The 282,071-nt window shown below is 53.8% G+C and overlaps 3 protein-coding genes and 2 long non-coding RNA genes across 16 annotated transcripts; 3 read left to right on the forward strand and 2 right to left on the reverse strand.

Moving 5' to 3' along the window:
- The first annotated feature begins 10,485 nt into the window (after window positions 1-10,485).
- LOC118355013 (uncharacterized) lies at window positions 10,486-12,359 on the forward strand. Its single transcript, XR_004816599.2, has 2 exons — window positions 10,486-11,007; window positions 11,460-12,359. It is a non-coding gene; the product is annotated as an uncharacterized LOC118355013 (long non-coding RNA).
- On the reverse strand, window positions 12,325-122,983 carry GTF2IRD1 (GTF2I repeat domain containing 1). Of its 5 annotated transcripts, XM_035717841.2 has the most exons (27): window positions 122,827-122,983; window positions 87,689-87,817; window positions 85,051-85,192; window positions 82,461-82,616; window positions 80,353-80,536; window positions 79,221-79,531; window positions 77,549-77,638; window positions 75,472-75,555; window positions 72,122-72,305; window positions 66,901-66,926; window positions 65,911-66,019; window positions 64,935-64,972; window positions 64,393-64,473; window positions 63,672-63,761; window positions 57,075-57,122; window positions 56,083-56,148; window positions 54,906-55,089; window positions 48,791-48,840; window positions 48,515-48,571; window positions 47,170-47,253; window positions 43,470-43,653; window positions 42,888-42,916; window positions 21,654-21,731; window positions 19,611-19,803; window positions 15,908-15,945; window positions 13,580-13,713; window positions 12,325-12,465 (listed from the first exon to the last, which is right to left on the reverse strand). In XM_035717841.2, the coding sequence occupies exons 2-27, from the start codon at window positions 87,809-87,811 to the stop codon at window positions 12,397-12,399; spliced, it is 2,832 nt and encodes a 943-aa protein (XP_035573734.1). In that variant the 5' UTR covers window positions 87,812-87,817; window positions 122,827-122,983; the 3' UTR covers window positions 12,325-12,396. The 5 variants fall into 5 exon arrangements, with proteins under 5 accessions (XP_035573734.1, XP_035573735.1, XP_035573731.1 ...); XM_035717842.2 differs by lacking the exon at window positions 48,515-48,571; XM_035717838.2 differs by lacking the exon at window positions 12,325-12,465 and having other exon boundaries at window positions 13,463-13,713.
- A 566-nt stretch (window positions 122,984-123,549) lies between these two features.
- On the forward strand, window positions 123,550-126,814 carry LOC125755199 (uncharacterized). Its single transcript, XR_007411063.1, has 3 exons — window positions 123,550-123,673; window positions 124,552-124,791; window positions 125,503-126,814. It is a non-coding gene; the product is annotated as an uncharacterized LOC125755199 (long non-coding RNA).
- A 25,985-nt stretch (window positions 126,815-152,799) lies between these two features.
- CLIP2 (CAP-Gly domain containing linker protein 2) lies at window positions 152,800-225,106 on the reverse strand. 3 transcript variants are annotated; one of them, XM_025425774.3, is made up of 18 exons: window positions 224,945-225,106; window positions 213,673-213,779; window positions 205,042-205,229; window positions 190,251-190,813; window positions 181,967-182,091; window positions 180,238-180,451; window positions 179,111-179,308; window positions 178,185-178,288; window positions 176,548-176,608; window positions 169,745-169,849; window positions 167,192-168,127; window positions 164,591-164,648; window positions 162,974-163,057; window positions 161,870-162,026; window positions 159,712-159,871; window positions 157,945-158,130; window positions 157,539-157,601; window positions 152,800-154,849 (listed from the first exon to the last, which is right to left on the reverse strand). In XM_025425774.3, exons 3-18 carry the CDS (start codon window positions 205,163-205,165, stop codon window positions 154,838-154,840), a joined length of 3,150 nt encoding a protein of 1,049 aa, XP_025281559.3. In that variant the 5' UTR covers window positions 205,166-205,229; window positions 213,673-213,779; window positions 224,945-225,106; the 3' UTR covers window positions 152,800-154,837. The 3 variants fall into 3 exon arrangements, with proteins under 3 accessions (XP_025281559.3, XP_025281561.3, XP_048967010.1); XM_025425776.3 differs by lacking the exon at window positions 169,745-169,849; XM_049111053.1 differs by lacking the exon at window positions 157,539-157,601.
- An 18,033-nt stretch (window positions 225,107-243,139) lies between these two features.
- Window positions 243,140-281,975, forward strand: RFC2 (replication factor C subunit 2). Of its 6 annotated transcripts, XM_025425777.3 has the most exons (12): window positions 243,140-243,289; window positions 243,534-243,683; window positions 262,962-263,031; window positions 265,748-265,789; window positions 266,104-266,210; window positions 269,844-269,945; window positions 272,012-272,112; window positions 275,050-275,207; window positions 275,387-275,452; window positions 277,818-277,898; window positions 279,689-279,802; window positions 281,612-281,975. In XM_025425777.3, coding segments are annotated over exons 1-12 (1,104 nt in total). In that variant the 5' UTR covers window positions 243,140-243,287; the 3' UTR covers window positions 281,723-281,975. The 6 variants fall into 6 exon arrangements, with proteins under 6 accessions (XP_025281562.1, XP_025281566.1, XP_025281564.1 ...); XM_025425781.3 differs by lacking the exon at window positions 279,689-279,802; XM_025425779.3 differs by lacking the exon at window positions 269,844-269,945.
- Window positions 281,976-282,071: the final 96 nt, after the last annotated feature.

Here is a 282,071-nt window from a genome sequence, read left to right on the forward strand (position 1 = left end):
GGCTCTGCCTCTCTCTCTCTCTCCATGTCTCTCATAAATAAATAAATACAATCTTAAAAAAAAAAAAAAAAACAAAGAATCTCTATTCCCAACATGTGCTTGAACCCAATGACCCCAAGATCAAGAGCTGTATGCTCAACCGCCTGAGCCAGCCAGGTGCCTCAGCCCCAGGAAGTTTATTAGTTTAAGCTATTAACTTTGGGGGTCATTTGTTCCATGGCGATTGAGAGCAATAGACATGCCACTTTTTCACTCAGTAAGCCACATTGGGGAAATCTGAAGTTCAGAAACAGAAGCACCAGCACCAAAGGATGTTTCTACAAGGGTGTTTATTGCCACTGCCTTTGCTTTAGAAAAATATTGGATATAGTCAGAAATAAGGGTGATACCATTCTGTGGGACTGTTGTGCCATTTTTGGTAGGTCCGTAAGGTAGACCTGTATGTGTGAATCTGGAAAGATTCATGACCTATTAAGTGGAGAGCAAAAGGGTTGCAGAGTCTCACGTATGGTATCTGTGGAAGACGTTGCTGGACATGGCTCCCCAGCATCTATCCCCCTCCTTTCCTCCTTATTCACAGACCATGTTCCCAGCTTCAAAACTAAAACTCGGGCACTGGGGTGGCTCAGTTGGATGGGTGTCTGCTTTTGGCTCAAGTTGTGATTCCAGGGTCCTGGGATGGAGTCCCACCTCGAGCTCCCTGCTCATCAAGGAGTCTGCTTTTCCCTCTCCCTCTTCCTGCTGCTCCCCCTGCTTGTTCTCTCTCTCTGCAAATAAAGAAAATCTTTAGAAAAACCCCACAAACCTAAATCTTGATTTCTCAGCTTCTCTTGCAGCCAGGCACAACCATTTATTTCTGGCTAATGAGATAGAAGCAGAAATCCACAGGAAAGAAAATTACTGGTTTTTAGCAATATGTATACATTAAAAAAAAAAACATTTAAAAAATTTATTTGAGGGGCGCCTGGGTGGCTCAGTGGTTGAGCATCTGCCTTTGGGTTGGGGTGTGATCCTGGAGTCCTGGGATCAAGTCCCACATGGGGTTCCCTCACAGGGAGCCTACTTCTCCCTCTGCCTGTGTCTCTGCCTCTCTTTCTCTGTCTCTCATGAATAAATAAATAAAATATTTTTTTTTAAAAAAAAGGAAGTCCTGAGGACCCTCAGAGGGGCAGGTGCAGCCCAGCAGATGAGGGATGCAGCCAGAGGGAGCTGTGCTCTGGAATCTGGGGCCAGGGGATGCAGGAGATGCAGGGAGGGAAGGGGGGACTGTGACCTAGCACAGCCGTGGCCTTTGGCATTGGCCCTGAGCTCCCCAGAGATGGGTCCTTCCTTTTGGGAGCAGGGCTGGGGCACCTAGGAGCCAGGTATCTAGACCAAGTCACAATGTCATGTGGCTGACTGGGGATGTGACAGTTGTCCTCTTGGTCAGTGGCTCTTTGCTTCTTGGAGCCTTCATGGTCCCCACTCTGTGCTGGGCCCCTGTGCAGCCCAGGGGCAGGGAGGAGGGTGACAGGGCTGCTGACTTGGACTCGCCTCCCCTCCACCCTCCACCCTCCACCCTCCACCGCCTCCCGGCACGATTTCCTCTCTTGTGGCAGCTGGGGTTTCCTGTTCTCTCTGGCTGTCTGGGCAGCTTCCTCATTTCCCCCAGCCTTGCAGCAGGTGTCTGGATGGCTCCTGCTCTCGGAAACTCCGTCAGCCAGGGACCAAGCACAGGGGCCCTGGATGGCGCGGCAAAGGCGTGCCATGGAAGGAGCAGCGGCTCTGCTGGGCCAAGGGAGCCAGAGGAGGGAGGCTGCTGTTCTCCCGAACTGGGTTATGACCCAGATATCACATGGAACATATTCACACTAAAGAATTCTTTGTCGCTTATCAAAAATTTCCATTTAACTGAACATCCTGTATTTTTCTTTGCTAAATCTGGCAACCCGATCCGCAGACGGACGGTTCAGCTTTCAAAGTTCTAATCAGATTTTCCAGAAAGGGAAGAGAGGGAGGAGAAGAGAGTCAAGAAAAGAAGAAACTCCCCACGGATAGAGCCTGTGTGTGACTCACTAGTGGCTCCTCCCCGCTGTGGGCCAGAGACTGAGGCCCCAGGAGAGAGGGCAGGGCTGGAAGGGGCAGCCCGTGCCAATCCTGGCTCAGCCACCAACTTCCTGTGGTCACCCCACTCACTGGGCCTCTCTGGGCTTCCAGGCTGGCGTCCGTGGCCTCCAGCACTCATTCCTTCATTCCATTTGTCCCAAGCTCCCTCTCCATGTGCCAGACCCAGGTCTGGGAGAGGAGCTGGACTCCTGGGCCCTTTAACAGCTGGCTGGCAGGTGGAACGTGGAGGATCTAGACATGAAAATGGATCCCTGTGATCCAGGAAGATAGAATTTCCACTTTCTTCCTTCAACAGGGGAGCTACTCAGTCCCTGCTGGGCCCTGTCCCTGCCCTCTTCTTCTTCCTGATGTCAGTGGCCACTAGGGGACCTGCGGGGGGCTGCTACTGGTGGCCTCAGCTGTCAGGGCATTTCTCATATATCATATAGTGACACCGTCATCCTCAACAGAAAGCCCTCCATGAAGCCACGCTTTTTCCAGTGACCCTCAGAATGGTGGGGGTGAGCTTCATGAGCTGTGAAGTGTTCTGGGTGACTTGCTTCCCCTGGACCAGCTGGGTTGGGTTGGATCAGGCAAGCTTGGGTCTCTCAGATGCCCACCTGTGTGCCCAGAGGCTTCAGATCACCTGGTGGACCCAGGATTAGAGGAGGTGGGAGTCTCTGAATGGCAGACCTAGGATGGTATGCTTAATACTACCTGTTTTTTTTTTTTTTTTTGATAGTCACACACACACAGAGAGAGAGAGAGAGAGAGAGAGGCAGAGACACAGGCAGAGGGAGAAGCAGGCTCCATGCACTGGGAGCCTGACGTGGGATTCGATCCCGGGTCTCCAGGATCGTGCCCTGGGCCAAAGGCAGGCGCTAAACCGTTGCGCCACCCAGGGATCCCAATACCACCTGTTTTTTTTTTTAATACCACCTGTTTTTGCTAGCATGTGTGGATGTTGGGGGAAAATGGAAGGAGGGAATTTGATTTTGATGACCAGGGGCTAATCTAGAAGCCACCATTTTCTTCCACATAGCAGCCAGGGTGCTTTAAAAAATAATTTTTTGGGGGGCACCGGGTGGTCAGTCAGTTAGGTGGCCAACTCTTTGTTTTAGCTCAGATCATGATCTCAGGGTCTGCTTGAGCCGAGGAGCTGAGGGTTAGGCTCCTCACTCAGCCTGGGAGTCTGCTTGTGGAGTCTGTCCCTCTCTCTCTCACTCTCTCCCTCTGCCCCTCTCTCTGCTCTTTCTCTCCCTCTAAAATAAGTAAATAAATAAATCTTTTTTAAAAAAAATTAAAATAAAAATTAATTAATTAATTAAATTAAAAAAGAATATTTTATTGTGATAAAAACTATAACATTTACCATTTTGGTATACAACTCAGTGGCATTAAGTACATTCCTTTTTTTTTTTTTTCTTTTTTAAAGATTTTATTTACTTATTCATGAGAGACACAGAGAAAGAAAGAGAGGCAGAGGCACAGGCAGAGGGAGAAGCAGGCTCCCAGCGGGGAACTTGATGCAGGACTCGATCCGGGGTCTCCAGGATCATGTCCTGGGCTGAAGGCGGCTCTAAACCACTGAGCCACCCAGGCTGCTCAAGTACATTCCTGATGTTATGTAACCATCACCACTATTTCTATAATTTTTTTATCATCCCAAGCAGAAACTCTGTACCCACTAAACAGTAATTCTCCCCCTCTTCCTCCTCTCCTCCCAGGCCCTGGTAACCTCTAATCTATCTATTGTCTCTGTGAATTTGCCTGTTCTCAATACCTCGTTCAAGTGGAACCTTATCCTATTTGTCCTTTTGTGTCTTACTGCTTTCATATAGTGTGTTTTCAAAGCGCACCCGTGTGGTAGTGGTGTCAGAGCTTCATTCCTTCTTATGGCTGAATAATATTCCATTGTGTGGCTAGCCTGCCTTTGGCTTATCAATTCATCCATTGGTGGACAGTCAGATTGTCTCTGCCTTTTGGCTGCTGTGAATGATACTGCAAGTAAGTGTGGGTGTACAGGTATCTGTTTGAGTCCCTGCTTCCAATTCCTTTTTTTTTTTTTAATATTATTTATTTATTTATGAGAGACACAGAGAGAGAGGCAGAGACACAGGCAGAGGGAGAAGCAAGCTCCCTGTGGGGAACTCAATGTGGGACTCGATCCCAGAACCCCGGGATCACGACCTGAGCCAAAGGCAGATGCTCAACCACTGAGCCACCCACATGCCCCATTTGAGTTTTAATCTGGTAAAGATAAGTCAAGAATGTGTGTCAGGTCAATCTTTACTTTTGAATCAGCACGGGAACTTTATCACTGATTTATTGTCCCTGGTATGATTAGGCTATCTCCTGGTTTGACAGTGGCTGTTTGTTCTTACATTCTTTTGTTCCCTTAAAAATCATTATCTAGTGGGGCCTATCCTTCTGCAATTTGCAAGATATCCCAGGAAGTCCTACAAGGAATATGCTTTGGGCAAGGAAACCTGGTCAGGCCTAGATCATAAAATGGCAGAGATTGGGGGTTGTGGGCATTAAAATGACTTATGTCAAGAAAGCCATGCCTCGGGGTGCCCTCCCAACCCCATGTGCAGACAACCCCTTCCTCTGTGGAAGGAAGACACGCAGAAATATCAGGAGCTTGTGCTTTAGGCCAGGGCTTCAGTATCTTTTTCAGGGGACAAGGACACAGGCGTTGTGAGCACCTGAGTTCTGAGAACACTTGCTGGGTTGGGAGGCCTGGGGCAGAGGGACCTTTCTGCTGGATCACAAAGCAGGGCAGACCCCTGTGGAGCAAAGGAATGAGGAAGAGCCAGTCCAGCAGAAGGCCTGGGCAGAGGCATGGGGGTATGAGAGGCTCTAGAATGTTCAGAGGATGTGAGGACATGGTTTGGCTGGGGCCCAAGGTGCACAGGGAGATTCAGAGGTGTCGGTGGCCTCCGATGCCAGGGTGAGGCCTGTGGCTTTCTCCCTGGGGCAGCCCAGGCCAGAAGAGGCAAGCGCTATCAGGGGCGGAGCATGCTTGGAGCTGTGGCTGAGCTCGGTTCCTTGATGCTGCAGTTTCTTTTTTCAGAAGCCAATTTCTTTTCTTTTTTTTTTCAGAAGCCAATTTCTGAATGTCTGCAAGCCAACCACTACACTGAGATTGGGGATTGTGACACCTCCTCTAATTAACCAGTTTTTAGGTGGGTGTGAGTATGTGTCTGCGTGTATGTATGTGTGTGACTGTATCCATGTGTAGATGTGAGGACGTTTGTGTATGGGCCAATGTGAGTGTGACTATGTATTATTGTGTGTATGTATGTGCATGAGGAGGTGTGTGTGACTGTATGTATGAGTGTGACTGTGAGTGCACGTGTATACGTGACTGTAATTGTGAGTGTGTTGTACATGTGTGAGTGTGACTGTGTGTGTGAGCGATTGTGTATTGTGTGTATATGTACACACATGACTGTGTATGTTTGTATGTGTATGGATGTGACTGTGATTGTGTGAATGTGTGTACATTTATGTGCATGAGTATATGTGAGTGTGACTGTGTGGGTGGGTGTGATTGTGTAGTCTGTGTGAGTGTGTATGTGTATAGTGAGTGTGACTATGTGTGATTGGGCGAGTGTGATTGTGTGGTGTGCGTGTGTGTATTGTGAGTGACTGTATGTGTGTGTGTGGCTCAGTATATGTGTGTGTACGAGTGTGTTCCTCAGGTCCCTCCAGCTGTGGCCTCCTCATGAGATCCCTTACCCGTAGTGTGAGGTCTGAGCAAGCCTGAACTAGCTGCTGCTCATGTCTTCCTTTCCAAATGTACGTGTGTTCTTTAAACAAGGGGAAAGCCAGAAGAGAAGCTCCCCCCAGTGTGCAGCTGCTGGCTGCTTTTCCAGGCCTACCAGGAAGGGCAGTTGGGTGCAGGATCCACCCTGGGATGGCCTTGGTGGCCTGAATTTTTGCTTTTTTCTTTTTTAAACACTTAAAAAAAATGTTTCTTTCTTCTTAAAAATATTTTATTTATGTATTTGAGAGAGAGAGCAGGAGCAGGGGAGACGGACAGTGGGATAGAGAGAAGCAGACCCCCTGCTGAGCAAGCAGGGGCAGGGCTTGATCCCAGGACCCTGGGATCATGACCAGAGTGAAGGCAGATGCTCAACCTACTGAACCACCCAGGCGACCCTATTTATTTCTTTATTTAAGTAATCACTACACCCCATGTGGGGCTCGAACTCACGACAGGGAGATCAAGTCACACGCTCCTCTGACTGAGCCAGCCAGGCGCTCCTTGAATCTTTGCTTTGAATCCTGGCTTAGTGCTTAATTTGTTCTGGTTGTGTAACCCCGGAGCTAGCCCTGAGCTTCCTGGACCTCAGGTCCTTCATCTATGGAAGGAAGAAATACTCTTTACTTTGCAGGGCAGTGAGGATTAATAGTGTACACAAAATCTTGCCTAATGGCTGTGACATTGTAAACATTTAGTACATAGCAGCATTTATTTTTAATTTTTTAAAATTTTATTTATTTATTCATGAAAGACAGAGAGAGAGAGAGAGAGAAAGAGGGAGAGGGAGGGAGAGGCAGAGACACAGGCAGAGGGAGAAGCAGGCTCCATGCAGGGAGCCCAACACTGGACTCCATCCCCGGCCTCTGGGATCATGCCCCAGGCTGAAGGCAGCGCTAAACCTCTGCGCCAGCGGGGCTGCCCCATAGCAGCATTTTTTAAAAAAGTATTTTATTTATTCATGAGAGACAGAGAGAGAGAAGCAGAGACACAGGCAGAGGCAGAAGCAGGCTCCCTGTGGGGAGCCCGATGCAGGACTCAATCCCAGGAACCCCGGGATCACGATCTGAGCTGAAGGCCGACGTTCAACCACTGAGCCACCCACGCGCCCCCATAGTGGCATTTTGACAACAATCTGCAAAAGTGTGAGCAAGGCAGAGTGCTTTCCATGCCTCTTAGAGTGGCCTCCTTTGCCTCTTCTGGCACCTAGTGTTTCTCCTGAATCCCATCACCTGCACCACGTGGGGTATTGCAGGGCCATCGGTGTGAAATCGAGGGCTTCTGGAGTCCAAACACTTGGCCAGAAATAAACAGCAAGTTTTAGTGGTGGAAGAACAGACAGAGGCACAGTTCATGGTTCCTCCATAATGGATCCTGGGGTGGGGGAGGTAAGGTGGGAGCAAGATTACTGGAGTCACATGGAAGGAGGACGTAGAGCTAAGGGATCATCCAGGTTCTGCTACCAGCAGGGATGAATGTGATGGATTCATGCATCCCTGCGGCTCCCACTGAGCAGAACAGGCAATGGCTGGGGCTCTGGGGTAAGTACAAGGGTAGGATGGTGAGCTGGCTCGACACCATCCCTGCCATCGTAATGCTCAAAGCGGGGAAGACAGCCAGAAAATGACTGCCCAAGAATAAACTAGGACACATGGTAGTAATAATGTGATTTGATAAAAAGGAGATAAAACTTAAAAATTATGTGCTGAGGGGGAGCATCTGCTGGGTGTTCTGGAAAGGCCTCTGAGGTGGAGACTTCTCAGTGAAAGGTAAAGCTGGGGGGTGCCTGGGTGGCTCAGTGGTTGAGGATCTGCCTTTGGCTCAGGTCATGATCTCCATCCTGGGATGGAGTCCTGCATCGGGCTCCCCACAGGGAGCCTGCTTCTCCCTCTCCCTGTGTCTCTGCCTCCTCTCTGTGTCTCTCATGAATAAATAAATAAAATAATAATAAAAAATAAATAAAGTAAAACTTCCCCCACTCTAAAGATGTTATAGTCATCTTTGGGGATTAAAAAAAAAAAAAAAAGGTAAAGCTGGAAGGAAGTGCTACGTTGAGCTGGGAAGGAAGAAGGACTCCTAACCCAATGTGCAGACAGCCCCAAAGATGACATCTGAGGATGCATGGGGCAGAGACCAAATCATGCACAGAGCCTTAGGGCAGTTGGGTTCTGTTTTAACCCACACCTAGCTTCTCCCCACATCCCCCTTCGTATCATCAGATATCATCCAGGATAGATATTTTCGACAAGGGCAGTGCATCCTGAGAGAGCTGGCTACCCTGAGACTCGCCTCCAGCCCTGCTCTTCTACTGATCTTGTGCCTCAGGTTCCCCACCGAAAAATCATTATTACTTTTTCTGAAGAGTATTTCCCCTTTCATTGGGCCACCACATGAAGTATTAAAAAAAAAAAAAAAAAGGCTACTTTCCCTCTCCATCTTTTCTCTTCTCTGGCTGGGCCAGGTGGGAGGGCAGAGAATTTGCATCGTTGGGCTTAGTAAACAACCTTCAATAATTTTTTAAAATTTTATTTTTATTGGGCAACCCGGGTGGCTCAGCGGGTTAGCATCGCCTTCAGCCCAGGGTGTGATCCTGGGAACCTGGGATTGAGTCCCATGTCGGGCTCCCTGCATGGAGCCTGCTTCTCCCCCTGCCTGTGTCTCTGCCTCTTTCTCTCTCTCTCTCTGTGTGTCTGTCATGAATAAATAAATAAAACCTTTTAAAAATTTTATTTTTACTTTTGGGGTGCCTTGGTGGTGTAGTCGGTTAAGCACCTGACTCTTGGTTTTGGCTCCAGTGGTGATCTCAGGTTGGTGAGACTAACCCCTGCATCAGGCTCCATGCTCAGGTGCAGAGTCTGCTTGAGAGTCTCTCTCAATCTCCTGCTGCCACTCCCACTTGTGCTTCCTCTCTCTCAAATAAATAAATAAATAAATAAATAAATAAATAGATTTTTAATTAATTTTTGAAAGATTTCATTTATTTATTCGAGTGAGAGGGAGAGAGCACAAGCAGGGCAGAGAGGCAGAGGCAGAGGGAGAAACAGACTCCTTACTGAGCAGGGAGGCCTATGTGGGACTCTATCCCAGGACCCTGAGATCATGATCCAAGCCTAAGGCAGACACCCAAACGACTGAGCCACCCAGTGTCCCAATAAGTACACCTTTTCTCTTTTGTTGATGTTAGATTTTATTTATTTATTCGTGAGAGACACACGGAGACAGGCAGAGACACAGGCAGAGGGAGAAGCAGTCTCCCTGCAGGGAGCCAGATGAGGGACTTGATCGCAGGACTCTGGGATCATGACCTGAGCAGAAGTCAGATGCTCAACCACTAAGCCACCCAGATGTCCCCAAATAAAGAAATCTTTAAAAAAATAAATTTATTTTTAAGTAATCTCTATGCCCAACATGAGGCTTGAACTCAGAAACTTGAGATCAAGAGTCACCAGGCTTTATGGACTTAGCCTGCCAGGTGCCCTATAAGGTCTTGACTCCTTAAAAGAAGGCCCCTTGCAGGGCTATAGGGAATCCCTGCCACTGGAGCTCCGGCTCACCTCCTTTTTAGCAGAAGGGGTGCACCTGGGCTGTGAAGGAGGCTGGCTGCAGGGGAGCAGGTGCCTGAGAGCCACCCCTCCCTCAGTTCCCCTCCCGCCTCACCCTAGCTTTGTCTCAGCGTTGATTATTGCTTTATTACTGTTTTCAATCAGATATAATTCCAGCATTTTCTATAATCTTGATCTTTTCACTGATACCAGATTTTTGTACAAAGATTTGTATATAAAATGATTATGTACCCACCAGAATACATTCCCCGGCAATTAGGATGTTTAAGATGCAGATCCTAACACTCCTTCTGCACATTCCTCATTTATTACTTTTGAAAATGTTTTGTGATTTTTTTTTTGGTGGATGTGTTTACAAATCCAATAACAATCCTCATTTAGAGTTGCAAAACACGAAGCCATTTTGAACCCAGACAGATGGCAGCTAAATGAACTTTAATTAAAGAATGAGTGCTTTGAATCAAATCACTTTAAAAAGTACAGTGCACTGAGATTCTGGAGAGGTTGCATAAACAGCATCTGGGCTCTGCTGCAGGAAGCAGGGCTGCGAGCGGGGAAGGGGAAGGCATCCCCAGGGGCTGCGGGCAGCCGGCGGCCCAGGCACGCGCCGCCCAGAGCGCAGGGCTCCCGGCACGGGAACGGGCCCAGGCCGCCCCTGGCTTCAGGGCGGTGTGCGGGGGGCACCCTCCTGCTTTGACGCGATGGGGTCGGGCCCCAGGGCGCGGGGCCGCGCTGCACAGCCGGCTTAACTGCCCAGTGGGCCCGGCGCGGCGCAGGCGGACGGGCGCGGGAGGCTCCGCCGGCCGCCGCGCGCTTCCCGGGCCCTCCCCGGGCGCCCCGCCCCCCGCGCTGCCGCCCCTCGGGGCAGGACCCACTTCCGGCCGCGGGCGGGGCGGGGCTCGTCTCTAGGCGACCGGGAGGCGCCAGGCGGCCGGGGGCGGGGCCGGGGCCGGGGGCGGGCTGCGGGGGCGGCGGGGGCCGGGGGCGGGCTGCGGGGGCGGCGGGGGCCGGCGCTCCCGCTCGGTGGCCGCGGTGGAGGAGGAGGGGAGGGTGGGAGGCAGGGGACGAGAGTGGAGGAGAGGGTCCCCCGCCGGGCCGAGCAGCTGGCGCGCAGGTCTAGGGGGGCCGGAAGAGCCTCCGAGGCGTCTAACGGGCAGCCGGGATGGATGGAGCGCGGGAGGACGGCCTCCCTCCAGGGGCCGGGGGCAGACGCAAGCTTGCCTTCTAGCCCAGTCTCTGCCCCTGCCGGCGGTGGGGGCTGTGGGGGCGCCCCGGCCCTGAGCCTGCGCAGGAGGGGCAGGGGTCTGAGGGTGCGGCGCGGAGCCCTCGTGGGCCCCCGGGTCCCGGGGCGCGGGGACGAGGCAGCGAGGCGGTGGCAGCAGCAGACGGGGGAGCGGTTTGGGCGCCGCGAGCCAGCCTTGCGGCTTCTGGCTTCTGGCATCTTTCCAGGACGAGCGGAGTCCGGGCCGGACGGGGCCTCCCCTCCGGGCGCTGCGCTCTGGGCACCGGGCTGACCCTGGGGGTTGGCAGACGCTCCTGGCCGGTTTTGATCACTTAATTGGCTGAGTCACAGCGCAGCTCCTCCAAGTGGTAGGCCCGCTTCTGGCCCTTGGCTTGCCCCTGTGGTCACCCTGACCCCTCCATGCCCCGGCCTGCCTGTCCAATGGACTTCCGAGTCCTGCTGGCTGACCTTGTTCTGCTCCACCTGGCTGGATCCGGGGCCAGCTCTCCTGGAGCCCCTACAGGAGCCTCCGGTGTGGTCTCCCAGCTTCTCCTTCCTTCCTCACCGCCCTCCAAGGCACTCCCTGCTGGAAGGTGGGCCCTTCCATAATGCAGATCCAGTGGTGGCCCCCCCAGGCTGCCTCTTCCTGGCCCACAAGGCCAGCAGAAAAAAGGGGTGCAGGCTGGCCCCAGGGTGCATGGCTCAGCTGAAGAACCCAGGCTGCATTCCTGCTGCACTCACCCCTTCAACCTGGCTCCCTGTGTGGGGTGCAGCGCACAGCCCACTGGGCATTCCCACTGATCCCTCATCTTGCCTCCAGGCACTCTCTGTTCCTGGAACGCCCAAGGTCTCGGGCAGCCTCCCAGCCTTGGCACAAGCGGCTCTCCTAGAACACCATTCAGCTTTGCCCTGCCAACCCCGACTGTGCTCTTTAAGTCTCCTCTTCAGAGATGGTCCTGGATTCGGTGCTGAGGTCACCCTGCCTTGTGCTCCCAGGGTTGCCTGCCTTCCCCACCCCACGTGAATGGGCCGAGCAGCCCGGTGCCAGGCCCTTTTGATCTGTCCCCTTCCTTCATCTTCTGACCTGCCACCAGAGTGGCCTTTCTGAGACACAGCTGTGACCCATCACTGCTGCTCAGATGCCCTGAACTTTATCAAAAATCCCACCCCCCCCCTTCAGCCCCAAAGCAGAGTCCCTTCGCCAAGCCACCTTCTCTCCAGCCATGGAGATCCCAGCCTTGACGATTATATTTAATACCTTAGACTTCACCTGTTACTCAGCACGACAGACCCCTGTTGCCACCCTGTGCACTCCCCAAGGCCAGGGGGTCAGTGTGCCACCTGCCCTTACATGGCACCTCATCCGGAGGTCATGTGGCCCCAGCAGCAGAGAGAGAAATACGAGAAGTCAGCCCCAGACACCAGGACCCAGTGGGGGACAGGGACACTGCCTCTGCTTTGGCAAGGAATGGTGGGGGGACCTTGGTGGGTCATCTGAGCTGTGTTTCCTGACCTTGTCCCAGTGACAGCCGCAGTTGTAATTCCAAACGAGAAAACTCAAAAGTTATAAGCAAGCGCAATTTTTTTTTTTTTTTTTTTTTTTTTTACTTATTTAAAAAGGCCGTGGTGGCAGGAATATAGTGTAAAAATCATTGGAAAAACTAAAAGGCATCGATACATATCCGAATATACACTTTGTACATAAATTACATTTCCTTTAGTCTTTCTGAGTGAGGTCCTGATTTCAGCATTGAGGTCTAGTAATTCAGAGGTCCTGGGAGCTGCACGTTCAGGCCGGCATAGTCCACCATGTACATTGGCCATTGCTAGAGAGAGGGGACAAATGGTCTGGGTTAGGACTCCAGATGACACGGAAAGAACGCCAGACCACTTAGCTCTGCTTTCGGAAGGGCCTTCTCAGATGCTATTCACTCTGAGGCGGCTGGAGGTCCAGGGAGGGGATGTGACCTGTCCAAGGTCACACAGTCCACCAGTGGCCATGGAGCCTGGGCTGGGGCCTTCTGACCTGTTCCCACCTGTCCCAGGCACTACTCATGTGGACCAGATGGGATTGAGGAGTGGCTCTGAACACTCCCAGGTGGTCACCCCCACAAACTCAGCCCTCTCCAGGGCTTATGCTCCAAAGAGTCCTGTCTCTTGGATGTGGGAAGAACTAGGGACCCCCTATAGGCACTCGTGGTGGGGAGAAAGGTACAGCCTGAACTTTGGGGTTTCCTAGGAAAGGGGTTAGAGGGAGGCACGGTCAAAAATAAATCCCCAAATCATTTTCAAATGTGCTCCAGCATTCTCCCCACTGGACTCAGGATTTCAAAGCTAGTATTTTGAGATAAGAAAGAACTGGCAAGTATGTGTGCCCCTAAAATGAGCTCTTCTCTTGGATGGGAGAGAACCCAATCCAACCACATGGCAGGATAGGAGGAGCTTGCAGGTGGGCCATCCATCCACCACCGCTGACCACAGTGAGGCCACAGTCAACCAGCCCTTGACCCTTGTTTCCCTCCTCCGTACCCTGTGGGTAACACCCACACCTCACAGGGCTGTGGTGAGGCCCAGGGCGCATGATATGAGCACAGAGATTAACTTAGCATCTGGCAACCCAGGAACCTGAGAGTCAGCTCTGGGTACTGCTCTGGCACCGCCCAGGGGAGTCCCCTACCCTCTCCCAGCTTCGGCTTGCCCACATGCCCAGTGCGGGTGTGGCTTCCTGCCCAGGTGCACGTGAGCAGCCCGATGACAGGCCTGGGCTACCTCTCCAGTAGGTCCGGCAGATGGGTGTGCAACCCTGAGGCCAAGGAGCCCCACTCAGAGCTTAGTGCCTCCCTGCACCCCAAACCCATGTCCCAGAGCAGACGGCCCGGCCCAAGCGCAGGGTGAAGGCCAAAGAGCAGGGCGGTCAGGTCCGGATCTGTGCAACTTTACCACGAGTGAGATCTGGTTGGTGGATGCCACGGACTCCGGGTTAGAGGATGAGGAGGAGGAAGACGAGGAGGAGGAGAAGGAGTTCCCTTCAGAAACCCTCTTTCTCTTGCGCTTGGGAATGCTGCTGTCTTTGGCTGGTGGGAGAAAAGGCTGTTGACATCTCATGCCGGCTGCTGTGTCTGCGCTTTGAACCCCCTTTGAACCCCCCTGGAGAAGGCTTTTTTTTTTTAAACCCAGAAAAGGCTTTTATTTTCATGTTTCAAGTCCTCTTCTCGGCATTCAAGGCTCCAGACCTCCCTGCCGCTCCCCCCACCCTGGGGTGGCCAAGGCCCATCCCTCCAACCTCCTGCCTTAGCTGGGCCCCACAGCCCAGTGGTCATCTGCCTGCCTTTGCTAACACAAACCTCATGCCCCAGGTGTGCCTCCCAAGTGGGCTCAGTTCAGGCCCAGGTCTTCCTGATACCATCCCCAGACCATACCATCCCCAGACCACCCTATGGGGTCAGGCCTCCCTGGAACTCCCAGGGCCTAGCATCCCACAGGGAAGGGCTCGGCCTTGGGCCTTGGAGAAAGTCACTTCAAGTTACTTGGCCCTTGTCCTTCATTTCCTCTCAGATGAAATATGAGTCAGATCCTGCAGGGTTGCTGGGAGGCTCCCGTGGGTGACCTGCCTGGGCCTCCAGATCTACTTAACAATCAAGAACTAGTATCTGTACTGTCGCTATTGTTAACTGTGGATAATGCTGTGACAAATGACAGTTCACAAGTACAGCAGTTCACAGCAGGCAGTGTCCCCGTGGAAAGAGACTGTGCTTTACAATCGAAAGTCCTAGATTCAAATTCCATTACCGCCAATGCTAGCTCTCTAGCATTAACCTCTCTGAGCCAAATGGGGAAAACAGTGTGATGTGAGACTCAAAGGAGATTATGTGTATGAAAGAGCCCAGCACAGGGCAGGACTCAGCAGGTGTTCTGTGGCTGCAGAATTAAATTGATATGAATATAAGAGACTTGGAAAAGATTTGCAACTGTGTGTCACACAAGTAGGGTTTGGTGCTTGACTGAGCGGCCAGCTCACTGAGTAGACACCAGAAGGGTTGTGATAACACAGTATGAACACTGGGTGGGCCCATGAAGTGGCTGTTTGTCCAACTGGCGGAGACAAATCAGAGGCTGGGGGGTCTGTGACATGGCATAAACAGACATCCTGGGAAACAGAAGACTCAGGGCAGAAGGAGCTCAGGGAATGGGCCAGAGACAAGGGATTTTTGTAGGAGGTCTCACATGAACAATGAAGGCAGAGGTGCTGGCCAAGGGCCATGGCCAACCTGGGGTCACTCTAAGACCCCAAAGATGGCCTTGGTGGAGTGGTGGATGCAAGTTATGGCATCTGTGCTCCGAGCATTTGTCCTAAACTCTCCTCCCGAGGCCTCAGCAGAGTCTTCTCCCCTCTGCCTTTGACCTAGAACAGCTCCCAAACCTGTCACCTCCCTACTACAAATCTGGTGTGACCAGTGCAGGACAGAGGGAGGGGGCTCCTGGTTGGGCTGTGCCACCCTAGGCCCATTCTAGAGGTGGGGCCTTGGGTCTCAGGCCAGGATGGGGGCTCATCACAGTGCCCACTGGGCACTTGCTGGGACTGCAGCTTAGATGGATGGCTCAAGGTGGCCACCAAGTCTCCTTGTGGCCCTGCTAACCCCCCTTCCCTCTCCGGGCTTCAGCTTTCCAGCCGCGCAATGTGTTTGGGACTATATCTGTGTATTTTAATCAGTGGTATGCCTCCAAATCACCCACCCAGGGAAACACCCCCCCATCCCCAGGGTACATCTTCTCAGGCAGAACCATCATACCAGACGGTCTCCCAGCTTCCTGTGAACTCATAGGTTCTAAGAGACAATGTCTGGTGCAGGTGTGTGTTCTGCAAATGCAGGGAGAATGGTGGGGTATCCCCTATGCCCAGCCCATCTCAGCCACTCGGCCTGCCCCCTCTGCTGGTATTGTCCCTGTCCTCCCCAGGTGGCTTCTATGATCCCACCTACTGTCCTCTCCTCCTGGCTCTGGCCTGCTCCCATCATCCCTAGCTGAGGTGACACACTCAGCTGTGCTATAGCAGGGTCCCCCCTTGACGGACACCTGCAGGCTCCCTGGGGCCTTCCAGGGACACTGGCCTGCAGGGGGAAGTCTCAGGCTCCCTGTGGACGTACTGGGCAGAGGGCACTATACTTCCTCAGGGTGGTCAGCTACCTATCACATGCCACCTGGGCCAGATCTGCCCACAGACCTGGTCCCCAAGAGGCAGTGAGGTGGTCTCTTCAGTCTCCACCTTACCTGGCACCTTGGCATCATTGCAGATTTCTGTGAAAGGTCTAAAACAGAAAGAAAGGAGGTGGCAGTTAGAAAATGGGGCTTCCTCTCTTTCTTCTCACCTGCCCCCTGAATGTGGATGACACCTCTCATGAGATGAGAGGCTGTGGCTGCCACTGGAGTGCCAGCTAAGACCCGGATGGAAATGGTGAGCACCCCTGAGACCATGCAGTGTCCTGCCAGGCCAGCTGCCCCTCCGCTGCTGGGTTCCTGGTCTAGAAATTGACAGTGTCACCTGACCAAGTGATCAGAAATATGTGCCCAGGGTGCCCGGCTGGCTCAGTTGGTCAAGCATGAGGCTCTTGATCTTAGGGTCATGAATTTGAGCCCCCTGTTGGGTGTAGAGATGACTTAAATAAATCAATTAAAAAAAAAATGTGTGCCTGGATTTAGATAAATGTATATTCATCAAAATACTATTTTTATATATCTTTTAGTTATAATTTTATTATTTTACTTTTAGCATTATTTATACAAACCCCCCCTCCCAAATGAGATGCAGCCTAAGCGTCCATCAGTAGAGGACATTATGGTCCATCTATTCAGATGATGGGTCAGTCACCAAAGGGAATCATGAAGGATGTGGATAATGTTCGAGCATGTACAAGACAGCCAGACGAGAGGGCGCCTGGGTGGCTCAGTGGTTGAGTGTCTGCCTTCGGCTCAGGGCGTGATCCCAGGGTCCTGGGATTGAGTCCCACATCAGGTTCCCCACAGGGAGCCTGCTTCTCCCTCTGCCTATGTCTCTGTCTCTCTCTGTGTGTCTCATGAATAAATAAATAAATAAATAAATAATATTAAAAAAAAAAAAGGGGGGGGGGCAGCCCCGGTGGCGCAGCCATTTGGCGCTGCCTGCAGCCTAGGGTGTGATCCTGGAGACCCGGGATCGAGTCCCATGTCGGGCTCCCTGCATGGAGCCTGCTTCTCCCTCTGCCTGTGTCTCTGCCTCTAGTCTCTCTCTCTCTCTCTGAATAAAAGAAATAAATCTTAAAATAATAATAATAATAATATATTTTAAAAATTCTTTTAAAAAAAAAAGCCAGATGAGAAACAGCAAGTTGCTCTGCCCCTCCCCCCTGCTCGCTCAAGTGCTCTCTAATAAATAAATAAAATCTTAAAAAAAAAAATCTTATGTAAAATTGAATAGAAAATGTGAGTAGGGGAAAAAGTTCGAAATCAATGCATCACACGGTGTTAGCCTTAAAGAGGAGAGTTAGTTATGGTTATCTCCTTTTTTTCTTGGAAACAAGAAAAGTTTCCAAGAAATGTTTTTGTGTTTTCAAGTTTGCTGTATTTTCTTTTTATCGAGGTATAATTTTTTTTAAAGACTTTATTTATCTGAGAGAGGGAGCACATGAGAGTGAGCACAAGCCAGAGGCAGGGAGATGGGCACAGGCAGGCTTCCAGCTGAGCAGAAAGCCTGACTCAGGACCCGATCCCAGGACTCTGGGATCATGACTTGAGCTAAATGCAAATGCTTAACTGACTGAGCCACCCAGGCACCCCTTTATTGAGGTATAATTGATATATGACATCATAGTAGTTTCAGGTGTGCAACATAATGATTCAGTATTTGTATATACTGTGAAATCACCACGTAAGTCTGGTTAATATCTGTCACCATACATTGTTACAAATTCTTTTTTTATTTTTTAAGATTTTAAGTACTCTCTACACCCATGTGGGGCTTAAACTCACAACCGTGAGATTAAAAATCACATGATTGGGCAGCCCCGGTGGCGCAGCGGTTTGGCGCCGCCTGCAGCCCAGGGCGTGATCCTGGGAACCCTGGATCGAGTCCCATGTCGGGCTCCCTGCATGGAGCCTGCTTCTCCCTCTGCCTGTGTCTCTGCCTCTCTCTCTCTCTGTGTCTCTATGAATAAATAAATAAAATCTTAAAAAAAAAAATCACATGATCTACCGACTGAACCAGCAAGACACCCCACAAAATCTTTTTTTCTTCTGATGATTTTTAAGATCTACTTTCTTAGCAACTTCCAAATGTGCAATAAACTATTATTAACTATAGTCATAGCAACTATGGTGTGATTTATTTTTATTTGTGTTAATTTTTTTTATTTTTTTTTATTTTTAAAGTAATCTCTACACCCAATGTGGAGCCCAAACCGACAAACTTTAGATGAAGCATTGCATTGAGCCAGCCAGGTGCCCCTAAAAATAATCTAATAAACTATTGTACTTTTAAAAAAAGACCATAAGGATACATGGTGGCAGTTATCTCTGGATGATGGGAGTACTAAATATTATTTTATGAATATATTGAAATGGGTAAAAATTAATGGTATAGTTAGAAAAAGCCAAACACCCATGAATGTTGGGGCTGTGTGTCTGAGCAGGAAGGGGCTAGAATCAGAACACCTGGAGCTATAGACTGAAAGTCTGTGTCCTCTCCACACCCCAAATTTGTATGTGGGAACCTAATCCCGATGCAATATTGGGAGGTGGGGCCTTTGGGAGAGATGAGGTCAGGAGGGAGAAGCCCTTAGAAGGAGATAGTACCCTCAGAAAAGAAGCCCCAGAGAGCTCCCTTGCACCTTCTTCTTTTTCTTCTTCTAAGATCTATTTATTAGAGGAACGTGCTCATGAGCAGGGAGAGGGGCAGAGGGAGAGAATCCTCAAGCAGACTCCTCACTGAGCACAGAACCAGACTCTACTCAGGGCTCAATCCCACGACCCGAAGATCATGACCTGAGCTGAAGCCAATAGTTGGATGCTTAACTGACTGAACCCCCAAGAGCCCCTCCCTCACCCCTTCTAACATGTGAGGACTCGTGCGAGATGGTTGTCTAGGAACTAGGAAGCAGGTCCTCTCCTGGCCCTGAATCTGTCACCACCTTGATCTTGGACTTCCCAGCCTCCAGAACTGTGAGAGGCAAATGCGTGTTGTTTATAAACCACCTCGTGTGTCTGGTGTGTCGTATTGTGTTACAGGGACTTGGATGGAGTAAGATAGCTGGGTTTGCGTTCCAGCTGACCCACCATGACTTACACCAGCCCTTTCCTCACTCTGGGTATCAGTTTCCTTATGTTTATGTGTTGTTGTTGTTGTTGTTTTTTTTAAGATTTTCTTTATTGGGGCATCTGGGTGGCTCAGTGGTTAAGCATCTGCCTTTGGCTCAAGTCATGATCCGGGGACCTGAGATTGAGTCCTGCATCGGGCTGCACACAGAGAGCCTCCTTCTCCCTTTGCCTCTGTCTCTGCCTCTCTGTGTCTCTCATGAATAAATAAATAAAATCCTAAAAAAAAAAATCTTAAAAGAAAAGATTTTATTTATTTGACAGAGAGAAAGAAAGCACAAGCAGGGGGGAACAGCAAAGGGGGAGGGAGAAGCAGGCTCACCACTGAGCAGGGAGCCCAATACAGGACTCAATCCCAGGACCCGGAGATCATGACCTGAGCTGTAGTCAGATGCTTAACTGACTCACGCAGGTGCCCCCCGTTTCCGCATATCTAAGATGAGACTGTTAAGCTAGCTTGTCTCCTAGATTCCGTGCAAGCAGGAGGCACTTGCCTGCCTATCTGTGTCTGTCTCTCTCGTCTCCTGGCTGCACCTGCTTTGGGAACTTCCCGACCGGATGCAAGCAGTCTTCTTCCCATGGCCCTTGCCCACTCTGCCCACCCCGCCCTGGGCACTGGGGCACTCACTGGAGCTGGTTGATGATGACCATGCGCACGTGCTCCCGGGCCTTCAGGATCTTCTCCAGCCGGTGGATGTCATACGTGTTGGGGTTCCGGAAGGGGATATCGTCAGGCAGGCCCGTGACCTCAACGGCGTCAGGGCTGTCCCGGATCAGTTTATAAGGTACCAGCACGGGCCGGTTCAGCCCCAGGGCCTCACCTACAGGACACAGTGGGTCAGCGCAAGGAGAAGTTGTCCCCAGGTTAGAAGCTAAGTAAGCCCTCTAGGGAAAGGGCTGGATCCTGGCACATTCTAGCTCAGCAGCCACTGTACTAGAGCTTAAAAAATCAAAACACACACACACCCTTTTTAAAAATCCACTTAGCAGAGTAAAAATCTAATGCCCAGTGCTGACCATTAAAACAGATGCTTCCACACGTGCCTGGTGCAATGATTTCACATGTGCCTGATTTGTGAAGTGTGCATACCTGGAACTGACAAATGAGGATGTCTGCCTAAAATCTACTATCATGTTAGAAAAAATACAAAGTTCTTACTTAAATATTTATGGATGGGGATCCCTGGGTGGCGCAGCGGTTTGGCGCCTGCCTTTGGCCCAGGGCGCGATCCTGGAGACCCGGGATCGAATCCCACATCGGGCTCCCGGTGCATGGAGCCTGCTTCTCCCTCTGCCTGTGTCTCTGCCTCTCTCTCTCTCTCTCTCTCTCATAAATAAATAAAAATTTAAAAAAAAAAAATAAATATTTATGGATGATATGAAAGGGTGTCGGGTTTGTTTTCAAAAATTTAGAAGTGTGTACACGGAAAGAGAAGTGACATTGGCAAGATGCTAGTGATCATAGGAGCTGGCTTTGGGTGATGGGGTGGCTCACTACGCTGTCCTCCCGCATCTGTACACGTTTGAATTTTGATTTCACAATAAGTGAAAAGGACAACCCCCCAACACCCAACCACCAGCAGAGTTGCTTCTCACTCTCAAAGTGAAACCCCAACTCCTCGTTAGGCCTGCCTGGGCCTCCCTGCACATCGGGGGCCTCCCCCAGCTGCTTACTCCAGGCCCTCTGGCCTCCTAGCTGGTGTCCAGTCACCCAGCTGTCCCGGCTGCCTGGCAAGCTTTTCATGGCCTGTGTGTTCCCTCCTGACACTAGGTCTGGGCTAATGTGTCCCATCTTCCCAGGGGCTTTCCTGCTCCACCCATGCCCAGCAACCCCCCTTGTCCTGCTACTGGGGTTTTGAGTTTTGTCTTCTCCTTTATCACTCTCCAAAATTCTACTTAAACATATTTTTTATCACTGCCTGTCTCCATGCAACAAAACGGAAATAATACTAAACTCATCACAAATAAAATGTAACATATACAAAGTATCTAGCATACACAGTCTGGCAGCTCAATGATCTAGAAAGCTCCACTGTACTTGGCTGTAACCATATTATTATTATTTATTATCTTAAGATTTTATTTTATTTTAAAGATTTTATTTTTAAGTAATCTCTATACTTAATGTGGGGCTTGAAGCTGAGACCCTGAGATCAAGAGTTGCACGCTCTACCCACTGAGCCAGTCAGGTGCCCTGTAACTGTATTAATTGTCCCACCTGGGCTGCGCCCGAGCACCCAGGATGCCTTCACCTAGCATCGCATGGCCCTTACCTATTCTGTGTCCACCTCCCTTCACAGATTCTGAGCCCCAGGAGGGCAGGGATCGGACCCTGCCCCACAGCTCAGTGTGTGTTGGGCAGATGCAGGAGCCCTGCCCTTGGCAGTGGGCATGGCCTCTGCCGCACAGCCCACCCCTACAGGAGTGGAGATGCTGACCACCACCATTGCCCTGGGCGCTCCTGACAGGTTCTTTCCCCTTCCTCAGACGGGTAGGCTCCCACCAGTCATGGGCAGGGTAGCTGTGTCCCCAGGAAGCAGGCAGGCCAGCTGGGGGGAAGTGGAGGAGACCAGGTTGGCTGCAGAGGGAAGGAGGGGCAGCCAAGGAAGGCGGCCCCGCACACCCTGCCCCGCACACCCTGCCCCGTGGGCCCTGCTCCTCATGCACTGACCGTATTTCTCATTGAAGAGCTCCTTCACCTGCTCGCGGAGGATCACCTTCTCCCCTAGTCTGTTGGCGTCATCTTCATCTACAAGAGGAAGACAGGGGGGCTGTGAAGGGTGGCACCCAGATGGGCCCTTGGATGGGCTCCTGCATGGCATCCCCAACCCTCACCTGTTGGAGCCTTCGTGCCAAGCCCTGCCCACCGAGATGATCATCAGGCAGCTGTGTTTCTGGCCCCGGTTGTCTGTTTATATCAACCCATCCATCCCTACTTCTCTGAACAACTTCCCCAGCACAGGACCCCCTACCTCCGACCCATGTCAGGCATGGAGCACTCTGAGGCTGGAGAGGCAGTGAGCCTCCTTGGAGGAACCCCCAGTCTACTGGGGGTGGTACACACAGTGTCCAGCCATGAGTGTGACAAGCAACACGCGGCAGGAGTCTGGGTGCCCCCCCCGCCCCGCTCTGCAAATCTGGGCAAGCCTCCTGGGGGAGGCTGTTTGAGTGTCCTCTCAGAAGGCAGGCAGGCAGCTTCTGCTGGATGGGGGTGGGCTGGGAAGGTGTGGAAGGAAGTAACGCAAGCGAGGGCACCAAAGGGTGAAAGATCACGGTTTGTGGACCTGGGCTGATGCACAAGGTGGTACCAGGGGCGCTGGCAGGATTGAGCGGGGCTGTCAGATACTAGCTCCAGCTGCCTGGCAGGGCCTGAGCCTGAGGCTTGTGAGCAGGGAGTCAGGCATGCAGGGGGAGTGTTGGGGGCTGCAGCCTCTGCACCCAGGCCCAGGGCAGACCTCTGTGGGCACCTGCTCTTGGACCTTTGGCTCCCCTCGCTCCCATCCTCGGTCTGAAGGAGCAGCAGGTCAGGTGAGCCCTGAGATGGGGCCTGGGCCAGGCTTGGGGTTGTGGGGAGTGGGGAGGCAGAGGGTGTGGATAGGATGGAGGGGTCCCGGGGGCAGAGGGGCCTGCAGGCTATTGCCCCGGGCTGGGGAGGGAGTTGGCTGGGCCTCCGGGCAGGCGGGCAGACAGGGGTGGGTGTGGGGCGCAAGCAGGCCGGGAGCCAGGGCCTGGGAGACGCGGGGCAGGACAGACAGAAGGAGTTTGTGCAGAAAAACAACTCCTGTGTTAATGTGGAAAATCTCACAGAACTCAGTTCAGCTTTGGAGGCCAAGTCAGGAGCTGCGTCTAGCGGGCTGGGCTGGGCTCTGCGCCGCGTCTCTGCCGCCCAGGACGACCCTGGCCTCGGGGGTGTGTGTGTGTCCAGCGCTCCCCACGCACCCACCGCCAGGGGAGGGCCCCCCTCCCAGCCTGATGCCCCTTCTTCCCGGGGCTCCTGCCCTGCTGCCTGGGCCCCCGAAGGCCGGCGGGCCGGCTTGGTCCCGGTCATGCCCACGCTCCCCTGAAACGAGATGTGCCGTGTCTCGGACTTCCTGCAGAAGAGCCTTCGACCGTGGCCACCCGGCCCCCGGGGTGCCCGAGACCCTGCACACGTCACGCATCCCACACAACGTCCTCCTCGTGTGTCCCCCTCTCGGGGAGTAAGGCCCCACCAGCCGGGCCAAGCCACGGAACTCGGCCCCACGTAGAGCCGTCCTTCCACATCGCCCTCCAGGTGGTCCCCAGGACCCCACACTGACAAGCATCTACCTGACCCTCTTCCAGGTCTGTGGACAAGCTGACACAGTCCTGGGGTCAGGGCCACAGGGAGGCGGCAGAGGTTTTCCACACCCACCCCACCCCCTTGCCACCGGGGATTCCTCTGGTGGCCGGGATTCCGAAGAGACATGCGGCACCCCACAGGACAGGGAAGGACGGCCTGGATTCCCATTAATGAGTGTCACATGCTCTGCTGGCAGCTTGCCCGGGCACCATCATGGCCACCCCTCCCCACAGCCGAGGATGCAGAGGCTCAGAGAGGTTAAATAGCTTCCCCAAGACCACACAGCTGCTAAGTGCCTGGAATAGTCCATCTGTCTGACCAAGAGCTCTGGGTTCCCCAAGAGCTCGGTCTCCCTGTCTGTGGAAAGAAGGGCTGATCTTCGGGATGTTTCCTCTAAATCTCTTGTCCTATCAGCTGACAGTCCTGAGTCTCTGTCTCTTCTAGGGCCCAGGGCAGGGCCAACAGGGCTGTTCTCCCCAAAGCCAGGCAGTGCACAGGACCTCAAGGACGAGCCCGGTACGCTGAGGTCACTGTGGCTGGGGACACGGCGGTCTCCTGTGTGTGCAGGTGTGTCTCTGCTACCCTGCCCTGGCCTCGAGGCTCTGGCGGCTGTGTGGACAGAGAGAAGCACACATGGGGCAGGCCTGAGCCTCACCTTGGTAGAAGCCACACCAGGCTCCAGAAGGGCACAGAACCTGAAGCCACAAACCCAGGCTTGTGCCAGCCCTGCCACGTGAGGGTTGTGTAATGTCCCCTCTCAGTGTTTCTGTTCACTGTCCTGACACAATATTGGTCTTGGACAAATATTTCACGAAGACCATCCCGCCTGGATATGGTGTTGTTCCTGGGCATTTAGCACAGACCACAGAAGACAGCCCTGGTCCCAAGCAGGGGATGGTGAGTGACAGGTGGTGACCCACTGGCCTTGATAACTATCAGTCCAGGGCACATAGGGGGGACTCTAACCCAGCTGAGAATCAGGGAGGGCTTCCCAGAGGTGATGGCCACACTACCCATGGGATGCAGCCTCCTCTGTGCTGGGGCTCCCGGCATCCTGTGGGTGCTAAAAACACATCAGTGTCTAAGTCCTGCTTGGTCTGGAGGGGGAGGGGAGAGCACCCCCAGACTAGGCTGTGGCTATCAAGGAGGAGTGACACCATGGGTCGCAAAGAGGAAGAGCAGTCGGGTCCTGATGGAAATGGTGGGAGCAGTGAAATGTCAGCAAAGTGGGACCTGGGCGGCCTGAGGGATGCTGGTAGCAGTGGGAAGTGTCCCTGACACCTCTGGAGGGTGCTGGGGGGCTAGGTGCTGCTGGGTAGTAAATACATCCTGTGTACACACCACCAGGCCTCAGAAAGGGTGTCTCCTGGCCTCTCCTAACTCTTCATTTTTATTAGTTATTTATTAATTTTAAAAACATTTTTATTGTTCTGTTTTTATTTAATTTGAAGGAAGGGAGTTACATTTTTCTTAAAGGACATGTTTTTGAATGAAACAGGCTAGGGTAGGCTCTGGCTGGGGCTGGAGGGGAGACAGCCCTGCCTGTCTGGGTGCTCAGAGGGAAGCAGACGTGGGGTGGTAAAGGCGGACCACAGGGGCGGAGAACCCCCGCCCCTGCCCAGCGTGGTGTCCCTGCTCCAGCCCCAAGCAGGAGAGCCATGCTCCCTGTTGGCCTGGGTGGCCCAGCCAAGTGGCCCACTGGGTAGGTTGTGGGCAGGTCCTGAGACCCCTTCCCAACAGCCAGGCTCCTGCCACCACTGTCACACACTCACCAGCTGGAGAGGGTGTGGCCAGGCCTGCTGGGTCACTGGGGAATGGTCCCCCGGAGTCTGGTCTGCTTGCGGGCAATAAACGACCAGGAAACTGCCTCAGAGGACATGGGGTGGGGTGGAGAGAGCTCAGTCACTGGGGCCCTGTGGGGCCTCAGCCATAAACCCAGTCTGAAGGGCAGCCCAATGGCCAGGAGTTAAGTGTTTACTCTGAGAGCTGACAGCTTGGGTTCAAATCCTACCTCTGTTATTAGCTCGTGACCTTTTTTTTTAAAATAAATTTATTTTTTATTGGTGTTCAATTTACCAACATACAGAATAACACCCAGTGCTCATCCCGTCAGGTGCCCCCCTCAGTGCCCGTCACCCATTCACCCCCACCCCCCGCCCTCCTCCCTTCCACCACCCCTAGTTCGTTTCCCAGAGTTAGCAGTCTTTACGTTCTGTCTCCCTTTCTGATATTTCCCACACATTTCTTCTCCCTTCCCTTATATTCCCTTTCACTATTATTTATATTCCCCAAATGAATGAGAACGTACACTGTTTGTCCTTCTCCGATTGACTTACTGCACTCAGCTAGCTCGTGACCTTGAACAATTCCCCAAACCACTGGATTTCCTCATTTGGAAAGTCGCTACCACAACAGAGAAGGCCACGAGAACCAAGTGACGACATTACGGCCGTGCCTGGCATGGTCCCTAGGGCTGGTCTTACTGCTTTGAGGCCCAAGTCACCAAACCTATTCTGGGGGGGACCTACCTGAGCTCCCCTGAACCCAGGCTGGCTATAAAGGACACTGGTGTCTGCAAACATTTCAGAATGTTCTCCATTTGGAGAGGTCATAGTCAGGGCTCAAGGTGGAGTGTGCGTGCCCCCAGTGTATCCGCCTGGATACCTGTATGCAGTGGGAAGAAAGGGGGGCCTAGGACTGGTGACATGGGAGCCCCTGGCTCAGCAGACTGCAAGGCTATCTCGATTTTTCTACACCTAATGCTATATGGTGTTTGGAGAGTCACTCAACCTCTCTGGGTCTGTTTCCACATCCCCCAGATGGGAATCCCGGCCTGCCCAGGAGGATCCCGTGATGTCACATGTAAAACAGCTGAAGGCCTCCCACCATCAGAGTCAGGCTGTCCCCGACATTATTAGCAGATCAATGCTTCAGTTATCCTGGAGGCTCGGGGAATTAAACTTGACATGTGAGACTCTTTCAGATAACAGGTGCTTATTCTCTCAAATCTCCTGGTTTGCTGGACCCATCTGGGGGCAGGCCATTGACTCAAATGCATCAAATAGCTCTTTCTGATGTAGCACACGGTGGGGCAGGGGGCGGGGATAAGGGGGGGGGTCGGCCTCAGGACCCAGCTGAGGTCGGCCCCACCCACCAGGGACCTTTACCCCCTACCCCCAGGGCAGCGACACCCTTGATGACAGGCCCACCCTGTGGGCATTTCTGCCTCTCTTCCTCTTATTCCGGTTTATTGGTCTCCTCTCTGGCTCCGCCTGCCCCAGTAGCTCTCATTTGCTCCCTTCTAATCCGCCGTCTGTTAGCCCCAGGATTAAGGCAGTTTTGCCTGAGGGAAGAAAGCAACCAAGCTTATTAAATCCTAGCAGAGCCAGGTGCGCAGTGGAACCCAGCTGGCTCGGGGGAGCTGCCCGCAGTGGTTCCACAGCCCTCTCCCAGGGCAAAGTACGAGAGCCCGGGCCTCTCCACCAGCTTGAGGTCGGCAGCTCAGACTGGTGTCTGCGCGCAGGAGGGGCGGGGGGGGGGGGGGGGGGGGAGAGGGAGGAGCCCGATTCCTCCTCTCCCCTCTCCCAGGGCTTTCACACATCCCCTCCCCTCCTCTCTTCCAGGCCTGGGCTGGGTCTCCACAGGGGTCCCCACCTGGTTGGAATAGCTGCCTCGTGCCCTCCCCCACCCTTGGTGGGGGGCACCTTGCAAGCAACACCTTCCTTTCCTGGCTCTGGGCCTTCGTCAAAAAAGAAGATGGGCTCAGCATTACCTTTCCACCTGCCTCGGTGCAGCAGGAATTCCGTCATTGTTTTAGAGACGGAGAAACTGAGGCTCAGAGGCCAAGCATGTGCGGCAGTGGGGTGGAGGCTCTCACCCCCCAGAGAAACTTCTTACATGTGTCAAAGGAAGTACGGTCAAGAGTGCTAGGGGCACTCTTCCTAACAGGAACGGGGCGGAAGCAACCCAAGCAGCTGAGGACGGCAGAGTGGCAGGGTCACCCGCTGGAACCCCACGGAGCAGCGACCGGCAGCCGGCCCAGCACCGCATTACATAAGGGCAAGTGAGGAAAGCAAGTCCAGACCTGGCACATGAGGACACACCTTGCTTAGAGAAGTAAAAAGTGGGGGCCGCCTGGGTGGCTCGGTCGGTGAAGCGACCGACTCTTGGTTTCCACTCAGGTTGTGATCTCGAGTCATGAGATCGAGCCCCGTGGGCTGGGGCCCCACGCTCAGCGGGGAGTCTGCTTGAGAGTCTCCCTCTCCTCTCCCTCTGCACTCCCTACCCGGCCCCTCTTTAAAATAAATAAATCTAAAAAAAAAAAAGTAAAAAGCAAGTGAAAGGAAACCATTTTGGTTTAGGCAAATCACACATAATCAGGCCACTGTATATGCACTAGATGTTTTTTCCTAGACGTACACACCGATGACAAAGTATCAGGCCCTGTAAGAGATGAACAATAACAAAACAGAATTCTAACTGTACCATATTGTAACAGAAGTCGTGGGAATGTGGTCTATTTCTCTGTCAAAATACCGGATTGTAGTGTACTTCCCCTTCTTGTGATGATGTGAGAGGATAAAACGCCTGCGTGGGGAAATGAAGGAATGTGAGCGGTGTGGACGTCAGGATGCAGAGTTAGGCTACTATTGGCCTGATGACCCATCAAGAGGACAATCCCTGCTCCTGGACCACAGTGGACTGCGAGTGGCCAAAGCTCGGAAAACGAAACCGCGGATAAGGGGAGAGAGGAGGGCAAGATGAGGGAGAGCATGGGGGTGGGGGCACCTTATTGGAGTGTTCTAATTCTCGGAGGGTGGTGGGCTCACGGGATTCACTGCAATATTCATTGACAAGTAGACAAATGAGCAAGAATACGAATGAAAGACTAAAAACGGATGCATGGGGCGCCTGGGTATCTCAGCTGTTGAGCATCTGCCTTTGGCCCAGGGCGTGATCCCGGGGTCCTGGGATCGGGTCCCACATCAGGCTCCCTGTAGGGAACCTGCTTCTCCCTCTGCCTGTGTCTCTGCCTCTCTCTCTGTGTCTATCATGAATAAATAGATAATAAAATCTTTATTTTTTTATTTTTATTTTTTCTTTATATAAAATATTTAAAAACAGATGCATGCTACATGCAACATAGTACCTAGAGTGGCTTTTGGAAGGTAAAAAATGTTAGTGGAGAAACTCACGGAATTTAAATATAAAGCCTGCAGTTTAGTTAATCTTGTTGTACTGATCAAGATTAAGTTCCTTTTTTTTTCTTTTTAAAAAGATTTTATTAATTTCATTTGAGAGAGAAAGGATGAGTGGGGGAGCAGTAGGGGGAAGCAGATTCCCGGCTGAGCAGGAACCCCGACTTGGGGCTCAATTCCAGGACCCTGAGATCATGACCCGAGTTGAAGTCAGACGCTCAATGGACTGAGTCACCCAGGTACCTGGGGATAAATTCTTAGCGTTGACAAAGGCACGTGGTTCTGCTGACCCTAGGTGGGTCAAAGGGGACTCTATCTCATATCTGGGGACTCTATGCTATCTTTGCAACTCTTTGGAAATTAAAAATTATTTCAAAATGAAATAAATATTACATCAATCAACCAAACAATGGTCACATGCAGGGATGAACAATGGCAGAGTGGGTCTTGAACCATGGATCATGACTGATCTGGTCCATGCATGAGGTCCAGAGGAGATGGGGAGAACAGAGGGAAGAAAGCAAGCCTTCTCCCCCAGAGTTTCCTCGGGCATGGCTCTGTGTCCACATCAGTCCATCTCCTTTCCCTGGAAAGGCGCTCCCTGCCCTTCCCTGGAGCCCAATTCTGTGACCTCTAGCTGACAGGCTGCACCCAAAGAGCCGTAACAATGGCTGATGGGGCTCTCTGGCTAGAGCGTCCTGTGTTGGGGCTACCAGGCCCTTCCACTGCCCTCTCAGTGGCCAGACACTGGGATGCAGATCTCACACCTGCTGATGACAAGCCCACCGGAAACCGTGCCTGGAAATCTGCCCTTCACTCCTCACAACAAGCCTGACCTCCAGGTACTATGGTCCCCATTCTACAGATAAGGAGACTGAGGCTCACAGGAGTCAAGGTGCCTACTCAACGTCACCAAGGCCACAAGGTCCATAATCAGTGGTGCTAACACTAAGACGTGGTCTCTCTAACCCCTGGGTACTGCTTTCCCATTGAGGACGGCCCAGCACCTCCTCTGGGGTGTTCTTACAAAATCTCCTGCAGCCCTATGGCTTGAACCTGTCAGCCAGGCTTGGCAGGGCAAACACCAGGTTTTCTTGTGGGGGTTCACCCAGGAGAGGCAATCCTGCCTGGTGCCAGCCATGCACATGACCCTTCCCAAGGGGAATCACCTCCTTCTGTCTCCGCTCCCATTCCTTCCTCCAAGGTCCCAGCTACACAGCAGATGTCACTGACGTCACTGCCCCAAGGCCGGCCAAGCCCTGGGCTGAACTGTGGCCATGACCGGCCAGGCACAGAAGGCCGTGTACTAAGCATGATGCACAGGACGACAGCGCCCCTCTTGGGAAAGACGACAGATCTGGGCACTTGCACAGGCCAGCGGTAGAGAGAATGCACGTCCTGCTGCATCCCCGGGGGGGTACGGGGGTGATTTCCAGAACACGATCCAGTGACTGCACAACAGCATCCCATGCTACAGCCCAACACAGAGTGTGGTTGCTCCCTGTTGGCTGACACCTGTCTGCTTTCACCTGTGCATGATTAAAGCCCTAGCACCTGCAATGATGCCCAATACCACGGGCATGCCATGCTTGTTAGAGAAGTCAAGCACTGTTCTTCGAGCTCTGCATAGGTTTGCTCACTTAATCCTTCCAACAACCCTCTGTGGCTGGCCTTGTGAACACCTCCATTTTACAGACTAGGAAACTGAGGCACACAGACAGCTACCTGGCCCGGGTTACACAGTGTGAGTACGTGGGGGCCGGGACTTGCCCCAGATGTCTAACCAGCTGGCACGGCAGCCTCTCCCGTCCAGCCTGGAGGACAGAGTGTTCAAAACCCAGGCTTGTGATCCTGTTGACTGCTTATCAGGACCTTGTTTCCACTTGTGGGGGGAGGGAAGAAAGAGCAGGTTCTCCTACTCTGTCTACACTGCAGTTTTTTTCTCCCCCTCTCTGTACCCCCAGTCCCCAAACCCACATTTCCAACTGCCTCCTGGAGCACCTGTGATTTTGCACATCCCCAAACAGCCTCTGCACAGCTCCCTCCAACCTGTCTCCCTCCTCTCTGGGTTTCCTTCTCTGGGGTCCTCTCCTGGTCGCTGCTTCCAACCCAGGAGCAGGCTGAGTAGTGGCCCCACACTGTTCCCATCCTAGTTCCCCAAATCTGTGGCGACTTTTCTTTACATGATGGCAGACACTGGCTGGTGGGATTAAGGTAAAGATCTTGAGATGGGGAGGTTATCCTGGATCATCCAAAGTGGGTCCTAAATGTAATCACATTTACATTTAGAGAGTCCTTCTAAGAAGGAGGCAAGAAGGTTGAAGGCAGGAGTCGGGGCAGTGAAAGCAGAGGTCAGAGTGAAGCCCTCCCCAGACCGAGGAACACAGGTGGTTTCTAGAAGCTGGGAAAGACAAGGCAACAGGTTCTGCCCTCAGAGCCTCCAGAGGGAACCTGCCCCTGACATCCTGATTCGAGCCTGGCAAGGCTCATCTGGGGTTTCTTAGCTCTACAACTCTACAGGGAAAAATAATATCTGTGCTGCTTTAAGCCACTAAATCGGGGCACTTTGGTTCAAACCTGTCCCAGCCCCATGTGGCCCCCTCGCCCACAAATGCAGATGGTCACCACAAGGGCCACTTTCCCAGAGGAACTTCTGGCAGGCCCACCCCACGGCCAGTTAGGCCTCCAAACCGCTCATCTCACTTGCTCTCTGCAGCAAGAACTTCCCGCTTGGCCTCCCCAAGAGCGTTCTCTGCTCTGCAAGTCACGTCAATCATTCTCAAGATCAAGAGTCTAGGGGACCCCCGCCATCCTTTTGCTTAAAACTTGCTGAGGACTCTGCGTTGTCCGTGGGGGCAAATCCATCCTCCTTCCCCTGGCAACCGGGACCCTCTGCTGGTGTCACTCTTCCTGTTCCCAACCACCAGAGACATCACGGGGACATCATCTCAGTTGCACAGAGCACATAATGGGAACTCGGGGCTGCCTTATTTTCTGGAGTGGGCAGGGCACACCTTTTTCTCCTGCCCCATCTGTGTGGCATCTGTAACTCTGTGGAGGGGGCCTGGGCTTTACTGAGGAGCCACCACTGCTGTATCCCAGGACCCCGAGATCATGACCTGAGCTCAAAGCAGATGCTTAACTGAGCCACCCGGATGTCCAGTTTTAGGGCTTTAGAAACCAGCGACATACTCGTGATTCCCCAAATTATACTTCATTATATTTGATACTACCTCTGATCCCCCACTTGTGCATCGAAGTGCTGCTAGGGGACACCCTGCACTCAACATCCCACAAACCACGGGCCTGATTCCCCACACCTCCCCAGCTGGCTCCTCCTGCACGAGCCCTGTCTCAGCTACCGGCACCACGATCCTTCTGGAAGCCCAGCTGGAATCCCTGAGGTCAAACACCACTCCTCTGACTCATAGCCCACACCAGCAAATTCTGTTGGCTTAACTACAAACTCTACCCGGAGCCCCTGACTCCCCACGGCCCTCCCACTTCTGCCCGCACCACCAGGCCTAGTCTGGATTGTCACTAGCGCCTCCCCACCCTGTCTCTTCGTGCTTCTAGCCTGGCTATCCTCACCCAGCAGCCAGAGGGATTCTGTTCAATCCTGAACTGGATTCCCTCTCTCCCCTGCTCAGAGGCCTGCACTGGCTCCCACTGACCTGGGAGCAAAAGTCAATGTTCTTTTTACTATTATTAGTTTTTTTTTTTTTTTTTTGAGAGAGAGAGAGAGACAGAATCTCAAACAGACTCCACACTGAGCACAGAGACCACCGTGGGGCTCGATCCCATGACCCTGAGATCATGATCTGAGCCAAAATCAAGAGTTTGCCGCTTAACCCACTGCACCACCCAGGCGCCCCAACAGCCAATGTTCTGATCCAGCCTCACACAATCTGCTCTCTCTCCCCATTTCTACCTCCTCCCCTACCATGTCCTCCCCTTCTTCCTCTGACACCCTGGTAGGTGAACTTTTGCAGTTGTTTTCCTTGCACGCACTGCTCTTCCCTAGCTCCTCGGCTCACTACCACCCCCTGAGTACACCCCGAAGTACTCCCAGGCCACGGCCTAGCTAACATGCAACCCCCCGACAATACACACCCCGTCTACCATCTGCTGGCCCGCTTCTCCTGAGCACACATCTAACATACTATTATGCTTTGTGCCTTATTCTCTGCGCCCACACCATATGTCAGTTCCATGAGGCAGGGTTTGTGTTTTTTTCCAATTGGTGTTGATCGAAAGCCCAGCACCCAGCCTAGTGCCCTGGCCTCACTGCAGCCCTGGAACTGCCCAGCACCTGAGCTCCCAAACGGGAGTATCTGGTCCCCGTGCTTGCTGAGGGCTTCAGAAGGATGGGACTGCCTGTCTCCTACTCTCACCTCCCACCAGGAGGCCTCTTTCGTCACCAGACCTCCCCCCCATGAGAAAGATGGAGTCCACCCAGTAAACCACACAGGCTGAACCATCCTAAGTGCCCATGCCTCCACCCCTGTGGCTCAGAGATGCATTTCTGCACCAGCGAGAACGTCTGTTCAGCACGTGGTGCCTGGTGGCGACGCTTCCCATCTCAATTCCAGCCCAATTATAAAGGCATTGGTTGTTTCTGAGAGCTTGGGTGGTCCCAGCCGGAGAACTGGTTTCAATGTGGTTTTCTGGAATGTGGCAGGAGCATGAAGCCGCGCCCCCCCTTCCGTGGAGTCCCCAGTCCTAACAACCTTCAGGAACCGCGGGGTCCCCCTCCCCAACCAGCAGGGCTGCCACGACCCTGCTGGGTCGCCACAGGCCAGGAAAAGGCAGGGGCCTCCCGACAAGGCGCTGGTCAGCGGCCCCCACCGCCCTGCCTGGAAGAAAGGAGGCAGAGGGCCAAGGCCGGCCTGGCAGCTGGGCACCTGCCCAAGGCCTCCGGGCCCCGCCCTGCAGATGCCAGCTCTTCCCGGGAAGGCAGCAGGGAGACTGCGACTGGAGCCTAATTAACAAAGAAAAGCAGAGATAATTAAGTGGAGAAACATGTGGCTGGCGCTGGAACTGGGATATCTTTAGAAACTCGAGAAAGGGGTTTTATTTTGAGCTCTCCAGAGCGTGACAGCGTCGGGCGCGAGGGTGTGGGGAGGGCCCCCCGGGGGGGGCACATGCAGGTGGAGCGTGGGACCATCTCCAGAGGCTGAAATGACCGTGGGGGCGGCCGAAGGGTGGAGGGCCTGGGGACCGTTGGTGTCCCCCCTTGCTCCGAGTGACCTGGGGGTCCAGAGACGGGAGGTTCACTTATCTGCCATCACACAGCCCAGAAGCGATGGAGTTGGTGCCGGAGGGGGCAGAGGGGGGCTTAGCACCCCCCACCCCAGCAGACCCCTTCCCCCTCCCCTGCGCTGAGAGCAGCCCCACGCCAGTCCCCTCCTCCAGGAAGCCCACCCCACGCCGCACCTGCTGAACGGGAGGCCTCGCAGAGACCCAGCAGGGGCCCCGGTGGGGACCAGGGCGAGCAGAGCCCTCCGTGCGCCTCCCCCTCTGCTCTGCGAGCAGATCTCAGCCCCCTGCGTGGGAGGCCCTCGGCCAACTCGCCGCTCAGCTTCTCCAACTTCAGCCTCTGGGGCGTCAGTGTGATGGTTTCCTTTCCTCAGCAGGATGGAACTGAACCCGTTCCTTCAGGTAAAATTCACACTAAGGCTGTGAGGGGACTTTCCGGAGAGAGCTGGGGACCCTTCCCGAGACGTCGGCCCTGCCCTGCAAGGGCGCTGGGGCTCCGGCCGCGGGGACGTCAGCGGAAGAGCTTGCCAAGGCCGGGTCTGCAGAGTCCAGAACACGCTGCAAAGCCAGGCCTTCCAGGCCCTCCACGCTCCGCCTGGCCGGCCTCTCGCCCCCGTGCTCCCCGCTGCCCTGCCCTGCCCTGCGCCCGGGGTGCCCCCCGCTGGGACCTTCCCACTTCAGTGGGAGCTAAACCGAGGCCCAGGCAGGCAAACCTGACTTGCTGGAGTCACACAGGAAGTCGGCAGCTCTGCTCGGTCTCCGTCTCCGGGACCCGGAGCCCCTGCTCTGGGGTGGGGGGGCCGCTTCCTGGCTTCTTAGCGGAGGGTCCCCTCGCCCGGCAGGGTGGGGGACACCTGCGCTTGCCCAGGAGGGAGCTGGGCGGCACTGGGAAGTGATGTGGTGGGTGAGGACCCCCCTCCCAGCCCTTCCCGCTTCTAGATGCCCAGGGCTCCCGTCTCCAGGCAGGTGACAGTCAAGCCACAGTGGCTCCTGCTGGGAAACCCAGTGGGCCCCGGTGGGAAGTGGCTGCTCAGTATCAACTCAGATGCCCCCAGGGACAGGGACCTCACTACCCAACAAGCCTTTCTTTTGCTACTGCTATTTGAGAATAGTTCTAGAAAGTTATTTCCTTTCCCAGAAAGGCCTTGCTCTCAGATCTTCTTACCAGCAAATCCCTCCATCTCCTTTCCCTGGGGCTCCGCCTCTCTCTGGTCCTTCGCAGGCCCTGTCCACTGACCATGCGCTGGTCTGAGTGGTGGTGGCAGCGGCCACCCTCACAGGGACCGTGCCCAGCCCCCTCACCACCCTGTGCTAAAGCAGCACCAGTCAGGTCCCACCAAGGCTCCCTGGCCCCTGGAGGTCCACCGGCCCGGAGACCCTGCCTGCAGCATGGGTACCACTGTGATCCTTCCAGAACTTTCCCCCGGCTTCCCTCCCACACTGCTGCCACCTCTACATCCCAGCACCACCCACCTCCGGCTTGGGGTCAGCCTCCTCACCCCTCCCTGGCTTACCCACCCCAGTGTTGCTTTTCCAATCCACCCAGTGGTGGGTGGAGGCGTGGTTACCATGGTAATTGTAAGACAATGCAAACCTGATCCTATCATTTTGTTGACTGAAAAAAAAAAAAAGCCTCCAATGCTACAAGATAAAGCTTGAGTCACCAGCAAAGTTGTGGTCTCTGCCTTTTCTAATCCTGGCCTCATTCCTTCGCTACCCTTCTCCCCCGCTGCCCAGAAGAGCACAGACCTGGGGGTGTCCCAGGCCCCGTCCTAAGCCAGGCCGCCTCCTGCAGCTTCAGTGTGCTCAGCCGCGACGCGGGGATGACAACGGCGTCTACCCGGCGTCTCGTCTACCCGACAGGCTTGTGGAGGGCTCCGCGGGCCCTGGCATGTGTGGGCGGTGCTCAGCAGAAGCGGGGCACAGTCATTTCACAGCTACCCGCGCTTGTGGAATGCCTGCCTTCCCCTGGTCTCAGATTCCGGTGGCCTGGCAGGGAACTAGGTCTCCAGGGGGCAGAAGGGCTGGTCTTTGCCTGCAGGTGGCACTGACCTTAGGCTCTGGTGCTCAGGACGCCCTCAAGGCTCCCGTTGCATTTCCTGGGGACCAATCCACCTGCGCACACACGTTTTCCAAGCCCCTGGCCCTCTGTGCCTCGACCTGCTGTGTCACCTACAGTGGCGACCATCTTCTAAGGTGGCCCATAGGATGGAACAGGACTGTCCCTTCCCATCTTTCTAACCCTTGCCTCTGGGACCTGACACCACCAGTCTCTCACCCCTACTGGGACCCACCGCCCCTGCCCCATCACGTCCCTGTCCCCCTAGGAAGAGTCGGCAGGCGATCTCCCCGCAGTTCTCAGCTCCCCTCTTCCATCCATCCTGTTTTGGGGGGTGGGGAGGGGAGTGTCCCTCTTCTTGCCTCCCTCCCCCTGACTCATTTCTCTAAACTCATGCTGTGGCTATTCTTACCTCTAAAACCCGCTCCTGATCCCATTTCAGCTGGTAGACCCGCCCCATCTCTCTCCTGCCCCTCAAGGGCCATCTGTCCCTGCTGCGACCCATTTCTCTGCTCTCATTCCCTCTGAAGCTTGCTACTCCACTCAGGTCCCCTCCCCAGAACTGCTCTTAACCACACTGCCCATGACCTCTGGGGGACACTCAACCCCCATGGTCCAGTCTCAGGTCTCCCATACTTGACCTTGAATGCAGCACGTGGTTCAGTGGTCACCTCCAAGTTTCTCACTTGGCCTGTCCCTGGCCGCCCGCCTGTCTCTTCTCCTGTCTCCAATATCTAAATTTATTTTTATTTTTTTTAGGATTTTATTTATTCATGAGAAACACACACACACACACACACACACACACACACACACACACACAGAGGCAGAGACACAGGCAGAGGGAGAAGCAGGCTCCATGCAAGGAGCCCGATGCGGGACCCGACCCCGGGTCTCCAGGATCACACCCTGGGCTGCAGGCGGCACTAAACCGCTGCGCCACCGGGACTGCCCTATCTCCAACATCTAAATGCGGGAGGGCCCAGGGCTCTCTTGGACCCCTTCCAACTGTCGACACTCATCCCCACGGTGATCCAGTTTCATGACTCAAACACATTACATGTGGAATAGCTCCCACCTGTACGTCTCCAGCAGGACACTCTCTGATTTATAGTTTATAGATCTGGTTTGACCTGGTCACTTTGGTGTCTAATTTGCCTGACACTCAGATCCGGACCCTTCTTGCCCTCCAGCTGCTCAGGACAAAATCTTTTGCTCACATCCCATACTCTCCACCATCAGCAATCCTGTTAGCCGTATACTTTCAAAATATGTCCAGGGCCTCAGGGCCTTTGCACTAACTCCTTCCCTGGATGCTTCGACTGAGATTTTTCTTTTTTTGTTCCCCGATGGAGATTTCTACATGGCTCATACCCTTATTTCTTTCAGGCCTCAACTCCTGCTGGCCTATCTAAAATTGTCTTTTTGACAGTCCTGTGTTGTATGTCTCCATGTCGCTTCTCACTATTGAATACATTGCTTTGTCCTTCTTAGCTTCCCCGTTAGAAAATAAAGCTCCACAAGGGTAGAAATTTTTTGTCTATTTTGTATTCCTAGATTCTGCTTGCGATAAAGTAGGCAGTATAAATACATACATACATACATATATATAAATATATGTATATATAATTTTTAAAAGTAATCTCTACACCCAACATGGGGCTTGAACTCACAACCCCAAGGTCAAGAGCTGTATGCTCTTCTGACTGAGCTAGCCAGATGCCCCTTCAATAGATTTTTGTTGCACAAATGAATAAACTCAAAGGATTAATTTTGCGCCTAAGGAGGGAGAGGCAGGGTCATTGTTATAGATGCTGGCAGCCAGAAGGCAGCAGCAAAGTGCTGCCTGTTGTGGAAGAAAGATCCGGAAGCAAGGGCACGTGCTGTGTGACCTTGATCAAGCTTCTTTTTTTTTTTTAATTTTATTTATTTATGATAGTCACAGAGAGAGAAAGAGAGAGAGAGAGAGAGAGAGGCAGAGACATAGGCAGAGGGAGAAGCAGGCTCCATGCACCGGGAGCCCGACGTGGGATTCGATCCCGGGTCTCCAGGCAGGCGCCAAACCGCTGCGCCACCCAGGGATCCCTTTGATCAAGTTTCTTAACCTCTCTGAAACTCAGGTTCTTCCTTTAAGATTGGTTATTGGGGGGGATCCCATGTGCTGCTATGGGAAGGCTTTGTAACTGGCAGATCATAAGCATGACGTAGATGTTAGGTGTCCACAGTGTGAGGTGGTGTCCAATGTCCACCCCTTGGGGGACAGGACAGTTCCATAACTATGAAGCAGACTGATGAAGGAATATCATAAAGAGTTTTAAAAACATCGGGGAATGCTTATGTTTTCATTGTGTATGTACATTAATTTATAGAACAGTGAGATGTAAAATTAAAAAGCTTGGGGAAAAATCTGGAAGAAATGTATCATCATAAAAATGAACAGCCATCTGGGCACTTAGAGTTCTGTCTTCCAAATTTCCACCACGGGCGCATATCTGTGTTTCCCTTCAGGTTTTTATGACCTACTAGAATGTTCTGTGGTGGTTACGAGGGCTTCTCCTTCCTGCACTGCCACTGCTTCTTCCCAGCATTACCTTGAACACCCTCCTCTGCTGTCCTGGGTGTTGATGGCCATGGGCCCTTCTGGGTTTTGAGAGAATGCCTTGACTTGGTGCCAGGCTCACCCAGATCCCTCTCCACAGCAAATACTACCACTGTGCTCTGTGGGGACCCGTGGCCTGTGGCCCCTGATGCACATCTGTGCCCGAGAGCTGGGTGCCTGGGGCTAGGCGGGCAGGGACTCCTGTGCAGTCCCCAGGCAACTGCCTCCCTGCTCCATGCCGGGCCTGGCCTCCCTGCTTTAATGCAATGCCCCTGGGCAGGTAGGTGTGTGCTAGGTGAGGAGCCGCCCAGTGAGGAGGCAAGCAGCTCCAAGGGTGTGCACCTTTCCTGGGCCCACACGCTAGGGCTCCTGAGGTCAGGCCTTGGTCACTTGGGCCACTGCGGGCAGGGCTGGAGCTCAGTCCGGTACCAGTGGAGGGCCTGGCCCTGCCATCCATCTGCAGCCCTGGGCTCCCCCCCATCAGACCCCCTCCAGCCAGCATCCCCAACCCCTAGGGATCGATCAAGCTCCTGGCCCACAGCTCTCCTGACCTGAGATCCGAAGTCCCACCCACGGTTTCAGATTTGGCCCAAGCCCATCTTATATTATAAGCCAGGCACCTGGCCAACACTCAGCAGGAGCAGAAAGGGCTACTAGACACCAGGGGGAGAACTGAGGCCCCAGGGCAGATGTGATGTACCCAGCTGGGACAATACTAAAGGTCCCTGGGCTCATCTCTTTTGACCCAGAACAAAGCTGGCCCAGGAGCTGACATACCCTCGCCCCACTCCGCCCAGCTCACATTCCAGGAAGCACTGGGAAAGCCCCAGGTTTAACGACCCATTGATCTTCAAAGTATCATTTCCTTTAGAATTCACTTTCTCAGGATGGTTCTGTTAGGAAAGGCTTCTCTGGGAGGCTTTAATAAATGACCTAGAAAATCTGAGAGCCATCCTTCACAGGCTTCCCCTCCCAGGGATACCCCCCCCCCCTCCAGGTTCTGGGAGCAAACCTCACGCCCCTGCACCTCCCCAGCCCCCAGCCCACCCCTGATCCGCCCTCACATCCTTGTACCGCCTACTGGCCGTGCCCTCTCTGGTCTGCTCTTGCTCAAACCCTCTGCTGTATGCAAGTGGCTGCACGGGTGGGCTTCATAGAAGGTTCCAGGCCTTGGGAAAGCCTCAATGGGGAGCAACAACCATCTGCATGGACAGTTGTCCAGGGATGTCTTATAGGTACCAACGTGGACACACAACGTTCAAGACTTGGTAGGCCCTCCCCTGTCCCTATCTCCCTGGCACTATGAATCTTTCCAGAACCTGCACATGAGTTCAGGGAAAAGGGGATGAACATGGACTCAGATTCTCCCACTGTGCAATGAAGGTTTTTGGTAGGAATCTGGTTTAGTTTTACAAATCCTGTGCTTCTGAGTTTTCATTCCGTACTTTTGGAAGAGGACAAAAGAAACAGGAAAGTATCTTGAAGGCCCTGCTGTGCCCAGGATAAGGCCTGTGTCTTTGCCACGCCACACCACACCCTCCTGGCCATGCTGGTTTCACCCCCTACCTGTGCCCAGCCACATCCCCTGACAGCCCCTCTGTGCCTTCACTCAGGCTGGGCCCTAGGTCAGCACTGCACGCTGTTCTGCTCATCTCCAAGGCTCTGCTCAATGCCACCTCCTCCAGGAAGCGTTCCTAAGCCTCAGGAATAACAACCGTCACCCCCACTGGCTGAGAGCACTTCCTATCACAGCGGGTCCAGGGCTGAAGGACTTACAAATGTCTCACTTAAGCATCACAATGAAGCCCCTCCGCAGCCTGCCTGTCACTGCCCACCTTTATCCAAGTCCGATCACCTAAGGAGGCAGGTATGCCTTTCTCCATCATACAGATGAGCAATTAGAGGCTTGGGGGTGTGAAATTATGAGCCCAGGGTAACAAGGCTAGTAAAGAGGGTGCAGGGATTTGAACCTGGGTCTGTCTGAACACCAGCCTGTGCTTTCCTATGGCCCACGTGCTGCCCCCGACCCACAACACAAATCAGATTTTCTGTAACCCCTCCACATGCCCAGGACACCTGCATCTGGTTCAGCCCACCTTCTTCCAGATTATGGCACCTGCTAATGTCCTGCCCCCTCCAGAGACCTGAGCTCCTGCTCCGGTTCCCCGGGAGCTGGCCTGTGCCAGGCTTTTGCGATTATCTGATGGAGGGTTTGGGGACAGGCTATGACCTCCGGTGAGCCCTCGGAGGCCCCTGTGAGCCTGGACGCCTTCCCAGTCCAGCAGGACAAGTGGCATGAGTAAGCACAGAGCTGGCTGGCCACCCCGTCTGTCCCGGCCCCTCCAGGGTGCCACCCAGACTGGAGTGCCAATGCCTGGAAAGGCACTGGCAGACGCACCCTGAGGGCTGGGCCAGGCCTACTTTCCCATCTCCTCTTCCAGGCAGCCTGCCACCCTCTTCCACACCACGTGGGCCAAGAAAGCATTTCCCAGAGCTCTCTGCACACAGAGGAGCCAAAGCAAAGGCCGAGGGGAAGGCAGACAGCCAGACTGGCTGAGAGGCTTCAAGAAGTTGCTCTAACAGCAAATGGGCCACCAGCTCCCCTAGCCGGAGGGCAAGCCCTTGTTAGTGGAAGGGCCCGGAAGCTCCGTGCTCAGTGTGAAGGTTGCTGGCTGCCCCTCTGCCCCGCTGTGTTCATCCCCAAAGCCTGACATTCCACCACCTGGCCGGCGGCCGGCGGCTCGGAATGACATCGCACCCGGATCACTGGGCCTCCCTGCAGGGAGCCAGGCTTTGGTGCCAACAGTTCCTTCACTACAGGTGGGGCATCCGGGCAAGGTCACTGATATTCCCTGTGCCTCAGTCTCCTCCTCCATCAAAGGACACAGGAAAAGGTCACAGTCAAAGCGCTGCCCCTGTGCATTGCCCCTGCCCTGCCCGAGCAGCTACTGGTTCAGGCCCCCACGAAGACCCTTCCTTCTGGAAGCAGGGGCTGGGAGCACTGACTGCCTTACTGCCATTCTGCTGTCCCTCAGCAGAGGGAGGCTGGCCATTCTTCCCACTGCTGGGTCTGTGCTTCCTTTTCTGCTGCCCAACACTGACCCCGACACAGGCACAAACCCCCTTTGGGCTGGGAGCTGAGTCGAAGGAGCTCAGCAATCAGCCCCAGGGCCTGGCAGATTGGGGCCCCTGCCACAGGGCAGGTGAGCAGACCACAGGCTGCCCACCATGGTCCCGGAGCAAAGCAGGTCCACAGAGGGCTGGGCATCCTGTCCCAAGGCAGGCATGGGTCAGGGGCCATGGGTGACACCAGGAAAGGTGTTTCCTGGCTCCCATGGCTGGAGAGAAGGGAGTGGTGCCAGCCCCCAGTCTCACTCCTCCTCTTTGGGGTCCCTCAGCACAGCAGCAGTGGCCCCATCTCTACGCCCCTCAGTAAGTCCTGCCCTCTCACAGTTTGATGGCCTCTTGCCCCTTCCCTAGAAGCCCACCAAGTCAGGCCTTGACCCAGGGACTGGAAGCTCTGGGGTGCAGGGGTCAGTGTGCATTGGGGTGGGAGTGGGGGGGGGGGCATTACTGTGACCATGACATTGGATTCCTGTTCCAAAGGGCTCTCTATGTTCCAGATATCCCCCCATTCTCAGCACATCAGCAAAGCCTCCGCAAGGGCCTGGGGCAGCTGCAGGGTCTCCCGGGGTGGGGCTGGGGCTGGGGCTGGGCCGCAAGGCTTCCCATCTCTCCATACACAGGACCTGCGGTCAGCAACTCGGCATCTGCAGCCTCAGCCCTGGGGATCCTGGCCAGCCCAGAGTGCTCACGACGTAGGCACATCACCCTGCAGGGACACAGACTGTCTCTGCTCACTCAGGGTTTTTTTGGTCTTTTCTCACTTTTTGTTTTCTTGTAGTAATCTCTATGCCCAACGTGGGGCTCAAACTCACGACTCCAAATTCAAGAGTCGTGTGCTCTACCGACTGAGCCAGCCAGGCACCCCTCTCATCCGGGGTTTGGGAGGCCAGGACACAGCCCATGGAGGAGATGGAGGGGGTGGCCGCTTTGAAAGGCGGAAGCACTTACCAGCATCTTACCACTGAGCTTTATGCGGAAGCCCCTCCCTCTGTGATTAGGAACCACCTGTCTCCAACCTCATCCATGCACTCAGGTCATCCAGGCCCCTTCAGCAGGCTTGGAGGGCACTGACCTGGTCTGGCCCCTCCCTCCCTCCTGAACCCTGGCGGGGTTGGAGCACATGAGTCACACTCGCCCCCCTGCCACCCTCTGCTACCCCCTTCCTCTGCCGCAGGTTCCAGTGTGGCCTTCCTCCTCCGACCTGGGGCTGGTACCCAGAGGAGGTGGGAGACAGAAGGGCAGGGCCTGGCATCCCACAGTAAGCCGGGCTCCAGCCTCTGGCCCCCAGCGCGGCAGCCGGCCTCCCACGCCATGCGGCCCCCCCCGCAGCCAGTGCCTCTTACCAGGCTTTGGGATGAGTCCTTGAAAAGGCCTGGAAGAGAAACAGAGATGGGAGTATCAGGGCGGGGGCGGGGTGGGGACCTGGGAGCTCTCCAGGAATGTCTGGGGCTACCCCACACCTGCTGCATCAGACTGGTGTTTTAATAAGCTGCCCAGGGACTCACTACTGGGGCTGACACCATGACAATGTGGCAGTGCTGCTGTGTGGGAGGGTGGCCAGGGCCTCCTGCCAGCTCCGACCAGGCTGGCTCTGTGTGACCCCAGACAAATCACCTGTCTCAGTGTCCTCCCCTCCAAAGTGGGCTGACTACCTCTCCCTGGGGCTGGGAGGGCAATGAGTGGGTGCTGCAGGTGGGCAGGAGGTGACAGGAAGGCCACCCCTGTTGTGGTGGTGGAGGTGGGGTTCCTTGCACCCTGGCTGGCCTGCAGTCACCCTTCTGCAACCTCCTCCCCCACGCCCACCTTGGAGACCCAGGATGGCACCAGTCAGGAGGGCAGAACAGGGCAGGGCAAGGTCAAAGGCAAGGCCAAGAGCCCCCCCAGCCCCCATGCTAGCCTGGCCTCCTCGCCCTTCCCCTGAGTACCTGGTGACTGTGAACTTGATCTTGTCAGCCACTGCGAGGATCCTCTCCAGGTTCTGGGAGCCAAAGGTGCAGGGCTTCCGAAACGGGATTCCTGGGGGGAGCCCCTCAATGATCACTGAGCCGGGGTTACTCTTGATCCGCTTGTAGGGGACTTGGACTGGGTATTTGATGCCCAGGGCTTCTCCTGTTGAGAACGGATAGAGGAATTGTCATCAAGAGCCAGAGCAGTGCTGCTGTGTGGGCACAGGGGCGCAAATGTGATGGGAGGGCATGCACGTGGCGGTCTAAGGGGGCTGGTGTGTAGCCCCGTAAAAAGGCACAATCAGTGGGGACCAGGAGTTAGTGAGTGGGTCGTGTAGGGGTCCAGAGTGTCCAGGGGGACTGAGGAATGGGCTGAGCACGTATGGCTTCAGCCACGGGGGAGAGGGCAGCTCAGGTTCCTCAGCCTCACAGGCTGAGAATCTGGAGGCCCACCTGGAAGATGGGACCCAAGGGCATGGCTAGCCCTTCCCTACAACGTCTGGCCCCCCAGAAGTCCCCCGACCCCAGGCTCTGCCTCACCCTGGTTCAGGACCTGCCTGGTCTGAGGGCAGATTGCGTTTGGGGTCCCTCCTGGACAGAGGGAAGGCGTTCACTGGGATCCCTCCAAGGGGCTCATTGAGAGCATCATCCCCTGCATCGCAGGATGTCCCTTTATGAAGACACAATGCAGAAATCTCTGCACGTCTCAGCTCAAAGGGCAAAAGCAGAACCTTCTCTGTGCAGTAAACTAATTTTTATCTCAGGGACACTGGGAATGGTATTTCCCTTTTTGTTCTGGCTCCCAGGAAACTCAGAGCCCGATTTGTCATCTGCATCCATCAAGTACAGAATCTCGAGGGCTTCCTATTACGCCTGTCTTGGTGCCATCATTCCAGCCCAGTTTTGTGGTTTTTTTTCATTGAGAGAATTTCCAAACCATACAGCTGGCCATTTTAAGTTCACAATCCAAGGGTTTGGGGTATACACGTGAGGTGGTGAAATTATCACCACTAGCTAGTTCCAGGACATATTCGTCACTCCAGGAAAAAAAACCTGTAGCCATCCACAGCCATTCCCTATCTTGTCTCCCTGAGCCTACTCTGTCTTGATGGATTGTCAGCCTGTTTAAAAAAATTTTTTTTTAAAGATTTTACTTATTTATTTGAAAGAGAGAGAGAGAGAGAGAGAGAGAGAGAGAGAGAGAGACTGTGTGCACGAGCAGGGGAGGGGGTAGAGGGAGAAGGAGAAGCAGATTCCCCACTGAGCAGAGAGCCTGATGACAGGCTTGATCCCAGGACCATGACCTGAGCCGAAGGCAAATGCTTCACCAACTGAGCCACCCCAGCTGCCCTTTGTTTTTATAATTTATTATTATTATTTTAATTAATTTATTTATTCATGAAAGACACACACAGAGAGAGGCAGAGACACAGGCAGAGGGAGAAGCAGGCTCCATGCAGGGAGCCCGATGTGGGACTCGATTCCAGACTGGGATCACACCCTGAGCTGAAGGTAGATGCTCAACCACTGAGCCACCCAGGCATCCCTATGTGCCCCCTTTTTAATTCTTTACCCTGATTTTGCTGCTAACTAGTTTACATGCAATTGCTAGGAGATCCTTTTTTTTTTTAAGTTTTATTTATTTATTCATGAGAGACACAGAGAGAGAGCACGAGGCAGAGATATAGGCAGAGGAAGAAGCAGGCTCCATGCAGGGAGCCCGATGTGGGACTCGATCCAGGACTCCAGGATCACGACCTGAGCCAAAGGCAGACACTCAACTGCTGAGCCACCCAGGGGTCCCTAGGCAATCCTTTTTGAAATGAAAAAATAATTGGACACACAGGAAAATTTATACCCACAATCCACCGGTGCGAGGGAGCACTACGGTCTCCATGGTGCCAAATCCAGTAACACTTGCACTTCTTTCAACAAAGTCTGGCACTGATGACCATGCTGCCCTCCCTGAAGCCCTCTTCTCGATGTCCATGGCCCCATTTTCCCAGTTTCCCCCCTTTCAGGTCACTCTGCTGCCTCTGGACCTGACCTCTAAACACCAGGGCTTCTTAGCCTTTGGTCTGGATAATCTTTCTTGCTCCTCTACCCTCATGGCCTAAGGTTTACATCCAATCCAGACACTTCTGAACAGCAGACCAGATCTCCACTTGCCTATGGGTTATCTCCACTCAGCCCTCAAACTCAACACATCCAAGATGGAACCCATCATCTCCTCCTGGTTTCCCCTTGGTAAGGGCGCCGCCCCTTCTCTCTGGCTGACAGTTTGGGTGTCCACCTGTCTCCAGGCCCACGTGCTCTACCCCCCAACACCCTCCATGTCACAGTGACTGGGTGAGGAATGGACATGTGACTCAGGGGGGACCAGTGAGAAACAAGGAGAAGGCTCAGGGAATTCTAGGAAAGAAATCCTTCACTCTCTGGAGAAAGCCCGTGGAGCAGCCAGCTCTCTTTCTCCTTCCCCAAGATGTAGGTGGGATGTCTCGACCAGCTGTGGCCTTCTGCCAGCAAGTGGGAAGCCAGCCTGAGATTGATGCCAACATGGTGGAGAGACACCAAGGATACTTCTGACCTGCTGGAACCAGTGGATCCTGAAGGCTGCTGGACTTTCCATGCTATGAGCTGTGGCCGATTATACTGTCCAGTGACAGCTGCACCAATATTTCTCCCATCCCACATGTTCCTCTTAGCAACACGTCGACACTCCCTCACAGAGAACTGGGGCCTTTGTCCCCACCCCTTGAACCTGGGTGGGACTCTAATGACCTCGACCAACAGCATGTGGTGGAGGTGACGATGCATAGCTTCTGAGACTGGTTCACAATCCAGCCACCTTGGGGAAGCTACGTTGGAGGGTCCCTGTGGAGACAAGGCACAGAGACGGGGAGAGATGCCCCAGGGGCCTGGCTACTCCAGCACCAGCTGCTCCCCCGGCCCAGCCGGCAAACACCGGAAGTGAAGATGCTGGCAAGGGGACTCCAGCCTTGGCCACCTTCTGCCTACAACCTCAGGCCAGACTCCAGAGGAGAGCCACCCAGAGCTGCTCCCAGACTCTGGACTTATTGATCCCATGAGAAAGAATAATAGCCATCGTGATTGTAGGCTGCTCAATCTGGGGTGATCTGGTCTGTGGCCATAGTAACTGGATTGGGAGCCTCTACGGGGCCCCTCCGCTCCAGCCTGACTCCCCTACTTCAGCTTCCTGTCCCTTCCGAGGACGAACAGCAGGGCCTTTGCACGTGCTATTACCGCAGCTGGACTGTCCTGCCTTCACACGCTGCCACATTAACTCCTTACCCACCCTTCAGTTCTCTCCTTAGAGAGGCCTCCCTGGTTCCCAGTCCAAGGTAAGTATCCAAATTATCCTCTCTCGAGCAGCTTGCTCTTTTCCTGCAAAATCATGGAATAGGTCCTCCCTGTTAGTAGATTCCATGTGTAGTTCCTGAATATCTGTCTTACCTCATTGGTTTACAGGGCCCAAGAGGGCAGGGGCTCTGTTTCCTCCACTGCTCTACCCCCAGAGTCTGGCACGTAGTAGGTGCTCAAGCAATGTCCGTGAACGAACGAATGGTTTTCCCAGAAATGACCACGGCTCTAGGTGGGAAGCTCCTGCCTCTCTTCCCAGGGCGCCGGGCTGCTCCCGCCTGGGTGCCCCGGGGCTCACCGTATTTCTTATTGAACAGATCCTGGACTTGCTCCCTCAGCGTGTTGGCGATGTCGATGCGCGAGAGTCTAGTATCATAATTTTCTGCGAAGTGAAAAACAATTATGGATTTGGGCCGTTAAATTAAAGGGCACTTGGGGACTTTTAAGGAATATGATTTTCTAATTATGGGGAACTCCTTCTCTGGCAATTATCAGATCCTCCGAGTGGGCCCCTCAGAGTCCTTCAGAAGGAACATCTAGACAGAGATGTGTTTTTCCGGAAGGACGCACGCGGTTGTGACAACAGCCATGAGTGGGAAATTAAGTTAATTGTTGACATTTGAAAACCACCAAACCAGTAAATAAGCCTGAAAGGTAAGAGGCCCCATGAGAGGCAGCAGGTTCTGGCGCCCTGGTGGGCTAGGGGCAGGGCCTTTGGGGGGGGCGGTGGGAAGGACCACTCTGGGTCGCTCCCCTTTGCTGGGGGCATCAGCTAAGGACTCCATGGGCCAGCCTATGCTATAGGGGCCCCAGATGGGCTGCGGACCTCAAGAGGTTGTAGCCTGGCACTGCCTGGGGAGAGAATGGGGAGGGAGGAAGGGAGTGGACCTCTGGGTGACTGGGTGGTGGGGGTGTGGTGAGGACCCCCTCTGCTGTGAGGCTGGGTATGAGGAGCTGTGAGTGGGCTGAGAGCCATCAGGGTCCCTCGTCACAGCTGGTGGTTCTGCTGCCCGGGGGGCAGGGAGACAGGGCAGGGAGCAGCTGCCCCTCCAGGATCTGGGTCCTACCTCTGGACGCCCCACTCCCTGGGCTGGCCCTTCCTGTCACTGGTCTCGCTGGTCTGTCCCCTCAGAGCCACAGGGATCAGCCAGGGGCCACGTGGGGAACACCCGGCCTCGGGGACACATGGCCACACCCCTGAGTGGTCCTCACATGCACACGGACTCCCTGCTTCTGTTTCTCCTGCCTGCCACCCCGCCTGCATTGGTGCAAGCTTCTCCTACCTTCCATCCATCTTCCTCCCTGCTCACTGCCTCTCAGTCCTTCTTGATTCTCCTCCACAGACCCCCTGGCCCTTGGGCACTTGGCCTCCTTGGGCTTCCGCATTTAGACGACAGCTAACTGCCTGGTAGGGAGTGGGTCAGATGGACAGCAGGCCGGCCCCTGCCCTGCGCCCTGCCATCCCCTCTACACCCTGATGGAGACTTCTCTTCCTGCCCCACCTGCCAGCCAGCCTCACCCAGTCCCCCAGGCCCTGACGTGGGGAGGTCAGCCCCTCCCACCCACAGCCTGGCCCTCCAAACCCAAGCCAGGTCAGATCATGGCACTGGGACAGCTGACTCCATCCTGAGCTGCAACCTTACCTTGAAAACCCTGTCTCTTCAGGCTCTCGTCCACAAGGGGGTCCCCGGAATCCCTCTCTGGGGGCGGGGAGGGGGGGAGAGAAGCCAGGGTGAGCAGTCAGCTCCTGGGACCCAGGCACAGAGGTGGTATCTTTGGGGGGGAACCCGACAGGGAGGGTGGTGGGGGCACCAGGGGAGGCGGGACCAGGAGAGAGGAAGGATGAGGGATGGTGGCACAGACCGGGGACCCCCCACCCATCTGGCCGGTGCCTCAGCCCATGACCTTGCGCGGGGTACCTTGGCTGTCCGTGATGGGCTCTTTGACTCCCTCGGTGAGCAGCTCAGGCCTGGAAAACACAGCAGGGCAATCACTGAGGCCCCTCCGGGTCTCCCTCTGCAGCCTCATTCCACACCCCTGAGTCTACACAGCTATGCAACAGGCCCTCCCAGCTCTGGACAGCCCAGCTCTGGGGTTCCTGTCCCTTCACCCACACCAGCATCCCCCCAGCCTGGCACCTGTCCTGCCGACCCACACCTGACATCGGGGGGCTGTGCTGGGCTCTGCGGATCTGGCCCAGAGGGAGGCCGGCTCGACCCACACCAAGCAGAGCTGACACCGCCCCTTGGCTCTGGGATGCTTCCCACAGGGCCGGCTGGAAGTGCAGAGGCAGCCGGGCTTACCCCATGGCAAGATCTTGAAGGGCAGGGAAGGTCCCCATGGGGTTTCTGGAGGGTTCACTTGGAGTTGGGGCCTCGGGGACCAACTCCCTGCTTTGCATTCATGTCTGTAACTCTAGACCCCACAAAGGCCTTCCTGGATGTCCTGGAGGCCTCTCGACCTGCTTGAGGCGGGTACTGTTTCCATCATTTACAGGATGAGGAGCCAGGCACAAAGAAGGTGAGTGAGGTGCCCTGGCCCCCTCACCCGGGCGTCTCTCCAGCCGAGAGACCTTTCATCTGATGTGTCGGCACAGAGCACTTTAGCCTGGGAGCCCTGCTCTGCTCCTGACTCTCACAGGTGACAGTGGAGACGCCATTCTACTTCCTGGCCTCAGTTTCCTCATAAGGAGAAGGGGGAGAGGTAGTGGCGGAGGGGTTCTACATGCAAACTTCTCTAGCTCCTGAGGCTGTACTCCAGGGCAGGGCTGTGTCTCCTTCCCTCCCCACTCAGCCCTGTGAGCCCAGCTCTGGGCAGATACCCAGGTGCCTAGTGCCAGAAGAGGCACCAAATCCTCATCCATTGGCTGCCTGATTGGGGGGGGTGCCCTGTGAATCTGGCCTTTGGCCTCCCTTCTAGGCAGGGTCTCTGTGCCACTGCCTGGCCACCACTGTGACAGAGAGCTCATTACCTCTCCTGGCAGCCTCACCCACAGACCCATCCTCACACTGAACCCCGGTCGGCATGAACCCCCTGCCCCATGACACCCTTCGGGAGATTTGAAGGAATGGTGTCCCCATTCCACGGTCCCCTGGCCAGCCTGATCTCCTCAATGCCCTCGGCCTGCCACTGACTCCAGACCATGCCTCCCTCTCTTAGAGCGGATAGGCCTGCGTTGAAAACAGAGCATTTACTTACTTACTTTATTTATTTATTTTAAAGTTTCTATTTATTTATTCATGAGAGACACACAGAGAGAGGCAGAGACACAGGCAGAGGGAGAAGCAGGTTCCCTGTGGGGAGCCCGATGTAGAACTCAATCCCAGGACGCCGGGATCACGCCCTGAGCCAAAGGCAGACGCTCAACCACTGAGCCACCCAGGTGCCCGAAAACAGGGCATTTAGAATCAGTGCTATATAACAGAGTTTGTTTCCTGTCTCTGGCTTCTGGGAGGTAACCTCTCATCTTTGGTATTTCTCCAGTGACAGGAGTGTCTGAGTTATTATTCCTGGCGGGGACACTGGGATCACACCTAAGTTTATGCTAACGAGATGACTCAGGATTCTGGAAGATGCACCCTGTGATCAGAGGGCCGGGGCTTTGAGCCACCTGATATCCGCCCACCCTCCTGATTTCTAGAGGCAATCAAGCATGCCAACATAATGAATCCCAATAAAAATCATGGACACTGAAGCTCGGTGCTGAAGGGCGACATGCCCTGATACTGTGGGGACCTTGACTTCTGTGTCCCTTCATTTGGCCTGTCTTGATTATTATCCTTGACACAAAAGTAATTGTAATATAGCACTTCCTGAGTTCTATGAGTGGTTCCAGCTAGTTATTGAACCCTGGGGAGTCATGGAGGGGGGGCCTCAGATTCTGAGCCAGTTGCTCAGAAGTGTAGGTGGTCTAGGGACCCCTGAACTTGCAGCTGGGGTCTGTGGCCTAACCTCTGGGGTCTGCAAATGCCGGGTGGTCATGGTCAGAATGCATAACATCCACCAGAACGTTCCACCACTACTTCCCTGGGCATGTTCAAGGGTCAACTCTGTATTTTTTATGGGACGAACTGTGCCCCCCCTGAATTTCATATGCTGAAGCCCTGACCCTGCAGTACCTTGGAATGTGACTATATCTGAAGACGGTGTCTTTAAAGAGATGGTTAAATTTAAATGAGGACATGGTGGGGGGTGTGCCCTTATCCCCTGACTGGTGCTCTTATAAGCAGAAGAGAATAGATCACATGGAAAGAGACCCCAGGGATGTGAGCACACAGAGAAAAGGCCCCCTGAAAACACAGTGAGCAGGTGGTGACTTGCACATGAAGGAGAGAGGTCTCTGGTGAAACTGAACCTGCCAACACATTGATCTTGGACTTCCAGCCTCTAGAACAGTGAGAAATAAATCTCTGTGGTTTCAGTGCTCCCCCCCGCCCTGTCTGTGATCCTTTGTTACAGCAGCCTCAGCAGACCAATACGCACCAGTATCTGTATCCATACATATATAGAAGATAAATGCATATACTTAATTGAGATGGAACTTACATGCCATAAAATTCACCTCTGAAGCATAACCCGGGGTTCTTGGGAGGTTCACAAAGTTGTTTATACAGATGTATGTCTACCTGATTCCAGAACATTTACATCACCTGCCAAAGGCACCCTTCTCTAAAGTAAAATAAATGACAAGTGGCTCCTTTACACTTAATATTCCCAGCAGTATTTTCTGGTTTTTAAAATGAGAAATCACAAAATAAATATACTAAGTGCTCAATCTCTCAGAATCACCCTCAAATGTCACACCTAGCACAGCTCAGCGCTCTCTCAAAATCATAGACTTTGCTTGACTTTCAGGAAACTCGAATCAGTTAAACTTAACTTTTAAAACTGATTAAAAATAAATAAATAAAACTGATAGATTTTGAGGGCACCTGGTTGGCTCAGCTGGTTAAGTGTCTGCCTTCAGCTTGGGGTCATGATCCTGGGGTCTTGGGATTGAGCCCCACATCTGGCTTCCTGCTCAGGACAGGGCAGAATCGACCTCTCCCTCTCAGTTCTGTCCCTCTCCCTCCTCCTGTGCTCTCTCTCTCTCAAATAAGTAAATAAAATCTTTTTCTTTTTTTTAAGATGTATTTATTTATTCATGACAGACAGAGAGAGAGGCAGAGACACAGGCAGAGGGAGAAGCAGGCTCCATGCAAGGAGCCTGACGTGGGACTCGATCCTGGGTCTCCAGGATTACGCCCTGGGCTGAAGGCGGCACTAAACCGCTGAGCCACCAGGGCTGCCCAAGTAAATAAAATCTTAAAAAAACTGATTTATTTTTAAAGACATGGAAATCCTCATCCAGGCAAAGCACATGAGCAAACCTCAAAAGCTAACTCAAAAGGTGGCACATTGTCACTGCATTTGTAGGACATTCTGGAAAAGGCAAAACAATGATGGAAGATTGATGGGCGGTCGCCAGGGGCTGGGGTGGCCCACAAAGGGACACAAGGGAACGTTTTGGGGTGATGGGACTGTGCCATATGTTTTATTTTCCTAAGATTATTTATTTATTTATTCATGAGAGACACAGAGAGAGAGGCAGAGGCACAGGCAGAGGGAGAAGCAGGCTCCATGCCGGGAGCCTGATGTGGGACTTGATCCCAGGACCTGGGATCATGATCTGAGCCAAAGGCAGACGCTCAAACACTGAGCACTTAGGTGCCCCGATCATCTTGATTGTGGTGGTGGTTATATGACGTATGAACTTGTCAAAGTTCAAAGGACTATACACTTAAAACTGGTGAATTTTACCAAATATAATTAAACTCCAATAAACTTGACGTTACGAAAAAAAAACAGACCTATCTCCATTGAGTATTTACAGTGTGCCAGGCCCTCTGCTGAGCCTTGACCTCCACTGCCACTCCAGGAAGTGGCATGGTGCTTCCCGTTTAACACCCTGGAGCCACCTACCCAAGGTCATGGGGAGGAGAGGGACCCTGGGCTCACACCCGGAGAGGGCCTCTCGGTCTGCGGAGAGCCACCCAACTAGTCTGCCTCCCTTTCTAAGTGTAAAGCGGCATGATAAAATGCTCGTGAGACCGCAGAGGGGAGCTGTGTCCGCACTGAACAATGAGAAAGGTCAGCTCGTGAGGACGTGCTGTGAACTTGGCTCCTACCTCTGAGCTGCCCAAGTGCTTCTGGTTCTCAGTCTGGAGGTCGGATGTGGCAGGCGCCCCCAGGGATCACGTCCCTTCTGGATGTGTTCAGAACATTCAGGCCCCAAGGTCCTGTCCCCGCCCCGACCTCTCCCCTGAGCAGGGAGGTGAGTCCCATTATCCACCTGCCGTCCCCCCTGCAGGAAGACCCCACACACTGCAGACAAACCCGTATCAGACCCGACTCCAGACTGCAGCCTCTGCCTGCACCCCCTCCATCGCAGAGGATGGCATCACCGCCACCCCAGGTGATCAGACCCGGAGCCATTCAGATCCCTTTTTTTCTCACATTCCACATCCAACATGTCAGCAAATTCTGACAGCTCATCTTCAGAATACCGCCTGAATGGGACTTCTCACCAAGCTACCACCTTGCCCGGGGGCCAGAGGAAAGCTTCCTCGCTGGTCCCTGCTTCTGCCCCTGCCTGCCCACAGCCCCCAGATCCTCTTCTACCTCACAGCTGGAGAAAAAAAAAAATAAAGACCAGATTGCATCATATTCTCAGAATCTTCCTTGGATCTTCCAGTGAGTTGTCATTAAATATAAGATAAAATCCCAACTCTTTAAGCTAGACCAAGACCCTGTATAATCTGGCCCCTGCTCCCTCCTAGGCTTTACTACTCTTCCCTTGCTCACTGTGCATGGCCACGCCACGCTGGTGCTTCACTGGTCTTCAGACACGCAAGCATGCCCATGCCTCAGTGCCTTTGCACCTGCCATTCCCTCTGCCTGAATGGTCTCTCACCAGGTATCAGCATGCCATGCTTCCTGATAGGCTCCTCCTGCCCCTCTCTGCCCCCAGACCATGGGTTATAGCATTTATCTCTACCTGACATCATACGGTAGTTTTAGTCAATGAGACTGGCCAACTCGAGGGCAGATCTCGGCATGTGCTGCTTCTCACAGCCTAGTGCACAGCTGGCACTCAAGATGTATTTGTGGAAGGCAAAAATCACATGTTCATTATTTGTATCTCTTGGAGAACCCCATTCCTTGTTCCTCCTGGCGCAAATGAAGCCCTGTTGGGGGCCTGCCCCCAACAATGCATCACCTGCCAAGAAGGTATGCCATGAATCTCTCAATTTGGGGGCCTCAAATCCCCCAGGGGGAAGAACCCTTAGGACTCTCCTCTTTCCTGCCACTTTCAACCAAACCAAGCCTAAATTCACATGACACCACAGTAACACACAGTACCAACAAACAAGTCACCCCAGAGCCCCCTCTCACTCCCTGCCCTAAATCAATAATTGCCTCCACCTCCACAGGGGCTTTATGTCTGAGCTGGGCACACAGGCTGGATATGTGGAGCTCTACTGGGCCCTCGAAGACAAAAACCCTGGGGTAATGGGCATTGCCCTCAGCAATACCTCTGGCCCAGGATACCAACACATGCCCAGAGAATCCTCAGAACAGTCCAGGATCTCAAGCCAGCGGACAGATTTCCATTCCACATGTAGGTAAACAGTAGGGTTGCTTCGGGTCCAGCAGGCCTGGGCAAAAACCTCATGCCTGCCCAACTGTGGCCAAACCCCCCCTCCCCCTGCCAGTTTCAAAACAATAAAAAAGCCTGCCCCAATCTAAAGATGAAGATGGCAATCTGGTGCTACCCCGAGATGCCAGGCAGGCCTGGAGGGGCCCCCTGTGGCTGCAGCCAGGCCTTACCTCTTTTTTTTTTAATTTTTTAATTTTTTAATTTATTTATGAGGGAGAAGCAGGCTCCATGCACCAGGAGCCCAACATGGGATTCGATCCCGGGTCTCCAGGATCACGCCCTGGGCCAAAGGCAGGCGCTAAACCGCTGTGCCACCCAGGGATACCAGGCCTTACCTCTTGATGACAAACTGGATACTGTTGCTGGCTTCCAGGATCTTCCGGAGCTTGGCGATCCCGAAGCAGTTGGGCCTGCGGAGGGAGATGCCTTCGGGCAGCCCCACCACAAACAGCTCCTCTGGGTACATCAGAAACTTGGAGTACGGCACCTTGACGGGCTCCGAGATGCCAATGGCCTTGGCTGCGGAGACACAGCTACTGTAGGGGGGCCACCAGGGCTCCGAGGCCATGAGCCACGGCTCCAGCCTCCCACATCTGGGTGGGGGTGCAGGTGCCAGGGCTCTCTTGAGAGTCAATGCTTAGTTGACCTCATCCCAACCCTTCTGAGAGCTGGGTCCTGTTGCCCCAGTCTGCAGGTAAGGGACCAGGACTCAGAGTGGATGTGACGCAGGTAGCAGAGCCCCAGAGCTGAGGAATGCGAACCTGAGTCAGGGGGACCCCTAAACCCCCACACTCAGGCACTGCATGAGAAACCACCAATGGCTGGTGAGGCCTGGCATCGGCTCTGCCCAAGCCCACTTGTCCCTGTGATGCCAGAAAGGATTCCAGAGAGCCCCCTGCTACCATACATGACACCAAAACCCTGGGTGGCCCAACACCATACCTTGGGAATGGGACAGGTCTGAGGCCCAGGCCGGGCACCGCCACTCACACTTTCCCCAGGCCTGAGGTCTCCCTGTCCGTCAAATGGGTATGAGGACACAGGGATTTTGTTGGACTTTGGGAAAGGTTGCGTGAAGCCCCTAGCCAGCGCCTGGCAAACCATTGGGGGTCCTAATAAAAGAAAAGCCTCCCCTGCCCTGCCCCCCAGCCTCCTTCCTGGACTCTCGAGTAGGGAAGTTCTTGCTCTGTGTGAGTCCTCTCGAGGACCCTGAATGAAGGTGTCCCTGAGGACAGAGGTCAGTTACAGCAGTGGACAGAATGGGCTCTCCGACCTGCGGCCAATTGTGATGGAGAAGGACGGGGCCACATTTTGGTGGTGGTGGTGGGGGTGTTCTGGGCAGTGTCTCATCTCCCTGGGTGTCCCCATCCCCTTCCCAATGGGCCCCAGCCCCTCCATCTCCTCCCTGCCTTGTCCCAGAGCAGGGCGCAGTGGGATCCAAAGTCCCTCTGAAAACAGGGCAGCGGGAGGGAGTGCCACCTGCCCTGGGGCCCTGGCTGGCTCCTTGCTCACCATATCGTGTGTTGAAGAGCAGCTCCACCTGCTTCCGCAGGGGCCGGATCACGTCACCGTGGCTGTCTGGAAGGCAAAAGGCAGCCTATTGGGCCTCCCCAGGGGCAGCAGCACCCCACTTCTCAGCTCATGTCCCAGCTCTGCCGGCACCAAGAATGACCCTGCATTGGGACCTTGGAATGGGGGAAGGCCGGGGTGGTGGAGGCAGGTAAACTGTTTCCTCAGGAATGACTCCCCAAACAGGTCTGCAATTCTTGAATTCAAACATCTGCTTGTAAAGTCAGGTCTAAAGTGTCACTGGGCCTGAATGAAGGTTTGGAAGATTTTGCAGCCTAAGAATGACCACAGCCCTTTCTAAGCGTTTGTCACTCTAGACCAGCCAAGGAAGTGACTCAGCTATTGGGGGCTGGTAAGCCTGCAAATTGAGTACACCACCACCAGGTGGCAGTGACTTTTCTACTCCCACCCCAGGGCAGGCTGAGTTTAGGGAAATGACCCTTCTCTCCTCTCACACCCACTCGATTCCATTTCTGGGGCAGATACTCCCAAGAGGAAACAGAGCCATCCCCACTTTGATCTCTCCCTGCACTACTCTCACTTAGCAGGAAGGGAATGAGTGGTGTTCCTGAGAATGGGCAGATCTCTTGGACACAAAGCCAATTTTGTGCTTCTCAGCCTCAATAGCACTCTTTCAGACTCCAGACTTCAAACCTTTGTGAAAGAAGCAGGGTGGTATAAAAATAAAGACAGAGAATGCTCTGCATTTCCCTTGCCAGAAACAGCTGCTTGTACTGACCAGGTACCTCCTAGTTCTGGAAGACAGGTCTATAAACCTCCGCCCACCTTAGGCTGCCCGCAGGACTCTCACGTCCAAACAGGGTATTGGGGGATTTGGGATGGAGAGAACCAGAGACAACAGGGAGGGGAAGCATGCAGGAGGGGAGGAGAGATGGGGTGATGGGGTGAAATGTGAGAGGTGGACAGCGCCTCACCCTCCATGGGCCTCTCCTCAGGCCGCGGGTCCTCGCTGGGGCCTTTCTCTGAAAGAGAACAGAGGGTGCCAGGAAGCCACGGGCATCACCTCCTGGGCTGAATGCTGCAAAGGTCAGGCCAGACAAGTGGGGTGTGGCATAGCAACCCCCCAGAAGGGATCAGGGACCTCGATCCTGTACAGGCACCCCACCCTTGTCTTCACACAAGGAGGGCAAGTTCAGAGCCAGGTGCCTCACACATTTGGCATGTACCCCTCTGGAGACCAGACCCCAGTTGGTCCTTCCCATGTTCTAGGTTCTGCCCTAGGTGCTAGGCTACTCAGGGACAAGACAAAGCCTTGTCCTGCTGTAACACCAGATCGAACACCTAATGCCCATCAGCAGCGATGCCGTGAAGACCGTTGGCTAAGGAGATGGCACCGACCCTCACCTAAGCTCAGGGCAACAGATCCAGCCTCGTCCCCAGGCAGCCAGGCCATGGTGCGTGAACAGGGGAGTGTTGGAGCTGTATGGGGGTGGGGGCCCCTGGTGGCCTGGGAGGGGGCTGAGGGAGGCTTTCTGCAGGAGAGGAACACCAAGGGTGGAGACCTGGGTTTGGGGAAAGCAGTGGGGGGAGAGAGGGGTGCAGTGCGGGGGGTGGTTGCAAACTGAGGTTTGGCTGGAGGAGGAAGTACACGTGCACAGACAGCAGACCGGGGTGCACGGGGCCGGGGGGTTGGACAGGCACACTGCAGGGCCTCCCTCAGCAGCACCCCCTTATTGCCAGGGCCAGAGCCAGGAAGGCATCAGGGCTGTTCAGTATTTGAAACCACCGGAAGGAGGCTGTAATTTGGGAAGTGTCACCAGGTGCCTTCACACAGGACTAAGCCTTCAAGGGTCTGTTTCGGCCCATGACGGGTAGCCGGGCTGGAGAGCGGTGGAGCAGGTGACCTCAGGTCTGCCAGACTCCTGGCCAGTGCCCATCTGCTCTCCCGCCTGCTCCCGGAGGGAGCACGTGGGGACGAGGGCTACAGGGCATGGTCCCTTGTCCCATACAGGACGCTGAGCCAGAAATCAAGGGGCTGATGTCGGCAGAGCTGCCAAGAGTCAAAATTCGCTCAGGATGGAGGGAACCGTGAGCCTGTGCCCGGGATCACCAGGCAAGCCTGAGGGTTGGGGCGTAGCTTGGAAGGCGCTGGAAGGTTCTGGAGGGTTGCACCTATGCTCAGCAGACTTGAAAAGGCAGAGGGCCAGCCCTGGGCCTCAGGCCTAAAGCTTGGTCAGGGAAATAGACACACTGTGGGCAGCGGATGCTGGGCCCTCTGGGCTCTGCCTGAAGGCTCGACTCTGGCTGCAGTGGCAGCCCCAGCAAGCTGTGAGGGCAGAGGAGCAGAGCCTGGCAGGCAGCTCTCCGCCAGCGATGCAGGGCGATCCAGAGGATCACTACCCCAGGTCCCTCCTCGCCCGGCTGCGTAACTCAGTGTGCGGCTGACGCAGCCCTGGTGGTCCCGACTCAGCTGTCCACAGCGGTAATGGGCCCGGTACCACTCCTGCACCGTCCCTGTCCCACTTCCACCCCAGGTTCGTGTGCCTGGACCTCCTCCCATGCAAGTATGCGAAGCCTTATCTCAGGGTCAGCTTCTGGAAGATCCTGCAAATACACTGTATTTTTGCTATTTCTGGGTGAAGAGGGCAGGCAGACAGAGAGGAGTCTAGTGAGACCAGCAGGGCCATCAGGAGTTTTCCTGGGCGGGGACCCATGACAAGGAGTCAGGTGACTATCAGTCCCTGGGGCTGGGGCACCAATCAAAGTTAGGAGGTGGGTTGGAGAGGGGGAGACCTGGCCAGGGTGTCTGTCCCTGCCGTGAGCTGTCCACGTGCCATTGTCCTGGCTGTGGCAACAATCTAGAAAGCCAAAGCAGGAGAGGACCCATCTCTGCCGTCTACCAAGTCCAGGTATCTTCGGCCCCGGTAAGGAGGGCTAGGTTCCACTCCTGGGGGGCCGTGACCCATGTGTTTTGGGGTTCCAAATTCCAAATGTGGGGAACTTGCCAGATTCTCCACCCAGGTGTTGGAGACTGGGCTATTTACCCTGAACGAGCCCACCCACTTGGTCACGGCTCCCACATTCTCAACTGCAAGTAACTGGCAACATCCTCCAGAAATGATCAATAACACGCCAAACATCACAGCGCTCTAGAGGTGTCCAAGGCACCAGGTCAGGGAAGGCGGGACAATTTGTGCAAAATCGTAGTGATGTACATATGCACATCTGCAGAAAAGACATACGAGGGATGGATGCTAAATTGGTAGCTGCCCGAGGAGGGGGCAGCGGAGCGTCTCCTCTATGGGTGACATAGCCCTGCATCATTTACTTTACGATGTACACATGTAAGCAGAAAAAGCACACACACGGACACGCGTGTGCACACACACACCCTTCTAATCCATGGCGGTCCTGAAAGCCTCAGAATCTTCCCGCTTCATAGGTTTTGAGTGGGGCTTGGAAAGGCGCCTTGGACAGGCGGTCAGCAAACCTGAGTTCCAGCCCAAGGCTGGGTGACCTTGTGGGGGGACTGGCTGTGCCAGACCTCAGGCTCCCCTTCTCTGTCAAACCAAAGAGGAGACGCCTTTCCAATAGAAATGGACCATGGCCATAGGCTAGTCCTCGGTCGCCTAGCTCCCTGGTGTCCCGATGGAGAGAGACACCCACAGTCTTCTCTTCCAATGCTGTGCCCACAGCCCGGTGCCCTGAGACCTTGGTGGCCCGCCACCCCTGGTGCTCAGCTCATCCTGAGCCTCAGGTCATCTCAGCTCATCTCAACTGTTGCCAAGTCCGGTCCTGCCCCACCCATCCAGAATATTCTTTCTCCCCGACCGAGGTATTAAAAGCACACCCTAACTGACTTAGGAAACAAAAAGACACACCACGTAACCTCATATAGCTACTATGGCGGCGATCCCTTCCTTTTTGTTTAACCGGTGATTATTCTTTCAACAGTTGCACACAGCTCAGCTTTGTGCCCTTCCGTGCTCCCCCTTCCTGCCTATTTTTGGCGGGGCTGACAGTCCATCAGGAGGCTGCCACCAACAATTCCCTGATGGCGCGGCTGGCTCTCTCCGGTTCTCCACCGTCCCCCGTAACACAGTCATGAACATCTCCGTGCGGGAGACGCGATCCGTATTTCAGATCATTTTCCCAGGACTGGATCCCCGGGAGCTACCAGAAAAGTGCTTGTTTTGACAGCTCTTCAAGCTGACGTATTTCTTGAAAAGGCAACTTGGCAATCTGCATTCTTGCCAGCACCAGAGGAGCACCCATTTCTCACTATGCTCAACAGAGGTTCGGCCCGATTAAGGGGTGCAGAAGAGATGCCTCTTTCTGTGTCTCTGAGGCTGCCCTTGTTTGTCTTGCCTGCTCTTTCTTTTCTGTGTGCAATCGATCATCCGTTCATGTGGGGCCGGACCCTGGGATGCGCCCCTCAGGTCCCCTTCCAGGAAAGGCGTATGGCCGCAGCAGCAGGGAGTGTGCTTGGCGAGGGGCCGTGGCAGCTGCCCCTCAAAGCACTGCCCTCCCAGGGCGACTCCCATCCCATGACCGAAGGGAAGATATCCCACTTCAACCTGGAACAATACCAAGGGGCCATTCAGCTCCAGAGCTTTTCACGGGACTGGCGGGGCTGTGTCTCCCTCTTGGCGCCCCTGTGCTCCCACCTCCTTTCTTGCATAGATGCTGATCTCAAGGGCAGCCCCGAATAGCCCCCCACCCATTAAACTCCAGCTCAGAGTCTGGTCCCTGGGGAACACTACCCATGACACACATCCTCGGGCCGTGAATTTTTCTTGTGGATTCCAGCCCAGTATCTGGCCTCCGAAGGCCACAAGTAATGTCATTCCTGGGTACATTGTGCACCCTTTCCCAAGGCATCTGCCAACTGCAACACCTTGCAGCTACCTTTACCCAACTGATAAATGTGAGAGGAAGTACCGAGCTTTCCAAGACAGTGTGGGAAAGCTCCCCCAGGAAGAGGCTGGGGTCCCCGTGCCGCCCTGCCACCCCAGCTGGCCCACGGTCGGCCCCAGATCCTGGTGTCCCATGAGTCAACTCGGTCCTAAAGAATGTGCCTCCACTGGGTCCCTTCTGATGGTTCAGTCATCTGCGTGGCAACCTGTTTCAGAACTGAGCCCAGGATGGGCAGGTGTTCGACCTGTCTGCCATTTGGACAAACGCTCTTCTGGAAAAGTCTGTTTTCCATGGACACCCCATGACTTCTCAAGTGCTGTGGGAGGGGAGCTTAGGTAGTATCTGCCTGGGATCCAACTCCTCGGAAGCTAGAGACTGACAGGCATCCACAGCTGCTCTGACGAGCCTGCACACTGCTCTCCTCACTGAGCAGGAGTACGGGGTCCTTCTGGGTCCTTCTGACGCTTTCCCGTGTCCAGGCCATGCTCCCTGACAGAGACGACGGAAGCAGACAAGGAGCAGAGACGTTCTGCTTTCATTCTGTCACCAATTAACATGGCACCACCCGCCTGGGCCTGCAGGAAACCTTATGTTTTTCCAGTCATGTGTCTATTTTTGGTTGGGGAAGAATTTCTAAAGTGCAGAAAAGCACACAGAATATTTTAACAAACAGCCAGAGTGAACACAAGTTAGCATTGTCATTTTTGCACCTGATTTTTTAATAAAACATAAAGCAGCACTGTTTTTATGTTTCCAAACTTACATAAATGCCACACCGCCAATACCTCTCTGCAGTTGCTCTTCATGATGAGCATTACACTTCTGAAACCGCTTTGCACTGTTCATTTATTTAATTTCACCATTTTAAGTGATCTCTACGCCCAAAGTGGGGCTCAAACTCATAACCCCAAGCAAGATCAACAGTTGCACGTTCCACCAACTGAGCCAGGCGGGCGCCCCTGCGCTGGTCATTTAAATGCCACCTGCTATGCCTCGTACCCTTAGGCGCCCCCACCCTCTACTTCCAATCAAGCCCATGCCGGATACTGCACACACGGGAAACAAAAAAAGCCAGTCCAGTCCCCTTGAGTTTCGTGGCCTGGCCCTGCAGCCTGTACTACAAAGCTTTCCAAATTTGAATTATTTGAGTACTAACATCATTTTCTAGCATATCTGCGAACGTTGACATGCTATTTGTCTTTGTGATAACCAACCTCTAAAAAACTTCCCCCGGGGGAGCCTCACTGGCTCAGTGGGTTGAGCATCCAACTCTTGATTTTGGCTCAGGTCATGATCTTGGGGTCCTGGGACGGAGCCCCACACTGGGCTCCACACTCAGTAGAGTCTGCTTGAGATTCTCTCTTCCTCTCCTCCTGCCCCTCCCCCCTGCTCCTGCTTGCTGTCTCAAATAATCTTAAAAAAATAAAAAACTTTTTTATCTATAGTAATTCTTACTTTTATGATCTATAAGAAATGCAGAACATCTGTTGATAATGGCTGGAGATGGGCACTTGGTGCACAAGATTCATTAAACTACTATTTTAAATTTTGCATGTTTTTGAACATTTCCTAAATGAAGTTACAAACACAAAACCTACAGAATCCCATGCCCTCCCCTTTGCTATCTACCTGCTGGACCTGTCGTGTTGGCTAGGATATTACAACAATCTGTTTCTACCTTTGTCCTCATTCCCCTGCAGTTTATCCTCAACCCCACGGGCAGAGTAAACACTGTTAAAATGTCCGTACTTGCCCTGCATAACCCACACCATCACCTATCTTCCTGATCTCATCCTTCTCACCTCAATCCGTGCCAGCCACCCAGGCTGCTTTGCTTCTCCTTGGACATGCTGGGCATAACCCACCTCAGGGCCTTTGCACATAGTATTCCCATTGCCTGGAAAGCTCTTTCCTGACGTCTAGTGGCCCCCACCACCTTCCAGTCTTTGCTCCAGTCACTTTCTCAGTGAGGTCCTCTCTAACCACCCAAGTCCACCTACCCACCACCACTGCACCCCCGCCCCTCACACCCAGCCCCTTCTGGCTTGGTGTCCCCCACTGCATTCAGCACCATCTGACTTTCTTTCTTTTTTTTTTAAGATTGTATTTATTTACTCATGAGACACATAGAGAGAGAGGCAGAGACATAGGCAGAGGGAGAAGCAGGTTCCCTGCAGGGAGCCCGATGCGGGACTCAATCTAAGGACCCCGGGATCACGACCTGAGCCAAAGCCAGACGCTCAACCACTGAGCCACCCAGGAGTCCCCACCATCTGATTTTCTATTTTACCTACTGATTTGCTTACTCTGTCTCCACTGGGAACACAGGGACCTTGATGTGTTTGGTATTCTGTTCTGTCCCCAGCACTGTATACAGGACCTCCTGGTACCTAGTAGGTGCTCAGCAAATAGATGCTGAACAAATGAACAAGCTAATTCACACAGGGGCCTCTGGGAAAGATGTAGAAGCCAGACTTAACATAACCAAGACCTACTTTAAGTCTCCGGAAGGGAACCTAGGCTGCACAGGGAGTCAGGCATATACTGGGTTTTCCCTGAGGGGAGCAATCGATACCAAGGGAAGCCTGGGGGTTTCCTGGCCCACCCTTCTCCCCCTTACGCCCAGGAAGGTGGGTCCCCAGTCCATTTCTTACCAGTCAGCATCTCCATCCCATAACCAGAATCTTCTGAGGGCAGATGCCCAGGCATTGAGTCTGTCATTTCCTCAGAGGTGGGCGAAGGGTCTGGAGACAAAATGACAACAGCAACTTCTGCTTGTGCCACCTCATCACGGTCCCTCAGGGAAGCCCAGCCCCACATGCCCACAGAGCAGGACCCCTAAGGAAGCCGAACCCGGGAACTCTGGGAGGATGGCTTTAGTGACCAGCTAGGCCAGAGGCCAGGCGGGAGCCTGAGAGCTGTGGGACCCCACGCTGAGCATCCAGAGACCAAGCGTACTCTCTTTTTCACAGATATGGAGACCAAGGCTCAGAAGATTCCAAGTCTGGTGTCAAACTCAGACCCTCCCATTCCCATACCTTTTCTTCTCCTCCCTCCTGCCTTATAAATCCCAGGGGAGTCAGGCCTAGGAGGGAAGTTGTGGGGGACCTTCAGGATGGCCAGAGCCAAGGGATGGGACTGCCAGCACAGGGGCAGACACGGCTGCAGAAAGCACATTCCATACCCCACTGTTCTCAGGACCAAACTAGAGAAACAATGGCTGGAAACCCCTTCTTGGCCCTCAGGAGACAGAGCGGATAGCCCAGAAGGGGACACGGGGTTCTGGCCAGTTCAGGAGCCCTGCTTTGGGAGCTGTTTGATTCCTGGAGGTCCTTGCAGTGCAGCAGGTCAGCCCTTCAGACATCTGTCCCTTACCTGGGACGGTGACCTGAATAATATCTAGATCCTCTGGCTCAATTTTAATGGGCCTCAGCCCACTCAACTCCCCAGAAGTTCCTGCAAGGAGGAAATGAGGGAGCCAGTTAGGTGTGGGCGTGAGCTTGGCCGGGCAAAGCAAACCTTCCAGAACATTCTTATGTCTGTAACTTATTAGTGACACCCCAGGGAAAGTCATGCTGGCCTCAAGCTCCTGCCCAGCCCAGAGAGGCAGAGACTGGTATCCCCAGTTTACAGGCCTGGCGCCTGAGGGAAGCCACTTGCCACAGACACACGGAGAAGCAGTGGTGATGCCAGAATCCGGGTCTCCCGACTACTGTGCGTCCCACCTGCCCCTCCAGCCCCCCAGTGAGCTCCCAGCACCCTCTGAGGCCTCAGGAGTGGGGGCAGGAGTGGCAGGGTAACTTATTAGGACTTCAGGCTCCTGGTCTGAGCTTGCCTCCTCCCCACGGCGGCTGGGGGGTGCTGGTGGACGCCCTCTCACCCCAGGACACACACAGTGGGGTCTTCCTCCTCCTCACCTGGCCCACAGTCTTCAGAGATACTGTTCTTGTCTGACCTGTGGGAAGGAAGGAGGCCAAGAAACGACATGGCATCAGCCCTAGGTTCCTCCTCCAGGCAGTCAGGAGCCCACGATTGCAGCCAACTCTGCTCCCCTGACCACATTCCCTCCTATCCCCACATCACAGTCCTCCCCACGGGCAAAATGCCCAGCACTGGCTTTCCCAGGACAACAGTCACCTGCTGCCTGAGCCAAGATTCTGTTCGCGATCCTGGGGTGAACGGTCTGGGCGTCCACCGTCCCCCACCCCGGCTGGGAGTTCCTGAGGCCTGGCTCTGGCGAGTCTGGGAGCCCCACCACTTAGTACAGTGGTGACCAGCACTTGCTGGGGGGACTGGGAGCTGAAGGACCACCAGCCTGGAGCGAGTACAGAGGTCTAGGAAGAGGGGTGGGGTGCAAAGGTGGACAGGGCCCCCGGAGGGATGATTCACTTAATTCACAGAGCACCGTGGGGGCATCCTGGGCTGGACATGATGATTCTGGGATAAATGGGCCATCCTTGGTGTCAAGGAGCCCGGAGCCTGGGTGGGGGGCACTGGCGGATGCTCTCACAAGCTGAGTGCAGGGCCTTGTAGACACACAGGGCAGGTGCCTGACCGAGTCTAGGTGCCAGGGAAGGCTTCCCAGAGACCAGGCAACATCTGGCTAGATCCTGAGGGGGGACAGAAGCTCTCCAGGTAGAAAGAAGTCAGCAGGGCCTTTGCTCTCCTCTGTCCCTTTGTATTCTCCCTGGCCCAGAGTGGGGTGAGGACACAGGGTGTGGAGGGGGGTCTGTGGGGGAATGACCTTGTGCCTACACAGGGCGTCGGGGTGTCAGGGTGTCAGGAGATGCTGAGCACCGCACCCTCTAGCCAGCTCCAGGCCGTGCTCCTCCCCGCAGGTAATACCACCCGCCCAGATTGGGGAGGTGGGCCAGGAGCTGGGTGGGGCCTTACCGAGTGGTCCCGGGCAGGTCGAGGACCGTGGCACGGGAGAGTTCTGTAGAGGTATCTTCTGGCGGGCTGGCTGGCTCCAGCTTCGTGGGGTCTTTGGTAAACTTGTTCCCTGGGTGGAAAGGGTGGGAAGGTCAGGGCAAAGGCCTTCCAGCCTCCTGCCTGCCTGCGGGGCACCTGGGCAGGAGCCTGTGTGAGGCTCTTGAGGACACCTTTTGTGTATTGGCCTCTGCCAAGCCAGAAATAGGTCCTGGGTAGAGATGCCTCCCCTGGGAGAAGGAATATAGCCCCAGTGCCAGAGGAGACCAAGAGATATAGGAGGACTGCAGGAGGAAGGAGCAGTCAGATATGACTGTCCTGACCTAACATTCCACTACAAAAGCCAAGGGAACCCTTAGGAAAGAGACCAACTTGCCCCCAAGGCCGAACTATGGGACCATTCTCCCATTTAATTATCCCAGGAACTCAGGGGAAAGGGCTTCTCAATACCCCCATTTCACAGATGTGGAAACTGAGGTCCCTATGACCCTGCCCAAGGTCACCGAGCTGGTGGGACATAGGCTGGGACCAGGACCAGGTATGTCATGCCCCGAGATCTGCACTCCCTCTGCTGCACCAGGCAGAGCCAGCCTCTTCCTCATGGGAAGGGTGCTGCCTCCTGGCTGAGGCCTCAGAGCCCTGGGTTTACAGCCAGGCCTCAGGACGGGAACAGAACCCGCTTCAGAGGGCTGTTCCAAATGAAATCAAAGTAACATTGAACATGCTCACAGCTTAGCAGAGTACCTGGCACGCAACAGCGTTCAGCCAACATTAGCTTTATTATTACCGGATTCCCGGGACGGGGGGTGCTATCTACCTGGGAACCTGGCACTGTGTCTACCCTGGGTGCGGAAGCCATACCCAGGCTCCCCCTCAACCCCGGGGTCCACTGTGATGGCAGGTCAAGCACTTACTTGGCACCATCAGAAGGGACAAGATGGTCCCTACACGTACCTGTGAAAATCCGCTCATCAAACATCCTGGGGAGAGAGGAGACAGGAGTGTGAGAGCCATGCAGGCCTGAGGGGCCCCCCAGGCTCAGGGTTAGGCCTGCAGGCCCCCTCGGTGATGCTCACTTGAGTCCCACACACAAGGCTACTGCTACAGACCTGGGTCTTGGGCTGGCCATGCCCAGGGACAGGAGAGGGCACACCCCAGGACAGCCAGGTACCCCAAAACACTCCCAGCCCCTGGCTGATCCTAGAGGTTTCAACCTGTTCAGCCTGGTGACCGAGGGGCCGCTTCCAGCTGTGAGCTCCCCTTGGCCACAGCTGGAAGATGACATACCATTTCCCACCAGAGTCCCCTAGGCTGTGTCCTCACTCCCAAGGAGCTCTCGGTTATCTGCACAAGCCAGGCCTGTTACCAGATCACAGCCACGCAGGGTAACAACGGGACCCCTCACGGTGTCCTGGAAGCCAATGGGGCCCAGGCAGGGAGAGGGTCAGGGAAGACCTCAGGGAGGAGGTGAACAGCGTCCAGTGCTGTGCTCAGGCAAGTAGGTAATGGGAGGGGGGCCCCCAACGGCCACTCCATCACACACAGAGCACAGACTGCAGGAGGGATGGCTGGGGACCTGCGACCATTTGGGATCCCTGCATAATCCTGATAAGATGCCTGGAAGTCTGGGCCAGAAACATGAAGGTGGAGTGAAGGTTGGTGAGGAAGCTGGGATCACCCAGCCCACTACCTCTAGTGCCTGGTGTTCTTTTTATTCCACTCCAGCCCCCACCTGGATACTACCCAGAGGGTCGGGGGAACCTTATAGGCAGCTGGTGTGGGGGTGCCTACAGCAAAGCCTGCATGCCACAGAGCGGCCGGACAAGGGAATGAGCCCATGGTCGTGGGCTCATTGAGGCTCATTGTAGCCTCATTGAGGCTACAGATGCTCCATGGGGCCCAGGAAAGGATGTCTGAGCCTGGACACAGGAGCCAAACGATGTCCAGGGTAGGCCCAGTGGGAAATTCAAACGGAGGCCAAAAGTGAGTGTGGGAGGCTGAGCTCGGGCCACCGGAGCGGAGCACCAAGGCCCCAGACGTGATGTCCCGTCCTCATTCTGAAAGGACCCCAGCTCCCCTGCTCCTGGGGCCCACATTCATCTGGGTCCCATGAGGTTGAGCAGCCATGGGAGCCCCTATGGGGAAATCAATTTTCTTCCTCAGCCCTACCTGGTGACAAGGAAGCTGCCCGCCTCCACTCTGGTTTTATTTTATTTTTTGAAGATTTTATTTATTTATTCATGAGACACACAGAGAGAGACGCAGAGACATAGGCAGAGGGAGAAGCAGGCTCCTTGTGGGAAGCCCAATGTGGGACTCGATCCCAAGACCCCAGGATCATGACCTGAACTGAAGGCAGACGCTCAACCACTGAGCCACCCAGGTGTCAACTCTGGTTTTATTATTGACGGCGTTACCCATTTATCGGTGAGCCCAAGAGGCAGAGGCTTGAGGCAGCACCGGGCCTGCCCGGGTTCCTGGGTGGAACTGGCAGGCAGGCGACAGGGAGGTCTGATGTGGCTCGGGAACTGTGACAGGTGCCCTCACGGGCTGCCCAGCCTGGAAGGCCCACTGGACAGGCGTACTGACCAGGGGCTGCTGTCAATCTTCCAAACACAGCCCAGACTTCTAGGGTCCCCTCCAGATACTCTTCCCCCTTAAATTCTGCCTGAGGTAGAACTGATATGCCTGCCCCTCGGGCGGAAGCTTGGATCCTCTCCCTGGGGGCCGGTGTCCTGGTGGGAACAGGGGTTTGGGCGGCTGGGGAGCCCCCTACCTCCAATAACAAGACGCGCAGTCCTCGTCGAGTGGCTTCTCCCCTTGGCCTCCCTCCAGCCTGGGGCAGAGACCCCATCTGCTGGCCGCTCCTCAGCCCTTTCTCCCAATTTATTTCTCCCGAGCATTTCTCAAATGCTCCACTAATCAGGCTGCGATGTGTAACAGCAGAAAGTGTCCAGAGGGCTGAGAACAGAACAGCCGCTGCTTGGTGCGCTCCGGTCCCATCCAGCCATTCAGTCTCCCGTTAGCACCGTGAGGCATGGACAACCACTAGCCCCATTTCACAGATAGGGAAGTGAGACGCAGAGCAGTTACGTAACTTGCCCAAGAACACACAGCTGGTAAAGGCGGGGCCAGGACTCAAACTCAGGCTGTCAGCACCAATGCACTTCACTGCTTTCTTGTACACGAGGGAGATGAGGTCAAGGAAAGCACTCATATTTATTGAGCATCTACTATGTGCCAAGAGTTATGTCTGCCTCATTATATGTCGAGAAAAATCGAGGGATGGACACGTCATTGTCCTTATTTTTGCAAACCAGGGAAAAGGCTCAGAAGGGAGGCACTATTCAAGGTTATCCTGCTTCAAGTGACTTCAGGCCTAATCTGCCCGATGCCAAAGCCTCCTCCTCCAGGAAGCCCCCTAGGCTTGCTGCTCAGATGCCACTGACTTGACACCTGGAAACCTGCCATCCTCTCGTGCCCTGGACTCATCACAGGAGTGACACTCGCCCCCCTCACCCCCATGACAGGTAGTGGCCTCTGGGGACAGGTGTGGCTCTGCCTACTGTTTGTGAAGTCCCCAGTAGAGCCCAGTGAAGGGCGGGGGCCTGCAGGAGGCCCGTGGCAAAACCCAGTCAAGAACTGAATAAACCACAGTCTAGACTGGGGTAGATCGAAGTCAGCCCGGGTGAGGACCTAATACCACAGGGACTAATTCAGGTGAGGACCTAAATACTACAGGGATGCTGGGGTGTCCCTACAGCTTTCTCCCCATCTAGTCCCCCTCCCCCTATACCAAGAGTCATCTGAAGGAAACAGGTGGCAGCAAGAGAGATTTAAGCCAGACAACAGGAGGCACTGCCTGACAGAGGGGCGAGTCACTTCAATTCACCTCCAGAGTCATTTACCAAGGGGGACCCCACAGTCAGGGTTGCGAGGGCACGAGACAGCTCAGAGGCGGCCCCACTGCCGCAAGGGAGCCTGCCAGGAGCCTGGCAGAGGGAGCAGGTGAGGCCAAGAAACCATCTGCTGCAGGAGGGTGAGTTTTTTTCTGAATGAGGACAAGGGAGGCCTTCCAGACCCAGAGATAAGCAAGCCTTGAAGGGTGAAGACAAAGGCGGAAGGCAGGTAAAGCAGCAAGGACTCAGACATGGGGCTGCATGTGTGTGTGGGGCTGCGTGTGTGCGGCACCCCAGGGGCAGGAGACCCCGGGGGCCCGGCTGACTTCTAGAATAATCTGCCCACCCCCCACACCCAGCACTTCTCAGCCACCTTTGCTGGCAGTTTCCCTTCCCCCACCTCTCCTCCTTTTCCTCTTCCTCCCCTCCTCCCTCCTCCTCTACCCCCGCTCCATGGGGACCCCCATCTCACCTCTGAGTCTGCCCTGGTGACCCTCCCTGGCGACCCCCCCTGGCCCATGCTGACAACTCTCAGACTGTCTGTCTCTGACACAGACTTCTCTAGAGCTTCTGACTTCTCAGTGTGGTCTCTGAAAATCCCATCTCCCGAGCACCTCCAAGTTAGCATACCCGGCGTGCCCTCCCCACTCCACCCCCGCTTCCCTCAATCACACGCAGGAATGTAGAGTGGCCCTGGCCTCCGTGCTCCCCCACACACCCCCACATTCCACCCACCGGCAAATCCAGCAGAGCTCAGAATCCACCCCTAAGGCAGCCACCACGTCAGCCCCTGGCGCTGGCTTGTGCCGCGGCCTCCTCCGGAGTCTCCCCACCTCCAGGGCCCCAGTTGCCCTAGAGCTTGCTGCCCAGCCCGCACCCCCTCTCCCCTGCAGCCAGAGAGCCCCACAGACAGTCCCCCCCCCCCCCCCCCCCCCCCCCGGCTTCCAGCAATCCTGCCAGGGTCCTTCCCATCACCTCCCATCACTCGGGCACAGCTCCACAGCCCTGTGCTCTCAGAGTGATCCCCAGCCTCTGCCCACACCCAGGCTCCTTGTACCCCTGGGCAAGTATCCGTTTGTTAGTTTGTCTGTTCATTCATTCATTCATTCATCCATCCATTCCACACATACACTCTGAGCATGTACTACATACCCAGGGCTGTTCTAGGCGCTGGGGATTCGGCAACGAGCCAGAGTCCGTGCCCCCAGTGCCTGCCTTTGGTCTAACAAGCACGCGCACACTGGCAGCACGCCCTCAGAGAGCTGGCGGACAGATGCCTGGACGCTGCCGCAGCAGCGCTGCCTGGAGGTGGGGGGCTGGATGCCATGGCCTCCGGCCACCCCTCCATTTAGGAGGAAGCACCCTGGGAAGTCTGGACATTGCCTGGAGACCCCGATGCTTCCTGGGTGGTGAGCCCAACCAGCCATGAGTGCAAACTCCCCTGCAGGAGTCGGGAGAGGAGGCTGGGTGATGTCCAAGAGCAACCCCCTCCCCAGCTCCGGGGGAGGGGGTGCGCAATTCTGGAATGCATTGTGTTCTGCCTTCTCCCCACCCATCCACAGATGCACCAGGGGAGGCCACCAGGGAGGACAGGGGAGGAGGCCCGACCACCACCACGTAGGGCAGCCACAAAGCTGCATGTGGGGTGCGAAGGGGAGAGGCAGGCCCACCCCACCTGAGCTCAGGTGAGCTCCCCTCTCATTGCAGGTAAGTTCGAAGGCCTCGAGTCTCTGTAGTTGGGAGGAAACCATCTTACTAAAACCTGGACGCCTGGGTGGCTCAGGGGTTGGGCATCTGCCTTCAGCCCAGGGCGTGATTCTGGAGACCGGGGATCGAGTCCCGCATTGGGCTCCTTGCATGGAGCCTGCTTCTCCCTCTGCTTCTGCCTGTGTCTCTGCCTCACTCTGTGTGTCTCTCATGAATAAATAAATAAAATCTTAAATAAATAAATAAATAAATAAATAAATAAATAAATAAATAAATACATACGTACATACAAACAAACCTGACAGAGTGCCTGCTCAGGACAGGCACTGTGCCTCCATTTCCCTGCTCAAGCCTCTGAGGAGCCAGGAAGGAGGGCCCCACACGGCTGTCAGGCTAAGGAACCCGACTCCTCTCCCAGACTCGCCTGTCCTCTTGGTTGAGTCAGAACCCATTGATTCCACCTCTGCACCGTCATCACCCGCCAGGGCCCCTCCTCACCGCCTGCGGATGCCCCTGCCCAGCCCTGACACCTGGTGCCCTGAGCCCAGGCGCCACACCCCACCCTGTACCTCTTAATGATGAAGTGGATGCTGTGCCGCTCCTCCAGGATCCGCTTCAGCTTAGGGACCCCATAGGTGCAGGGGCGCTTGAAGGGGATCTTGTCCGGGATGCCCACAATTTCCACAGCCTCCGGGTCGCAGGCAATCTTCCTGTAGGGGACGGGGACCATGTGGTCCAGGCCCAGGGCTTCCGCTGGAAGGGCAACAGCAAGGCTGAGCACGGGACGGAAGCAGCGGGCCATGCGGGGGCCCCAGGGCCGCGGTCACCATGACCTTCCCCCGCCCCCTCCCCTGTGCCACCCCAGCCAGGCAGCAGCATGTCACTTCCTCTTGAAAACTGCCCACAGGCTCCCATCCCCCTCAGGGACAGCCAGAGTCCTACTAGGGCTTACGAGGCTCCACGTGACTGGGTGCCCATCACCTTTGACCTGATGCCCCTTTCACCCCTCTGTTCACCCTAGTCCCTCCAGCCTCCTTCCTACTTCCCTAACAGGTGTGGGCCACGCACACACCTGCCCCAGGGCCTTTGCACGTGCTCTTCTGGCTACTGAGACATTCTTCTCCCAAATCACCATACACTTCTCTCTCTCCCTCTCCCCATTCAGGTGTCCCCTCCAATGTCACCTCATTAGCTGACAACAGCCCCCTCCATCTCCCTGTGATAAACCCTACTCTGTGCTCCACCCCATGTTTACTGAAACCTGATGCTATAGACACATTCATCTGTCTGCTGGTTCACTACCTGGAACCTCAGCTCCAGGGGAGCAGGGGTGGTCACTGGGATCTCGTCTGGGATCTAGACAGGATGGGACACAGGCTAGCTGCTCCCTACATTCCCCTGAGTGATGGAGTGGCTGAAGGAAGCTCCCAGGATTGAGGTGGGTGGCTCTCTCGGGGGAACTCCTCCAGTCCTCCACACATGCTCTTTCCTCCAGGGAGGCGTCTGGCATTCCTCTCACTCATCAGGGACAGAAACTGGACACGGACAACTCTGCCACCAGCAGTGTAGACAGAAACCAGGCTTATGAAGTGGTGTGACTTGTTTCCTTCTTGCTTCCAGACACTGGGGTTTGGTCTCGGGCCACCTCAACTATTCACTTCCATCCCATCTGGTCGTTCTCACTCGTTCGGGTGCCAGGTGCTTCTTGGGCACCTACTATGTGCTGGATGGTACTTCCCCGGGTCCCTGTTCTCCCTGGGGCCTGGGAAGTCACCAGAGTCCTGAGTGGGGCTGGGGTCCATTACCCTCCTGCCTCATCCCTCCAGACTCCCCCAAGGATCTCCTCTGGCCACTGTGCCTGTGTCCTGGCAAGTGGCAGCCCCAAGCTGGCGTCCCATGCAGCCGTGCCCTGCCCGGGACAGCGCAGAGCCGCCTGGGGCCCTCCCTGGCATGCCTTCAAGATTGTTTTTCTGTTGATGCAGCCAGGTCTGCGTCGGCGGCTTTGGCAGCCAGATCCTACTGTGAAACCACGCTTAGCTCGTTGTCAAATTAAACCCTTGAAATTGCAACAGCTGTCAAACCACTTCTTTCCCCCACCTCCCACCCCCAGCCCCAGCCCCAGCCGGTGAGCAATGGCTTCTGCGATGTCTGTGTGCATTCGTCTCCACTTGGGGTCATGTCATTTGCTGGGCCTGCTTCTTTGGTGGTGAGGAGACCCGGTGGACAGAGCCGACCCCGCCAGGTCTCCAGCCTCTGCCCAGCAAGGAGGGGAGAGCCAGCTGCCAGGCAGGAACCTCAGTTCCTCAGAGTCTCAACCTCTTCCCAGGTGAAAATGTTCTGGAGGCATCCCGGAGGCTGGGGATCCCCCCATTTCTTCTCTTATTTTTCCCCCGCTGCACCCCCAGCCCCACTGCTGGCCCACTTCACCCAGAGCTGGTGGCTGAAAGGGCAGACCCAGGAGCACGATCCATTCATCGAGGGTCTGTGGGATGCCCCAGGCTGCCACACGAGGTCCTCCCCGACAGGGACGTCCCCAGGACTCCCGAGGGACTTCCTTCTCCCCAGGGCAGCTGCAGGGGAAGCTGAGACGGAGCTCTGGCCTGAGAAGGGGAAAGGCCTCAATTACACCAAGCCCAGCCTTCTCCTTGGATTTGGACATGGCGGGGCCAAGTGCTAGCATCCACAAAAGGCTCAGTGCTCTGGAAACATCTAGGGTACACAACAGGTAGGAAGACTGGCAGCTGCCGTGCCAACTCTGCTGGGGCAGCATGTTCCCAAGGCAGACGGAGCCAGCCCTCCCCAGACCCCCTCCCCCTACTGCCCATCCAGCTCGCACCTGCCTGCCTGGAGCGGTACCAAGCAAGGGAGTGGGTCTGCCAGAGAGACCACATCAAAGGTTATCAAAGGCGCCCAGGCTATCCCAGACCCCTCACTAGGCCTCGAGAGCTCTGCTCAGCCCCACCCCAACCCAGAAGGCACAGCCTACCAAGCCTTAGCGTGGATCAAAGGGTACTTCCTCCATGAAGCCACCCCCGACTCAAGCCTGAGATCTTGCCTTCTGAGCTGTCCTGTCTTTCTGAGGGTCCCCACCCCTGCGTACTACTGTATACTACCTTATGCTCCTGCACGCCCCTGCATACACACCTTCAGGCACCTGCTGAAGCACCGTGAGGCTAGCGTTGGCCTGAGTGCCTGGCACAAGGTGGAGTTGGTGGGGCACTTAAGATGTGTGACTGAGTGGCACCTGGGTGGCTCAGAGGTTGAGCATCTGCCTTTGGCTCAGGGCGTGATCCCAAAGTCCTGGGATCGAGTCCCACATCAGGCTCCCTGCATGGAGCCTGCGTCTCCCTCTGCCTGTGTCTCTACCTCTCTCTCTGTCTCTCATGAATAAATAAATAAAATGTTAAAAAAAAAAAAAAAAGCAGGATGTGTAACAAAAAGGAGCCCATCAAGGCTTGGGGTCCCCACTTGGCTGAGGCTGAGTCTCAAAGAACAAGTAGGAGTCTGCTCCCCCAACAGGTGAAGGGCATGCCAGGCAGAGGGCAGAGCACAAAGGCAAGGAGGCAGGCAAGGGGGCACTGCTGTGGGGAAGTCTGCAAGTGCATGAGGCCAACGGCCATTCTTCTGGGTCTTCTCTCTGGATGGCCTCCCGGACGGTCAGTTTGCCCCCTACCCGCCCACCTCCCATAGGTGAGTTGAGGTTGGGGCTCTGCCATCAGTTCCGCCCCCTGGAAAAATCTGGAAGGGAAATATTGACACAACCACCCCCAACCCAGACAGGAGATGACATGAGTGCTGCCGGTGCGCGGGTGCCAGCATATGGCTCCCGCTGTCATGTTAGGGAACACGAGTGATTGCCACGTAATGAGATGCTCAGCACGCTGCCGGGGCCACACGGCGGGCCGTGCCGCCCACTCACCATATCTGCTGTTAAACAGGATCTGCACACACTCCCGGAGCGTGTTAATGTCCTCCGTTTCCTTTATGAAGGCGTCCCACTTCTCTATCAAAACACAAGAGGTACGGGTGAGGGCGGGTCAGAGCAGGGAACCCACAGCCTCCAGCTGCACTCCCGCACGGCCGGGGCCGCTGGCTTTCTCCTCCAGAGTCCCACAGAGGGGCTCGGCTCTTCCCCCCACTCCCACCTCGGAGCCTGACACCCCCGTCTCCTCCAGGAGGCAGCCCTATCCAAATCCAGGGTGCTCCGATCGCCGCCCCCTTCTCTCTCTTCTACCCCCAGGCACAGCCTGTCCATGCTGGGTGTCTCCTGCCACCAGACAAGCAGGAGATTTGAGGGTGGTCTCCCTGAGTAAGGAGACGCCGAGTCCTAACCTCAAAGCACTAACCCTCATGCTTTGTGCAGCTGGGGTCTCACCCAGCCTTGACCCCGAGGCCTGCCTCAAACCCTCATTCCTGCTGGCCTCTTCCATGAAACCAAAGCCTTGGCCTCCATTTACTATTAATAACTACGGCAATCATCATAATGGTTCATCACATTGCCATTACAGATACCACCTTTAATTCAGTAAGTGATTATCTGTGTGGGCTACTTTATACATAGTATCCTATCTAATCTCTCATGACACCTTTTTTTTTAAAGATTTTTATTTATGTATTCATGAAAGTCACAGAGAGAGAGGCAAAGACACAGGCAGAGGGAGAAGCGGGCTCCACGCAGGGAGCCCGATGTGGGACTCGATCCTGGGACTCCAGGATCACGTCCTGGGCCAAAGGCAGATGCTCAACCTCTGAGCCACCCAGGTGTCCCTCTCATGATGCCTTTTAAGCATAGATAGTATCCCCATTTGTCAGCTAGGAAAACCAGGCTCAGAGAGGCTGAGTATCTGGCCTGAGATCACCCAGCAAGGACCCAGTGAGACTCCACTCCTTGCCCACCACGGCCTCCCATGATGCTACTGCCCTCCCTCCCTGCCAAGGATGGACCCTGTTTGGGGCAGTAGGGATCTCCATTCTGATCCCAGGGGGCTGGGTCTTCTTAAAGATGGTGAGGCCAAGACCCCAACCCCACCCCACACATAACTACTGGAGAGTCTTGCTTCATGCCTTTTGGTATAGAAAAATCCTAAATACAGTGTGGTACTTTAAAAAAATCTGTCCACATAATTTTTCAATTCTCCCGTGTTCAGGAGGTGGAGTTTAATTCCTCTCGCTCCCTGTGAGTGCGGACGGATCATTTCTGGCTTCTTAAGGGTAGAAACCGGAGAACTGATGACTTCTAACGTAAGTCATCAAAGACCTGTGGCTCCCTCCCTACTCTCTCTTGGACTGTTTGTTGGTTTTAAATTTATTTATTCATAAGAGACACAGAGAGAGAGAGGCAGAAACACAGGCAGAGGGAGAAGCAGGCTCCCTGCAGGGAGCCAGATGTGGGACTCGATCCCAGGACCCCAGGATCACGCCCTGAGCCGAAGGCAGATGCTCAACCGCCGAGCCACCCAGGCACCCCTCTCTCTTGGATTGTTAAAGTCAGGGAGCCAGCCGCCACATCCCGAGGACACTCAAACAGCCCCATACAGGCCTGAGTGAGCCTGGGGTAGATCCTTGGCACCAGTTAAGCCTTCCAATGACCACAGCCCGTGCTGCCATCCTGAGTACAACCTCATGACAGAGAGAATCTAGCCAGAAGCACCCAGTGAAGCCGCTCTTGAAACTGGGACCCATAGAAACTGAAACTATAACTGTAAAGGCCCACAGCAATGCATAACTGTCACATTCCGGTTTTACTCATAAGTCCCTGGGGCGGGGCTGTCCTCCCTTCTCTCTCAAAGACCCAGTGGATGCATTTCCTTTATTTTATTTTATTTTATTTTATTTTATTTTATTTTTATTTATTATTTTATTTATCTATTTATTTATCTCTTTATCTATCTATTTATTTATTTATTTTTTAGTGGATGCATTTCCATTTCAGGAAGCACCACCCCCAGCCCCGGAGCCCCACTCTGGGCAGGGCACCGCTGTGGGCACCGTCCTACCTGACTTGTCATGGACGATGGAGAACAGGATGCGCTTCGAGGCATGGACATTCTGGATGAGAGGACCACCAGGCCCAGGGGGCTTCTGTCCTGGACAAGGGAGAGGAAAGGCACAGGTTCAAGGTGGGCCCCCAGATCCAGCCTGGATGCAGATGCCAGCTCTGGGCTAACACCATCAGGGAGGCCTCACAACTCAGCCCTATGATCATAAACTCAAGGCAAGTTCCCTGCCCAGACATTCTTTAGCAGAGTCTGCTCTCCAAACAGCAGATCAAGGAGGCCAGGATGTCCGAGGACACCTTTTACCAGTGGGGACACCCATTTCAGGTGCATAAGTCTCATCCCACTGCTCAGCGCAACATTTGGCGGGGTAGTTCTTTTTTCTCCTTCTCATGACAGTGAGTATGACTTATGAGCACCCACTATGTACCAAGCACTGGACTCTGCTTCTTTTTTTAAAATTTATTTTTAAGATTTTACCTATTTATTTGAGAGAGAGAAGATAGTGGGAACAAATGGGGAGAGGGACAGAGACAGAGGGAGCAGGGAGCCCGACCTGGGGCCTGATCCCAGAGCCCTGAGATCATGACCTGAGCCAAAGGCAGATGCATAACTGAGCAAGCCACCCAGGCTCCCCTGGACTCTGCTTTAATACAGCAGTTCTCAAGCCCGAGCACCCATTGGAGCCACTCGGCAGATTTAAATACACAGACGGCTGGGCCCCCGGCAGCCCCAAAGCTTCGGATTCAGGGACATCTGGGTGTCTCAGCGGTTGAGTGTCTGCCTTCAGCCCAGGGCGTGATCCAGGAGTCCCGGGATCAAGTTCCACATCGGGCTCCCTGCAAGGAGCCTGCTTCTCCCTCTGCCTATGTCTCTGCCTCTCTGTGTGTGTCGCTCATGAATAAATAAAATATTTAAAAAACCAAAACAAACAAAACAAAATAAAACAACATCAAAAAAAGCTTTGGATTCAGCAGGACTGCAGCAGGGCAGTTAGAATGTGCATTTCTAATTTGCCCTGTGCTTTGACCCTGATAATAACCTTGTGAGAGGTCATATCGGCATCTCCACTTTATTTTTATTTTATTTTTTAAAATATTTTATTTATTTATTCATGAGACAGAGAGAGAGACAGACAGACAGAGGGAGAAGCAGGCTCTATGCAGGGAGCCTGACGTGGGACTCAATCCTGGGTCTCCAGGATCACACCCTGGACCAAAGGCAGTGCTCAACCGCTGAGCCACCCAGGGCTCCCCCATCTCCACTTTAAAGACGAGGAAACTGAGGTTCGTGGAGGTAGAGATTTGCTCTGGGACACATAGCCACGAAGCAGAGGATCTAGGATATGAATCCAAGTCTTTCTCATACCCAGTTGTCCATTCTCTTATGCTGTCAAGTACCCCAAATCCAGGCCGGGTCTGTAGTAGGTGCTCATTAAATGCCTGTGACAGATTAGCCTGATTACTCCCTCCACAGACTCCTCTGTGGAGTCTCTCCAAACATCTCTGGGTTCTGGGCCAATGATACCGTTCACAGATGTCCCAGCCCCTTGTCCCAATGTGCCTCCTTCAGCCTGGGGTGGGCCCAGGCACCCCGATCTGCCCAGGGATATTACCCCCATAGGAGTGACCTCTGCTCACCCCCAGACTTAGGGGTCTCAGCAGCAGCTTACCACAGCAGTCGGGGAAGTCTTGGGTGCCAGAGGCCTTGGGTTCAGGCCCAGGCCGGCCAAGGCCCAGGTCACTGGGGGCAAGTGGGCAGGCGGACGCCTCCTGCTTGAGCTCTCTTGTGGTGTGGTTAGGGAGCGCGGTGCTGTACAGGAAGCTGGCCACAGAGGAGGAGGTGGCGGTGGGGGGGAGGTCCTGGGGTGGCCCCTTGGGGGCCTGGCCGTGCAGGCCACAGTCCCGGGACCCCTTGGCTATCAGGGAGACACCGTTCAGTTCCACCAGGGCCTTAGAGTCCCGCCCGCCGTCCTCAAGCGGCCTGGGTGAAGGAAAGGACACGGGACAGCTTTATACACCTGGCCTTTCAGTTGTCTCTCTTCTTCCAGGCCCCAGCCCACCCTCCGTACAACATGACAGCCTGTGAAGTACACAGGACAGAAGCCGGGCCCCAGCTTATAGGTGTGGGTACAAGCCCAGGTGGCCTTGTGATGTGCCCTGGGCCACATAGCTGGGTCACATAGCTGGGCCACTGGAAGAGCCAGGCCCTCCTCTTGGCCTCTGTGACCCCTACACACTCATCACGTGCTTGGTCACCCCCCGCCCCGTTCCTATCACAGCCCTCCTCTGCCGGTGGCGCCTGAGTACTGCTGGGCAATGCCAGGGCCTCAGGGTGGCTTCTGGGTGGCCCCAACAGTCAGTACCCAGCTGGGCCAGCCTTTGCATCATCTCCCACCAGCCCCTCACATAACCCCATGCAAGCGCATACACCGTGGCTCCCCGCCTCCACTGTACAGCCACTCTGGACACCTGCATGGCCATTGGTGCTGTTTCTCTTGCACCCAGTCTGTTCCAGCCTCTTTACAACACAGAAGTCCCCTGGGGACTCCCACGACACAATGCCTGGTTCAGATCATGCTCTGCAACTGGGGGGCTTGCCTCCCCTCCACTGCCAGACTGGGAGCTTTGACACTTGAGGTCCCGCGTGGGTGTCTGAAGTCCCATCCTGGTGATGGGGTAAGTGGCTGCAGGTGGCTGAGCCAGCATGGAAGCAGGTCGCCCTCTACCTGGCCGTCCTGGCCAGGACATCATGGTCCAGCCACCAGGCTCTGGGCCCGCTCCCAGGCTGATGGCCTCACTTACCTCTTGAGCTTGAAGCGGATACGGTGGCTGTGCTCCAGGATGGCCATGAGGGCCTTGGGGTCATAGTCTGCTGGTCTCCGGAAGGCCAGGCCCTCGGGTAGCCCCTGCACGGCCAGCAGCCCCGGCTCCCTGAGCAGCCTCTCATAGGGCAGGGGTACCACGCTGGCCCTTCCCAGGGCCTCGCCTGTGGGGAGGGGGTCGAGGAGAGGGTCTAGTGTAAGAGGGCAGCCAGGTGGGGGTGGGGGCTGGGCATGTTCCACAGCTGGGGCCAGGCTAAGACCCCCTGTGATGCCCAATTCCCGGGAACCTGGACTCCACGGGCCCCTTTGTTGCAAGCTTGACAGAACAAGGCCCTGTGGGCTGAGTCGGGTGGGCGCGTGGGCACTGGGGACAGGCCCTGCTGCAGGCCGGGGCCCCCCCATTGACGGGGCTCCCAGCTTCACTTGCCATTCTCTTCTCTCCTGGCACCCGGGTGGAGGGGAAAGCAGGGCACAAGGCTGTGCAGGAGCTTAGGAGGGGACATAGGGGAGAAGGGAGGGAGGGCAGGAGGGAGACTGCAGGGAAGAGTCACAGGGAGGAGAGGGAGGGGAGGGAAGAGCAGATTTAGAAAGGAGGAAGTAGGGGTGCCTGGGGGGCCCAGGTCATGACCGGGGTCCTGGGATCGAGCCCTGTGTCCTAGCTCCCTGCTCAGTGGGGAGTCTGCTTCTCCCTCTCCCTCTCTCTCTCTCTCCCTCTCTCTCTTAAATAAATAAAATCTTAAAAAAGAGAAAGGGGATGGGGATGAGGAAGAGGTGAGTGGAGGGGAGACTGGCTGGGGACTGAGGAGGTGAGATGGCCTGGGCTCAGGAACGCCTGTGTCATTCCCACACTGCAGCCCCAGCCAGAAAGGGGCCACCCCCTCAGATAAGGCAGGCAACGGAGGCGGACAAAGTGTGGGAGTGAGGGGGGGCATTGTGGGCACAAACCCTGTGGCGGCAAAAGTGCAGTGGCCTAGCCAACCAGGTGTGACAAGTCCTCCCACCCAGCATGCTGCCCGTCCCCACCGTGGGGCCTCTGGGCCTCCTCTCCACCTAGGCTTCCTCTGCCTCCTTCCTTCCTCCCTTCCTCCTCCTGTCCTGAGCTGGACAACAGCAGGAGATTCCTCAGATCTCTGCTCCAGAGACCCAAAGGCCACAGTACAAAAGGAATAAAGCCAGAGGTGGAACCCCTAGGGACCAAAGGGACCTGCCCCACGTTACCTAGAGACTGCAACGGCTACCACTGGGCCAGAGATTCTGAAACTTGACCCTTCTGAGGGAGGCCAGCCAGGCCTGCCCACATCCCCACCTTCACCCCCCTGCAGGAAGGACGTGGCCATGTAGTCACATTAGCTTTCATTCAGGCATTCAACAAACACCCTGTGAACATCGGCCGCCATTGCTGGGGACAGCGGAAAGGGCAGGCACAGACCCTGGCCCCAGAGGGCCCTGGGCTAGCCAGGGATCAGGGTCCAGCAAGTGCCCACAGGGGACATTAAGCCAGCAGCGGGGGCTTCCCAGAGCTGAGCCTTAGAGAATAACGTGGTGTCCACCAGACAGAGGGGAAGGCAGCCCCAAAAGGCACAGTGGTGCAAAGGCGAGAGGGCGTGAAATGGAGACAGAGTGTGCGGGGAACAGGAAGTGGTCCCCTGAGGCAGGGCAGCACGGCTGGACACGGGCAGGGACCAGCCACAGTGGGTGCTAATGTCACAGTGAGGGTGACAGGGAGCCACCAGGGCAGTGGAAAGAGGAACTTCCTGGTCAGACTTGTGCTCTAGGAAGGTGCCCTTAGTCACAGGACAGGTGGGGGCAGCAGGGAGCCGACCTGGAGGCAGGGAGACCAGGGCCAGCCCAGAGCCATTTCCAGGCGACAGGTGGCAGCCACCAGCACCAGGGCGGGCCTGGGGAAGTGTGGACAGTGGTTCAGGAAATGGGGCTGGGGCAGAGGAGCCACCTCTGGGGATGCAAGATGAGGGAGGGCCTTGAGGTTTTGCCCCGGGCCCATATGCAACAGGAGGCGCACCTCACCAGGCCAGGGTCTGGGGCTCCCACCCGCCTGGGGGCCCCAAATGGAATGAGGAAGGATCTTACTATAAAGAACATCAAACACCTCCTCTACCATCTTCCGCAGAAGGTACACATCCGAGCCATGTTCCAGGGAAGACCGAGGGATGTTCCGGCCGCCACCCTCGCCCCGCAACACCTTCTTGGGGTGCTCTGCCTCCGGCTCTTTCCACGGGGCCCCTCCTGTGGGACAGAGCATGCCGGGCCATGATAAGCACCTGTGTCACCCCCTGCCCAGGGCCAGGGCTGGTCATCTCTGAGTTCCTAGTGCCTAGCCTAGGGCTTGGGTCTCATCCTGGTCACCTCTAATTTGCTGTGTGACCTTGGGCAAGTCCCTTCCCTCTCTGCGCCTCAGTCTGTGAGCTTTCACCGAAGACCAGCCGGCCCAGCACCCCTTTCTGCGCTCCGACACTAGTGCTCTGCCAAACGAGGAGACGACGGGGACTGCTCCAGGAGGCCAAGGGGCTGCAGAGAGGCAAGTTCAGGCCAGGCTGGGCCTGGGCTGGACCCCAGGAGTGTCAGGGAACTCCTGGGTAAGGAGATGCTAGAAACCACATTGGAAAGGGGGAGAGAAGAGGGCCCGGAGGCCTGCTCGTAGCTTGGAGCCTGCTCCTTCTCCCAGGATCTGCCGAGCTTGAAATAAACCAGCCGAGCTCCGGGTGCTATAAATAGCGGCTCTGCCGGGCTGCAGGAAGCCAGGTGCACCTTCCCCAGGCCCCAGCCTGGCCAACTGGGGGCCACAGGACCCTGCCACTGTCTGCCCTGGACTGGCCCCCATCCAGCCTCGGACAGGGTACAGGCTCTGAGAGCTGGGTGGGGGTGGGGGTGGCAGGAGAAGCAGCTGGACTACAGTGATGACATGCCCAGTGCAGGGGGGTGGGGGACAGCCTTCCCCAAAACAGCCGATCTAAGCTCCAGACCCAAGTGTAATGCAGATGTTAATAACAGCAAGGACAACAGCTGGCGTTTACTGTGTGTGCAGTCAGTGCCAGGCACTGTTCTAGCCTGTATTAGATTTACTTAATCCTCAGATTGAGCCCCAAAAAGTAGCACTGTCCTCCCCTTTCACAGACAGGGAGGTTGAGGGCCAGCGGCCAGCAGGTGGCAGAGCCAGGAAGAGGACCCAGATGTCTGACTTGAGGGCCTGCTCTTAACCCCAAGAGCCAGGAGTCCCCAGTCGTGGGCTCGAGCGGCCGCTTGGGGGCTGCCCTTCAGTGCTGGTGGCAGGCCCTGACCCTGTAGGACCTAATCCACCACAAAAGTGGAGCTGACATCGCTCAGGAGCTCACCAGGAGCACGGATGGGAATTTAGGGCCTGAGAAGCTGGCATGGTGTGGGGAGTAGCCATGGGGTTTGGGGTGGGGGACTAGGGGTGGCAGGGTACAGATGGGGGCCCCAGGCAGGAGGAATGTGCTGGCAGAGGAGAGGAAGGAAGGCCTTCCAGGTGGGGGGAGAGCAGGGACACAGGCAGAGGTGAGAACGCACATGGAGACCTAGTGCTTGGCCCAGGGCTGCCTGCAGAGGAGTGAGGGATGCCGGGAGGGGCAGTGAGGAGGCAGGGGCTAGGGTACGAGGGGCTAAAGGCCCTGGCGTAGCGTGGAGGAGTTGGGGGCTTCAGAACGCTCCCCCATGGGATGCCTGGGTGGCTCAGCAGTTGAGCATGTGCCTTCAGCTCAGGGTGTGATCCTGGGATGGAGTCCTGCATTGGGCTCCCCGCAGGGAGCCTACTTCTCCCTCTGCTTGGGTCTCTGCTTCTCTCTGTATCTTTCATGAATAAATAAATAAAATCTTAAAAAAAAAAAAAAAAGAACACCCCCCCCCCCCCCCACAACCCAGGGCTCCTGGCTCACAGCTCTGCATACTGTTCTCTTCCACAAGCAGCCAGGATCCCCTGGCAGGGCTCCCGGGGAGGTGGAGGTGTCCTACTGCACCTCCCTGATTCTGAAGGGGGGCAGAAGGAGCATGGGTTTCACAACAGAAACCTTGCCTCCATCCCTTGGCGGCTGTGTGTCCCCGGGCAAGTGGCTCAGGCTCACCGTGCCTCAGTTTCTCACTTGTAAACTGGTCACTGTTTCCTGACCCTACTGGGGAAAGTAATCACTAACTGCTCGATTTAGCAAGCACTTCCTTTGTGCTGCCACATGTCCTCAGTCACTTCGGCCCCAAGAGCCACCTTGAGGTATCTCCAGGATTGTTACTGTAATGACAGTGACTACCTCACAGGCTTGATGCCAGGATAACTGAGCGTGGCAAAGGGTGCTGCACACAGCAGGTGCTCAATAAGTGTTGGTTGAACAAGTGCACTTGGTCCCCATGTCAGAGAGGTATAGGGATTGGGCAACACTGGGCTCAGTGTCCCCTTCTGTCAATGAGCAGATGGAGGTGTCTGGGTCTGGCCTCCCGGGGTGGAGTCAGCCAGTCTCTACAGACCAAGGGGCTGCTGTGTGATTCCAACGATGATGCCACACTGGGAAGCCTGCCTTGCCCCCTCCTGTCCGTGCACCCCTCGCCCCCGACACACGGCCACCTGCTATTGCTCTGGGGACCCAGAGATGCACCAGAGCTCCTGCGCTCAGGGACTGCAGGCCCCCGCCCCCCAGAGCCCTGGGCTACTCACGGCAGAACCTGAGGAAGTCTGACTGCAGCTCCTTCCGTGCATTCAGGAACATTCTCCCTTTCTCGGTACCCACCACGAAGGCGCTCTCATCATGCACAGCAACACAGGCCACCTCTGCGTTCAGCTTGGAAAGCGCTGAGCACTGCAAGGGAGGGGCAGAATATGTGAGCCAGTGGGAGGACTGGGGACACCTCTAGTGACAGCTTTGGGGGTGAGCCAGAAGCTTCCAGATGCCTAAGAGCCCACCGGCAGTTCCAGGGAGAGGTCACCCCTCCACTGTTCACAGCTGGACTCTGCAGGAGGAAGGAGTGAATGACCCCCACCCCACCCAAAGCTTGGCCAAGGTCAAGGGAGCAGACAGGTCAAGGAGCCCTGAGAAGGATCCCTGGGTGGCGCAGCGGTTTGGCGCCTGCCTTTGGCCCAGGGCGCGATCCTGGAGATCCGGGATCAAATCCCACGTCAGGCTCCCGGTGCATGGAGCCTGCTTCTCCCTCTGCCTGTGTCTCTGCCTCTCTCTCTCTCTCTCACTGTGTGCCTATCATGAATAAATAAAAATTAAAAAAAAAAAAAAAAAAAGGAGCCCTGAGAAGAATAAAGATACACGGCCTCTGCCCTTCCCTCCTCCCACATCCTCCCTGTCCTGGGGAGGTGGGGGGGCTTCCTGCCTGAGGCTTGGCCCCAGCCCCAGGGACAATCCTGTCTTCAGTTTTCTTAAAGTCCTAAATGAGGAGGAGATAAGGGCCCCAGCAGAACCACGGCTTGGGCAGATCTGGGGTTCAGTTCCACATCAGCCGCTTCCTGCTGCAGGACTGGTGCAACTCACTCCCTGCTCTGGGCCTGTCTCTAAATGTGCAGAAAGGGGGCAAGCAGCCCAGCTCCCAGATTTTCAATGGGCTTGGCTGTGGGATTCATGAGGCCTGGCAGGCAGGAAAGAATCTCTAAGCCGGGGTATCTCATGTGGGTCCAGAGAGAGGTTTTTTGCAGAGTTGAGGGGTTGGCAGGCCCACTGCACAGGAAGCCCTAACTGAGGGGCCCTGCAACCAAGACCACCAGCATTTCAGCCCTTCGACCTAGGTCAGCGGAAAAGCTCTGCCTGCAAAGCTCTCAGCATGCAGTCAGTGCCTCATAAATGCTGGGTTTTATCTGAGTTAGGTAGCGCTCGGCGGGCACCAGGGAGTCTGGCTTCTCATCATAGTTCCGCGGCTGCGTGACCTAGCACAGGCTCCTCAACCCCTCTGGGCCATGATCATGCCTCTTGTGGCAGCCTCAGTCCAGAGTCGCTCTGTTGTGGAAGCAGGGGACCCTGTAGGCTGTAGAGCCAAAAGGCCTGTCCCCTGGGATCTCCTATGGTGAGGGGTGTATGTTGACTTCCTGCTAAGATTAAAACAAAAGCCTGCTGCTCGCTCTCCCCATGCCAATGCTGCAGAACATTAACAAGCGAAGGAGACAAATAGAGTCCAGTTGTTTCCAACAAAGGAGTGGCCATCACTGCTGGAGGAGATACTTACTTCCCTGTGGGGTCACTCTCCAGGTAATCCACTTCCCCAGAGGCACAGACAACGGGGCTTCGAGGAAAGGTCTGGAAGAGGGTCTGGCCCCATACCCACTGCAGACCACCCACAGACCCGGGCCCCAGCCCCAGAGGACACCAGAGTCAAGTCTGCCAAGCAAGGGTTGTTACCCTTGGGGGTCTCTCAGGAAACCCAGAAAGGGACCCAAGGGCAGGGGAGTGAATCTCATCCGCGCCCCAGGCTAGCTACAGGGGCAGTGCTCCTCCCAGGAGTGTCTGTAAGGCCCTCTAGAGCAGGGCTGTCCAACAGAACTTTCTGTGATGATGGAAAAGGTCTGTCGGGGCACCTGGGTGGCTCAGGTGGCTAAGTGTCTGCCTTTAGCTCAGGTCATGGTCCCAGGGTCCTGGGATCGAGCCCTGCATCCGGCTCCCTGCTCAGTAGGGAGCCTGCCTCTCTCTCCCTCTGCATCCCTGTCCCGGCTTGTGCACTCTCTCTCTCAAAAGAAATAAAATCTTTAAAAAATCTGCAAAAACTAGTCATGCTGTGTGACTCCAGGCAAGATGTTGCCCTCTCTGAACTTCAACTTCACCATCCTAAAACACAGGGGTGAAGCTAACTGATGCCAGACAGATTCTAACACCCGCCTATCCTCTGTTGAAGAACATTCCCCCAAGAAAAGGCTACAGGAAAATGACGGTATTATTTCCCCATTTGGGATAAACTACTACAGGTCGAGGTACGTAGGTAATCGTGCCAGAGGAATGATGTACGAGGCCCCATTTCTCTCTCCTGGGCCTGAGAGGCAGATACATCTCTTGCTGTAACATCAGGGGCTGCACCTTTCTCACGAACCACTGTCCCCACAGGTCCTATCCTTCTGATGGGAGGGATGAAATGAGGATGAGGGCTGAGGGGACCAGGGGACAATGGGCAGCACCAGGGTTTCTTTCCAGGGCTGGATTTTTACATACATGGCCTCACTCAGGCCTCCCGCCCCCCTGATGTAGGTAGGGGACCTGTGGCAGATGGGGACAGGGAGTCTCAGGTGGCTGATGGCCCCCGAGGTAGCAGGGCTGGGACTTGAGCTCCGACGTCTGCTGATGTCCAGCGTAGACAGGGGCACTCACCATGGAATCTAAGGCAGACACGAGGCTGGTGATGATCTCGTCTTTGCGGGTAAAGGCAGAGTTCCAACGGTCGGGTCCGCAGCCGTTGGCGGGAATATCACAGCGCTTCCCCAACAAGGCCATGGTCACCTGGATGGAGCGAGGAAGCAGAGGTGGGTGTGTGCCACCACCACCCGCCAGGCGCCCAGGCACCCAGGCACCCAGGGCTGCCTCTACTTCCCCGGGTGGGACAAATCAAGAGCTGGCCTCCCCTCCACTCAAGGGGCTGCATGCATGAAAGCATTAGCACCCCGCACGCAGCACCATGCACTGAGGACCGCGCTCCATGGCACGTGCCCCAAATCTGCAACGCCAGGGCCAAGCCCGGTACCATGGCCAGTCTGCCTGGCACTCAGCTGCCAACTCACCCCCGCACTAGCTCTGGCCATGGCTCTCCGTCGCTCACACACCTTCCATGGCTCCCTACTGCCCACATTAGCTCTGGACTCCAGTCCCTCGGCCAACTCCCCCTTTGCACCCCACACTCCAGGTACTCTAAGAATCACCATCGCCCAAACATACCCACGTCCCTCATGGCCCTCCAGCTGTCACAGGTTCCACTATCCCTGACCTGAGTGGCTTCCAGCCCCTTTTGTCATCTACCCACTCAGCTTTTAACTATCACCTCTGCTGAGAGTGTGCCCTCGAGTGCCCCACCTCCTGCCCCTTCCCGCTGTGGCTGGGTCAGCTGGCTTCCCACATGTCCCCAGGCTCCTCCATTACAGCTTTCTATCAGGCTGTAATGAGCAAGGCCACTGCCTTGAGGCCTGGGAGCCCCAGTCTCAGAGGTCCAGAAAGATACTGTGGGGTGGAGGCACTTCACCTCAGGACATGGTTTTCCCAAGACGGGACTCTGTCCCCTTGTCATGAGGCCCCTGGAGGACTGAGATGCACCCTCCCCCTGCTGGGGTGCCCTCAGAGCAGGGCTCAATGCCAGGGCTCCCCCAGGCAGGGGATAGGCCTGCTGCCCCTGCACCATCCAGCCCAGCCTGGGCACCCACTAGACACAAAGGTCAGCCTCCCCCAGTTCTAGTTCCATCCTGCCCCTCTCATACCAGAACCCCAGGAGTCAGGTCCAGCGGGGTACCCGCAGGCTGCCCCACTGCCAGAGCCTTCCTCTTAGGCAGCTGCTCTCTGGCCAATCCAAGCAGAGGAGAGGGCAGAGAGCACAGGGGAGAGGAAGAGATCCTCAGTTTCCTTCTCTGGGCTCTGCTTCCCCTGGTGCTGTGTGCACAGGTCCCAGACCAGGTCCTGGCAGCCAGCTCGGGGGCTTGAGAAGGGAGCAGGGCTGCAGGCCTCAGAGGGACTCTGTGGATCCTGGTCTCCACTTCCTGCGGGTAGGGGCACTGGGCAGGCCGACAGCCATACCTGGTGTCTTCGAGGCTGCCAAGCCCACAGCTGCCCCTGGACCGCAAGCTCTGTGAGGGCAGGGACAGATATGCCTGTCACTGCTGCACCCCCAGGGCCCAGCACAGGGCCAGACGACGTGTGACGGGCCAGGGCAGAGTGTGGTCGAAACCACAGACACTGAGTCACAAAATCGGTGACACAGAACAAGTGTCAGAGTGCATCACACATAACAAAGTGAGAAGTGTCCCAACTTTAGGGTTATGGAAACATGTAGAGGAATTAGGAATGCCCTCGAGCTTGGCTCTGGCCTCAGGTCTGGCCCGAGTCTGCTATTTGACTGTGAATAAATATTGATTTTAACAAATGTCCAGTCAGTAGCTGGCCAAAATGTGAATTGGGTTCACTTCTAGATGTTTGGAAAATTTATTTCTTCAACCAGGTTGCAATTTTATAAACGTTTGAAGTTCACAATATAAAGACCTGCCGAAGGCATGACAGGCAGGATGGGGGACATCCTAGTGGGCCAACAGGCAGCCGGCGGCCACTGCCTGGGGCCTCCTGCCCCGTGAAGCCCACCTGAGGGCCTGCCGTGTGACCAGCTGAGAGGTCTGCCTGCCTGGGGGCCTGACGGCTCCTCCCCTGCCTTCAGCCACCCCTCGAGCCATTCCCAGAAAGACCTCAGCCTGCCAGCCTCCCAGCCCAAATTGAATCAGGGCAAAGCCAGAGGCACCAGACAGCAGGGCCTCTGGGTCGCCCCAGACAGCTGTTGGCTCCTTCCTGCAAAGTCCTAATCCATTTAGGAAGGAACCAGGGACTCAGAGGCGGAGGGAGGGAGGGAGGGAGGGTGGAAGGGGGGCTCGGCTTGGGCTAGCCCCTGAGTCCTTGTCCAGGATGGAAGGTGGGTGCACTTAGGGAAGCAGGGGGAAGAAGACCCTCCTGCAAATGCTGGGGGGCCTCGGGGAGGGGGGCAGGTCCCTCGTGGCAGGAGCTGCTGGGGCTGGGGCAGAGGTGCAAGAGCACTGGGCCCGGAGCCGAGAGCCAGGCCCAGGTCTGCCAGGACTATGCTGGGTCAACCCACCCCAAACTGTAGTTTTCTAGGTTTGTAAGGTGAGGTAGCTCTAACATGAGGCCGGCAAGAAAACCACCCAATCAAAGCACCACAGAACACAGAACACGAGGATGAGAGCAGTTAAGTAGGAGGTAAGTGGCCACCATGAACAGGACAGAGGCCCGGGGGCCGGGAGGGGAGGACAGGAGCCCCAGCCAGAGCCCCATGCACCGGGGAGCAGAGGCCAGGGCTGGGCAAGGCCAGAGGCACCCAAGTGTTGCTCTGGGACACCCAGGGAGGGACACGAGAGGCGTCACGTTGGGTGATGGGCAGCTGGCTCCTGACGCAGGGCACAGGGGGCGAGGGGCTGCCAGGGCCATCGGGTTCCCGGGTGGACAATGCCTGCGAGGCCCAGGAGGCGAGCAGGGAAGCCGAGAGAAGCCCCTCTCTGCCCCGACAGATACTTCTTGTACCTCCCGGCCCCTGGGCCTGCTGGCACTGACTGCTGCCCTGACCACGGGCGGGCTCGGGCTCCATGCTGGGCCCTCCTCCCCCCTGACCCATCCTGCCCCTCGCAGCTAGGCAATCTTTGGCTCCAGTGCCACAGGCTAGTGACTCTCTCCCTTCTCTCTGAATGCCACCTGCTGCACCTGCTGCACCTTCATGTCTAACAAGGAACTCACGGAGCAGGGCACCACGGCTCTCTCTGGGACCAGCTCCTCCCCGGCCAGCCACTGGGGCGCTCAGGCTCCAACCGGGGCCTCGTCCTGCTCCCTTCTCCCTCGTTTCTCAAACGATCCGGGGAGAATCCAACTTGTGTGGCTCCAGAAAGCACCCGATCTGCCCGACTCTCATCACCTCCAGGGCCACCACCCCACCAAGGCCACCATCCTCGCTAGCTCACCCCATGGCGAGGGCCTCCTCACCCTCCTCCTGTCCCCATGGTCCATCCTGCTGACAGCAGCCGAGTCAATCTCATGCCACTGTCCTGCTTAGAGAAGTCAAAATAACACCCCCTGAGTGTCTTGCCGTGTGAGCTGGGCCCACCTGCCTTCTCCAGCCCGTCGGCCCTCTTGCCTGTGTGCTGGGCTCTGGCTCTGTCCTCCTCCTGTCCCTTTTATGCCACCTGGGCGCCCCTCTCCGGCCTTATGCCTACGGGACACCCCCACCCCAGTGCAGTGGCCTCCTTCAGGTCTACACCTCCTGCCTCCCCGGCTCCATCAGCCCCATCACCAACTCCTTGGGGCACTGTCCTTGGCCACACCGCAGTCCCACCCTCACACCGGCTTCCTATCTCTTCTCCCCTCACAGAACCTGCTGCAATCTGAAGGGACTTGCTCCTGGGCTTCCCCAGTGGGACTGTTAGCTCTGGGAGGCCGGGGCCCTGCCTGCCAGGTTGACAGGATGCCCACTGCCTTGCACGCCTGCTTGGGTTCTTGTAGGCATACAGCAAATGTTCGGGGGAACTAGCCAGTGTGACGCTTGGCAGGAACCAGGACGGTCACAAGCTGTAAGCAGAGTGACCACTTGGGCCTTGGAAGGCTCTCAAAAAATAAAAATAAAAAAAGAGGCCATGTGCAACACTGCGGGTCTGGATGTGTTAGGATCATGGAGGAACAGCCCAGAAACTGAGAGTGACAGAAGCTGCTGGGTCAGTCAGGTGTCCTGCTGATCCTCTGCGCGGCTGCAGGACCCACAGCACCCACAGTACCCACAGCAGCAGGCCCATGGCCACCTGTCTGGGTGGAGCAGCAGTGTGTGTTACTGTCTCTGCTTACATCATCCTCCTTGGCAGGGACAAGGAAGGGGCTTACCCAAGACCCTGGCCAGGGGGTACTGGGGATGAGGTCTGTCTGCCTGTCTGTCCTCAAGGCCACTCCCATCCTTCAAGGAGTGGCAGGAGGACTGTACTCACACTGGGACACGGGGAGCAGAAAGATCAGCTGACTGAATCCATAGCTGATGCATGGCGAGTGTGACCCACTTGCCCTGGTTTGCCAGGAACCTTCCTGAGTTTAGAACAGAAAAGTACCCTATCCTGGGAGATTCCTCAAGCCCAGGCAAACTGAGGCAGGCAGTCACATCACGACACAGGGACCAACAGGCCCAAATGCCCTTCCCAGAGGCTGAGAATGAGACGGACAGACAAGAGGGCTTAGTGATGGACAGTAGGGCCTGTCCTTGGGTCCCAAAAATCAATTCTATCTAATCAGGTAAGAGACAGGCTTGGTGGCTCCCGGGGGAGGGGACAGGACTGCCTTCTCCAGGGAGATCTTTTTTTTTTTTCTTTAAGATTTTATGTATTGGGATCCCTGGGTGGCGCAACGGTTTAGCGCCTGCCTTTGGCCCAGGGCACGATCCTGGAGACCCGGGATCGAATCCCACATCGGGCTCCCAGTGCATGGAGCCTGCTTCTCCCTCTGCCTGTGTCTCTGCCTCTCTCTCTCTCTCTCTGTGGTGACTATCATAAATAAATAAATTAAAAAAAAAAAGATTTTATGTATTTATTCATGAGAGACACAGAGAGAGGCAGAGACACAGGCAGAGGAAGAAGCAGGCTCCCTGCAGGGAACCCAATGTGGGACTCGATCCCAGGACCCCAGGATCACGCCCTGAGCCAAAGGCGGACGCTCACCCACTGAGCCACACAGGTGCCCTTCCGGGGAGATCTTGAGGAGGGAAGGAAGCCACTCTCTTGACCTGGCCAGAGTCTCGTTTTATGAAGCACTAAGAGAGCTGGGGAGGGTGAAGATGCTGGGTGCCTGGTCTGCAGGAATACTGTGTGACACCTGCCCCATCACTCTGCACCTGTGAGAAGGCATTAGCCCAGCTGCTGCCAACACCTGCCTCCCACCCCCAGTCTCCTGGGCCCCACCCCCTAGAAGCCCTGAGGTGACAGGTCAGCAGCAGGGCCAGGACACTGTGTCTTTAAGTTCCCCGGGGGAGTCTGACCCGAAGCCAGGTACCGCCTGGATGATCTCTGGGCACATTTCCAGCCCCAGCATCCCGATTCCAGTTTCCGAGCAGCTCTGCTCTTCCTGCCTGCTGCCCACCTCCCCACCCCCGGCTGGGGAGTCGTCGCCCAGACAGTGGCGGCTTTGCTGGCGACCGAGAGCTGGAGGCCAGCTGGGTCTCGGAGCCAAAGATTAGTGAGGTGCTTGTGTGTACGTCTGAGTCACTACTGCCCCCACCCAAGGCAGACCTGTCTCCCATGGGGAGGCACCCATGGGGCTCAGGCCCAGAAAGCCCACCCTAGCCGGCCCTGGGGCCAGCACCAGCAGCTCAGCCGGGGTCTCTAAGCTCCAACACCTTGCACTGGGTGCTCCAGGCCAGCTGGGAGGCTCAGTGGGGGGTGTCCTCGTGCCTGCCCTTTCTGCTGCCCATGGCCTGCAAGCCTGGGGAGACAGGTGCTTGCTCTGGCGGGTACCCGATCTCTTGCAGTGACATGTGGCCCAGCAGAAGTGAACGTGGCTGATGCTGTCAGGAGGTGGGCGAGGGGTGTGCCAGCAAAAACGTCAAGGCTGCAGAGAAACCTCCCAGTCCGGCCCATTTAAACCCCCCTCCCCAGGGCGCCTGGATAGCCCAGTGGTTGAGCACCTGCCTTTGGCTCAGGTCATGATCCTGGAGTCCCGGGATCGAGTCCCACATCAGGCTCCCGGCATGGAGCCTGCTTCTCCCTCTGCCTGTGTCTCTGCCTCTCTCTTTCTTTCTCTGCGTCTCTCATGAATAAATAAATAAAATCTTTAAAAAAAGAAAAAACAAGAAAACCCCCCTCCTTCCCCACCAGCATCTGATGCTCCCTCATCCAAGGGTTCAACCCTCCCACTCTGCCTTGTCTCCGTGCCCTGCTTCCACTGCCAGCTCTCCCAGGCTGAAGAGACACCCTTGTGGCCACCGACCAGCCGTCCACCAAGGCCCCCTCAGACGCTGCTGTCCCATTGTGAGCACTCTGACACCGGTGACCTCTGTCCAGTGAGCAGGCAGGATGGAGGCGACTCTGCCCACTTTAAGGGCGAAGAAACCAAGACCTGCGGGACATTCCTGTTCAAAGGGAAGGACAAAGCCAGGATGATGTTTGGGACATCTGACACAACCAGTCCCCTTTTGCTCCTACTTGGGGTAAGGCCCCTAATTCTGAGGCCTGGGGCTCATAGTGGAACCCCAGGTGCAGTGACAGGCCAGCAGGGTGGCTGAAGAGACCCATGCAGCTGGCCATGCTCCTGGCTGGACGCCAGCAGAGAGAGAGAGCTTGTGCGTTCGGGAATAGGAGTCCAGGTGCCAGTCCTCCACACCGTGGGCCCAGGGGCTCAGAGCAACCCACGGAAGGCACCTGAAGGGTCCAGATCTCAAACAGAAGTGCCAAGGAAGTGGGACTGGCCAGCCATCCAGGGACCCGGCTGCCACTCTTCCTGCCAGGGAACCAGCAGAGGGGGAGTGAAGGAGGGAGCGACAAGGCCCAAGTACCCAGGACTGCTTAGACCCTGATGTCTGGCTAAGTCTCCCAACAGCCCTCGTTTTCCAGAGCAGGATTTTGAGCTTCGAGCACCCTGCTCACAAACCCCAGAGCCAGGATGTGCAAAAGGCAGGATCTCTGCTCCTATCATCCAGACTAAATCCGGGTTCCCCTGATGCAGCCTTCGACGACCTCCCTCTGGGATGCCAACAGATCGGTGGGCTTGGCCTGGCTGGCAGGGCAGGGCGGCGCACCCAGCACTCTGCTTCATCGCATATGGAACCCAGGTGGGTGCAGGCAAGGAGACCCCAGGAAGGCCTGTGGGAAGCTGGCCTGTCCCGACCCCAGGACGCCTTCCCTGGCCAGTGGCCCTACTGGGAATATGGAGATTGCTCTTCCTTTCCCCTCAAGTCTGCCGGAGCCTAAATATGTGTGTAAGGAAATCAGGAGCATGAGTGGGCATCTGTGAGTGTGTCAGCGTGAGGGTGCAGATGTGATGGTACGTGTGTCTGAGAGAGAAAGCACAGTGGGGGAACGGATGGGGGTAAGAAACGAGACAGGGTGTGTACAACCCACAAAGCAAGAGCAGGCCCCCCACCCTGGCCCCGGCCATAGTGACAGCATGTGGCACAGCCCACCAGGCTGGAGAGGGTCTACTTGTCCCCATGGGTTTGGGACTGAACCAAGAAACCTACACCACCACTCTCCTATGACCAACGCTTTTAGGGAGTGGTAAGCTGGGGGCGACCCAGGGGCTGAGTCTGCTCCAGGCCCCTCCGAGTCAGGGAAGTGGGTGCCCCTCCCTCCCCCCTTCCCTCCCACACACTTGTTGATCCCCAAGGGCTACACGAGGTGTACATCAGCTACCCAGACAGGCCGTCCTGGGACAGAACAGAAGCACACTCCACCTGGCCGTCAGCCTGCAAAACAGCTCAGCAGACCTGAGGCCCGGCTACCGCTCAGGAGGCCCCAGGCAGGATGCTTCCCTGGCCTCCCTTCACCCCAACCTGTTTACTCAATCCTCCTGGGAGCCTGCCCTGGGTTAGGCAGACTTGGAAACGACTCAGACGGCCCCACCTGCCCTCCTAGAGCTCACAGGGCCAGCCTGTCCACAGAGAATTATCAGACCATGAAATGAGGACAAGCGGGGAAGTTTGCCCTAGCTACAGAGCTTGACATGGGAGAAAGGGGTTTGACTCACATCTTCTGTTGATCTAACTTTGGGGGAGTAGGGAGTCTCCAAACAAGGTTTCCCAGAGTTGAAGAATACTGAGATGGGTTTTGAAGGGTGAATAGGAGTTCTCTGGGAGCACAAGTGGAAAGATGATTTCTGTAAACAGGGAAGAAGCTTGGCTTGTGGAAATACAACCTTCACTCCATAAGTAAAGCGAGGTGTCTGTCTGGAGGGTCAATCCTAAGATTAGGGTGGGTGCTCAGTGGCCTTTGCTGGAATGTAGTGGGGGCGGGGGAGGGGGGCAGTGCACCGCCAGGCTTATCTCTGTCCCAGAGTGTGAATGCTAGCAACCCAAATACACATACACACTCACACACATGCACGTACAGGTGTGCACACAGCTGTGCTCAGCCTAAGTCCTCCTGGGGCCCATCCACGCACAGTGAGTACGGGGCAACCCTCACAGAGAAGATGCCAGCCCAAGCCCAGGCAGGAGAACCCTGCCTGGCACACAGACAAACATGACACAAGCCTTGCCCTTGGGGGGGGCCACAGTCCTGGCCAGCTGATCCTGCCTCTGCTCCCAGCCTCACTCTCCTCCCTCCAGTGCTCCCCCACCCCCAACAGCCTGCAGGCCTCTAGCCATGCCTGTCGGCTGGCTTCTGGGACCCAGCACCTCTGTGTCCTCTGTAAGAGACACCCCTCCCCTTCGCCTGGCTCACTCCTAGCTGTTGTCAGGGACACTGGCGCCTCTGGTCCCGACCCTCCTAGCTGGCCCGCTGCCCCTTGGCTGGACACCCACAGCTCTTTCCTCCCTCCCTGCAACTCCACCCCCACTAGGACGCAGAGGCATCTGGGCCCCTGTAAGCCCACCACCTCCACCTCCTATGTGCCACCCCCCCACCCCCAGGCCTGCTGAGAACCAGCCTGGTGCACAGAACTGGGCCAGGAAAGGAGGAAAGGCGCTCGGTGGGGAGGGGCCGTTTATGCATGTTTGGAAGAATCAGGAGACAAGAAGAAAGTAGGTGGGGAGGTGGGGGGTACTCTGGACAAGGGGCAGCACTAGTGAAGGCGATGAGCCAGCAGGGCAAGGTATGGGGGTCCCCGCGGAGGCTGGGAGGGGACTGGGAGCTAGACCAGATCCCCGAGCCCTTTCAACCGAGACCAAGGTCAGGTACTAAGACTGTCCAGGAGGAAACACGCAGTGCTTCTGTCCCGGCCTCAACCCCAGAGCCTGGGCCTGCGCTCCAGAGGGCTCTGCTCCAGCCCTGCTCCAAGGGACAGTAGTGTGCAAGCCTAAGAGGACACACCTCACCCAGAGAATGATTCTGCCCTGGGATACCTTCTGGCTGCTCAGGGCCCTGGAGTCCACTAGGCAAACAAATCCCTGTTCTGGGCCCCTGGGGGCCCTTTCTCTGGCATGTCCTCTGCCCGTGGTTTTCAACATGACAGCAAATTCTGATACGTCTCCCAACAAGTGGAGACATCCACTTCCCCTCCTCTTGAATACGGGACTTAATAACTCACTTCTAACCAAGAGAGTGCTCTGGCACTGCCGCCACGCGACCTCCAAGGCCAAGTCCCAAAAGGCACTAGGCTTCTCCTGACTACACTCAGCATGGGAGCTCCGAGCCGACACATAAGCAGTCCAGCTATCCTGAAGCCACTGTGATGGACAGGAGGATCTAGTGACGCCTGGGGAGACCCTGCTTCTTCTCGCTCCAGCCACCAACAAGTAAGATGTCTCTGAGACAGCCCCAATCCCAGGCATCTTCTGACTGCGAGTGCTGAGACCGTTGGCAAGAACCGTCAGGCCGAGTCCAGTCAAGCCCCAAACTGAGAGATTAAAATACGAAATGACTGCTGTCTGACACACTGAGAAGGTTGGGGGTACTTGTTACACAGTGATGGGTAACCCTACAGGCAGATCATGCAGTGCAGGTGCACCTCCAACGGGCAGCTGTTTGGGAGGGTGGCTAGAGCTTGGATAGATATTTGGGGTATCACATACATGCACTCAAGGGTGCCCCAGGGCAGACATAGCTGAGTTGGGAAGAGGGGAACCTCCATTTGCCCTCCTCTTCCTAGACAGCATTATTATGAGCCTGTGTCCAATAATGGCTGCTCTAATTTGCTCTTAGATGGGCGCCTGGTGGCTCAGCGGGTTAAGCATCTGCCTTCAGCTCAGGTCATGATCCTAGCATCCTGGGATCAAGTCCCGTGTCGGGCTCCCTGCTCAGCGGGAAGTCTGCTTCTCCTTCTGCCTCCGTCCTTCCCCCTGCTCGTGCTCCTGCCCTTGCGGATGTGCTATCTCAAATAAATAAACAAAATCTTTAAAATAATAATTTGCTCTTAGAAACTCATGGTAGGCCCAAAAGTGGCCCCCAGAAGACACTCATGCCCTAATCCCTGCAGCCTGTAAATGTCACCTTAAATGGAAAAATCACTTTTTACAGATGTGATTACATTAATGACCATGAGGGACGCCTAGGTGGCTCAGCAGTTGAGCATCTGCCTTTGGCTCAGGGCATGATCCCAGGGGTCCTGGGATCGAGTTCCACATTGGGATCCCTGCAGGGAGCTTGCTTCTCCCTCTGCCTGTGTCTCTGCCTCTCTCTGTGTGTCTCTCATGAATAAATAAATAAGATCTTCAAAAAAAATTAATGACCATGAGATGGAGAGATTATCCTGGATTATCTAGGTGGGCCCTAAATGCCATCACATGTATCCTTGTAAGGAGACAGGAGATCTGACACACAGGGAAGAGACGGCCATGTGAAGCAGAGCAGAGAGGATCTGCTGGCCTCGGGGAGTAGGAGCCACACGGCCACAAGCCAAAGCATGCCAGCAGCCACCAGAAGCTGGAAGAGGCCAGAGAGGGGCTCTCCTCTACAGCCTCTGGAGGGAGCATGGCTCTGCTGACACCTCAATTTTGACTCAGTGGTCCTGATTTGGGTTCTGGCCTCCAGAACTGGGAGAGAATAAGTTTTGGTGGTTTTAAGGCACCATGTGTATGGCAATTTGTTATAGGAGATGAATCTGGGACACCTTCACTCCTCATACCCCAGCCCCGAGTCCTGGTCCATGTCCTCAACTGCCCTGGACACACATTCCTCAGCTCAGACCTCTAAAAAGCTCAGGCCTGGGTTTGCCAGAAAGTTCACCCATCCCTCCCTCACTGGAAACCCCAGCACCAATCAGTGTAAAAAGGGCTGGATTTCTCAGGATGCCAGGGGAACGCCTCTGATCCAAGTCTCAGTGCCCTAAGAACCAGCTGGGCGCAAGAGCCAGTGGGAAAAAAAAAAATGCACACAACCACGCAAAAGGCAAAGGCAAGAGCACACACCACCCAAACACGGCCCCCGCACCATCCGCCGCCATATGCTTGTGTTTCTTGAAAAAGAAGCCTGAGAGAACAAACAAAAAAGAATATTCTCCCCTGGGGGGCAGAGGCATCTCTCCTCCCCAGAAGCCCCCCCCCCCCATATTTCCTCTCCTCTCCTGAGGGCTCCCCAGTGGGGATGGAAGTGCTCGGAGCCCTGAAATCCTGCCGCCTCCCCGTGTCCACCATCACTGCAGCTGGCGGAGAATACAACAGGCCAAAGCCCTGTCTCCCACTTCTATCTGCCTGGGAAGGATCCAGGCAGGGCAGCCAGAGGGGGTCTTACACCAGCCACAGTACCTTGGAAGGCAGTCCAGACTCAGTCAAGACACTGAGCCCCACCTCCGGCTCTGATCCCTTCTCCCTGCGAAGAGAGCCCTCACTGGGTCCTGGCATCTAACGGGAGGTTCTTGGGGCAGTGAATCTTGGTGATTCTCTATCGCTTAGATGCAGGCAATCCCATTCCCCCACCTGGGATTGGTTTAAAGAGAAGCATATAACCCCATTCTGGCCACTGAGACTCAAGGGGCTTCTTGGAAAGTTCTCCTCACTCTTAGAGTGTGCCTGAAACCAAGGATGCCCTCCTCCTTCAACCATGGCATCACAGGAGGACCCTGAAAGGAGCCCGCCCAGGAGGTGAAGCCATCACACAGAGGGCAACGGTGTAGACCATCAGAAGAACCGGGCCCTTCAGGACTTGAAATCGACCACCTCTGGGCTTCAGGTGAGATGATAAATGTTCAATTTCTTTAAGCCTTTTTTTTTTTTTTTTAAGATTTCATTTTTAAGCAATCTCTACTCCCAATATGGGGCTCAAACTTACCACCCCAAGATCAGGAGTCATATGCTCACTCCACCAACTGAGCCTGCCAGCTGCTCCATTTAAGCCCCCTGCAATGGAGGTATCTTTTCCCTGTGGCTGTATATACAGGTATATTCACAGGTAAAAAACTCATCACACTGGACCTCATACTTTTTTTAAAGGTTAGAAACAGAGTGTCCTAGTAAGTCAACACCTACTGGTTATCCATTTGTTTGGGTGTCCTGGTCTATTTTATAACAGACCAAGATTCCTTTTCCAATTGATGGGTAGAGAGTGTATGTTCCATTTGGTGCCACAGCAAGAATCTAGGAGTCTGGGGCACCTGGGTGGCTCAGTCAGTTAAGCATCCGCCTTTGGCTCAGGTCATGATCTTGGGTCCTGGGATCAAGCCCCGTGTCGGGCTCCCTGCTCAGCGGGGAGAGTCTGCTTCTCCTCCTTCTGCTCTCTCTCTCTCTCACTCTCAATCAATAAATAAAATATTAAAAAGAAAAAGAGAATATAGGAGTATGTAGCAGACCCCCACATGACCCTCATCTCCCTTGCCCAACCCCTGCTGCTCCTTGAAGCCAAAGTGACCAAAGTCACCACTTAGGATGAAGCACCAGAAAACAGTGCTGCCCCCCCTGACGTCTCTGAGCTGGTGTCCAGGGCTGGGCTGTCCACCTCCAGATGTCTTGTTATGGGAGGAAACCAACCCCTCCCTTCCCAAGTCCTATCTATCAGGTTACTTGCAGCTGAATACACTCTTAATGGAAACAGATTCCATGGTCTGGTCAAATTATATTCACTTCTGGCTCTATCTGAAGCCATAACTCTTGTTTTACTGCTTTTTTATTCCATCTTACTAGAGTTTGCGTTTCTTTATGCCTTTCAAATTACTTCTGAAACAAGGTATGCTACAAAAAATGAAAAGAAATCAATCTGATAATCTTTTAAAAGCCCTAGTGCTGGGCACCATTCAAGGAAAGACTTGCCTTCCAGTTAGTCTAATGAGAAAGTTACTTAATTTCCCCAACCCTGCTCTCCTCATCTGTAAAATGGGGCAACAGTGCAGACCAACGTTACTATATTCCTGGCAGGAGCATGGGGGCAGGGGGTAAATAACATTAGTTGCAATGGACTCTATTCTTAGAGACCTGAGTCTCTACAACACTCCTGATAAATGTCACCATCCCTCAATCCTTGTCACTGAGGCATTTGTGCAAGCACCAAATAAAGCAGTTTGTCCTGCCACAGCCTCTTCACCTGCTTCCTTCTAGTGGGGCATGTGGAGACACAGAGGATGCCTGCTTGTCCCTCCCTTAGGTGGCTAGTGGTGTTAGAAGGTATTGGGGGCTTCATCCCGTTCCTGGCATCCATCCCAGGCCAGAAGACATCTCAGCTGGATGCTGCATAAAAGGACCCAAGCACGAACAACAACAACTACAAAATGACCCAAGCACTGGGTAGGGACTACAAGAGGTGGCTTATCAGATGCATTCCAAGTGGAAGAGCTTACAGCAAGTTGGTAATAATTACAGTCTCAAAGAGATTTTTATACACCCAGGTTCATAGCAGCATTATTTGCGATAGCCAAAAGGTGGGAGCAGCCCAAGTGCCCGCTTATGGATGAATGGATAAAGATGTGGTCTTTACGTACAACAGAATATTATTCAGAATATTACTATTTTTTCAAAGACTTTACTTATTTGGGGAGTGGAGAGAAACAGAGGGAGATGGATAAGCAGACACCGAACTGAGCATGGAGCCTGACACAGGGCTCAATCCCATGACCCTGAGATCATGACCTGAGCCAAAATCAAGAGTTGGACGCTCAACCAACTGAGCCACCCAGGTGCTCCCCCCAGAATATCATTATTATTTTGAATTTTATTTATTTATTTATTTATTTATTTATTTATTTATTTATTTATTTATTTATGATAGCCACACACAGAGAGAGAGAGAGAGAGAGAGAGAGAGGCAGAGACAATAGGCAGAGGGAGAAGCAGGCTCCATGCACCGGGAGCCCGACGTGGGATTCGATCCCGGGTCTCCAGGATCGCGCCCTGGGCCAAAGGCAGGCGCTAAACCGCTGTGCCACCCAGGGATCCCGAATATTACTATTTTTAAACAAGAAGGAAATTTTGGCAAATGTTACGACATGGATGAACCCAGGGACACCATGCTGAATAAGCGGGTTGCAAAAGGCAGATACTGTACAATTCTACTTGTATGAGGTCCCTAGAGTACCCATACTCACAGAGACAGGAAGGAGGATGGTGGGTGCCAGGGGCTCGGGGGAGCTAGTGTTTACTGGGGACGAGTTTCAGTCTCATCAGGGGCAGATGAGAAAGTTCCGGAGACAGGTTGCACCGTAACGTCAATGTACCCAACGCTACTGAACTGGATACCTAAAGATGGTTGTGATGGTCAATTCTGTGTGATGGGTGTTTTACCCCAATTAAATAATAACAGCCATTTACTAAGAGTTATCTAGAAACACCCATGACACTAAGTCTGGTGATGCACATGGGTCTCCCCAAGCCTTGAGCCCATGACTGGCTCTTAAGTTCCAAGCCAGCCCCAGGCTCACTGGTGTCATAGCAGTAGAAGTCACAGGGATACAGGCTCTGGTTCAACCCAAAAAATATCTTCCAGCCAGGAGGGCTGTCCACGAGCAAAATAAGCAGCCAGGTAGGCATCGAGCTCCCCGTCCCTAGAGGTCTGCAAGTGGAAGTCATCCATTTGTCAAGACCTTTTATTTATTTACTTGAGAAAGAATGAGAGAGGGATTCCAGAAGGAGAGGGAGAAACAGACAGCCCGACGTGGGGCTTGATCCCAGGACCCCAGGATCATGACCTGAGCCGAAGGCAGATGCTTAACCGACTGAGCCACCCAGGTGCCCCTCTCAAGACCATTAAAAGAAGGTCTGTGCACATTTTTTGAAGGACAGACTTCCACAAGGCACCTGGCAGGGGGTCACATGGGCAGCGGTCAAGGGACGCTCATGTTTGCTTTGGGTAGAAAGGCCCTATATGGAAATCGGACTGCAAGAGCAGGCTTCAACTACTTTGGGAAATAAGCTCTCAGTGCTTCAAAGTATATGATGTTGGAGCGTGTAGAGATGGATGAGCCCCTCGCCCAACCATCTCCATGTGCATCTGGAGAAGCTGAGGCCCAGGGGGGACAGCCCCCACCCCAGATCGCTGCGTGACCCGCGCACGTTTGCACCAGAACGCAATGTGCTCTCCCGTGTGCATAACTGCTATGCCAGTTGCAAATTCTTTCTTATTCACTGGCTAGGTCCTTTGGGAAACAAACTTGATTTCTTTGTAAATGGGCAACAATTCTAACAGTAGGCATCCTGGATCTAGACCGGTGCCCATACATGCTTGCTTCCGGTGCATTCTCCCCAGTGGCTGGTCTGTTGAAAAAGACATCAGACTTGAACAAACCACAACTACCCACAGCAACACGGCCGAGTCTCTCAAATATGATGAAAGCATCCAGGAGCCAAAGGTCACACTGTAGGATTCCATTTATGTGCAGCTCAAACACATCCGAACTCCGAAGGTAGAAGTCAGGATGCTGGTCATTTTGGTGGGGCCGGGGGGGGGGGGGGGGGGGGGGCGGGGGGTGGAAGGAGGCATGAAAGGGGCTCCTGGGGGGCTGGGAATGTTCTGTCCTCCATCTGGGCTGTTACCTGGAGAGGATTCAGTTTCTAAAAACTTATCGAGCTGTTGACTTAGAACCCATAGCTTTTTTTTTTTTTTTTTTCAGTAAAAAGTTTTAAAAAGATGTCAGGTATGGGATCCCCGGTTAGGTGGCAGACAACAGGGGCGCTGTCCCGACATACCTAAAGAGGGTGAACCGAGTTCCCACCCTGTGACCAGCACTTTCAGTTTTCTCGCTTCATCCTGAGAAAACTCTCCGCAACATGAAGACTTATGTGCAAAGGCATCTCGCCAAAGCATGTCACACATCCGTAAATACACACAGCACACACACCAAAGGGAAACAGCAGACAATCCAAGCGCCCCATGGGGGGTGGAAGCGACGTTGGGGCGATGACCGGCCCCAGGTACCCATCTTGGAAGAGCCAAGAATGGTCCCCACACAGGCCGTGCGCCTTGCTGGGCTGCATCCACAGGTGACCTCTCTTCCCTCTACTTTTCCATCTTTCGTAATTGATCTGAGCTAAGGACGCGTCATTTCTGCAATCTGGAGAGAAATAGCAGAAAGCTCAGGCCTTCCCGCCGCCCCGCCCCCCGACAGGAAAGCAGGCCCGCCCCGGGCAAAGGGCGGGCAAAGGGCAGACGCAGGGAAGCACATGCCTCCTGCAGCTTTCCTGGAAAATGAGGGAGGCCTCGGCCTTCTCTGCCGAGGGGTGCTGGGGAAAGGGGCAGGTCTGCGAGCTGGCTGTGGGAAGCCGGTCTCCTCTTAGTCCAGGGCTTCCAGAAGGTACGGCCTTATCCCCATGGGGTGGAGAGGGGTTCATGAAGCGGGGCAGCCTCCCCACAGACGGGGCTCCCCGAGGCCAGGCCTGGGTGCCGGGCATGGAGACCGTGAAGGGAGCCTACAAATCCAGGTTTTGTGGGGTTTCGGCGCCCCGCGGGGGATCAGGGGGTGCTGCTGGTGGGACGGGGTGACCAGCTGGCCCCGTGCCTGCCTCGCCAGGAGGGGAGGCTGGGCTCCGGTGGGCAGGCGGCTCTCCAGGGTCAGGTTTCTGCCCCGTTATTTAAAGCCCGGCTCCGGGCTCCAGGCGGGCAGGGCCAGCCGCCGCCTGCGTGACTAGGATGAGAAATCGCAATCCTGACTCGGCCCGCGTGCCTATGGCAACTGGCGGTGTGGCCTTGGAGACTAATCTCCAGGCTGCCAGCCTGCAGGGGCCTCTCCAGGCGGGGCCCCTGCTCCCCGTGGAGGCCCTTGGCCAGGAAGGGGACCCAGGCCTCTCCCAGCCGAGGACAGGGCATCTGCCCTTGCAGGTGTGCCCCTGGCCGGTCTCAAAACATACAAATTCCCAGGGCCCCGCCACAACCCCCCACTCATAGTCACACACACGGGACGTGACCACTGTGCACAATCACCTCTGTCATGCTTCATTCGATACAGCACGGGACCCACGGCAGGTGCTCCTGCCTGTGAGAGTCCCTCCCAGGCTGGAGGGGGGCGGGGATGACAATAAAATAGACTATTAAGAAGAAAAAAAGATTAAAAGTGTGATCCAGGGCACCTGGGTGACTCAGTTGGCTCAGGTCATGATCTCGGAGTCCCAGGATTGAGCCCCAAGTCGGGCTCCCTGCTGAGTCTGCTTTTCCCTCAGATTCTTCCCTATCTCTCATGCTGTCTCTCACTCTCTCTCAAATAAATAAAATCTTTTAAAAATCAAAACAAAACAAAACACCACTATGATACACCTTGATTTAAACGGTTACATGGGTATACACAGGTAAAAACTCATCACTATGGACACTTAAAGTTTATGCATTTTATAGTAAAGGTAAAAATGAGTGACATGCAAGAAGCACAGGCTAGAGGGTGGGGAAGTCAGGGGAGGCTCCTTGAAGAGGTGACACCTGAGCCGAGTGGAGTGGCATGCCACCGGGTAGCAGGAGTTCGCAGGGCAGGAGCATAGCCAGGGGAACGGGGCCCAAGCTCTGCTCATATGCAGGGGATGTGAGCAGCCCCCCTCCCTGGAAACAAATGCTCAGCAAATACAGCTAGACCCGTTTGAAGGAGTGCCAAATTACTGGCTGCCCGGGAAACCCAACCTCCAGTCCAGCCGCCCACGTGTCTCGACTGGGCCTGAGCAGGGTGGTGGGTGGGGTGGGGCCGGCTCTGCGTGCCTAGAAGGTCCAGCGCAGGGCAGGAAGTGGTGGGCAGAGGGGCAGGCTCGGCCATGGGGGTCAGGTCAAGAACCTCAGGTCATCATCATTTAGGGAGCAGGACTCACTGAAGAGTTGGGAGCAGGGGCAAGATGTTAGTTTTAGGGATCCTGGCAGGATTGGGCAGACATGGATCCAGAGCCAGGGAGCCGGTGGTAACCAAGCTTCTTTAATGGTCCAGGCAAGAGATGGCCAGGTCTGAGGCCAAGGGCAGCAGCAACAGGATGGAGGGGAGGGTGGTTGTGACCAAGAAAAGGGCAGAGATTTGTGACAGCATGGATGGGGGAGTCCCCAGAAGGGGACACCTGGAGTGATGCCCAGGTTCTGATTCTGGGGTGGCACACCAGATGGGCGGGGGAATGGGTGCAGAGGGCTCCAGAGGGCTCCATTCTCTAGGATGGGAAAACCTCAAGAAATGGGATTGGACAAACACACACGCAGGCCTCCTACATCCTTCCAGCTAGATCTCAGAGCCTGAGCCAGGAGCCTCTCCCCGCTGGCCCTCTGCTGGTCTAGGACGCTGAAGAGTTGCTTCATCCCATTAGATGAGGAGGTGTGTGCAGGACAGGAGCGGGGGAACCACAAGCCAGTGGGGGTGGTCTCAACAACACCCCCAACAGAACATGCACACATGGGGACAGAAAATTAGTTTTGTTCCTGGCTAAGCCCCAGAACCACAGCAGGCACTCCATATATACTTGCTTGGTGAATGAGCAAGGACTCAAAGAAGTCAGAGCAGGGACTGCAAAATGAAGCTTAACCAGAGTAGACCATCCTTGGCCTCCATGGCCCTCCCAGGGCACCTCCAGCCCCACTACATGGGGTCCCCCTAAGGCTGAGGCCCTGTCCACACCAGGCTGACCTCTCAGCTGGAGGAGCAGGGAAATGTCTGGGCTTGGGGGTCAATCCAGCCTGGGTCTGAGTCCCTACCCAGCTATCACCGGCCTGTGACGTCAGTGGAGGCAGACACACCATGCCTCAGTTTCCTTATGAGCAAACTGGCGCCACCAATTCTGCTGCTCTCAGCGTTTCGAGGACGGCAAGCTGACATGTGAAGAGTGTCTGGCCCGGGGCCTAGAGATCACAGGTGCTCATTAAAGACACGGGAGGGATGATGGGGAGGAGGACTACAGAGCTGCTGTCCCGCCCTGACGTCACCGCATCCCATCAACTCTGAGTTAGCTCACGCAGGTCCCCGGACAGGCAGCACACGGATGCTTCTGCTCCCCCATGTGAGGGGGCTCTGGGGTAGGACATGCAGGCCCGGCACTGGGCTGGGTATCAGGGGACCCCAGCACCTGTCCCCTGGTTCTGGCTGAACCTTAGCAACTCAGCTGCAGGAGGTGAAAGCATGTATTGGTTCTTAAGCTTCTGGAGCGCTTGGGGGCTGGGTGTCAGGAGGTGGTGGGAAGAAGCCAGCACTGGGGTGGTGCCAGCCCCTGGGGCGATCCCATCTCCCGAAAGCCCCCCTGCCAGACGTAAACAGGCCTCCTCAGAAGGATGAGCAACGTTGATGAGGAGCATCAGGCCCTTTCTTGTCGGGAAAAGGCTGGGCGGAAAAAAGCTAATCACAGTGGGTGATCTAATCTCAAGGCTCTGGCTCACAGGCTCCCACCCCAGCCAGCCCTCCTGAGCTGGCCCGCTCCCTCCCTCCTCCTGCTGCTGGCTATCCCGCTCAACCCAGTCTGCCAGGGGTAGGGGGCAGGGGTCCCAGGGAAGGTCAGGCCCTGCCGCAGGTTGGGATGAGGAGAACTGGCTTCTAACTCCAAACACCACCCCAAAGTGGGCCTCAACTACGCCTTTGGAAACTTATCTCAAGACCTTCTTACCCTCCACCCCAGGTGAACGGACCACCACGCCCCCTCCCCTGGCCTCTGGCCTCCATACCTGCCCCGATCCATGCAAGAGCAGTCATCACAGTCACCCTGCGCCCACCCCCAATGCCCTGCGATCCCATGCCTCTTGTTCCAGCTCCTTTAAATCCCAACGCCACAGCCTGCAGGACCCTGTCCTCCCACACTCCCCAGCCCACGAGCTGCCCTGGTCCCAGTCCCGTGTGCTCCCGGTGGGAGGCACTCCGGCCGGATGCGTGGAGCACCAACTCATCACGCGGCTCCTTCAGTGCACCCGGATCCCCCAGCCCCAGAACTGGGGTAAATCAGACCCAGGCCCTGACCCGGGGCTCCCAGGTGGGGAAACAGCAGCTGAGGTATAAATGGTGACGGCACTCGAGAGAAGAGGCCTTTTCCATCAAGGTCTGTCCAGCAGGTACTCGGCAGAGGCACCTGCCGCCTGGGGCCCTCGGCCGCTGGCTGCTGCACAGGCCGGTGCCGATGCCTGCCCGCGCCCCGCCCACTCGCCCACAGGGGCCACTGGGCCGCGCGCTCTGTCCCGCGGGCACCGTGCCGCAGTCCCCGCCACCTGCTGGCTCGGGGGCTGGTACACATTAGTGACCTGGTCCCTGGGGGATGACACACTTAATTCGGTAGCTGGAGGGTCAGAGGCGTGAACACGCAGGTGAACCAACACCCCCTCACACATACACTCCGTCAGGGCTTTCATCCTCCATCACATCCGACACCCCAGCATCCCCAGCAGACATGGGCAGGGACCGTCACCCATCCCTTGCTGGACGACGGAGCCACACTGTGCATGCGACCTTCCTATGATTCCACAAGAACTGTGGGGGAGCCAGTGTGGACATGTTCACACTCTGTTGCCCAGCCCTCCCCTCCCAAAGCCCACACAGGCTCGTGTGTAAAGGCTCGCTACGGCCCTGCTGTGCTCACACTCCCTCACGTGGGTGAGGAGAGCCTGGCCACCTCGATCCACCAGGGCAAGCCAGGCTCACCGGCAGCTCTGGCCAGGTGGTGGTAGTCCATTGATTTCTCCCCGGGGATGGGAAGAACCTGCAGCCCAGCCCAGGCCGCACCATCCCCCACCTAGAGCCCAACGACTGATGACAGAGCAGCCCGTCGCCAAGCCTGAGTCTCAGGAGTGTGCACAGGGCCACTCCTTGTGAGATCTGGGTCTAGCCGAGTCTTTGCCAACCCACTGGCTGTGTGATGCTGGGTAACTTGCTTCCCCTCCCTGGGCATCATTTCTGTCTCCAAAAAAGACAAACATCCATGGCACCCTGCCCCTTCCTCCCTCCCAGAGCAGTGGTGGGCAGTGGAAGCAAGGCCCAACAGAGCCTTTCTTTCTACCCAAACCCTACCTTGGCCTTGAGCCTAGCTGAAATGCCATGTCACGTTATGGTCACCATTACCATCAACAGCCACATGACTGCCCAGTGCTGTGCTGTGAGCATCCTTTTAATCCCCCACAGCAACCCTAGAGCACAATGGCATTCTTCCCATTTGACAGAAGACAGGGATGCTCAGAAAGGCTGAGTAACTTGCCCAATGTCACACAGCCAGAAGAGTCAGGGGCCAGCTTCAAAGCAAGGTCTGCTGGAAAGAGCAAATGTGCACCCAACCCGTGACGTCTCGGAAGCAGCCCTCCAGAGGCCCCTGGGCACGGCTCGCTGCCCAGCGGCTGACAGGCAGATATTCACAGAAGATCTCTTTAGCACAAACTCCTTTTCTGCCTCCCCCAGAGGGTAAGGAGCTTCAGGAACGGGGCCAGGCTTCCTGACTGGGGTCACAGTGAGGCCCTGTGAGTCCTGAAAACCAGAAGGGACCTCAAAGTATGGAGACATCATTTTCTGAGCCAAAAACAGGGCTTAGGGCTCAGAAAAGGGTCCTGTGTTGCCAAGATCATGGGCCTTCCAGGACAGTGGGGGTTAGAGAGATGGCACAGCACAATTCCAGGAACTGCTTGCCCTCTACACAGACCCCAGACTCCAGCTCAGCCAGTCTGCCCCTGGCCCCCACCACCAACCTGCAGCTGCACAGAGCCCAAAAAATGGGAGCAGAGAGGCACTGGTTTCCTGCCCCAGGAGACCCATCTGAAGCCTGGGATGAGAAAATCACTCCTCTTCCAAAGCCGTGTCCCCACAGAGGTCCAGGTCGGCAGGGAGGCGTCCCAGTCCTTACTTCTGGCATCCTCATGGCCCCGTCCAGGGCACCCGCTGGCCTTGCACAGCCTACAGCCTGAGAATCTTCCTCATGGGGCTCACGTGGCTCCAAACTGTCTCCCTGAGCACCAGCTCCAGCTCCGTGCTGCAGGTGCACCTGCCTGTCCCCACCCCCCACCCATGCTCACTCTCACAGTAGCTTCCAGACCTCTCAGCCACACCTCGAGGGTGGACGCAGCCCACACAACAGCCACTCAACATCAACACCAGGATAAACCCAGGGCCTGCATCTCTGAGGCTGGGTCTCTCCTGCGTCTCTCCTGCCTGAGAAGAGTCACCACCCAAGAGAGCCCACCTATCCCTGTCAGGGTCTCCTGGAGTTGCTCCTTAAGATTTTTCCAGGTTGTCAGCCCCACCCTGCACACCCCAAGGACCAGGTCTGTTGGGATTTACCGGGACACATAATGGGGCATCAGGGTACCCATCAGGGCAGAAGCTGGCGTGCCCCCACCCTCCCGCCCCTAGCCTGTCCCCAGGGGCCACCAGCCATTCCTACACATTAAGGCAACCAACCACGTTCCACCTCCAGCCTGTGGGCAGAATGTGTAGCCACCATGAGCTACACTCTTTTCTCTCCTCATTTGGGGGTTTTAGAGGCCCTGACCACCCCACGACCCCATCTTCCACCTCATCTGCTCTAAAACTTCCCGCCAGCTGTTTGGCCTTGCTGTGCCCACCCAGTCTCCTGGAACAGTCAGACAATGGAGGCTCCGGCACCCGCAGGAGGGCAAGGAGTCCTGGCCCAGGAGTCACAAGATGTGGTTTTGGATCTTGATTCTTAGAACTCTGGAATCAGCCGAGTGCCTTCTCTGCCCTGGCCTCAGCTTCCCTGTGTGAAAAAGGAAAGGTCTTCAACCTATTCTGAGGTCCCTTCCAGTTCTAATGGTTCAGGGATCAACAGCGGACCGCACGGCACACCCCACCCAGGAAGCCCCAGCCCCAGGTATGAGGCCCAATCCGAAAGACCCAAACCCCACAGTCACATGTATAAGGAGGACTGGCACCAACTAGAGCAATGGAAAGAGTAAACCCTGCACAGGGGTTAATCTGAGAGGGGGCCAGCTCCAGGTTCGGGATGGCTTTCTAAAGCCGAGAGGTGGGCAGCCCCGGTGGCTCAGCGGTTTAGCGCCGCCTTCAGCCCAGGGCATGATCCTAGAGTCCCGGGATCGAGTCCCGCGTCGGGCTCCCGGTGCATGGAGCCTGCTTCTCCCTCTTCCTGTGTCTCTGCCTCTCTCTGTCTCTCTCTCTCATTCTCTGTATCTCTCAGGAATAAATAAATAAAATCTTTAAATAAAAAAATAAAGCCGAGAGGTAACATACACACAGTGAAAGTCACGCTCTTTGGCTGCCAGTCCTGGGGGTCTGGAGTTTTTATAAACGCACGCTTGCTGGAGTAACTGCCACCATGATCAAGACACATGGCAGTCCCACCAACACCCTAAATTCCTGCAGGCCCAAGTCAACTCATCCCCACGCGACTCCGGATCGGCTCCATTCCTATGGTTTTGCATTTTCCAAGATGTTGTATGAACGCAACAGGACCTGGCTTTCTGGGTCTGCACCCTCCAGCCAGCCTAGCACGCCTACGGGTCACCATGCTGTCTGGATCAAGTGCTTGCTCCTTTTTGACGCTGACCAGTACCCCACAGTCTGCATGTATGGGGGTTTGCTTATCCATGCACCAGCAGCTGGACACGGACATTATTTCCAGTGTGGGGCAATTATGAATAAAACCACTGCAGGTAGCTCTTTTCTTCAGGTTCTTATGTAAACCTAAGTTTTCATTTTCCTTGGGCAAATACCGAGGAGCAGAACTGCCTGGTCATATGGTAAGCATGTGTTTTAACTTACAAAAAGCTGCCCCCAAATCCACAGAGACACCATTAGTGGTTGCTAGGGGGTGGGAGTGGGGGGAACAGGGAGGGACGGCTAATGGATATGGGGTTTCTTTTGGGGGTGATAAAAATTCTTCTGGAATGAGACAGTGGTGACAGTGGCCCAACCTTGTGACTATACTAAAAACCACTGGATAGAATACTGACATGGTGACTTTTACCTTTATGATGTGATTACAGGTCAGTGAAAATAATAAACCTTTTTCCAAAAATGGCCACACCACTGGACACTCCCACCAGCTGTGTCTGAGGTCCGGCCCAGGCCACTTTTAAAGGCAAGATGTTCCATAGTTGGGTACAGGGAAGGGAGGAGCAAAGGCCCTGAGGCAGGATGGAATGAACCTTAGGCTCACAGGCCTCCTGGGCTGAGCACAAAGGAGGTGACTGGATAGGGACAGGGTCAGGGAGGCATGCAGGTGACTGGTACCGCCCTCCGCAAACTGGAATCCCCTGGAGCCTCAGATGGGCAGTGGTAACTCTGGACCCCAGAAGAGCCAGGCACCCATGATCCAAGCCCCCGCCCTACCTGTTGAGGGGGTGGAGTGCTCCACATCCCTCTTCTTGCTCCTGGAGAAATGAAGATGTCCACACTGGTCTGGGCCACAAGGGGCAAAAAGGGGCGATGCCTGCCCACTAGCATGCTGCAGGCGCACCTCTAGCTTCCCAGTTAGGGGGCACCACAGGACCAAAGTCTGACATATGCGAAACTGAAGAAACCACTGAGGAGAACATATGTGAAGGCAAAGCTTTGAGAGTAGAAGCACTCTGCCCTCACTCCTTCTCTCCATCTGGGCCATGGGTGTGAGGGCTGGAGGGGATGTGGCCATTCCGTGACCATGAGGTATTAACATAAAGATAAAAATCCAACAAGCTAAATCAAAATCACGTGAAGTAGCACTTCACCCTTTCCAGGATGGCTGTAACCAAAAAGACAATCCCAAGTGCTGACAAGGATGTGGAAAAACTGGATCCACATACACTGCTGGTGGGAATGTAAAATGGCACAGCCACTTTGGAAAACAGCCAGGCAGTTCCTCAGTATGTTAAACATGGAACCTCTAAAATGACCTGGCAGTCCCACTCACAGGTGTTTAGCCGAGAGAAGAGACAACAGAGCTCACTCAAAAACTTGTATACAGGGCAGCCCGGATGGCTCAGCAGTTTAGCGCTGCCTTCGGCCCAGGGTGTGATCCTAGAGACCCAGGATCAAGTCTCAAGTCCCACGTCAAACTCCCTGCATGGAGCCTGCTTCTCCCTCTGCCTGTGTCTCTCCCTCTCTGTGTCTCTCATGAATAAATAAATTAATTAATTGAGAAAAAAAAAAACAAACTTGTATACAAGTGCTCACAGCAGTGCTATTCACAACAGCCAAAGAGGGGAATGACCCAAATGTCCCTCAGCCAATGAATGGATAAGAAAAGGTGGCCCAGGGACGCCTGGGTGGCTCAGCGGTTGAGCATCTGCTTTTGTCTCAGGGCATGATCCCGGGATCCGGGATCCAGTCCCACGTCGGCCTCCCTGCAGGGAGCCTGCTTCTCCCTCTGCCTGTGTCTCTTTCTCTCTCTCTCTCTCTGTGTCTCTCATGAATAAATAAATAAATAAAAACCTTAAAAAAAAGAAAAGAAAAGAAAGAAAAAAAAGAAAAGAAAAGAAAAGAAAAGAAAAGAAAAGAAAAGAAAGAAAAGAAAAGAAAAGAAAAGAAAAGAAAAGAAAAGAAAAGAAAAGAAAAGAAAAGAAAATGTGGCCCATCCACACAACGGAATATTATTTGGCCATAACAAGGAGCGGCACTCTTGACATCTGCCACACATGGATGACCTTGAAAATATGATGCTCAGCGAAAGAAGCCAGATGCCAAGGCCACATGTTACAGTATTCCACTGATTCGAAACATCCAGAATAGGCAAATCTGTAGGGACAGAACATGAATCAGTGGTTGCCAGGGATTGGGGGTGGGGAGAGCAGAAGGCTGACTACTTAATGGGTCAGGATTTCTTCTCCTGGTGATGAAATGCCCTGAAATTAGCGGTAAATATCACACAACTCTAAAAGCACACTTTAGGGTATGCTTCAAGGAAAAATAATTTTTAAAGCAACTTAAACAACCTAACAAGTTAGGGAGGAAAAGAAGCGAGCCCCTTACAGCATCGCCGAGCCCCCGTCCCAGCCTCCGACTGCCTAGACACCGGCTTTTCCTTGGGAGGTAATAAATAACCCCCCTGCCAAAGCTGTTCACGTGAGATTTTCTATTACCTGGAGCCAAAAGCACTCCTAACCACCAGACTCGTCCCCCTGTGCCACCTGCCGGGACTCAAGGGGGCTCTGCACACTCAGCAGTACCTGTCCCAGGCTGGTGGCTGGGATTCGCCTAAACCCCAGGTTATCCGACACAGTCACCACCAGCGGCCCCCAGAATGCCACACGTGTGTGTGTGGGCACGCACACACACACACAAGTACACGCACACAAGCGTGTGTGTCTAAATAGCCCAGGGGATTAACTGTACTGACGCTCCACACTTGTGCTCTCTCCACATACACCAGCTGCCTTCACAGGGGGGAACCCCCCAAACTGGGTTGCACCCAGCCCAGGGAGACACAGTGTCCCCCCCCCCGGACCACCACCCTCCCCCACCACCACCCTAGATGCCTCCAAGAGCCACAGCCAGGCCAGCAACCGAGGAGGATGGGGTGAGCCAATGAAAATCAGTATTGAAGAGTGGACCTTCCAAAGCTCCACCCGAGTGCCCTGACACCTAGCCACTTCTAACTCACTTAGCAAGTCTGTACTGGATATTCACTCTGTGCCAGGCAGGGTGCTGGGGGCAGGGAGGCGGAGGGACAAAGCTTCAAGGCCTGGACCCAACGGAGGGTGACAGACAAGCGCAAGGGCAGTTAGAACCCAGTACGTGAGGAGGCCTGTGCTGGGGGACGTTCAGGGGTTGTCGGAACACAGAGGAGAGGCACCTAACACCAGACTTGGAAGGGCACACGGGGAAGGCTTCCAGAGAAAAGTGCCATCCAAGCTGAGACCTGCAAGCAAAAATCAGCCCAATGAAACCGACCAACAGGGAGCATTAAGTACGTTCCAGGCAGAAGCCACACCACACAGGGAGGCAAGACAGCAGCACAGTATGTTCTAGAAACCCAGGGAAGCTCATTGTGCTGGCACGGAAACAGGCAGGGGCTGAGCATGCCCAGTCTGGGAGGGAGGCAATCGGATGAAGGTCTTCACCTGGACCCAACACAATGGCCAGAGCTGGGCCCTGCCATCACTTCAACAGTAAGATGCTCCCGTGGCCACCTGTGCAATCACTGTGGTCTCTGGACCCACACACTTCTGCCCTTCCCCAACCCCCATTCCCATCCCCTCCCAACCCCTTGCCTGCATTTGGAATGCCCACCCCAGACTACTCTTGGGTTCAGACTCCACCCACCCTCCAGGGGCCAGTGAAAAGTCACCTCCTGCAGGCTGTCCTCAGGCACATCCCTCTGGGAATAGAGGGTTCTCCAAAAACCCACCACAGGGCCACTGCCCCTGGGTAGCCACAGCTCCAGGGGACTAACCAGTTCCCCCCACTCAGGGGTTTTCCCCAGCTGACAGAAACAGAAACTGAGGCATGCCCACTTGCTCTGTGGGCAGAGGATGTAAGAGCACAGCAGAGAAGGACGGCAACCAGTTCTTCTCTGGGGAGGACTGGGGTCGTCATGCGCCAAGGTGAGAAAATTGGATTGGCAACCAGCTTCCCCCAACCGGATGTGCTGATCCTCCCAAGAGCACTGCTACAGAGGGAGAAGCACCCTCATCTGTTCTGATGAGGCTCAGAGAGGCGAAGCCACTTGCCGGAGAGCACACAGCAGGTCAGTGGTTAGAACTGAGACTTGACTCCATGTCTGGCTGGCTTCAAAGGCCCTGCTGGTTCCATGGGGGGCGGGGGGGATCACTCCCTTGGATATGCATGCAGGGCAATGGACCAGAGGGAGAATGTGCTTAACCTAAGCTGGATGCCAGGATGCACAGAGGGGTACAGGGGCAACTGCCCCCCTTCCCAAAGGCCCTACCTCTCCCAACCTGGGCCTCTCTGCTGGAAGCCGGCACACCTGAAAAACCAGCTCCTGGATAAACATGAGAGAGACACTAGACTGGGCCCAGTCATAAGACCCCCCTGGAGCCCGCCAGGACCACCTTGGAGCTGGGTGGGTGGGTAGACAGAGATCCTGCCCACTTCCAGGGAGCCACCCAGGAGCCTGCCACAGGCTTCCCACCAAGTACAGCCCAAGGGTCGGGCCGAGGGGTGCAGGCTTTGAGACCGAGCCAGGGGAGTCAGGGGGGCAGGAGAAGGAGTGCTGGGGGGCAGCTGAGCTCATCAAGAAAAAAAAATGACCTGTTTACCAAAAACAAAGGTAAAACTCCTGAAATCTCTCAAGACACCCATGCAGGTCATGTTAACACCCCAGGAGCTCCTTTTCCTGCGGGGCGCACATGCCCTGGGAGGCCGTCAAGCCCCTGTTGGGCCCCCCTTCACTCAGACACACCGTTCATGACGCCCACCTACAACTCTGCAAGGTACTGCTTTCTTCCTTCTCAGATGGTCAAACTGAGGCTCAGCCGGCTTGGCAGCTGTCCAAATCACACGAAGCAGGCAGGTGGCAGGGCTGGAATCAACCCACCTAGAAGCTTCTGCGCCCAACCTAAATCTCAGTGATGCCCACAGAAATGTTCAGAACAGCCACTGTCCACTGTCCTGGGGCGGGCCACAGGCAGAGGTAGATGGCAAACATTTGTATTTAGAACCCCACCAGGTAAATGTGGATGAAAGTGGCCCTACCCCGGCTCCAAGAGAGACACGGGAGGAGGTCTGCATGGCCCCACTCCTCCCCGTCGGAGGCCCACTGCCCTGTGTGACCACAGCTGAATCCCTCTCCGGCCTGCAAACCAGAGGCTCTGTTCTCCCATTTGCAGATGCCCCGATCCAAGCACAGAGATCAGAAGTCACTTGCTGGAGGGCACAGAGCCCCCTTCCATATGACCCTAAATCGTGTTCCTGACTGTAACACCAGCCTCATTGTCCCTCCCCACCCCACTACACCCCCAGAACAAGCCCTGCCCCTGCTTCTGGAAAACACAGACCTTCTACCTCAAGCTAAAAGGCTGCAGGAGCAGACCGGGGACGCACAGCCAGAGACCCCCAGATCCCGGGGAGCGGGGCACGTGGAGATGGGGGAGACAGCACAGGGCACAGACGGCTGCCCTCGCCCGCCCCCCAGCTGTCCTGGCCTCAGAGCATCACTGTCCCAGGAGCCCACCTGCACGGCGGAGGGTTGTGGGTGTGAGGGCAGCTGCGGGCAGGTGTAATTTCATCGCAGGCTCGCTGGCTCTGTGAGTCACCAGAACCAGAGGATGAAATTCTAGCTCTGCGGACAGAGGTGCGCACCTCTCTTGGCTCAGGGTCAGCTCTCTATGGGGGTGGGGATGGGGTACAGGCAGTGCCTTTGTAACAATGAGCAAAGGGTACCCCCTCCTCCGGGCTGGTCCCAAGCAGGGCTCTGTACACCCAGTGTCCCTGACCACCACCACCACCACCACCAGAAAGGGGGAGCCGTGTGGCACAGCCCTATGATGGAACAGTACTCAGCAACCAAAAGGTCTAAGAAGCCAGACTCAGGCTGCATTCTGTGTGACTGCATTTATGTGACATTCTAGAAAATGCAGAAGTACAGAGACAGAAAACACACAGTAGTTAAAAGGAGAGCAAAGAAAAGAAAAAAGAAAACACACAGTGGTTGCCAAGGGCTGGGGGAGGGTAAGAGGTTGGCTGCAAGTGAGCTTAAAGGAACTTTAAGGGGTGATGGAATGTTCCGTGTCTTGAGAGGGGCTGGGCCATGTGAATGTGTACAGAGTCAAACCCCTCAGAAGGCACATTTACTAAAACTTGAGCATTTCACTGGATATACCTCATCCCTTGATAAAACAGGAGAGGGGCATCTGGGGGCTCAGTGGTTAAGTGTCTGCCTTCGGCTCAGGTCGTGATCCCAGGGTCCTGGGATCGAGTCCTGTATCGGGCTCCTCACTGAGAGCCTGCTTCTCCCTCTGCCTGTGTCTCTCATGAATAAATAAATAAAATCTTTAAAACAAAACAAAACAAAACAAAACAAAACAGGACAACCTATGGGGTGAGACCCTCCTACTTGCTGGCCTGGGGCCGGATGCCAGGACCTGAGACCCTGCAGACCTGGGGTATCTGTAAGTTTCTTACTGGCTGGTTAAGAGTGACAGACGGATGGACAGAGACTCCCCTCTATGGTGGTTCTACCAGAAGCCAGAAAATGTACCTGAAGACCACCCTCCCACTCCAATCGGCAAACAAGCCTGGCCCTGCCCAAGCCTCCAGGAGAGAAGCAGCCTGAGAGGGGCTCCTTCCAGCTCCAGGTTCAGGCCCTCCATCCCCAACTACGTAGCCTTGCTGGGCACCTGCAGGCTGCCCAGAAGCCCAAGCCCCCGAGCCAGGACCACTCACCTCTGGCATCCCACAGTCTCCACTCCAGACCCGCACTGGGGTGACCCACATATCCAGCTCTGGAAGCTCCCCCACCCCCCAAGCCACAGCAGCTGAGACTCTGGCAGGACATGGGGTATCTTCTCCACTTCACATGTGAGCATACAGCCTGGATTTGGGGGAGGAGGGACATGGTACCTGAGACCCTGCCCCTTGCTTCCTGGCTACAGTCAGTTCACATTCCAGGGGCCTCAGCACAGCACAGAGGCTGCCCTTCACACCTGTGACCCTGACCAGCGAAGACCCTCCCCTACCAGGGCCCCCAGGTAGGATCTCTAAGCCTTGATGGGGTGGGGGGAGGTATTAGAGAAAACAGCCTCCCAGTGCTCAGGCCTGGCTCTGCAAACCCTAACTCGGGTGTCTGATTTGGTGCACCCTACCACCACCCTTCCCCCTACCTCCCGCCACAGTGAACAGAAATCTCTGAAAACCAGGGGTTCCCAGACTGGGGGATCCCTGGGTCGCCCACACCACCCAAGCTAACAGGGGATCTGGACCCTGGGACCGCGGCCTGGAGAAAGCCCAGCCAAGGAAACAGGAATGAGACCTGCCTGCTGCTAACTGACCCAAACCGTTCCGGGAGCTTTAGGCTGAGCCCTGACCCCAACCCCAGACCCAACCACACCCTGAGCCTCTCCCCAGTCCCCAACAGTCCCACTGCCCAGAGGTCAGAGCTGTAGGGCTGCCAGATCAAACACAAGACCCCAGTTCAGCTTCAGATAAACAAGTAAGTCTTTAGTATACGTTACGTCTTCAATCCTGCATTATCCATGGCTTATCTGAAATCCAAATTTAACTGGGCATCCCTATTTTTATTAGCCAGATCTGGCAACCAGAAGCAGGTGGTCCTGAAGGAGGGAGACAGGTGGGCACACAAATAGCTCTGTGTTGGCCAAGCCCGGCTCCGGACCAAGAAGATGGGAGTCAGGAGCAAGACTTCTGCCCGGGACACCCCCACCAGGCATCCCAAGCCCGGGCAAGGACAAAGTACGGCCTCACTCAGCTCATTCAGCAAATCTAACTCCCCACAAAGCGAACAAGCGCTGAGCCCCTTGCACATCCTCGCCGGGGGCTCTGAGCCCCTTTGCTGTCATCAGCCATAACCCACAGCACTGAGTCTGAAATGATACAGTATCCACCCTGGTGAGCATGAGGATCACTGAGTCCCAGCCAGATCTGCCTGCAAATGAGGGACCTGGGAACCAAGCGAGGGACCTGGCTCCTCGTGGGCCCTGCCTGGACACCCCAACACCTACCCACAGAAATCTCCACTGTCACCCACCCACAGAAGGGGGAGCATCTCACTGCCTTATAACCATTTTTATCTCTTCCAGTTCTCCCACATAAAACGATCCTTCCACTACTCTGGCCCGGTTTATGAATTCCTGCTGGGAATTCCCTTGCAGGTGCCTCAAGGGTCTACATCTTCTGGGCCTCACACTTTTCTGGAAGGTTCCAAGCCCTTGGCCCAGAGTCCTGCTCTGTTCCTCTTTGTCTGTGAGTTAACTCCGCAGGTCTTGTTCCGAGGTGCCCCTTGAGGCCTCCATGGGCCCAGGGGGCTGGGCACACATTCCTGCTTGTCCCAGAGAACCCAGCCGTGAGGCATCACAAAGAGAGCACCCACAATGAGCCAAGAGTTGGAGGGCTGAGAGAAGCGGGGCAAAGGACATCCTGGGAGCAAAGCCCCAGGCTCAGGTTTGAGGGGAAGACACAAGCTCGGGGCACCAAGGAGGATAAGGGGGCAGGGGAAGATCCTGGATTCTCGCCACCATGGGGAAGGGAGTGCTTCCTCAGAGAAGGGGATTCAGGAACAGGAGAAGCTCCTTAGCAATGTGGGCCCAGGGCCTGAAGCTAGACTTCATTCATTCATTCCCTCAGGTAGTCGTTCCTCAAGTATTTGGGGACCAGCCCCAGGGCACCAGGGAATCCAAAGCAAGCCTCGGACCCTGCCCTGTTCCTAGAGCAACTGGGAGGCAGATGTGGAACTTCTGAGTGAGATCAACACTGGGACAGAGGAAGGACAGGACGTCACGGGGGACACAGAGGTAGCCCCTGGGCCGGCCCTGGGATGGGATGCCAGCCCGAGGACACAGCAGGCAGTTAAGTCTTCACAGAGAGGCGACGAGAGCAGCAAATCCCACCGCGCATACCCCCACTCTGGCCAGGTCAGGACATCAGAGGAGGTCTCCCACTCCTACAGGGGAAGGATGGGAAGAACCTTCCAGTGAAGAACAGCATGTGCGAAGGCCATTCAAGAAAACTTCGGGATTCCACGAGCCAGTTGATGGATAGAGGAGAGCCAGAGCGGATGAACCAGAATCCAGAATGGGGACGGACCAGGAGAAGCGATCTGTGCCTCAGGATATAAACGCCCCAAGGCGTCGCCCGTCGCATCGCCCCGAGATCCTCACCTGGGTTTCTGACAACCCAGCTGCCACCAAAACGCGCAGGCCCTGGCTGCTGGAGACAGGCTGCTAGAACAGCTGCCTCCAAGACCCCTATCATTATGCCCGCCTTTCCGACCATTTCCAAGCACCGAACGCTAACAACCGCCACTGTGTCGGAAGGCTCTGGGAGACTAGCCTTCAAGAACAGATAGAAAGTATTTGTGATTAACACATTGCACGTAAATGACCCTTCCTCCAGCACCAAGAGAACAGTCAGTCCTCTTAAGTTGGTTACGCTTGTCCCTACAAGGCCATCTCCGAGACCCAGTTTGGCAACCTTCGGCCCCAGGTCTTCCACATTTTAAATGTGCAGGCAACCAGTGGCCACAGAGTTCCCACCTTTGCTTGGTTCCTCTGCTGGGACCCTCTGAGTCAGAGCCTCAACTTTCTAGGTCACTCTCAGAGCAGGCTATGGCACGGGGTGTGGTCTTAAGCCTCTCACATCCCAAAAGCAGGTCGGGGATTCCGACATCCTGTCACCTTGGAGCCGGGTCTGTCCCTTGGTCCAGCAGTTCCTGTTCAGAAGAGGTCAGAGTCTACCTCGAAGCCTCCTGTGCTCCCACTCGCAATGGGTGGCTCGTGATGGGTACCTGACCACCCCCTCTTTGCCACCTCGGCGCCCAGATCTTCCCTGCCGGCAGCCACCAGCCGCCACCAGCTTCCCAGCCACTACTACCTCCTGCTCCGAATAAATAATCAATGCCCGTGCCCTTTCCCTTTGGGAATGACGCTGCTGAAATAAATGGCTGCTTGGAAAGGCACCTCCCAAGCCCCGAGGACCACAGCAGTGCCGAGGAGCAAGCAGTCCCAGCTGCGGGGCAACCAAATCCCGCCAAAGGAGGTCAGAGCAGCTTCTGGCAGCCCCTTCCTTCCAGTGTGACCAAATGCCCACTCCTCTAGCTGTCCACACCTGCCCCACACCCCAGCTACTGGGGCCGGGGGAGGGGTGGGGGGGATTCCCAGGGCAGTCCCACGCCCCCCATCACCAGTCCCATACTCCATCCAAGGCGGGTGCTTCCCCTAAGGGGCCTGGTGCGGGGACCCCTGCAAGCCAGGTCCCTCACTTTGGCTGCGATGGGAACGGAAGAGGCTCCCACCCCAGGTCTGGTCTTTTGAGGCTGGGTCATATGGCCAGATGTGCAGGGCTCCTCCAGCACCGCCAGGAGGGCAGAACTCTCAGCTGCAAGGCCCCCCTCTGCCCTGGGCCCAGGCCAGGGCATCGTCCGGCATCGTCCCTGTCCCTGGCCGCAGGCCGTGGCTGGAGCCCAGGAGAGGCACCAAGCCCATCATTTCCAAGGACTCGGGATGTGGGGGGGGGTGGACGCGGAGCACCCTGTGGCGCTCCACAGGCCTCCCTGCCCAGGTGCAGGAACTCAGAGACCACCACGCGCGGGGCACCCCCAACTTGCTCCTCTGGAAGCTCGGTGGCCACCGCCGCCCTCCGAGGCCGGACTCTCCCGGCTCTCCCCGGAGCTTCAGCCGCCACGGCTCGGACCGGCCCCCTCCCGGGGGACCCGCGGGAGCCGCTGCGCCCGGGCAGTGCCGGCTGTGCGGGGCCTCGGCCTGCGCGCGGGGGGCCCGGCCGGGAGACGGCCCAGCCCGGGAGGCGGGGGGCGGGGACCCGCGGCCTTCCCAGCCCGCTCCAGCCCCCTCCGCTCCCACACCGGCGGCCGCCGCGGGCAGCACGACTGACCTCATTCGCCAACCGCAGCAGCCTGCGGGCGCCCGCCGCCCGCCCGGGGCCCCCCAGCTCCGGCCGGGCCGGGGGGGCAGCGCCCGCCTCCCACCGCCTCCCACCGCCTCCCACCGCCTCCCACCCCCTCCCGGCAGGTGGGGGGCGGCCGGCCCGAATCGGAGTCGCAGTCACGTGCCTCCCCGGCACCCGAACGCCGGACCCGGATCCTGGCACACCTGGAGGGGGAGGGGAGGCAGGGGAGGGGAGGGGGAGGGGCGGGGGCCGCGGCGGGGGGCGGCGGGCCGGGGAGCAGGGCCTCGGCGCCCGCCCCCCGCAAAAGTTTCTCCTACCTTGGAGGATCCCCAAGCGCTCCTGCCAGCGGCGCCCCGGCCCCGGCCCGCGGCCAGGACTCAGCCTCCTGCCGCTGCCTCCTTAATTAATCCGGGAGAATGGGGGAAGGCGCGGCGGAGGGAGGCGCGGCGGCGCGGCGGGGGGCGGGGGCGCGGGGCGCGGGGCGCGGGGCGCGGGGCGCCGGCCGGAGGGGCGGGGCCGCGGCGGGGGTCTCGGGCCGGCCGGGGGGCTGGCGCTCGGCGGCCCCCACCCCCGGCGCGGGCTGCGGCGGAGGGCGGGGCGCGGCGCGGGGAGCGGAGCCGAGAGCGGGAGCGCAGGGAGGCTCTTTGTTCTGTAATCCCAGTAAGATTGCCAGCCATTCGCCCCGGCCCTAATCCCAGCCCCGCGCAACACCACCCTCCATTGGCTGCCATTTACATACGGGATTAGCCCGCCCGGCCCGCCCCGCGCCCCGGCCTGGGCACCGCGGGGGGAGCGCCGCGCCCCCCGCCCCGCCCCGCCCCGCCCCGCCCCCGGCGCCCCGAGCGCGCCGCCCGCCGCCCGCCGCCCGCCGCCAGGGGGGCCTGCGGGAGGGGCGGGAGGGGCGGGAGGGGCGCCCGCGGCCCCGGCGCCCCCTGGCTGCCCGCCGACGCCCCTCCGCCTGCCCCTCCGCAGCGCGGGGTGCGGGGTGCGGGGCGGACTAGGAGGCCGGGGCGCGGGGTCAAGGTCACCCGGCGGGCGGCGGGAGGCACCCGGGAGCGGGGAGCGGGGAGCGGGGAGCGGAGGCCGGCGCCAGGGCCAGGCGGGCGGCCGCGGCGGCTGCAGAACTGAAGTCGGCCGCCGGCTGGTCACTCCCACCTTGCCCAGGTTAGCTTCCGGCCAGGTCCAGGTACCTCTTTCAGCCTTTGTCCCCCGGGATGTGAAGGAAGGCAGTGGCCTGCCCAAGGTCGCAGCAGATCCAGTCGGAGGCTCCGGGGCCCATCTTGTCCGGGCAGCCCTCCTTCTGATCCCCGGCTCGGGCTTTTGCCACCCGCTTCCTCTACCATACCAGCGTCCTGCGGAATCGGGGAGCACACTTCCCATCCTCTCCAAAGCCCTGCATCTTAATTCAGCACAAGGAGTGGTGCCCTGAGTCCTGTGCTAGGCCCTGGCTATGCTGGGCACTCCTGGGAGGGACACAAGTCAGGCAGGCCCGGACCCCAGGGAGCTCCTGGCCTAGATGGAGAGAGAGCGGCACAGAGATTGAGAATCTTCAGGGTCCCAGCAAAGCCCTCGAGGTCTTCCCCCAGCTTCCTGGGGCCCCGCTGGGCACTTGGTAAAGGATAAACTTGGCTGACCAGGTCTATCCCACAAGCCTGTCAGACAGCTCCTCCTGGGCAGGCCAGGTCCACAAGGCCCAGCCAAGGGCCAAGCCCCAGGAGCCCTGGTGCCCACCGAATGCCTTGCTCACAGTGTTGGCCAGAGGACTGAGGACTGGGCATGAGGCCACGATGCCCCCTCCATCCCACACTGCTTTTTGCCCTCTTGGGGGTACCACCCTATCCCCAGCATCACTGTTGTGTGCCCCCCCCTCCGCCCCTCCAATCCCCACCTGCCCTCTGCTGGCCCTGGTGTGGCAATGTCACTGAAGGGAAAAGCTAAGATCTAGAGACTGTGGGTTCAAATCCTGGCTCTTCCTCTTAACACCAGGTGACCTTAGGCAGAGCAGTTCACCTCCCTGAACCTCTATTTCCCATCTTTTGCAGCCTCTCAGTAAACCACAACGTGGCCCCACTGTGGAGAACAGTGATGATGGATGCTTTCTAAGCATCACTAAGCCTGTGGGGGTGTCTTGTATTGGCCTCATTTTACGATGAGGGGAAGTGACTTGCTTAGGGACATACAGCACCAGCATCGCGTGGCTGGGACTGTCATCATAGCCCTGGTTCAGCCCACTGGCCTACTGTTCCTCTACCCCATCTGCATCAGCCCACGATATGTTGGAGGTAAGGCATGGCCTTTGTGGGCCCACCTGGGGCACACTGGTCCCCAAAAGGGCTGTCTAGATGGGCTGTTGGTTTCTAGGGAGAATGCTTTCCAGACCCTAAGTCCTGGGGCAGAGTGCCAGAAGCCTTTGCACCTCAAGGTGGAGAGTAGCTAAGCCCTAGTGGGGAGGGAGCACCAGTGTGTGCTCAGTACTGCCCTCTGCAGGCAGAATCCGGAGCAGCAATGATGCAAGTGGAGTGCTGGGGTTAAGTGCCCTCTTCCAGCCTCTGGGCTGCTCTTCTGCGGGCCGGTAGAGCCAGCCCGAGCCCAACCTTGCCTAGGTAGACTGGGTGCAGTGTGGTCAGCAGAAGGCCTTGGCCCGGCATGCGTAAGCTCTGCTCCCCAGGGGATATGACACCAGGCTTCACATTCACTCACTGTGTCTCCTGGGCCAAGTTGATTGACCTCTGTCCTAGGCCAAGTCTCTCTCAGCCTGAGCTACCTCATCAAGAATATGGAGACAAGATAGTCCTTACTCTGTGTGATGGCTGTGGAGACTGAATGACATGTGACACAGGACAAATGCTTGGTGTAGTGCCTGGTACTACATCTAGAGGCAAATTTGCAGTCTTGGCCTTTGCTTGAGCTGCTCTTCCTGAGGAGGTGAGAATTCTAAGGACAAGGTCATGGACATTCTAATTTTGTCAAGTTCACTTCTTTCCCCTGAGTAGGGCAGCAGAAGCTCGCGCAGTTGGGAGGGGAGCTTGGCGAAGAAGTCCTTGCTGGTGACTGCTCCCCACCTGAAGGGGCTTCTTTCAGCTTTAAGAAGCACATTTGCGGGGCGCCTGGGTGGCTCCATCGATGGCTCTGCCTTCAGCGCAGGGCATGATCTTGGAGTCCTGGTATTGAGCCCTGCATCGGGCTCCCTGCTCAGTGGGGAGACTGCTCCTCCCTCTGCCTCTGAGCCTCCCCCTGCTTGTTCTCTCTCTCTGTCTATCTCTCTGTCTCTCTCAAATAAATAAATAGGATCTTTAAAAAAAGAAGAAGGAGAACGTTTGCACTGGCCTTGCCTCATTCTCCCTCAGACCTGGCCGCATCCCCCTACTACACAGATGTGGAAATAGGCTCTGCTCACTGCCTACTCCTTATCAACCTCGAAGCCACAGGACCTCCTCCATCACAAAGCCTCCTCCAGCCTTGTCACCCTCCCAACAACCCTCCTGGGGAGTCACGTGGGCCTGACAATCCCATTTCACAGATGGGGATGGAAGATGCCAGGGCACTGGCGGAAGTGAGTGCATCCCTGGGTGTCCTGTATCCCTGTCAGTCCAGGGACTCCCTGGCAGGAGCTAGTCTCTACCTCCTGGCCCAGTGTGTATATTCCAGGGTCTCTGATGAGCAGATCTAGCCAGCAGGAAAAGCTGCCCACAGGGACTCAGTCCCCATGCCTCACTGGGGTTTGGGCCCAGTCCTGGGTCCCTGACCTCCTGCATGCATCATTGCCTTATTCCACAATTCTGGGCCACTTCTCCTGGCTTCTTGGACGTAAGACTCCAGGGGGTCAGGGAGCAGATAGAGAGACAACCCTGCTGTCCCCAGTGAGGTAACTCTTAGCTTGAGGCAAGCTTCCAGGGAGCCTGGGACTATGCTACCCTGGACATGACCACAGGAGCCAAAAGGGAGGACGCTGAACCCAGCACTTTAATCTTATAGGTAGGTCAGGAGCCTGCATTTTGGGAGGGCAGGATTGGGTCCCAGCAGCCCAGCCATACATGTCAGAGGTGGACCTCAGACTCCCAATTCCCCAACCTGCCATTCATTTTTCCCATCTCCATGGGTTTCCTTGGATTTTCAGGAAATGATTTTTCTCTGATAATTAGTATTCATCCTTTTAAAATAAGACTTGAACAGCTTCTGGAACCAGCTACTCCTCTTTCTCTTCAGAGACTCTCCTGCTCCATCATAGAAATCAAAGGGAAAATAAGATTCATTGTATGGAAATGTGCTTTGAAGGCAGCAGGCAGGGAAGCCTTGGTGGCTCAGTGGTGGATTGTCTGCCTTCGGGGCAGGGTCCTGGGATCAAGTCCTACATCAGGCTCCCTGCAAGGAGCCTGCTTCTCCCTCTTGCCTATGTCTCTGCCTCTCTCTGTGTGTCTCTCATGAATAAAAAATAATAATAATAAATGTTTTAAATGAAGGCACCGTGCAGGGTCTGTTCAACCAGGACAGACAAGGTGGGCATAGAATCTGGAGCCTAGATGTTAAATGTTATCCCTACCAGCCAGAGCATTCAGGCGATAGGGAGGCCCCATCGCACCAAGGGTAGGTAGGTGATGGGCTTGCTGCAGGGGAGGGCAGCCTCCTGAGTCTGTGACCCAAATCACCCCCCTCCACAGACAGGCCATTCCCCCAGGCCACCAGCATCTCCCTTCATTCCCAAATATTTGTTTCCATGGCGCCTCCAGGCCCATAAGGACAGAAATAATTTCTTTCCCTGTGGTGTCCCATCAGCAGAGTAACCTCTCAGAGTCCTCCAAGGCTTCCGGACCCAACAAAGTACAGCGCTCTTTCTGGGACTTCACACACCCAGGCTGGCAAGCTGCGGCAGGAGGCAAGGAGGTCTGCCATCAGGACATGGGCAGATCTGCAGCCTTGGCCTCCTGGGTCCCTGGGTTTGCCCCCCATGAGGAGTGGCGGGCAGCACTGGCCAACAGAAATAGGTGGCGAGCCACAAATGCACACCACAGAGGAAATTTGAAATTTCCTAGTAGCTGCATTTTAAAAAGTGAAGAAGAAACAGGTGAAATTAATTTCAACAATAAATTTTATTCAACCCAGCCTTGTATTTGGTGTATTCAGCCCAGACTGTATTTGTTTCAGCGCATAATATTTTTAAAGATTTAAGATGTTTTATATTTTTTGTTACAAAGTCTTTGACTTAAATATCCACTTACATCTCAGTTTGGATGAGACAGACTTTCATACGTAGCTAGTGGCTAAAGGGGTCACCTTCTATCTCAGCTCACAGCTGACTCTGTTGGGGCCTGGGGCTCAGTTTTTCCTTGCCCTGCATACCTGTTAAAGGTGCAGGCTCAAGACCTTCCAGATGTGTGGGCTCAGACCCTGTGGAGGGGTGGCAGGGAGGCCCGGGACTTTGCACAGTAGAACATGGTCCCTAGCTCTTCTGATACACATTCAAGTTTAGGGAGTGCTTTCAAGCTCTGGCATCCGTGATTTGACCACACTCAGCCACGCAGGACTGGCCCACTGCCATGTCTCTTGTGCCATGGGGCACTTAGTGCCGGCTCCTCTGTCACAGACAGGCCTGGCATCTGAGTCAGACTGGCCCTGAGATGGGAGGGCCTGGGATCTACACCACAGTACCCTGTCTGTGCTGGGTATCACGTAGCCTCAGAACTTGGGGACTCTGGGCCAGCAGCTGTGGCGTGTGTACCAGTGAGCCAGATAGGGCATCCACCTGAGCCTAAGGTCATGCCCCCGGCCCCATGGGGAATGGCAAACCAACCAGACACCCCCCGTCTGGCCTCAGTGCCCCCTAAAATATTTCTCTCCCACCCTGGGATTTCCTGGGGCCCCAAGAGGAGCTATAGCTCCTCAGCTCCAGGGGAAGGGTCCTCCTTTTCCCTACCAGCCTGCTATACCCATTGACACCCCCCCCCCCACCTCCCTGAAAGGAGGGATCTGCTTAGGCCTTGGAGTCATAGAAGGAAAGCCACCTTTGCATGGTGTCCTGACCCCAGTGTCCTGCCCACCCAGCTCTTAATCCTGTAGATCTTAGCCTTCCTGACCTCACTGACCAGACCAGCCCCCTGAGTGAGGCTCCCAGAGCCCTTAGGCACTCTGAGTACTCTGGCCCGTTGATTTGACGTTGGGTGAGTGATAATTTGATCCCCGTTTGACTCACCCCAATAAACTCTGCTCAGTTGGGGGAGAGGAGGTACAGGGATCCTCAGGCATTGCTCTGTCCTCAGCACCCACGTTAGCACACAGAGCAAACATTTGCTGAAGGAAGGAAGGAAGGAAGGAAGGAAGGAAGGAAGGAAGGAAGGAAGGAAGGCAGGCTTGGGTCTCCTCTGCTGTCAGGTGCCTTGTTGATCTGTTTGCTCTGTGTTTCCCTCCGTCTGTTGGTCGCTGCCTTTGTAGGGAGCTCTTCCAGCAGGACCCCTTGCTCTGTGCACCTCCCTGCCTCGCGCCTCCTCCTCCTCCGACTCTCCTCCGCTGGAATCTGTCAAGAAGAGAGAGAGCATGTAATTGAGTTGGGGCCGTCTCCATGGCTGCAGCCGCAGAGTAACTGAAAGATCAATTTGGAAAGACTATCTCAGTAATAATTGCACCTTAATAGTTTCTGTGAGGCAGAGAGGGGCTTGGTGCGAGGGGGTCAGGACAACCCCGGGCCCCTGGCAGGAATAGGCCACCCAGAGGCCCTGGTGTCCCTGGGCAGGGCTCCGGAGGGGATTTGCCCTTGGCCAGACACAGGATGAGATGGGAGAAAGGGGAGGCAGGCCAGTCTCACCCCCCACCGCCCCCACTCACACCTCCCAGAGGTGGCCCTGCCCCTGCTCATACCTGCTGTGCCCTGCTCCTGTTTAAAATTTATGCTTATGATCGGAATTATCAGCAATAATGATAACATGATTATAATTGCCGAGCTGCCTGGCTCAATTGCAGCACTGTTGGTAAATATTATGATAGAGAGTAGCGTGAGGTCACTGCCTCCTAGAGCTTGAGGGATAGGGTGGGGATGGGAGGGCCATGAGGGGTCGTGTGACCCCTCCCCAGCCCCCACCCTCTCCAGAAAACTCAGTACTCCTCCCCCATTCACTCATCCATTCACCAACAATCCTGCCTGCTTAAATCTAACTGCAATCCCTCCTGCTTTAGGCTCAGCTCAGCAGTGAGCATTTAGGAGCCTGTGAGGATGTGGGGGCATGCCATGTGTCGCCCCACCAACAGAAGGACTCCAAGGCTGTGGTGTGACTCCCACCTGGGAGGTAAGGAGGCCCAAGGATGGTCCTTCACACCCACACTGGTGTGCCTGGTGACTCAGGCCCACAGGAACTCAGAGGTGGCCTGGGGGTCTTGGTGGGGGGCCCTGGGACAGGGCCACTGCCCCAGGCACACCATTCCAGGGGGACAGGGATACTTCTGGCATCCAGAGGTCTTCCCTTCTGCTCAGGAGAAGCGAGCCTGGGGCCCAGGGTGGGAACAAGGACAACAAACAGTTCACCTCAAACATAAAAATGGCCCTTTGAGAGACCCACCAAGGTAGCCCAAGGCTGGGGGGAGAGGTGCCAGCGCAGAGTTCCGGCAGGCCCCGCTTCCAGCTGAGCCCGCAGCGCCCAGTGGGGCCAGGCGCTCCCTCGGCCTGCGCCCTCCAGCCCGGGTCTCTGCTCTGTTCCACGGTGACGTGCTCAGAAAGGGCTGCGGGCGCCGACAGCGGATGAGGACCCCGAGCAATGCCCAAGGGGAAGGCCACGGCCCAGGACCGGACGGTGTGCGTGGGCCGCCCCGTGGTGAGGAGGGTCAGCACCCCCATTTATGGCTGGGGGCTCTGAGGCCCAGAGAGACTCCCCCAGTCCCGTCCCCCCGCAGCAGCAAGTGACAGGGCGGGACCTGCCCTGAGCCCGTGTGTGGCGACTTCTGGAACAGGACGGAGCCCGAGCCCGCCGCCCCGCAGCCCCCGACTTGCTGCATTATTCATAAGCCCGACATTCCCCCAGGGGTAAACATGCAGGAGGAGCGTTTCAAATCCACTTTCCTGCTCTGAAAAATAAATAAATGAGCAGAGAATGCCAGCGCACTCGGAGGCGGTGGGCCCAGGCTGGGCAGAGCCCTGGGAAAGCTCACAGATGGCCTTTTTCTTTTTTTTTTCTTTTTTTTTTTTTTTATTTATGATAGTCACACAGAGAGAGAGAGGCAGAGACACAGGCAGAGGGAGAAGCAGGCTCCATGCACCGGGAGCCCGACGTGGGATTCGATCCCGGGTCTCCAGGATCGCGCCCTGGGCCAAAGGCAGGCGCCAAACCGCTGCGCCACCCAGGGATCCCCAGATGGCCTATTTCTGTCCCCTCACCCGGGGCCCCTGAATGGCAGGCCCGAGATCCACGAGGTTGGCTAGCCGACTGTGGGCTGGATGTCAGCCCCCACCTGTCCCCGGGACCCCTTGAGATCTCAGAAGGGAAAGATCTTTCAGGGACAGTGGGGGCTGTTTGCTCCCATAGGAGCCTCTTCACTCCAGCGTAGGGAGTCAGGAGTTGCTGTGCAACCACAGGCAAGTCTCTTCCCCTCTCTGGGCTTTTGTTTTTTCATTTATAAATGAGGGGAGTTCTCTAACATTCTAATGAATTCCCCTCAGTTTCGTCCTATACGGTGACCATTTGAGCCAGAAGCAGAGAGAAGCAAGCAATCAAGAGAAAGAGGTTGTTCAGCCCAGTGGTTAACGGCGTGATTTCCAGGGGCGCCAGGGTGGTTCAGTTGGTTGAGCGTCTGCCTTGGGCTCAGGTTGTGATCCTGGGATCCTGGGATTGAGCGGAGAGTCTGCTTCTCCCTCTCTCTCTGCCCCTCCTTCCCACTCGTGTTCTCTCTCTCTGCCCTCTCTCTCAAATAAATAAATAAAATCTTCAAAAGAGGGGCACCTGAGTGGCTTAGTCAGTTAAACATCTGCCTTTGGCTCAGGCCATGATCCCAGGGTCCTGGGATGGAGCCCCATGTGGGGACCCCTGCTCGGTGGGGAGTCTGCTTCTCTCTCTCCCTCTCCCCCTGCTCGTGCTCCCTCTCTCTATTAAGTAAATAAAATCTTTTTTAAAGAAAACTTAAAAAAAGGGATGCCTGGTTGGCTCAGCAGTTGATTGTCTGCCTTCAGCCCAGGGCGTGATCCTGGAGCCTTGGGATCGAGTCCCACGTCGGGCTCCCTGCATGGAGCCTGCTTTTCCTCTGCCTGTGTCTCTGCCTCTCTCTGTGTGTGTCTCATGAATAAATAAACAAAATCTTAAATTAAAAAAAAAAAAAACTTAAAAAAAAAAAAGAGTGCGAGTTTTAGCTCAGCCACTGGCTTGCTTGCTAGCTGTATGTCTTTGGGCAAATAACCTCACCCCTCTGTGCATCAACGAGTGACCTCTCTGATTACGTGGGGACTAGGAGCTTGCACGCCTGCAGGAGGTGCTGTGGGAAGTAAATGAGTCCTGCAAGCCAAATAATCAGAACTGCGTCTGGCTGGTATAAGGCCTCAGAACATTAGCTGTGGGTGCCCCCACTACCTGCCTTCTGCCCCCCAGCACCCTGCAGCCTCAGGGACCTTTGTGAGGAGGCAAGCCAGGCACCTGAGAGGACAGACACACTAACGTCTAGACCTACTGCTCCGGGCTTCAGTGGCTGGGCAGGCTGTAGACAGGCAAGCCGTGGGCATGGGTAGCTCACAGGGGCTCAGGGCGCCAGGGTGCCTCCATGGTTAGCACATCACACTTATCACCCCAGCACCACACCTGACCACATTCTAATTTGTTCAGAGGCCGCCAGCACCCTGCCAGCTAGGACTGCCTCAGACATGCCCCTTGACATTTGTGGGCATGTGGGTCCTCTGCCCAAGCTCCTGAGAGTGACATCCAGCTCTGAGAAACAGTTCTGTCCAGGCCGGAGCCCCGCTGGACCAGGCGCTTCCTGTCACTGCAGACGTTCACGACCCGCTCACAGCTAGCTCTTGGTCCTTTCCAGCCAGCTGTCCCGCTGATGCCAGGGCCCTCGTCTGTGTTATTCTCTGCTCTACATCCTGCCTCCAGAACACTGCCCAAAGAAGCTCAATAGATGTGTGTTTATTGGATGAGGGGTGGGTGGGCCTCTCTAGGGCTTAGCCTGGACCTGGAGTGCTAGGCCCCCACCCCTCAACCAAGGGACAATCTTCAATTCTGGATTTGCAGTAAGTCCCCGGAATGGGTGCTAATTCCCCCTGGAGATGCTGCTTAGGTGGACACACGTGCCACGGCCACCCTGGACTCTCAGAGAACCCCGAGGCCCTGAGACCGGTGGCCACTGGGTGGGTCCTCAAAGCCCTCTGGTCTGCCTGCCAACATTCTGATCACCTCTTCTGGCCCTCATGTCACTGCCTCCAGGAAGGAGTCCCTGATCTCAGGCTGGCCAGCTGCCTATCCGCACACCCTCCGCCCCCAACAGCCACAGTGCTCTGCGCCTGCTCAGTCAGGTTTGCAGATAGTTGTGTAAAGGAGAAAAGAGAACCAGAAGACACACTTCTCTTCCTGCAGGGCCCCTGAATAGTTCACACCCCAGGGCTTGGGCCAGCTCTCCAATTGCAGAATGAAAAATGGGGTGCGCACTGTTCAAAAAGCAGGAAAATGTATCTTTAAAATAAACTTTTTTCTTTCTCCCACTATCTTTCAATAGATGTTGGTTTCTTTTAAAAAAAATATTTTTATTAATTATTCATGAGAGACAGAGAGAGAGAGAGAGAGAGAGGCAGAGACACAGGCAGAGGGAGAAGCAGGCTCCCTGCAGGGAGCCCGATGTGGGACTTGATCCTGGGACCCCAGGATCATGCCCTGAGCCAAAGGCAGACACTCAACCACTGAGCCACTCAGGCGTCCCTAGATGATGGTTTCTTAACAATTTGCTACTTAAAAGTGTTGTAAGTAAGGAAAAATTTAAATTTAAAATTGCGGGACACCTGGGTGGCTCGGCAGTTGAGCGGCTGCCTTCAGCTCAGGGAGTGATCTCAGGGTCCTGGGATCAAGTTCCACACCGGGCTCCCTGCAGGGAGCCTGCTTCTCCCTCTGCCTGTGTCTCTGCCTCTCTCTCTGTGTTTCTCGTGAATAAATACCTAAAATATGTAAAACAAAAACAAAATAAAATTGCATTTTGCTATCATTCTTTACCATTCATCTTCACATTGCTCAAGGCCATTATTTAAAAAGTTCTTATTTATCTCTGCACCCAACATGGGGCTTGAACTCATGACCCTGAGATCAAGAGTCACACACTCTTCCCACTGAGCCAGCTAGATGCCCCCAAATGCCAGTTTTAAACAAAGCTGTGAGGGCATTTGACCCCTACTTGAAATCACCAAATTTACACAGTATCATGCTTTGTACCTGTGGAGATGCACAGGCACACCTCAGAGACACTTCAGGTTTGGTCGCAGACCACTGCAACAAAGCGAACATTTCAGTGAAGCTCTTATCACAATAAAGTGAGTCGAATGAATTATCACAATAAAGCGAGTCAAATGGTTTCTTGGTGCATAGAAAAGTTATGGCCATGCTATTCGTAGCCTAGTAAGTGCAATAGCGTTATATCTCAAAAAATGGACACATCTTAATTTTAATACGCTTTGTTGCTAAAAAGTGCTAAGCATCATCCGAGCTTTCAGTGACTCGTAATTACTGATCACAGATTGATTGTCATGACAAATATAATAATGAAAAAGTTTGAAATAATGTGAGAAGGACCAAAACGTGACTCAGAGACACGAGGTGAGCAGAGGCTGTTGGAAAAATGACATCAAGAGGCTTGCTCAGCACCAGGTTGCCACAAATCTCCAATTTGTAAAAAACATATCTGCAATGTGTGCAACAAAATGAGGTAGCCTGTATTTCCCTGTTTCTCCAACAGTGGGAAAAACTGCCCCAAACTAACTCAACTCTATTTCATGGTTGTTGTTTTATTTTTAAAGATTTTATTTATTTATTTTAGAAAGCAGGCATGCACGAGCAGGGGGAGGGGCAGAGGGAGACAGAGAGGGAGGAGAGAATCTTCAGGAGACTCCGTGCTGAGCAGGGAGCCCCATGTGGGGCTTGATCCCATGACCCTGAGATCATCATCATGACCCAAGATTTGGATTCTCAACCAACAGAGTCACCCAGGCGCCCCTCTATTTTACTTCTTGATACATACACATTCAACCAACTTCCTCTACCTTTGGCTTATGATGTACAGGTGACCCTTGGACGCTTTCTGAGAAAGTCATTGTCTCCCTTCTGCATTCAGAACAGGCTTGAACAGAAAGTAGGGCCTCTCAGGGCTGTCGGCAGCCCCCCTTTTTAAAAGATTTTATTTTATTTTAAAAGATTTTATTTATTTATTCATGAGAATATACAGAGAGGAGAGAGAGGCAGAGACACAGGCAGAGGGAGAAGCAGGCTCCATGCGGGGAACCCGACTCGACCCGGGTCTCCGGAATCACGCCCTGAGTGGAAGGCAGATGCTCAACCGCTGAGGCACCCAGGTGCCTTGGCAGCCCCTTCATATGACATGTGTGCCTTGACCTGCTTGAGTCTCGCTGAACTCCTGCTCACCTTGGGCCCACTGGGACTCCATGCCCACGGGTCATCACCAATGCTGTATGCGAGTATGACAGCACAGGACACGGACACACATGTTCTGAATACGCCCTCTGCTCCCATGCATGCTCATGATCTTGTTGGACTTCACTAAAACACACACTCAAAGATGAAATGATTAAGGATTCTTTTTTAAAAAAAAAAATTATTCATGAGAGACACAGAGAGAGGCAGAGACACAGGCAGAGGGAGAAGCAGGCCCCATGCAGGGAGCCCGATGTGGGACTCAACCCCAGGACCCCGGGATCACGCCCTGAGCCAAAGGCAGATGCCCAACCGCTGAGCCACCTGGGCGCCCTGATTAAGGAGTCTACGACAGCAACAGCAGAGCACGTGACCAGGGGTGGAGCATGTCTGAGCAGCCGAGCCCTCTATGGCCCAAGAAGCGGGCTCTGTTTGCATATTAATGGCCACCTGCAGGGCTGGTTCCTTCTGGTGACCAAAGGAGTGTGCTGTGGCCCTGGGGACCCAGTCCAGGCCAGCCTGGGGCCTCCACTCCAAAGCCAGTCAAGGCCATCACCTCTAGCTGTCCACCCTGAGCAATGGCCCCGAATTTCTACTCCAGCTGATCTCCCACACCCCTAGCTCTTCATCCCACCCAGAAACCAGAGACCTGCCTCCCCACACCCGCCTCTCCCGAGCTGTGCAATCTTGAGTCGGCACCTCCCCTCTCTGAGCCTCACTTTCTCTGGGGTGCCAGCGGCGATGCTGCGGGCTGCTGGATCCGCTCTGCGAGCTTGTGGCCAGCCAGGTCAGGGGAGCAGTTGTCCTTCTATCTTGTCCACCTCTGTCACACTGGAGATACTTAAGGGAACTCTCAGAGTTCATGGTCGCCCAGCCTGGCCCCCTTCTTGGGGTGGGGGGTGTTCATGCCAAAATGCATGGGTTTCCTACCCAGTTGGAGTTTCTGCTGACACAGCTGTATTTTCAGCACTGGCATTGTGCTTGTATTTGGGTCAGACCTATTTTAACTCTGCTGGGACCAGAGCTGAGCAGGGCTGACACAGGGAAGTACTGGTTGGTTCAGCCCAGCTGGGCTGCCGAGGGCCCAGGAGGCGGCAGAGGGAGGAGCAGGGAGGTGTGAAGGGAGGCAGCAAGGGGCAGAGAGCCTTGAACCCCACGCTCCCTCACCCTCTCCCTTCCTGGGAGACCCTGATACACACTTAGCTGGGGAGGAGGGGAGGGAGCCCTGGTCGGAGCATGGTTTAGGTTCACCAGTGTGCGGTATGACTTTCCCCACCTGTGTGATGACGAGCTGCTTCAATGATGCTAAGCAACATGTCCAGGTTCTTATGTCCTTGCAGTAAAGAGGAGTCCTGACTAGGACACCTGGGTGGCTCAGTCAGTTAAGTGTTTGATCTCAGCTCAGGTCATGATCTTGGGGTCCTGGGATCCAGCCCCGTGTCAGACTCCTCGCTCAGCCTGAATTCTGCAAGTCCCTCTTCCTGTGCCCCTCCCCTTTTTCGTGCTCTCTCTCTCTCAAATAAATAAATAAATAAATAAATAAATAAATAAATAAATAAAATTAAAAAAAAACAAAAAAAGAGGACCCCTGACTGTTGTCCTGGTGGAGCCACCTCCTAGCTGTGTGACCCTGTCCAAGTTACAAAACCTCTCCGTGCCTGAATGTCCCAGCTGCAAGATGGGGATAAAATAGGACCAATCTCATGAGGCTGTTAGGAGTGAGATGACAGATGGTACGTGAGGATGGTCAAGTGGTTACCACGTGCCAAGTGGGGGCCTCAGGAGGAGGTAATCGGTGGTGGTGGTGGTGGTTGTGGTGGTGGTGTTCCCATGATGGGTCATCCAGCCAAGGTGCCCCTCACCTCCCTCCCCTCCTCAGCCCAGGCCTGGGCTGTGGAGACCCTGTGCTCATTGACATTCCGACCACTGGGATCCTTACCCGGCCTGAGCAAACCTAACCCTGGCGTCTATCTCCAGATCTGGTAATTAATACCCTTGACGGTTTTTATTGGAATGAAGCAGGCCTGCACATGACTTGCTTTTTAATTAATAACCAGCCTCTCTCCCCACTCTCCTCCCCTCCCCCTGCTGTCCTTGAGGACAGGCTGGGGTGAGGGGCCCACAGCCACCCAGGCCAGTCCAGCCAGCTACTGAGGGAGGGGTGAGTTGGGGGAGCACAGGGAGGCAGCCCTGTGGCCATTCCCCTGCAACCGCCCCAGACATTCTCTGTGCGGGGTGGAAGAGTCAGCTGCAGGCAGGGCTGGGCCCCAGGGATGCCCCAGATATGGGGGGCCCCAATCTTGGGGAGCTCGTAGCCCAGGATGGCCAGACCCACAGGCACATCAACCTCAAGAGTTGGTGCTGTAAGAGACGTGTCTGAAGAGCAGAGCCAGAAACAACCAGCTTGGCCCAGAGGTGCTGGGAAGGTGCCTTTGAGCTGGAGCTGGAAAGATGACGTAGCTCTCCTGGTGGAGAAGAGGTGACACTGGCTGTTCCCAGAGGCAGGAGTGGTCTGTGCAAACGCTCAGTCAGGATGAGGCTGGGGCGATGAGTGGATGTTCCCTGGGTAGGAGCTCTGGGGAGCACTAGGGACTGGGTTGGGGTGAGGCGAGGGACCAGGCACAACAATAGGTCTTGAGTGCAGACTGAGGCTTTTGCCGGGGGGCAGTGGGCAGCCTCGGCCGGTTATATACAGAGGAGTGCCAGGGGCAGATCTGCTATGTAGAGCCATCGCCAGGGTGTCCAGTGTGTGAGAGGGAGGAGCGGGAACAACCCAGCAGGGGAGGCCGCGGGATGCAGACACCAGGGTCCAGGCTGAGGCCCTGAGGCCTGCTCTCCACACCAGGGGCCCCCGGGAGCCTGGATCTTCTCAGCTACAGCGCCTGGCAGCCTCTCCAAACCCAAACTTACCTCCCTGCTCCTGCTATTTTTAATCTAGCCACCTTGTTGAGATTCAAATGAGCATCTCCAATCTGGGCTCCTTTGCATAATTTCTCTCTCAATTAACATTTCCAAGGTGTTAAAGAAGACAGCACACACACAGCCCCAAGTGGGGACCCCCCTCACTCTGGAGGGACCCAGGCTTCCTGGGAGAGAAGTACACTCCCGTTGCCCTAAAAGCTGAGCCTCAGACGAGGACTTGAACATAAGTGCACTTGGGCGGGCTCTTGGCTTCTCTGGGTCTCAGTTTCTCCATCTGTGAAATGAGGGGCTGAGTGGTGTGATTTGCTCACTCTAAGGAGATTTGCTCACTCCTGGCTCAGAAACCACACATATAGATAGTCTCCTTTCCTCTTGGCAAACTTGTGAGGGTAATGAGAGCGATGAACCCATTTAACAGATGAAGAAAGAGACTAGAGAAAAGGAGGGATTGGCCTGTGGTTACTCAGGGCTTCATTGTGGAATTACACCCAGTGCTTTCATCTCAAAGAGTAGGATTTCCTGCATGCTGTGGGCTCCTGGGGTCTTTGAGGAGACCAGACCCTCACAAGAAGACCATGTACACAAAAGCGAGACTGGTGAGCCAGCGCCATGGTCTCTGAGGGCTGCGGCAGCCAGGAAACCTTTCCTTTTGTTCTCTGGGTCTCAGCTCCAACTTGCCTCCTCCGAGAAGTCTTCCCAGATCTCTGGCTTCTCTGAGCTACTTTATCCTCCGCTGTCCACATTGCTCACCATAACTTGAACTTCTCAGGTGGTCTTCTTCTCCCAGGATGCGCTGGTCTCCTCTCTGGATTGTGGCTTCCTTGAGGACAGGGATAGAGTCCCTTTCTTTCCTGGCCTTCCTGCCTCCTAGTCCCACATGTGGCCTAGCGCAGGCCTGGACGATCAGGACTGGCCGATCCCGAATGCTTGCATTTCCAGCACAGAGCAGGACACTCGACGCGCCCTGGATGTGTGAATGAGCCGTGCCCCCCGATGGCAAAGACCACGCTATCTCCCCTTTTTTGGCCAACACCTCCTATGCCAGGATTTCCTTGGGTGGGGCTGAGTTTACTGTTGGTGCTCCCTCCATAGATGTTTGGGGATTTAAGTCAGTTTGCTTCTCATCTGAAGGACAAGAATCCTTGGGCATTTTATGGAGCACCTACTATGCGTAGGGCACAGCGGCGGACCCTGGGCCCCACGGGAGAAGCAGGTCTGACTATCCCTGCTTTCTCAGAGCCCAAGGCTAGCTGGGGAGACACCCAGCACACCTAGGAATAAATACCAGGTAATTAGAGAGAGAAAGAGAGAAGGAGGGACGCCTGGGTGGCTCAGTGGTTAAGTGTCTGCCTTTGGCTCAAGGCGTGATCCCGGAGTTCCGGTATCAAGTCCCGCACTGGGTTCCCTGCATGCAGCCTCCTCCCTCTGCTTGTGTCTGCCTCTTTCTCTCCCTGTATCTGTCATGAATAAATTAAAAGAAAAAGAAAAGAAAGATAGAAGGACGGGGTGGGAGGGAGAGTGAGAAGAGAGAGACACTAGCATCTGAACGGGACATAAATGGTGAGAAAGGAGCCAGAATAGGATGAGAAGGAAGGAAAAGCCTGAACACTGCCCAGGAGACAGTGCGCTTGGCCGAGTGCATGTTGGTGTCCCTCTCGGGTGTCCTCGGGTCACCTGGAGTCATCTGCCAACAGCTTCCTGGGACTCTGCCTGAGGGCACTGTCCGGCTCCAGGTGAGTTCCTGAATTCCTCTGGGGAAAAAGGGGTGACCCTTAACCACTGAGGGGTGGGAGCTGGTGACCAATCCCGAGGCATGTAGTCACCAGCTTTCAGAGGGTCTCTAGCAAGACCGAACCCCCAAACTCACCTGCTCACTAATGCATTCTTCACTGGCTTTCCTCCCTGTCCTCACAGACGTCCCACGGTCACCCAACCACTTGCACCCAAATCCTGGGGGAATCCAAGTGAAGACAGCCAGAACTCCTATTCCTCTGAGATCAACTCTGCCAGGAAGGAGAAGAGGCATTGTGGACAAGGGGGGAGAAGGAGCCTAAGGTGGAGCTGCAGAAGCCACGGGGAAGATGAGGTATCTGCAGCTATGAAGGTTGAGACCTCCCAGAAGTAAGGGGGAAAGGGGAAGAGGGAGAGGAAGAGAGAGAATCAAGGAGGCTCCATGCTGAGCGAGGATCCCCTTGTGGGGCTTCATCCCACAACCCTGAGATCATGACCTGAGCTAAAATCAAGAGTTGGACGCTTAACTGACTGAGCCACTGAGGTGCCCCAGAAGCCTCATGCTTGATATCATTGTGAATCCGTCACATTTCTGGTGTTATTTTGTTTTGTTGCCTACCTCCAACATGATTATCCGTAGATAGAAATGATCATAAATAAGAGAGTTTACTGGAGCCACTATGGCTCTGGGTTTTTCCAATGGAATACACTTCCTTACCCCATATTTTCTTATAAAGTTTACAACTTTACTTTTCATAGTTCTTTAATTCATCGGGAGCCGGGTTTTGTTTATGTGGGAGGTGGAGATCTAATTTTATTCTTTTTCCATATGGACAGCTAATTGTCCTAGCATCATTTATTAAATAGTCCAAAACAAAATATACGGTGTTTTGGAAGAAATTTAGTACAAGTTGCTCCAGGCCTTTATAGATAACATTGTAAAATTAATGTAAAATTTAAAAACACTTAGATAGGGGCAGGTGGGTGGCTCAGTGGTTGAGCGTCTACCTTTGGTTCAGGGCATGATCCCAGGGTCCTGGGATCGAGTTCTGCATCAGGTTCCCCACAGGGAGCCTGCTTCTCCCTCTGCCTGTGTCTCTGCCTCTCTCTGTGTCTCTCATGAATAAATAAATAAAATTTGAAAAATATAAGAACACTTGGATAAATGGAAAGTCATACCATGCTCACAGATGGAAAGATAATTCCTGGGGTCCCTGGGTGACTTGGTCGGTTAAGCATCTGACTTGATCTCAGCTCAGGTCATGATCTCAGGGTCGTGAGATGGAGTCCTATTTGGGCTCTGTGCCGGTCATGGAACCTACTTAAAAAAGGAAAAGATTGTTCTTTCCTGAGTTAGTCTATAAATTCAATGCCTTCCCATTCAAGTCATGATGTGGGTTTCTCAAGTTATATATGCAAAGATAAGATAAAACAAAAGCAAGCTAGGAAATTAGGGGAAATAGGACAGAAAAATAAGAGGTTGGCCAGAGGCTCATGAATTTGTCAGAGGCGGGGTCACACATTTCCCTTTGAAATTTCTGGCAACCAATACTCAGGGAAACCGGATCCATTTTTATTTAAAGTGGGGGTGGGGGGGGTAGAAAAGCGCATCCAGGTAAACACAATTCTTCCTGGGAGCAGTGGAGGGACTGGGGGGTGCCAGCTGAGGGGCACGGGAGTTTCTTTCTGAGGTAATGAAAATGTTCTGAAATGTCGTGATGATGGTTGCACAACTCTGTGAATACGCGAAAAACCATCAAATTGCGCACTTTAAGTGGGTGAGTTGTATGGCATGCGAATCATATCTCAAGAAAGCTGTTAAAAAAAATAAGAGAACAAAGAACACACAGTAAGGCATCGTAGATGTGTGGGTGTGAGCCATGTGGCTCCCTGGCAAAGCCTCTGGGATAAATGGGCTCTAAACCAGGCCTTTGCGACTCAGTGGGGCGATTTGCTGAAATGAGTTGTTACCTAAAAGTCTGTAGAAGCCTGGAGAATTTCCAAGAGTTGTGACCCCGGATGGTGGGTCTGATGGAGATAATTAATGGGCAGGCCAGATCTGGTTCAGGCCCTGGGAAAGCCATATCCTCTGCGGGGAGGAGAATGCTTCCTTTTTTGTTTAAAAAAATTTTTTTAATTGAGGTGTTACATACAGGAAAGTATATAAATCATCTGTGTGCAGCATATTGGATTTTATAAACTGAAAACTTCCATGTGATCAGCACCCAAGTGAAGAAATAGAATATGCTAGACCCCCAGAAGCCTCTTTATACCTCCTGCTAGTCATTACCTTGGAGGAAGACTACTCCGACTTCAATTACTGTTGCCGGTTTTATTCCTGATACACACAGAACCCTCCAGCATGAACTGTTTTATCTGGCATCTTTCATTTCCACAGAACAGTACTTTAAAAAGAAAAAAAAAAAAAACTGTCACCCAGTTACTTAAAAAAAATGGAAAAACAAAAAAAAACAAAGAAAATTTATACTTTTCTGTTTTGTGTGTGTTTTTAAAATATTTTATTTATTTATTTATTCATGAGAGACACAAAGAGAGAGAGAGAAAGAGAAGCAGAGACACAGGCAGAGGGAGAAGCAGGCTCCATGCAGGGAGCCCAATACAGGACTTGATCCCAGGACCCCAGGATCACACCCTGAGCCAAAGGCAGATGCTTAACTGCTGAGCCACCCAGGCACCCTCTTTTCTGTTCTTTATATCTGGGGGTGAGAGGTGGGAAGGAGGTGACATAAATCTAAAGGATGGACATCCTAGGGCATCCTGGTGACAGTGCAGAAAGTGCTGCAGTGGGGCATCCCACTGGTTGGCCTGAGTTATGAGCCCACCTGTGAACCAATGTAGGTGACCCCAAAGATGACTTCTGTTTGGGATAAACCCTACAGGAGTCCAGGGCTCCTTGACCCTCAGCCAACTAGGACTATCCTTGCACAGTATCTCTGCATGAGGCTCTGGGAATAGGTCCCCCTGGGGTCATGCAATATGATGGCCCACTTGTCACATTGTCTTCTGGAGAGCAGGACTGGACCATCAAGGAAATCAGTGTGTCAGGGTAGCCTGGTGTAGAGCCTTTGCTGTCCTCCCTCGTGCCATCTATCAGGACTCCAGCATCAGGTCTGGCCAGCACCCCACCAGAGGGTGGGGGCAGAGGCAGGACATCCTGCCCAGTGTCTCCTCCAGGATGGTGGGGTGCTAGTGGCAGACTCTACTCTGACTCCAAAGGTGTGGGTGTCAGAGAACACAGATTCCAAGATGTGCAAGGGTCTTTAAACAAAGCCCAGGTGGCATGAGGTTCTAGGCGGCCATGTGCTTTGGTAAATCAAGGGGGACATTTGCACAGAGAGGCCAGTGAGACTCTGGAGTCTCTTGGAATGAGGTTTTGGAGAAAAGTAGTTGTGAAAGGCAGGGAGATTCTCGGGGCAGCCTGGGGGGGGGGCACCTACAAGCTCATGGAGGGGCATGAGCACCCCCCTCCCTGGCCTCCTGGAGGGCTCTGTAGGTGCCTGGAGAGAAGCAGAGGCAGGAGCAGGGAGCCGGGAAGCAGAGGGTGAGAGCTGGGATCCCGCCACATGGCCTGGGTTTGTCACACCTCCCGCCACTCACTAGCCCGCTGTGACCTCGAGCAAACGCTCCCTCTCCTTGGGACTCATTTGCTCAGCTGTAAAACGGGATTGATGACAATCCTAGAACCCTGATTGCACACGGGGGAGGGGGTTGTGAGACCCGGACACCTGGATGATTAAGGAGGAGTCAGGGAGAATGAGCATTTGAAACAGAAAAATCAAAAGCCAGGAAAGACTTAAAACTGGAGATTTTCTTTTTTTTTTTTTTTTTTAAGTGGCAAAAAAAAATCTCAGGTGAAAATAAATAAAAGTTCGGGAGCGATATGATGTAAACCGTCAAATAGAAACGTGGGGGCTAGGCTACATTTTATCACAGCCAAAAGCAGCAAACACGAAGTTAAAATGTAAAACCAAGAGGTCGAGCTGACAAGTTACCCTGAACAAGAAACAGGAGTTAAGAGGTTTAAAATAACGGTAGAATAAAGTGACAACGTGAATTTGATTTAAGGTGGAGGATCAAAGCCTGGAGTCCCAGATTAAAAGATTAAACATGTGAGCATTAAGATGTAAGAATTTAAGAAGGTCCGACGACCACCCGCGGGACGAACAGATTTTCCAGAAGACAGGACGGTGAACAACACCAAGAATGAAGACACTGATGTTTGTCTTCTAAACAAGACATACACTTTATTTTTTTAAGCAATTAATTAATTTTTAAAAAGGGTGAATTAAAAACTTCATTTAAAAACTTCATTCCAGGGCAGCCCCGGTGGCGCAGCGGTTTGGCGCCACCTGCAGCCTGGGGTGTGATCCTGGAGACCCGGGATCGAGTCCCACATCGGGCTCCCTGCTTGGAGCCTGCTTCTCCCTCTCTCTGTGTTTCTGCCTCTCTCTGTGTGTGTCTATGAATAAATAAATAAAATCTTAAAAAAAAAAAAAACCTCATTCCAAAAAAATAAAAAATAAAAAAAATAAAAATAAAAACCTCATTCCAAGAGACTCCAGAGTCTCACTGGCCTCTCTGTGCAAATGGCCCCCTTGATTTACCAAAGCACATGGCCGCCTAGAACCTCATGCCACCTGGGCTTTGTTTAAAGACCCTTTATTTAATTATCCATTCATGAGAGACACAGAGAGAAGCAGAGACACAGGCAAAAGGAAAAGCAGGCTCCCTGTGGGGAGCCCGATGCGGGACTCCATCCCAGGACCCTGGGATCATGCCCTGAGCCAAAGGCAGATGCTCAACCCCTGAGCCACCCAGGCACCCCTATTTTTTAAAAAATTTTAGAGGGGAAGGGGGGCAGAGAGAGAAGGAGAGAGAGAATCCCAAGCAGGTTCCATCCCCAGCATAGAGCCTGACACCGGGCTCACGACTCAGAGGTCATGACCTGAGCCGAAATCAAGAGTTGGACACTTAATCAACTGAGCCCCCCTTGCACCCCAAGACGGCTATTTATTGAGCACCCACTATATTCCAAGCCCTGGGGTGAAGGTCAGGGATGTGAGTGAGCTCATCACGGGGCCTGCCTCTGGACAGAGACAGGTATAAGGCAAGTTCCCCCAGAGGCTGTCCCCTCGGACCTTGGTATGTGCACGAGGGCCGAGGGGTGGAGGGAAGGCAGGGGGAGTGTGTGTGGTCCCTTGGAAGGGCTCCTCTGAGGGTGTGGGGTCTGAGCCAGGATCTAAGAACCTAGCGGAGGGCAGCCCGGGTGGCTCAGCGGGTTAGCGCTGCCTTCAGCCCACGGTGTGATCCTGGAGACCCGGGATCGAGCCCCACGCTGGGCTCCCTGCGTGGAGCCTGCTTCTCCCTCTGTGTCTGTTCCTCTCTCTCTTTGTGTCTTTCATGAATAAATAAAATCTTAAAAAAAAAAAAAAAGAACCGAGGGGAGGAGGACCCCCTGAGGGGGAGACAAGGACACACAGCGTGAGGTGAGCAGACCGGAGCCCCGGGTGCACACGGGGTGAGGGGCCAACGAAGATGCTCCCGGTAAATTTCCGGCTCAAGGCCTGCGGGGAATTGGAGACAAAGCTGTTGGTGCGGCTCAGGGTGCGGCTCAGGGTGCGGCTCAGGGTGCGGCTCAGGGAGCGCATGGCCCCTGTAGCTGGACACAAGGCTGTGAGGGGCAGGTCCGGCGGCTGCTGGGGCGGCCCTGGAGACAGCAGGCCGTCCCTCCCTCTGCTGGTTCGCTGGAAGGAAAGGGCAGAAATCTTGGCTCCCGGCTCCAGAGAAGAATCTAGAACTGTTGCCTGGTTATTTGCCCTTTGCCGTGTTGCCTCCTGAATTTACTCAGGACCCCAAACCACAGTCTTAGGACATTTTTCAGTCACTCGCAGAGAGTAGGAGAGAGGGACGGGGGAGGGGGGGTGAGTGCCCGGGGCTGGGTTTGGTGAAGGGGAAGTGGTGACAGGGTGGGGCAGAGCCTGGGGGCGGGAGGGCAAATCAGCCTGAGGTCCTGGGCTGGGGCGGGGGGCAGGTTGTGTGGGTGGGGAGCCTCCAGACGGGAGGGGGGACACTCCCAGTCCTGGCCTGTTGGGGTCCTGGGGATAGAATGTACCGTCCCAGGCGGACGCTCATAGCGGGGTCAGAGCCACAGCGGCAGAGGCCTCTAGGGCAGGAGCGGGGCCTCTGGGTCCCCCTTTGGCTCAGGCCTGGGATCCGCGGCGGCCCCTCGCTCCCGGCCACGGACGGGGCTTGGGAGAGCCGAGGGTGACACCTGGCGGGGAGCGGGCGGCATCACAGGTGAGAGGGCCCGAGCCGCGGGAACAAAGCCGCGTGGGGAGTCCCACTTTCTGGGCGACGGTGGCCTTTCCATCTCCTGACCCGAGCCAGGGCTGCAGGTTTCACCCACCCTCCAGCTTTCTCCCACATTCCCTCCCGACCTACCTGGCTGGGCTGGTGAGTGTCTCCCCAGGCGGGCAGAGCAAAGCCCGAAGCCCAGAGAGAACCCCCAGGTCTGGAGACCACCCCCTGCCACGTGACAGACCCTGTGTTGAGGGGGTGGGGGATGCGGTTGAGCCCCTGCCTTCCGCCCAGGGGGTGATCCCGGGTCCTGGGATCGAGTCCCACGTTGGCCTCCCCGCAGGGAGCCTGCTTCTCCCTCTGCCTGTGTCTCTGCTTCTCTCTTTCTCTGTGTCTCTCATGAATAAATAAATAAAATCTTTTTAAAAATCTTAAAAAAAAATTAACAACCGCATCCAATGTATTTCATTGTTCTGATCCTACTGGAGATGGCAAAAAAGGGACTCAGGGAGTTTGGGGGCTCTGGCGAAAGTCTTCACCAGCTAAGTGGCTGAACTGGAATTCAAACCCAGATGGTCCCATTCTTAAGCTTGCTTTTCATGCCTGGGGGCCAGTGCTGTGCTCTGCTACCCCTCCCCCCCCCCCCCCCCCCCCCCCCCCCGGGTCCCGGTGCTGGCACCTGAACACTGCTGCTCCAAGTTCTACCAATTCTTCCCAAAGCAGGACCTAGGGCCCCACCTGACCCCATCCGAGGAGGAGCGACCCAGGGAAGGATGCTCCTCCCACCCCTGCCCAACTCAAAAGTGCCAACATTTCCCTCTGTGACCCCCATGCCTGAGGATTACACGCCCCACTTTACAGGTAAGGAAACTGAGGCTGGGGGAGTGCCCAAGGTCACAGGTAGGTTAGTGCCAGTGCCAGTGCCAGTTAGTGCCGGGTCTCAGCCCCTTGGTGACAAATGGGGAGCCCTATGAGCTCTAAGACACTGTTAAGTGATTCACACCCATCAGGAATATAAAAGGGGACCCCAGCCAGGGATGGTAAGAAAGAGTCAGAGGAGGATTCCTTTCTTGCAGCATTTCTCACCCTTGGCATTACTGATGTTTGGGGTAATTCTTTGTTTTGGGGGCCTGTCTTGTGTATTGTAGGGGATTTGTTTGCTTATTTATTTAAAGATTTTAAATGGTGGACATTTTTTTTTAGAGGTGGGGAGGGGCAGAAGGAGAGAGGGAGAAATTCTTAAGTAGGATCCACACCCATCATGGAGCCCAATGTGGGCCCGATCTTAGGACCCCGAGATCATGACCTGATGGGAAATCAAGAGTCCAGACACTTAACCGAGTGAGCCACTCATGCCCCCCTCAAATGGTGGACATTTTTGTGACCACCAAAAATGTCTTAAGACCTGCCCAATGTCCCCTTAGGGGAAAATTCAGGTTGGGTTGAGAACCACTGGCTTCAACGAAGCTATGTGGGGAATTGCACTTTCTGAGCGAGGGTGGGGTTTCAATCTCCTAAGTCTGAAGGCTCCTAAGAGAGGCATTAAGAAGATCCCCAGGAGGGGCACCTGGGTGGCTCAGGGTTGAGTGTCTGCCTTTGGCCCAGGGCGTGATCCTGGGGTCCTGGGATCAAGTCCCACATTGGGCTCCTTGCAGGGAGCCTGCTTCTCCCTCTGCCTGTGTCTCTGCCTCTCTCTCTGTGTTTCTCATGAATAAATAAATAAATTAAAAATAAAATAAAAAGAAGACCCCAGGGAGACTTTGTTCTGCTGTCCTAGAGGATGGGGGACACAGTGGATAGATACCCAACATTTTAAGTCCTGACTTGAGACTATTTTTGCAATCAAAGTGACCATGGTACTCTCTTATACCTATGAGAGGCTGGTGAGGTGAGGGGGGGGTTGCCCCAGTTTTCATGCAGGGCAGGGCAGGAGCATCACCTCTTGAACAGATTTCACTGGGAGACATGAATCAAGTTGCTGTTAGGATCATATCCTGTAAATCCTGCTTGGCTCTTGGTGTCTGGCATTCTGCAAAATTAATATAACGTGCCTATGTGTGGATTTCTTTTTATTTATGCTGCTCAGGAGTCTTTGTATTTCACATCCATATCTTTTATCAGTTCTGGAGATTTCTCAGCTGTTTCTTTAAATAATGCCTCTCTACAAGATACCTGGCTGGCTCGGTAGGAGGAGTGGGTGATAGATCTCGGAGTCTTTTTTTTTTTTTTTTTTTTAAAGATTTTATTTATTTATTCATGAGAGAGACCCAGAGAGAGAGAGAGAGAGAGGCAGAGACACAGGCAGAGGGAGAAGCAGGCTCCACGCAGAGAGGAGGGGTCGATCCAGGGTCTCCAGGATCATGCCCTGGGCTGCAGGCGGCGCTAAACCGCTACGCCACCGGGGTTGCCCGATCTCGGAGTCTTGAGTACCAACCCCACATTGGGTGTAGAGATTACTAAAAAATAAAATAAATAATGTGCCTCTCTGCAATTCTATTTTCTTTTGGAACCCAATTAGAGATGTATGGCCTTTCTTTTATTCTTTCCGTCTCTCATTTATTTAGCAAATATTTATTGAGTGCTATGCCAGGCATAATATGTGGCTTTGGCATATTTAAGTTCCCCTTTTTAAAAATATTTTAAAAATATTTTTAAATCTCTTTTTAAACTGTTTTTAACTACTGATTTAAGTTTTTAAAAATTTATTTACTCATTTATTTATTTATTTAGATGGAAAGGGGCAGAGAGAGAGAGAGAGACAGAATCTTAAGCAGACTCAGATAGAGCCTGATGCAGGAGTTGAACTCACGACCCTGAGATCATGATCTGAGCCGAAACCAAGAGTTGGACACTTTAAACGACTGAGCTACCCAGGCACCCCAAGTCCTTATATCTCAGGACGATATAGCTCTTTTGTTTTTGACTTTTTTTTTTTAAAGATTTTATTTATTTATTCATGAGAGACAGAGAGAGAGAGAGAGAGAGAGGCAGAGACACAGGCAGAGGGAGAAGAAGGCTCCATGCAGGGAGCCCCATGTGGGACTCGATCCGGGGTCCCCAGGATCACACCCTGGGCCAAAGTCGGTGCTAAACCGCTGAGCCACCCTTTTTGGGGGCGGGGGAGGGGGGACTGCCCTGTTTTTGACTTTTGGCAGGCATCTTGGTTCCAATTTTCCACCTTTCAAAGCCTTGTCCTCTGAACCCCTTGAGGCCATGAAATCCTGTGCCTTTGGGCTTTCAACATCGGCAAACGCCCCAGGGCAGCTGCTGCTCACAGGCAGCTAACCACTCTCGTCTCCAGATCTTTGTTTTTGGCTCTTGAGGATTTCCCGTACTTTCCCCCAGGCTCAGCTGTATGCTTAAAAGCATGTGGGTTGTAGGCACCCCGCACAATGCATCAGGAGAAATTCTGTCAAGAGGGATTGGGCGGGAGGACCTGGGTGGCTCAGCGGTTGAGCGGCTGCCTTCAGCTCAGGGCGTGATCCCGGGGTCCTGGGATCCAGTCTCACATAGGGCTCCTCACAGGGGACCTCTCCCTCTGCCTATGTCTCTGACTTTTCCTGTGTGTCTCTCATGAATAAATAAATAAAATCTTAAAAGAAAAAAGAGGGTTTTTTTTTTTTTTAAACGGCATTTAGTCTGTTATACAGACAGCAATGGATCCCACCGTGTTTGCAATTCTTCTGGATTCCTTGGGCAGATTGTCTTCAGAGGCTTGTTCTGCTCAGTGTCTCCCAACAGCTGCCCTGTGGTAGCTTCTGTCTACACTGGTCAGCTTCTCTCTCTCTCTTTCCTGCCTCTGGTCTGGGCAGTGCAGACAGAAGGGGGTTTTCTTTATGCCCCGGCTTGGTCCAGTCTGAGATTCCTAGCTGGAGTGTGGATGGGAGCCTCGCCAGCAGGGGACCCTCAGTGCGAGCTTCTGCTCAGTCTCCTGGGGGTGGTCGTGGTGCTGCCCCCGTCCCCCAGCCCTCGTGCAGCTGCCTGCAGGCCGAGCCCAGAGTCAGGGACCTGGGGGCTTAATGGTGACAGACCTCCCAGACCCTGGTGCCAGGTTGTCTGTCCGTCCCCTTTTATTAGTAATACGATTACCAACATTTCTCTCCTGCCATGTCTTCATGGGGAGAGTATACATTTCTCAGCTCACTTGTGCATCCAGAGAAGAATGGATGAAGACAAATGCTGTATGATCTCACTTATCTGTGGCATAAAATTTTTTAAAAACCCTCATAGATACAGAGAACAGTTGCCAGAGGCAGGGGGTTGGGGAGGGTCGGTGAAATGTGTGAAGGGGATCAAAAGGGGCACAAACTTCCAGTTATAAGATAAATCAGGGGCACCTGGGTGGCTCAGTTGGTTAAGTGTCTGCTTTCAGCTCAGGTCATGATCCTGAGGTCCTGGGATCGAGCCCTGGGTCAGGCTCCACGCTTTGCAAGATTCAGGCCTTTTGGCCTGCTTCTGCTGCTTCTCTTGCTTGTGCTCCTTCTGTGTGTCAATTAGATAAATAAAAGCTTTTTTAAAAATGTAAAAAACAAAACAAAACACCACCAATCCAACAACAGTCTCTGGCGTAGACAATGCCTCTTGCACTCTGTCCCGTCCCACGTAATCTCCAGCCTGAGATTGTGCTGAGCTCGAGGGCTCCTCCCCTAAGAGGGCTCCTCCCCTACGGTGGAAGTGATCTGATCTGCTGACCCTAAGCTGAATTGTGGAGGGGCATACCCAGAGGGCAGCTGGGGCTCCCACGGGCCTGCAGGTGGAGCAAGGGAACCTCCCCCTCTAAGCTAGGAGATGGGGAGAAACAATCAGTAGAGCTTTTTAATCTAAGGGCTTCTTCAGGGGTCTCATTTAGACCCTACAGAGATTGAGCTTTATTTTCTATAGCTTGCTGAGAAGGAGGCTGAGGGTCAAGGAGGTGGAGCCAAGGGCTTGGTCTGCAGGGTTGGCATGCAGGGTGGATGTCAAGGAGGGTGGCGGCTGGGCTGGATGTCAAGGATGTCCAGTCTCTGAGCTCTTTCCACACAGACCCCACATCCCACCCCAAACACACACACACAGGGTCAAGGCCACCCCTCCAGCCCTTCTAAAGCCCTCCTGCCTTCCTAAAGCCCCCACCCCCATCCCACTTCCGAGCACCAGCATGTGAACCCCTGAGGACAGGACACTCCCACACTCAAGTTGGGTATCTCATGCTGGTTCAGGGGTCTTCCTTCCTTCTGACACCTTCTGGATGCCGACCCCTGGGCAGACAGACTCGAGAAGTTCCTTCCTCAAGATTCAGGCCCTTTGGCAGCTGACCTCGTGTCCCCCACACTGTCAGTGCTGGTGACAGTAAGCTGTGTGCTGCAGGCCTCTGCCTGAGGTCAGGCCCCCCACTCTCCCTGTGACCGTCCCTGCCTGCTGGCGTGGGAGCCATGGCGGGAGGTGTTCCTTTTTTCTGACCACAAACCCTCAGTGTGCAGTTCCCACTGAAGGCTAAACCAGTCAAAGAAATGCTCCCCCAACTCCACACCCTCCCCGGGGCAGGGTGATACATTTAGCGCCCGCAGCCACCACCCCATTTCTGTGACTGGGCCTGGGGGGCAATGAAAAAAAACCAGAAATCACAGTAGTGTTTGATAAGCCTGGAGAGGAAAGCATCTTGTTTGCAGAAGCTCTTTGAATTTCAAAATGCTGGGTGGGTAAGGTCGGTTCTGGAAGGACAGAGCCCAAGAACACTCGAGGCGGCCGAAGCCAAAACCAGGGGGCTGTAGAAATCTATCCAGCACATTATTGTGATGGATACTGCCGATTGCTTCCTATTTGTTGCCACCTCCAGGCCCATCTGCACCCCCTCCATCGGGGCTGTGTGTGCCCAGGGGCCGGCCTCTCGCCCTGCAATAGGCTGCTATGCTCGGCTCCGGGTTGGGTTCAGGCTTGGGGAGGGGCAGCCGGAGGAAGGCCGGAGAGCTGGGGGCATCACTTTCCAGCATCTTCCCACCTGGGGTGGGATCCTCTGGACAGCTGCAGTTCCAGCCACAGCTGCTTTGCGATGGTTTCCACGGAGTCCCTGGGGGTCCCTTAGCCCTGGCCGCACCTGTGCACACAGCCCTTTCCTCAAACTCTTCACCCAAGGACAGTTCCCCCTGCTTCCTCCTTCTCTGCTGACGCAGCGCCTGGGAGCCAGCGCAAAGCTTCCAGACACGTTCAGCTGTTAACCTCCTGTTAACCTCGAGAGGTTTGCATAGTCTCCCAGGGCGGCGGCGTCAAGTGCAAGGCCTATAAAATGACCTTGGAGCTCCCAAAACCTTGACTGTTCACTCGATCTCTGGAAAGCTGGCTGCAGGAGATAGAATTCGCTCTCTGAGGTTCTCTGTGTTCTAGCTGAACTCAGGGAACTCATGTTAGTTCTTCTGCCCATCAGGGAGATTTTTACCTTTTCCTAGGGGCTCCCTCATACTTCTAACAGAGTCGAGTCCAAATCCCCAGCGCTCTCTGGCAGCCTTGCTGAGCCTGCCCCCTGCTGCCCACTGTCTCTGGTCCTCGGCCCATCCCTGCTGGGTTCCTGCTCCTTGGACAAGGCCAGGTCCCAATCTCCTGGACCTCTTTTTTTTTTTTTTTTTTTCCTGGACCTCTTAATGCCAGGCTCTCTGAGGCATCAGCCATTCACAACTGAGTAGGAATTAGCTGGCAACTAATAGGATGAGACTCACTCCTGGCACGCCCACAGAGAAAAGCAGACAGCTCGGGTCCTGGACGTCAGTCACAAGCTTTATTGTCTCGAGCACGGACTCGCCACACTTCAACAATTCCACTTTAGGGAGAACAAGGGTGCGGGAGGGCTTGGGGATGGGGCATGGCTGAGCCTACACCGGCAGGTGGAGACGCTCACAAGCAAATGGTTTCTTTCCACCTGACACCTGCCAGCCGCCCTGGGGGGCTCAGCCCCTCCTGTGTGGGCCTTTGGCTGTTAGTAGACTAATCAGTGCCTCTTGTAGGCGGGGTGAGCTGCCGGATTTTGCTGGAAAGAGTAGTATTTAACTCCGGGTTAGGCCACTAAAGCATCGCTTCTAGACTGTTGTTAATAAAACCGCATGCGAGAGCTACCAGAAGCCAGTGGGGAGTGGGGACTGATGGGACAAACTGGCTGCCCCTCCAGGATGGGCTGCGTTTGGGCAAGGATGGGAGCCATACACACCTGTGCCAAGGAGCACCCAGGAGCCACCCAAGGCACAGATGCCATACCCTTCCTGACGTGCTTCTGGAACGCCTCCGTGGGACAACAGGCTTCCCCCTTAAGGCCCTGGCAGGGGAGGGCCCCGAGTGAAAACTCTCCCTGAGCTGGGGGAGGTGGAGGCAGGCCCTCCGTGGGGACGCTGAGGCACGAGACAATGACCTATGGGTCCTCCAGCTCTAGAGGCTTTTGTATTGGCTTTTCCCACCACACACAGGCCTGGAGGAACTCAGCGGGGCTCAAGGGGCAGAGGGGAGAGGTGGTTAGATGTTTCTTATCACCAATGTCCCTTGGGCTCTTTTCTTGGCTACAGGGGGACAAGGCTTACAGAGTTCTGGGCAGGTGCCTGGGAAGCGAGGGGGCTGTTGGTACATGTGCGTTCTGATGGATGTGCATGGCACACACGTCCTGAACACTTGCCCACGTGTACCTGGGTGTGTACACAGGAACGTGAGCAGTGTGTGTGGGCACGGCACTGCTAGGCTGGGGGCTCGGTCCTAAGGGCATGTGTTCTGGGCACCCAGGCCTGTGCATCTTATGTGGCCCGAGAGCATGGCTGGCCGCAAACACCCCACCCACAGGGCCCCGTGTGTGTGTGTGACCCACTGTGTGGATGCCAAAGTCAGTGGGTGTCTGTGTCAGAGCCTGCGTGGGTGTGTGGACAAACAAGAGGCCCAGTTTTGGAACATCTGGTCAGCCCAGGGGACACCACGTTACTGCCCAGTCAAGACCTGCCTAGAGCCCTGGGCTCCCCGGTAGCCGCCCTGCCCCAGCTTCGAGCCAGGCCCATGGCAGGGGCGAGGGGAGGGGCTTCCAAACTCTCCTAATACTGTGGCTCCTGGCCTTGGTGGTGACCCTCTGGCCTGCAGCTTGGAGCTATGCATATGAGTTGGTGCTGGGGGGTCGAGGAGGGGAAGGACCTTGCCGCCCAACAACTTGAATCTGGGCCTTACTAGGTAGATGGGCTGGGGGTGGGGGGCTTGTACCACTGTCTGTGGGGACAAGAAGCCTGGACACCACCTAGCCTGGAAGTGGCTGCAGAAAAGGGGGCCCCACCTGGCTCCCGAGGACTGGACTCCCCTCCCTGGTGCCTAGCTGGGCCTCCTTGGACTCTTTCCCGGGACGTGGCTCTCTGGGGTCAAAGGGGAACCCGGGAGAAGGAAGAGAAGAAAGGGAGGCAGGGACATGCCCGGGGTGCCAAGATGGTCCGCAAGGCAGCTCCTTCTGGGGAGAGGGGGCCTGGCCAGATCCCCTCGGCCTCCCCCTCAACAAACTCTGGAAACTGCTGGGGTATCCGGGGTGTCCAGGCCAAAGGTCCCGGGGGCCAGGCCAGGACTGTACCGCTCTCTGTGGAAGGTCGTGCTTGAGGAAGCCTCCTGGTCCGGCAGGTGGGTCAGGGATGGGGGATTGTCCGAGGCAGTGGGCACGTTATTGTTACAAACACTGTTCTTGTCTCCAAAGTGACAGTCCTGGCCCCTGCCTGGAGGGGGCGCCACCGGGGCAGGCTGCAGGGGCTCTGGTGTGGACGGGGCCGCTCCATGGGATCCCTCAGGGTCAGTGCTTCTCCTGGAGAGAGGAAGAGCTTGATTAGCAGGTGTCTCCAGGAGGGGTGGGGATGGGGGTGTCATAGGAAAGGGGGTGGGTGGGCTGTATGCCTGTGCCGGGTAGCTGAAACAGCATATGCAAAGGTCTTGGGGCAGAAAAGTTTCTCTTGCCATGTTTGGGGGGCTTGGTAAGACAAGAGGCGGGGTGGGAGCAGGTGAAGGGAAGAGGCGAGAGCAGATGGGTTTTACAAAGAGCACGGGGCGCCTGTGTGGAGGCCGGATCCAAGGCAATGAAAACTGGAGTGGAGACTCCTGGCCTCAGTTTTCATGTCTGTAAACTGGGATGAGCCCATGCGCCTTGCAGGGTTATTGGAGGGACAGAGCCACACAAAGTATGAACATCACCCATCTCCGCTGTTGGCAGGTCTGGTGTAGGGTCCCCCCCCCCCCAACTCTCTCTCTCTGCCTCTTACCCACAGGCCTGGCTCCTGGCAGAGTTGGCAGCCAAGGTTCTCCTGCCTCTAAGGGAGCATGGGGGCCAGGGGCTCCACTGTCCCAGATGGAAGGACCTGCGTGCCTTCCCATGTTCCAGCCTCACTCGTGCAGGTCACATGGCCAGCCAGGGACAGAGCCGGTGCTGGATTCCTGTCACTTCATCAGGCTGGCACTGGGAGTCAAGTGGGTGCCTGTCACACTGTGGGTGACTCCTGGGGTTAACTGTGGGGTGGGACATGTTAGAACATGACAGTCAAGGGGCGCCTGGGGGGTGCAGTCAGTGAAACCTCTGACTCTTGATTTCAGCTCAGGTCATGATCTTAGGGTCCTGAGTTCAAGCCCCAAGCTGGGCTACACACTGGCCATGGGGCCTACTTTTTTTTTTTTTTTTTTAAGATTTTATTTATTCATTCATGAGAAACACAGAGAGAAGCAGAGACATCAGCAGAGGGAGAAGCAGGCTCCCTGCAGGGAGCCCGACGTGGGACTCGATCCCAGGACCCCAGGATCACAACCTGAGCTGCAGGCAGATGCTCAACCGCTGAGCCACCCAGGTGCCCCTGGCATGGGGCCTACTTAAATAAATTAAAATTTGGGGTGCTGGGTGGCTCAGGTGGTTAAATGATTGCCTTAGCTCAGGTTATGATCCCGGGGTCATGGGATCGAGTCCTGCATTGGGCTCCCTGCTCAGCAGGGAGTCTGCTTCTCCTCCCCCTCTGCCCCTCCCCTTGCTTGTGCTCTCTCACTCTCTCTCAAATAAATAAATAAAACCTTAAAAATAAAAATAAAAAATAAAATAGGATAAAAATAAAATATTCTGGGCAGCCCAGGTGGCTCAGCGGTTTAGCACCGCCTTCAGCCCAGAGCCTGATCCTGGAGACCCAGGATCGAGTCCCACGTCGGGCTCCCTGCATGGAGCCTGCTTCTCCCTCTGCCTGTGTCTCTGCCTCTCTCTCTTTCTGTGTCTCTCATGAATAAATAAATAAAATCTTTAAAAAATATATTCTGTAAAACAACTAGGAGAGAATCTTGAATATGGACTATGCCACCTATTCCATCAAGATGCTGCAGGAGGTGCTACTTTACAGTCATCACGGTCATCACAGTGAAGACTGCTCAGGCAAGAGTCATCAACAGATGCTCAATCCAGGGTGTGCTTTGGGGAGGCGCAGGGTATTCATGGGATCATAAAGTCTCTCTCCACAGACTGCTTGTTAGGAAAAAACCAGTCACTGTACAGTGGAGAAATCAGACAACATCTTGACCAGGTGATCAAAATTCACATCAGGAGTGAGGGCAGGTGGACATCATGTCCCTCAAGCTGTGAGGCCCAGAGAAGGACACAACATTGAGGATGTATTCTAGCCTGAAATGCATAACCTGGCTCAAATCACAAGGAACCATTAGCCAAACCCCAAATGAGGAATCTTTGCTTAAAAAAAAGGAGCATGGGGAGCGCCTGGGTGGCTCAGTGGTTGAGAGTCTGCCTTCAGCTCAGGTCACAATCCCGGGGTCCTGGGATCGAGCCCCACATTGGGCTTCTGGATCAGCGGGGAGTCTGCTTCTACCTCTCCCTCTGCCTGTCTCATCCCCCTGCTTGTGCTCTCCCACTCACTCTGTCAAATAAATAAAATCTTAAAAAAAAAAAGCCAATCTTGGTCATCTCTTTGAGTATCTTCTATTTTGGGTTTTCCCCCCAAAAGTTTCCTAATAGGAAACCTAAAAACTTTTATTATAAAAGGTTTTGAAAAAGAAACAAGGCTAAAAGACAGGGATCCCTGGGTGGCTCAGCGGTTTAGCACCTGCCTTCGGCCCAGGTCGTGATCCTGGAGTCCCAGGATCAAGTCCCACATCGGGCTCCCTGCATGGGGCCTGCTTCTCCCTCTGCCTGTGTCTCTGCCTCTCTCGCTCTCCGTGTCTCTCATGAATAAATAAATAAAATCTTGAAAGAAAGAAAGAAAGAAAGAAAGAAAGAAAGAAAGAAAGAAAGCAAGAAAGAAAGAAAGCTAAAAGAGCAGATGATGGCTGAATTGAGTGTGACCTCCCTGGGATCCCAGCACGTGAGACCCCACTGCAGAGCCTCTGGCACAATGCACCTCTGTGATTTAGGTGGCTTTTCAGGATTTTTTTCTATGGGGAGGTCAGCCGTGGTCCCAGGGTGTGGGAGGGCCGTGGGTGTGGCAGGGTGTCCCCCGGGGGGCCAGGGCATCCCTTACCTCTTGCTTATGGCCCTTGTCTTGCTGGTGGATGCCGTTTGCGGAACTGGAATTGCTGATGGCCTGTTAAAGAGTCCCGGGCAGGGGCTGAGCGAGGGTCACCAGGCGGCAGTTCCCGCTGTGGCCACTGGAGGGCCGGGCCTCCCCCGTGGAACCATCAGAGGCTCTTCAGAATAGGGGTTCCTGGGCCCCAAGGGACCAAGGCTCTCAGGGCAAGGCTGCATCCCCAGCTGAATCTGAGCTCTTCAGGATCAAGCCATGTGCCCCCCTGGGCTGGGACCCCCAGAGGACGGGGCTGAACCTCCCCATCCAGACCAGGGTTCCCAGGACAGGGCCACGCTTCCCGAGGACAGCGAGCACCCCATGGCTCGCCCCCTGGCCAGCCCAGCCCTGGCCCACGGCTCACCTGGGACTTGTCGGGGCAGCTCCTCATGGCCTCCATGAGCTTCTCCACCTGCTGAGCCTGGTCCAGCGCGTCCCGCAGCGCGTCTTCTGTGCTCATGAGCTGGTGCTGCAGCCGCAGGAGCTCGGGGGCCGAGGATGGGTCAATGAGAGAGTAGCGCCTCTGGTCCGACAGGGACTTCTCTTTGTCCTGGAAGCGGTGGGGGAGAGGAAGAGAATGTGCGTGAGCGTGTGTGTGTACGCATGTACGGATGTGTGCATGTGTGTGCCGGGAGAACGCACGCTCTCCTCTAGGCCCACCCTCTGGCCCATTTCATCCCCGGGTCAGGCCTTCCTCCCTCACTCGAGGGTCCCCACTTAAGTGTCCAGGAAGGTCCCCTGCCCTGAAATCCCAGCTGGCAGATGCTTCCCATTCTCCAGGTCCTGAGATCCAGAAGCACCTCCTGTCTTTCCTTCCTGTGGCCCCACTCCCTCCACACTGCGTCCATGTGTGTTCCTTCACCCCCAGAGCCACAGCCACACACCCCCAGAGCCCTTGCCCTCCAGCACATCTGAAGTCCTCCTCAGAGCCCTCCTCCCCTCTCCTTCTGGAGCTGCTCCCTGCTCATCCCGGCCCTGGAGATGCACCTGCCAGCCTCCCTGCTCCCACACAAAGCTACTCTGCTCTGCCCCTGCACCAGTGCTTCCAGATCCTTCTGCTCCACTCTGTTCTTCCATCCAAAACTCCCTCACTCCAGGGAGTGTCTAACCACCAAGCCCTTCCCTAGTTCTCCTGTGGCCCTGGGGACAGTGCAGGGGGGCACAGGACAGGCTGCCTGGGAAAGTTTCCTGTATGAACTCGACCAGCCTGGGCCCCATGGAGATCACCCAGAAAGGCACTGCCCCCCACCCCAGGAGGCTCTGGGAAAGTCTCAGAGAATCAAGACCTGAAAGTCCTTGCGGGCCCCAGGACCTTGTCTTCTCCAGAGTTATGCCCAGACTCAGAGCCACAGGGGCAGCAAATGGCCCTGGAATCTTGCCTGCTGGCTAGGCCTGCCAGGACGGGAAGGGTGTGCAGTGAGTGACCCCGACCCCCTGACCCTACAGGAGTCTTGTGCCGCCCTCCTGCCCGTGAGGCCTCCCTTCTCCCGTCTCCTGCGGTGGCTGAACCCACCAGCTGCCTGGGAGGGCAATGAGGGGCTTTGCAGCAGCTTCCCACAGCAGCAGGGCTGTCTTCCCGGAACCTGTCCTGTCCACACTCTGGATTGACGAGGCCCGGTCGCTGGCCACAAGGTTGTCCTCCATGCTGACCACAGGGGGATGGGTGGGGACGGTTCTATTCTGTGCTCCCATCATTTCTCGTCTTTTGTTCCTGATGGAGGAGCCTCAGCTCTAGAAGCTCAGTGTTAGAAGGAGCTCCAATAGGTCCCATCTCCTTCCTGAAACTGATGCATGAATCCTCACTGCAAAACCCTGAGGAAGGAGCTGGTTTCTGGTTAATTACTACCCTAGATGGGGAGCTCACCACCCTGCAGGAGCCCATCCTAGCTCTGGACACTGGGTCTTCAGAAGTCTTCCACACGGTCAGCCACGATGTCTGCAAAGGGGTTGCCCACGGCCCCTCCACCAGCTACATCACTGACCGTGCCTGTGATTCTACAGTATCGTGCACCTGTCCTGGGATTTGACTGTCCCTGGGATGACCCCAGGAGGTCTCCAGTCTCCATGGCCAGAGTGGCCTTCGCCCACCCTGGCATTCCCCCTCCCCCAGGCTACCCCCTTGCCTACGCACCAGCCCAGTCAGCTTTTCTCGCAGGCTCCGGATGTCATCCTTGAGTTTCTGCTCCTTGATCCTCCACTCAGCCTTGTGGAGCTCACGGCTGAGGTCCCTCTCCGGCCCCGGGGAGTGGCGATTGGCCTCCAGTAGCAACACTCGAAGTTCGTTCAGGCTCCTGGCGGGGATCGACAGATGGCACACAGAAAACCTAGTTAGCCCTGACCCTCTGCTCCCATGTTCCAGAGATATGCCAGGTGCCTACAGGCTGACCACCCTGAGGGGGGCACTGGCTATCAAAACAGTACCTGTGCCAGGAGGGGCCGCAGTGGAAACATGGAACATGCAACCATTTGGTGACAGCCTGAGAGGGGTCGGGATTTGGGGATGGGATCATGGTTAAGGGGACTGGGCCTTTTCTAGAATGTTTTTTAAGTTTTTAAAAAGAGACAACAGAGCCTTTAATTAAAAATTAAATAAAATGTGAGTGCCTGGGTGGCTCAGTCAGTTAAGCATCCAACTTTTGATTTCAGCTCAGGTCATGATCTCAAGGTCATGAGACTGAGCCCCAAATCAGGCTCTGCACTCAGCGTAGAGTCTGCTTAAGATTCTCTCCCTCTCCCTCTGCCTCTTCCCTCATGCACATGTTCATTCACTCTCTCAAAAAGATAAAAAAAAAAATAGAGTACGTTTTAAAAAATTGTTTAAAAAATCCATTTACCCAAGAGCCCTTGTGTAGCAAGATATTCTATTTTTTAAAAAAATTTTAATAAGATTTTTAAAAAAGATTTATTTATTTATTCATTTAGAGTGCACGTGTGCAAACACAAGTGGGAGAATGGGGGGAGGGAGAGAATATCCAAGCAGACTCCCACTGAGTGTGGAGCCCAATGTGGGGCTGGATCCCACAAGCCATGAGATCAGGACCTGAGCCGAAACTGAGTCTGACACTTAACCAACTAAGCCACCCAAGTGTCCTTAACATTTTATTTTTAAGGGATGCCTGGGTGGCTCAGAGGTTGAGCATCTGCCTTCGGTACAGGTTGTGGTCCCAGGGTCCTCAGATAGAGTCCTGCATCAGGCTCCCCACAGGGAGCTTCTCCTTCTACCCGTGTCTCTGCCTCTCTGTCTCTCATGAATAAATAAATAAAATCTTAAAAAAAAAAAGTATGAAAAGGATATTAAGATACTCCTCTCTTTTCCAACTACATAACTATGTAAGCCCAGATTTTCATTATATACTTCAAATCATTCAAATTGAATGCAGAGGAAGATGCGAGAATCTTGCTGTCCTCTATCAAGCTGGACATTCAAAAGAAATTTGCACAAATGTAACACAATGCCATTCTTTTCTGAAAGAAAGAAACTGAAAACTGAAACAGTTTTTGTTTTGGAAAACGGTTACTTTTTATCAAAAGAATATTATTTATGGGACCAACTGACTTGTTACAGTTTTTTTTTCTATTTTTTTTAAAGATTTTATTTATTTATTAATGAGAGAGAGAGAGAGAGAGAGAGGCAGAGACACAGGCAGAGGGAGAAGCAGGCTCCACGCAGGGAGCCCAACGTGGGACTTGATCCTGGGTCTCCAGGATCAGGCCCTGGGCTGAAGGCGGCGCTAAACCGCTGAGCCACCAGGGCTGCCCTACAGTTTTTTTTTTTGTTGTTGTTGTTTTAAGATTTTATTTATTTATTCATGAAAGACAAAGAGAGAAAGAGAGGCAGAGACATAGGAAGAGGGAGAAGCAGGTTCCATGCAGGGAGCCCAATGTGGGACTCGATCCCAGGACCCCAGGATCACGCCCTGGGCCCAAGGCAGCACCAAACCGCTGAGCCACCCGGGCTGCCCCAGGCTTCTTGCAGTTTTTGAGAGCTCTTTGGAAATCTTCCATAAGTTTGAAGAGTTTAAAGGGGTCCCAGAGACTAAGACTTTTGGGAACCACTAGTCTTTCTTTATAAGCTCTGCTTGGAGATCTGTGTTGAGAAGGATTCTGAGGCTTCATCTGAGCTCAGCAGAGGAGCACGGCGATCACTGGTGAGGCCAGCCACCTGTCCCACCTGCCCTACCCCTGCCCTACCTCCAAGGACAACTGGTTAATGTCAGGTGGAGTGGGGTCAGGGTCGGGGGCAGGGTTAGGGTCAGGCAGGCTGCCCACACCACCCATGGTCAACTCACCGCTCCTTTCTGAGCAGCTCCTGGCTGATGAGGACCAGCTGGCCTGAGGCGTCGTGGGTCTTGCGGGACACAGCTTCCAGCTCTGCCTCCAAGCGCCGTTTCTCCTTCTGGAGGGCATCCACCTTCTTCTCTCCCGACTTGCACTTTGTCTCCAGTGCTGAGGGTCAGGCGGCGGGGAGAACAGAGAGCAGAGAAGTCAAGACCTCCGTGGAAATCTGTCCCACTGGGGCAGGGGCCCAAGGCCTGGGCTGGGAGCTGGTTTTCTTGGAGACCATAGGGACACAGTTTACTGTGTGGTGTCTCTAGTCCTGCAGAGCCAGACAGCAAGGGACCAAGAGAACAGCTACACAAAGCAGGCCACAACCCCAAGCACAGCAACGTGGGCCCTCTGATGTTGGGGAAGCAGGCTACCATTCCGGAGACAGGACCCAAGCATTTATGTGGTGTCCTGGGCAGGGGAAAGCTAAATCTTCAACTGAGCCTTGGAGGGGTTTGAGGTCAACTGACCTTTGCCAGGACCAATTAGGCCACATGGATAGAAGTGGGGGCGGGGACCATTTCGTAGGATGGGGGGCAATCTCATGGACACCACCATTGGCATTCTGGCAGACAAGAAGTAGGGCCAGTTCACAAAATCACAAATTCAGACCCATGCTTCTCCCCAGGCCCCCTGCCCACCCCGCATCCCCCACCCCATCCTGGTGTCCTCTGTGTCTTGTTCACTGTTGTGGCTGGCATCCCCCCACCCAGGCCCCAAGTCTAAAATCCTGGCATTTCCTCATTTCCTCCAGAAAGGGGCTGGGGGCACCTACGCGAGATCTGTATGATCTATGAAGAAGTCAAGATGAGAGAGAGAAAGTGGATAGAAATGCAGAACACAGACAGCACAGAGCTGGCTCGGGAGGAAGAAGCCAGCTAGGGTCCTCGATCATCTCGTGGAGGACGTGGGGGCTCCACCTTCCTGCTCGCTGCTGCTTAGGTGTAAGTCTAGTGCAGGGGGACTGGCCCACGTCGCCTTCTCGAGGCAGAGCACCCTGACCCACCCACTCCACGCCCCACTGGCATGACCGCCCCCCGCATCTGCCCGGCGGGAGGGAGACTTACCACTTACTTGGGTCCTGAGCACCTCGGTCTGGGACCTCAAGGCTGTCACCTCCTTATCCCTCTTGTTCAGCTTGTCCTGTAAGCCTAGGGAAGAAGGGAGAGACAAGGGGTACAGTAGGTGAGGGGGTGGCCCTCCCACAGGAACCCGAAAACAAGGCCACGCTTGGCCTCTAGGATCCAAAGTCCTCCCCACATCAGCCCCCTCTCTCTGGGTGACCTATTCTGAATAAGAAACTCCAACACTTTGTGGTCTCGGGCCATTTAACTCTCTCTTAGTCTCAGTTTCCCTGAGTGAAAAATGGGGATCATAATGGTGCCCATGTCACCCAGTGTGTGTCCAAGAGCCTTAGAACAGTCCTAAACAAGATAATCTATGGAAAGTGCTAGAAATGCATATTTCTGAAAGTTACTTTATAAATTTACCAGAATACCAATAAAAATACCAACAAAATTTCAGCTCTTGGGAAACCAAATTTGCGGGTTCTAAGCTCACTTGGAAAAAGAGCAAGACTAGCCAAGAGAGTTTGGCAGACACTTCTTCAATGAGTTAAACACAATTACCATATGACCTAGCAACTCCTAGGAGCACATCCCAAAGAACTGGAACAGACACTTGCCAAAGACGTCCACGTGTGTGTTTATGGCAACGCTACTCACAACAGCCAAAAGGTGGAAACAGACCCAATATCCACCAACAGGTGGATGGATAACAAAATGTGATGGATGCACGTGATGGAATATTACTCAGCCATAAACAGGAACGGAGCACTGACATATGCTATGTTATTGAACCTCGAATGTAGTATGCTAAGCGAAAAGAGCCAGACATAAAAGGCCACGGACTGTATGAGCCATTTATATTCAATGTCTAGAATAAGCAAATCCATAGACAGAAAGCAGACCAGTGGTCATCAGTGGCTGGTAGAGGGACGGATAATGGACATGCGGTTTCCTTCTGGGGAAATGAAAATGTTTTGGAACTAGATAGAGGTAGTGATTGCATGACACTGAACATACTAAATGCCCACCAAATTATTCACTTTAAAACAGTTAATTATTTTTTAAAAGATTTTATTTATTTATTTGACAGCAAGAAGAGGGAGAGGGAGCAGACTCCCTGCTGAGCAGAGATCCCGAGATGGGGCTTGATCCCAGGACTCCGCGATCATGACCTGAGCTGAAAGCAGACGCCGAACTGACTAAGCCACCCAGGAACCCCTAAAACAGCTAATTTTATGTTAATGTTGCATCAATTAAAAAAAAAAGAACCAAAAGAATTTTGAAAAAGCAGAGCAGGAAGGACTAGTCCTACAGTGATTAAAATATAAATAAAGCTTAGGGATGCCTGGGTGGCTCAGTGGTTAAGCATCTGCCTTTGGCTCAGGGCGTGATCCTGGGGTCCTGGATTGAGTTCCACAATGGGCTGCTCCCCACAGGGAGCCTGCTTCTCCCTCAGCCTGTGTCTCTGCCTCTCTCTGTGTCTCTCATGAATAAATGAATAAAATCTAAAAACAAACAAACAAAAACAAACCCAAACAAGTAACAAGAGTCTTAGCACAATGCCCAGCACTTCATACACTGAAAGCCCAGGGTCCCACCCGGCCCGCAGCCACTCACCCTCTATGGTCTCTTTCATCCTGACCTTCTCCCCTGAAATGTCGTTGGACTCAATCATCTGAAAGAAGAGCCTGGTAAGGGGGATGCTCAGTGCCCGCTCTTGCCCCCTGCCCCTGCCCACCCAGCCAGCACACCTCACCCCTCTACAGATTGGCTCTCAGGGACTGGATACAGTGGCAAGGAGCACAGATGTTCTCCATCCTGCCTTCCTGACAACAGAGGACCCCCCTCCTGCTCCCAGTGTCCCCCATGGCTGTTTGTGCGACTTCCACGTGAATGTCTCCCACCCCTTCCTTTGTTGAAAACATCTATTATATTAAACACATGTCTCCTTCCCTGGGACGCCCGTGGAGATTAGTCCTGGAAATCTGTTTCCGTCATCATCCAGAGGCAAAATCCCAGCCTTCGTTTCCCATCCATAAAGCAAGCATTGGCTGCCACAAGGCAGTGTATACAGAGCATGCCCTGGGCCAGCTCCCAGTGGGACTTTAAGAAATGCTACTTCTTTTCCTCCAAGACTTCTTTTTAATAATAAACCCAGAAGCCACAGAAAAAGATCAATTAAGAAAAAAAAAATCTGGATGGCAAATACCAACAGGCTCCTGATGGCTCCTGGGAACAAGTGTCCAGCCTCCCGCCCAAGCTGGCTGTCCTCTGGGCCTGCAGTTAGCAGATCAGGGTGGCACAGAGCTGAGTAGGCAGTCACCTCCATCAACCACCTCTCATACTTCTGTTCACACATCCCAACCCTTTTTAAGTCTCAGCCAGTTGTCCCTGCACTTAAACCTTTGCATCTGAGAGTCATGTGGGTCCAGAGCGAGGCTCCATGTGTGTGGAAATCCAGAGATGGGCCTTCCTGAGGTCATCGCCCACTCCTTGGCCTAAGGTCTGTGAGGCAACTGAGGGGAAGGGGGCTGTCCGAGGGAACCACAGCAGTCCAAAACTTCCTCTGCTAAGGGACCCTCTCTGCTCTGAGCAGCCAACCAGGCCATGTGCACATAAGCTGCTCTGGGGCTGTTCCATTACCCTCTGCCCAGGATCCTGGGAGAGCACTTGTTAAAAATGGTCCCTCCCTGGGAGAAGAGGGCAGAAGAGATGGCTGCCACAATGGGACGGCTGCCACAGTGGGACGGCATGGCAGGACACAGGGAGAGCTTTTGGAAAAAAAGCATCTGTACTTGAGGCTCCTGAACACTTACTGCTAGAAGTTATCCTAGTGCAAATGCACAAGGGAAATGGGAAGGTCAAGAAGCCCTGGGGCCTGTATCGAGGCAACGATCATACTGCTTGCTGTTCTTCATATAGGATTTGCCTCATGTCACCCTGAGCACCCTCTGTCGGCCCTCCAGCAGTGGAGCTGGACTTGAACCCTGGCAAAGTTTCTGTCTCAGTCTTGCTTTGCTCACCTATGAAACTGAGCCAACATCGACCTTGTAAGAGTTAAGAAAAGGTGAGGCAGGTCTTGGTACAAAGTTTGGTCAGAGCTACTCAAAAGGCCCTTCTAGGCTGGTGGGGACACAGCCACCCAAGCCTTGGCCTCCCCAGCGGGCTGAGCCATTTGGAGGACTTTGTTTGGAGGACTTCTAGATTTGGAGCAGAACCAATACTGGTGGCAACAGCCTCTCTAGAGCTATGCCCCTCTAGCCTCCCAGCGCCCACTCGGGGGACCCTCCACACTCGGGCCATTGGACTGTTGCTGTCTCATCAGCACTGGCAAAAGCAATAGGCACCTGGGTGGCTCAGTCAAGCATCTGTCTTTGGCTCAGGTTATGATGCCAGGGGTCCCAGGGTCAAGCCCCACGTTGGGCTCCCTGCTCAGCATGGGGTCTGCTTCTTCCTTTGCCCCTCACCTTGCTTATGCTCTCTCTCTCTCAAGTAAGTAAATTTTTAAAAACTTTTTTTTTTAAATTTTTTTATTTATTTGTGATAGTCACAGAGAGAGAGAGAGAGAATGAGGCAGAGACACAGGCAGAGGGAGAAGCAGGCTCCATGCACCGGGAGCCCGACGTGGGATTCGATCCCGGGTCTCCAGGATTGTGCCCTGGGCCAAAGGCAGGCGCCAAATCGCTGCGCCACCCAGGGATCCCAAATTTTTAAAATCTTTAAAAAAAAAAAGGACTGGCAAAAGGGGGCTGCCCTCAGGTCACCTAGGTTGGCACTCATGTTGGAGATGGGACACCCCCACCCCTGCCATCACCTGGGGTGGGCAGGGCTTGCCCTCCACACCATATGACCCCCATGGAACTCCTGGTGCTGGCGCCTTGGGGGGTGTCCAGGAGCCTGCACAATGGGACACATCTGGAGGAAGCAGAGAATAGGGAGGAAGCCTATGCCCTGTGCTGAGCGAGATACACCATCTCTCTAGGCCCCGGGTGGAGATGCAGCCAGGTCAGCTCTGGCTACTTTGGGTCCCCACGGTCATGCTGCTCTGCTGAGGAGGGATGAGAGGGACCCTCTGTTCTCACATGTGCCTGGCTGGGAAGAAGGTGGCAGCCAATGCTGGGGTCCCCATGCCTGTGCCCCCCTCCCCCTCCACCCTGCCCCACCCCTGCTCCCGCCCCCACCCCCACCCCCAGCCCAGCAGGAGAAGCATCTGCCTACGTTGCTGTGCTGGGAAGAGCATAGGGACTCAACGGCCTGCAGTCTGTTCTCAGCGACCAGAAGCCTCTCCCGCAGCCTCTCGGCCTCCTGTTTGCTCTGGGCTTCCGACCGCTGCAGCAGCTCGTGGTCTAGCATCTTCTTTTCTGCCAGGGAGATCTGCTCCTTGAGAAACTCGATGGCCTGCGCCTGGCCCCGATACTCCACATCCAGCTTCTCCAGCTCGTGCACCCGCAGCTCGGCATCGCGGCGCTGGTCCTGGGCCTCCTGCAGCTCCAGCCGATGCTGGCTGGCCTGCGCCTCCAGCTGTGTGCGCCAGTGCTGCCGCAGCCCCGCAAGCTCCTCCTGGGCCTCCTGCAGCTTCTGCCGCAGCCCCTCCTTCTCCTTGACATGCACGGCCGTCTCCAGGTCATGCTTGGCTTGCAGGTTGCCCAGCTCCAGCTGGTGCTCCATCTTGATGCCCTCCATCACGGCCTTCAGCTCCCCGATCTCCTTCTGCTGGGCACCCGGGCCCGAGTTCAGGGTGGCCTTGAGGTCCTCCAGGGACTTCTGGTGGTCCGAGGCCAGCGAGTCCAGCTTGGACTTCCAGTTGTCCATGAGCCCCATGTTCTCGCTGGTGGCCTGCTGGACCTTGGCCTTGAGGTCCACCACTTCCTGCGCGTACTTCTCGTTGGCCACCCGGAGCTTCTCCACCTCCGCCTGGTAGGCCCTCAGCGCCTTCTCGTACTTGTCCCGCAGCACGCCGCTCTCCCTCTGGTGCTCCTTGCTGGCGGACAGCAGCCGCTCGCGCAGCCGCAGGGTCTCGGCGGCCTCGGGGTGGTCGGCAGGCGGTGGGCCCGAGTGCAGCAGGCACTGCTGCAGCTCCTCGATCTCGCCGCGCCGGAGGTTCAGTTCCTCCTCCAGCTGCAGCACCCGCGACTTCTCGGCCACCGTGGTCAGCTGCCGGGGAGAGAGGGAGATGGAGGTCGGCTGGCCGGCCCCCAGCCCTGATGGGGGGAAGGGGTGGGGTGGGGTTCATGGAAGGGAAGGGCGCCACCTCCCTACCCTCCACCCCCCTCAGAGTACCAGCTGTCCTCAGCAGCCTTGCCCACCACAGCCTCCAGAGACACTCCCTTGGCTTGGAGCCTGGTGACTCGAGGACCTGACTGTCCCTGTGGCCCTATGTGGCTCAGGACAAATCTGTGGTTAAAAGAAAGCACCCATTTGGGGTTCTGGCTTTCTTTAGGAGGGAATTTGGCATTATCTTGCTCTGGGCGGGTCTGCGGCCGGAATGGGTCGATTCACAGAGGGCCTGTCTGGAGCAGGTGGCCAAAGAAGAGTCTGGTTTAAGGCCAAAGGCGGAACAAAATCAGTGCTCCCAGACCCACCTCCTGCTGGTAACTGAGATCAGAGGCCTCATCCTCCAAAAACCCATCCGGGTCATGATGAGGGTCACAGATTTGGAAACGATACAAGTTTTAAATCTTTTATTAACTTGGAAAAAAGACGTCTGTTTCTCAAGGTGACCTGTAGTTTAGTAAATCTGTTTTTGTTTTTATAATCAGGTTGAACCTTAGATCAAGGTGCCTTGGGGTAGGGGGGGCTCCAGCCCGTCAACGGTGCCTGGGTGGGTTTCTGCAGAGCAGCATCCACATGTGTATGTGCGCATACTGCACAAGCACACAGGGTCACCCTATAAAGGCCAGCATGTGCAAAGGGACCGCTGTGTGTCTCCAGACATGCACACACTCACTCATGTGCTGAGGCCGACCTGCAGAAACAGACCATTGCTCATCCCACCCCCACCCCACTCAGGTGGTTTAAACCAATCACCGCAAGCCATTCAGCTCCATGGCCAGGACTGCAGCCAGGCCGGGCTGGCCAGCTGTTTGGACATGTCTGCCTGCACAGGAGGCCAGCCCCAGGGCCCAGACCCAGCCTTGGGACTTGGCGGGACCTCACTCCCAACAGAGCTCTCCTTGATCTCCTGTATCTCAGCAGCCCCAACCCTGGGTCTGACACAGAGTCTCATGCCCTAGAGATACCCCCACACCCCTAAAGCCCCAGGCCCTTCAGGCTAGCCCCTCCCACCACCATAATTAACACCCCCCGCCCTAGGCTACAGAAACCTGGATCTGCAGTCCCCCGGACCTTCCACCTTCCTCAGCCTCCCAGCTGGGGAAGAAGGAAGGCATGTGTGGACAGGTTGTCACTGCACCTGCCCATCTAAGGGGCAAACCATTCCCAAGAGCCCCACCCCCATCCCATTTCTGAACTTGACAAAGCCTTGTCTAGGCAATGCATGGGGAGGGAGGGAGGGGAAGGGTCTCACAGGACATTCCCAGCCAGGGGATCACAAGCTGGAGCACACGGTCCGGTCCGGGAGAGCCCGACCCCCTCCTCCTTGGTGGAAAATTGTCCCTAAACCACGACTTTCCTTCTAGGAGGGGCGCAAAAGGCGAAACACAATGAGGATAGCAGCCAAAGACAGAGAAAATAATAAAACAGAGAAGCCGAAGGAGCCGAGAAGGAGCCAAGGCGCCGCAGGGGGCAGTGGGGGGACGCAGGCGGCGTTACCCTGTTGTCGGCTAATTCGCGGAGCAGCCGCTCGGCCTGCGCCTTCTCCAGTAGCAGGCTCTGCTCCAGCTCCCCAATGCGTGCGTGCTCCAGCTGCGTCTGGGTCTGGTCCACCCGGGGCGGGTGGGAGGCGGGCCAGGGGAGAGAAGTACAGGGCAGAGGAAGCCGGAGGGAGAAAGGGAGAGGGAGAGAGAGAGGGAGAGGGAGAGAGGGGGAGAGAAAGAGAGAGAGAGAGAGAGAGAGAGAGAGAGAGAGAGAGGCGGCGTCATCTTCCGTGAACAAGACAGGAGAGCAGGTCAAGGACAGGAGGCGGCTTGGGGAAAGATGATCTGGGGAGGTGGGACGGGCTGGGCCTGCCGCTGCCCCTTGCTGGGTCCCCAGCTAGGTTTGTTTAATGGCAGAGGAGGGGCTGAAGCAACCCGGCCCAAGCCACCCCACCCGGGAGAGGGTAGCAACAGGGCATCTGGTTCCCTTCGGTCACCCGCAGGGGGTTCTTCCCCTTGCAGCTCTGGAGAGGGGCCCCAGCCTACTTCTGCTCCCCATTAGGCTGCTGCTCATTTTAGGCATAGGGTCCTGCACACCAGAGCTCCCCAGATGGATGGGTCAGTAAATGAACCCAGGACTCCAGCCCCCAGGCCTGAGCTGAAGGTGCAAGAACCAATCGAATGGGAAGGTTTGAAAAAATATCTCTACCCCATTGATTCTCCCAGCCTGGCCTCCCTGGTGCTCTGGCTGAGCCCGGCATGTCCCCAGAGCCCTCAGGGCTCCCCCCCCCACCCCCCCGTGGAGGATGCCTGGTGTCCCCAAACCATAAGAACACTTTTGTTTTAGCTGCCCACGTTCATGAAGCCAGACGTTCTCAGGACATCCAGGCTGGCATTTGGGTTTCTCATAACAGATTTCCAAGGGTGGCAGGGGCCAAGGGAGCTGGCTCCAGGGCACCCGAGGCAATCTGGAGCCTGAGTTCATCGTAAGGAGAAGCCAGAGGGTCCTCCTCAGCCTCCAGCAGAAGCAGTTTAAAGCAAATCTGGGGCGGTCCCCGTGGTGCAGCAGTTTAGCGCCGCCTGCAGCCTGGGGTGTGATCCTGGAGACCCAGGATCGAGTCCCACGTTGGGCTCCCTGTATGGGGCCTGCTTCTCCCTCTGCCTGTGTCTCTGCCTCTCTCTCTCTCTCTCTGTGTGTGTGTGTGTGTCTCTATAATAAATAAAAATAAAATCTTTAAAAAAGTAAATAAAGCAAATCTGTACTGCCAGTCTGAAGAGGCAGGACTTAGCCACACTGCACACGGGCATAAAAACAAGAACGCATACCCGTCACTAGCAAGGGTGATGGGGACATGTAAACCCATCGGAGGAACACTTGCGATTCCTACAAAGCTAGAGAGATGTTTATGTGCTTTGGCCTATGATCTTATCTCTGCGAATTTTCCTAACAGAACAACTACAAAAGTTCTCTGTTTCCCTCTCTCAAGAGGGCAGCGTGCCACAGTGCTAACAAGCAGCCATGCGCAGGCTATTCCAGGAAATTACAGACTGACAATGGTGTCTGGATGTCAGCCCCGGGGTGGGAGGGGTCAGGGGGTGGTCTCCACCCTTCTCCCCCATAGAGGGTGGGCTCCACAGCTCAGCTCAGCCCAGGACCCACGCTAGGGGGCGCAGGATCATATATGATGTGCTGCTGGCCCTGCAGCAAGAAAAAGCACCGCCCCCCACCCCCCCAGCTTCCCAATTCCAAGACAGCTTTATTTGGGTCTCCCAAAAGAATACCCCTCCTACCCGCGCCATATCAACCAAACTTCTAGCCTCCTGGTCTGCGGGTTGGGGTCTCCATGGTGGAATCCAGTGGAGTTGCTTCAGATGTTTGCTTAATGAAGATAAATTCAACCACGGGAATCCGGGATGGAAAACCACCCCTAAGGCTACATTTTAGGTGGGGTGCATGATCTGGCTACCCATCTGCTCCTGGGACACTGCCCAGGGTGCAAGCAGTGGGGCCATCATGTCGTTCCTGCTTCTCGCTCTCAAGCTCCCTGGAGTTGACATTCATAAACCCATGCCCACGGTCAAGGTGCTGGAGGCAGCATAAGGGTGGATGCAACTTCTGTCTCATGCGCTAACTTTAGAACCTAACCCACGCATGAAGGGTGTCTCAGCCGTCTCCCCATTTCACAGGAGGGAGCGACTACTCCGGAGAGACAAAGCTTCAGCAACTCGGGGCAGCGCCAGGCCTGGCACTCAGACCACTGTCCCCTGAGCCAGCTGGACTCCATGGAGGCGGGCCACAGATTTTCAGCAGCAACATGGACCATTGAAGGAGGCTCCTGTTGGGAGGGATCCCCATTTACCTGCTGCAGCTCAAATCCAGGAGCTTGGCCAAGCCTTGCCTACGCTCCACACCTGCAGCCCTGCCTCTCCTCAGAGACACTGTGTCCACACCCCTGCGAAGCAGAGCTCCCACCTCGGGATACCCTCTGGGTAACTGAAGGCAAAGGCTGGAATCGTTAACTAGGGGAGGAGATTCCACAGTAGCACCAGGGGCTCCTGAAGGTCAGAGGCACACGTCACTCACTGCCCTTGACCTCTCTTTAGTTCTCATACCACACAAATCAACAGAGCTGATTCTGCGTCAAGCCCAGCCCTCCCTGTTACCGTCGGCACTCCCATGCAAGTGAAGACTAACATGTGCTATTTAATTAGCAACATTGATACACAGAACCCCTGGATGATCGATTCATCAACAACCACCGAGCACCAGTAAGGTCGAGCCTAAGGCGGTGACCTGACGTCCCGCTCGGGCATCATCGGGAAGGAGCACACACATTCTCAGGGTGCAACGTGGCAAACATCTGTTCAAGAACCAGACAGCCTGTACCCAGCCTGTGACCTGGGATTCCCACTCCAGGAGAAGCACCTTCCCTGTGCTCTTGCCCTGTTCAGGCAGGGAGGACATAAAGGTGCAGGAAAGAGACAGGGTCCCTATCCCCCAGGGGCGTACACTGCAAGGAGGGTTGGAGCTGAGAATAGAGCTGGGGGTGGGGAGCAATAGATGGACACAAAATGAAGAGGCAGAGGTGCCCTCCCTGGGGCACTTGAGTGGCTCAGTCGGTTAAGCATCTGCCTTCAGCTCAGGTCATGATCCTGGGGTCCTGGGATCCGGCCCTGAGTCAGGCTCCCTGCTCAGGGTGAGTCTGCTTCTCCCTCTGCCTCTGTCTGCAGCTCCCCCTGCTTATGTGCTCAAGCTCTCTCTCTCTCTCTCCATCAAATAAATAAAATCTTTAAAAAAGAAAAAAAAAAGTGGCCTCTCTGAAAAATACAGTTGAAGGTAAGCCCTGAAGGAGAAGCAGGAATTAGCAAAGGAGCCGCTCAGAGGCAGACAGAGCTTGGGGTGTCCAGGGACAGACAAGCTCCACGTGCTCAGAACACGGGTGTGCAGGGCTGGGTCCCCCCACGGTCTCCTCTGGGACACCTTGGAAGAGCCTACCTTTACCTGGGGTCCTGGCACCAGACGTATGAGCAGGGAAGGGGCAGGGTCTGGTTTATCTTTTTAAGAGATTTGGTCAGCAGTTTGCTTTAAACTAACATTGAGAGGGGGCTGTGGGTGTGGGTATGGCGGGAACAAGACTGGCCGGGGTTGACATGATCACTGAAGCCGGCTGATGGGCAAAGGATGAGGGCTCACACATCATGCCTTCTTCCCTACTTATGCATAGGCTTAAAATTTCCCAGCATTGAAAATTACAAAGCTATATTTTTCAAGGCTATCTGGCTTCAGTGCAGAGAATGGCCAGTGGAAGGACACGGGAGGTGCCAAGGAGGGGCTGGCGCGGGTGTCCAGGGCAAGGTGTTGGGGCCTGGCCTAGAAAGGTGGCCATGGGGAGGAAGAGGGTTTCAGAGGCTAGGGCAAGGTCAGGAGCATTTCTGATGGAGAGATGAGGGATGAGTCAGCTGAGCAACCATCTGTGGGATTGTGGGGCCAACTGCTGAGATGGGGGGCAGGGTGCGGGTGTTCTGTACATGTTACATTTGGGATGCTCAGTGGTGTCCCCCCCTAGACCTCACAGTGACCTGGAGCCTCCAAATGGGACTTTGTTTTGGAAGAGGGAGTCTTTGCACATGTGATGGGTTAAGATGAAGTCATATTGAATTAAGGTAGACCTCAGACCCAGTGACTGGTGTCCTTATCTGAAGGCCCAGTCAGAGACTCAGGGACATCTAGGGACAAAGGCCATGTGGGGACAGCCAGTGACTCAGTTATAAGCCAAGGAGTCCTGAGCAGAGCTGGGAGAGAGGCACAGAGCAGATTCTCCCCCAGAGCCTCCAAAGGGAGCCAAGCCTGCTCATCCTTTGATTTCAGACTTCGGCTTCCAGAACAGTGAGAGAATAAGTTTGCATTGTTTTAAGCCACCAAATTGTGGTCATTTGTTACAGCAGCCTCTGGAAACTGCCACAGGTGCCCGTCCCTCCCTCCTCCTGGGGGAGATGTCCAGTAGGCACACCAGTGGGGTGCTCAGGGGGAGACTGAGGGAATCGTGAGCTCACAGAGGACCCCAAATGACACAGACGGGAAGCTCTGGGGGACACCGTAGACAGAGGGGCACATGGGCCCTGGGACAGGCCAACATTTAGAAATCAAGAAGGAGACTATGAGGCTGGAACTGGGGAGTGAGGCCAGGAGGAGGACAAGCAGAGAGATGGGGTGACAGCTGGAGGGACACCAGGAGCTCACAGGAATGTTCTGGGTTTTATTTTTGACTCTCAAGATGGGTGGGGATGAGTGGAACTTTGGGATCATTTGTATTCTGGTCATTATGAATATGGTCACAGTAAAAACAGCAGCAAGGGGACCCCAGTGCCCCTTGACAGACTGTCACTGTCTGTCATTGTCTCTCCCAGCCTCTCCCAGTTGGAGCTGAAGGTGCTGGGATGCAGACCTGATCCAAAGCCAGCCAGCCCACTGGCTAGCCTGTGGAACCAATCAGATTCTCTCCAGGGGACAAAGATGAGTGCTATAGGAGGTGGGTGCTGGAGCCTGGGCGGGGCCAGGAGGCTGGTGGGTGCGTGGCCAGGAGAAGGGAGCAAATGTGCCAGGAGCCCAGGAGACACAAGGAGAGAGACAGACAGACTGCAGCCTGACCACGAGTCAAGAGAAGAGGGACGCCTCTGAGCAGAGAAAGAATGGGTTTGGCTTCTGATGCTATTTCTTGCTTTGGGTCCTTGAACTGCTGGTGATAGGTCCCTACAGACTTTCAGTAAACCTCCTGTGGAATGGAGCAGGGGTCTCTGTCCCTTGCAGGCACAGGTGTTTTTTTTTTCCAAAAGCCCACGGCAACCCCCGCAAGAGGGCAGCCACTCAACAGGAAAGTCAGCCACATGCAACCACGTGACCTGTCTCCTTGGCTAAACGTACAAGAGAACGTCCTATGCTGGGCTAAAGCTTCTACATCGGGGCTGTACCCCGACATCCATCCTGTAAGTGCAGATGGCAAAAACTGCCCCATGAGGGGCAGCTGGCAGTGACCCTATGCAGATCACACATGTCCCTCCCCTAGCCGGGGTCATCCAGGGACAGGACAACCAGAGGCACACTTTTGCTGGGCAGTGATGTCATGGGCTCCTAAGGCAGCTCCTTCACAAAATCAGAAACCATAATTTCCAATTTGAGCTCGGTAATGATCTAGTCAGGGGCACACGGCTGGCTCAGTCAGTGGAGCCTGCGACTCTTGATCTTGGGGTTGTAAGTTTGAGACCCATGCGGGGTGCAGAGATTTCTTAAAAATAAAATCTTAAAAAAATGGTCTAGTGCAGGGATCCCCAAAGTATGGCCCCTAGAGCAGCATCCCCTGGGAACTTGCTAGAAATGCAAATTCTCAGGGTCCCACCTAGACCCTCTAAACAGCCACCCTGGGGCTGGGCTCAGCACCCTGTCTGAACACGCCAATTCTCAAGTCTGAGAATCACTGACCCAGTTGGGCCAGTGTGGGTCAGGCCAACGTATAGAGGGCTGAAATCACTGTCCCCTGCCCCAGCTGGCAGCAAGGCATCCTCATCCCTTGTCACCTCCCAGGAAGCTGGAGGACAATGACCGTGAGGCATTCCTGCCTACCCAACTGTGGCCTTGAAAGCCCTGAAATCTGTGGTGTGGTGAGGACAGCTGGGGGTGGTAGGGAGCTTTCACTAACTGATGGGAGCACCCTCAGTCCCTCGGCGCAGAGAGGGTGGGGTGGAATGGAGAGTGAAAGGTTCACCTTTACCAGATCACCTGTCCACCTGTCCAGGTATGGTAATGGAGGAGGGGCCGTAAGGGCTCATCCTCACGGGCTGAGCTCAGGAGCCAGGAGTCCTGGGTCCTGGTCCCAGGACTGTTTTGCCATCTTTGAGTTCTGAGACCCAACAACAAGCTACTTCCAGCTAAAATTTCTCCTAGAATCCAAGACAAATGAAGGACCCAAGGGATACCTTTAAGGCTACTGTCCAACAAAGAAGGAAGGGACAGGGGAGTCCAGCCACTATGTCCTCAGGCCTGGTCCTCTGGCTTCCCTTGGTCCATCCCATCTGGTTGCCAAACCAAAGGAACCATGGCCCCTCCGGGGCTCTGGGAGCTGAGCCATCCCCACCTCTGACACCCCAGTCTCTCATGACTTTTCCCGGGGGCCCCTTCTGGTTTTCTCCCTTGAAATGTCCCCAGCCCCCTCCCAGGGAGGCCAGAGCTGCTGCCTGGCCCTTGGGACCATTTGCCCTGCAGGGCGGGGCGCGGGGAGCAGAGTAGAGCGAGGGGCAGGGGCGGGGCGGTTCTCTGACCATTACCTCCAAGTCTCCCTTGGTGATGGACTCCTCCTCCACTCGGAACTGCAGGTCCTCCACCTTCCTGCAGGGGGAGAGGGGGCTGAGCGGGCTGGGCCCAGAGCAGTGGGCCTCACCTCCCAGCAGCAGAGACTGACCCCAAGGCCGTGCTGAGACTGCGCAGAAGGCACCGTCCAGGAGCCCCAGCTGATGGGGACAGAGCCTCCCAGCACCTCCAGACGTCCCGACTTCTACTCTGAGACCCTCAGCCTCTCTAAATGGGGGTTTGTCAGGCAACATCCCTCCTCCCTGGGGCCGCTGTGGGACTGGGTGGGAGGACAAGGGAAGATCGGGGGTGCTAGCCACTGTGCGGTGGGGAGAGAGGGGTGGGGGGTGCGCTCTTGCCCTGCCAACCTCATTCTCATCCCCGCCCCTCAAAATCAGAATCCAGGGTCCTGGGGCTGCTCCCTGATCAGGGCCCCCCCACAGCCCTGCTGCAGGCGTGGAAGCCACCCTCGGGGAGACATGTTCACCCTCCTGAGCGCCAAGACAGCATAAGGGAGACACAGGCGCCTTATGGCTCACAAAGCTGCTCTTTCTGTGGCCTCCTGACAGCTCCCAGCACACAGATGGGGACCCGGAGGCCCAGAGACCTGCCCAAGGCCACCCAGCATGTCCAGGGGCCTGGACGCAGGTCCCTCTGGAACGCAAACCCCAGGACATCTTCAAGTCTTTTGCTTGTCAGCATCCTGCATGTCGCCATGGGAACCAGATGTGTGGGCCCCAAAAACAGTCTCAGGCAGATATAAATAAGCGCTTCTCTCTTGAACTCAGACGGTAACAACAGCCTGTGGCTCACAGGCCTCGGCTGGAAGCCCCCAAACAACCCCAAGGTGGGGGCAAAGGGTGGGGGCTGCATGAGGCAGTGCGGGGGGACAGAGGGGGCCCCAGAAATCTGGGTGTCAGCTAGGGGCCAGGGAGAGGCCCTGGGCCAGGAGAGGCCCTGTCTCCCATAGGCTCTGTCTCACCAGAGGACCCAGGACCAAGTCAGGCCAGAGGCCCCACATATGGGAAACAGCTCCACCGGCTACAGGGGCAGGACAGAAAGAACGGGTGTCATCGCCAACTGGCCCGTGGCCTCAGGCAAACCCCTCGCCTGTTGTGAGCCTCAGCTGCTTCCTCTGTCACATGGAAGCAACACCCCAGTCCCGGGCTCATGGTAAGACTGTAACAGCCAACACAGGGAAGGCCTCAGCAGGGGCTGACTGACATCTAGAAGCAAGGGATTTCCAGGGGCCTTCTGTAGCTGCTTCTTGGAGCCTCGGTCTTCTGACACAGCCAAGTTGGGAGCTCCATGCACGGCTCCCAGCCCAGCAGGGTGCTCTGCAGATGCAGCTGGCATGAGAGGGGGCCCCCCCTCGTGTGTTCCCCTCAGGATGCACTCCACAAGCTAGGAAGGCAGGAGCCCCAAAGCCTCTCCCCCACTCAGGCAGGAAGGAAGGAGTACAGCGGAGGAATGTGGTGACTCCTGTATGTTTAGCACCATGTGGGGTGCTTTTCTCAAGCCTGCAGGGATGGGGATCGTCACCCCACTTTACAGATGAAGGGCAGGCCTGCAGAGGTCCAATGCCCCCCAGGACTAGGGCAGGGGTGGCGCATACCTCCGCTCCTCCTCCAGCTGGTTGGACAGATCTACCTTCTCCTTCCGCACACTCTCCACCAGCAGCCGAGCCCGCTGCAGCTTCTCCTCGGCTTCTGTAACATACTGGGCCCCGAGTGAGGGCCAGGGCAGTGTCAGCCTCCTCCTGGGACTGGGGTCCAGGTGGGGAAGGGCCGCGAGAGAGGCGGAGTGATGCAAGGAGCCAGGTCGGCCGCTGCGACCACCTGCACACCCCCACCGGCTGGTTGGGCACAGAACGTGAGCGGGCACCTCAGGTCCACCTGCACCCAATAGCCAGCACCCCAGCACCTACCACATCCCTCAATACCCAGGGGCTGATGACCTGCTGTCTTGTGAAGGCAGCACACGGAAGCCTGGCCTTAATCAGTCCAGCACTTGAGGGTGGGCCAAGCCAGACTCCAAATGGGGATGGGGATTCATTTCACGTAGGAAATGAATGTCTATATCAGGAAAGAGTAAGCAAGTGACAGTAGCAGACCAAGTCTACGGGCAAGGGCTCCTTTCCCAGAAGCCCTTGAAAGAACGATCTGAAATGTGGACAGCTGTACAGCAAAAAATGTGTACATGAGTATATTTAGACAAAGTGAGTAACTGGAACCACCGCAGGGGACTGGCCACGTTGGTGAGGACACAGACCACAATAGATGGCAACGTGGCTGCGAAAATGGAAGAATTTTCCATGACCTAGAAAATGCTCCTATTCTAAGTAGGAAAAAGCATGATATATCCAGGTTCTGGATCCATCATCAGGAGGAGGAGGAGTCATCATCATCATCGTTGTCATTATCCTCTTAGGATTCCCCATACACACCCAGTTCTCTGCATGAGGGTGGCCCACAAGGCTGACCCGGGGAGGCTGTCGGTACCCTCTGGGCAACCCCCCCCAAACCCCTCGTGCCCAGCCACCTGCTCGTGCTGCGCCTTGAGCAGGGCGATCTCCTTCTCCACTTCACAGATGTGGCTTGTGGCTTTGGCCACCTCGGCCCGCTCCAGGTCCCGCTCAGCCAGCAGCTGCTCGATGTGCTGCTGCTTCTCCTTTAATGCCTCTTGCAAGGCAGTTGTGCCGGATATCTTGCGGGCATAGCGCGAGGAGGTCTCTGTGAGCTGTGGGGAGGCATGGGGGCAGACAGGTCTCAGGGATTGGCAGCACCATCGGGGCAACAGCTCCAGTGCCTCATCTACCAGGGTCCTGCTCCTAGATGCACTACACAGGGGGTGGGGGGATCATGATGTTTGAGATCCAGGGAACTCTTGGCCCTCAGGAGAGTCACAGCCTCTGGGCTCATGGTGGATTTCCTCACACATCCTAGACTCCCAACCTAGATGCAGTGTGCACAGAAGGCCCTGTGCCCAGCAGGGCAGCCTCACTCAGCCCCCCTCGCTCAGGGTGATTGTAGCAACCCCTAACTCTCTGCCCTGCACCTGCCCTCCACCAATACTACCTGTCCAATATCTGTATGACCCTCCTTAACTCCCAGGAAAGGAGTTAAGCTACTGATACATCAGTAATACAAAAATTACAACAAATGTAAGTGGATCAATCTTTCCTATTAAAAGATATAAACTTGGGGCGCTTGGGTGCTAAGTTGGTTAAGTGTCTGCCTTTGGCTCAGGTCATGATCCCAGGGTCCTGAGATCGAACCCCACGTCAGACTCCCTACTCAGCGGAGAGTTTGCTTCTCCCTCTGCCTCTGCCCCTCCTGCTGTTTGTGCTCTCTCTCTCTTGTTCACTCTGTCTCTTAAATAAATAAAATCCTAAAATAAAAATAAAAGATACAAACTTTCATCTTATTTTTTCTTTTTTAAGTAAGCTCTACACTCAACATGGGGCTTGAACTCACAACCCTGAGATCAAGAATCGCATGCTCTACCGACTGAGCCAGATGGGGGCCCCTAAGCTTTCACCTTTGTTCAAAAATCCCACCAGCAAGTCAGGGGAGACTGGAACACCCGGATCTTTCTGTCCCTACCCTCCCCTCCACCCTGCATGCACACACACACCCCAGGGTCCCCCTCCCCAGCTCCACCCTCACCAGTCCACTGCGGCTGGGCCGGCCCCCAACAGAGGAGGCCACAGAACTGACAGAGCTGATGGAGGAACTGCTGGGGCTGTGGGTCAGTGCTGAGACACCCATTGCCATGCGCTTGGTCTTCTTGGCCTTGGCCGGACTGGTGGATGGGAAGCCGATGCGGATTACCTTGTGGATGGGCGCGAAGAGACCAAACTTTGGTGGGCACTGGAAGTACCTGGGGGAGGCAGGAGAGACCCACACTGCCATCACAGCCCCACAGCCCGGAGCCATCCCTAGCCTCCCCCAGCAGAGATGGGGGCTTGTCCTTAGGGCCCTAACACCCTCACCCCATGACCAATAGGCAGGACTCCCAGAAAAGGAACAGAGGTAAGTAGGGCCTGAGATTCCCCACAGACATAAATAACCACCGGGCATATTTAGCGGGGGTACAACAATGACCCAGCACCCACTCTGTGCCCATCCCCTTACATGAGTGCTCATCTCTATCCCCAGCCACTCTACTCTTATCCACATTCCACAGATGCAGAGATTTAGGCTCAGAGAGGTTGAGGAGCTTGCCTGTGGTCACACAGGTGGTTAAGTGGCAATACCAGGATGGAACCCTTCTGGTCTTCTGGGCTTGGCTCCCACACACCACTCAGAGGCCCCCGCCCCAGCCATATCTGCAGCCCCCACTCTTCAGACTGCCCCTGAGCCACCCCAGACCCAAGGAACCCCATGACCCTTGGCCCATGGGGCTCCCAGTTTGGAGCAATAAAAGCCTAAAGGAGATATCTGGGGAGAGGAGTAAGGGCTGCTGCCCAACCTACCCCCCGAATTCTGAAAGCAAGAGGGAGTTGAGAGAAACATTCATCTTGCAAACAGGAAGGCAAAGTGTTGTCATGGAAACTCGGGACTATCTTTTCTCAAAGCTCTCTGGGCACAGATCCTACACAGACTGGGGAGCTGGGCCAGTCCAGCTTCTGCCTCTCCTTGAAAGTGCCTCCCCATCCCACCTCTCCCTGCAGGTGGGTCTTCACTGGGGCCATCTCCCCTGCACAGCAGACCTTTCTCAAGCCTACTTCAGAAGCAAAAACCCTACTCTCCTGCAAGAGCTGGTTGAAGCATGGCTCCTCCCCTGGTGGCTTGGCCTGCACTGAGGTGACCATTCCTTTCCAGAACTGTCATGGCCTCACCTGGGCCACACAACCCAGCCCAGGGACAGCCAGCACAGGCAATGGGGCCACCAGGCCTTAGCCCCACACCCCTGCCAGACCCTGCTCACCCAGAACATCACACCCCCGCCCCAGACCCTACCCAGCATTCCTGGCAGTCAGTTCTCTCTAATCAGAGAGGGTGTGAGACCTGGAACCCACGCATGGCTCCAGGGCTCTGGACAGTGTGGGATTATTTCCTGTGTCACCCAGGGGGACTCCTGGGAGGCAGGGGACCACTCCCTCATTCTTTTCCCACATAGGCACATGTGGCATGTAAGAGGGAACACAGAATCAATGACTCCCCTAGCACTTGCCCGGGACTCTGTGACCTTGAGCGATGACCTCTCTGGCCTCTGTTCTCTCATCTGTAAAATGGGGATGCTATTCCCACCACCTGCTTTGGACGGCAACTACACCGTGGTGCCTAGCACAGCCACCCAGAGCCTCAACACCGGCTTCCTCAGATGCCCCAGCACCCGTCCCAGGTGAAGAGGAGCCCCCTCCCAGATACCCTGGGGTAAAGTCCAACATACCTGGTGCCCGCCACTGCCCCATCGTTCTTCCCAAGGGGCTCATCCAGCTCCACGCCACACCACTCGCCCTTGGCAAAGTCTGTTTCCCCCACGTACCGCACCACACCGGTCTTCGTCCCGCCAACCTGTTGGCACACAGAGAGAGTCGGGTCCGGAGGATGCGGTGGGCACAGGCGGAAACAGCATGGGCCCATCTCTCCCTTCCAGTGTGCAGGGGACAGGAAAGATGGAGGAGGAAGAGGAGCGGCCCTAGGACAGTGGGGAGGGATTCGGGTAGAACCAGGGCTTCCCAGGGCTGTCCCATACAAGCCCTCTGGAGACACACAGACAGATCTGCATTGAACTCTGCCATGTACCAGCTGTGTGAGCCTGGCTGAGTCACCTGACCTCTCTGAGCTTCAGCATCTTCATCTGTAAAAAGCATTTGTTTTCCTTAATTTTTCTCCCTGAGGAGGGACACCTGGGTGGCTCTGTGGTTGAGCGTCTGCCTTCAGCTCAGGGTGTGATCCCAGGGTCCTGGGATCTATCCCACATCACACTTCCCACGGGGAGCCTGATTCTCCCTCTGCCTGTGTCTCTGCCTCTCTCTCTGTGTCTCTCATGAATAACTAAATGAAAATATTAAACAAAATTTCTCCCTGAGGATTAAGTACTTATGTGCAGCATCTGGCACACACTAGAGTGTCAATAAACACCATCCTTAAAAATGGTTAAACGGTGGTCGCCAGGAGCTGGGGGGAGGGGGAAATGCGGAGTTGTTTAATGGGAATAGAGTTTCAGTTTTGCAAGATGCAAAAGACCTGTAGATTGGGTGCCCAGCAATGTGAATATACTTGATATTACTGAACTGTACATTTAAGAATGGTTATGAAGCTCGATTTTATGTGTATGTTGCCGTAATTTAAAAACACTCACAAGACAAGCCAGTAAGCGTGACTATTACTTTTAAAAAGCTTAAATTTTTTAAAATTACACTTTTCTATATAGTTGACCAACCCTTGAGCAACACAGGTCCACTTACACGTGGATTTTTTTGATAAATATGATACAGTACCTTGAATGTCTTTTCCTTACGACTTTCTTATATTTTTTCTAGCTTGCTTGCTTGCTTTCTTTATTCATGAGCGAGAAAGAGAGAGAGAGAGAGAGAGAGAGGCAGAGACACAGAGAGAGGGAGAAGCTCTACACAGGGAGCCCGACGCGGGACTCGATCCCAGGTCTCCAGGATCACACCCTGGGCGGAAGGCGTCGCTAAACCACTGAGCCACCCGGGCTGCCCTCTCACTTACTTTATTGTAAAAATACCACACTTAACATATGTAACATACAAAATAAATGTTAATCAACTGCTTACGTTATTAATAAGGCTTTCCATCAACTGTAGGCTATTAGTAGTTAGGGTTTTGGGGAGTCAAGAGTTATATGGGGGGACACCTGGGTGGCTCAGTGGTTGAGCGTCTGCCTTTGGCTCAGGTCGTGATCCCAGGATCGAGTTCCACATTGAGCTCCCTGCATGGAGCCTGCTTCTCCCACTGCCTGTGTCTCTGCCTCTCTGTGTCTCTCATGAATAAATAAATAAAATCTTAAAAAATATAAACCTCATAACTCTATGAGGTGGGCAGCATTACCCTACTCCTAGAGGAAGAGCCTGAGGTTCAGAGTAGTGAGTGAGTGGCAGTCTGGTGGGCTTCACTCTGCTGTTTCTTCAATCCTAGCTGAGCACAACGACCAGGCCACACCGTCCCGGATCCCCTCACCCCCAGGTGGGGGTCTGTGGCACTACTAACCCCTGGCTGCCCCAGGGAGTCCCTGCTTCACCCTCGATCCTCAGCTGCCCCCAGACCCCAGTCTTTGCCTTGTCACTCCCTCCCCTCAGAAATGGAAGCAAGGCAGTAACAGTGGAAAGGCTTCCGAAGGGGATGGATGTGGCGCTGACCCCCCGCCAGGTCAGCACCACCTTGGGACACTCATCCTCCGCCCCCCCCCCCCCATTCTGGGTGTGGCGGGCCCTGCCTCCAGACTAAGGATCTGCCTCTTTTATGTATTATATTTTAATATTTTCTTAATTCATTTAGTATTTAATTTCCTAAAAAATTAATAGACTTTTGGGGAACAATTTTAGGTTTATAGAAAAGCGAGCAGAAAGTACAAAGCATTCCAGTAATAGCCACTTGCCTCCTTCCCAGCACAGTCCCCTCTTGTTAACACCTTGTGTTAGTGTGATACATTTGTCACAATGAGGAGCCACTACTGACACATGATTAAGAACTAAAGTCCATGGTTAACATCAGGGTTCACTCGTGGTGGTGGACATTCTGGGGGTTTTGACGAATGTATAATGACAAGTATCTACCATCACAGGATCAAAAAACGTAGTTTTTCTGCCCCCGTTCATCTCGCCTTTCCCTCAACCCCTAGCAACCACTGATCTTTTTACCATCCCCAAAGCTTGGCTTTTTCAGAATGTCAAGGGTTGGCATCAAAGCACCGTATGGAGCCTTTTCAGATGGGCTTCTGTCACTAACCAATGTGCATTTAAGGTTCCTGCATGTCTTTTCATAGCCTGATAGTCTTGAAGAACCTTCCACGGTCTGGATGGAGCATGGTTCTGTTATCCACTCACCTACTGAAGGATGTCTTGGTTGCTTCCAATTTTCAACAGGTATGAAGAAAGCTGCTATAAATATTTGTGTGCCTGATTCTGTGTAGGTATATCTTTAATTCATTTATGTTTATACTAAGGACCATGACTGCTGAATCTGGATGGTAAGAGAACATTTGGTTTTGTATGAAATGGGTGAACTGCTCTGTGAAGTGGCTGTGCAATTCTACATCCCCACCAGCAGTGCGTGAGAGCCCCTGATGCCCGCTAAGAAAATACCCGACTGTGCACCAGGCCCCCGCCTCCCTGGGGATGGGTCCCACCCCTCCCTTCTCCACCACCTGTGGGTTTTCTGGGCCCAAGTCTCTCCTGGCTGGGCCAACCACCAGCTAGGTCCTGGCTCTCAGGGAGCAATGGTAGTGAGCAGGCTCAGTTCATCTGTCTCTGAGGGACTTTCCTCTGGGAAAGTCAAAACTGGTGATTCACTTAACCCACCTCAGCCGCCGATCAGGGTGTCGCCCACAGGATGAGAGAAAAGGGTCCCAGAGCTGCCTGGCTCTGCCATCAGTAGGGGAAGCAAACCAGCCCCCTCTCACAGGGCTGCTGAGGGTACAGCTAGGGGCTCTTGTCTGAGGCTGGAGCAGGGGTGCCAGGGTGCTGGGGAGGGAGGGTACAGAAGCAGGGATGGGGGTGTTGGCAGGAAGCAGGCTGGTCGGGGAGATGGATCGCTCTCAGGGAATGGAGGGGACAGCAGTGGGAAGCCCCTTGGAAGTCCTCTCTGAAGGTGTCCACAGCTGCTGACCTGAACGACAGCCAGCGAGGGGACACTGGGGCTCAGCTGGCCTGTGGAACAGGGACATGGTGCCAGCGGGGTCTTACTGGCTCAGGACCACCCACAGGGCCCTGAGTCCTGCATCCAGCAGGTATGTTCCAACACCTTCCTGGCACCAGGCTCTGTTGTAGGCACTCAGGGCATAGCCACGTGAACAAAAGGGCCAAGACCTCTGCTCGTGGGGCTCCCAGCTATGGCAGGAAACAGGCAGTAGGGGAGGAAGTGAATAAATGCTATTAATCCAGGTGGTTGGCAGGTGCTGGGCAGTGTGACATCAGAGGCCTCTATCTCTGCGGAGAGCCCATGGTGAGAAGCCAAGAGGAAGTGGGAAGCCATTGGGGACAGTGTCTTGGAGCTGGAAACAGCCCGAGACACTGGAGGAGAGGAAAGGAAAGTAGGCAGGTGCAGTCAGGCCTGGCCAGGATGGAGGGAGGGGCTCTGAGTCAGCCGATGGTGGGCCACAGGAAGGCAGATGGGTTGCCTCCCAGATGAGATGGAAGCCTCTGGGGTGCTGGGACCTGGGTGGGGGCAGGGAGACCAAGGAGGAGGCAGATCCGTTGTCCAAGAGAGAGGAGTTGCTGGGGGGAGGACACCGTTGGCTGGGGATGGATTTGGGGGTGTCTTAGAGATAGCAGCAGAACCCTCCTGAGGGGTCCCAGGGTCAGGGAGGAGAATCAAACAGGGCACGAGGCCGAGTCCCAAGTTCCTGGCCTGGTCAGCTGGAGACACAGGTGTGTGTTCAGAAGGATAGGGAGGAGCAGGTCAGGGACAGGTGTAGGGGGATAAACAACTGAGTTCTGTTTTGGATATGTGTGACAGGTTGTGTCCCCTAAAAGATACACTAAAGTGCTGGCCCCCATACTTATACATGTGACCTTATTTAAAACTAAGGTCCTGGGGCACCTGGGAGGTTTAGTTAGTTACACATCTACCTTTGGCTCAGGTCATGATCCCAGGATCCTGCGATCAAGCCCTGTGTCGGGCTCCCTATTCAGTGGGGAGTCTGCTTTTCCCTCTACCCCTCCTCCCTCCTCGTGATCTCTCTCTCTCTCAAATAAAGAAGATCTTTAAAAAATAAAGAGAATAAAAGTAAGATCCTTTGGATGGGATTGAGTGAAGGTGATGTCATCAAGGTGGCCCTAATGGGATATGACTGGTGTCTTGTAAGAAGCATGAAGGCACAGGTGGAAGCTGGGATGATGTGGCTGCTGGCTAAGGGATGCCAGCAGCCTCCAAAACTGAAGAGAAAGGCAGGAGACAGATTCTTCTCTTGACCTTTTGGAAAGCCGGTGGCCCTGTGGACACCTCTGACCTCAGATTTCTAACGACCAGGACTGCGAGAGTGCCAATTTCTGTTAAGGACCTAGTTGGTGGCACTTGTTACAGCAGCCACAGGAAAATCATACACACTTAGTGGGGATGCTGAATAAGAGCCTGATGGGACAGACCAGCCAACGCTGGAGATCCAAGCCTGAGTGTGACTATCCTAAGTCCCAGGCCCGGACAGAAGAACACGAAGAACACTGGGGAGACAAGCTGAGGCCAGAGCTCTGACCGGCACTGACCTGAGAAGGGGAATAGCAGGGAGTGGTGGCCAGGGAGGCAGGGGAAACAAGGAGAAGGTGTGGAATCCTAGAAGTGGAGGGAAGAGAGTGCTGCTAAAAGGAGGCAGGGAGACACACAGTGGCTGATTCTGCTAGGCCTGGGGTCGGGGGTGAAACAAAGCCAGAGAACGGGCTGCTGTATTTGCAACGTGAAGATCCCCGGCAGCCTTGGGGGAAACGGTGTCCCCAGAGCCGAGGGTGCGGGAGAGCGGGAGTAGAGACCCGGTGCACAGGCAGGCCTTTCAAGGGGTTTGGCGAGACGGAGGACAGAGAAGTGGGCATAGTTGAAGGAAAACACAGGGTCAGCGATCATTTGGTTTTTAAGGTGGGTGAAGCTGGAGCAAGTGAGTGGAGATGTGCAGGGAAAGAGGAGCCATGGCGGGGAAAGAGGTCCTGCGCAGGGGTGGGTAGGAGCCGGCAGCTGGGGCCCCAGACGGAGAGCTGAGGGTGGTGGGTGCAGAGGCGGAGGTCAGAAAAGCATGGCTCATGGCTGGAGGATGTCCAGGCTCTGGTCGGAAAGGTTTCCTGTGTGTCCTAGGGCAGGGGAGAGGCAGGAAAGGACAGAGGCAGGGCAACCGGCCTGTGGGCCCCAGCAAGTGCTTGACCAATGACAGCCAAGGCCATCAGGTCATCACGAGCCGCTGTGCGACCTCAGGGAGGCTCTCTGAGCCCTGAGTACCTCACTGCACCTGGGACCCCCGTGGCCGTGTGGACTGCCCTTCATGGACTTTTTTTTTTTTTTTTTTTTTTTTTTTTTTTTTTTTTTTAGATTTTTTATTTATTTATTCATGATAGTCACACAGAGAGAGACAGAGAGGCAGAGACACAGGCAGAGGGAGAAGCAGGCTCCATGCACCGGGAGCCCGACGTGGGATTCGATCCCGGGTCTCCAGGATCGTGCCCCGGGCCAAAGGCAGGCGCCAAACCGCTGCGCCACCCAGGGATCCCCTCCTTCATGGACTTTAATGCAGACAATAGCTAACACTTCCGGGAGCTCACTCGGAGCCACACCCCTTCTAAACACTGCACACAGGGTAGGTGAACTATTATCCCATCTTACGGGTGAGGAAGCTGAGACACAGAGAGCATCAATAACCCAGCCATGAGTATTTAGCCATTACATGCATGGACCCCAGAGGGTAGCGGAGAAGCCCCAGTGAAACCAGGAACCACAGGTATCTCTGAAGAGCAGCATAATGTAATGGACACAAATACTGCTCATGCCTTGGACCCAGCTCAGAAGCAGGTTTTGTATAGCTGGTGAAGCTGACAGAGCTCTACACCGGCTGCTTCCACGTCCCTGGGAAGGGCCCTGATAATGCATTTATAGGATTACACGATTTAGAAAATCTGCAAAGCAGTATTTTGGGGGCATTTTCCTAGAGTCCCTGTCCTCAAATAAGTTCTGGCCTCCATAGTCACCTGCATCCAACATATAATTTTTTTTAAAGGTTGGGGTAGGGACAGGAAGGTGACGTGGCAGGTGTTTACAGCAGGCACAGAGGAGAAGCAGCAAGTTCTGGGGTCAGTCAAGCCAGCTGGATCCTGGCAGTGAGCAGTGCACCGGGCTACAGGACTAACCCTGGCAAAGCTGCAGATGAGGGTGGGATGGGGGCACAAGGGGCTCCATCCCCTCAGCAGAAACAAATCCCGTGTCCAAATTCTTCTCCCCCCCAGAATCCAAGGCAGTTTCTAGGGCAGTCACAGGTGATGAGTGTAAATAGAGGAATGAATGGTCTATCACCTCATGGCTCTATGATCCTGAGCAGGCTGCGTGATCCAGGGCTGAGCTCAAGTTTTCTCATCTGTAAAATGGAAGGATGACTCCCACCTTCTAAGGTAGTGGGCAGGACGCAAAAAAAAGACTTGGTACAAAAAGTGCTGGGCCCAAGGCACAGGGTGAGGTATGCCCCCAAGAAAGCAGTGGAAAGCCCACAGGGCCCATCTGTGCTGGCTGCTGCTGGCCCTGTTGGTAGGCTAGGACCTGGTGGACACGTCTAGAGCAATGCCCACACCACGCAGGTTTGTATGTCCCCTGCCCTGCACACCCCATTTCCACTCCCTGAAGGGGGAGCAGATGCAAGGGGGAATTCCAGACAGGATCAAACTGGGGTTCAACCTCCCTGCTCCCCCAGCATGGGGACCAACCAGAGCTGGCCAACACCCTGAGCCTCCATTTCTTACCCCAAAGAGGTTGCAGACCACACTGAGGGCACTCACATGACACTAACCAGGCCCTGCCAGGACAGAGCCCTTAATAACTGTGAAGACTTCAGCCTTCCACCAACCTTCTTAATGCTCTCAACTATAGCAGCATGATACTCTCTGCTCATTTTGCTGAATGGACAGATGATGAATGAATGAATGAATGAATGAATGGGGATGAAGGTCAGTTAAGTGACCTGCCCAACATCACACAGCTGGGCAGTAGCAGAAAGGGCACAAACCTGTACCCAATTTCCCCGTTGTGGTCATGGGGAAAGGGGCCCTGGGCATCCCCAGAGACAGCTCAATGAGGCTGTAAGGCAGCGTGCCTGGGTCCCGCTGGCCAGGCAGGGATGGCTTCTCTGGGAGCCATGGTAGGAACAGCAGACAAGAGCCCTAACACAAGGACAGGACACTGAGAGTCCAGCCTCCCAGTCCCATAGCAGCCCCCAGGGACACTCCCCTGTTCCACTCCTGACCCCTCCCATCCTGTCCCTTCGAAGTAGCAAGCAAGATGTGCTAACAGCATGGATCTGCTCATGCTACTGCACCAGCCTCTCATAATTCCCTCTGCAAACAGAACAAAACCCCTCCACCCCAGGCCCCACGGCAATAGTGATCATCGTGTCACAGCTGATTAGGCGTCTCAACCACCTGACCCTGGGCCCGAGCTCTTGAGCACTGCAGTCCTCAGCTTTTTCCAATACAGACCTGGCTCATGGACGCTGGTAGGCTGGATCAGTGGATGATTAGCAGAGCTAATACCCAAGGCGCACTTCCCTAAGTATCTGGTACCAGCTGGAGGCATTTCAACCCATTTTATAAGTGGAAAGCTGAGGCCCAGAAAGGCTAAGACACTTGCCCAGGATCATGTAGCAACAGTCTCCAGAACTCACTTTACCTGTGTCCCTGGTCACTCTGTGATTCTGATGAGGACTGGGCGCCCCAACCTGGATCCTGCCACAACCCCCTCCAAATATCCCTCTCCCCCCACCCCCACCCCAGAGGTCCCGTGTGCAGGGCTGGGGGGAAGAGACTCACCAGCACACGGTCTCCCAGGCGCAGGTCCTTGTCGCCACGCTTCACGGAGCCGCTGTCCGAGAGGTTGGAGCCCGACTCGTTGCCCGTCTTGACCGAGCTGTTGAGGACGCTCTCCCGCAGCGGGATGACCCTGCTGCTGAGCGGCGGTGTGGCCGTGCCCGAGTGCAGTGACAGGTTCTGGGCGGTGAGCGACTCCACCGAGTGCGCATCGCTGCCCGAGCCCTCGGCCGTGGGCTGCCGCGTGAGCTTGGAGGGCCGCGTGAAGATGCCCTGCAGGGCCGGGCACTCGAAGTAGCGCACACCACCCACGGCGCCGTCGTTCTTGCCCACCGGCTCGTCCAGCACCACACCGGCCCACTGGCCCGGCGCGAACTGCGTCTCGCCCAGGTACTGCACCACGCCCGGCTTCACGCCGTTCACCCACACCCGCTCGCCCACCGCGAAGTCCCCCAGGAAGTCATCGCCCACCTCGCCCGCCTTGGGGCCTGGCTTCTCAGTGGTGGTGGCGGCGGCAGCAGCGGCGGGGGCCACAGGGCCCGAGGCCTGCTTGTGCAGGGGGGAGCCTGTGGGGCGGGAGAGAGGCAGCGGTCAGGGCCCGAGCACCTCCTAACTGGTGGGGAAACTGAGGCAGGTGTGGCTGGCCACAGGGCCTTGGGCAGCCCGAGGTCTCACCCTATCTCCTAACCCTGGCAGCGGGTTCCCGGGATTCAAAGCTCAGCAGAGTGCTTCCTTGGGAAGTAACACCTTTCACCACTCAGGGGCACCCACGAATGAACCCATTCTCGAGGGTTACTTGCAGCCACCTGCCCATCCCAGTGGGTGCCAGCCCCTGGCTGTTAAACTGAGGCCCCCCTATGGCCTCCGGCTGGACTCAGAGCCTGAGGGTGCTCTCTGTATCCCTCCGCCTCTGCCCCAGTCAGCTGGGGGCCCCACCAAACAATCTCAGACTGTTCTTTGACAGCTGGTGACAACCAGACACCTCGGGGCAGGAAGGGGCCAGAATACTGTCTTGCTCCACTCCCGAGTCTCACCTCCCCTACCTGAGCTGCAGCCCAAAGGGTCAGGGCTGCAAAGAGCAGGGAAAGTAAGGGGGGAGTGCGTGGGAGGCAAGCCCTTCAAGCCCACATTCCTGGGGCTGAACTCTGGCTCTCTGGACTCAGGGGTGCCCTGGCCTAGCCCCTCTTTAGAGGAGAAAGGACCCTGAGGCTCAGAGAGGCCACATAGCAGAAATGGGACTGAAACCCAGGGAGAGGCCTGTCTCCCCAGCCTGGGCCGTGATGTTCTACAGCCCGCTGAAAAGATGGGAGGGAAGGCAAGCAACTAGCTCAAGGTCACTCGTGAAAGACAAAGCAGGGCCCCACCCCACGTGCTTTGTGTGTATCTGGCCCTTGGGCCTCACGGAGGGCCTCCTGTGCAATGGGGCTCAGGAAGCCGGCCTGTTTGCACCGCAAGGTTGGGAGGCTGCCTTCTACTTTCCACCAGACATAGCATCAAACAGAGGAGGACTCCTTCTCTGCTCCAGAGACTGATGCTTTTGTGAAACAGAGATGGGAACAGGAGGCAAGCACATGCTGCCACACCCCCAACAGAGCTGCCTATGTTTTTAGTCCTTTCCGAGGCAGCCAGTGGAGGGGCCGCAGGGCAGTGGCTCCCACCACACTCTTCCTCTCAGCCAAGGCCAAGAAGCCCTGGGCACTAGGCCTGCCGGGATGCTGTATTAAGATTGGAAGCCAGAGCTTCTGGGGGCTGGGGGGAGCCACACAAGTCCAAGGTCAAGCCGGACATACAAGACCAGCCCCACAGGTTCTCTCTGAGGGTCACTGGCAGGGGTAACGGGGAGCACGTGGCACCCAGGGCCTTGGCAGCCAGATGGGGGGTCCTGACCAAGGGGATATCTGAACTGTGACCTAGGTGCTTATGAGATCAACGGGCTTCACTGCTGAACTTCACTGACAACCATAGTAATCACTCCCATTCACTGATGCTCTGTGCTAAGAGGCGGACATACAGCAGCTCATCTGACCCTCGTGGTTAATCCTGCGAGGTGATTTTTGTTATCTCTGATTTACAGATGAAGAAACAGACTTGGAGAGATCAGGTACTTTATCTAGGCTCCCAGGCAACAGGCAGCAGAGCCTACTGGCCACAGGCTTCTGGCTCTTGATGTAGGGCCCAGATACACATCAAACCAAAAAATGTGCACTAAAGCACCTACCGTGCCAAGCCTCAAACTATAATCACCCCAAATCCCTTGGACTTGCTTGAAAATGGGTGCATTTTCTAGAATCTGGCCTAACCCCAACTTGTCTTTTACTCCATCCCATGTAGGGATGTTCCCTTCTACTTTGTTTAGAGAAAACCCCTGTGTGGGGGTGGGGGACCCAAGGCTCTCTTCCACCACCCAGGCCCCACCAGGCCGATGCCACAGTGGCTGAGAAGCAGGCCCTGGAACCCCAGGGAGGCTGTTCTCAGTGCCTGGCCCATACAAGTTTTGACGAGAATAACTTATATGAAGACTAAAGAATTAAAAAAATAAAAATAAAAACCCACAAAGGGCCCCAGGAGGCAGAAGAAGGGCTTCCAGACAGGTTTTGGTGACCTTGAGCGAGTGGCTCTCCCCTGAGTAAAATGAGGCAGGTGCTGAGCTCTCTGCAGCTGGCATAAAACATGCAGAGTATCATTAGCTTGGACCTTGTCCTGCTGGTTCCCTGTGCCCGGAGCTGAGCTCCTGGGGGCCCCCAGTCCTGATCTAGGGCAACCCCGTATTATAAGGAACTCTGCAGGGATCTGGGAAGTCTGTCCACCCTCCCAACCCCCTACAGATCCAGTGAGCAACTTCCTGAGGAAAAGCTGCTCTGAAAAGCAGCTGTAGGTGGAGGAAGCCACACACTGGAATATGGCCCAGCCCTCCCCTCCTCGTGACACTGCCCAAGGAGCCATGGGGTCCGTCAACACGGAGCCAACGCCATGGTTATTAAGATAGCCGCTACCACCTATGAAGTGCCGATGGCACGCCCCTCGACAGACTGGATACTTTCTCTACGTTATATTCTTATCGTGCAGATTAGGAAGTAGAGGTCATGACTCTTGTCCAGAGCTGCCCAGGCAGGAGTCAAGCCCAGCTGGTCTGGCTCAAAGCCCTCCCCCTTGCCAGGCCCCCATGTGCTCGTGTGTATGGCACGCACCCTTCCCTTATCCGTTTCTAGAATGCTTCCCCGTGCCCTGGGGCTCTATGATGCACGCTAACTGATCTGGGCAGCTGTGCCTACCTGGCCTTGATGCTTAGAGCACAGAGGAGGGTCCCAGGTCGAGGGGGACCAAGTGTGGCTATTCTTGGCGAGAAGCTGCCCGCCCAGCTGTCGCCCTCCCCAGCTGTCCCGAACCAGGCAGGCCCTCAGGTAATCTTTCTTCCCCACCCTTGCCCCTTCCAGGGTCACAGGCCAGAGACCAGCTGTTCCAGCAGCTGCTAAAATCCAGGTCCCAGGCCTGTCGCGACGATCATACTTGGGGGTTTCACATCATTTTTCCTCTCTGGCGCCCTGGGCTGCCCCAGCCTGGTGGGGACAAACCCCCGTCCAATCCCTGACTCGCACTGGAAAGCCTCCAGAGGCCTGGGCTTGGGAAGGTAAGGAAAACCTGGAGAGAGCCCCCTTCCCTCCAGGGAGCCATCGGCAACCCATGGGCGAGGCCTGGCCAAGCCCTTTTCCCTATCTGGGCCCATTTCCACACAGGGCAACCAAGGGCTGAGCAGAGACAGCCAGGACCTCACAGTCTCCTGTCCCACCTGTTGTCCCAGAGCTATCAGACCTGGCTGGCTCCCCCGGCACACCCCCTGGGTCTCTGAGGCAGGTTCCTGAAGCTCCCTGAGGGTAGGGCCTGGGCCTCCCTCCCTCCGAGCCCCCCAGCATGGAGCAGCCTGGCCCCCACACCCAGCAAGCCCCCAAGAAAGCAAAGGGTAGCAAGAAACTTAACCCTCTGTGTAACACTTGGTCCTTTTCCCAGACCCCAGGCACACGGGAATTTACTGCTGGTTTCAAGTTCAAAGCAGGACTTTGAGGAAAAAGGCTGAGGGGCCTGGTGTGTGTGTGTGGGGAGGGGGGGGGGTAGCAGCAGCTGGTGGCCTGCTGCAGTGGAAGGGATGCCCAGGCCAGAACACATTCCCCCCGCTCCTGCCGCAGCTTGGGTCCCACCCTGCCTGGGGAAGTGGGGAGAGACTTGCCCACACCTGCCGAATCTCAGCTGCCCGGGACCCCATTCCCAGAGCACCCAGGGTCAGACGCTAGGGACTACAGGCACTGACAAATGGGGTGCAGATAACAAGCTAGATTCATGGGGGCCTGGGGCTGGAGAGAGAAGGCTCACTGTGAATGGGGGCAGGAGCGCCTTCCAGAACCTCTGCCCTGACAGTCACACAGCTTACTCCTCACCTCCTCAGAGAAGCCCTCCCTGACTGCTTCTCCTAAAAGCCAGTCCACCTGCATCGCCCTCTACCCGCTTCATCCTTCCAGAGATCTACCTGTGTTCCACCTGTATGCTTGCCTCCGGTACTTAAACAGGAGCTCAAGGGGCTCTGCTTACACTCTAGTGGCCAGGCCAGCAGCCCCTCAATGCAAGCTCCCTGCTCAGAGCTGGTCCCGTTCCCAGAAGGAGGGGCCGCCATGGTTCTTCCCGTCCCATTCCTTCCACTAAGGACAGAGGCTCACTCCACGCAGCTCTTGGTTCACAGGGTCTCCCTCCCACCTCTGCACCTCCCTGAGCCCACCATTTGCCCTTCGTTTCTACAGGAAAGCTATGAACGCTCTCCTCCTTTTAGAAGCCAACCTCTATCCCCCTTTGGTCTCCCCACTATCTCTCGCCTCTCCCCCCTCAGTGGCTCTCCCTGCGAGCCACAAACACCACCCCCAGCCCACAAAATAACAGATTCCCCCACTGACACCCCACCTGCGGTCACCCACTGTCCTTCCCACAAACTAGCTTTTCTCCTTCTATTTAAATGTTCATGCTACATAAGATCATTCATGTCCACTGCAGAAAAAAATACAGTCACTGACTTTTTTTGAAAAAAGGAAAGCATCTATAGCTCCACCATACAAACACAATTACAGTTATTATCTTGGAACACGTTTCTCCGGACTTTATCCTGTGCACATACGTGCATACATATACTGCGCACCTTAAAAAACACACACAAAGTGGGGCCGTATTTCAGGGCACCTGGGGGGCGCAGCCAGTTAAGCACTGGACTCTTGGATTCGGCTCAGGTCGTGACCTCATGACTCATGAGATTGAGCCCTAGGCCGGGCTCTGCGCTCAGTGGGAGTCTGCTTGGATATTCTCTCTCTCTCAAATAAATAAATAAATTTTATTAAAAAACAAAAGAGGGCAGCCCAGGTGGCTCAACGGTTTAGCGCCACCTTCGGCCCAGGGCGTGACCCCGGAGACCCGGGATCGAGTCCCACGTCGGGCTCCCTGCATGGAGCCTGCTTCTCTCTCTGCCTATGCCTCTGCCTCTCTCTCTGTGTATCTCTCATGATTAAATAAATAAAATCTTTAAAAAAACAAAACAAAGCAGAACAAAATACCAAGTGGGGCTGTATTTACATTACTTGGTTCTCTGCTCTTCTGGACTCCTCTCTGCCTCCTCTGCCCATGCCTGCCCCCCTGGTGGTCCTCCGTCCACCTGTGTTCCAGCCGGTGGGGTGCTGGGAAAGGCTTACCAATGAGGTCTCCAGGAGAAAAGTAATAACCCCAATTTGTAGCGTTTGCCAATTTCCGTGGTCAATTTCAAGCTACCAGCATGGTGTCGCTGAACACAGAGTTGAAAAGAGATTATATAGTGTTTCCACCATAGAGCAATAACCTCAAAAACACAGATACGATAAAATCCTAGTTCTCTCTATAGACTCCCTGAATGATGGACAGGATAGAAGACCGAGATGCACCAAGTCTCTGCTCTGTCTCCAAAGCAGGGAGCAGGAGGGGCGAGAGGCAGGAGGAATGTCCCCCTTCTGTGGTCGGGACCTGGGGAGCCCTGGGAGCGCTCCCCCTACAACCTAACCCACTCCTGCACCTTGAGCTACTGCTTACATGCTGCCTTGTCCCTGCTAATCATTCTCCTTGTAAAAGAGAAGACTTAGAAGTTGAGCCCCAACTGCTCTCTCCAGTCCAGATCCCTTCCCTGGCTACCAGACGTGCCCTTCTAACAGCTGCCCCTGCCTGGAAGTCCCCTAGGACTTCACACTTGACATTCTAGATCACAGTGACCCCTTGCAGGAGCTCCTCCTCTGTACACCCCAATTGTACAGAGAGTGTATCCCCCAACGCCCATTTATTCAGAGCACAAGTCCTCATTGCCCCTTCCCCCTCACCATAGCCCCTAATCCAGTAATTCATCATATCTAGTAATTCCACAGAAGAAACAACTCCACCTCCCTCTAGAGTCTCAGAGGCCCCTCTAGAGATCAGGCCCGTGAGACTTCACACCATCTGACACAGCAGCCTCCAGAAGGGTCTCTCTCAACCTCCAGCACCCCTTGTCCTGCTTCACCTGCCCCCAGAGACACTGGGGACCCCCCCCTAAACACAAACCCACTCACGTCATCACTCCCCACCCAGGTCATTTCAATGCTAGACAGCAAACACTTTCTAGGTTAACCTAGGACTTTTAGAACAAGCCTGTATTACTTTGGTTAAAAATATCATAAAAATGAAATACAACAGGGACATCTGGGTGGCTCACTGGGTTAGGCGTCTGCCTTCTGCTCAAGTCATGATCCCAGGGTCCTGGGATCTGGCCCCACATCATCACATTATCCAGCTCCCTGCTCAGTGGGGAGTCTGCTTCTCCCTCTGCCCCTCCCACTGCTTGTGCTGGCTCTCTCTCAAATAAATAAATAAAACCTTTAAAAAAAGAAATATATTTTTAATTAGAAAACATTAAATAGGGAATGTAATCTTTGGTCCATTTCCCAAAGAAATAATTCAGAAAGAAAAAAACCTGACTCCATGTCTTATCATTCATAAAACAAACAACAAAAAAAACTCCAGGGGTGCCTGGCTGGCTCAGTCAGTGAAGCATGTGACTCTTGATCTTGAGGTTGTTAGTTTAAGCCCCACACTGGGTTTAAAATTTACTTAAAATTTTTTAAATCTTAAAAAAAAAAAAGCAAAACCCTGAATCTAAGTGTCCCCAAAATAGGGGAGTATTATACAAATTATGGTCAAGTCTTTCAGATTCTTAAGCAACTTTTTTTTTTAAGATTTTATTTTTTTTAACTAATCTCTATACCCCACATGGGGTTTGAACTCACAACTCCAAGATCAACAGTCTCGTGTTCTACCAACTGAGCCACCCAGTTGGCCCCTAAGCAACTTTTAAAATAATTCTTCCAGGTTATACAGAAAGGTGTTTCTAATGTGATACTTGGTCAGAAAGCAGGGCTCAAGAGTGTCCCAACATGGACACAGAAGCCTGGATGTGGGAACACGATAAAAAGGTATCAATTTTACAAAAACACAAGATGGGCCTTGCAGGGACTCACAGTGACAATATGCTATGAACTGAGGAGTAGTAATAAAGTCTGCCCTTGTCCCTGAAGGCCAGAGGGAAAAAAGTGTGCCTATGCTAAGACCCAGTCCCTCAAGGAAGCAAGCAGTATTTTATTTATTTATTTTTTTGTTTTGTTTTGTTTTTTTGCAAGCAGTATTTTAAATGTTCCATAGAACACAGTTCCACGTGGGATTAATAGATATTACAAAAATAAGTAATCTCCAAATTCAAACAAGTCTGAGAAATAGTAGCTTAAACATGGTTATGGTTACTTTGCTGCAGGACTTGTCTGAGCCTTTAACGTGCTAATGAGCACCACGGGGCTATAAAGAAGGTGACCACATGATTTGTCATCCCCAACCAGACACCCTGAAGAGAATGGATGTGCTACTAATATAGCGTCACACCAAGACCACAGACATAATCCAGGGCTGTCCCAGACAGAATGGTCACCCTGGCCTTTCCCTCTCTGTGTCTTCTAGGGAAACCCTGCCTGTCTATCAGACCAGATCCAACACCCCTCCCTGGCACAGCCACTCTGCAGAACCCCATTTTCCCAACCACCTCCGTTGGATGGATGTATCTCAGAATGCAGGCCTGGGAGGCGGGACCCACACCAACACCCCCTCCTTTCCATCCTCGGAGCCCATGACAAAAGCTAAAATGCAGATTGGCCACAATCCTGACCCCAAAGCAACAACAGTAAATGTGCCACAAACCCCAAAGCAGCCCTGCTGCTCTAAGTCCTCTCCAGGCCCCAGCAGGTGCTCAGGGCAGAGGTCATGAAGAAAAGGAGAGGGTCTCCGTAGCATTTCTCAAGGGAGCCAGATTTCCCACAGTGCGTCCCCCAGCCTGGCCCACTCTCCAGCAGTCCTTCTGATAGCATAGCGAGGGCTGATTCCGCCCCCTCGGCCCACCATGACCAAGGCAGGGCCCACCCCTCGCAGCCACAACAGGCCCGGCATCCCCCTGCCACGCGGCCTCTGGCCAGCCACCCCTGAAGAAGGAACCCTTTATCAATCCACTCTGAGATGGGCCCCATCCCAAGGGTAGCTCAGCATCCTTGAACCAAATGGAACCCAGAAGTCCCCTTTCATTCCCCCTACTCCCAAACCAAGAGGACAGAGTCCCCACCCAGCAGACTCAGGCGGGGACAGAGGGGAAGAAAGACGTGGGATGCTTACCCTGGAAAGAGCAGAGCCAGCTCCCCATGGAGAAGCCCTGCTACGGCCACACCACAGCAGGCAGGCGCTGGCAGATGGGCCCCTGCCCCCCAGATCGATAATGGGCAACGTCAGGAACGTTAGGAGGCTGCCCTGCCCCCCACCTGCTCTGCAGCCCAGCCGCAGAAATGCTCAGTGTGGCTTTCCTCATCCTGATGCCATTAAAAAGTTTAGGATGTGGTTAGGGGAGGAGGGCCAGAGAAGTTGACCTTGAAGGGAGTGGGAGGCAGCCCAGGGCTTGTGCAGGCTTTGCGGGAGCAAAGGCTGGAAGTCTGTGTTGGTTCTGCCCACGTTTGCACAGCAGCTGGGACAAGTCACTTAAGATGGGGATGATGTCGTCTGCCCTCCCAAGGAGCAGAGAACCAAGGTGAAAGACATAATCCTCCAGGGTGCACCAGGGTAGAGCCAGTGTCCAAGACTACAGGCCAACTCCAAGGTCTGAGGGTCCCACCTGGGGGCACAGGAGGCTGGTGCCCATCTCTGGAGCACCCACAAGGTATGAGGGCATCTGAGCCCCAGCTCCGGAAGCCAGAACTGAAAAGCTCTGGGATCAGCCCTGTGTGGACCCCTTGGGGGGATCACAATATAGAAGGTGGACCCTGGGGACGTCCGGGTGGCTCAATGGTTGAGTTTGTCTGCCTTTGGCTCAGGTCATGATCCCGGAGTCCTGGAATCAAGTCCCACATCAGGCAGGGACTTCTGCTCCTCCCTCTGCCTCTCTGTGTCTCTCATGAATAAAAAAATAAAATCTTAAAAATAAGAGGTGGATCATGTCCCATGGGGTCTGCTCCATGCTTGAGGGGGGAACACCCATGCACACTCACCCTTGACCTCCCATATCCTGGGTCCCCAGCATGAAGAAAGGCCCATAGGCAATTTGGGGCACATTTATGACTGACCTAATGAGAACCAATCACTCTTCCTGCTTGCCACCTGCCCAGGATGGGAGCCCACGAAAGGAGGCGAGAGTGTGGTGCTGGGACTAAACTGGGGGGCCAGCCACCACCCCTCTCTCCCGCAACAGGGCAGCAGGTGCCAGCTGCCTGAGCCAGCGTTAGACCTGGCCCAAAAAAAAAAAAAAAAAAAAAAAAAAAGACCTGGCCCAGTCTGAGTCTCCACAGCAGCCCCACCACTCTCTGGCCCTATTGTTCTGGGCAACTCAGATGACAGCTCGAGCCTCAGTTTTGTCATCTCTATTCTTTCAATAGTTCTCGCCCTGGGCTATGAGTGAGAAGCGGCATGGTAAGATGTCATGGTGAAGTAGAGTTGTCAAGCACCACCCTTCCTGAATGGGACACCTCTGGGGCCTGACCACAGCTCCGGGGACGGGAGAGGCTCCTCGAGGAGCTGCTTGCGGTCTGTCCCTTGGTCCAGCAGCCCTGGGTCCTCCCCATGTCACTGCAGCCGTTCTGGTTGGGGACAGGAGGGACACCCACAACCTGGCCTGGCCTGCCTCCACCTGAGGCCCAGAAGCAGACTCCAGGGAAGGGCTGTGGGCTTCTGGTCACAGCCTGCTGTCGTCCCCTCTTGCCCACCACTGCAAGGCAGTGGCGGACCGTGCCCCACCCCTGCAGGGTGCTCCAGACTCAAAAGGAGGGCTGTACCCCAGCAGAAGCCCTGGCCACCAGCCTGGAAGCCCGGACCCTCGGGATGGATTCCAAAGCCCCAGACGGCCCTGGTGTCAGCTCCCAGCTCCCCGATGGGGCTCCTGGCGCCTGCCCTGGCCCATTCCCAAAACTTCCCCTTGCCCACTTGAGCTGCTCTCCGGCTCCCAGACATCTCAAGACTCAGAGCCTTTGCAGCCACTATTCTGTCTGCCTGCTTGCTCTTCCCACTTGGCTGGGCTGGTTCCTACTTTTCCCTCAGATCTTTATACCAGTGTCACCCCCTCAGCAAGACCTCCCTGGCAGCCTGATCTGAAGCAGCCCCCAGGGGTGCTCTATCCTGCCTGGCTGGGCTGCCCCTGCCCTCACTGGGGTTCCCAGACCACCCTCCAGCATACCTGCTGCTCTGACCACCTTGGGGCCACCTCCTAGTGTGACGGTCCCCCCCAACAGCCCCTGGTTCCTGCCACTTCCTGTATGTTATAGCTCTGGGGACTGACAGGACAGGCTGAGGGGGCAGGGGCATCAGTCCAGGTCCAGTCCCGGCCCTCGGCCAGACCCTCTGCCCAGAGGCTGAGCTCATACTTTGGGTGATAGCCACTGCCCTGATTCCCAGAGCAGAGTCCAGCTTATTGCTGGCCCCCTCCCATCACCCCCAGACTCCAGCCTCCACCAGACCCACCCCTGGGGCCCCGGGGCCCCTCACAGATGGCCAGTGCCAGGGGGTGGGGGAGGGGCCACCCTGTCCTCTGGGGCTTCCACCTGCCCCTCCTCCTCTCCAGAGGCTCTTGCTCCGAGAGCCGAGAGCCCGAGAGCCAGAGCAGAGACAAGAGCAGCTGCGGGCCTCAGAAAACTACCTTCCGGGACGCCTGGGTGGCTCAGCAGTTGGGTGTCTGCCTTTAGTTCAGGGCATGATCCCGGGGCCCTGGGATCGACTTCCACATCGGGCTCCCCACAGGAGAGCCTGCTTCTCCCTCTGCCTGTGTCTCTGCCTCTCTCTAGGTCTCTCATGAATAAATAAATATATTTATTTAAAGTGAAAGAAAGAAAGAAAGAAAGAGAGAGAGAGAGAGAGAGAGAGAGAGAAAGAAAGAAAGAAAGAAAGAAAGAAAGAAAGAAAGAAAGAAAGAAAGAAAGAAAGAAAGAAATCTGCCTTCCCCTCTCACCAGGCCCATTGCTCCAGGCTCTCTGCTCTGTCCCCACCACCTGGGAGTCTTGCTGGGGTCTGGGGAGCTGCAGCAGCAGCAGCAGTGCCAGAGGGGGATGATGACACCAAGCCCAGCTGCAGTTGAGGCCGCCTGTATGCCCAGCGGTGGGCACAGGGGTGTGGCTCTGTAATCAATCAGGCCTTCACTGAGCAGCACCTCCTCTCTCTGGAACAGTCCCTGCAGGGGATGCAGAGGGGAGTTGGGGGCAGTTAGACCACCAGCCCCCACCCTCAGAGGCTCTGCCCCGGGCAGGGTAACTAGGAAGCAAGCAGCAGGCCACACAGTGTAGCCCATTCAAGATGACAGCAAAGAGTATAGTAGCACCCGGGGCACATCCCCCCAAAGGCAGGAAGACGTGGAACAGTGAGGTGGAGACCTGGGCACGGCCCACGATCTAACTGCTTAAAACAATACATCCGATAGGTGAAAAGATTAGGGGCGCCTGGGTGGCTCAATGGTTGAGCATCTGCCTTTGACTCAGGTGGTGACCCTGGGGTCCTGGGATCAAGTCCCGCATCGGGCTCCCTGCATGGAGCCTGCTTCTCCCTCTCTCTGTGTCTCTGCCTCTCTCTGTGTCTCTCATGAATAAATAAATAAAATCTTAAAAAAAAAATAGGCAAAAAGACTAGAAGGAACTCTATCACAGTAGTGGCTCTGATTATTAGCTTAAGAAGGAGGCTGATGGATGCTTCTCCTATCACACTTCCAAATTTTTCTGTGACGGGACTATGGATGGATGGGGAAAGGAAAAAAAAACGAGTCTTTAATGAGTTTTATACCTACAGGCATTTCACACTCATTAACTCTTGATCCAATCGGAGAAATGATGTGATCCCATAAGTCACTCTTAGAGGGTCACACAGCAGGGGCCATTAGAAGGGGTATGAAGGGCTGGATCAGAGCCAGAATTCAGGCCCCTCTTGGTCAGGGAGAGAACAATGAAGGAAAAACCCAGAAGGTGCCATGGAGCTGTCTCCAGGAGACAAGAGGATCAGGTCAGGCTGCTGACCTTCTCCCAGAGAGTGGCTACAGGCCCCCGCCCCCACCACCCCACTGGACCAGGCTCAGCTTGGTGCCTTTGCTCATGCTCTTCCTCCACTGTAAGCAGGTCCTTCTCCTCTCCACACATCCTGAAGGCTGAGCTCATTCCCATTCCCCTGATGCCCCACTCTTGGTGGCCACCCCTGACCTCTCCCAGCCCTGGCAGTGAGTGCGGGCCTCCTGGCCTGGGTGGCCACATTTCTCCTCACCCCATTACCCAATCTCCACACAGTGGGCTGAGGGATGTGAGCACCCAGTCATTCCTCTAATACCCTCCAACAGCTCTGGTCACCCCGAACACCTACCCGAATCCCTGCCCTTTACCATCTGCCCTCTGCTACCCTCCCCAACCTTCTTTCCAACTCCTTTCCACCCAGACTTGTCTGCCTTCCCTCTCTAACAAACCAGGTCCTTTTCTGCTGCAGGGCCTTTGCATCACTCATTCCATCCACCTGGAACATCCTTTCCCCTTTGTTTTCTCTCTTTGGCTTCTTCCTGTTACTCAGGAATGTCTCTCATGAGTAGAGGATCTGCCACGTTGTAATGAAGTCTGGGCCTCCTACGGGGCTGTTCTGGGCAAGCCCAGCTACAGAGGTCTGCCCAGGAGCTGTGCCACACAGCTTCTTTACCCTCCCACCCTAGCTCTGCTGGGGCCCTGGCTCTGCCAGCTGGTTCAAACTTTCCTTGACTCCACCCAGGGCTCAGATTGCCTAATCTGGCCCCTGGCAATTTTTTTTTTTTTTTTTTTTTTTGTCTCTCCAAACTTATGTACTAAGCAGATGAGACCGACAGTGTCTTACCCTGCTAGCTGGAGTGTAATCAAAACCAGGATTTGTTGCCCAAAGACATTCATCACAGCGTCATTTATCAAAGTGAAAAATAGGAAACAGTCATCCTCAACTGCAGAGAATGAGCTAAGAATATGCTTCCAATTCTTTTTTATCATATTCCTTTTGATTTAAGACTTTCCAAAGGTTTTCCAGTGTTATTACAACAGAAGTGAAATGCCCTGGACAGCCCCAAGCTGTCCCCACTTTGGCCCACCCTCTCTTACTGGCACACTTGTCACTGGCCACGTGCCAGTCACACTCTCTTTCCCTCTCTCATATTTGCCATGTGCTCTTCTGCCACTGGGCCTTTGCACAAGCTATTCCCTCTCCCCAGAACACCCTCCCCTCTTCAACTACTATACTGTCACCCTCTGGACCTCAGCTCACATGTCTATCCTCAGGGCTGACCTCCCAGACCTGGTCAGGTCCTAGTTCTAGGATCTCACAACCCTCAACCCCCCTGCTCCCCACCAGAACGGCAGCCCCGAGGGCCGAGCCCACATCCGGTTTTGCTCAGAACAAGAACTCTGGTGGTGAAGACTGTGTCAACAAAGCAAGTCTTTGATTTATATTTGTTGCATGGATAGGATATTTTACAGCCATTAAAAACGATGTGGAAAAATCCACTTGATCATCTTAGAAGGAAAAACCAGATTCTTAAGTTGTATATGCAGCATGATTGCAAATAGGTAAGAAGAAGAAAAAAAAGTAGGACATAAACCGAAATAACAGTTGCCTCTAGGGGGTGAGATTACAGGCAATTTTACCTCTGCACCTAACTTCCTAAATATTCCACCATGGGCTACCTTTCTTTCATCTTCAGAGAAGCACGTAGCTGACAGCTGTCCTCCGCCCCTCTGCTGTCCAAGCTGCACCCCCAGCCCGGGCACCCGGCCCTCACGCCTGCCCAGTAGCAGAAGATGAAGGAAAGGTCAGATACCGAAAGGCTAACGGGCATGGTTCTGGGTGGCAGACAAGAAGGCTGACGGGAAATGGGGCTGGCTCCAAGGATAAGCCCTGACCCCAGAAGGGAACGAGTGGAGGCAGAGAGGCCAGTGGAGGCTGGAGTCTGAATCCTGGCTGAGTGACTGGGGCACAGCGCCATGCCCACCTGGATCCCCACTTTCTCATCCCGAGCAGAGCTAACAGTAGGACGTGCCTCCCAAGTCGGGGGAGTGTGAAAAAGAACAACATGCATAAAGCATGCCGAGTCAAATGTGAAAGGGAGGACGGCCAGACAGAAAGAAGGACTTCCGTGTACTGCTAGCCCAGGCTGGTCACCAGGGGGGTCTTCCAGGGGAAGCACTCCCCACCCCGGCCCTGCAGCCCCGCGCACCTTCCTTGGAGCCGGTGGCCACCGCCGCAGCAGACATGGAGGCCGAGCCGGTGGATGTCCGGCCCATGGGGCTCGAGTGCTTCCCCCCACGGCCGGGGGGCTTCAGGCCGCTGGGCTTCTGCATGGTGGTGCCACTCGGTGTGTGAGGGGTCCGCGTGGGTCACGTCCTCTCTGCCATCGTCACTCACCTGCGGGTAGATGAGAGTGATCACATCATGATATCACCACTTGCCAGGGCACCCCAATGGTGACACGGCAGGATTCCTACACACACCCCCCGCCCAGGGGGGCAGGGGCCACCATGCCCACCCTCTTTCCTTAATAGGGAAACCGAGGCACAGAGCAGTGGCAGCAAGCATGGGCCTGGTGTGGCAATGGTGTGGCCTGACATGTGTCCTGGCTGCTGGACTCTGAGGCCAGGTGCACGCTCTCTGCCCACCTCCTGGGTTTGGGGGTCTGCAGTGATACAGCCCTCCACCAGGACCACGCAGCTCAGCACGGCCACCAACAGCCGAGCGTGACTCTCACACAACACAGGCTGGTGTGGATTCTGACACACGTGGGTAGCCTGGGGGTCGCTGTGCAATGGCTCCCAGGCCCTGTGGGACCAGGGAACCACTCATGGCTCCTGACACAGGAGGGACAGAGCAACACCTAGTTTCATCAACTGCCACACTGTCCCACCTTGCCAGCTCTGCTCACCGTCCCAGCACCTGCCACCCCACACCAAGGGTGGGGATCCGTGCACACATGGAGGCCAACACCTGCCTTGGTCCCCTGCCAGGATGGATCTGCCACGTTCTCTGCCTGCCCTGCACCCTTACAGCCCCTGCCCTTCTGAGAAGGCCGAGGGGGACGACGCCCAGCCCTATAGGGCAGTAGTGCTTGACAAAGGTGGCTCCTGAGACAGGAAAGCCTCGTCTTCCTGGTGGTCAGCTCAGGGAGCCACATGGCAGCAAGACGAGGCCGGTTGCAGGGGGACCGCAGGAGAGGCAGACAAGACAGGCCCGCCGCACCCTGGCCTCTCCCCCACCACCGCGCCCTGGCCTCTCCTCCGCCATCCCCTGGCCTCTCCCCCGCCGTGGCGCTCTGGCCTCTCCTCTGCTGTCCTGGGCACACACCCTCTTCTGCACCAGACATTGGTGAAGGGCTCGCTACAGCCAGGCCCCATCCTGCCCCGGAGTGCTCTATCTGGGGAGCACACAGTCCAGCTGGGAAAGCGGATACAGAGCACCACCGGAGGGGCAGAGTTTCTGGGCAAGGGTATCACCCCTGGGGACCTCGGGAACGGTGCTCTCTGGGTGCTCGGCTCTGATGCAGTAGGAGATGCCCCCTCTGTCAGGCCAGCCACACTCCACATCCTTACCCCAACCCTTTGCTCCTTTCTCGATCCGTAAGATTTATATGAGCTGACCCACCACACACATGGGGAGTGGGCACATGACCCAGGCCTGGCCAGAGTCCACGTGGTTAGTGAAGGAAAGATCACATGACCCAAAGAGCACCAGGGCCTGGACTCTAGCTGGTACCTTTCAGGAAGGTTATTTCCTTTCTCTGGGGCTGTCGGGGTGTGGGTTGGATGCCAGGAACTACAGGGCCATCCCAGTTACTACATGGAGGAGTCTGCCAGGGAATGAGGCCAACATGGAGAGAGCAGAGCTGAATTGCTGGATTTGGATGGCCTGGATGCAGCTGAGCCTGAAGTTGATCACTTGAGCTCTTCACTTATACCAGTCAACAAATCCTTATACCCGTGCATCATTTTCTCTTTTCGCCTAAACATATTTGAGGGACACTGTCACTTGCAACCAAAAAAGTTCTGACTACTGTAGCAGCCAACCCACAATGCTCACAGCAGGAATCTGCAAAGTGGTCTCAGAATGCCCCTCAGGTCAGCAAGTTGAGCCAGCAACACTATGACCTGAGCATGGGACAGACGGCTCCTCATGCAGGGCTGCCAGTCCTGAGAGCAGAGACAAATAAGCTCAAATAAGCTCCCCCAAGGCACACAGTGATGACACCCACATACCCAGGTGAGCCAACAGGAGTATGGAACATGGCTGTCAGCCTTAGCTTGGTCCTAGAGCCTTCCAAACCCAACATTCTAACCCTCTGCTGGATGACTCTGACACCCCAGGAATTCTGGGGCCTGGGAGTTGCTGGATCAGTGGGAGTATGAGGCTGCTCCCTTGCTCTCCAGAACCTGGCCCTCCAGGAAGCACATGCCCTAGGGAAGTACCTGTGGGTTGCAGACATCTCTCTCTGGTTCAGTTAGGCCCCATCGGCATCCCCCCAGCACAAGCTTGAGCCCAAGCCTGAATGACCCAAACCCCAATGACTCACTGAGCCAGCAGGGGCGAGGGAGCCTGCTCTCTGGTGACAGGGAATATCCCACCTCTGGGTGGCTAACTGGCCTTCTGCTCCAGCGACTTAGCAGGGGAGGCCCTCTGACCTAGGAAATCCTGAGGTAGGGCCCCATGTGTGTGGGGCAGAGGAAGACCTCTTGCTGGGAACAGAATGAGATGCAAGGAATCCCTTCCCTGTGCCTTTTGGGCCCTTCTCTGATGAAACCCCCCCAACCAGGGAAAAATGTTACAAATCATACATCTAATAAAAGACTTCTATTCAGAACACATGGGGAACTCTGATCACTCACTCATCAGAAGACAAACAACCTAATGGAAAAGGAATAAAAGATTTAAATACCTAGGGTGCCTGGCTGGCTCAGTAGGGAGAGAACATATGATGCTTGACCTTGGGGGTTCTGAGTTCAAGCTCCACATTGGGGGCAGAGATTACTTAAAAAGTAAATAAACTTAAAAACAACAAAGTCAAAATAAGTTAGAGACCCCTGGGTGGCTCAGTGGTTGAGTATCTGCCTTTTGCTCAGGTCATGACTCCAGGGTCCTGAGATCAAGTACTGCATCAGAGTCCCCACAGGGAACCTGCTTCTCCCTCTGCCTCTCTCTGTGTGTCTCTCATGAATAAATAAAGAAAATCTTTTAAAAATAAATAAAAAAATAAATAAAATCTAAAAAAAAAAAGTTAAATATTTATCTACCATATGATCCAACTGCCCAAGAGAAATAAAAACACATGTTCATATAGAAGTCTGTAAAAAATGTTCATTGTAACTTTATTCACAATAGTCAAACAATGGAAACAATCAAATACCCATCACCTGGTGAATGGCAAGCAGCGTATCTATATAATAGAACATTGCTTGGCAATAATAAGTGACTATAACATATGCAACGATATTGACCACCCTCTACAAGGTGCAGCAATAAGAAGCCAGACACAAAAGACTACATATTGCATGATTCTTATTTAGAGGAAGTTTCAAAACTATAGACACAGAAAGCAGATCTGGGGTTGCCTGGGGGTGGGAGCTGGAATTGACCACAAATAGGCATGAGAGAACTTTCCAGAAGGCAGAAGTGTTCCAAAAGTGGATTGTGATGACCACACAATTTGTATTTATACTAAATATCAATTTGTCACCAAGTTATACATTTAAAATGGGTGAATCTTATGGTATATAAGTTAAATCTTAACTTCTAAAAATTATATAAAAAAATAAAATCCTTGAAGGTTCTCCATAGTAGTGTGCCAGCCTTCAAAGCTCTCCTCATCTTCTTCCTCCAAGCACTATGGCCCTTGCCCACTTACACTGGCCATGCTGGCCTCCAGCCACTCCTGGACTACACTAAGCATTCTCCAGCCTCAGGGCCTTTGCACATGCTGTTCCCTCTACCTCAAATATCGAGGTTCATTGGTCATCACCTTCAAGTATCTGTTCCAATGTCCCCTTCTAAGATTACAACCCCTACTCAGTCTGCCCCCTCTCCATCCTGCTTTGGCTTTCGCTACTGCTCAAGGAAAGGGACTAGGGTCTATTTTGTTTGCTGTGGTATCCATTGTCCTGACAAGGGACCTAGGAAGCCCCCCTTCACATCCTCAGTCCTACTCACGTAGGACTAAGTAGCTTATGGTGACCAGCCCAGCAGGCAGTCTGGTGGCATGGCGACCTTCCGGCTAGCCAGCATGTCCTCTGAGGCAGGGACCAGGCACTCTAACAGTGTCCCTAGCATCGGAGGCTTCTCAACCACACTGCTACTAATGACCCTGCATTCCCTCACTACGCACCTGACACCTTCCCACCTCCCCAGACCCCACTTGTGCTTTTTCTCCTACCTGCTTCACTTCACCTGTTCCAATCACCATGAGACACCTGGCCCAATGCTTCCTCCTCTGTAGAGTCTCCCCGAAACTTTGGCCCACAGAGGCCTCAGGATTGCACACTGAGCCAAGGAAAGATGACATTGTTCTCATTTATCTTCATCTCGCCTCCTGGGAGCTCACGGGCAACCCCAGGCGGGGCCCCAGCTTCTCTGAGAACCCAGCCCCAGCACAGAGCCTGGCACAGAGCCCGTGTTCCGGAAACCCTGTGTGAGGGCACACCTGCCATTGCCCAGAGGACAAAGGCCTCCAAAGCCACAAATCTCTAGGACACTCCTCCCAGGGGAAGCTTCCGGAGGCTCCCAGAGTTGCCCTCCTCCCTCCTAGACCCTGAAGATCCCAGCAGCTTCTCCTTCCTTATAGGAATGTGGCCTTATTATTCCTCCCAAGCCCCGATGAGCCAGAAGCCATCTCAAGGGAGGAACACAGAAAGCTCAGAAAAGTTGAGGGACTCACCCAAAGTCACAGGCTGCTCAGTGGCCATGCTGGACTCAGCCCCGGGACTGGCCCTCCCCTGCCTCCCTAGGCTGGCGTCCCCCAGCCTGGACTAACATTTGTGAGACCCCTGGCCTCCGCGGAGAGCGCCTGGGTGCCTCACTGACAAAGGAGACCAGAGGAGTTGGCTGCATTCGCTAGTCCCACCACCAATGGGGCGGGGGGGGGAGGACCAGGCAGGAGAGGCCAGCAGCCACTCCCACCTAGGGTCTCCGAAGCTGGGAGAGCCTGTGAAGGGGAGAGGGGAGGAGAGAAGAAGTGGTGAGCAGGAAGAGGGGGAGGAACCCGGGGCCAATCACCCCTTTGTGACTCAGCCCTTCTTGTGGGATTGAGGAAGGAAAGGCTTTCTTGGGAAAAGCCAGGACAGGGTGATAAATTGGCCTCCGGCCACCCTGTAGGGGGTGGGGCAGGCCTGGGAGACCAGGAGGGAGGAGACTTAAGGCAATGTGGGTCCAAAGCCCACCCACCGCAAGTGGCTGTGGGTCTTCAGCTGGTGTGAGCCTGCTGCATCGCCTGCAGGACAGGGCAGGGAGCACGGACGAGTGAGTCCGACCACAGGCCCACGGGCGGCCCTCCACGCCTAGCACGCAGCAGCCGCCACTCCGATCGGTGTCTACTCTGATGTCGGGAGGCCTGGGGTGCCAGGCAAGGCGGGCACGGGAGGGGAGAGGAGGGCCGGCAGCATTCAGACCAACAGGCCCCCTTTTGTGCTGCGCTCAATGGCCATTTACCAAAGACAAACCCGGGCTGCATTTCAGGGTTTCCATTTCAGCTGCGCTGGGGGTGGCTGCTGCAGTCGTGGCGGGGACGAGGCCCAAGAATGTTCCGCCAATAGGAGGCTCAGGGTGTGGCCTCGACGGAATGGGCGGAAAGGTGCCAACTAGGGCAGTGGAAAGCCCACATCCGGGGCACTGGCATCACCCAGAGGGCGAGGGAGGCGGGCGGTGGGAATCCCACTGTGGAGGCCCGGCCACCGCTCACACCGCATCCTCGGCTGGACAGACACTGGGCCAGGACCACTGCGGGGACAAGCCCAGCCTTCAAACCTAGGCCCACCACCTCCACCAACCCCAGGGGCTCTCCTGGCTTATTCGTCCTCCTCCTCCCTCAGGGGTCAGCAGCCAGGGGGCCCACATACCCCCTCAACCCTATGACCTGAGTGCCAGGTGATATGGCACCCAGAGGTGAACTCAGTGTGGCCCCTGAGCACTCCCCACGAGCCCTGAGGCTCAGGCCACAGCAGCCCCATGAGAGGAGGGAGTGGGGTGCGGGGGGCGGGGAGGGGAACTTCAGGCAGAGACCGTGTTCTGCTAGGTCAACCAAACAGTTGAGGATTTAGTGGTTAAAATGTGGGGAGGAGGGGTATCTGGGTGGTTCAGCGGTTGAGCATCTGCTTTTGGCTCAGGGCATGATTCTGGGGTCCTGGGATCGAGTCCTGCCTCAGGCTCCCTGCGAGGAGCCTGCTTCTCCCTCTGCCTGTGTCTCTGCCTCTCTCTGTGGGTCTCATGAATAAATAAATAAAATCTTAAAAAATAAAATAAAATGTGTGTGTGTGGGGTAATCCAGAGGCAGAGAGGGAGGGGTGGGGATCTCCCAGTCACACATTGGCATCAGCCTGAGTGGATAAGGGGCCTTGAAGGATGTCAAGCAAAGGGTGTGACAGATCAGATGTGCCTGTTGGCAAAACCACCAGGGAGCTGATGAGGGCGCTGGGGGGAATGAGGGCAGGGAGGCCACTGTCCTGGGGGATGTTTGACAGACAAGGGACACGACCATGCAGCCTGAGCCACAACAGAGGCAGGGGCTGGAGGGGCCAGAGGGGGGGAGAGGTATTGAGCCGCATTTGATGGCAAATGGTGTGGGTGTGGAGGGAGCACCCAGGGTCCCAGCAGGAGGGGGAACCTCTCCATGCTGGGAGGGACCTCGGAGAAGGTGTCCTTTTGGGACATCAGGTATGAGGTCCCCAAGGGACACCGAGTGGGGGGATAGGAGGCCAAGGGATGGAGCCCTTAGGAGAGTCACTGGGGATGGCCAGGGTGGGAGAATCAGAGGCTGGGTGCATCCCCATATGTGACATGAGGGAAGATCTGAGGGCACCCCAGATAGGCAGGTAAGAACCAGACAGGTAAGAATAGGCAGCTTTCGAGGAGAGGGTGCCACGGGACAGCAGGGACAGCCGCTGAGTCTCTCAGTCAGCAGGGAAATGCAAATGCAAGCCACAAGGAGATCCCATTTCCCACCCAATCAGATGGGCACAAAGTCAAAAAGCCAGGTGACGCCAAGAGTTGGCAAGGCCATGCAGCAGGGGCCGGTGGCCACGGAGCCTGAACCTCCCTGCGCAGCCCTATCACAGTGCTCCATGAACCAGCTGGGGAACGGGGGTGGGAATGGGGTGGGAACAGAGCTGGGGCCGGGTAACTGGGGGCTCGATTCCTAGTTCTAAGATCGATTTCTTACTTACATTTTTTTTTAAAGATTTTATTTATTTATTCAGGAGAGAGTCAGAGATACAGGCAGAGGAAGAAGCAGGCTCCCTGTGGGGAGCCCGATGTGGGGCTCGATCCCAGGACCCCAGGATCACACCCTGAGCCAAAGGCAGACACTCAACAGCTGAGCCACCCAGGTGCCCTCTAAGATTCATTTCTTAAGTCCTGCAGGATATACAGGGGTGTTGATCATATTGTCTATTTCTTTTCTTGAGTGTCTGAAATATTCACAACCATTTTTTCAATAAAAAAAAATGTAGAACTCTACTTCTGAAACTAATATATGTTAATTAATTGAGTTTAAATTAAATTAAATTGAATTCTTAAAAATGTAAAGATAGACACAGGGGAGGGGAAAAGCTAAGAGTTCCTCTCCTCCCTGTACACACCTACCCAGAAAAATGGGGGGGCAGACCCCAAACAGAGTGGACCCCACAGGTGTTGACTGCCCCCGTTATGTTAATGTAGGGTGGGGTCCCCTGGCCCTGCCCTACCAGGCACCTCAACACTCCCCCCTGCACTAGAAACCTGGTGCCAGCCCAACCCCTTAATCTAGCCGGCGGGTATGACCACCACCCTCCCCACAGGCCTGCTCCCCGCTGCCACTCACTGCTTGTCCCATCCTGCTTGGAAGAGAGGCTCATCTTGCCTCCATTTGACCAAGGCTTGGGGACTTTCACTTGGTAGTGAAGCTAAAATCCCCATGTGGGAGCACAGAGCACAGCAGGGCTGAGACAGGCCCCCTCCCTGTGAGTCCTGCCAGCTGGAGGGGAAAGCCAAAACCTGGAGCTTCACACCAGCTGCCCCCTGGGCCCAGGACGTCCAAGGAGATGGTGCAGATCTGCCTGTGTCCACCCTTCGCACTCATGCCATCAGCGAGGCCCCAGGGAGCCAGCCCAGGCTGTACAACTTTGCCACACATATTGCTGCCAGCCAAGGGCAGGAGATAGTGGCCCCAAAAAGGACAGGGAGGCAACGGGCCTTGCTCGGGGTCCAGAGTCACCCAGGGAGTACCAAAGGGCCCAGGAGCCACCCAGGACCAGGATGGGGAAGGGACCAGCCTGAGCCTCACAGCAGGGCTGGGGCCAGAACCCAGGCTCCACTAGCCCATGTGGCTGCAAGGAGATGCCGGCTGAAGCAAGGAAGATGGCATGTCGTGCCAGCAGCATGGACACAGAGGGCACCCAGGGGCTGAGCAGGGGACAACGTGGGGGCCCCACTGGACCCCAGCTTCTCTGACACTCAAGTCTGGAAGACAAGAGGGGCCCAATCTGGTGTGCTCACCATCCTCACAGCCTCTATGCTCAGGGCTGGAGATCCCGATTTGTAAAGTTGCCATTGTCCCCATCCTGCCCATGGCCTGGGGTGACAGCAGAGCCCCTGGAAAAGGCTGGCATGTCTGTCTCACCTGAGCTGGACACACTGGAGCAGGGTCATCTTCTCTCAGGCCTGGAGGTGGTTCAGAGCCTGTCTCTTGGAGCAGCAAAAGGAATCAGGGCCAGGGCTGTGTCAGGTCTAGGAAGAGGAAGGAAAGTCCATGTCAATATACTTCCTTGCCTCATGTGCACATGTGTGCGTGCACACACACACCCCACACACAGATGTGGTATGCTCAGAACCAGGGGACAGCCAGGGCTCCAGAGCCAACTCCAGGCTGTGTCACCACCCACAGCCCCAGCGAATGGACAGCCAGGCCCTCCTGGCACTGGCCCAGGATGCTGGGCAGGCATTGGCTGGCTCAAGTGGCCCCCTGACCTACCTTTATTCCCATTTCACAGAATTGGAAACTGAGGCCCAGGCTGACGGCCACAGAGCAAGTGAACAGGACAGTGAGATTCAGGTGACAGAAACTGGTGCTGGGCAAGGGGGTCTCCAGATGGAGTCAGAGGCCAATGGAGGGAAGGGGCCTTCTGAGGTCACTTAGTGATCTGGGCAGAACAGGAAGGAAAGGGCTCTTGTGTCCTGGCCTGGGAGGATCTATTCTCCTTTTACTATTGTAGCTCCATCCAACACATACAGGCCAGGGAGCTACAGGAAAGCACCCCATCACCTGGGTTCCCCTTCCCACCCTAGCCAGCTGGACCTCCTCTCTAGGGTCAGAATTTGTACAAGAAGCTAAAAATACCCCTGAACGTCAGTTAAGCATCTGCCTCTAGCTCAGGTCATGATCCCAGGGTTCTGGGATTGAGGTCCACATTGAGCTCCCTGCTCAGTGGTGGTCTGCTTCTCCTTCTCCCTCTGCCCTCCCCCCACCCACTCATGCTCTCTCTCTCAAGTAAATAAATAAAATATTAAAAAAAAAAAAAAAAAACCCTGAGCAAAGGATGGTTTTTACAGTAAGTAATGCTGAGTCAACTGGATAACTACATGCAGGGAAAAATCATGATCCGGCTATAGTGGATCCTAACAGTGTTTATGTCCCCATTCCTGGAACCTGTTAACACGTTAGCTCACATTTGGCAATGGGGAATTAAGGTTGTAAATGGAATCAAGGATTTTAGTCAGCTGACCTGCAGATAGAAGGATTATTCTAGGGATCCCTGGGTGGCTCAGTGGTTTCGCGCCTGCCTTTGGCCCAGGGTGCGATCCTGGAGTCTCGGGATCGAGTCCCGCATCCCAGCATGGAGCCTGCTTCTCCCTCTGCCTGTGTCTCTGCCTCTCTCTCTCTCTATGTCTATCATAAATAAATAAAAATAAATCTTTAAAAAAAAAGATTATTCTGGGGATCCCTGGGTGGCGCAGCGGTTTGGCGCCTGCCTTTGGCCCAGGGCGCGATCCTGGAGACCCGGTGATCGAATCCCACGTCGGGCTCCCGGTGCATGGAGCCTGCTTCTCCCTCTGCCTGTGTCTCTGCCTCTCTCTCTCTCTGGGACTATCATAAATAAATAAAAATTTAAAAAAAAAAATATTAAAAAAAAAAAAAAAGATTATTCTGGATTACCCAGGCGGACCTAATGTGATCACAAGGATCCTTCTAAGTGCAAGGGGGAGACAGGACAGATAGAATCAGAGAGATGGCAGTGTGCCAAAAACCCAGTGCAACATGTGTGTGGGGGGGTGCATCAGCCAAAGAATGTGGGTGGCCTCTAGAAGGTGGGAAAGTCAAGAGACAGATCCTTCTCTGAACTTTTAGAAGGAATACGGCCCTGCTAGCACCCTGATTTTAGCCTGGAGTGATCCATTTCAGACTCCCAGCCTCCAGAATTATAATAATTTGGGTTGTTTGGGGAGCCACCACATTTTTGGTCACTCGTCTGAGCAGCAAAAGGAAACTAATACGTTGACTTCACATCATACACAAAAATTAATTCCAGATGGACGCAGATCTAACTGTGAAAGATCTAACTACAGTTTTTAGCAGAAGACAAAAAAAGATCTTCATGACACCACGACAGGCAAAGATTCCTTAACTAGGACACAGGAAGCACTGGAAAGCAGGTAAAGGCTGGATAAATTGGACAAAATTAAGATTAAGAGCTTCTGTACATCACATGGTCCCGCTGAGGGACAGAGTGCATGTCAAGAGCTCGCCACAGAAGGGAAAGAAGGTATCTGCAATTCCCACATTCGACGGAGGATTCATATCCAGAATATAGAAAGAAGTCCAGTAAATCAAGTTAGAAAGACAAGCAAAACAACTGAGTGAGCACCACACAAAAAGAGGGCACTCAAAAGACCAGCAAGGGGCAGCCCCGGTGGCGCAGCGGTTTAGCGACGCCTGCAGCCCAGGGCGTGATCCTGGAGACCCGGGATCGAGTCCCACGTCAGGCTCTCTGCATGGAGCCTGCTTCTCCCTCTGCCTGTGTCTGCGCCTCTCTCTCTCTCTCTCTCTCTCGCTCTTTGTCTCTATGAATAAATAAATAAATAAAGTCTTAAAAAAAAAAAAAGACCAGCAGGCATAAGGAAAGATGCTCGCCTTTGCTGGTCCCCCGGCTGACTCCGTCCATTGACCAGAAGGTTTAAAGCGAAGCAGACCGGCCACCCCGGGTGTCCTGAGGGCGAGGAAGACCCAGAGCGCCTGTGCACTGCCGGACCAGCGCAAACTGGTCAGCGATTTGGAAGCCGGTTTGGCCTCACAGACTAAACCTGAACGGGACCCAGTGACGCCACTCCAAGGCATGCCCCCCCCAACAGGAAGGCAGACGGGGGCCATCGGTGCCCCAGAAGACTGCGGTTTCTAATAGTCCCACACTGAATTAACCCAGATAGCCATCACAATTAGAAATAGTAATTAAGTTGTGGTTTCTTCAGCAAAGAATAAACTACAGCAGTGAAGAAGTAGCAACTATAACTCTATGCAACGATGTGAGTTCTGTGGTTCTGATTGAATGAAAGAAGCCAGGTGTAAGGGGGCATACAGCATGCTGGGGTGCTTCTGTTTAAAATGAAGTTCTAGGGGCGCCTAGGGGACTCAGTCGGTTAAGCGTCTGCCTTCAAACTCAGGTCATGGTCCCAGAGTCCTGGGATCCAGTGCCACATCTTCAGGCTCCCCTGCTCAGTGGGGTGGGAATGGGGTCTGCTTCTCCCTCTGCCCCTCCCCTACTCATGCATGTGTGCACGCAACTGCTCTCTCTCTCTCTCAAATAAATAAATAAAATCTTTTAAAAAAATTAAAATAGGGCAGCCCAGATGGCTCAGTGGTTTAGCGCCGCCTGCAGCCCAAGGTGTGGTCCTGGAGACCTAGGATCGAGTCCCACGTCAGGCTCCCTGAATGGGGCCTGCTTCTCCCTCTGCCTGTGTCTGTGCCTCTCTCTGTGCCTCTCATAAATAAATAAACAAAATATTTAAAAATAATAAAAATAAATAAATACATAAAATGAAGTTCTAACAAACAGATTCATAAATGCAGGGAAACAGACTGGTGGATGCCAGAGGGGAAGAGGGTGGGAGGATGGGCAAAATAGGTGAAGGGGATTAAAAGGTATAAACCTGCAGTTATAAAATAAATAAGTCACAGGGATGAACAGTACAACATAGGAAATGCAGTGAAAGATATTGTCATAACTTTGGTGTGGTGACAGTTGTGAGGAGCACTGAACAATGTACAGACTTGTCGAGTCACTATGCTGTATGTCTGAAACTGATAATAGTCTGTGTCAACTACAGCACAATTAAAAATAAAAATATAGGAGTACCTAGGAGGCTCAGTCAGTTAAATATCCGACTCTTGATCTCGGCTCAGGTCATGATCCCAGCAATGTGAGTTCAAGCCCGGAGCTGGACTTCATGCTGGGCATGGAGCCTACTTAAAAATAAACAAGCAAATAAATAAAAACAAAGTTGCCAGACCACCTTTATTGATGGCATCAGAAATCAGGGAAGGGGTTTCCTTGGGTCAGGGTTATTGACTGGAAGGACAAGTAAGAGGAGTTTTGGGGAGCCAGCAGTCTCTCATATTCCTGATCTGGGTTCTGTTATACAGGCATTTCAGTTGTATTTTAATTAAAAAAAAAAAAAAATTGAAAAAAAAATATATTTGGGGGTTTTTGTTTTTTTAATTTTTTTTAAAGATTTTATTTATTTATTCATGAGAGATACGGGGAGGGGGGTGGCCAGAGACACAGGCAGAGAGAGAAGCAGGCTCTATGCAGAAAGCCCAACATGGGACTCGATCCCGGGTCTCCAGGATCACGCCCCAGGCCGAAGGCGGCGCTAAACCCCTGAGCCACCCAGGGATCCTGGATTTTTTTAATTACCTGGACTAGGGGCGGGTGGCAGCAGAAGTGGAGGAAACAGGTGTGATCCCTGCCCCCCTGGGGCCTTCCCACTCATCAGACAGCCCCAGGCGGTGGTGCCTAACCATGGGGACCCACTGGAACACCTGTCTCTCCACCGTCCTCCAAGCTCCCTGAGGGCAGGCCCAGGCCCCAGGGAGTTCAAGCATACAGGCCCTGACACGCAGCAGTGCTGTGCTCACTGGACAACCTTCCAGAACACCAACCTTCTTCCAACGTAAGACACGCACATCAGCACCCAGGATCCTCTCTTGAGCCTTCCCCTGCAGACAAGGCGCAGGGAAGAGGCTGAATCCACTGAGATCTGGGCCTGCCCCTCACTGCCATGATAGGGCCCACGCAGCAGCCTGGAGAAGGGATGGACCAGCTCTGGGGCCGATGGGCACCATCAACATCTCTGAACGGCAACCCAGAGCTGTTGGCGAGGGTTGGAGGCGGGATGGGTGGAGGAGGGGCAAAACCTAGTGGCCTCAGGGATGAGGTCAGTCACTAGCAAGCCCTTACACTCAGTGTTTTCTTTTAGTGCTTCCTGGAAGGCAACCACCACCCCCAGCCACCAAATGCTGCCGAAATGCCGCAGCTGCCCATCCACACCCATACGTATTCGGTCACATCCCCAGGCCTTTGCACATGCTGTTCCCTCTGCCTAGAATGCCTTTCCTTGGGATGCCTGAGTGGCTCAGTGGTTGAGCATCTGCCTTCAGCTCAGGTCGTGATCCCAGGATCCTGGGATTGAGCCCCACATTGAGCTCCCCGCGGGGAGCCTGCTTCTCCCTCTGCCTTTGTATGTGTGCCTCTGCCTCTCTGTGTGTCTCTCTCATGAATAAATACATTTAAAAACAAAATGGAATGCCTCTCCTCTCCCCAACGGGCAAACTCCCTCACCTCTCACTGAAAGCAGCTTTAAGGGGACAGGTACTTTGCCTCTCTTGTTCTTTGCTGGGCTCTCGGTACCTAGGACAGCGCCCAGCACACACAGCAGCTCAAAATGTTTAATGAATCCAGGAATGAATGAAAGAAACATGAATGAACGGAAGTGCCCTCCTCTACCATCCTCATCCTGCCGACACTCAGCTGGAGGCCCACGGCAGCTTGTTCACAAACCATCGCTACACTCACTGGCTGGCTTGGGCAATCTCTGGGAAGAGCAGCACATTTCAAACTATGAGCATCTAGCACACAGAGTGGATGCTAACCATCTGTGGGTCCAGTGAAACAAAAAAAGCAGGCAGTGAGCCTCCCTTCACTGGAGGGAATCAAGCTGAGAATGAGGCCTCTTCTCAGAGCTCGTTTCTGCTCCCCTTGGTACAGTTGCCCTGAGAGGCTCTCCCAAACTCACACAGCTACTGTTACTGTGTTAACAACATTACTGTTGTTACTGTCAATAACAACATTAACCATTAATGGACCGTGCTGAGCACCCCCATCCCCTCAGGGCCGGCCCACCACAGGGGGAAGGATGACCCTGTGTCCACATTCCACCCCCCCATCACTGAGAGAGCTTGCTTCTGCACTGTGCTGGACTCAGATCCTGTGTGGGTGTGGGGATCCACTAGGGTGGGGGGCTCAGGTGGGATGAGCCCCCGTCTTCTACTGAACTGCTCCAGCCTCAGGAGCCACAGACATGCACGATCTGTTTTGCTCCAGACACCAGTCCCAGTGCTTTATAAATACCAACTCATTTAACCTTTACAACAGCCCTGTTATGAGCTCCACTCATTTTACTAGTGGGGAAACTGAGGGTCTGGAGGACTCAATTGTTTGCCTAGGGTGATAGGACCAACCAACAGCAGGTGTGGAATTTGAACTCAGGCCCTCTTGGACACGGAGCCTGAACTTTTAGCCACCTTCCTGACTTTCTCAGAACCAAGACCAGCTATCCTCCAGGCACCTGAGTCAGGGGCACAAGGGCAGAGGTTTAAGCAAGAGGTCAGGAGGGCACGCCAAGGCCACATGGTCTGTAGCATGTCTGCCCACCAGCCCAGGCACTGCCTGACTCTGGCCCCTCCCCACCCAGCACCCTTTGTTCCAGCTTCCCTGAACTTCTCATTGCTCCTAAAGACACCTCACCCCCATCACTCATCCTGCCAGAATGCCTATGTCCCTCTTCTATCCCTCAGTTAACTACTGGGGCCGACTGGGTGCACACCAAGTATCATGGCCCCAGTGCCTCCTCGTGAGATGGAAATTCTTAGGCAGAGACCAGTGTGCCTCCTGGTTCACTGGCTCTCACTCTCGCCTGGGACTAGTCACACCTCGGTGGAGGGGGCCAGCTGTGCACACGAGCCCCAGCTCTGAGCTGTTCACAGGGACCCTCCAGGAGGTGGCTGCTCCCCCGCCCCCCTGCATTCTGGACCAGGGACCACACTGGGGACCACGCTGCCCCACCCCTCCCTACAATTGCACTGCATCCCTTAGGCTTTAGCAGTATATATAGTGGGGCTCACACAAGGCGAGGGGACAGTACAGCCCCTCCAAACTCCCACTTCCCCCTCAGATCTGGCTGCTGGAAAGCTCAGAGTCAAATTACCTCCAGTAGAAGGGACAGCAGCCCCCTCTGGCTTCATCTGATTTTCAATTTCCCTCTTGTTCAACCTTCTCACCCCATTTCCATTCCGTTATACTGTGTTTATCTTTGCAAATCACCACTCCTCCTCGTGCTGGGCTTAGCCCCAGGTCCAAAAGCAGCTAAACTGTGAGCTGTGTCAAGGAACCAACGAATTTATGCAAGGAACAGTCTATAGCAGAAAAAGGTAACAGCCAGAGCAGAATCAGGATACGAGGCAGCAAAACATCCAGAGACCCCAAACATTGCTCCCTCCCTCATGGCAGCGTCCAGCTTCACACTCCACTTGGAAGAATGGTGGGCCGTACGCTGAGCCCCCAGCCAGCAAAACAGGGACCCTGTGTGGGCCTGAAATTTCACCCTCTCATGGCAAAGAGACCATGAGGGCGAAGAAGGATGTGAACCCGGAGCAGGTGTTTTCCTGGGCAGACAGAGCCAAAGACTAGATTCTAGGGATGCATCAAGAGCTGCCCAGTGAAGACAGAAGTGTTAAGTGGACAAAGCCCCAAATTTATGCCTTGTTAATAAAAACCACCTGGCATGCTCTGCTTTCTATTCAGGAGGGAAATGTTTCATTACCATTTTGAATCACTTCCTCTGAAAACATGAGCTTTGTATTACTGTTTCTGCACACTGACCCTGGCAGCCCTGCAAGGGAGTGGTGGGGCAGGGTGGGTAGTGGGGTGACCCAGGTGCCTGGCTGGCAACCAGATCTCCAGTCTCCAGATCCTAAAGGGTGGAACCTCATCAGCTTCTGAACCAAGGCTGGGGGTGGGGGGAAGGAGCTGTGGTTCACACTCCCCCACTCCCTACCATTCCCCACCCTCCTCCCCACACAGGCCAGTCTGATGCACTCCAGCTACTCCCAGGAAATCGCACTGACTAGTAGTGGAGACCACAGTTAACTGGCCCTGGGTCTGCCTCTCCTACCAGATCCTGAGTATCCAAAGACAGCAATGTCCCAATTCACCCGCCCTCCCCTAGTCCTCCTCCAGCACATACCACGTATCATACAGCAGGCAACACCAACACTGTAGCAGTATTCCCAGCCCCTGGCCCCAGAGACCACGTGGCCTGGCCCCCCACCAGCTGAGCGACACGGTGGGTACCCCCACCCAAGCCGGGCCAATTGGTCTCTCTAGCACCCCAAGACTGAGAGGAGAGCCCACAGGAGGTCCTGTGGCCTCAAGTTAAAGCCACCACTCAGAGCAGCCATGCCAACAACCCAGAGAGCCAGTCTATAGGGAGAGGAGAAGGGACAGATGCATCTAGAGAGGCAGAGAAAATGAAACCATAGTCCAGAAAGAGGAAAGCCAAAAGGGGGGCAGGGGGCTGCCAGCATCCTGGCTCCTCGGGGAGCCAGGCCTCCTGCAACTGTTGGCTGTGTAAGCTTCCATTCCCTCCTAACTCCCCTCTCACTTAACCTAATTGGAGGAGCTTCCTGTGCCCTGCAAGAAAATCATCCCGGAGACATGGTCAGGGCCCTCCCTGCCTTCCTGCTCACCAAGGCATGCCATGCCCACCACTCCCAGTTCATCAAAGCTGAGGTTCGCCTGGGCCCAGCCAGCACGAGACGGGGGTGGAGAGCAGGAGAGCCTGGCCGGGAAGCCAAGGCACAGCCAGCTACGGGTGGGCCCTGGGAGCCAGACAGTGTGCGGACTTTGTACTTGAGAGAACGAACAGGGTGGTGTCTGGGGCACAAACCACGCTTTACTGAAATGCACATGGTAGCATGTCTCCCAGGCACACGGTAGCGGAAAGGCAAACAGGGAAACCTCTCTATGCCCTGATTCCCTCATCGGTAAAATGTGGGCAGCATTGTAAAGATCTCCACAAATGAATGCATGCGCTTGGCGAGCTCGAAACAGTTCCTGGCACAGAGCAGGCACTCGGTATGTGTTGTTTTTTTCAAGCCTACACAAAAGCTGCCGTTCTCTCCCGACAACCACTGGGCAGGTGCTAAATGTGCCTGTGTCCTAATCCCCAACGTGACGGTATCAGGAGGTGGGGTCTTTGGGAGGTGATAGGGTCGTGGGGGAGGAGCCCCCCTGAAAGGGATTAGTAGCCTCATAAAAGGGACCCCAGACAGCTCCCAGGTCCCTTCTGCCACGTGGGAACATAAGAAGTCTGCACCCCGGAAGAGGGCCTCCCCCATCCGTGCCGGCAACCTGATCTTGGGCTTCCGGCCTCCGGAACCGTGAGAAATCAATTTCTGTTGGGCATAAACCACCCAGTCTGTGGTATTTTGTTTCAGCAGCTCAGACGAAGAAGGCAGGGGACCAGCTGGGTCAGGATTGCTGCCCCCGCTCCTCTGGGCATAGAGGCAGAGGTGGAAGAGATGGCATCAAGGGGACCCAGGTCAATCTTCAGGGTGGCAGAGCTGGGGAGGGGAGGCCAGGAGGAAAGTGTCCCCTACATCACAGAACACAGCAGAGGGAGCGGCCTGGGGAGGAGGGCACAGGGAGCGGCTAACAGGCAGGACTGCCCCACGGTGGACAGCTGGGGAGGGGATGAGCACACGTGTGCCCAAGGAGGCGACACCAGGAACAGCAGCAAAACAAACACTGGGCACTCTCCCTGTCACAGCGCACACCCTTCACCCATACCCCATCCATCCGACTCCCACACCAACCCCAAGAGACAGACACCATAAGCACCTTCATTTTATAGATAGGGAAACCGAGGCAGAGGGGCACAGTGACTCATCTGAGGTCACACAGCTGGTAAGTGACAGAGCCAGAACCCAGGCTGTCAGGTGCCAGCATCCAAACTCTCAACCACCAAAGCAAGTAGCAGATACTGAAAAGGGACTGGTGCCTCTGGGGATGGATCCCCTCCTTGGGATTTCAAGCTCTGTGTGCAGAACTGCACACACCACCTTCGCAGCCTGCAGGGTACACCTAGAATCTCGCTGGTACACGCTCGTGTGTGCAGAGGCTCCCTCAGACTCCCTCTGCCAGGTGTCCTCTGCCTCTGAAGCTCTGCTCCGTCTCTCCCCGCTTCCCCCAACCTGGAGCGGGTACCCCAACATCTCTCCTGGGCCAGGAGCAGTAGATGCCAATACAGCCTGGGGGGTGGGGCATCTGCAAAAGTAGGAGGGACAGAACAATCCCTTCCCTCAACAGAACTTCTCCTGACTTAAGCCCCATACGCAGTCACCTAGATCCTCTACTGCTCCTCCAACCCAAGAGCCACCTTTTGGACTCCAAGCGCCCATGCCGCTTTGCCTGCCTGAAGCCCCTTCTGGAATCCTAGCAGCAAACTCCCTGCTCCACCCCAACTTCCAGGTGTCCCCCCTCTGTATTCCCAGCTCCCCCACCATGACCACCGCACTCAAGGGCTGCTGGGCTGTTCTCCTAGGGAGGAGCTGAGGCCAGGTGACAGCAGAGGGATGAATGAAGGGCTCATTGTTTACATTACCGCCGGTGGGGAGTCTCGCCCCACGTGGCGTTCCCTGCACTCTCCTCCTCCTCTGCCAGCAGCCCTAGGCCAGTGCGACCCCCAGTGACCTCCCCTGGGCATCTTACAAGGGTGAGGACATCGCCCCCTCCTATTGGACTCCTACTTGTCTCCCAGGTGGGAGCGGCGGGGTATCATCGGTGGGGGATGCGCCGCTGGGTGTGTGACCCTCCCCAAGGTGCCCCCTCTGTCCATCCTTCCTAGGGTGGGGTTGGGGCCCGCGTGGCAGTGCCCAGTGGGCACCCGCCCCGCCCAGGCCCCGCCTGAAGGGCCCAAACGGGCGCGCCCTGGAGGCCCAGCAAAGCATCTCGGCGGCGAAGGCCCCTCCCTGTGGGGAGGGCAGGAAATCTGCTGCCTCACCAGCTCGAAGCGCCAGCCTCGGGGTGCACCCCCTGCGCGAAGCCGCCCTGCCCCAGTGTCCCCTCACCGCCTCCACCGTGCACTTCAACCAAGTTTTGCAAAGGCGACCGGGCGGGCGACCCCAGCCGGGGGCGCGGGCTCCGTGTTCCCCCAGGCCCGGGGTCTGCAGAGGGGGTGCTGCGCGGCCGCGCCCACCGGGCCGGGCGCCCCCACCCCTGCCCACCCCTGCCCACCCCTGCGGCGCCTCCGGCCGCCCCCCCGCCGCTGCGCCGAGCTCGGGTGCCGGCGGTGCCCCGCGGAGGGAGGGCCCCGCTGCCCGGGAGCCCCCACGCCAGGCGCGTCCCCTCCTCGCCCGCGGGCGCCGGGGCAGTGGGGTGCGGCCGGGGCGGCCCTCGCCCTCGCCCTCGCCCTCGCCCGCGCCCGCGCCCCCGCGCCCGCCCCCGCCCGCCAATGCCCGCGGGCGGCCGCCCCGCTGCAGCCCAGGCCCCGCCGCCTCCCGCGGCCCCCGCTCCTTTGTTGCCCGGCCAGCCGCCTCCCCGGGGGCCTCCGGCGGCTCCTACCTGGGCCCCCGCGGCGGGCGGCTCGCAGCCCGGCCTCCTCCTCCTCCTCCGCTCCGGGCCGGGGCGCCGCGGGGGAGACGATGCTGCGGCCCCTCCCGGCGCCGGGGCTCCGCGCTCGCGCTCCGGGCCGGGCCTGGCGTGCGGGCGGCGGCGGGGAGGCGGGCGGCGCGGACCGAGCAGCCCCAGCCCCAGCCCAGCCCCAGCCCCAGCCCCAGCCCCAGCCCCAGCCCCAGCCCCAGCCGCCGCCGGCGCGCCCCGCGGCCGAGCCGAGCCGAGCCGAGCCGAGCCGAGCGGGAGCGGAGCGAGCGGCCCGGCTCCGGGAGGGAACAAAAGGGGCCGGCGCTGGGGCGGGCGCGGGAGGGCGGGGCCTGGCGCGGCGGGGGGCAGGCGCGCGCTCACTTGGCCTCGCGGTCCTCGGGCCGCCGCGCCGCGCTGCCAGCGGGCGGGCGGGCGGAAAACGCGGCCGCACCTCGACCTCCGCGCGGCCGTCAGCCCCGGGGCTCGGGGGGCGCCGGTGGTGCGGGGAGGGAAACGCGCGGCCGGGGGCGCGCACCCGCCACGCGCGAGGCCGTCCCACGCCCTGGGAGAGGTGGGGGCTCGGGATGCTGGGCGGGGAGGGATGCGGAGGCTCCTGGAGTTTCCGGGAAGGCTCCACAGAGGAGGTGACGTTTGGACCGGACGGGAAGGGATAAGGAAGGGATGGTGGAGCCGAGCTGAGAACTCCGGGTCTTCCCGAGCTGTCCTGGGGCCAGAGCGGAGGGAGGCAACTGGCACGGGTGTCTGGGTGATAACGCTCCCAACACGTCTTTGGAAAAAGTGGTACCCAAGTTCCAGAGGAATGTTGCATCCCTCCTCCCTGGAGTAACATCTGTCTCCTGTGGTGTCGGAGGAGTCCGCACAGCTGCCAGCCCTCCCCCGCCATGCCCCCGTCCCCCATGGGGAGCCAGAGGTCAAGTGGCAGCCCAGGAGCAAGAAGTAAGGGAACCCTAACACCCATAGGGGCCTGCACTGGGATTGGCCTTCCTGCCTTCGTTCTACCTGCACCCCCTGCCCCCTTGATAAGCTAACCTCTGAGCCTTTGCCCTTACAGTCTTTTTCTACCCGGACTAGTGCCTGTTCTCCGTTTGAGAAATCATCCTTCCCTTTCAAAGCCCAGCTCAAATTCATCTCCAGTCCCTTGAATATGGAAATATGGATGTGTTGGGGGACACTGTGGTCCACACAGTGACACATCAAGGAGAGCAGGCATCAGGCAGGCTTCATATCCCCCCAAGGCACCCAGTTCAGTGCCTGGCCAAGGGTAGACACTCAATGACACTTGAATGAATGTATTGGCTTAATTACCACCACCATCCCTCCACTCCTCTGGTATCCATAATCTTTAAGGAATGAGTTAACCTCTTGAACTCAGTTTCCCTGCCTACAAATTGAGGGTAGTGTTTCGGTTCACTTTAGCTAAAGGGTAAAGGTATGATGATGGAGGCTGGGCACTGGCCAGCCCTGAGGAGGAGGTCTCCAGCTGGTGGGTAGAGCCAGACCTGGAGACCAAGAGGAGAGGAGGGTGTAGAGTGGGCCCAGAGAAGAACACTCTGGAGGAGGTGTCAACCTGATGGGAGGAGATGGAATTACAGGTGGCGAGGGCTGTGTTCAGGAACCAGGGAGCTAATGTGCCCATGTGGCCAGGTTGGACAGTCTAAAAATTAGGAGATAAGCCACAAGGCACAGTGCAGAGGTAAAAATCCAGCTCCAGGGCACCTGGGTGGCTCAGTGGTTGAGCGTCTGCCTTTGACTCAGGTCATGATCCCAGGGACCTGGGATCGAGTCCCACATCAGGCTCACCTGCATGGAGCCTGCTTCTCCCTCTGCCTGTGTCTCTGCCTCTCTCTGTGTCTCTCATGAATAAATAAATAAAATCTTAAAAAAAAACAAAAAAAAAAAACAAGAATCCAGTTCCATCACCTAGCAGCTGATGGGCAATCCTCTCTGGGCCTCAGTTTTCCCATCTATAAAGTGGAGCTAGTGATAGACTACCTCCTAGGGTTGTTGTCAAGATTGAGTACATTACTCTGCATGAAGTGCTAAGAGCAGTCAGTGTCTAGTCTACAGTTAGCATTCCACAGGTGTGCACTTCAGGGCGCCTGGCCAGCTCAGTCTGTAGAGTGTGCAACTCTTGATCTTGGGGTGGTGAGCTCAAACCCCACGCTGGGTTTTGTTTTTTAAGAAAAGAAATGTGAGGGCAGCCCTGGTGGCTCAGTGGTTTAGCACCGCCTTCTGCTTGGGGTGTGATCCTGGAGACCCGGGATCGAGTCCCATGTCGGGCTCCCTGCATGTATGGAGCTTGCTTCTCCCTCTGCCTGTGTGTCTCTGCCTCTCTGTCTCTCTCTGTCTGTCATGAATAAATAAATAAAATATTTAAAAATAAAAGAAATGTGAGGGGCTCCTGGGTGGCTCAGTGGTTGAGCATTCTGCCCTCAGCCCAGGTTGTGATCCCGTGGTCCTGTAATCAAGTCCCTCATTGGGCTCCCTGCAGGGAGCCTGCTTCTCTCTTTGCCTATGTCTCTGCTTCTCTCTCTGTCATAAATAAATAAATAAATAAATAAATAAATAAATAAATAAATAAAAATTTTTAAAAAAGAAAAGAAATGTGAATTTCTCTCAAAGAGCAAGGTCATTGGAGGATGTGTTAAAGAGTTTGGATTTCCTCCTGTGAGCAGGGGTGAGGGAGTAGATTTCAAACAGAGTCCTCTCTAACCAGAGAGAGGAGGAAGCGCACAGTGAAGGGCAGGGCTCTTTTGGGTCCTGGTCTCCTAGATTCGGCCACAGGCCTCCCTCCCTCCCTGTGGGAAGGGAGCCCAGGATGACTGTAGAGACCCTGGGGGCCCTGAAGATGCAAACCAGGTGAGAGCCAATCAGAAGCAATTCGGTGGGCCCCTGCTTAGCTCAGCTGGTTGAGCATCTGACTCCTGGTTTCAGCTTAGGTCATGATCTCAGGGTCCTGGGATGGAGCTTCACATGGGGCCCTGGGCTCAGCGCAGAATCTGCTCAAGACTCTTTCTCTGCCTCTCCATCCTCAAAATAAATATAAGGGATCCCTAGGTGGCGCAGCGGTTTGGCGCCTGCCTTCGGCCTAGGGCGCGATCCTGGAGACCCGGGATCGAATCCCACATCGGGCTCCCGGTGCATGGAGCCTGCTTCTCCCTCTGCCTGTGTCTCTGCCTCTCTCTCTCTCTCTCTCTCTCTGTGACTATCATAAATAAACAAAATAAATATAAATAAATAAATAGCTATTTAAAAAAAGAAGAAGAAGCAACTCAGCTGAGTTGCTGAGGGGTGAGCAGCCTCAGAGGCAGGCTGAGACCCCGAGAGAGACCAGCTAGAAGGCTGTGGGAGTCCAGGCTATACCTTAGGGGCTGGGACGCTGTGTGGGGGGCGTGCAGCAAAGAAAACAGGGCAGGGGGAGGATCTCTGGGTGGCTCAGCGGTTTAGGGCCTGCCATTGGCTCAGGGTGTGACCCTGGAGTCCTGGGATCAAGTTCTATATGGGGCTCCCTGCATGGCACCTACTTCTCCCTCTGCCTGTGTCTCTGCCTCTCTCTCTCTCCGTGTCTCTCATGAATAAATAAATAAAATATTTTTTAAAAGAATATTTAAAAAAAAGAAAAGAAAAAAAGAAAAAGAAAACAGGGGAGGGGCCCAGGCCCTGCCAGAGGTTCTTAAGATTTTAGGGGCACTGGTGCCCTTGAAACTTGAGACTTGTGGACTCTCCCAGAAACATACAATATGCTGATGCATGTACGCGTGTGTACACACACACGTACCCATGCACACGTATACACACGCAGAGTTTTGCAGACAGGTTCAGACAATTCTTGGACCTTTTGAAGCTCTACCTAGTTTGTATATCCAAGGTTTTAGGGCAGAGAGCTCAGAAAAGATGGGTGTATGCTCATTAGAGGGGAATAGGGCATAGCAGAGAGTATGATTTGCCCAAATGGATGGGTTTCTGACCTAGATGAAGTGGCACCTGGGTCCTGAGGTCACTTCTCCCTCCTTTGGCACCTAAGGCTTCTGGAATCAGGAAAATGGCCAAAGTTCCCAGGACATCAGCCTATCAGAAATAGGCTAAGAAGTTTCTCGGTTGGAAACTAAACCAGAGTTTAGTCCTGACCCCTCCTTTCAAAGATGGGTAAACCGAGGCCCAAAGAGAGGCAGGGCTAAAAGTAATAAAAATTAGAAAATAAAGAAAAGCAGGGATCTATCCAGGGCAGGGTCTGGCCTGCTGTGATGCACCTGAGCTCAGTGATGCCTGACCAGGTTCAGACACCCCCTCCTGCCTTCCACCCACCCCTGGCCCCTCACCAGCCCTCTCCCTTCCTGACAGCCCCCAGCATTCTTCATACTAACATGCAGGCAGGGCACTAGCTTCCCCTTCCCTCGACACCATGCGCGGAGCTGCAAAGGGGCGACTCACCTGTCACGCTTGTTCTATGTAAGAAAAGAGAGTTTCTACTTTGTGGAAGCTCAGATTGGGGTTTGCTGCTTCCTGCAGCTAAGTGAATGTTGCAGAGGTAGAGAGTGGAGCTGGGCATGATGCCTGCCCCTGGACATCAGGCCTGGGGGGGCGGTGGCGGTGCAGACCAGGGGAGGAGAGCCCTCCCAGCTGACCTCTCACCCAGGACTTTTGTCTCCACAGAAAGCGCTGATCGGGCCATTTTCTTGCTGACACTGGCCCTGACTAGCAGCCCCACGAGACGGTGGCGGGGGGCGGGGGGGCTTTCATGGGAAGAGCGCCCTGGGAATAACAGGGGTGCCGGGGCAGAGCTCTTGGAGGCAGAGACCACAGGAGAGGCCTGGCTGCCCTGCAGGTTGCCACCGCTCTGGTGGACTTTTTATTGTTTTATTTTATCTTTTAGGACCCACAGGACATTGGCATGATGGAATATTTTATAGCCTTGCTCTTTACAAGGAATTTGTAATAACATGGGGGAAACAGTCCCATTTTTGTTTTGTTTTGTTTTTTTTAAGATTTTATTTATTTATTCATGAGAGACACAGAGAGAGAGAGAGAGAGGCAGAGACACACAGGCAAAGGGAGAAGCAGGCTCCATGCAGGGAGCCCAACGTGGGACTCGATCCCGGCACTCTGGAATCATGCCTTGGGTTGAAGGCAGGTGCTTAACCGCTGAGCCACCCAGAAATCCCAGCGGTCCCATTTTTATGTCAATTGAAACATGCATGTAACATACATCTGAAAATAATGTGTTATGTTAATTATGCTTCAGTTTAAAAAATGCATGTGGTAAAACTGTGTGTATGCTAGACTCTCAATCTTGTAAGCCACAGATGGGGGGAGAAAACTGGCAATGGTGGTGGGCTTCGGGTGGAGGGAATCTCTAGGATTTTTCTCTCCCTTTTTCTGCATTTTTCCACAGTCGACGTATGTGTTACTTAACTAACAAAAGGAATTTAAACCCGTTTCTGTTAAGGTGATTGTTTGGATGTTGTGTTTCTGTTCAAAACACAAAAAAATGATTGTTCAGATGTGGTCCCTGGCTGGGGCTGGGAGTGACATCACCATGGAGATATCAGCTGAGGCCATCACTCTGAAGGCCACACCCTTACTTGCAAACACGTGGACTCTGCCTTCCCGGCCAGAGGATCCTGGCACCACCCTCTGGGTTGACACAGGCCACAGTGTCATGAGCCCCAGCGGTGAGGGAAGGTCTCTGCTACCACTTCTCTCTGTCCGGGGTTTTCAAGGTCCTGGGGACTTTGTCCGTGTGGCCTCCACCATTTCCTAAGGACAGATGGTAAACCAAGGCTGGCCAAGTGAACCCAAAGCTGGCATTGCTGAGTACTTATTACAGGGTAGGTCTCGAGCTAAGAACTGCGTGTGGGTTGCAGGAATAAATGAGGACCACTTAGATGAGGACAAGCAAACGGGGTTGACCCAGAGCTGGCTGTATCGCAAGGGAGTTGGCCACATGGCTTGTGTTTTGCAGACACTCCAGGCTGGACAGGGAGCCAGAGAGCCTGAGGGCGGGCAAAAGGGAAGGTGGTAGCTATGTCTGGGTCGGAGGCTGTTGGCATAGGGAAAATGGAGGCAGGATAACTAGAATCAGGGTGGAGATCACCTCTGCGATGGAGCTGGGCAATATATTTGTTTTTTTCTGGTTGGTCCTGAGTTGGAAGTGAAGGCAAGAATTCAGGAAGCTGGCGGCTACTGATGGAGTCCCTGCCATCTGGGGCCGATCACTAGTAGGGGAGGGTATCATTTGTCTTCCTGGACCGCAGGCTGCGGATTGTGGGCCAGTTCTTTTTATATGTGGTCTGGCCCTTGCATTTTAGAGAGGAGGAAACTGAGTCATGGAGGGGTTAAGGACACCCTCAAGCTCACACAGCTCACGAGAACAAGGTTAGCCAGGCCTCTGCGCTTCAGTGCTGGGTGTAGAGAGGGCAGGGAGATGCCACCTTGAGCTCCAATCTGAGGTCCCGAAGCTTCCAGCTTTGGGACTAGGACGGAGCAGGTAATGTGGGAGACCGGCTCCCTCCACGGGGGACCGCCAGAGCCACGCTGAGAGGAGCCTCTGCATGCAACGTGCCAGTTCCAGTTCTACCTGCACCCACTGAGTGCCTACGTGTGCTGCATTTATTCTTTTCTGTATGCCAGGCTTGGTTCTAAGCAACCGAGAGTCTATAAATTCATGTAAACCTCAGGATGCCCCAGGAACGGGATCTGTTTCTGGTCCTGTTTATGGGAGGGGGTCCAACACATGATCTCCGGGCAGGTAGGGAGTGGCACCCAGACCACCCCAGGGCCAGAGTTGGTGTGTTAGTGATTACACCTCCTGGGCCTCGAACCAAGTAGAGACGGTGAAGGGGCGGCAGGGGCTCCTATCTTAGGGCTTTGCTGCTGAAGGGGAGACCCCCCTCCCTGGGAGGAGGCCTTAGGTGCTCATGGACTCCACTCCTTCTGGAGCTACTTCCTCTTTGGGTCCCGAGTGAGCTGGGCCAGACACTTGGTCTCCTCTTGCCAAAGGAAGTCTCTAGAAGGTGCCAGCTGCAGGGCCTCCTCCCAGGCTGTCCCTTGGCTTCCAACCTTCACAGCTACTATTCCGTATTCCTCTCTCCTCGTACCACAGTTTGCACATCTGTGCATTGAGTCACTCGGGCCGGAGTGGAGACACACCCTGGCGAGCATGGCTGTTCTGTGTGTCTGCGAGCCTCTTGCCCAGGTGCCAGGGACACCACCCACTGGCCATTCCTCCTCTAGGGCTGCCCACTCCCTGCACAGGTGGCCTGAGTCCACAGGGACATCTGGAGTTCTTCGGAGATATCATACAGGTCACCCAGTGCTCCCACCAGAAACACAACTAGAGGCTGGCAGATACATTCCCGGTCTGTTATTTTATCATGAAAAGTTGCTGGAAAAAAACAACTGTGCCTTCACCGATTCCTATGAGAAAGGATGTTTTGGCACCAGGAAAAGGTAAGCACCTCCCTTGGAGTCAAGGACCAGCCCTTTAAATTAAGTGCCTCTGGCTTTCTGGAAAGCTCTTGCTTTGTTCACTTTCCCGCTGATGGGGAAACATTGGTCAGTGTTGGCAGCTGTTCCTGGAACCTTTGGGACCAGTGTCCTGTGGAGGCTCACTCTGGCTTTGAGGCCCAGGGCAGTGACTTTCCTGGTCCCACCCCAGTCCTGGTGTCCTAAAGCCACCTTGGTTTCCTAAGAGTTACACTGCCCAGTCTGGCTTTTCTTGGACCAGCTCACACATCCTTCCATTCCCCCCTGCCTTCTGGGGCCCTCTGAACCCTCGATGTCATCATGTTCCCAGGTTCTGTGAGCCAGATGTTTGGAGAGAGGTCATTTGTCCAAACCCTGTTGCTTTTCAGCAACAAAGATAAAGTGCCACGAGGCACAGCACCGTCAGGAGAACTACCAGCCCTCTAAAAACGGCAGTCTCTTTCTCTACAGCTTACCCTGTGGTTTCAAATTTCATAAACCGCCCCTGCATCCCACAGATGTGGTCCACGTGTGCATAATATACAAAAGCTAGGGACGCCTTGGTGGCTCAGTGATTGAGCATCTGCCTTTGGCTCAGGTTGTGATCCCAGGTCCTGGGGTCGAGTCCCACTTTGGGCTCCCCGCAGGGAGGCTGCTTGTCCCTCTGCCTATGTCTCTGCCTCTCTGTGTGTCTCTCATCAATAAATAAAATCTTAAGGGCAGGCCGGGTGGCTCAGTGGTTTAGCGCCGCCTGCAGCCCAGGGCCTGATTCTGGAGACCCAGGATCGAGTCCCACACTGGGCTCCCTTCATGGAGCCTGTTTCTCCCTCTGCCTGTATCTCTGCCTCTTCCTCTCTCTGTGTCTCTCATGAATTAATAAAATCTTAAAAAAAAAAAAAAACTTAAAAAAAAAGAAAGCTAGAGCTCATAGTCAAACTGCTGAAGTCCTAGCAACAAAACCCCTTTTACTGCTTTCAATCCTTCAGCCCCTCTTCTGCCCAGTGTGTGGCTACAAAATTGCTTTGCTAGTGCATACATAGTATAAACCAAGAAGAGCTCTGATGGAGGTAGGGAAGCATGCTTTGGACCACATCTAATTCTTAATAGCAGCTTCCTAGAGGAGGTGATAGCCCAGAGGCATCTTGAAGGATAAGTGTGTGGCAGGCTGAGGGGGCAGCCTGCAGGGGATGTGGGGAGGGGTCCTGAGCTCATGTGGCAGGAACATAAGGGAACTAGGGCTCACTTAGGTGAGGGTGGAGGAGGTGGCTGGCCTGGTCAGCGAGTGCCTCCTGTCCCCCAGGGCAGGGCTGTGGAGGTGGGTTTTTTCCTAATGACAACAGGGAGCCCTGAAGGGTTCTAAGCAGGGGAAGGACATGAATTTTAAATATTTTTTAAAATTTTATTCATGAGAGAGAGAGGCGCAGAGACACAGGCAGAGGGAGAAGCAGGCTCCATGCAGGGAGCCTGACGTGGGACTCTATTCTGGTCTCCAGGATGAGGCCCTGGGCTGAAGGTGGCGCTAAACCGCTGAGCCACCAGGGCTGTCCCAGGGACATGAATTTTAGACCTGAAGCCTGACTCCCTAGACCACACAGGGCTAGTGCAGTGACAGACAGGGAGGAGAAGCAGGGCAGTCAGGGACAAGGGGTGGGCCCCAGCTGTGTAGACGGAAAGGCATGGCCTCTCAGCTACCCAGGGCCTCAAGCTCTGGCTGGGACTGGGCTGAGGAAGCACATCATCAAGGACGGGACCCCCATACTCTGGGCTCCCGGCTCCTCCCAGCCAGAGGAGGCTCCCCAGCCCCTGATGCCTCTGAGCAGGGGAGGGTTTTGTTTCCTGCAGTGGGGTGCAGGGTGGGCCCCAGGGCCTGCCTAACAAAGCTCCTGGTGGCCTGGGCACTAATTAGCCCAGCCTGGCAGGGCAGGGACAAGGCACACTTGTTTTCCAAGCCTGCTGCCCTGCCGTGACAATCTGCATTCTCGCCAGCTCCTGAAGGGACATTGTGTTAGAATCCCACTCTCCAGGGACAGAGCTCCCTGTGGCCTCAGAACCAGAGTTGGACCTGAGGAAAAGTGGTGCCCCAAACAGGGACACTTCCAGGGGGTCCCGATCAGGGTGATCAGGGTGGGGAGCACCTGGCTGGGTGTCCCTCTGGGGTTGTGATAACAGCGATGCCGATATATCCTTCACTTTGAGAGGCAGCACTGGGGTGGGGTGTGCGGTGGAGGGCAGAGACCAGGTGGGGAATTAGGAATCAGCAGGACCTGAGCCACCTTGAACTTCGGGCAGTGCACTAGCTGGGTGACCCTAGATGAGGCACACATGGCCCAGGCTCAGTCTCCTTGTCTGCAAAATGGGAATGACTGGCTCCTCCTCCATGCAGACAGACAGACAGTCCCAAATCATGAGGGCTCTGATGGAGACACAGCCCAGTGCTTGGGCCTGACCCTTCACCCCATAGGTGCCAGGAGGGGCAGTGGGGTTGTTTCCCTGCTGAGCAGTCACTCCTGTCCTTTCATGTTGGTGGGGCTGGGGCAGCAGGAGCAGACATGGCAGTCTGAAGCTGTCAGCTCTGATCAGGGCAAGGGCAAGGAAAGAGGCCAGGGGAAAAGGAAGGGAAGAGGCCAAAACCCACCTTCTGGTCTTCGGCAGGAGGGAGGGTGTGTATGTCATCAGCAAGCTGCCTCCTTGCCTCCCCAGCCTGGGAAGCTGGAAGCAGCCCCTGCATGAAGCTTCCCTGGGGCTCTATGCAAGACACAAAACTGCCCCTGCCTCAGTTTCCCCATTGAGGCACTGTGTCTCCTTTTCCTCTTTCCTGTCAAGCTCTACAGGATCCCAGGGCTGGTGACCTGTATGGCCCAGGGGGCTTCAGCCTTGTGCAGGGGGAGGGGATGCTGATGTGGGGTCAAGGACCCACAGCTCCCCCACACACCCCTCTTCTTCTCTGTACCTTAGACCTCCCCTCTGGCCAACCAACGCTGAACTGAAATTTCCAGAGGCCCTGGAGCAAGTCAGAGGGGCTGCCATCAATCTGTAGGGTATTACCCACCCAGGCCATCCAACCTTATCTACCAAAGGACCCCCACCTATTGGGTCATGGGGTGCCTGCCTGCCCACCCCCAACCTGCAGCCAGGTTTCTTGTCCACCGGGATCTCTACCTGAGGCCCAGAGAAGAAAGCCAGGTGGCCTCCCCCTGCTGTTGTGCCCAACAATAGCCACAAGTAAGGGACGGTTCATCAGCTAGAGTCTGATTTGCCCTCTGGCCTTTTCACCCTGGGTATGGGGTCAGCGCATTGACCCTGGTCTCCTCACTGGAGCCTCCTGGAAACATTTGAGACCAGAGTCACAGTGGAGCCTCTAGATCAGGGTAGCGGTGGGTTAGAGTCCCTCCTCCATCAGGATAGGGATGAAGTGGGGGGTCCCTAAGTCAGGGTGCAGCTAGGGCTGGGGGTCCCTAGGTCAGGGTGGGGGTGGAGTGGGGGTCCCTAGGTCAGGGTGGGCTGGGAATCTTTAGGTCAGCGTGGGGGCAGGGTGGGGGTCCCTAGATCAGGATGGGTATGAGGTGACAGTCTTTAGATCACAGTAGTGGTAGTATGAGGGGGTCTTTAGATCAGGACGGGGCTGGAGGGAGAATCCTGGGCTCTATTCCCAAATCTCTGGGTGACTTTGGGCAGGTTTCTCACCCCCATCATCCTGGTCTTTGGTTCCTAAGATGGAGGGCAGGATATGGGGGGTAAATTATTTTCAGGTGTTTTTTTTTTTTTTTTAAAGATTTTATTTATTTATGAGAGAGACACACACACACACACAGAGAGAGAGAGAGAGAGAGAGAGAGATGGGCAGAGACACAGGCAGAAGGAGAAGCAGGCTTCCTGTAGGGAACCTGATGCTGGACTCAATCCCTGGATCCCAGGATCACACCCTGAGCTGAAGGCAGACCCTCAACCACTAAGCCACCCAGGCGTCCCTATTTTTTTTTATTTTAAAGATTTTATTTATTTGACAGAGAGAACGAGAGAGCAGAGGAAGGGCAACAGCAGGGGGAAAGGGAGAAGCAGGCTCCCCGCTGAGCAGGGATTCCTGAAGCGGGGCTCATCCCAGGACCCGGGGATCATGACCCAAGCTGAATTCAGGTGCTCAACAAACTGAATCACCCAGGAGCCTCTTAGTACTTGCTTTTAAATGACAAACGTGGGCAGCCCTGGTTGGCGCAGCGGTTTAGCGCCGCCTTCAGCCCAGGGCGTGATCCTGGAGACCCTGGACCAAGTCCCATGTCGGGCTCCCTGCATGGAGCCTGCTTCTCCCTCTGCCTGTGTCTCTGCCTCTCTCTCTCTCTCTCTGTCTCTATAAATAGATAAAATCTTAAAAAAAAAAAAAAAGAAAGAAAGAAAGAAAGAAAGAAAGAAAGAAAGAAAGAAAGAAAGACTATAATCCTTATTTTAAAAATGACAAACGTATAAATGACACAAAATCATACTCTTTGGGAATGTTCTAAGACCTTGGAATATTTTGACCTGATTTCCTTATTTTATGAAACTGGGGGGATCCTGGGTGGCTCAGCAGTTTAGTGCCTGCCTTCGGCCCAGGGCGTAATCCTGGGCTCCCGGGATCGAGTCTGGCATCAGGCTCCCTGTGTGGAGCCTGCTTCTCCCTCTGCTTCTCTCTGTGTCTCTCATGAGTGAATAAATAAAATCTTAAAAAAAAAAAGAAAGAAGAAAGAAAGAAAGAGAAAGAAAGAAAGAAAGAAAGAAAGAAAGAAAGAAAGAAAGAGAAAGAAAGAAAGAAAGAAAGAAAGAAAGAAAGAAAGAAAGAAAGAAAGAAAGAAAGAAAGAAAGAGAAAGAAAGAAAGAAAGAAAGAAACTGGGGACTAAAATTCATCTTCTGAAGATCTTGAAAGGTCAGAAACCTCGATGAAGAGTTGCCTGGGGGTGCCTGATTGTCTCAGTCAGAAGAGCATGTGATTCCTGATGTCAGGGTTATGAGTTTGAGCCCCATGTTGGGTGTAGAGATAACTAAAAAATAAATTTAAAAACTTAAAAAACTAAAAAAAAAAAAAAAAAGAAATAGAAAAAGAGTTGCCTGGAAGTAAGGGGGGTGCGTTGGTAAAAAGTGAAGTCCCTCAACTTGGATGGGCTCCTCAGACGTGGGCCATATGTTGGCCGGCTGCAAAACTGACCCCCCTCTCAAAAAAAACACAAACAAAGCCAGACCCCAGCCTTGCTTGAGGGGAGCAGCTAGTTCAGCTGGGAGCCTGTGTCCGGGGGCCAGTGCCTGCAGGGGCCTGCCTTCCTCCCCTGTGCCAAGTGCGCTTTGGGCCTGATCTCCCCCACCTCTTTGGCCCACGCCTTGCGGGAAGGTGAGGGTCCCTGCCAGCCCAGCCTAGACCATCCTTCCACCTGGTCACACTCCAGCTGTCTGCTAAAACATGGGTCTGGCCATTTGTCTTCCTGCTGGATGACTCAGTCTCGGTGCACTGTTTGCCAGGGGGTGGGGGCCGGGTGGGGAGTTGGACGGGGGCACAGTCCACTGGGCCCCATCAGCTTTTCAGCCTTGAAGCCCCAGCTCAGGGAGCCACCGCTGGGCAGAAATCTGTGAACCTGGGATGCCTGGATGGCTCAGTGGTTGAGCGTCTGCCTTTGGCTCAGACGTGATCCTGGGTCCTGGGATCAAGTCCCACACGGGGCTCCCAACAGGGAGTCTGCTCCTCCCTCTGCCTATGTCTCTGCCACTCTGTGTCTCTCATGAGTAAATAAATAAAATATTAAATTAAAAAAAAAAAAATCTGTGAATCCTGTTTCCCCAGAGGTTGGCCTTCCATGGCTGCTGCCGGTTCCCCAGAGTACTCCTTCCTAGAGTCCAACCGGACTCCAATGCTCCAGACATTTGAGAAGCCTCATCCTTGGTGCCCCATTTTTGCCTCAGGTAAGAGAGGAGATTGATGTGGGAAACAAAGGCAGAGGAAAAATTAAATTTCCTACTGCCTACAGCCCACTGACAAGTCCTTGAAACAGGCAGAGTGACATTCCTCTAGGGACTCAGCTGCCTCGATGTTGACACTTTGCTAAGGGCAAAGGTAATCTTAGCCTGACCCCCCAGGACCCTGTAAGTCTACTTTAACATATAAAAATTCCTTTAGAAATTTCCTTTATCTCTGGGCCCCTGGATGGTTCAGTGGCTGAGCATCTGCCTTTAGCTCAGGTGTGATCCCAGGGTCCAGGGATCAAGTTCCACATCAGGCTCCCTGCAGGGAGCCTGCTTCTCCCTCTATGTCTTTGCCTCTCTCTCTGTCTCTCATAAATAAATAAAATCTTAAAAAAAAAAAAAAAGAAATCTCCTTTATCTCTACTTCCACAGTACATATTGGGGATCATCCTCCAAGCATATGGCTCACGGATACACATCTGAAGGGTCTCATGACTAAGGTTTTATTAGACAGTAATAGATGACCTTTTCCCAACAATAGCTAGCCCCCTCAAGGTCCTGGGAACCTTGCTTCCAAAACTCCTTGGAGACTTACACGCTCTCCCTAACATCCTCCCAACTTGAAAGTACATAATGGGCCACTCTTCATGACCCCAGGGCAGCTCTCTCTACCCATGGGTCTTGTCCCCATGTTTTAATAAAATCACCTTTTTTGCACCAAAGACGTCTCAAGAATTCTTTCTTGGCTGTTAGCTTCGAACCCTAACGTCTTTTCCTACATCAGAGATGACACCCCAGGCCCAGGTACTAGGGTGTTTCCTGGGAAAGCAGATACAGACGGGGTCTAGGGGGTCTTTCCCAAGACACAAGCCATAGTGTGGGGTTGTGCAGCCTCTGGGGACCATCAGCCACCCTTAGAATCCTGGTGCCATGTAGCACCCTGGGTGGCTCAGTGGTTGAGGGCTTGACTGGCTCAGGTCATGAACCTGGGGTCCTGGGATCGAGTCTCAGATTGGGCTTCCTTGCAGGGAGCCTGCTTCTCCCTCTGCCTATGTCTCTGCCTCTTTCTGTGTCTCTTGTGAATAAATAAATAAAAATCTTTTAAAAAAATCTTTAAAAAAAAAAAGAAGAATCCTGGTGCCACTTACTGTCTTTGTGACCTTGGGCAACAATCTTTGCTGCTCTGGGCAGTTTCTCTGGGGCTGCAAAATGAGGTAGCAGTTTCTCCAGAGTTCACAGGGCGCGGGGCATGCAGTGAGCACTCTGTAGGAGCAGTAACTGTGCTCTCTCAGAGTTCGGAATTGCCAGGGATTTCCACCAGAGGCCAGGAACCAAGGGGCAGGGCTCCCTGAGACGGAGTATTGCCTTACGCATTGCAAGAACCTACTAGCTCCAGCCTGGGAGGCTGTCCAAACGCCCCGTAGGTGATTCACCCACCCCTTGCCTGATGTCAGCCCCCACCCCGAGCACTGTTCCCCATTAGCACAGTGGCTGGGTCCTCAGCATCTGCCTCCCTAGCTTCTCCCTCTTGTGTACTCTGTGCTCCAGTTACTGCTCCCCACCCCCACCTCGATTTCCAGCTCCTAGGAGGGCAGCAGGCCCCATGACTGTTTGTAGTCTTGAGTCCTCTCTCCTCTCTCCTCTGAGCCTGGGCTGAAGCGAACTGCCAGCCGCTCCCCCCACCCCCACTCCGGACTGATTCTAGTAGAGTCCCAGATGGTCCATTTAAGCCAGGAATGCTCAACTTCCTGTTTGGTTTTAGGTCAGCAGTTCCTAAACCAGAACTTTCTTTCCCAGGAAAAGTACTTCTTCAGGTTACTGACACTGTTATGCCACTGTGAAAACCAGGGAAATTTGAGACATTTTAAAAAATTTGGATCAAAATGAAAATTAAGGCCTGCCCAAGGAAGAAGTGGAGGTTTAAAGCCCCGGCCTGGTCTGGTGACCTAGGTTCAAATCCATCCCACCGCAGGCACTTGCTGGCCGCCTGGCTTTGAGCAAATGGTTCATGGCCTCACTGTGTTTCTCTCGTGCATTAAACAAAGGAATAAGGATTTCTTCACTAATGACTTGTAGAGATTAAATAAAATGTCAGAGGAAATGGATTCTAGCACATGGCTGGCGGAGGAAAAACAGTGTCCAGAGAGACAATAGTCTCTCTCTGACCCAGGGCCACTCAGCTAATCATCAGTGAGCATCTATCAGGGTTCCCCATCACCTGGTCCAACATTGTCTCCAATCGAGGTTTTACAGAGTGGTCAGAAGAGAAAATAAGACCAAATGAGAGGCAAAAATTCATGAGGAAAATGGTTGGTGAAGAAATGTTTTGAGGAGAAAGCATCAGAAGGACTAGGGGAAAAATTCTCTGAAGGTCCAAGAAGCAGGTCCAGGCATCAACCCGAATCCTTCTCTGATTATAATTAAAAAGAAATTTGTGTCATTTTCAAAGAATTTCCACATCTTTGGAAGGAGTGCGACTGGACAAAGAATGTGAAATATTCAACCGACCTGTAAGGTCTCCATTACTCATGATGGAAGTTTCTATGGGTCCTTGAAAGAAATGTTTAATATATATTGCTAATTGAAAGAAGCCAGTCTGAAAAGGCCATATACTGGGTAGTTCTAACCATATGACATTCTGGAAAAGACAAAACCATGGAGAACATACAAAGATTAGTGGTTACTTGGGGCTGCATGGGGAGGAGGAGGTAGGAGGATGCATAGGTGGAGTGTAGGTGATTTTTAGGAAGGTGAAAGTATTCTAGAAGATATTGAAATAGAGGATACATGACATTATTCATTTGTCAAGCCCCATAAAACTGTTTGAACATAAAGGGAGAATCTTTATGCAAACTATGAACTTTAATTAATACTAAGTTTTTTATGAGCATTTAAAAAATTTTTATTTGATGGTGAAAGGGAGCACACGAGGGAGCGAGAGAGCATGAGCAGATGGAGGGGCAGAGGGAGAGGGAGAAGCACCTTCCCTACTGAGGAGGGAGCCCAGCATGGGATTCAGTCCCAGGACCCTGGGATCATGACCTGAGCTGAAGGCAGATACTCAACCAATTGAGCCACCCAGGTGCCCCTAATTAATGTGTTGATATTGGCTCATTAATTGTAATAAATGGGGGCACATCAGTGGCTCCTACTTTTTTTTTAAAGACTTTATTTATTTATTCATGAGAGACACAGAGAGAGGCAGAGACATAAGCAGAGGGAGAAGCAGGCTCCCTGCAGGGATCCCGAAGAGGGACAGGATCCCAGGACCCCAGGATCATGACCTGAGCCTAAGGCAGATGCTCAACCACTGAGCCACCCAAGCCTCCCTTGTTCTGACTCTATATCTCAGCTAGGGTGTTGATTTCAGGTTTATGAATTCAAGTTGTACATCAGGCTCCATGTTGGGTATAGAGTCTACTTTAAAAATAAATAAAATAAAAAAAATAAAAATTTAAAAATTTAAAAAAATTTAAAAATAAAAATAAATAAAATAAAATAAACAAAAGTGTTAAAAAATTGTAATAAATATACCAACCACATCACCTAAGATGTTACTAATAGGGGAAATTTTGCCAGGGGAGAGGGTATATGGGAAGTCTCCATACTATCTGCTCAATTTTCTGATAATCCAAAACCATTCTGTATAGACTGTCTATGCATTTCAAAATTTTGTACTTGTAGGAAGTGTGACGTGGTGGGGAGAATACTGGACCAGGGGCAGCCCGGGTGGCTCAGTGGTTTAGCTCCACCTTCAGCCCAGGGCCTGATCCTGAAGACCAGGGATGAGTCCCACATCGGGCTCCCTGCATGGAGCCTGCTTCTCCCTCTGCCTGTGTCTCTGCCTTTCTCTCTCTCTCTCTCTCTCTCTCTCTCTCTCTGTCACTCTTTCGGTATCTCTCATGAATAAATAAATAAAATCTTAAAAAAAAATATTGGACCAGGTGACAGGGAACTTTCGGTATCTCTCATGAATAAATAAATAAAATCTTAAAAAAAAATAGTGGACCAGGTGACAGGGAACCATAACCAATTATGTGGCCCGGGGCAAGACCCTTGCCCTCTGAGCCTGGGTTTTCTCTTTTTTAAAAGGTGGCTCAGTCAGTGAAGTGTCTGTCTTCAGCTCAGGTAGCTCAGGTCGTGATCCCAGAGTCCTGGGATTGAACCCAGGGTGGGGTTCCCTGATGGAGGTGGTGATATCTGCTTCTCCCTCTCCCTTTGCCCCTCCTGCTCATGCTCTTGTTCTTTTTTTTTTAATATTTTATTTATTTATTCATGTGTCTGTGTGTCATGAGAGACACAGAGAGAGAGAGAGAGAGGCAGAGACACAGGCAGAGGGAGAAGCAGGCTCTATGCAGGGAGCCTGATGTGGGACTCGATCCCGAGTCTCCAGGATCACGCCCTGGGCAGAAGGCAGGCGCTAAACCGCTGAGCCACCCAGGGATCCCCTTGTTCTCTGTGTCTTAAATAAATAAAATTAAAAAAATCTTTTTTCTTTTCTTTCTTTTTTTTTTTTTTAAAGGAAGGCATTGGGCTGGATTATCTCCGAAAGTCCCCCTCTGCCTATGAAAGCCTGGGCTTTAGTATAACCACATTTCAGAAAGATAAAAGAGTCAAAGTCTGAGTGTCTCAGGAAACAGCCCTATGAGTAAAATTCAGGGGATGTGCGCTGCCACTGGTTTAGTTCCTAGAATTCCCAGAAGGTATAGAAAATGCCAAATCTCCCGCCCCGGGTCACCTTGATCGGCCAATTCAAATTTCCTCCAAATACCACGCGGGAGGCGGCAGCAACCGAAACTCTAAACTGCCTCCGGTCCCTACCAGCAGGCGGGGGTTTCTTCCCTCCTTGGCTCGGCCGAGAAACTCATATTTTATTCATGAAAATCTGAGGCCCTGGGAGGCCTCGGCCTAAACAGGATGTAAATATTTGCGGGCGGTGGGGGAGAGGTGGTTTTTGAGCTGGGGCTGTCCTAAGCAGGGGACCTCCGGACGCCGCTTACTCGGGCCCGCCCACCTCCATCCCCTCTATAGGGTGGGTGTGGGGGGCATGTGCAGGCTGTACCCCTGACTGGGGCCCGGGTTTGGGACTCCAGTGCCCTCCGAGGGAGTCCCCTAACCTTCTGATCACCCCCCCCCGCCCCGCCCCATTCTCTTAATCCACAGGGTTCCTCCATCCGCCTTGCTGAGACTTAGCACTGGCTTCCTGGCGCTTGCGAGGCGCGTGGCCAGCTCCCCAGCCTCACCTGCCCTTCCTGCACCTGGACACCCTTTGTCTCGGCTGCGCGGAGTTCCCGCCATCCCCAGGCTGTACAGGTATTGCCCCGCGCTTGCTTCCACCGCTTGTTTGTCTGGACTTAACTTACCTCTTTGAGCTTTGACTTGTCTCCAAGACCCCCCTCCCCGAGTTTGCACGGACTACGCCCTCTTCTGGAACCCGGGCCGCCCCGCCTCTCGGGCTCCCCCGGGAGAATAACTCCTGCTCGGTTCTCAGGGCCTGGCCTGAGCATCACTTCCTGGAAGGAACTGTCCCTAATGCTTCTCCACCAGCTCTGAGCTCAGAGTCGCTCTCCTCCACCCGTGGCATCTGCCGTGCTGAGCGGAAGCCCTTCCTCATCTGTATCCCATACTGGGGACAGGGCCCTGACTTCGGTCCTGTTCACTAAATAAATATTTGTTGAATAAATGAACAGGTGGATGGATGGACGGACCCATAAAGACATGGTCCAATTACCGCCTGTGTCTGTGGCCATCTCTGACTTGCCGCTATCCCCAGCTGGCGCATCTGCACCTTGGATGGCGAAGCTTCTCTTTGGGGGCCTTTCACACCGCACCAGCTTGTCTCTAGCGTGTGTTCCCCCCACCCCACCCCACAGCCTGTGTACAGTGTCCCTGCACTGAGGGCACTTCCTGGGGCATAACAAGCTGCAATCTTGGTAGAATCTTGCAGGGTATCGAGGATTTCCGAAGTTATACCCTGCACCCCACAACCTCTGGCAAGATGCAAACATTCTTTCTGTGAGATGCACCTTCTTGGAATTGGGGCCCTTGGGGCTTCCCGAAGAATGTGGTATGCGCTCAAGCGCACAGGAGTGGGTGGGCATGCTCAGGCTATGCTTCACTTCGTGACTCCTTCAGGTAATGAGACCAGTGCTTGGCTATTTCTGGGATTAGGGAAAACAAAATACACCCCCAAACTGGAGTACCAGCAGGTCAGACTGGACCCAAGAGAAGCACCCCTTTGGCAGTGGAGGTGGTATTGAAATGGTGGGTGTGACCTCACACTGAGAATAATGTCCCGGGGAGATTGGTGCAGAAAGAAACGTCAAGCAGCCTAGGTGAGGTTTTAAAAATGCAGTTAGTCAACCCCAAATTGATCTGTGTAGACATGTGTTTTTTCTCAATTATAGGACTTCTTAGCTTAAAGTGGGCTCACTATCTAGCTGTCTGAATGTTCCAACACACAGAGAACCCAACAGGAAGTGAAAGAAAGAAAAGAAAAAAAAAGGAAGGAAGGAAAGAAAGGGAAGAAAGAAAGGAAAAGAAAAGAAAAGAAAAAGAAAAGAGAAGGTCCCACAGGAGCAGCCTAAAGGGCCTGTCCTGGCACTCACGTTTCTTCTGGGAGAATCTCCACACCCCCACTCCCACTGTGGTCCCTGCCTTTCTGGGTTCATTGAACTCTTGGAGCAGAAGTTCATTCCTGCTGTGTGCCCAGGCCCCCAGACCTACCCCATCAGAACCTCTATGGTGGCCTCCTGGCCTCGGCATTTGTGTCAAACCATCTCGGTGATTCTATGCAGCTACACTTGAGAAGCCTTGACCGGAGCTTCCCGAGACCGCATCTGTGTCCTGCTCCCAGCTAGTATGTCACTGTACCACACCTGATGTAGCAAGACTTTTACATAGAATTATTGTTTACTTCAGGGGCACCTGGCGTGTGGAGCGTGTGACTCTTGATCTCAGCGTTGTGAGTTTGGGCCCTATGGTGGGTGTAGAGATCACTTAAAATCTGAGGGGCACCTGGGTGGCTCAGTTAAGCACCTGATTCTTTTTTTTTTTTTTTTTTTTAAGCATCTGATTCTTGACTTTGGCTTGAGTCATGATCTCAGGGTCCTAAGATCAAGCCCTGTGCTGGACTCTGTGCTGGGTGTGGAGCCTGCTTAAGATTCTCTCTCTCTTTCTCCCTCTGCCTCTCTCTGCTTGCACTAAATAAATAAACAAATAAATAAATAAATAATCTGGAAAAAAACAACAACATTGAATTATTACTTTTTTTCCTGTAACTCTTTTTTGCATGGAGACTTTTTCTAGTTGGCATACATGAAGGACCTTTATTTTTTTCATTTTTATTTTTTTAAAGATTTTATTTATTCATGAGAGACAGAGAGAGAGAGGCAGAGACACAGGCAGAGGGAGAAGCAGGCTCCATGCAGGGAACCTGACATGGGACTCGATCCCAGGTCTCTAGGATCACACCCTGAGCTGCAGGCGGCGCTAAACTGCTGCACCACCAGGGCTGCCCAGGACCTTTATTTTTTAATGACTATGTAGTATGAATATAGCACAATTTACCTCCCCCTTCCACCTACAGATGGATTTCTCTATCATTTCCTGCTCTCCCCTGTTCTAAATTACCACAGTGAATATCGTCATACATATATCTGTGCATGTGTAAGCATTTCTGTAAGACGAGTTTCCAGAAGGAAATTCTGGGTCCTACAATATACACTTCTTTGTTTTAAGATTTATTTATTTGAGAGAAAGAGAGAGAGAGTGATCATGACTCAGGGGCAGGAAGGTAGAGGGAGAAGCAGACTCCTAGCTGCAGGGAGCCCCATGCAGGACTCCTGAGACCATGACCTTAGCCAAAGGCAGATGCTCAATTGACTGGGCCCCCCAGGCTCCCAAGAACCTACACCTTCTAAAGCACTGCTAGAGGGGCACCTGGGGAGCTCAGTTGGTTGAGCGTCTCCCTTAAAAAAAAAAAAAGATTTTATTTATTCAAGAGACAGAGAGAGAGGCAGAGACACAGGCAGAGGGAGAAGCAGGATCCATGCAGGGAGCCCGATGTGGGGCTTGATCCCAGGACCCTGGGATCACACCCTGAGCCAAAGGCAGACGCTCAACCACTGAGCCACCCAGGTGCCCTGAGCACCTGACTCTTGATTTTGGGTCAGATCATGGTCTCGTAGTCATGACGTCAGCCCTGCTTTGGGCTCTGAGTTCAGGTTGGAGTCTGCAGGAGATTCTTTCTCCCTCACCCTCTGACCCTTCCCCCCACTCATGCTCTCTACCTCTTTCTCAAATAAATAAGATCTTTAAAATAACTTCAAGGGATCCCTGGGTGGCGCAGCGGTTTAGCGCCTGCCTTTGGCCCAGGGCGCGATCCTGGAGACCCGGGATCGAATCCCACGTCGGGCTCCCGGTGCATGGACCTGCTGCTCCCTCTGCCTGTGTCTCTGCCTCTCTCTATCTCTCTCTGTGACTATCATAAATAAATAAAAATTTAAAAAAAATTAAAAAAAATAAAATAAAATAACTTCAAAAGAAAGTAAAAATTAAAGTGGCAATGATATATATATACATGTATGTTATATGTTACACTATGTATGTTACATGTAACATGCATATGTGCATATACATTTGCACACCACATTAACAACCAAACAGAAATACTCCTGGGAAGCCTGGCTGGGTCAGTTGGTGGAGCGTGCAACTCTTGATCTTGGGGTTGTGAGTTCGAGCCCCACATTGGGTGTAGAGATTATTTAAAAATGATAAAAAATCTTAAAAAAAAAAAAAGAGGGACACCTGGGTAGCTCAGTGGTTAGGCGTCTGCCTTTGCCTCAGATGGTGATCTCAGGGTCCCGGGATTGAGTCCCGCATCGGGCTCCCCGCCGGAAGCCTGCTTCTCCTCTGCCTGTCTCTGCCTCTCTGTTTCTCTTGAATAAATTTAAAAAATCTTTAAAAAAAAAAGAGGGATGCCTGGATGGCTCAGCAGTTGGGTGTCTGCTTTGGCTCAGGTCCTGGTCCTGGGATCCAGGATCGAGTCCCACATCCGGCTCCTCATGGGCAGCCTGCTTCAAATCAGCACTCCTATCCTGCATCAGCCAGTGATAGAGGAGGGATAACTGGACAGAACTGGAATGAGTGTGGTGCGCTGGTCCCCCATCCCTCAGCAGATTGAGAAGCAGCCACAGGAAGGCCAGGGCAGACACACTGAGTACAGGAAGAAGGGACAGCTTGGACGAATAAATAAATGGAACAAAATTAGAAGTAAGGAATCCAAACCTCCTCGTGGCCCAGGTTCTACAGTGTGGGGCAAATAGTTCCACCGCATGCTGCCTGTAGCCACGGGGTAGTGCCCACATCTCAGCACACAAATCCCACACCCACTGTACTGATCACCCTAAAGCACTGGGAAAAATTCTGTACCTTTTTTTTTCCCCTAAGAAGGCAAGGAAGTGTGTGAAGCAGTTTTCAGTTTCTCAACTGTTAAAATTTAACAAAATAGTTAAAATGAAAAACTTTGCATACAGAGGGCACTTAACCGGAACGTGTACTTACGTAGAACAGCTTGTCTCCTGAGAGGGTTATTAAACCACTGCTCTTCAGAATTTGCTTAAAGCAGGGCAGGCTCTCCTTGAAATCACCAGCCTTACCCACCCTAAAATGCCCTCTTGTGAGGAACAGTAAAGGTCTTTTAAAAGATGCATCTCAGGGTCATGTGTAGGTATCTCCCCTTGCCCCTCAAAGCCCAGGGTATCAGATCAGTGCTTTGCTGCTGAGGGGTGTAAACATTTAAAAATCAAGAGTTCTCTCTGGACACGTTTGCTCAGGTGTGTCGGATTTAAGCTTGAGCAAGCTTCCTTTGAATACTTAGTTCACAGGGCATCTCCCTGTGGGGCCTGGGCCACTCTGCTGAAGTGCTCTCCAGGTGTCACTTGTAGTGTGTGGGACGCCTGTACACCTGCCACGATGCTTGGACCATGACGCTCCTGTTAAACTAGCTTGGCATCACCTGCTGTGGTCAGAACAGAGTTCCCAGAACAGTGCTCATAAGGGGCTCGTCCTGTGGGGGCTTGCCTTGCGAGAGTCACATCGCAGCTCCACAGTGAGGACTGTCATTGTCAAATGGGCAGCCTTCTCTGAGATGCCTGTGAAAAGAGCCCAGCCAGAGATTACCCTGTGACCTCGTTAACCAGAATGACAGGGCAAGTCACACGCACAGAGATACACACCAGACCTGGGGAGAGACTCCAGGAGAGGTAGAGACAGGCATCTGGGGTACCAGATGTCCTCAGTTTCCACTTCTGTAATGGGGATGACAACCTCACAGAGGGAGTCAGTGTAAAGCCCTTTACCCAGGCCAATTGCTAGTTACGTTAGTAAACCTTAGTGGGGCCTGAAGGTCGTCACCAGCCCCACACTCACTGCGGGGACTACAGAGACAGTCGGCAGAGAGGCATCTGTCCAAGGTGGAAGGAGCAGGCCCACGGTGGGGAGTGGGACCGTTGAGTGGACCACAGGGCACATTTGTGTGCCAGCCTCATGGAATCTCAGTGGCCCGGAGTTTTCCCTTCTGTAATAATAATAGTACTTGATAATGGAGCAGCACTTTCTTCTCTATTCTTCTTTTATTTATTTTTAAAGATTTTTATTTATTTATGAGAGACAGAGAGAGAGAGAGGCAGAGGGAGAAGCAGACTCCATGCAGGGAGCCCGACGTGGGACTCGATCCTGGGACCCCAGGATTACTCCCTGGGCCGAAGGCAGGAGCTAAACTGCTGAGCCACCCAGGGATTCCCCTCTATTCTTCTTTTAAATATTTTTTATTTGAGGGAGAGAAAAAGAGTGCAAGGTGGGGGACAGAGGGAGAGGGACAAGCAGACTCCCCGCTGAGCAGGGAGACCAACAAAGAGGCCTCAACCCCAAGATCCTGGGATCACGACCTAAGCCAAATGCAGACGCTTAACCCCCTGAGTACCCAGGTACCCCCGGAGTAGCACGTTAAAATATTACCTCCTGGTACTGCTGGTACAGTAGTATACTACTGTACACTAGTATAGCCGATTGGGAAACAAGTGACAATTCATTTTTTAAAAAGATTTTATTTATTTATTCATGTTAGACACACACAGAGAGAGGCAGAGACACAGAGAGAGGGAGAAGCTGGCTCCATGCAGGGAGCCCGATGTGAGACTCCATCCTGACCCCAGGATCACGCCCTGGGGCCAAAGGCAGATGCTCAACCGCTGAGCCACCCAGGCGTCCCAACAAGTGACAATTCATACAGATGTGGGTTTGCCAGTGAGCCCTGAGACAACTTTTGTGCATTTAAAAATTTAGAAAGTTACAGATTTTCTTTTGACTTGTAAAGTTACAAATTTGAGAAACCTTATTCATGCTTTCAAGTTCACTTTACAAATCTTACTTTTCTTGAAGTGCCTGGGTGGCTTAGTCGGTGAAGCATCTGACTCTTGATCTCAGATCAGGTCTTGATCTCAGGGTCATGAGTTCAAGCCCTGCATTGGGCTCCATGCTGGGTGTGAAGCCTGCTTAAAACAAATAACATGGGCATCCTGGGTGGCTCAGCGGCTTGTGCCGCCTTCAGCCCAGGGCGTGATCCTGGAGTCCCGGGATGGAGTCCCATGTGGGCTCCCTGCATGGAGCCTGCTTCTCCCTCTGCCTGTGTCTCTGCCTCTCTCTGTGTGTGTCTCTCATGAATAAATAAATATTAAAAAAAAACAACAACAATCCTTTTCTTTTCATAACTCTAGTGAATTTTGACATTTATTGACTTATACCATTATTATTGGCATTATTATTTTAAGTAATCTCTATTCCTAATGTGGGGCTCAAACTTAGAAACCGGAGATCAAGAGTTGCATGCTCTTCCAATTGAGCGAGCCAGGCACCTTTTGATGATTGATATTTTTAAAGGCTTTTTTAGATATAGCATAATTAAAATCTCTCAAACATTTTTTTTTCTAAGATTTTATTTATTTATTCATGAGAGACAGAGAGAAAGAGGCAGAGACACAGGCAGAGGGAGAAGCAGACTCCCTGCAGGGAGCTTGATGTGGGACTCGATCCCAGGACTTCAGGATTGCGCCCTGGGCCAAAGGCGGCTAAACCACTGGGCCACCCAGGGATCCCCCTTGGATTCTGTTTATATAAAATGTCCAGAATAGGCAAATCCATAGAGTCGGAAAGCAGATTACTGGAGAGGCTGGAGGAAGGGGCAGATGATGACCGTTGATGGGTCTAGGGTTGCTTTTTGAAGCGATGAGGTACTTTGGAATTTGTGTGGATGACTGCTCAATTTTGTGAATATATTTTAAAACTACTGAAATAGTTTTAGAAACTATTTTAGAAATAGTAGAATAGAAACTATTCTATTAGAATACTCTACTATTTAGTAGAAACCTAAACTAACTAAACTAAAACTCTACTATTAGAATAGTAGAATAGAAACTACTGAAGCCTGCTTCCCCCTCTACCTATGTCTCTGCCACTCTCTCTCTCTCTCTCTCTCCTGTTTCTCATGAATAAATAAAATCTTTATTTACCCTCTCTCAAACATTTTAAACTACATTTATAAATTTAATTGTCCAATTTCCTTTAAGTTTCTTAGTTTTCTGACAAACCTAAGTTCTTAAATATATCCTATAAATCTATTAAACAGAATATGTTGAATCTCAAGTTCCCTTAAATATTGTAATACAAAAAAATAATATTGTAATACTATTTATAATTTAATAAGATTTTAACCTAAAATCACAAGTTTAATTTTTTTTAAAGGTCTTATTTATTCATGAGAGACACAGAGAGAGGCAGAGACACAGGCAGAGGGAGAAGCAGGCTCCACGCAGGGAGCCTGATGTGAGACCCAACCCCGGGACTCCGGGATCACGCCCTGAGCTGATGGCAGGCGCGCAACCGCTGAGCCACCCTGGTGCTCTCCCACAAGTTTAATTTAATTCAGTTTTACATTTTATTTTTTAAAAATATTAAAAAAAATATTTTATTTATTTATTTGAGAGAGAGAGCAGAAGCAGGGGGAAGGGCAGAGGGAGGAGGAGAAGTAGACTCTCCACTGAGTGGGGAGCCCCATGTGGGGCTTGATCCCAGGACCCTGGGATCATGACTTGAGCCAAAGGCAAACATTTAACTGACTGAGCCACCCAGGCGCCCCTACATTTTATTTCATTTTATTTAAAAAAAAATTTATTTACTGGGATCCCTGGGTGGCGCAGCGGTTTAGCGCCTGCCTTTGGCCCAGGGCGCGATGCTGGAGACCTGGGATCGAATCCCGCGTCGGGCTCCCTGCATGGAGCCTGCTTCTCCCTCTGCCTGTCTCTCTGCCTCTCTCTCTCTCTCTCTGTGACTATCATGAATAAATAAATGAAATCTTTAAAAAAAAATTTATTTACTTATTCAAGAGGGAGAGAGAGAGAGTGGGGGAGTGCAGAGGGATAGGAACAAGCAGAACTATTGGATGAGCATGGAGCCCAACGCAGGGCTCCATCCACAACCCTGAGATCTCAACCTGAGCCAAAACCAAAAGTCCGACGTTTAATCAACTGAGCCACTCAGGCGCCCTTCAATTTTACATTTTAGGTTAGAATTATAAAGTTCCCTTGGTAGACACTAGTATGCCAACTTCTCTTTAGCATTTCAAATCCTTAAAATACTAAATATATAACGATCATACATGAATGCTACAGAAAAATACTAATGCAAAATTTTTACTTAGGTCACCATGTTTGTATTTCTGAAACTCCCTGGGATTATTCATTTATTAAAAAAAATATTTACCAGGCAGCCCAGTGGCTCAGCAGTTTAGTGCCGCCTTCAGCCCAGGACGTGATCCCGGAGACCTGGGATCGAGTCCCACGTCGGGCTCCCTGCATGGAGCCTGCTTCCCCCTCTGCCTGTGTCTCTGCCTCTCTCCTCTCTCTCTCCTCTCTGTTTCTCATGAATAATAAAATCCTTAAAATATATATATATTTACCAATGACACCTGAAACTAATGTAACATTGTGTATCAACTACTACACTAAAAAAAAAAAAAAAGAAAAAAGATAGGAAAAAATTTTTAAATATTTTATTTATTTTTATTTTTATTCATGGGAGACACAGAGAGAGAGGCAGAGACAAACGCAGAGGGAGAAGCAGGCTCCATGCATGGAGCCCAACACGGGACTTGATCCCAGGTCTCCAGGATCAGGCCCTGGGCTCAAGGCAGCGCTAAACCACTGAGCCACCTGGGCTGCCCCAGAAAGATATTCTAATGATCCTTATTAAATTGAAGATGCTCTTGCTTAGGACCTAGCAATTCTATTTCTATCTATGCTAGAGAAATTATCTAATAAGCACAATGGAGGGGCACCTGGGTGACTCAGTCAGTTAAGTGTCTGACTCTTGATTTCTGCTCGGGTCATGATCGTTGTGAGATCAAGACCTGTGCCAGGCACCGAGCCTGCTTAAAATTCTTTCTCTCCCTCTCCTTCTACCCCTCCCCCTCCAGGGCTCAGACCACCCAGTGTAGATCCAGGCTCCCCGCTACCTGCCAAGAGACCTTAGGAACAAAGCTTGACCCCTCTGTGCCTTGGGTTCCTCTTCTGTAAAGTGGAGGTAGAAGAGAGAAGACAAAAGAATGGGGTGGAGAGCTTTAGCAGTATCCTAATGTTTTATTTCCATTTTAAAAAAAGAGGAACATTTTAACATCTGTCTTGGTGGATAAGTATATGAATGTTGATACTATTTTCAGTACATTTATTTCATATGTTTTATAGTTTTAAATTTAGAGGTTAAAAGATCACAAAACAGGGCAACCTGGGTGGCTCAGCGGTTTAGCGCCGCCTTTGGCCCAGGGCCTGATCCTGGAGATCCAGGATCGAGTCCCATGTTGGGATCCTTGCATGGAGCCTGCTTCTCCCTCTGCCTGTATCTCTGCCTCTCTCTCTCTCTCTCCCTGTGTTTCTCATGAATAAATAAAATCTTAAAAAAAAAAAAAAGAAAGAAAAAGAAAAAGATCACAAGACAGGGGCCCCTGGGTAACTCAACTGGCTAAGTGTCTGCCATAGGCTAAGGTCACGATCCCAGGATCCTGGGATTGAGCTCCAAGTCAGGCTCCCTGCTCAGTGGAGTCTGTTTCTCCTCCTCCCTCTGCCCCTACCCCCGGTCATGCTCTCTCTCTCTCTCTCTCAATCTCAAATAAATTTTAAAAAATATGATTTTATTATTTTTTGAAGATTTTATTTATTTATTCATGAGAGACACACAGAGGCAGAGACACAGGCAGAGGGAGAAGCAGGCTCCCTGTGGGGAGCCTGATGCAGGACTTGATCTCAGGACCCTGAGCTGAAGGCAGCTGTTCAACCATTGAGCCACCCAAGTGCCCCTAAATAAAACATTTTTTTTTTAAAAAGATCACAAAACCAAACAAACACATCCTACTCTTTTCTTTAAGTTTTTAGTTTTAATTACAATGTTGTTAACATACAGTGTTACATTAGTGTCACAAGTACAATATTGTGATTCAACAATTCTGTACATTACTCAGTGCTCATCATGAAAAGCGACATATAGTTTTCTCTACAAGCACCCTTGCCTCCTTCCATGCCACTTACCACATTGCAACCAGAGACTTAAAACATAAACTGGGCCTTATTGGGGCACCTGGGTGGCTTGGTCGGTTGATTGTCCAATTCTTGGTTTTGGCTTAGGTCATGATCTCAGGGCCCTGGGATTGAGCCCTGCATTGGGCTCTGGGCTCAATGAAGAGTCTGCTTGAGATTCTCTCCCTTGTCTGCCCCTCCCCCTCCTAGTACTCTGTCTCTACAATAAACATTTTTTTTTAAATAAAGATTCTATTTATTTATTCATGAGAGACACAGAGAGAGTGGCAGAGACATAGGCAGAGGGAGAAGCAAATTCCCACAGGGAGCCCAATGCCGGATGCAATCCCAGGATCACGACCTGAACCGAAGGCAGACACTTAACCACTGAGCCACCGATGTGCCCCTACAGTAAATAAATCTTAAACAAAACAAAAACTGGGCCTTGTTTCTTTTACCTAACATTTCTCTCGTCCTGCACAATCTGGCTCCTGTAGGCCTCTTCTCTCTCCAACACTGATTCGTACTTACCCTGGATCCTCCAGCCATTGTGTGGTCATTGTGTCTGTCAGGTCTTGTTAGGCCATGGGGATATGGCGGTGACCAGGATGGAGAGAGCTCCTGTTCTTAAACAGCTGCCATTTTAGGGAGGAAACAAATACTAAACAAAGCAATAAATCCAGATAATTGTGAGTACAATACAGAAATAAACAGGGTCTCAGGAGAGCAAAGCCAACAGGCACTCAGCTCTCAGATTCAGAGTTCAGATCTCAGGTCAAATGCCCCCTGATAGGTGGTACCCTATCACTGCAATCAGGTCCTTATTCTTATTCTTATTATCTTATTATTCTAACATTTAACCAGAATTATAAGTAAATAAACATCTGCTTGGCTGCTTGGTGTGTTTCCCTCCCTACAAAGTCAGCTCTTTGAGGGTGGAAGCTTGCCCTCTCCATGCAAGTGGCTGTAGGCACTCAGTCAATATTCGTGAAAGACAGAAACCAGGAATGAGGCTAAATGATTTCTACCAGTTTCCAAATTCCATGAATATAATCAGAGCAACTCCTGAGGACAAATGTTACCCAAACAACAAATCCTTACACTGTAGGTATGTTTAGGATATATACCTTTTCACTACATGATGAGCCTTTTAATACTGAAAATGCTAATAAGAATGTTAGAAAAATTCTAAGGATGATGGAACACTGCAGCATCTGAGAGTTAACAATTATTTCAGTGGCAGCATCACCACTTAAAAAACAAACAAACCAGCTACAATTCATCAAGAAACCCACTGGAAAACAAAATGTGATTTTTTAAAAAAATTCAGGATAAGCAAGGCAAATGGCATCAAGTAGGCTCGATATTCTGGGGCAGTGAAGGGTACCAGTGGATGGAAAGCAGGTGTATAGGGTAGTCCTGGTCTTGAGATGCCACCCGATTTTCAACTCTACGACCTGTGTCATCATTGGGGAATTGGGCTACACTCTAGTGATCAAAGTCATGGTGTCATTTTAACCAAGATTTGTTGCCTGTCCCATCTAACAATTTATGAGAATGCTCTGGCTTTCAGTAAAGGAGTTGTTCTTTCTTTTCTTTTTTCTTTTCTTTCCTTTTTTTTTTTTTTTTTTTTTTTACAGAGGGAGAGAGAGAATGAACAGTGGGAGGAGTAGAGGGAGAGAGAGAATCCCAAGCAGACTCCACACTGAACACAGAGCCTGATGCAGGGCTTGATGTCACAACCCTCAGATCATGACCTGAGGTGAAATCAAGACTCAAGAGGCTTACCCAGCTGAGCCACCCAGGCACCCCAAGAATTTTGTTTTCTGTCTTTTGTTCTCCTTTCCATGCCCTTCGTCTTTTGTATAACTAACTGCCCTGGTGAGGTTAAGAGTCAGGGAGCTTAGCCTAGGTGCAGATTCAATTTCCTGGGATTTTGCAGATTTGTTAGAAGAGGAGGAATTCACTTGGGCTTGCCCTTGACCTTTCCTTTGGTTTGTTGCTTGACCTGTGGTTTCCCCAACATGCCCTGCCCCCCCCCCCCCCCCCCCCCGCCCCCGTGGCTGCTGTATGGCCTACAGGAATAGCTGGAGTTGGGATCCCTGGGTGGCACAGCGGTTTGGCGCCTGCCTTTGGCCCAGGGCGCGATCCTGGTGACCCGGGATCGAATCCCACATCGGGCTCCCGGTGCATGGAGCCTGCTTCTCCCTCTGCCTGTGTCTCTGCCTCTCTCTCTCTCTGTGACTATCATAAATAAGTAAAAAAAATTAAAAAAAAAAAAAAAGGAATAGCTGGAGTTTTTAAACTCTGAGCTCTGTTTGGGATCAAGTCCAACAAGTCACAGAAGGCTCAATATAAAGAAGCCCTGTTATACAGTTCTGCCCCAAAGGTCACCTCCTTCTCTGATTCTCCTGGCATCCTAAGTGTATCAGCAAATGCAGAGTCCTGTGGGTGCCAACAGGCCTCCTGTAGAGTGGGAATTTTGGAAAAGAACCATGAGAGAGTTAAGAATTATATATGGTTTTCTGTATTTATTGAAAATGATTTATTTGTAAGCTGTGTATATGGTGGAAGGGGTGTGTGTGTGTGTGTGTGCAATAGCTGACAGTAAGGAAAATATTAATTTCATCACGTGGAAAACACCCCAGGGAAAACCATGAAAAAGACATTTCAAGAAGAGTTTCTATTTCAAGAAAATTTGTATCTTCTCTGGAGAAATAGAGGATCTTTGAACAGCGATTTCTGAAACAGGCAGGATGGTTCAAAGGAGAATGGAAGAAGGAGAGCCAACTTCAAGCTTCCCCTGCCCCCAAATCATATAAAAGGGAAAAAGAAAAACACTAAGTTCTGAACCTGGAAACTTTAGTAATTACCACCAAAGAGAACAAACTGCTTCAGGATTTGAGTCATTTGTGGTTCCTGCCCAACTGGCAAGAAGTTAAACAGAATGAGAAATCATGTGTTCCCATCCATCTCACAGAACACAATTGTAAGTTGTGCCCACTGCTTCTAACTCGCTAGCCTGGGTGCAGAACCGGAATGAGCAGTTAGCGGACAGAAACTCGGCATTTACTATGTGCAAAGGAAGGAACCAGGCATTAGGCTGCAGGCACTTTTCTTCTCATGGAGCTGACCACTCAGGTTAGAAAGAGGGAGCAGAGAATTCACATGTGAAAAGTGAATATAACAGCAATATTGTGTTCTCCAATAAATGTCTGTAATTGGGGAAAGAAAACTGAAAGGTAAGGATAAAAATTGGACAAAATCACGTGATCTAGATTTTGGAGCCCATGATGATTTGAATGACATCAATCACCTAGAAGACAAGGTCTTCTACCAAAACGTATAGAGATTTTAACTGGTGATGGCAGGAAAACAGCCAATGGAGTTCTGATCGCCTTCTGGTGAAAGCAAACCAGTTCCTCACAGCTGACCCAAACTGTTGTGAAAACATGGATCCTCACTGTTCATTAAAGACCTTCAAATCGAACAATTACCGAGCACCAGTCCTTGTACTAAGCAAATAGGGATAGAGATAAATGGGCCCCAATTCTTCTCTTCGATTTGGCCATGAAAGCCAGTTTTTTTTTAAACCAATTCTTTTTTTGCTTTTATAAGTATTTTTTTTAATTTACTTATTCAGAGAGAGAAAGAGACTGAGAGGCAGAGACACAGGCAGAGGGAGAAGCGGGCTCCATGCAGGGAGCCCGACGCGGGACCTGATCCTAGGTCTCCAAGATCAGACCCCGGGCTGCAGGCCGCGCCAAACCGCTGTGCCACCAGGGGTGCCCGAAAGCCAGTTTTTAACCCGAAATTATGGTGAAATATGGTAAATGCAACACAATAGAATTTTTAAAAATTTTATTTATTTATTCATGAGAGAGAGGCAGGGACACAGGTAGAGAGAGAGAAGCTGGCTCCATGCAGGGAGCCTGATGTGGGACTGGATCCCAGGACTCCAGGATCACGCCCTGGGCATGAAAGGCAGGCGCTCAACTGCTGAGCCACCCCCATCAATACAACAGAATTTTACACGAGGGGCACCTGGGTGTAAAATTGGCTCAGGTCGTGATCCTGGGGTCCTGGGCTCAAGCCCCACATCAGGCTCCCTGCATGGAGCCAGCTTCTCCCTCTGCCTGTGTCTCTCCGTCTGTCTGTGTCTCTCATGAATAAAGAAAATCTTTAAAACATTTTTTTTTCCTAATCCAAACAATACAATATTATACCAATTGCTTTGGCAGCATGGTGGGGAATGAATCCTGGCTGGACCACCTACAGCCTAAATGACATGGGACAAATGATCCAATCATTCTCCAGCCTGCTTCTGTGGATAATTAGGAGTATCCGCCTTGGGTCTGGTGCACAGCGAGTGCGTAGTAAACGACAGTCATTGTTCATTATCTTTATTATTCATCATTTTTAAAAAGGATTTTTATTTATTTATTATGATAGTCACACAGTGAGAGAGAGAGAGAGAGAGAGGCAGAGACACAGGCAGAGGGAGAAGCAGGCTCCGTGCACCGGGAGCCCGACGCGGGGCTCCATCCCGGGTCTCCAGGGTCGCGCCCTGGGCCAAAGGCAGGCGCCAAACCGCTGCGCCACCCAGGGATCCCTATTATTCATGATTATTAGGACATTTGGGCTTTGCGATTGAAGATTACTTCAATAGGGCGAAACCCCGGCGCAAACAATGCTCAAAGCATTCGGGCATATGGAGCACCCATGTTTCCGGAATGAAACGCGGTCACATCCCAGAGGGGACAGCAAGTCCCACCTCGCAGCACCGTGAGAACGCCCCGACCTCAAACGCCAAGCGCCAGGGCGCGGGAGCCCACCGCACGGGAACCGCCGCTTCCACCCGGACACCCGAGCGATCGGGACCGCAGGGCACGGCCCACACGTCAGTCGGGGTCCCCGTCCGAGTCCGCGTGGGCCCGCCGGGGCGCAGCCGGATGCCCCTACGCCCCCCGCCCCCCGGGCTGCCCGGGCGCCGCCGCCGCCGCCGCTCCAGACCCACAGCGCCGACCGGGCCTCCCACACAAATCGCACAGAGACGCAAACCGCCGAACGTCCCCTCCTGGAGCGACTTGCCTTCTCGGCGTCGATGCGATCCGGCCTAACCTTCCGTTCATTAGCCGTCTGGACGCCGGGGCTCCCGTAGCCACCCGCACCCCCCAACCCCGGGCCGCGGCCGGGCGCTCTGCGCAGGCGCGAGAGGCGCTGGCCTCGGCTTCCGCGGCGGCCCGGCGGCCCTCGGGGGCTGGGGCGGGGCCTACGTGATGGCGTCATGGGGCGGGGCCTCCGGCGCGGGAAGAATGGAGGTGCAGGAGAGCGGCGGTGGCGCGGGGGAGCGCGGGCCCCAGGACCCTCCGCCCGCCTCCAGCAAGGCCCCGGGCAGCGCCGGCCACTACGAACTGCCGTGGTGAGGGCCCCGCCCTAAGTGATGGGTGCTCTGGGCGTGTGGTGGGCGCGTTGGCGGGCCGTGTCCTGCGGGAACTCAGGGGCGGGAGGCCGCGGGGTGGCACCGAGTAGCTGCGGATTTGGAGAAGGCCCCGCCTGGGCTGCGCGGTGGGCGGTCTGAACTCTGGAAGCGGGTTCTAATTGTGCTAATTGCGGTCGTCGCCGCCCCCTCAGCGCCTGGCGGGAAGCGTCGCGTGCGGGGTCGGTCGGAACTCGGGGTGGTGTGCTGCAGGCGCGTCCTGGGCACCGAGAGCAGCAGGTGACCTGGACAGCCACCTGCCACGGGCGCAGGTGTGGTGTGGGCCATCCCCTTCGGGCCCACTCCTCCATCCTCCTTGAGTGCCCATCCCTCCAACCCACCCCTCTCCTGACCACATACCTAAATGGAGAGCAGTACACCTTCCTGGCCCATCCATCCACGGCTGCACTGTCCAGTCCCCCAGCCACTGGCCCCTTGAGGCCGTTGAGAGCAATGGAAATGAGGCTGGTCCGAATGGGGATGGGCTGATGGTGTACAAAATACACCCGATTTCCAGAACTTAGTATAAAAAAAAATCTCATTCGTAATTATTACATTGATTACATGTTGAAAATGATAATCTTTTGAATATATTAGGGTCAGTAAATTGTTAATAAAATTAACTTTCACCCATTTTTACTTAAATAAAAACAGTTTTTAAAATTTATTTCAGAGAGGGAGAGAGAGAGAGAGAGAGAGAGCGCGTGCACGCACAGCGAGGCGGGGGTGAGAAGCAGACTCCCCACTGATCCCAGAACCTGGATGCAAAGCTCTATCCCAGGACCAGAAGATCATGACCTGAGCCAAAGGCATAGGCCTAACCAACTGAGCCACCCAACTGCCCCTCATTTTACTTCTTTTGTTTTTTTAAAGATTTCGTTTATTCATGAGGGACACAGAGAGAGGCAGAGACACAGGCAGAGGGAGAAGCAGGCACCACGTAGGGAGCCTGATGTGGGACTCGATTCTGGGTCCCCAGGATCAGGCCCTGGGCTGAAGGCTGCGCTAAACCGTTGAACCCCCCGGGCTGCCCTCATTTTAGTTTTTAATGTGGCCACAGAAAGTGTAAAATTACACATGTGGCTTGAGTTATATTTTTTTTACGCACAACACTACTTTACATGCTTAGGATACTTCATTATACAAAACACTCTGCTGGGGCATCTGGGTGGCTCAGTGGTTGAGCATCTGCCTTCCGCTCAGGTCATGATCCTGGGGTCCTGGGATCGAGTACCGCATCAGGCTCCCTACATGGAGCCTGCTTCTCCCTCTGCCTGTGTCTCTGTCTCTCTCTGTGTGTCCCTCACAAATAAATAAATAAAATCTTTAAAAAACAAAACAGGGATCCCTGGGTGGCGCAGCGGTTTGGCGCCTGCCTTTGGCCCAGGGCGCGATCCTGGAGACCCGGGATCGAATCCCACGTCGGGCTCCCAGTGCATGGAGCCTGCTTCTCCCTCTGCCTATGTCTCTGCCTCTCTCTCTCTCTGTGACTATCATAAATAATAAATAAAAATTTATTATTTTTTTTTTTTTTTTTTTTTTTTTTTTTTTTTTTAATTTTTATTTATTTATGATAGTCACAGAGAGAGAGAGGCGCAGAGACACAGGCAGAGGGAGAAGCAGGCTCCATGCACCGGGAGCCCGATGTGGGATTCGATCCCAGGTCTCCAGGATCGCGCCCTGGGCCAAAGGCAGGCGCCAAACCGCTGCGCCACCCAGGGATCCCTAAAAAAATAAATAAATAAAATAAAAAACAAAACACTGCTGCCATGAGCTTCCATTTCATGGGGAAAGAATAAAGAATAAACCCAATAGATATGCAGTATATTTGATGATGATAGGTGGCATAAAGTAAAATGACCGTGGTGGTCAGTGACGGCCTTTAATGAGATAATTTCAGCAAAGACCTGAACTCAGGAGTGAGCCATGTGGTGATGTGGAGAAAGCTTTCAGGCAGGAGGAGCCCCTGTGAAGGCCCTGAAGGAGGAGCATGTTTGCCATGTTCATAGTCCAGTTCAAATTTCAGCGCCTGACATTCCAAGTGTTGGCTCTCTCCCTCTTCTGAGCTTCCACAGCCCTTGGTTTATATAACCGGTTTAGCACTATAGCACTATATTTGCTAAGCTCTATGTGCTTGTTGATAGGAAAAGCCTTTATTCATTCATTCATTCATTCATTCATTTCATTGTTTATTTTAAAGATAAACATTTATTTATTTATTTACTTATTTGACAGAACACAAGCAGGGGCAGTGGCAGGCAAGAGAGGGAGAAGTAGGCTCCCCGCTGAGCGGAGAGCCTGACATGGGGGTTGATCCCAGGAATCATGACCTGAGCCTAAGGCAGACACTTTACCAACCTGAGCAACCCAGGCACCCAGGAAAAGCCTTTAGAGCAAGAACGATGTCTTGCTTGTTTCTCTACCTTCCTCTTTTCTGCCCTTAAGGTCTCAAATTCCTTATATGGTGCTCAGCACCTGGAAAGGACTGAATATAAACAAGAAATGAGTAGGAACAAGCATGCTCCATCTGCTGGTCTTGGAGGAGAGCTCTTTATTTACTGTAGTATGTGACAAACAAGCTTCTTTGCACTTAGCTGCTTCTGGAGCAGAACCAATACCTGCAGGGACTGCAAGCTGAGGGTAAATCAGAGAGTACAGTCAAGGGCAGAGGAAGTGTTGATGGTCAAATCATTGCAAATCTATGCCACTTCTGTTCTCAGAGCTAGAGAAAGTCATAACATAGCTTGCTTTATTTGAAAAGAGAGAAGTGTTGAGGTGCCTGGGTGGCGCAGTCGGTTCAGCATCTGACTCTTGATTTCTGCTCAGGTCCTGATCTCAGGGTCATGAGATCCAGCCCTTCTTGGGCTCTGGGCTCCAGGGAGTCTGCATGGAATTCTCTCCCTTTGCCCCTCCCCCAGCTCATGTGCACGTATGCCCGTTTGTGTGCATGTGTTTTCAAATAAATAAATCTTTAAAAAGAAAGAAATGTTGATCTGAGAAAGCCACTAGCCTGTCCACATAGCCTCATAGGATCACAGGATAGGCTTATGATTTCTGTCTAGCCAGCCCTGCTGTGCACCTGGCACAAGTGTGCAGGAACTGGCAGGTAAGGGATGAGAAGGGGGCTGGGTTGCACCATGTCTGTCAGATTGGATGATATCAGTGCCGCATGTACTGAGCTTCTGTTGTGACGGGCAGACCGGGCTGCTGCAGTGTCCCATTGCTCCAGATGGCCCACTCTGGCCCTTCTCCAGCAACAACAGGTGTGTCTCTGCCGTGGCGGGTTTGAACCCTGTGGTGTACAATCCTTAGGCACTTTTCAAAGGGCACTTGGGTACCTTTTTAAATGTAAAACCTACAACATTTACTGTATTTAAATTGAATGTATACAGTCTTCTGACAAAGATCTCAGGATTGCCCTTTAGTGCTTGTTCTTGGGCAGAGTGAAAATAGTCATGTCAACATCTTTATGCATTTTCTTAAAAACAGGGTTGAAAAATACAGGCCAGTAAAGTTGAATGAAATTGTCGGGAATGAAGACACAGTGAGCAGGCTGGAGGTGAGTGATTTTTTTTTTTAAGAGATGATCTTATGTCACATCATGGTTTTGAAAAGCTTGAGGCATTTGGAGGAAGGCTGCCAAGATAGTGGGGTGGGGTGAACCATGAATCCAGATTGAGGGATTGAGAGATAGTCTGTTTGGAGAAGACTGGAAACCATGGTGTCTAACTTCACATGTTTCAAGCACTAGGTTATTGGGGTGGGGTTCTCTGACCTATGGTTCTAGAGCCGGGATGGCAAACCTTTTCTGTAAAGGCCAACTGGAAGATATCTGAGACTTTAGTAAACTGTATAATGCCTTTGTCCAATAATCTTAATTTTTTAAACAATCCTTTAAAAACATAAAAATTGGGCCGCCTGGGTGGCTCAGTCAGTTAAGCATCTGCTTTCAGCTCAGGTCACTCACGATCTTGGTCCTGGGATTGCGCCCAGCATCTGGCTCCTTGCTCAATGGGGGAATCTGCTTCTCCCTCTCCCTCTGCCCTTCCCCCTTCGCTGCTTGTGTTCTCTCTCAAATAAATAAGTAAAATCTTAAAACAAAACAAAACAAAACAAAATCATTCCTAGCTAGGAGGCTTATAAAAACAGGTCCAGGGGCACTTGGGTGGCACAGTCAGTTCAACGTTGGACTCTTAGTTTCGGCTCAGGTCATGATCTCTGGGTCATGGGAATTTTGCTTGGGATTTTCTCTCTCTCTCTCTCTCCCTTTGTCCACCCTGCTCGTGCTCTTTCTCTTTCTCTCTCAAGTAAATAAATCTTTTTTTTTTTAATAATAAATTTATTTTTTATTGGTGTTCAATTTGCCAACATACAGAATAACACCCAGTGCTCATCCCGTCAAGTGCCCCCCTCAGTGCCCATCACCCATTCACCCCCACCCCCCGCCCTCCTCCCCTTCCACCACCCCTAGTTCGTTTCCCAGAGTTAGGAGTCTTTATGTTCTGTCTCCCTTTCTGATATTTCCCACACATTTCTTCTCCCTTCCCTTATATTCCCTTTCACTATTATCAAGTAAATAAATCTTTTTTTTTTTTTTTTTTTTTTTAAGTAAATAAATCTTAAAGAAACAACCAGACCTCAGCTGGATTACCTCTCACTTCCCCCCAACACTCCTTCATTATAGTTTGCCAACCCCTGCCTAGAAGGCCTAAGTGACAGGACACAGCCTACTTCAGGACGACAGGAACAAGTAGGAGTGAGTATTCACAGTATAGCAAGCTTTGAAATCCTAGCGCTAGAGGTCTTTAGTCAGAATCTAGAAGCCCAGCTAATTGAGGCATGATGGAAGCAGTCTCTGCAGTAATTGGGCCTTAGACTTTAACAGCTGCCAAGATATTTATTCTACAAATGTATTCATTTTACAAGTATTTCCTGGCCAGGTATGGTATGATGTTAGGAGCTGTTGATATAACAGTGAACAAAATAGACACAACCCCTGCCTGTGTGATTTAGTCTCATAGAGGCTAAAGTCAATAGGTACTGTGATGAGCACTCTGCCAGAGGAGGTACGGTGTGCTCTGGATGCACATGGGAAGAGTTGACCCGCTCACAGTGTCTTAGTTCTCAAATGGAAAAAGGGACAGCAGAGCTAAGTAAGTGAAAGTTAATCAGACTTGGGGGTCAGGAGCAGAGGGAGGGAAGGCAGCAGGAATAGCATATGCAAAGGCCCAGAGGTGAGAGGGCTTAGCTTGTTGGCAGTGGGTGGGAGCTATAGGAGGGTAGAATACAGAATAGTGTTTTCCAGACATTAATGGGTATATGAATTTGCCTGTGGGATCTTGTTAAAAATGCAGATCCAGACCCAAATTTCTGGAGCGGGGCCAGAGAATCTGCATTTTTCTAACAGGCTCCTGGGGGATCCGGGTGCTCTGGGTCCATGGAGCCCACAGAATAACAAGGCTGTAGAGTGTATATATTGGGGTGTGTAAGAAATGAGCTGGTGAGGTGGGCATGGTCTCCTGAGCCCTGTTTAAGGGTTGGGGCTCACAGGGCAGGAAGGAGTCTGCCAGGGGCTTCAGTCAGGTGCAAATGTTTTAATAGATGGGCATCCTAGAAAATTGGTTGTGGTTATAGTAGGGAAAGTGTATGGGCGTGAGGCAGGATTAGAAGCCAGGAGACCAATTAAGGGCCAGTTGAAAGCCATCCAGGTGAGAGGTAATTGGTGAAGTAAGTGGCAGTGGGGCTGAAGAAAAGGACATGGAGATAGAGGAGAGGAAATGGCCAAGCCTCCGTAACTGAGGTGCTGTTTGGGGCATGGGGAGTGGAGGAGGCCCAGTCAAGGATGACCATGACCTCTAGGTTCCTGGTGTAGGCAGTAGAGTTGATGACATGGACGGCCTAGGTGAGGGGAAACATGGGTAGGGCCTCGGGCATGAGGGGAATGAGGACGTTGGTTCTGAATATGCAGAGGAGAGAGTTCTGTGGGGTATCCACATGGAGAACCCTATGGCCATGTCCCTAAACTGGTCTGTGTGGCCGAGGAGGAGCTTGGCATCTCAGATCTGCAGATTAACCACTTTTTAAAAAAAATATTTTTATTTATTTACTCTTGAGAGAGAGGCAGAGGGAAAAGCAGGTTTCCTGTGGGGAGCCCGATATGGAACTCTAACCCAGAAATCTGGGATTACACCCTGAGCCAAAGGCAGATGCTCATCCACTGAGCTTCCCAGGTGCCCCGCAGATTAACCACTTCTGATGCATATTTCTTCCTTCAGGTCTTTGCAAAGGAAGGGAACGTGCCCAATATTATCATCGCTGTAAGTACCCTCTTGGGGCCCTGTTGGTGATCTTAGAGTTTCACTTTCCCTCCAAGAGCTTAAGTGCACAGAGCTTCCTCGTCAGAGAGGCCCCTGGCCCCCAGAGCCCTTGCCATTCCCCTTGGCAGAGGGAAGCATTGTGCTCTGTTGGATCGGGAGGCCTGTGGGTTGGTGTCCGTGTCGATTTGGAGTGTGCTGTGGGTCAGGGTGGAGGTTCGAAGGGAAGGTGAACACCAACAGATTGGGGAGCAGTAACTTGGGAGCTAAGGCAAGCTCATTCTGCTGGCCTGTAGCCCTTTCGATCTTCTCCCTAGGGCCCCCCGGGGACCGGCAAAACTACCAGCATCCTGTGTTTGGCCCGTGCCCTGTTGGGCCCAGCGCTCAAGGATGCTGTTTTGGAGCTCAATGCCTCAAATGACAGGTATGCCCAGGAGTTAGGGCTGCATAAAGGGTGGCAAGTGTTTGAAGTCTTGTGTTGTCATAGAAACCACCTTTTCCTTGGAGTTTACTTCCCAGCTTTGTGTTTTCCTTTGATCCTTCCCTGTGAACAAGAATGGCCATCACTTGCCTATCCACATGGCATCCTGAGCACTGTTACTGGTTTACTTTATTTTTTAAAGAAGTTTTTTTGTTTTTTAAGATTTACTTATTTATTTGAGAGAGAGTGTGTATGTATGCACCTGTGGGAGACAGGCGAAGGGAGAGGGAATCTCAAGCCGACTTCCCATCAAGCACGGAGGGCAACTTGGGGCTCAATCCTATAGCCTAAGTGGAAACCAAGAGTCGGATGCTTACTGACTACACCACCCAGGCACTCCTTTAATGAAAGTTTTAAAAAATTTTTTTAATTGGAGTAAAATACACATTCCATTAAATGTCAGCATTTAAAAAAAAATTTTATTTATTTATTCATGAGAGACGGGGGCGGGGGGCAGAGGGAGAAGCAGGCTCCATGCAGGGAGCCCAATGTGGGACTCGAACCTGGGTCTCCAGGATCCCACCCTGGGCTGAAGGCGGCGCTAAACCGCTGGGCCACCCGGGCTGCCCAAATGTCAGCATTTTTAAATGCCCAGTTCAGCAGTGTTGCATACTTTCACACTGTTGTGCAACCATCTCCAGAACTCATTCCATTTGCAGAACTGAAACTGTATATCCATGAAACAAATAACTTTCTGTTTCCCCCTCTCTCTAGCCCCAGCAACCACCATCCTTGTTTCTGTTTCTATGAGCTTAACTCTTTTAGGGACTTCATCTAAGTGGAATCATACAGTATTTGTCTTTTTGTAACTGGCCTACTTCACTCTGCATAATGCCCTCAAGGTTCTTCATGATGGAGCAGGTGTCAGAATGCCCTTCCTTTTTGGAGCACCTGGGTGACTCAGTTGGTTAAATGTCTACCTTTCGCTCAGGTCATGATCTCAGGGTCCTGGGATTGAGCCCCACATCAGGCTCCCTGCTCAATGGAGAGCCTGCTTCTCTTTTTTTTTTTTTTTTTTTTAAAGGATTTTATTTATTTATTCATGAGGGACACAGAGAGAAAGAGAGGCAGAGACACAGGCAGAGGGAGAAGCAGGCTCCATGCAGGGCGCCTGACATGGAACTCGATCCCAGGTCTCCAGGATCACGCCCTGGGCTGAAGGCAGCGCTAAACTGCTGAGCAACCTGGGCTGCCCGAGAGCCTGCTTCTCCCTCTCCCTTTCCCCACCTTCCCCCAGTTCATGCTCACTCGCTTTCAAATAAATAAAATCTTAAAAAAAAAAAAAGAATTCCCTTCCTTTTTAAGGCTGACTAGTATCCCACTGTGTAGAGAGACCACCACATTTTGCTTATCTGTTCATGTGTTTTGGACAGTGTTGCTTTCATCTTTTGGCTGCTGTGAATAGTGAATAATGCTCACATGAACAGGGGTTACAGACAGGTCTGTGAGACCCTGCTTCATATATCTCAGACACATAGGAAGGGGACTGCTGAGTTATTTTTGGCAATTCTGTTTCATTTTCTGTGGAAGTGCCACACTGTTTTCTGTGGTGGCTGTGCCAGTTGCCATGCACCCTGACAGTATGTGATTTCCCCACATCTGCACCAACATTTGTTTTCTGTTGTTGTTGGTGGTGGTGGTCATCCCGATGGGCGTGAGATGCTGTTCACTCTTCAGATAAAAACCAGTAGAGGGGGCAGCCCCGGTGGCCCAGCAGTTTAGTGGCGCCTTTAGCCCAGGACGTGATCCTGGAGACCGGAGATCAAGTCCCACGTTGGGCTCCCTGCATGGAGCCTGCTTCTCCCTCTGCTTGTGTCTCTGCCCCCTTCCTCTCTGTCTCTCATGAATAAATAAATAAAATCTTAAAAAGAAAACAACAGTAGAGGATTAGAAAACAAGGAACTGTTGAATAAAATGTCTGCAATCTGCCTTTGATTATTCCTTGAGGATGTGGTTCTCAGTGCTTTAATCTCTTCCGTTTTTTTTTTTTCTTTTTCTTTAAAGATTATTTATTTATTCATGAGAGACACAGAGAGAGGCAGAGACATAGGCAGAGGGAGAAGCAGGCTCCCTGCGGGAGCCTGATGTGGGACTTGATCCTGGGACTCCAGGATCATGCCCAGAGCCGAAGGCAGATGCTAACCACTGGGCTACCCAGATGTCCCAAGAGTCAGAGTTCTTAACTGACTGAGCCACCGAAGTGCCCCCAAACTCACTACTTCTAAGAACCAGTGGCTCATAATTTTGAGAGAATGGCCCATAATGGTAAAATAGTTCCAACTTAATTTGATGAACACCCATTATAATGATCAATACAATAATTTTGTTTTTCCATCTCTTTACTTCCAATCCCATTTGTATACATACCTGCCTTTAGCTTTTGATCACTGCCAGCTACCCTGTAAATGTTGGTGGACAAGCAAGCATCTTAAAAGATGAGAGAATAGTCACATGTATTAGCAAAACAGGATGGTCCACGTTCATGTCAGAAGATATATTGGGGAATGAAGTCCTTCTTCTTGAGTGACTAACTGGATGAAAACATATTTATTCTTTGTCCTTAGATCTGTCTTATTCACTTCTTGATGCTAAAGTTTGAAAAAATTCACCCGTGATTTTGGCATTGGAGAAGCACATAGTCTGAGGCTGACTGTGGTCAGTTTCACTGTCCTTGTTAGTGTCCAGAGTGCTGCTCTTTGTCTCTCTGTGGTTATTTTTTGATGTGTCCAATAATGTGGAATATTCTCTGTCATTTGTTTCCATCTTTTGTGGGTGGAAAATGAAAAAGTTTTGAGTTTTCAGCTGCGGTTAGTGAATGCTTTAAAAAATAACAAAGATGGCGTATTTGAACTTCTTTTATGTCTTCTAGAAAGAGAATGCAGACCCCTAGTGACACAAAACATTGGAGGATGGGGCAGTAGGGACAGTTTTCCCTCTACCACACCATCCTAGGCAAGTGTGGCAATGTTGTGTATTCTTACGACTTTCATCTTATTTTTTTAGCATAGTTGTGAATAATTGATAAGGAATTGATAAGAAACAAGGAAATAGTCATTAGGATGATGACATTGCTATTTTGTTTCAAGATACAGGAAGAATAAGGTCACTGAGACCCTGCGATGTATCTCAGAAAGGGATCTGGTGAACTTTCATGCTATCAGAAGGAATAAGTAAATTTTATCTTTGTGTTTTGGAAGACCTCCAAGAAGGAATAAAAGTAATGAAATGTTAATCCTTATTTTTTTTTAGAGATTTTATTTATTTATTCATGAGAGACACACACAGAGAGAGAGAGAGGCAGAGACACAGGCAGAAGGAGAATCAGGCTCCACGCAGGGAGCCTGATGTGGGACTCGATCCTGGGTCTCCAGGTTCATACCCTGGGCCAAAGGCAGGCACTAAACCGCTGAGCCACCCAGGGATCCCTGAAACGTTAATCCTTATAAATAGTGAGAGTTGCCCAGAAAACTTAAACACTAAAACTGTGTCTATGGTGGTGTCCTGCGGGTGAGAAGACCCCCTGAAGGTACCTGGATCTGTCTCAGAAGGTGACCATACAATTATGCCTTGTTTCAGGGGCATCGATGTTGTGAGGAACAAAATCAAGATGTTTGCCCAGCAGAAAGTCACCCTTCCCAAAGGGCGGCACAAGATCATCATCCTGGATGAGGCAGACAGGTAGAGTGCTTTGCCAAGTACATACTGACCTTTATTTCTGTCTCTTATCAGGCTTTATTAAAGCAGGAGGGAAAAGCTCTCTCACCTTTGCACTTTGGTGGCAGACTGGCTTATCACATCTTCAAAAAAGCAATTTAACAGCACCTGAGCCTTAAACCTTATCTTTACCTAGTAATTTACAAGCATTTGTCTAAGATGACTGACAATGTTGGTTACTGTGTCTATTCCAGTATCGCGTGAATAATTTCAATTATATATATTTTTTACTCTGGCAAAATACGCATGACATGAAATTTACCATCTTAACCCATTTTTTTTTTAAGATTTTATTTATTTATTCATGAGAGACCAGAGAGAGAGAGAGAGAGGCAGAGGCAGAGACACAGGCAGAGGCAGAAGCAGGCTCCATGCAAGGAGCCCGATGTGGGACTCCATCCTGGGTCTCCAGGATTACACCCTGGGCTGAAGGCGGCACCAAACCGCTGAGCCACCACGGCTGCCCTTAACCCATTTTTTAAAAAAGATTTTATTTTTTTGAGAGAGAGACAAAGTGTGGGGAGGGGCAGAGGAAGAGCAGACTCTCTACTGAGCAGGGACCTGGACATGGGGCTTGATCCCAGGATCCTGATTACCTGAGCCAAAGGCTGACGCTTAACTGACTGTGCCACCCAGGCGCACTCCTCAACCCCCATTTTAACCATTTTAAAGTGTATAGTTCAGGGGCACCCGGGTGGCACAGAACTGGTTAAGCATCCGACTCTTGATTTCTGCTCAGGAAATGATCTCAGGGTTGTGAGATCGAGCCCCCCATCAGGCTCCAAGCTTCACACTGGGAGTGAGCCTGCTTAAGACTCTTCCTCTGCCCCTGCCCCGAGTCGTGCTAGCTCTCTCTAAATAACAAAGTGTTCAGTTTGGTGGTATTTAGTACATCCACAATGTTGTACAACCATCACTGGTATAAATGAGAAGTTTGAGATGATGTTAAATGAAGAAAATACAGGGATGCCTGGGTGGCTTGGGACACCTGGGTGGCTGAGTGGTTGAGCATCCGCCTTCGGCCCAGGGCATGATCCTGAGGTCCTGGGATTGAGTCCCACATCAGCTCCCTGCGAGGAGCCTGCTTCTCCCTCTGCCTGTGTGTCTCTGCCTCTCACTCTGTGTGTGTGTCTCATGAATGAATGAATGAATGAACGAATGAATGAATGAACAAATGAAAAATAGATATCTTAAAAAAAGAAAACACAAAATTTTGTTCATATCTTGGTTTAGTCTCCTTGTTTTCTACACTTTGCATTTTCATATACTTGAGATCATAACATAATTTTTGTATCCTTATTTTTTCTTTTAATGTAAAAAAGCATTCCATGTTACTATAGTCTTGTTGCAAACATAGTCTTTAATTGCTACATTATATTTTATAGTGTGGATGCCCACTAACCACTATGGGCATCTGTATGCCCACTGTGTTTTACTGGAACATAATAGTGATGTTGCAGCTAACATTTATGGAGTGTTTCTTTTTTTCTTAGATTTTTACTTATTTGTTTTAGAGAGAGAGAATGCACATGCACAAGTTGGGGGAGAGGCAGAGGGAGAGGGAGAATCTCAAGCAGACTCTGTGCTGAGCCTGACGCTTGGAGATCATGATGTGAGCTGAAAGCAAGTCAGACGCTTAACTGACTGAGCCACCCAGGCATCCCTAATGCTGTACCTCTCATACCTGTGACTTATTGATTCCAAAGCTGGAAGCCTCTATTTCCCACTCCCCTTTACCCATTTTGCCATCTACACCCTGCCCACCCTCCCCACCTCCAAGCTCAGATAGTTTCCTGAGATCTCACAAGTTGAGTTTCTGTGAGACGAACTGGGGCAGCCTGACTGCAGGGCCTCTGCCCTCTGTTCCACCTGCATGCAGCCTGCCTGTGGAAGACCCACCTGGGGTCCTGGAGAGCAGCTAAGCATGCTCAGTCTGGACTTCAGGGTGCCCAGGCTCTCTAGGGAGGGATTTGTTTCCAGTGTACCCTGTGCCCCAGATGCAAAATGCCCCCCTGTTGTTTTCTTCTCAGCATGACTGATGGAGCCCAGCAAGCCTTGAGGAGAACCATGGAAATCTACTCCAAAACGACTCGCTTTGCTCTTGCTTGTAATGCTTCGGATAAAATCATAGGTAAGGGTCACCCCTGGGTGGCTCGGGATCCCCTCATGGTGCTCACATGGGCCCTTTGGCAACAGAAGAGTAGGGGCTTTTCTTTTTTCTTTTTTTTTTTTTTTTTTGAGTAGGGGCTTTTTGATTGCCTCCCATGGGCTGAACACTACAGAATCAACTCTTTCATTTAATCTTATATTATTCTACATGAAGGTGTTACTGGCTCCACGTTCAAGATGAGAAAACTGGAGCCCAGAGAGGTTGAGTAGTTTGCCCATAGTCACACAGCAAGTGGAAGGGCTGGGCCTGGAACCCCAGGTCTGTCTGACTCTTGCACCATCACAGGCACACATGACATTTCGATATCCTGTCACGGTCACTTGCTCCAGACGTGCTCTTGCACTTCCGGTGTGTTCTGAGCACTTAGCACACACTCCCATCAGCACATGGTGTGTTGTCATCACCAGGGACTGCCTCACCAGTGAAGGCTTCCCCATCAATCTGCTCTGACCTGGCGCCTGTCCCTCCCTTCCTGGAAGTCTCTCTGCTTCCTCACCCATTTGTCCCCCTCCTGTCTCAGCTTCTTGCTGGTTGCACTTTCTTCCCTTTGTGATACGCACTGAGAACCCAGTCTGCTTTATTTCCCTCACCATTTCTCACCGCTCTCTCACATCACCCCGCCCTGCTAAAGCTCAGCCCCCGGACTTACCCTTCACCCAGGCCACCGCACAGCTGCAGTTAAGCCTGTGGCTAGCCATGCGACACTGCACGGTCCTGGTTCCCAGCCTCAGCAGGCTTGCCATGTCCCCAGGATTCCTTCACGCAGGTGTCCTTCTACCTGCGTCAGATGCTCATCATCTCTTCATTAACCTGTTCAGTCATCATTGAGCAAACATTTAGTCTGTTCTGTATGGTGCTAGTAGGGAACATACAGCGTTGAAGGAGAACATGCTCGACCCTCAGGATACCACCAGGGTGGTAACAACTCTGAGGCCAGGAGTAGCATCATATTTAGAGACCTCCCCAAATGCATTTCACATAGGGCTGTGCATCCACAAGTTTGGTTACTGATTTGACACTGCCTACTGCTGCGGGCAGAGAAAGCCCTGGCCCTCCCTTGTCAATTTTGCTGATACAAACAGCATCCTGACTTTTTTTTTAATTAATTTTTTTAAGTTTTATTTATTTATTCATAAGAGATAGAGAGATTGGCAGAAACACAGGCAGAGAGAGAGGCAGGTTCCATGCAGGGAGCTGATGTGGGACTTGATCCCAGGACTCCAGGATCACACCCTGGGCTGAAGGCAAGTGCTAAATCACTGAGCCACCCAGATGTCCCGTTTTTTTTTTTTTTTTTTTTTAATTTCTTTTTATTTTATTTTATCTATTTTATTATTTTATTTTATTATTTTATTTTATTATTTTATTTTATTTTATTTTATTTATTTTATTTTATTTTATTATTTTATTTATGATAGGCACAGAGAGAGAGAGAGAGGCAGAGACACAGGCAGAGGGAGAAGCAGGCTCCATGCACCGGGAGCCCGACGTGGGACTCGATCCTGGGTCTCCAGGATTGCGCCCTGGGCCAAAGGCAGGCGCCAAACCTCTGCGCCACCCAGGGATCCCCCTTTTTTTAAAATTTCTAAACAGATACAATAGATATATGAATGAAATCACTGGAGAAATTTATTTCTGAGTAATCTCTACACCCAGCATGGCTCAAACTCACAGCCTTGAGATCAAGAGTCACATGTTCTCATGACCGAGCCAGCCAAGTGCCCTGCTGCAGAGTTGATTTTTCTTTCTTTCTTTCTTTTTTTTAGATTTAATTAATTAATTAATTAATGAGAGTGAGACAGCATGAGCCGGGAGGGGAGGGAGGCAGAGGGAAAGGGAGAAGTAGACCCCCACTGAGCAGGGAGCTGGATGCAGGGCTTGATCCCAGGACCCCAGGATCATGACCTGAGCTGAAGGCAGATACCCAACTGACTGAGCCACCCAGGTGCTCCCAGAGTTGATTTTTTAACTCAAACATCAGTCCTGGACTCAGTGAAGAGAGAGACACTCTTGTTCTGAGGAAGGCCATGCTGCTTTATTCTGACATGCATTTAAATTCTGTGAATTCTGGGGCGCCTGACTGGGTCAGTCAGAAGAGCATGTGGCTCTTGATCTTGGAGTGGTGAGTTCAGACCCCACCTTGGGTATAGGGACTACTTAAAAAATAGTAAATTCTGTGAACTCAGCTTTTGACGCTCCTCACGAGAGAAAAATGCGCTAAAGGATGCTTCTACTTTAGCTGGAATATTAATTGCTTTTAAATACAAACCTATCACTCTTCCTCTTATCTGAGCTGATAAGCCAAATATGTAATTATGGTTCCTCAGTAGAGCTTCCTGATTTCAGGTAAATTGAAATAGGCTAACTCTCAGGACTCTCAGGTTTCTTTAATGCACATAAACTTACAGGAGTGCATTCCTTGAAAGCCTGTGTGAGCACAAAGGATGGAACACAGAGAGACCACATGGGGCCTGAGAGATCCTGGAGAAGCTGTTGTCATAGTCTAAAGTGAGGGACAGGGGCAGCTTCCAGAATTCTGCATCTGCCTCTCTAGTGGTTCTCTTCCCTTGACTGTAGCCTTACAGAAACCACCCACATGTCCCATGCTCATCCTGGTCCCGCTGGGTATTGACACCCAGCATACACAATGAGCAGAAGCCTAGCCTTGACTCAGCTGTGGGCTGTGGCATGTGTCTCTATCCTGGAGGGTCTCTTCCCCTTCTGGAAGCTGTGTCTAGCCAAGGCCATCTGGGGCAGTGCTGGGCGGGGCCTCTTGTTTCTGCTTTGAAACCAGCCTTGAGCACCCACTGGGGAGGGAGCGTGGGGCCAGCATGTCCTGGAGGGCTCTTGGGGATGTGCTGGCCTCTGTGGGGACCCCCACCCTTGTGTCTCCATCAGAGCCCATTCAGTCCCGCTGCGCAGTCCTCCGCTACACGAAATTGAGTGACGCCCAGGTTCTCGCCCGGCTGCTGACTGTCCTGGAGCAGGAAAAGGTGCCCTACACCGATGATGGCCTGGAGGCTGTCATCTTCACGGCGCAGGGAGACATGCGGCAGGTGCATACCCCCTAGGCCACAGGCACCCAGTTCTGGGGGGAAGTGGGGCATGGTCCTGGTGCAGAGACCAGAGACCCTGCTCACTGGGGACTTGGGAGGAGGAGGCTCTACTCGGATTCCAGGGGTGAGGGGAGGCCAGGACTGAACATCGCCCCCAAAGCACGCTTGCTCGTCCACAGGCACTCAACAACGTGCAGTCGACTTTCTCAGGATTCGGCTTTATTAACAGCGAGAACGTGTTCAAGGTACAGGAGCCCATGGGCCCCAGGTGGTTCTGCAAAGCAGGGTTAGTGATGGTCGGTGGGCAGCACTGGGAACCCCTGGACAGACCTGCAGCTGTGCTGGGACCCTTGTGTGCCCTGTGCAGTCAGGAGGGTCTCGGGAGTGGCCCCCCACCCCGATGTTCTCTGATCTGGTGGCCAAGGACACAACACCCCGCTGTCCCACCCCCCACCCCGAGATTGTCCTGCTGCTGGAGAGGGTGCAAGGCTCCTGTTGCCCGAGGGACAGAGATTCCCACTTTCCCCACATTGGCCAAGGGTTATTCTCCAGGGAATACTGTGGACAACTGGCTGCCCCATCCTAACAACTTGGCTATTTTGGAGATCAGTTAGTCCCCTTTTTTTTTTTATTAAAGATTTTATTTATTTATTCATGAGAGGCACAAAGAGAGAGAGAGAGGCAGAGACATAGGCACAGGGAGAACCAGCTTCCACATAGGGAGCTTGACATGGGACTCGATCCCGGGTCTCTAGGATCACGCCCTGGGCCAAAGGCAGGTGCCAAACTGCTGAGCCACCCAGATGTCCCAGTTTCCCCCTTCTTTGAGAGTAAAAACTGGGTAGGGCTGTCCACACATTCAGACCCTATCTGTTTCTTAGCCAGTTTGTGGGTAATGAGAGCGGTGTTGTGGGGATCCCTGGGTGGCTCAGCGGTTTGGTGCCTGACTTCGGCCCAGGGCGTAATCCTGGAGTCCCGGGATCGAGTCCTGTGTCAGGTTCCCTGCATGGAGCCTGCTTCTCTCTCTGCGTGTGTCTCTGCCTCTCTCTCTCTCTGTGTCTTTCATGAATAAATAAATAAAATCTTAAAAGAGAGAGAGAGAGAGAGAGAGAGAGAGAGAGAGAGAGACAGAGGTGTTGAAAGCCCATTTAGCCCCGGGTGGTGAATGTGTTTTCAAGGACACTCAGGGAACTTGCTTAGTCTCTAGACAGTTCAGGTTCTGAGCCATCCTGGAGCAGACCTTCTAGGGCTATGAAAAACAGAATTTTTTTTAATATAGATTTTTATTTATTTATTCATGAGAGAGAGAGAGGCAGAGATACAGGCAGAGGGAGAAGCAGGCTCCATGCAGGGAGCCTGATGTGGGACTTGATTCCAGGACCCCGGGATCACGCCCTAGGCTGAAGACAGACGCCCAACCACTGAGCCACCCAGGTGTCTCTGGAAAGCAAGATTTCTGAGGGAAGTTCACTGAGCTAGGAAGAGAAGTTCCAGGGCTCATGGGGCTGTGGGAGAGAGCAAAAGGGTTTCCTTTAAAAGTAAATGAGGGCAGCCCGAGTGGCTCAGTGGTTTAGCACCGCCTTTGGCCCGGGTCGTGGTCCTGGAGACCCGGGATTGAGTCCCACATCGGGCTCCCTGCATGGAACCTGCTTCTCCCTCTGCCTGTGTCTCCGCCTCTCTCTCTCTCTCTCTCTCTCTCTCTGGTCTCTCATGAATAAATAAATAAAATCTTTAAATAAAAGTAAATGAGAGGGGGTTCCTGAGTGGTTCAGTCAGTAGAATACTGACTCTTGATTTTAGGTCTTGATCTCAGGGTTGTGAGTTCAAGCTCAGCATGGAGACTACTTTAAACAAAAAGAAGAGGAAGACGTTTTATTTATTTTTTTTATTGTATTTATTTATTCATGAGAGACCCAGAGAGAGGCAAAGACACAGGCAGAGGGAGAAGCAAGTTCCACGCAGGAAGTCCAATGTGGGACTCAATCCCGGTTCATGCCCTGAGTTGAAGGCAGACGCCCAACCACTGAGCCACCCAGGGGTCCCAAGAGGAAGAAGTTTTAAATGTGGGTCCTGAGGTAGAGGGTGGAGCGTGGACTCCAGGCCAGTGGAGGGAGGGGCAGGGGGGCAGCCTCAGGCTCAGGGATACCTGCACACCCCCAGGATCCTCTTCACCCTGACATGCTGAGGTGGAGGACCATTGTCCCTAGAAGAATAGTTTCTATTCCAGGTGGGAGGCTGGTCCCAGTCTTCAGTGGATTCTGAGTGGTTCTGGGCGCACCATCCTCCAAGTGACCTAATAAGGTGTGTAGCTAATGGCTCTTAATAAGGCAAAGGATTCCTGTTGGCCCTGTTCACTCCCCTTGTGCTTGGGAAATCTGTAACCACGGTGTTAGAACTTCCCCCACATACACAGCCCCCGGAGTGAGGAAGGTGATGCCATACTCTGGTGACTCAGTTGGTGGTGACTGGGGCGTTTCCAAACCTGGTTCTGTTTGCTGGAGAATTTGATGAGAAAAGCCCGCTGAGAAGTTGGGTACTTGGGTGAATCGGGGCTCCTCCTCAGGTGGGTCCCCGCAGCCCCTCACTGGCCTTCTTTTCCCATTTGCTCAGGTCTGTGATGAGCCCCACCCCCTTCTGGTAAAAGAAATGATCCAGCACTGCGTGAATGCCAACATTGATGAGGCCTACAAGGTTTGTGTCCCTCCTCCCCTGACTCGGGAGGAGCCTTTGCTTCGGTAGCAGGGCAGCAGGAGCCTGTCTCTGTGCTGGGGCTTCCCTCACAAGGGTTGCTCCACTGGATTCTTAGAATGATACTAGCAGTTGGGTGCATTCCGGGCGGGGGGAAGCTGAATCTGGGAAGCTGGATTCCTCACTCTAAATCACACTATTGACAAGCACTCAACCTGCAATTCAGAGTCACATCACTGTCCTATAATTATATCCTCCACAAGGGAGCTCTGTTCCCCCAAGACCTGAGGAAAGACCAGTCCAACTCCTTACGTTTCTGAGACATAGTCTGTCTGCCTGCAGAGGGAGACTTCACTCTCCGTCCCCCTGAGGAATGTGGGAATGGCTTTCTGGGACACAGAGGTGCCTGGTCATCCAGGAGAGGCAGGACCCAGGGCTTCCAGCCTCCGTGGAGCCGGGCACCATGTGCAGATCACAAGGGCCATCATCACAGTCCAGATTACCCTCAGGTCCACAGGGGTGGCAGTGGTGTGATTTAAGGCCATTGGTCTGATCCCAGCAGGTTTTCCTCCCCCCTGCTCCCGCCAAACTAGACCAGAAGTGGACTAGATTTAGGGCAGGATGAGATGTAATGAGTTACCAAAGGGTAGGGCAAGGAGCCCAAGGCAGAGACCCAGGCACCTGGCCCGAGGGCAGCCTTCAGATTTATGAACACAGCTTCCGTGCCCCCGGCATCCACCCCGAGATGCCAGAGCAGAGGTGATACCCTGCAGTCTGAGTGGGCTGGGTGGGGTTGGAACTGGGGCAAATCAGGCGGGGACTGAGAGGACTCTGCTCTAGCCCCAGTGAAGATTTGGTGGAGGCTAGGCCTGCAGTGAGTGTGCCTCGTGCCTGGCAGCTCAGAGAGCACAGCAGACACATGGTCTCCCTTTTCACTCATACTCACTGAGATGATTAATACAGCTTTTTAGGAGCCTTGGATTAAGACGCCACATGGGTGCCATAGTAGACCATGCAATACATTTTAAAGATTTTATTTTATTTTTTATGAGAGAGAGAGAAAGAGAGGGCATGAGTGAGCAGGGGGAGGGGCAGAGGGAGAGGGACAAGCAGACTCTGCTGAGCTTGGAGCCTGACACAGGGCTTGGTCCCATGGCCCTGAGGTCAGGACCTGACCTGAAACCAAGAGTCAGATGCTTAACCTACTGAGCCTCCACAGGCGCCAAGCAATACCAAGCAATAAATTCTGAAACATTTGTGACATTGGGGTGCAGTCTATTGACCGCCTCAGTCAGTAGCGCGTGTGACTCTTAATCTCGGGATCCTGAGTTCAAGCCCACTGTTAAAAAAATTGAATAAGTAAAAAATAAGACATTTGCAATCCTATCTCTACCTGTTGGGAAACTCCAGTGATCCCCAGGAGGTCTGCAGGCCGTGGCCCCCCAGCAGCTCCATCAGCTGGCCGGGTTGAGGGGCACCTGGGTGGCTCAGTGGTTGAACCTCTGCCTTTGGCTCAGGTCCTGATCCTGAGTCCTGGATCAAGTCCCACAGTGGTCTCCTCGCAGGAAGCCTGCTTCTCCTTCTATGTCTCTGCCTCTCTGTGTCTCTGATGAATGAATAATAAAATATTGAAAGAAAAAAAAAAAAGAAAAAAAGATGGCTGGGTTGCTGAGGATGGTGTCCTCTCCCTGCCATGGGATAGGCCCAAGACTGGTGTGGCTTCAACCTCGTGTGTCCCTCCGCGTCCCCCCCCCCCCTTACCCTTTGTCACCCAGCGGATCTTCTCTGTCTAGATTCTTGCTCACCTGTGGCATCTGGGCTATTCGCCAGAAGACATCATTGGCAACATTTTTCGAGTGTGTAAGACCTTCCAAATGGCAGAGTACTTGAAACTGGAGTTTATCAAGGTCAGTGAGAGGACAGCAGTGGTTCTTCTGGGGAAGGTGGGCCACGCTGTGCTCTGTTCTGTTTGTGCACAGGCCTGGCCTCTGGACGATGCTCAGTGAGCGTCCCAACCACAGCAGAGGCAGGCAGCTCATGTCCTGGGACTGGGAGTTGCTTTAAGCCTGATGTACCAGTCAGTGGCCTTGGGTTTCTTAAAGGGGCTCTCTTCATTCAAGATCAATCTGTTTACCCTCAGTTAATTGAGGCATAATTTGCATAGATTAAAATGCAGCCTCTCCGGTGCCTTCTGTTGACCAAAGAGTTCTATCATTTAAAGGCCACAGCCTAGGTCTGAACGGTTGTTTATAATTCCTCCTCCAGATACACGTGCCCGTTTGTAGGCAGTCAGCTCCTCCCCTAGCAGCTGGGAACCCCCGCTCTGTTTTCTCTTTGGGGGAATGGAATTTTTCAGAATGTTATATGGGAATGACCATGGAATCCAGTAGAAGGTAGCCTTTTGAGTCTGGCTTCTTCCACTTAGCTTAATGCACTTCGGGTTTGTTCATGTTGCATCTGTCAGTGGTCTCGTTGCTGAGCAGTGTACCACAGTGTGTGTTCACCGCTTGAAGGACACCAGGGTGTGCGGGTTCCGGTGACCATCAGTAAGGCCACTGTAAACATTTGCAATTGTGAATTACTGTGCAGGTGAACATGAGTTATTTTTCTTAGGAAACTTCCCAGGAGGTGGGATTGCTTGTTCTGATGGTCAGGGTACGTTTAACTTTATAAGAAACTGCCAAACTGATTTCTAAAGTGGTTGTAGTATTTTTCATTTCTCCCAGCAGCCTGTGAGCACTTCAGATGATCCACAGCCTATACAGCCCTTGGAATGTTCAGTTGATTCTTTTTTTTTTAAGATTTTATTTTAGAGAAAAAGCAGGGCTGGGGCCACGGGGCAGAGGGAGAGAGTCTCAAGTAGACTCTGCATGAGCACAGAGCCTGACTCAGGGCTTGATCTCAGGACCCAGAGCCCAAGCGGAAACCAAGAGTTGGATGCTCAACAAACTAAACCAACCAGGTGCTGGTTGAGTCTCTTAAAGCCACTCTAATCTCTAATAGGTGTGTCATAGTATCTCAACATGACTTTAACGTGCATTTTCCACTAACTGATGGCGTTGAGCACATTTGCGTGTGCTGATCTGCCATCTGTAATCTCTAACAAAGCATCTGTTCAAATCTACCGATTTCTTGATTGGGTCATTTTCTTGGTATTGAGGTCTGAGACTTATTTATGTACTCTGCCTTCAAGTCCTTTATCAGATATGTGTTTTATTTTTTTTTTAATATTTTATTTATTTATTCATGAGAGACACAGAGAGAGAGAGAGAGAGAGAGAGAGAGAGAGAGAGAGAGGCAGAGACACAGGCAGAAGGAGAAGCAGGCTCCATGCAGAGAGCCCGATGTGGGACTCGATCCCGGGACTCCAGGATCACACCCTGGGCTGCAGGCAGCGCTAAACCGCTGTGCCACCAGGGCTGCCCAGATATGTGTTTTATAAGTATTTTAATATTTTCTCCAAGCCTGGCTTTTTTTTTTTTTCTTTTTCTTTCTTTTGGTATTTTCTAAACAATACCTTAGAGGGAAATATCAACATCCTTTTAGAAAAAAATAAAGTGAACTTTAAGCATAACTTATGACAACTTCAAGTTCATGTTCCAGCTGAAGTTTGATTCATTGCATCAATTTTAAGTAAACTATTAGTTCAAGTGAAAAAAAAACATCAAGCCCTCCCTCTTTTATTAACCAGATTTACATTTGCTTTTGTTTTTCAGGAAATTGGATACACTCATATGAAAATAGCAGAAGGTGTGAACTCCCTCCTGCAGATGGCAGGGCTCCTGGCCAGGCTGTGTCAGAAGACAATGGCCCCGGTGGCCAGTTAGGGCGGAGAACTGGTTGATCGGAGTGATGAGAGTCCTGAGAGTCCTCATCCGGGAGAGATAGGAGTCCGCGCCTTCTGATTTGGCACCTTCCTTTTACACGATCGTGGCCATCACACTGCTTCCATGAGTGCCTGCAGTCAATCTCAGACTCACGGGTGTGATGACAGGGTGGAGAGGCCCTAGAGAACCTCCAGGGCTTGGCACCCAATCTGGGCATGTGTGGCATCTTAGCTAATAAAAGAGCTGGACAGTTTTGTTGGCACTAAAGTGGCATCGCCAGGTGGCAAGGAAAACCAGCATTCTGTCTCTGAGTGCCCCAAGCATCCTATCAGTAGAATAGGCGATTTAG

The sequence above is a fragment of the Canis lupus genome, chromosome 6, assembly GCF_003254725.2.
Source record: "Canis lupus dingo isolate Sandy chromosome 6, ASM325472v2, whole genome shotgun sequence".
Lineage (NCBI taxonomy): Eukaryota > Metazoa > Chordata > Mammalia > Carnivora > Canidae > Canis > Canis lupus.

Excerpts from the sequence above, each read along its gene's own strand:
- CLIP2 (XM_025425774.3), bottom strand. The coding sequence starts at position 205,165 with ATGCAGAAGCCCAGCGGCCTGAAGCCCCCCGGCCGTGGGGGGAAGCAC. Across the intron at positions 164,649-167,191 it reads GCTCTTCCCAGCACAGCAAC|ATGATTGAGTCCAACGACAT; the intron begins GTAGGCAGATGC and ends CTCTTCTTTCAG. Across the intron at positions 158,131-159,711 it reads GAGAAAAGCTGACTGGGCTG|GACAAAGAGAAGTCCCTGTC; the intron begins GTGCGTAGGCAA and ends CACCGCTTCCAG.
- GTF2IRD1 (XM_035717838.2), bottom strand. The coding sequence starts at position 87,811 with ATGGCCTTGTTGGGGAAGCGCTGTGATATTCCCGCCAACGGCTGCGGA. Across the intron at positions 82,617-85,050 it reads AGACTTCCTCAGGTTCTGCC|GAGGGGCCCCGTGGAAAGAG; the intron begins GTGAGTAGCCCA and ends TCTGTCCCACAG. Across the intron at positions 75,556-77,548 it reads CATCGTCCATGACAAGTCAG|AGAAGTGGGACGCCTTCATA; the intron begins GTAGGACGGTGC and ends GTGTTTTGATAG.
- RFC2 (XM_025425777.3), top strand. Across the intron at positions 275,208-275,386 it reads CGCAGGGAGACATGCGGCAG|GCACTCAACAACGTGCAGTC; the intron begins GTGCATACCCCC and ends GCTCGTCCACAG. Across the intron at positions 277,899-279,688 it reads ACATTGATGAGGCCTACAAG|ATTCTTGCTCACCTGTGGCA; the intron begins GTTTGTGTCCCT and ends TTCTCTGTCTAG.